Here is a 288358-nt window from a genome sequence, read left to right as displayed (position 1 = left end):
AGATAAAGACTTCACCTCACAGTTTGAACTTTATCTCACAGTTCATTAGTATTTCCTAGTACCCGGGTACACACGTATACTTTTCCATTGAACTGTTACTCAAGAAGTTAATATATTAGTTACTAGATGTTACTACCTCTACTTCTTTATTACCGTTTCTTAAAAAGGAAATCTAAATTACAGACATCAGCTCAAAGAATTTTGGGTGACCACAAGGGTCCTGAATACAATAAACATGTATAATAATGTGATGTGATACATTAAAGAAAAAAGAAAGTTAATTGTTGAAGGCAAATATAAGTTAATTGAAATAGAGATGATGATGTAATATTTGAAGAGAATCCTTGATAATATTTATAAGAATAGACATTACAGAATCAAAAGGAATGTGAAGTTCCTTAAGATAATTCCACGTGAATTTTGTGATTGAACCTCTACTGTCAAACAGCAAACCAATGACGGACCATTGTTTAAGAGGGACGTTGTACTTTTCAGAAAGATACGGCAGACAAGGTTCATATATGGACTTCTTCTCAATATCAACCTCGGTGGCCTGATTTAGGTTTCTTTCGAAACGGATAGTAGGGTCAAGAACAAGAGCCCGTTTTAAGCGTCCGTTGATAGCAATAATGTCTGCCCGTCTAAAAGAACCATCTGATGATACACAATGTACTTCCTCATGAATTTCCCAATTTAAAGTTTTTAACGATATCGCCAAAGCATGTCGTGCACGATGATGTCTAGCATTGATCAGCAGCTCGCCTTTGGGGCACTGTCCAAGCACGTGTCCAAGTGTTTCAAGCTCGCTACAGTCTGGATGACGGCAGCAGGTTGTGCTTAGAGTTCTGCCCGGTATTGCGCGAACCGCCGAAATATTGCTTGACATTTTTAAGCATTGGTCCATTCTGAGGAAGATAGGCCCTTTCGATTGCTTACCCATGAGTTAGCCTTGGGGAGATCACTATAAACAATAACCCCTTTACCACGCAAGGTATGATTTGTCCAAGTTTGGAATGCGTCATTTCTTAAGTGTTTACGAATTTTACGACCTGACCAGTTGATAGCATCAATAGCTGTGATATTCAATTTTGACAGAGCAGAAACTTTTTCACTTACAAGGTCCCTAACATTGTGGAGATGGGAGTCATCAACACGAAGACGACTATTACAGATATTTATGTGTTGCACATAAGCTTCCCAAGATGCTTTCATTAACGAAAGACCACGATATTTTTAGGGGAGTAAAGCATTCCGTCTGGGCAGTCATGAGGAAGACCAATAAGCTCTTTGCATGCTCCTCTGGTAACTTTATCTAAATCATTAAGAAATTTGGTTTTGATTTGGTAGAGTGGAGCACACTGTAAGGGATAAGTAAGAGTGGGCCAGAGATATTGATTCATAATCGTTACCTTCTGATCAGGTTAATAAAAAAGGGGAGAGACAGAGTTTAGAGATATTTTTACTGAATGTGGTAAAAACTGCACATTTATCAAAAACGATTTCATCAGTAAAATTAATACCAAGGTGTTTAATGCGGTCATTAGGATTAGAAATGGGTTGAATGAGCGAACCATTAGCGGACATGACATTAAACTGGGATAGGACACCACTTTTAATCGCTATTAGATTGCACTTGCTAGGATTAATAGCCAAACCAAGGGTAGAAAGGTTACTTTCTGCTAGACTAATCAGAGATGTAATTCCATTTTCACTACTTGAAATCAAAGCAATGTCATCAGCAAAAGCAACGGCAGAGAGATTGTCTAGGGTAGGATCTAATGAAAAACCATGGGCGTGCGATACTTCATTATCAGTAAGGTCCTTAATGATACCGTCGATTGCTAAGTTGAATAGAGTAGGAGAAAGTGGACTGCCCTGAGGAACACCTTTTTTTACCTCAATGGGCTTAGTTTTCCCGTTAGCAATTTCAATTTGAATCTGGTTCCTTATTAATAATTCAATTATTAAATTTCGTAAGTTACAGGGCATAGAATTCATAGCTAGTGATCTTTTAACATGCTCATGTCCTATGCAATCGAACGCTTTGCTTACATCAAGAAAAGCAAGAAAACAATCAGACTTATTATTTTTCGCGTGCTTTAGACAACCATTAATTAATGAGGTGTTAACATGGGTCCCTGGTGTAGAAACGAAACCCCTTTGGTGAATGGAAGTGGAAATATAATGTTTTAACTTAAAATCTAGCACTTTCTCAATAAGGCGTCGCACTACCGAGAAGATCGTAATAGGCCGCCAGTTTTTCACATCACTATGGTCACCCAGGGCTATAGAAGGAATGGTCACCTCCTTTGTAGATCAGGATAGTTCTTGCCTTCCGAAGGGGAGCAGGTACAACTCCGAAGTGAAGCATGGCTGATCCTAGCAGTGACAGAAATTTCGCTGACTTGAGATGTTTAAGAACTCGGACAGTAATTCGATCAGGTCCTGGAGCTGTGTCAATCTTCATTTTGGTGAGTGCTATATTCATTTCTTTTTCAGTAATCATTATAGACCCTCGTGCTTAAATCTTTCCACTCGTGCATTAAAGATGCACTTACCTCACAAGTATCATAAATAACTATTATTAAAAAGTTCATTATGAACTAAGCCTAGGCTTACATCATAAAAAACGTTTTCTATGAGAATCCGCAGTTCTAACAGGCCTACGTAAGTCCGCCAGGTGAACATACTCCTTTACTTAACTAGCCGTAACACTGAAACTAGTAAAGATTTTGAATAGCAACCATTTTTGAAGCAAATTTTCATTCTTTCTATACATTTCTGTCGCTTTGACTCCTATCTAAAATGAAAAACAAGTTTGCCGCTTTATACACTATTCTTCGAATTTGGTCACGATTAAATCGATACAAATCTGTTCTGTTTTGGGCACATTTTTTGAGTTAAAGGGAGAAAATTACCGGGGTTCAATATATAAAAGCTTAGGGCGTACGCAAGGAGTGAGGTTACCGGGTTTCAACCATTGAATATTATTTTTATCCATAATCGTTTTCCTTTCTGTAACTTTTTAATGTCAGAGTAACAAAATCTACATCGACATAAGGCATAGCCCTCCTAACCTCTCCTTCAATATAATCCCTGTGCTTAATGCTACGGAATGTTTCGAATTATAACAGCAGTATCTTTATTATAAACGAACCGCCTAGAACATTTCCTACAGAATTGCAGGATCTTCGTGAATAACCCTGTTGTGTTCTTTCTATTGTGTTTTCTATCTTTGGCTCACTTTTGTACTGCACCGACATCACCACAGGGCATATCTGCTAAATCGTAATACAATAAATCATTCGATAAGAGAAATACATGAAAAAAAGAATAAATGAAGAAGGAGAATACAAGGAGAAAAAGAGGAAGGCAAGGAGAAAACGGGAATATAAAAACAACATTGCAATTCAAGGAGAAAAGAGAAGGAAAAGGGAGAGATAAGGAAAATTTGGAGAGTGCAAGGAGAACAAGGAAATAGGAGAATATAAGGACAACAAGGGGAATGAAGGGGAAAGAGAGAAATGGAAAAATACGGGTCATACAAAGAGAAAACATAATTATACGTAAAGATATGCAGCATAGTAAAGCAACGCATCTGTCCATTTGTTTCAGGTGTGCTTAGGCGATGAAATAGTGGTGGATGTTGATAATAAAATGCCTGCCAGGAGCACGACTCTCCATTGGCACGGGATATTTCAGAGGGGAACGCAATGGAACGACGGCGTCCCCATGGTAACTCAGTGTGCTATCCCAGAAGACACAAAATTCAGATACAATTTCTATGCCAACCAGCCGGGGACTTTCTACTGGCATTCCCATGATGGTAAGTCCTCTACAATTCAATGTAACTAAATATTTTATTAACAGGCATCATAATTAATTTGATTCCTAACGTTCTTATTTACAGAATATACTTCACAAAATATGAGCTAATTCATTTGGTAGACCTATTTCCATAATTTCGCGCGGGTAATGTTTAATATTCTATAATCAAAAAAATTATTGTAAGTTTCCAATTTTTTTCGATGCTTATATTTAGATTGCTATTTGCTCAGAGTGCGAATCAGAATTCTTGAGTGGGAGAGAAACTTCTAACCATATCAACTCTATCAAAATAATACTTCAAGCATTGGAATTTCAGAATTAAACTTTGTCATAAATAAAAGATTATGCTAAACTGAATAACTTAATCAGATAAATAATTTATCTTTTGAAAAGACGTATTTCTGAAATTAGAAGGATCATTTCATAAGTCATACCAACTATAATATATCAGCCAATAAATCTGCAGGAATAGAAATTCACTGTATGTGATTGAAGGTCACTGGAATGTGCTTGACAATGCTAGTACCAAATTGGGTTCTGGTACAGGAGACAATGGGTAGGAGAAATTGAAAGATGAGTAAATAGAAATCATTGTTTTATTATGCACAAAAGCAAACAAAGTACATTACTCACAGCTAACTCCATTCAAAATAATCCCCAAAGACTTCCACACATCTTTGCCAACGATGATGCAAGCGTTGAATACCATTGGCTGTGTGCGATTCGTCTGTGTGTGCCACTTCACTTACATCCATCTTGGAGCACAGCCTCTAGTATGCCAACTATTGCGTGTGCTGTCAACTAGCCACCAATGCACATAGACGCAATCTGGTGGTGGCATCTCGTACAGCAGTGGTAGCCAAACACCACGAAATTGTGACGTAATAGAAATGCAACCCGCATACCACTAACGCAGGGAGAGGGGTGGAGTGGGTATCTCCTCAGGTAATGCAGAGAATAACAGTGCAGAGATGGACTGTGACCAAAAAAACAAAAGCAATATAATATTCTTCTACTTATTAACTATAAGCACTTTTTTCCACATTATTTTTTATCCTCCTATTCATTATTTTTGTATTAGTAATAAAAATAAAATAAATTTATTTTCTTATTTGCCATAAAAAGAACGTGCACTTTACATCAGCAGACATTTGAAATTAGAAAAGTGTACCAGGCTGGTCACGAAGTTGTAAATTACGCTACATACTTAAAAAAAAGTCGATGTATTTTACTCCGATTAAGACATAGAATCCGATACATTTTATTGTTTATTAATTAATGAAATGTTCAAATTACACTACATACGTCGAAAAAAACGTCGAAATATTTTACCCCGATTAAGACATAGAAGCCGATACTTTTTATTGTTTGTTTATTCATGAAATATTCAATTTACAGGTAAGGGAGTGGTAGTCTTCATAAAAGAAGAATAATGACAACGTACATTGTTCTTTTATACTCCATTTAAAATTTTACAACAAATTAACTATCTCATATTTTTGCCATCTGCGCAAAATAAATACTTTCCTTCCATACTCCTTAAAATTAAGTTTTTACTTGCCATCTGTTTTCGAAAAGCCATCGAAACATATTATCCTACACACTTGTAACATTACATGTGTACGTCCGCTGCTGATAAATGTCTTGTCTTATATCGAAGTGAAGGCTGTAAACAGAGGGTGGGGGTATAATGCCATGGTTACGCTTGAGTGGAGGCAGGGGCATGTGTTGCGACACAACTTTTGGCGATTACTGTCGTACAGTGTACAACAGGTTTTCAAACGTAGCCTATATACTGAACTAACCACATTTTCGGTTATTCGGAAGACATAACGTAGTTGCCATGACTTATGAAATGTCTCTCGTACAAAAAATAAATCAAAGAGAAAAGTTACAATTAAGGAAATGCATTACCTTAAATAAATAATTTGCTTGCATGAAATGAAGCGGGTCTAGATTTTTGAATCCATATATTCTCATCTCCTGTATCCAATATGCGTCCCGGGTCTCTGCAGAGCCATGACCAAAATGCGTCCCAGGTCTCCGCAGAGCTATTACCAAAATGCGTCCCAGGTCTCTGCAGAGCCATTACCTAAATGCGTCTCATGAAAAACAGGATACAGTTCGTTTAGCGTTACCCAGGGTACACCTCGAGGAAGCGAACTCCTTCACTCCCAAAAATATTTTTCATCATTTTTAAAACTGTTCATTATAAAATTACACTCTGTCGTCTTGTTTTTGTTTACATTGTAGCGGAGAACGAAATTACTCTTTGTCTTGTTTGTCATAATGGCTTCCTGTTTACTTTCTTTTTGGTGGCAAGAACTTAAATGCTACTATTCGAACTTATTCCAGTCTGCTGAGTGATTTACTAGTATAAGAAACCATTTTTTCTTTCAAGAAAGCCTCTCTATCATTTTTCTTGGCGTTGGCAACGATTGCTGAGCGTGTGTGTATGTATGTTTCTGTTTGTATATTCTTCAATGCCTCGATTAACTGAAATAGATGTGGATACGAGTGATGAAACATAGGCAGGCAGGCAGGCAGGCAGGCAGGCAGGCAGGCAGGCAGGCAGGCAGGCAGGCAGGCAGGCAGGCAGGCAGGCAGGCAGGCAGGCAGGCAGGCAGGCAGGCAGACAGACAGACAGACAGACAGACAGACAGACAGACAGACAGACAGACAGACAGACAGACAGACAGACAGACAGACAGATAGACAGATAGATAGATAGATAGATAGATAGATAGATAGATAGATAGATAGATAGATAGATAGATAGATAGATAGATAGATAGATAGATAGATAGATGCATTTATTGATGCATAATAAATTATGCAAACTCATGTACACAAGATCCTTCGCACGAGCCCGTATGGCCATTCGTGCTGGAACTATGCACAGTTTGAATCTTCAAAACGAAAATAATGCCTACCAATAATAAAATAGTAAAACAACAGTTAATATTATTACTACCGTTATCATTAATTATCACAATTACAACTAACCTAACTCCAAACTAAAAATTTCACAAAAACAATAAAAAAATGTAAAATATGAAAAGAAAAAAAAAAATACAGTGAAACACATATATTCCTTATTGAAACTGCATGAAATAATCCAACTAATAAATATGAAGGTAATACATAAAAGAACATACACACGCAATAAAATACAAATAGAAAAAAAAAGACACAATAAAAACAAAAAGAACATTATCCCCTAATTACTTCATTCGCTCAGTGTTCATACTACGCATTACAACACTAATTAATAACTCTTAGCCTTATTTCCTCGGCTCCGTCCCCCTCGGCCAGTTCCACCCTCAACTGTCTAACTTTTGCCATAAATTTCCCCACACTGTCACAAAATGTAACATTATTTAACATATTGTATGTTGCCAAGTGCCCCCTGCTAGATGTAATGAAGGACTCTGGCAGGAATCGTTTCCTCAGAGCTTTTGTGGCTTCACACTCCGATAAAATGTGGTGTGATATCTCGCCTCTACCAAAAAGAGGACATATTCTCGCCCCCTCTTCGTTGACGGTTTTAAGTGCCCTCCAAGCTCCTAGACGAAACCAGATGAAACCCAGTCTACCTTCTCTGCTACCTGCATAGAGATATATTTCGGCTCCGCAATTTGTTTTGATCATCGATTGGATCTCCAGAGCAACCTTATCCCTACATTCCCCTTCGGTTATTTTCCTGGAGTGATAAAACATTCTGTTCAGTTTTGAATGAAATATGATTCCCAGATATTATTAGTTCTAATGGAAAAAGAAGAGAGGCCGGACCATAAAAGTGGAGGGTACGTTGCCTATGTACAATGTAGGTTTCCAACACGTAGTCGAAGTTGTTTTCTACGCGTTTATCTTTAGGTTGCAGTAACATTAAGTCCTCTACAAAGCAGTCTTCAACCTCTTTATTTTGAGAAAAAGAAATCCAAAAATCTTTACGTATTGTCTTATTTCTGAGTGATTATGCTTGCATTCAGAAACCAAACCAAATGCTTGTATTTTCTTCCACCATGATTGACACAGAAGGAATGTACATCCTCTTATTTCGGCATTTAGCCTGACTGTTACGGCAGCTGAGTGAATGGATTTTCCGAAGTCCACAAATACTGCTTTCGGAGATAATGTTTCGCTTAATAAAACAAGTTGTTAAAATGTATTCTTGTAAGTTTCTTTGAGTTTATTGGGTAAAAGGAAAAAACTCAAAGTCAGAAAGGATCTACTTTTTTGAATATGCACTGTGAATAACTGATAAAACTGTTGTGGTACGGTCTAGAAAGTAGAATATCACCAACCAGAATTGTACTTGACTGACTGATAAGGACTATGCGAGGAAGAATACGGACCACTATAACGATCACGCTAAGGATAGGAACGAGGACTACGATCACGACATTGTCCACGACACGCACCACAAGGTTGAGGATGATAAGAAGCATAACATGAACTACTTTAAGCACCGCGGCACTGACTACGATAAGGATTACAAGGACTACGATAAGAACCAAGACCATGACAAAGAAAGGAGTAAGATAAGGGCTATTACAATGAAAACACAGATCACGACAAAGGCAACAATGATCACGATAAAAAACTCATGACAAAAAGAATGAGGATCACGATAAGGACTATGCCAGAGACAACAAGGACCAATGGAAGAAGCGTCACATAGACGAAGACAAGAACCACGGTTAGGAAATTATGTATGTATGTATGTATGTATGTATGTACAGTATGCATGTATGTAGGGGAGAGTCGGGTAGTATCGCACATCGGGTAATATCGGACAGTGAGTTTCTTTCATCTACCACACGATGATAGTACCTGATTAACATGGTTACGTTTCTGTGATGTCGCATAGAGAAACGTAACCATGTCATTCAGGTACTACCATATGGTGGTAGATGAAAGAAACGCACTGTCCGATACTACCCGATGTGCGATACTACCCGACTCTCCCCTATGTATGTATGTATGTATGTATGTATGTATGTATGTATGTATGTATGTATGTATGTATGTATGTATGTATATATTTATTTATTTATTTATTTATTTATTTATTCTGGTGTAGTTAAGGCCATCAGACCTTCTCTTCCACAACACCAGGAATACAAATACAATAACAGAAATAAAAAGGAAAAAAAAAACACTATAAACGAAGTAAAGTCACACAAAAATATACACAGGTTGCAGTCACACAAACTTTAAATGAGTGATTAAGTATAATTAATTGTATCCTAATTAACTAACATAAACAAGAAACTTGCGATTTTAATCTGGAGTAAAAAAAAACACAAATCGACACTTCTAGCAATGTCTAAAAAGCATTAAACAAGACAAAATTTTCCAATTTAATTTTGAATTGTGATAAAGTCCGGCAGTCCCTGACATCATTAGGTAGCGAATTCCAGAGATGAGGTATTTCTACAGTGTAGGAGGATGAGTATAGAGACGTTCTATGATGAGGGATAGAAAGAAGTGCTTGATGTCGGTTTCGAAGAGTTGTAAGAAATTGAAAGCGCGATAAGAGATAATTCGGAGTAGAAGTATGCATGATTCTAAATAGAAGAGACAGTGAATGTATTGTTCTTCGTTCCTTCAGACGCACCCATGAAAGTAACTGGAGGGAAGGTGTTATATGGTCAAATTTACGAGTATTGCAGATGAATCGTATGCACACATTATGAACACGTTGTAGTCTCTCAGCTAAGAGTGAACTTACATTAGTTAGTAAGGAATCGCAATAATCAAAATGGGGCATTACAAGCGTCTGAATAAGATTCTTTTTTAGACTAAGTGGTAGAAATTCTTTCATATGAAACAAAGAGTGAAGTTGAGAAAATATTTTTTTGCAAGTGTGTGTTACTTGGGTGTTCCAATTTAGATCGCTATCCATAAAAATGCCAAGATTTTTAACTGTTTCACTGTATTTAACAATAATCCCATTCAATGTTATATGTGGTATAGTATCACTATCAAGAGTACTTCGTAGACGATTATGTCCCATTACGATTGCTTGCGATTTCTCTGGATTTAACCTTAATCCAAATTTGTGTGACCACAGTGAAATCGAATTTAAGTCTTCGTTTATTTTATTTACTGCGTCACTAGTCTCATCAGGGTGGAAATGCAAATAAATTTGCAAGTCGTCAGCATACATATGGTATTTGCAGTGTTTTATCATTTTAGTCACATCATTAATATAAATCATGAAGAGTAAAGGTCCGAGAACTGATCCTTGTTGAATTCCAGATTTCACGACACACCATCTTGAAGAATAATCGCATGCAATGACACATTGTTGACGTTCGCGAAGGTAGGATTCAAACCAAGTAACAGAACTTTCAGAAAGATGCAGAAGTCTTAATTTACATAATAGAAGGTCCGTGTCAACTGTATCAAATGCCTTACTGAAGTCAAGTAATGTCAGTAATGTTAATTTACGTTCATCCGTGGCTTCACGTATATCCTCATTCACTGTTAGTAGTGCTGTAGTCGTACTATGTCCATTTCTGAACCCGGATTGGTATTCGTCCAGTAAGGCATGTTCGGTTAGATAGTTCATTAGTTGTTTGTGAACAATACGTTCCAGAGCTTTTGATAGGGCAGGTAGGATACTAATTGGACGGAAATCATTTGCACATAATGGGGTTTTAATTTTAGGGATCGGACGGATAAAGGCTTTCTTCCAGAGGTTCGGGTAGGTAGAAGTTATGAGTGAGGCGTTGAATATATGTGTTAATGTCGGCAGTATTATGTCCAATATTTTCTTCAATAATATTATACTAATATTATCCACACCTTCAGCTTTAGAAGTAATACGTTTTATTGCCGCTCTCACTTCAGTTTCTGTGACATAAGTGAAGAAAAATATTTCTCTATCCGGAATTGGAGTCATTTGTAATTCGTTAACTGTCTGCTGTTTGTCGACCGTATCCAAGGTTATTGACTGTACCGTTGCAAAATGGTCATTTAGTTCGTCAAGAGAAACTGGCACACTGTCTACCTGAGTCCTGGGATTTCCTAAGCCAATTGTCCGTAAGTTTCTCCACAGTTTGGAAGGGTCAGCTCCCCCCTTCAAGATGTTATGAAAATGTCTCAGTTTTGCGTTTCTAATGGCTTGAGTAGTTCTGTTACGTAAGAGTTTATAATAATTATAAGAGATTTCTGTCTTGTCATGTTTAAACGTTTTGTATGCAGTGTTTCTGTCCGTAATCATACTACGTATGTCAGCAGTCATCCATGGTGCTGGTGTTCTTTTTACGCGTTTAGATTTGATAGGAGCATGCTTGTCATATAAATTTATAATATACTCATTTAGTTTAACAAGTTTCTCGTCAACAGTATGTAAGGTCCATATTGAGTCCCAGGGAATCTTTATTGCATCTTCAAGTAGTTGGGTTTCATCAATACGTTTCAAGTCACGATACTTTATGAGTTTAGGTGTGGGCTTGGGACACTTCAAAGAATATACTAGATAAATAATATCGTGGTACGAAATTCCCGAAGCCGCACATTGTCCATGTTTTTGTACTTTGTCTGCATTCTTCGTAATAATTAAGTCTAATAGGGATTCGGAAGATTGGGTATGGTGGGTTGGTTCAAGGGGAAGGACTGCTAGATCAAGAGCCTGGAACATGGTCAATAGATTTCTAGTGTAGTTCGAATCAGAGGCCAACAAATTTGTGTTAAGATCACCCATTATTAAGACGTGTTCATAATCTGTGATGAATTCCAATAACGATCTCTCGATCTCTGCAATATCGTTAATCTTCGGGAGTTGGTAAATTACACAAATAAGGCATTTCTGAAAGCTTGTCAATACTTCTACAAATAGCATTTCAGGTTTTCCGGCATACTCGCCAGGAGATGTGTGTATTATTCTGGGATTGAGATCTGATCTGACATATGCAGCAACGCCGCCCCCTTGTTTATTTAAACGATCATTTCTTAATAGCGTATAACCATCTATGTGTAATGTCGCTGAGGATAATGTAGGTTTGAGCCAAGATTCAGAGATGAGAAGAGCATGCAAATTCTGATTCGAGAATATGGATTGAATTTCGTCAAAGTGTGCAACCAAACTCTGAGCGTTAATATGGGCTACGTGAAGGGATGAAGAGTTCTTGGAAAATGCTGTTGTTAAAATGTTGAATGCTTCAGGGTGAGAGAGAGGGTTCTGGTCAGCAGGTATAGGGGAATGGTGTGAGTGAAGGTCATTGTACAATGTTCTGTCAGAGACAACCGGATTATTGCTGTCAAAAATCAGGGTATCCAACTTAAAAGAAAAAAAAAAGTTATATAAAAATATGAAGTTGCTACAAGTAAAGATTTCCTATTAATTAATAACTTAGCTAACTTAGCTAAATATAAACCCAGTTGAAAAGCTAGTAGATCTAACCTAGACTAAGAATTAAAAAGTATAATTAAATAATAATAATAATAATAATAATAATAATAATAATATAGTCTTGGGAAACTAACACTAAAGAAAATTAAAAAGTAGGAAGAATAAAAGTAACATTGCACAACAGCTCACAGTTCAGAAGTTCAAATCTGCAGCACAAGTTATCCGGTGCTTTACATTACCTACTTTAACGAATATTACGCCGTCTATAGTCCAGACACTAGACACACCAAATTTGCCTATCGCTTCCCGTAACAGGCCATGCCTTACCTTGGTCAGATCTTCCATCAGTGTCATTCCGGAGCCCTTCAGCCTCTTTTTGTTAAAGAAAACTTCACTTCTCTTCCTGTAACTACAGAATTTGACAATAATAGGCCTCGGTCTACCGTCGCTAGTCGTGCGGCCTACCCGGTGGCTTCTGTCGATATCTTCTACCTTCAGTTCCACTCCTATGTTCGTTGCCAGTTCCACCACGAGCTTGTCGGTATTCTCGCCAACCTCCTCCTCGATCCCGAAGATCCTGACACATTGTCTTCTCTGATATTGTTCGAGATCGTCCACTTTTCTTTCCAGTTCACCAATTTTACGGTCCCGTTGCTCAATAGTCTGCTTCAGGTCCTGGATAACTTCAGAGTTGAAGTCTATGCTACGCTGCAGCTCCGACACTACCGCATCTTTTATAAGGTTGGCTAACGTTTGCAGCGCGCCAGACTCCTGCATCATGGCTAGAAACGTTTCTTTAACCACTCGCTGCACTGTAGCCTCGATTTCTTCAGACTTTAACATTTTCGGAGGCATGATTGCAAAGTATATAAGCACAATAATTCTGTAACACTTTATAAACTGGATGAGCACTATTCTAACACTTAACACTAGATATTCACCTTCTTAACAACGTCTAAACTAGGAGCGGTTTGTATGCTGTTACTGACTATCCGCCATATTGGAAAGGGGTTATGTATGTATGTATCTATGTATGTATGTATGTATGCATGCATGTATGTATATATGTATGTATGTATGTATGTATGTATTTGCAATGCATGTGGCCAAGCACCCGGTGGCAGTGGTATACACTATTAGATAGAGGCATTATAGACTTATGTGATACATGTTGCATTTTGTGTTGTTCCAATAAATATATTTCATAATTAAATACAAAGTCAGTAAGAAAATTAAATAATTACACAAGACAAATTATTAAGTTTGGACTTCTTATGGATTCAACGAGTTATAAATGCATATCAAGTACCGATACCGGTTCTCATTCCGATCTCAATGAGACATTTGATACACTGATGTTCAAAGAAATTTGATCCTACTAATCGATGGTGATCGATAATTTGTTGATGTAAATGTGGATTCTTTAGCTATTACTTATATGACTAGATGGCGAATAGTCACTGTTGCCAATAGTAGATAAATATACCTGTGTTATAGAATTCAATTTTTCATCCCACCCTAGTGATTGTAAAACAACACTGAATTTGGCTGAAATCCGCTGATATTGTCTATTAGAAGAATAATTTATGCTTAATCTACATAATAATTAGCCCTGGCACTTTTTAACGGATCCCAATAATGGTGCCCTCTATTGAGAACTAGCGGAACTCTTTCAAAGTTCGTCAATTTTTCGTAACTTCCGTTCTGACTTATCCCGTGGTTAGAAAATTCGCTTACATCAGTAGTGTCAGAGTTGTAAGCTCCAAAACCGGTTGTGGAGCTAGAGAGTGCAGTCGGAACGTGAACTTGTTTATGTCTGTGGAAACACCGGAGCACGTAACCAGTCATAGTGGAGCGCTCCGCTCCGTTTAGGCTCTGTCTTATAACGCTGGCTTACATAATCATGAAATCGTAGGTCGGATACCTTTGAACGTGATTGTACCTTGCCAGTTTCAGAAAACATCCAGTAAACACGGGAAAACGTACAGCTAGACCCTTCGATTGGGAAAACATCTGTATTCCTCAACAGCAGCAAAAGCATTGGCATCACAAAATCCATAAAGAAAAAGCAAGTGTGCATATTCAGTATGCGAATACACGAAATAAAAATCACGTGAACGTGTATTCAGTTATATGCTTTTACGCTGGTGTTGTGGTGCTCAGATGCTACCATGTGCAAAAGATTTGGCGTAAGACATCAAGTAGGGGAGTAGTGGGTACAGTGAGACACAAAATATTAAGACATATGTATGCAAGTGATAATTCAAGTATTTTTAAAATCGAGTGCAATAGAAATAGACATTAAAACATGGAGTATAATAATACATAAACAAAAATGTTAATAGATAAAGGACATAATATACAATACGTGTTTGTCAAAAAAATGCAAATGTCTCACTGTTCCCATTCAGGAGTGTACAGTGAGACACCACAGTGTCTATTAACGGACATTGAAATGATTTACATTTATTCCAAAAGAAAACAAAAACTTCCTGTCTCTTTATCTTGACATGTTCTGTACGCTTATTTAGACTCATTTTGATGTCTGACTTCGAAACCATTGAAACATTTGGAACATTTGGAAAAGTGAATTTTCCATGACATTTCAAACTTTTGCGAAAAAATGAAATTAATTTTTGGTAACAAAGCTTATAATTATAAGAATTTAATTTAATTCTTTATTATTTTTTAACATTTTCTTAAATTTTGTGAATATTTTTTTATTTATGAAACCAATAATATGTAATGTATCCATTATTTTAAGCTACAGTTCCTAAATTGGTTACTGGTATGTTCATTTTTAATGTTAGCTACTGGTAAATGTAATATAATTACAGTTTGTTTTTGCAAATCATTGGTATATGGGAACAGTGAGACGTCTCAGTGTACCCTTCAATGGCATGTCTCACTGTTCCCTTTACGCATAGTTAATTTAAAAATGACGCCATTACTACAAAATTAAAACACGAAACTCGAAACCTTGCCAAAAAATAATCTCAAATACCATTTTATTAGGTAACAAAACATTCATATTTATATCTCATTTGTATATCCAATATAACCTTCATTAAATACAAGCCAACATTTTACTTCTAGAGTGAAAAATTACGAATTATTTTTTCATCACTCACCTTTATACCTAGAATCAAATCGAGTATGAAAATACTGTTACTTTACTCATGCAACATACAACTCCACTGTTACCAACATCTCAACATCAAAATTTATCATGTAATAAAAAATGTCTCACTGTTCTCCCTGTCTTACTGTACCCACTTCTCCCCTATACTACACGGAACCGCAAGACATTCCAGTATTTCTCCCCTTAATTTCTCCCTAACCGTTAGATTTCGGACATAAATATATCAGGAACATAGGTTGGCTATATCGGGTTAAATCGTTCTATATTAACTTAAACTAGATTATCATGGGTATTTTACATTTCTCCTGAGACATTCTATATATTCCCAGTACCGGTACGTGAAGTTCACTCATTTATTAGTTATGCATATTTATCATGTTTGTTTCATTGATAATTTATGAGTTCAGTAACAAATTAACTGAGTCAAAACAAGAACCAAGTAGTTACAGGAGCCACTTATATTTGTGTGTTTCTTTTGTGTCGAAAGGAACTCAAAAAGTATTGGGTCTGCAAGGATCCCTCGTGGTGAGAAGGCCGAAGGAAGACTCACCGAATGGGAAGCTATACGACTTCGACAAGCCTGACCACGTGATCCTAGTGACCGACTGGTTCCATAGGAGCGAGGAGGATCAATTTCCTGGCATGAGAAATTTAAATAACTACATATTCACATATTTCTTGATCAACGGACGAGGTCGGTACAAGGTGCGTGCACGTGCTATGACAATATTACACAATTTATTCGTTTCGAATCTTATTTTTTTAGTTATAATTGAATAAATATAGAGAGAAACAATTGTTATATTGAAAAGTGTTTCAATAATACTCGCAGAAGTTACTGTGGTACAAGGGCGACCTGATTTTGACACATCTTTTAAAGAACTCCCTGTATTACTGACAATTCTGGATTACTTACTCACACAGCTGATATAAAATATTTATTCCAAATAGAAAAACATCAAATACTTTTTCCGTTATAATTTAATAAGGTGGAGAGATATAATTGTTAAGTTGGAACACGTTTCAATATTTCCTATATATGAAAACAGTAAACGTATATCATGGCTGGGAGGAAAAAGGTATTAAATCATTTTTTTGTGAAAATGAGATTTTTATATGTTCTGAAAGCGGAAACATTTCCCTACTATCTGGTAAAACAGTTAAAGTCAAATAAAACTCCTGACTGGATTTATAGAGCATTACCAAATGTGCTAAGTACTTTTTGAATCGAGTACACACAGAATAAAGGACTTAAGAATATCTAATATTTTATTCCTTACAAACCCTCACATGTTTACTTTCCATGCGCCCCTATTAAAAAGGTCTAACTTGTATTTTAGCCATTTTATCATATAGTGATGTCCTTTCCTTTTAAAACTTTAAGCACCAAGATAAACAGTTCTATAATCGTTTAAGACCCATTTTTGATTCCTAATAATTTACATTTCTCATTTATTTTGACATGAAAAAGGCCTTATGTTTAAATAGTCCCCTCTACTCAGTTTTGGTTCTACTCATAAAAGGGCTTAATTGCGGCTATTTTTGGGAATAATCAAGAAAATTCTAAAATGAGCAACATTATATATTTTTATAAGAAATGTATACAAATAATATCCAGGAAAAATCTCTTAATTAAAAAATTCCATAATTGACACCAACTTCAAACTTCCTAATCCTCTCCTAAAAAGTATAAAATTTTTACTTAAGATCATTTTCCTCCCGGTCGCTTTATTACGAAAAAATTACCATAACAGAGTATTAATATGTGGTATATACGATGCCTATTCATAAAGTTACTTCCGTTTTATTGTAACAAAAATGGTAACGTGGCTAAAGGATATTGTGAATTTTATTAGTAACAACAATGTAATTTATTCGCCACAACAATAAATTCTTTCTACAATTCGCCTTAAACGCTCTCGCCAACAATTGGATTTTCACTCTACACAGTATTTGTTATAGCACTCCACCGACGACAATGACAATTTACTTGGACTAGTACGAACAACAATGAACTGTTAATCTTAACTAATATTTACAAAGCACTATTTACAAATCAGAACTATCAGTTCTCAGTTCACAGTTCTTCTATCTCAGTCACTCGAGTTCACAGTATCTCGAACCACAGACCTTCAGAGACAGTTCACTGTACTCGAACTCGGGTCCCTCCAACTGCGGTCCACTGCACTCGAACTCAGGTCCCTCCAACTGCGATCCACTGCACTCGAACTCAGGCCTTCGGATGCTGACGCAGATGCGGACGCTCACTCGAATCGAACTCCGGTTGGCTTGACTGGCTTGCTTGCTCTGGCTTACTCACTGACTGAATAACTGAAAACTCTACTCGAGTTCGCTGGCGCTTCTTCTTTTATAGCAAAATCATAGTTGCGAGAACCTTCTACAGGTGTGTAGAGAATTATCTGGATATCTCCACTTCGACGCATTTCTGGAAGGGTCGGGAAGGTCCGTTCCCCCTTCCCTCCGTAAGCAGCTGCGCGCGCGATCTCCCCTCGTCGCGTGGGCCCCTTTCCCCTTTCTCCGCCGCGTGCCGTCCCAAAGTGCTCCGCGCGATCTTCTCTCTTGCGGGACGCTGGTCGTGAGTTCGATTCTCACGTCGCTGTCACAATATATTCAGTTTCAAACTACAAATTTTTATTTGTTTCTGTACATAATTTCCGCGAAATTGAGATACTTTGAGCGTGTAAAGAGATTCTGAATAGGCCTACAGCAGTCATAAAAATGTCCCGCCAGTCACTGAAAATAATCTACGACTCTTCGTCACCGTCAAAGCACTGCCATGCAAGCCATTTCATCATGTGTATAGAAAGCTGGCAATCACTAGGCGCCAAATCAGGCCAGTATGGAGGGTAACCAAACACTTTAATTGAAATCTTGCAGTTTGGACACAGTACGCTGCGCAGTATGCGAACAAGGGTTATCGTGGAAAATAAAAAAAAAAGAAAATACATCAGAGCGCTACATGATGGATTTCAGGAGCTTCAGACTTTTCGCCACAAGAAATCATATCACCAAATGTATCTCACAGCTGGCGAGATTCTCAATTAAAGCACGCATTTTGTATACACGTAGCACTGCGAGTAACGACTACACGATACTCTCTGTATCAGAACTGAATCACGCGAACATGCTGCAAAGACGGTGTGGCTATGACAATTACCGCGCGCTCTATAATATGAAAACGGAAATTACTTTATGAATAGCCCTCGCATCTTGTTACTAAAAATAAACATGTCTTTAGTTGAAAAACAAATAACTTTAGTATAACATGCAGAAGATACCGCGGTACAAGAGAAGAGAAACCTGATTTTGACATGTCTTTGAAAGCACCGTCTACATTACATTTCTAGACTCCATCCTCACAGTGATGATATACAGTTATATAAATTTAACAAGATACTTATTTAAAACATAAAGTATGTTAAATAAAATATATTAAAACTAAATTAAATTACATATTTTAAATGCCTTTTATTTCTAATTTTGATATAAACGATATAATTTTAAATACGAGTATAAGTAAATACCGGTATTTCAAAATCATGTCATTATATATTTTACTCCACAATTAAGGGTTTTTTTTTTTTTTCAGAAATTGTGACGCATTTTGCCATTTCAAATAAAATTTAATTTTTAGTGTAAGTTTTTTGTTGGAAGGAATTTAATAATGTATATTTAAAAATTTGTTTAAATTGAATACCTACACCCAGGATGATCCACGAGGATTTACCCTCACTTGCGGAGCTTATTTTCGAAGACATTCTGAGCAAAAAATGTCATATAAACATTTGTCCTAATCTCAATATTTTTAAAGTTACATTAATTTGAAGTAGTGTTATATAGGCTACGTACACACAGGGTGATTCACGAGGATTTACCGTCACTTACAGAGCTTATTTCCGAAAACATTCTGAGCAAAAAATGTCATAAGCATTTGACCAAATCTCAATATTTTCAAAGTTACATTAATTTGAAGTTGTTGGTAAAATACTTTTGTTTTAGTTTTGAGGGTAAAAAAAAATTCAAATAGAAAATGAACTGTTCAAAAGTGTCATTTCTTTGATTGACTAGTATTCTGAAGCTGAAAATGTGTTGTTAATTGCTTTGTTCAGATTTTATTTTTCAATTTGTAAGTAAAAATGACATCATGACAAAAATTGTTACAAATCGTACGACTTTAGGAACTTGATTCCTTATAGTTTAATTATGCATCCTAATGTACAGTCTTGAAGAGTTTACAAGAGTGGCGTGATTTATAACAATTGTTATGATGAATGAGTAAGAAAATGCAATTTTGTAATTTAAAATCGAAAAAAAATTTGTGCGAAGCAACTATGGAATTCACAACACAGTTTTATATTCAGAATACTAGCTAATTAAAGAAATGATACTCCTGAATAGTTGATTCTTTATCTGTAATATTCTTTTACCCTTAAAACTAAAGAATAACGGTATTTTACAAACAACTTCAAATTAATGTAATTCTGAGAATATTGAGATTAGGATACATGTTTACATGATATTTTTTGCTCAGAATGTCTTCGGAAATAAGCTTCGTAAGGGAAGGCAAATCCTCGTGAATCACTCTGTATATCAATTTGTTTATTAGAATTATTATGTTTTTTATCTTTAGAATTTTTAGCATCTGCTACGAAGAAGTAAGTTCTAATATCTCAGAAGATAGTGGTTTCAGGACACAGGTTTATTAGACATTATTACTTGTTTTGATCAGCTCTATCACCTCTCAAAATATCATACACTTTTAAACACTTTTTATAAATGTCTCAAGTTCCCAGTTAGAGAATGTTTCTATTTCAGGATTTAAAGTCAGGCAACTCCACGATAACGCCGTATACCGTGTTCCACGTGCAGCCAGGGAAAAGATACAGGTTCAGGGTTATTGCGGCCACCTGCAGCCATTGTCACACTAGGATCAGCTTTGAGGGCCACAACCTCACCCTCATTGCTACGGACGCTAATCCCGTCAAGCCGGTCGTTGTTGATTACTTTGACATATTCTCATTTAAGCAGAATTACTTCTTCATGTTCCTTGAACTTAACGGTGTTACTAATAAACCGTGTACAGTTTTTATACGAGACTTATGCAGATTTGAGACAGAAAACATTACTAATAAACCATGCATAAGCGATGGATGTATAAACAGTCTGCAACTATACAATTGGAATTGCTTTGCAGTAGTTGTAACCACGAAACCCCTTGTTTAAGTGTTGTATATAGGGGAAAAAATGGCCGCCCCTCTAACAGCTGTTCGTATCGACTGTCATTTTATGATGATGGATGCCTTGTAACCACAGAAGAACACACCAAAGAGCACAGAATAAGTAGAATAATATTGCTGTAGCTTGTACTCTTTGACCAAAATATAGTGTGTAATCGATCAGAGCCAGTTGTACTATCGTTACTTAACACGGCACACTAGAGCGCTCTACCGGATGCAATAGAGAATCTCAGATATTCTATTACTTTTGTAATGAAGTAATGACGAATCTATGACGTAGCTGCGTTAACAGTTATACTGTTATACACGACGTATGTAGTAATTATTAGTAAGGAATTTAAAGACGACTTATAAACGAGCTACTCATTGTATACGACAGTTAAACGTCTGTATATAGAGTTTTTATTAGTAAGACCGTTAATATATATGAAGTTGACTTAAGACTGATGATATTTGAACAGATAAGATGTGTCCGGGAACTGGAAGACTTCATGACGTCATGAAACTGAATATGCGGTCAATAAATTTTATCCACATTGCGGTATCACTTATGAAGCATTATACCAAAGTAATTTTTTTGCCTGCAACAGCTATAATGGAGTCGTTGGTAGACATCATTCCCCGACCGTTTTTTATCCGCAGGAAATGTCCAGCACTGTATTTGACAGGAGGCTGAGTGAACAACGGGTCGTTTTGAAAGTTTCGGCACCCACCATTACCCGAATTGAACCCTGAACTATTAGTCACTAGCCATACTTTACCAACAGGACTAACCGCCCGACATTTGTAATACTGCGTATTCAGTTCAAAGTGTGTCATGGCTCGCTGCATGTAGTCATGTCGCTAGTCGATAAGCCTAGAGAATTCAATCTTCCTACATTTCCGCAGAAGCGTATTACCTACGTGCCACAGAAGTTGCCTAGCAAGTACGGCGTTCATTCAGAGGAGTACTTACCGATACGTACCGTAACGCCGGTAGTGGCAGGAATGTGAACTGTTTGGAAACAGGTACTGAGGTGAGTTTTTTCCTTACTGTCGGGATATGGGGAGAGGGTTAAGACGATTACTTAGCCTAAGTACAGTATTTGTTGACATTAACTTCGACGGTCAACATGGACACGGAACATTTGATTTGTATTGTGAAATGTAGTCGTACGCAACCGATGATAACAGAAACCCTGCGTACGACTTGCCCGCGCAAAACACAGTTCGAAAGAGGTTATGGTAGCACACAGACCGTACAGGCCGCCATCTGTTGCTACGACGTTCAGATTGAACGCCTTGATTAATAGGCAGATTCTCTGACATAAAAGCTGAAACTCGCTTCAAATCGCTGACTCACCAACAGTGACGTCATGACACACTTTAAAATGAACACCAAGTATAATCATAGGAGGATTACTTTCATGCCTACTGCACGGCTTCAGGTTTACATACACAGAAATACAAAATAATAATTACTCTTGTACAGGATTTTGGTAGGTTATTTTACGGCGCTTTATCAACATCTTGGTTATTTAGTGTCTGAATGAGATGAAGGTGATAATGCAGGTGAAATGAGTCCGGGATTCAGCATTTGCTCATATTGGGTTGAGGGAAAACCTGGGAGAAAACCTCAACGAGGTTACTTGTCCCTACCGGGAATCGAACCCGGGCCACCTGGTTTCGCGGCCAGACGTGCTAACCGTTACTCCACAGGTGTGGACTCTCTTGTACAAGAAGATGACTGTCGATCTAAATGAGGGGTTGGAAAGCAATGGTGAATCATTAATGTTTAGCTGAGGAGTTTGGACTTTTTTCCATTGCTGGTTGTCACAATCAAAAAATTAAGACAGAACGTTTCGAAGGGTGGTTCTCCCTTCGTCTTCAGGTGGAAGGAAGGAGAGAAGCTAGGAATCAATCGATCAGTCATACCGAATAGCTGTACGTAACGATCCCAACAGTAGGTTTTTTCCTTTCTCTCCTTCCTTCCAACTGAAGACGAAGGGAGATCCACCCTTCGAAACGCTGTGTCTTAATTTTTTGATTGTGACAACCAGCAATAGAAAAAGTCCAAACCCCTCATCTAAACAAGATGACTGTCTTCTTGATTTACATTCGTTAATTACTGGGGACACAATAAATATTAGTACAGAATATGTAGGGTGTAACAGAAAAGCTATTACTAATTTTCTAATGTGATAGAGGGCATGAAATTTAACATTTTTACTTAATAAAGTAATGTCCGAAATGCTTCGTTTTCAAGTAACAGTGGCATGAAGGAAAAAATGAAAGAATCTCAAATAGAAAAGTTACTTTATTTATTTTCTATGGTTACACAGTAACATTTTTTTTTATCTAATGCCAGATATTAACAAAATAATATTGACAAACTATAGGAACTGTTCAAAATTGCGCTCGCAATTGCTGACACACAGAGTATAACGCCGAATGATTGAAAGACGAATCCTTCTAAATATCTGTGATCGGTTAAGAAGATCGTCAAAAGCAATAACAATTATTGAAACTAATTATTCTGGTGTGTCGATGGGAATTTCATAAACATTTGACTTAATATGACAATAAAGACAAAAAATCAACTGGAGTCAAATCTGGGGAACGTGCCGGCCAAGCAGCTGGACCTGCTCTCCCTATCCAACGATTCGGAAAATATACATTTAAATAATTTCGACAATTTAAGCCGAAATGTGCTCGTTCACCGTCGTTTTGAAAGATCATGTTTCTCCGAATATTAATCAGGACATCTACAAGTAGCTCCAGAAGCATTTTCACAAGAAACAAATTCATTCAATTGCGCAGGCATAAGATATGGCCCCACTAGATAGTCATCAACAAACACAACCCTAATATTTACAGAAAACTTACATTGTTTGCGGAGAATCTCCACAGCTTTAGAATTTGTGTCACTCATAGACGATATTTTCTGACATACAACAACAACCTAACTTCAGTTATTATTTCCATGGTAACAGTTTAAACATAAATGCAGCCATAATGAGAATGATGACATCCGTCTTTAATACACTATTTTATTAAGAAAATAAAAGTTTCTTTCCACAGCCTCGTCCACATCTGTGAAGTAATGGTCAGCGCGTCTGGCTGCGAAATCCAGGTGACCCGGGTTCGAATCCCGGTCGCGGCAAGTTACATGGTTGAGGTTTTTTCCGGGGTTTTCCCTCAACCCAATACGAGCAAATGCTGGGTAACTTTCGGTGCCGGACCCCTGACTCATTTCACCGGCATTATCACCTTTATATCATTCAGACGCTAAATAACCTAGGTGTTGATAAAGCGTCGTAAAATAACCCTATAAAATAAATAAATCCATGTCTTCTATAACATCAGAAAATTAGTAGTTATTCTGTTACATCCTGTATATGACCATAATATATCCTCCCCGAAACTTCATTGGATTGTAATTTGGTAGGAACGTCTGAAGTTTAAAATGAAGATGAAAGTAAAATATAATCCTGCATTTTAAGTCCAGAAATATTGCCTGAATATGTTTCTGGCTAAGGGCACAAATATGCACATAATTATCACTAGACTTCGTGGAATTGCCACGAGAATCGCAAGGTTTACTGCGCACGCGGTATAGACTGTATGAGAAGGGGGCGTGCAACAGATGGAGTATGCCTCTGATGTAAACACTGAGCAGTATACTGCGATTACAAAAAAACCTCTATCCTACAGTCAAGAAATATAATGAATGATCATTGAAGTAGGAAATGTCTCACCATGTAAATACACAATTATTTTATACTGAGATATATTAACTCTTAAAATTTAATATAAGATACTTACATCATCCTTGAATATGTGCATTGCAGTGAAGAGTTACATACATTTTGAGCGACTGCAAAGTAACCTCTTCCAATGGTCACTTAAACAGTTTCTAATTTGGGAAAATATATGTTCAACATCACACGATGTAATACGTACATATTTGAAGAACGGGAAGTCACTACTTTTTAGTACACCAACTTCAGATGTCTTGTCGTGACCTGATGGTACATCATTTGCAATACGAATTTGTGAATAGGCAGAACTTTTAGCAATAATGTTTCTCACATTACATTTCACTTTTTCTGAAATTAATGAATTGTTATTTTGGATAACGGTTTGTGATACTTTATCCACTATATTAAGGGCTTCTGAGAGTTGTAGTTTAGACGATTCTAACAGGATGATGATTTTTTGGACATGATTTTAAAATTAGATTCAATGAACAGAATACCTTCCAATAGCTGTCCAGAAGGCAATTATTTTTCAGCTGCAACTGCTATCCAATGCATCAATTACCTCCATTATTTTGCCGTAATGTTCTGCATAATAATTAATAGCATCCAACCACGTTTCCCAAAGGGTCAAGACTGGCTGCGGGGGTAAGGGTATTCCAGGGGCAATTATTTGGAACAGCAACACTCTCATTGTAATATGTTTGATTGAAATCTTGTCTGCACTGAACAAATGTTAAGTTTTGACTATTCCAACCACAATAATGCAAAAACAAGTGCTTACATAGGTATACATTAGCTGTAGGTGCTCTATCTATTTGGACCGGTCAGAACTCTTAACATGAACTGCTTATACTACGAGACCGGGCGGTCGCTCACCTCCTCTATACTACCGTACATCGGCAACCTGATTGCATGCTGCGTGTAGCAATTCAACGAAGTCTAATTATCACTAATAAAATTGGCAGGAAATTCGTAGAATCACTTTAATTGCGTTGAACATTTAAGCGATTGGAGGTTATGTGTTGTCAAATCATCTTCGGTCATTGGTTGATGAGAAGCATCTTAGCCAACTAATCATAAAACGTTGTAATTTGAACTTTTAATGAACATAGTAAATATTGCAAATTCGATGGTCAAGTCACTAGTAATACGCTGTGATAAACAAACCCCGTTTAATTTTTTGTCAATAATGTTGAGTTGCGGGTTGCATAAACCCGCTCCAGCTAAGGAGCAATGATACGTTGCTGGTTACAAAGGCGCGCTCCCGCGAAAGGTAAAAAAAGTGCGCGTAAATTATTTCAGAAATGGTAACGGACATTCATCTCAAATAGCTGTCCACTTAAATGTTCTTTACTCTAACTTACATTCGTACCTACTATAATAGCCCAACAGATTTTCAGAGCGAATACCTCGTGTTGTAAGTAACAAAAAAGTGTAATAACATATTAGTGGAAAGTTCATGGTTTTCTAAGAAAAAATGTTTTTCCCAAATGTTTAACAACCTCTTATTCAGTAACTATTGCGAATAGGATCGTGACTTTTGTCCTTATCGGTAGAAAATCTAATAAATAATAATTTATCCCTTTGGCGTATTTCAGTAGCGTGGACGATTTTCATGTAAATTTAATTTAAAAACCACTAATTTCTAGCCACCGAACGTTGCTATTAGATTGCAAGGTTGTAGCAAGAAAAAGAGTGTCGCGTACAGAGACAGACCTGAGTTCGTTGAGCTTTTACATCTTTATTAAGGGGAGAGGATAGTATTTATTTTAACTTTTTTCCTATTTGGTGTAAAATATTAATTTTTTGTATGTAGAGAGCTCATAACTGTGGCAACTCAACCAAATAGAAATACTTTGAAAAAATTATTTGGGGGCCCAAATTTGAAAAAAGTATACCCAATGCAGGATGGTACTAAAACTGATATATCTAAACCGTTTTTAAAGATAGATTCAAACAGGTTTTTGCAATGTACTTGCAAAAACATGTTCTACAAACTGTCTGTAACAGAATTTTGATATTAATCCCTATGTTTGTAAAATAAACAATTAAAATTTAACAACAATTTTCTGATTTCCTTTCTTGCAAACAAACGGACGTATTTTAAAAATGAAAGCTTTTACTTTAGTAGGTTATTTTACGACGCTTTATCAACAGCTTAGGTTATTTAGCGTCTGAATGAGATTAAGGTGATAATGCCGGTGAAATGAGTCCGGGGTCCAGCACCGAAAGTTACCCAGCATTTGCTCGTATTGGGTTGAGGGAAAACCCCGGAAAAAACCTCAACCAGGTAACTTGCCCCGACCGGGATTCGAACCCGGGCCAGCTGGTTTCGCAGCCAGACGCGCTGACCGTTACTCCACAGGTGTGGACTTAAAAATGAAAGCAATTAACAAAATTCTGTTGCAGAAAAAAGTTTCCTAATAGTCTAAAGAATATGTGTTATAAACTTCATGCATGTATCTTTAATAGTTCAGAAATTATATCCATTTTTGTCTGGCACTGTAGCAAAAAAAAAAAAAAAAATGAAGTTACTGGAAACCGATAAAAGCGGGCGTGTGATTAAAAAATCCATAGAGCAGAAAGTTTAAAAATGACGTCTCAGCATCCGATAAGGGCATAAATACTCACAAAATGTTATGTAATGCATTTCACACATATCAAAGTGTATTTTAAAGAAAAAAAAAATTTTGAAAATTTAATTTACCGGAAATAATAAAAGTGAGCGAGTGATTTAAAAGTCCATAACGCAGGAAGTTTAAAAATGGCGACTCAACATCCGATAAGGGCACAAATACCCACAAAATATTATGTTATGCATTCCGCACATATCACAGCGTATTTCAAAGAATTTCTTTTTTTTTTATTTACTAATTTTTCACCAAAAAATAACAATCCCCTCCCCTTAATAGAAGAAAAATTACTGTGTTAGCGGCGATGTTGCAGGACTGCTGGAACTTCGAACTTTATTTTGTAATTAATCGTGAATTAATTATGAAATGTAATATAGGTTTTACATTCCTTTAAGGGTACCCTATCGCCCCTTTCAATCTGCAGGGTTATTTCACTTCCACCCTGTATACCTTATTTTGAAAATTCATCGTACAAATTTCTGTAATTTTAAACTTAAAGTATTGTCTTCATATAACTGACATAAAGGTATAAATATGTAAATAGGTATTACTGATTACAGTAACCTGAATATCACAAATATGCATGAAAATATAGTACGGTTTACCTCGTGTATATCAGACTTTCACAGTCCCATCTAGTCCAAATATTTACCTCCTTCATCATTGAACGCACAATAATTCTTGAAAATAAAAATTCCCCCCGTGTTAATTTCAGGTGAGCGATACGACTTCGTGTTGAATGCGACGAATGAAATCAAGTCTTATTGGATCAAGGTGCAGGGCATGGGGCCCTGCGCATTGGATAACATCTACCAGCTGGCCGTCCTGCAGTACGATGGCGCAAACTCGGCATTACCTAAGTCTTCAGTGCCGGAGGCAGATGTCTTCAACCCCACCGGAATTGTAAGAATAATAAAGAATATAAGTATTTAGAATATTTATGTTAAATTAATGACAAAGCATCTGTCTTATTCGTTCATTTCCTTTTCACCTGCATCTTACAAGGGAACCTTCTATCATGGTGAATTGAAAAGGCGGCAATGTCGTATATTTTTGGAAAGAGGAGGCAAAAGTAAGTCAGCAGGTGAAATTTTTCCGCCTGAGCTCCATAAGGATAAAAGTTATGGAACTTAAAAGTTAACATGACAGTCTGTGGTTAAAGGTTAAAATGAAGTTGTTTCTTAAGTCACTGCATTGCAAACAAGATATTCAGCTGTTGTGCATCTGAATTGCAAACATTATGGATATCGATCTTCATGCAATGAAGAAATTCTGGGCGAAAATACTTGCGAAAGCATATCCTACATATCTGCCTTCCGCATATTCGCTGAGTCAGAAGCATATGATTTGATGTTATATGAATCAGCAAGTTTATTTTTAGGGAACATTTTCTGTCAATCGGCTGACAGAAGATACATAGGGGAGGAGATTTGTCCGTCCATGGAAATGACTGGCATAATCATGTAGGAGTACGTCGTCGCAGCCTCTGATACTACTGTGGGATAAAATTTCTTCCCTCCTTTGAAACGCAGGGTTCGTCCGGAGTGAATCTCTTTTTTCAAATCGACTTTGATCAGTGTTGAGGATCTAGCGATCGAGTGAAGCCACGATCGATGGTCAACTGCTTCATCTTCCACACGAAGTTGTCTGATTTCTGCTTCGCCTCTGTGTCTTTGCTGCGAAGTTCCTACTCACTTTATGCGCCACAAAATGAGAAACGGTACGATTCCGCCACTTGAATCTCCATACTGACGAGTCAGATGTCTCCGTCTCTTCAGCGGCCTCCACTTTCTGGCCGTCTTTTTGGCTCTCGTCATTAGTTCGCCTTCTATGTCACCATAATCTTGCTGCCCATCTTCCACGTCCAAATCTGGTGTTTCATCAATAAGAGTGACATGTAGGTTTCCACGGCCTCCTGTTCGTCCTTTAACTCATTCTTCAACTGATGAAACATCCGGATGAATACGACTGACGGTTTAGCGTCACTGGTACCAAACTCGCGCACCAGCATCTGAACAACAACTTTCGGATCCATCCTGTATATGGCACAAATGAAACGTAAGAGTAGCTGTACCACCAGAATTAGCTCGAGAAATACTTACCTTCCCGTAATAAAAGTAGGTGATCGCATCCTAGCGATAGTACGCAGTATTACTCGTATTTAAAACGCACAACTGCTGCAATATCTCGTTTGCAATGCAGTGACTTAAAAACAACTTCATTTTAATCTTTAAGTGCGCACATTGAGTCACTTACCACAGACTGTCATGTTAAATTTACAGTCCCATAACTTTTGTCCCTATGGAGCTCAGGCGGAAAAATTTCACCTGCTGAGTTACTTTTGCCTTCTCTTTCCAAAAATATACGGCATTACCGCCTTTTCAATTCACCATGATAGAAGTTTCCCTTGCTAGTCTCCGCATATACAGCTCCGTGGACTTAGTAGAATTCGTTTGAGTGTAAAGAAAGAATTTTACTAGGTTAATTAGCGTTGATAAAATTGGTGATAGCGAGATGATAATTGGCGAGATGAGGCCGAGGATTCGCCATGGATTACCTTGCATTCACATTACGATTGGGGAAAACATCGGGAAAACCCAACCAGGTAATCAGCCTAAGCGGAGATCGAACCCGCGCCTATACGCAACTTCAGACCGGCAGGCAAGCGCCTTAACCGTCTGAGCCACGCCGGTGGCTCTGAAGAAAGAATAAAACAGTACAAAGTGCATATCGGTAAGTCATCATGTCACAAACACGTTCAATTCTGAGTATTTCTGAAAAAGTAAATATTATTCAAAGCCTTGAAAAGGCACAAATGTTAAGGATATTGCTGGAGATAGCAAAGTAATATTTACTTATTTTTATTTTCTCTTTCTTTATTTAATAATTTATTTTTAGATTTATTTCTTCATTTATTCCTTCACTCATCAATTCGTTCGTTCATTCATTCAATGATTCATTCACTCCTTCCCTTCTTTAATAACTTCATCACTTATTCTTTCCTTCATTCATTCATTCATTCATTCATTCATTCATTCATTCATTCATTCATTCATTCATTCATTCATTCATTCATTCATTCCTTTCTTTCTTTCTTTCTTTCTTTCTTTCTTTCTTTCTTTCTTCCTTCATTCATTTCTTTCTTTACCTATTTATATATCTTAATATCTAATAGTGAATGTGGGTATGTATGTTTGTATGTACTCTATACAGACCTACACGCTTTGACCGATATGTGCCAAAGTTTGCACATTTAACCTTCATAACAAGGAGAGAAACAAATGCTATATTAAAACTGGACAAATAGATGTTAAATTAATTTAAAAAATATTACGATCAAACATTCATGCATAATATTAAAATCCAATCTTCTATAGTCAATTGCTCTTTATTATTGTCTGTTTTATTCAACATCGACTTTCATGAGGCCGTGGAAAAAATAACACAAAATTAAATAACATTGTTGATGGAACATGAAGGCCAAAATCAAGACCATTCATGCAATAAGCATCTTTACACAGTCCAGGACTGTACTATGAGTTTCTCAATACAGTTTTAGATAGTGAGCAAGCTGTATTTATCCAACTGTTTTCTTGAATTCTTTTGAACCACAAGGATTGCCAGCATATAATAATTATTGATACTTAATATCGACTCACCATAGTACTATTGCGAAATATTGTTCCATCAATATTATGCAATGGAAAAAGAATTGGTGTGAAAAACTCACGCAAAATTTAAGAGAAGTTACAATATTAACCGGTAAAACGAAAGAAGATGTTTTTATCCCACATATTCCTACGATATCCACTGACATGTCTATCGATTTTAAGCAACTGCAATTTCAGTGCGACTAGTATTTGTAATGGCCATATTAAAATAAAGCTCATGGACAGTCATTCAAAAACTTAGAGAAACTCCGTGTTTTTCACATTGTAAATGACGTAACTTGCTTTCGAGTAAGCACACACACATTTTTATATTTATGTAATAAAGGGGAAAACAAAGAATTGTACGCGTATCAAAAAGCAAATCAATGATACTTTTGTCATGTTCCTAATGTAGTACGTCAATGTACGTAAGCTCACTGAAAATAACACTCTATTTATTCTAAAATAGCCTATATATCTCTCTCGAAATGTTGTCCTTTATTTCCAGAATGTATTATTGCGAATGTCTATCTGTGCAATCATGTTGCCAATGTAGTACGGTATGTTAATTTATAAAATACATGTCTCTCAGAATATTATTATTTATGTTAAACAGTAAGTTCTTACGAAATTATACTCTATCTGTATTCTGTATATAAATAGTACATTATGCAACGAGCCTATAATGATAGTAATTAAGACGCGAGTATGTTTGTTTATAAAACGAGCGCAAGCGAGTTTCATAATTTTCATACGAGCGTCTTAATTACTACCATTATAGGCAAGTTTCATACGACTTTTTATGCTCGACCATATTTCTAACTTGAAATTATTCATAAGTATTCATGTTATGGTATGTAAGTGAGGAGCGAACTGACCTTCTAAATTGTGAGATGTGCGCAGACGCGAAAGTATTGATTTCTCCGAGGAACGAACGTCATTCACTTTGATATAATCTAGAGAATAACATGAAGATTAATCTTTATATAACCTGGAAATTGATTTAGAATTGAAAAACGAGATAACAATAAATTGTCAGATGTGCGCAGACGCGAAAGTATTGATTTCTCCGAGGAACGAACGTCATTCACCTTGATATAATCTAGAGAATAACATGAAGATTAATCTTGATATAACCTGGAAATTGATTTAGAATTGAAAAACGAGATAACAAATTGAATTTATTTGAATATTATTTACAATTAACGCTAATTATTATAGTAACAGAACATAACCTTCTGCGACAGTATTGGATTTCCAGCCTCCGTAACGTTTTGCTAGTTGTCTTTCGATTGCATATCCGAGAATAATCGATACTTGCTCTTTTTTACAAAGGTGATTTCTCATTGGCTGAACAACTGAGCTATAATGAATAGGTGTACTTTAATAGATACATTAAAGGGCTACTACCAGGTGTATAATTACTGCATTTCGGCATGGTCGAGCGTAAACTAATATAATTAACATGTTCTGAATTTGTGAGATACAATTTATCAAGTCATATTTAGAAAATACGTGTATGATATAATCGGACGTACAGCGGTCAAAGGGTAAACATCTTCCAATATAAATTATACATGTATATATATTGATTCTTTGGTACGACCGACAGAGAGAGAAATTTCGGCTCAAGATGACACCCCAACGGGTTCAAACTAGGAATAAGGGAATTGCCTACTTATCGGCAGCTCTCTCTGAAATTCAAGTGAAAGCACACATAGACATGAAATTACGTGAAATGGATGTCAGTACAGCTTCAGATCAATGTATAAATCTTATAATTATTTTATTTCTGTGCAACGTCACATTTGCGGTGAGGAGGAAAGGACGCGGCTCAAAGGTAGCAATACTTTTTAATACGCTGACGCTCACGAATTAGATAAGCCATTTGAAATTTGGCGGTCGCTGATCAGCACAGATAAAATGTAAGAAATGTTAAATGTTATGTTTTATTTAACGACGCTCGCAACTGCCGAGGTTATATCAGCGTCGCCGGTGTGCTGCAATTCTGTCCCGCAGGAGTTCTTTTACATGCTAGTAAATTTACTGACATGAGCTTGTCGCATTTAACCACACTTAAATATAATCGATCTGGCCCGGGATCGAACTCGCAACCTCGAGCATAGAAGGCCAGCGGTATACCAACTGCCGTTAAGATGTAAGATCTGAGATACAGCGCTAAGCAGTATTTCATATTTGTAACACTTGCTTCTACTCTTCTTTATTTCTTGCTTACGTAAATTTCTTTATTACTCTGTTTTAATTTCCATCTCTTCTGTTTATCCTTTTGTTTGTTTTCTTTTTTAAATTTCTCTTTTCTCCTCTATCTTTCGTCCTATGAAATGCTTTGCCGGTCTCTTTGTTTATCACATTTTCACATATGGATAAGGCTACGTTTTAAAAAATTCTGAAATATCTTGTTTCTCATTCTGTATGCAGGTGTTGAACCCGGAGAACGCAACGTGTGCAAAGGGGCAGAATGGGCTATGCGTGACCCACCTGGAGAGCGCCGTACCAGTCGACAAAAATGTGTTGGTTCCAGACCCGGACATCGAGTTCGTCTTGAGGATGGGCTACTACTACCCCAATTACACAAAAGACTATTATTTTACGTTCAACCGTATGTGATTTCCCTTTAAGTAAGATGTAGTGCCCAATGTTCGTCCCCTTACCTAAATTCGTTCCCCACGATTTTTTCCCTATATCGTGTCGCACCCTGGTGGTGGTGGTGGGTAGAAAACATTTCTCTTTATAGAGTAACAAGCGTACGTTCAGTTAGAGCCAGTATCATTGTCTGTTTCGTTGTTATTTAAGTTTTTTAATATCCGTAAAGTTGGAAAACTATTCTTCTTATATATTCTCAGTAGTGCTTCACAGTCCAACGTATGTATTTCCAATATATTTTTGTTCTATAATATAGATTAAAGTGTCTAGTGTAAGATTATACAGTCAGCGGACCGGGTAATGCAACGTAATTAGGGGAAGATGCTGACATACGTTTGTGGTGCACATGCCTATATTTCGTCCCCCAGCGTCTGTCTAAATTTTGTCCCCGACACGTTATTCCCATCTCGTGGAATTTTAAGAAAGGGTTTTGTTATTAATATTTCAGGCCGGATTAAACCGCACTGTACTATTTAATCTCGGTTTAAACAAGGGATGTTAAATCGCCTGCATTACGTGCTGATACTACAAGCAATATAAATCCAACAAGGTTCACTTTTCAGCTAGATAAATTGCAATCATCGCTCTTAAGGAAATGATTTGCATGTTCTTGAGAGCACGCAGTGCCGGCGCTTTGACATCCCTGGTTTAAACTGTGTAGTATTTTTCAAAGTGTTTAGAAATGTCATATGAAAGAGATCTTTTTTTTTTTTTTTTAGAAATGCCATTAAAATAATTTTAGAATGCTGTGTTACATAATTTCAATTATCGTTCATTCTATATATTTTAATTTAGGGTAAAGTTGCCTAATTCCGTGATATTCCTAACCCCGTGATACTTTTTTTTTAATTTAATGTCAGAGTTTTACCGTTCGACCATAGCGCCAGACATATTTCTCGAAACAGTGCATCTTTCTCCTACTTTTGAGACATCGGTGAACTTCCTAGCAAGATATCCAATCCTGCAACATCCAGGGAAAAAAATGTATCACGGACTTAAGAGTATCACGGAATTAGGCAACTTTACCCTAAGTGTATTATTAAAATAATTTCCACTGCATGTGTTGAAAAGCATAAGGGACGAAATTGAGACTGCTTCAATGAATTGTGAAAAAAATACATACATTCATTCTTCGTGTTTATTTCCATTTGTTTCCGCATTTATAAAAGTGGAATTCTATAAATTGTCGCTAAATGTTGAAGGGTCTTAAATACATCATTTTCATGTCCTCAAATTTAATGACCTGTGAATGGTAAGCAAAACCCAAACGGGGGACGATGATTGGACACCTTACCTTAGTCTTACGATATCTGAGCTAGACATTCATATTGCTGGGAAAATTAATCAAATTTTATATTGCCTCGTAAGGATTACAACTAGGACTCGCATTTCTATTACCTTTACACTGTGGAAATATGCCCTAAAATACCAAAATATGACATAAAAACCTGAAACAAAGGACGCAAAACATTTTAAATATTGTCCATAATTACTTAAAAAATTTTCTTACTCATGATTCTATAAAACTGACAGTCCAGTAGCTCAGTTGTAGAGCAGCCAGCTACGGACTGGAAAGTCCGGGGTCCGATGCTAAGTAATGTCGGGATTTTTTTGTTGTCAAACTTCCAGAACGGTCCCTACGTTCACTCAGCCTCCTACTGTCCAAATTTCGCGAGGGGAGTACGGTCCTTGCGGTGTAAGAGGAGCGAGTAAGCCAGCATGCTTGAAGGAGCAGGTGGATGGGAGTGATGTTATTGGCCGCTGGGACAAGCAAGGCTCAGTTAATGGCCGGCCGGTTCCGTATCGGGAGCAGGTTGTAAGAGTGGGGGAATAACTCGCATTCCTTGCTCGGATCTTCTCGTGAAATGCGGACTGTATCAAATTGAGTACCGGGTCTTTTCCGGGGGTAAAAGCCTGTCTGAGTTTGGTACTGAACACACCACCTCACTCTAGTGTCGAGGTCAAGGAAGTATGGGGCTCTACCTCCATGTCCCCAAGTATCATAGCATGTGATGGCGCTACCTTTACCATTTTTCTTCATTCTACAAAATTATTTTCTGCAATATTAACTAATGTATTAGTCATAGTGCACCGTTCAGCCTATAAAAAGGAAGGGGCAAAAGAGGAATGAAAAATGTCCAAAGTCTGCCCTCAGCGTGACTGATTCTTCCACAGCAATGTTAACAGGATCGCTGATTTTATGAAAAATTACTACCTGACAACAGGGTTAGATCCTTTAAATTGTCACATGTTAGGGAGTGGTGAAGAGGGTGAGGAAGTGACAGACCAATAACAATGTGGCCATATTCCTAACACTATATTTATTTATTTGTAGTTTGTTTATTTATTTAATTATTTTTTCATTCATTTACTCATCTGTTCATTTATTCATTTACTTAATTACAAATTTATTTATTTATTTATTTATTTGTAGTTTGTTTATTTATTTAATTTTTTTCGTTCATTTACTCATCTGTTTATTTATTCATTTACTTAATTACTAATTTATTTATTTATTTATTTGTAGTTTGTTTATTTATTTAATTTTTTTCGTTCATTTACTCATCTGTTTATTTATTCATTTACTTAATTACTAATTTATTTATTTATTTATTTGTAGTTTGTTTATTTATTTAATTTTTTTTCATTCATTTACTCATCTGTTTATTTATTCATTTACTTAATTACTAATTTATTTATTTATATATTTGTAGTTTGTTTATTTATTTAATTATTTTTTCATTCATTTACTCACCTGTTAATTTATTCATTTACTTAATTACTAATTTCCTTATTTATTTATTTGTTTATTTATTTGTAGTTCATTTATTTAATTATTTTTTCATTCATTTACTCATCTGTTCATTTATTCATTTACTTAATTACTAATTAACTATTTATTTATTTATTTGTAGTTTGTTTATTTATTTAATTTTTTCCATTCATTTACTCATCTGTTCATTTATTCATTTACTTAATTACTAATTTATTCATTTTTTTATTTTATGTATTTATTTATAGTTTGTTTATATATTTAATTATTTTTCATTCATGGACTCATATGTTCATTTATTTATTTACTTAATTACTGATTGATTGATTTATGTGTTTATTTATTTATTTATATTCCCCTCACTGGGGGATCTCTTCACAAAAAAACTAGGCGTATACCAGGAAACAATAGAAGAGTAAATAAAAACGAAAGAAAAAGCATTTATAATAGATGATTCGACCATTGAATTAAACCATGAACTACCTCTTAAAGGGCGAAACTGGAATTCCGTAGAACCTGTGCGATAGTTGTTCTAGTTCTGCGATATCTTCGTCACCTGTGTTTACATCGTGTTTGTATAGTTCGCCTTTCATCCACCCAAACAGAAAAAAGTAGATAGAATTAAGGTCTGGAGACCTTAACGGATGATCATCACGGCCGATCCATCGTTCGGGATATGCGAAATTTAGATAATGTGTTATCTGACGGTTGAAATATACAGCAGCTCCATCATACTGGGGTAACTTGCATAGGCCTATCCTTGCAACTAAGAAAACTACAAACAGTTGTTTATCTACATACATTATGAATAGTGTTAACGTCAAACAATCTCAGAAGAGCAACACTTACTATTCATATGTAGATAGTCAATAGTACATAGCAATTTTGTTTCTCCTTCATACCATTTTAACACTAGTTTTACATAAGATGCAAACAACTGTATCTCCACACTCATTGAAAATTGGACACATGTTTATATGAACTTTTTACATACTGAACATTCAATATTATCACTAGACTTCGTATTCCAGCTACCTAAAGACTAAAGTATTAAAGACACTTTGGGTATATAGTACACGGAACACAGATGATGCAACAGATAAGGATAAACCAAAATAGGTCTTCGCATCGTGTTCGTGGAGTAGTCAACTCCCGACATTCTGAAGCTATACTAGTAAACATATGCTTGAGCCGTGAAGTTCATTTTCGTCGTGATCTTTGCAGTGAATAATAACGTGCATTTGTAAGTTACGGAACTTGAACATATGCGGGTGTCACTTGAGATGATTTTATATTGCAAGAAATTCTTTCAATCACACGTGACGTTATTGGTGCATGATTTAGTACAAGATATTCCTTTTATCTAATATTTTTTCAAGTTTCATTAGGATATTGCATATGTCGCTCATCACTGAAAACCCACTAATTTTCTATGTATTTTTCTAGAAATCCCCTGAAATGTTAATTGGAATGTTGGGACTGAACATCATGGTAGGCTACACAAATCCATGCTAAACGTGGAGATAATATCCTAATAATTTTCAGATTTTGATGGTACTGCTTCTTTTGGATTATGTTCAACACAATTTCGTGCCTTTTGATATAATTGCAGTGCACTGTTTTTTTTGTCACTTTTACGTTTATTTTACACAATGTGTATGTAATGTTGTCTATATTGTCAGTGAAATTATTAGTTCAAATATCCTCAACTATGCCCTGCAATATTACACACTTGAGCGTCTTACCTAAGGCTTTCACCTCTGCAATGAACCTTAAAAAAATAAAATAAAATGTTATGTTATGTTTTATTTAACGACGCTCGCAACTGCAGAGGTTATATCAGCATCGCCGGATGTGCCGGAATTTTGTCCCGCAGGAGTTCTCTTACATGCCAGTAAATCTACTGGCATGAGCCTGTCGCATTTAAGCACGACTAATAAGAGCAGTGATCGATAAGACTACTCACTATGAATGCGTCCCGGATTTGACTTGTTACAGCGAAAGGCAGAGCGTGCATAACTATTTTGTATACGAGCATACGTATACCTGCGCTGTAACATCACATATACTTCCACTCAAGTAACTTCATTCCAGTTTATAGGTAGCTGATTTACGAAGCCTAATTATCACCCCTTAAAATATTCACTTTTCTTCCCGAATCACTCTGCATTACAACTTCACAATATTTCTTCTGTATATTTCGAATATCGCGAAAATTAACACAGAAGGAAGCATTGCAGAACATTCTGAAGAGAATAGAATAATATTCATTAGTAAGGTGTTAATTCTCAATGCTTTCAGGTCCTGGACCCGATACAGCGGATACCATGTTCTGGTTCAACAACATTTTCAATCAATTGCCAGAATCTCCACCATTAAGTCAGTGGAAAGACATCCCCGCTGACGCTTACTGTCCTCTGGCGTCGAACGGGTCAGCAGTATGCAACAAGGACCTGTGCTCATGCTTCCACAATTTGAAAATTAAGCTCGGGGCAGTAGTCGAATTTACCTTCTTGGACGAATGTAAGTGTAGCACAATTCCATACTTCTGTACTGTTCAATAAATTGTTGTTGTTTATTTTTAATAAAATAGTAAAATAGCAAAAGAGTAAAATAGTAAAAGATTCGCGGATGATGTTGTACCACAGTCTACTATATACAGTCGCGAAGCTTGAGGTGTTTTTTTTGCAAATCTCGTGATAAAGCGCTCCAAGCGGTTAGCAACTAGAAACAATAGACTGTCCATGGTCGACTTTGGACTGTGTCGTATTTCCATCGAGTGTTAGCTCGTTGCGTATTTCACATTGATGCTTGTGAAATGTTCGTTATTGGTTGTAATGAAAATGTTAATGACTAAAATATAATAATTGGAATAATACTATGGGACAAGGAGGAGACGTTTGTAGTGCTATAAATTGTAGCAACAGTAAGAGAAAGAGGCCAGAGTTATCCTTTGTCCGATTTCCGGAAGATTCAGAAAGGTTCCTGGGTTTCCACAAGAATGCTGTGCAGAAACAAAACTCTTAATTTTGAAGTTCTTTGTGACTGTTAGAATACATTATATCCTTAAATTTCACAATGAAATGTTTCAGTCTAACCGAAAGGACATTATATACCGGTTAAGGTTCTGTCACTTAGGCTGTTAAATTTCCAGAGAAATAAAGGTTAGGTCTACTTTTTTTTCAGAGGATATATTTTTGATTGTAGCTATTAATTTTTTTATTATTTTTATGTGTTATTTTACTAAAGACGTACAAAAATTAAGTTTGTTTTAATGAAATTTATTGATCACGTTTTATTTCCAATTCTGGTGGGATTATTATTGCTTAGGCCTACTTTTTTCTTCAAAGGATATGTTTTTAATTATAGCTGTTAATTTTGTTGTTATTTTTATTTGTTGCTTTACTAGAGACGTAGAAAAAGTCTGTTACAATAAAATTTATTGATCATATTTTATTTCCAATTCTGGTGTGATTATTATTGCTTAACCTCATCCCACTTTGTTAACTACGTAAGCCTACACTACAAGTACCGGTACACGTAAGTTACTCCATTAATTCATATTTCCATTATTATTGTTGTAAAGGGAAATGCAAATTAATATTTATTGGTTTCATAGTTAATTATCGCTATAATCTTGAATGAGTGAAGCTATTATAGTAAATTTCAGTTCGTTTTGCACAAACAAAAATTATATTAACCTATTTCTTGCAGGTATCTTCGAGTTTATGGTGGAATTTAACATACTTCATTAAAATAATAAATTAACTTTATGCATTTAATATTTCAATAACGGAAGGAAGGTGTTAATTTTTCCAAAAGAACACGACAACGAAAGTGTAACATATTTTTCGTCTGCTAGGAGAGAGATCTGCGATGATGAGGCGATAGTAGCGATCCTTGTGGTGGGCAACTACCCATGTTTGCATTTTTACTACATATTGAGCTTCGCGACTGTATATAGTAGACTGTGGTTGTACTGTTTGCCAGGTCGCCAAACGAACTACAGCAAATACTTATCAAACTGAACGAGCTCAGCAAGTGTGTTGGGCTCTCAATCAATTACAGTAAAACAAAAATAATGTCATCTAGAACGCCAACACCAATATGAGTACTAGGAACAGAGATAGAACACGTGGACGATTACATCTACCTAGGGCAGACTGTCTCACTTAACCAAGGGATGGAGAAAGAAATACAAAGGAGAATAACACAATCCTGGAAAGCCTTCCGGGCGCTAAAGTTTATACTCCTCGACAGGTCCATAAACCGCAGACTCAGACTAGAGGCTCTTAACTCCTGTGTATTCCTGGTGCTAACATACGGTTTCCAAACCTGGGCCCTCACAGAGAAGCAAAAGACGAACATCGAAATATACCAAAGGAAAATGGAGAGGAAGATAGTTGGCTTCTCCAACACGGCATTGCAGAACATTACAGCTTCTGAGAACATCACAGAAAAAGCCCTCATAATAAAGTGGAAGTGGGGTGGTCATGTAGCAAGGCAGCAACAAGGCAGATGGGCGCGAGAAACCACCATGTGGGATCCGTACATAGGAAGGAGAACACAAGGCAGGCCAAGAAGAAGATGGGCAGATACATTCAAGCAGCAGCTGGGAGGAAATTGGTCAACCATCGCCCGCAACAAGAACGCAGATAGTAAACAAACTCATATAGAACTAAAATTTGTCAAACTCTAGTGAATCTCACATAGTGAATGTGAATGTAAATATTATTCACGTGAAATAGCTCATCATGTGAACCACACCAACCGAGCTTCCCCTCCTGTAGGAGGCCCTAGCCCTTCATGGGACACAGTGGCTTCATTCATTCATTCATTCATTCATTCATTCATTCATTCATTCATTCATTCATTCATTCATTCAAAATATCATGTACAAAAATACAGACTTAATTCTTCCCTGAAGGAGTAAAAACTCGTGCTCAGGGAATTATGAGTCTTTTTCCTAGATTGTATAGAACATGCAGTGGTTTATGAACCAATGTCTAGAGAAACTTCTCTTAAATATACACATATTGAAACACACATTTATCATTTAATATTTAGAAAAATATTTATACATATAGGGTAAACATTGGTAATTTCGTGATAATTTCATGAAAACTAATTTAAAATGCAAATGTGTAAATATATCCTTATTCCGATTTTTTCATCTAAAAGACGATAACTTGCTGTACAAATCTGAAGACATAAAAGATTTGATACGTTCTTGAATATGTGCCAAAAACCACTTTTACAACTTAAGCTGAAAGGTTGGTTATTTCGTGATAAGCTTGGTAATTTCGTGATATTGCATTGATAATTTCGTGAGAGGTAGAAGAATTGTGGAGAAATTCATTAAAGTCAAATGAAATTCTCATTTATTGTTACAAGACTTCAAACATAGTAATTCCGTCTAATATTCATAGCAAGAAAACATAGAAATACATATCAACACATAATGAGAATGAAATCAAAGTAAAAATTGAAATTGAAGAGGGATCGTCTTTGCCCTGAAAGGGTGAACACTTTTATTACGGACTTTACTATAGCCTATATTACTAGGGTAACTCCAAAAGTAATGCATAACATTTGTTTAAAAATTATATTTTTATCCTACAGCTTTCCTATTTTCAAAGAATGTAGATGCATCCTCAAGGAACAAAATGTCACTTTTCCACATAATCCCCGTCCATTTCAACTGCCTTACGTAACCTAGCAACGAGGGCCTGTAGACTAGCACGGTAAAAGTCTGGACTAACACGTCTGAGCCACTCTTTAGCAGCGTGCACAAGGGAGTCATCTCCTAACCTCGTTCCGCGAAGGGATCCTTCCGTTTACCAAAGAGATGGTAATCGCACGGTGCCAGTTCAGGACTGTAAGGCGGGTCTTTCAGTGTTGTCTATCCGAATTTTCTTATCTGGTCTGTGGTCTTGTGACTGACATATGGCTGTGCGTTGTCGTGCAATAGCAGAACATCCTGCTTCTCCCGATGTCGTCGAACACGGCTCAGTCGAACTAGAAGTTTCTTGAGATTTGCAACATATCCGTCAGAATTAATGGTGGTTCCGTGTGGCATGATGTCCACAAGCAAGAGTCCTTCTGAATCGAAAAACACAGTAGCCATAACGTTTCCTGCCGAAGATGTACTTTTGAATTTCTATTTCTTTGGTGAATTTGCATGATGTCACTCCATTGTCTGCCTCTGTCTCCGGTCCAAAATGGTGGAGCCATGTTCCATCTTCTTTTCACAATTCTTGCAAGTAAGTGTATCTAGCACTTATCATTGACACTTAGCATGATAACAATTGAAACTGAAGCTACATTGAATCCATTGCGTCTTCGTTTTCTTTTTTGTTATCACATCTTGTCTTCAGATTTCTAAAATTCCTATTGTAATACAATTTTTAAAATAGTATAAAATGTAACACTTAATGCTCAACAAAATTTCGCCTCAAAGAGCTAAGATTTCTATCAGTAAAGCTAAGCCTATATGGCGACTACAGATGTATCTAAAATTCCAAAAACATTTCCTAAAATTTCATGAAGATAGAATACATCTTTGTACCAAATATCATATTCTTACCTTTAGTAATAAGCCTGTAATGTAATTACAAACATCCACAAAATTTGTACGCCAGAGAAGTCGACGCAAACTTGCTCTCTCCAATCATAAAAGCTCACTGAAGCAACTACAATAGTCACACAAAGCTTAGCTGTATGTTTCTGGAAACTGGACAACATATGCAATCCCTTGGCGGAAATTTGGATCTCGTAACACCATTGGTTAGTTCACAAAAGAGCAAAGAAAAAGTATCACGAAATAACCACTACCACGAAATTACCAATGTTTACCCTATCACGTAGGTGGGCGAAATCAGAAATGCATATAGAATGTTAGTTGGGAGGCCGAGACGTAGACGGGAGGATAATATTAAAATGGATTTGAGGGAGGTGGGAGAACATACCAGCTAGCAGCTACGAATGCATCATACTGCAGTGTATTCTCGGCGGGTAAGGGACGCTAGACCCAGGCTGCTCTGTGCTGATGACCGCTGATCTACAGTAGTCTATAATTACCAGTGTTTGTTCATTTGCGTTGAAAAGTTCGTTTACATTGTTAAGAAATCACCTTAGATAAGACATTGCACTATAATTTTTTTTTTCTCTTCCTTGCATTGGTTTTATATTTATAACAATTTATCCATGTAATATGTACTGTACTACTCAAAATTTTGCTTTGTAAATGGTATACTTTGTCTTCTAGGCAATCCCTGTTTAGGGAAAGTGTCTGATAATAATGATAATGAATAAGTTTTACGAACTTTCACAAAAATACGTGCATGAGGCAATTAATTTTACTAACAGTAAACAATAAATAAACACAGTATACTGTATTTTATACCTTATTATTTCAGCTGACGCAGGAGGTGTAAACCATCCTCTACATCTACATGGTTTCGCGTTCAACGTTATGGACATAGGCCTCACAAATGATGCTAAACAAGTAGCAGCCATTTACAAATCCAAGCAGTTATCTGTGGCTCCAGTTCTCAAAGATACTGTTGCTGTTCCGTCTGGCGGCTACGCAGTTGTAAGAATCGTTGCTGACAATCCAGGTAAAAGCATCACTGCCCTTAACATGGGATTATTCATCTACATGGAAAGGAATTATTAAGTCTCATAATCCAGGTATTCTTATTTTACACCTTAAGGAAGAAAGCTAACATTTTCCCTATATTACTAATCCCCATTTCAGTTTGGTTGATAGGCCTTTCCCCTCTACTCACATTCTGCCAACAGTGAAGGGGAAGATGCTACTGTCCATCTTACAAACGTTCAACTAATTGACTTTCAACACAGTAACAAATTTTATGCTCGACCATGCCGAAATGTAGTAATTATACACCTGGTAGTAGTCCTTTGATGCATGTCATTTAAGTACACCTATTCATTAAAGTTCCGATTATTCTCGGATATGCAATCGAAATACAACTAGGGAAATGTCACGGAGGCTGGAAATCCAATAATGTCGCAGAAGGCTGTGTTCTGTTACTATAATAATTAGCTTTAATTGTAAATAATATTCAAATAATTCAATTTGTCATCTCGTTTTTCAATTCTATATCAATTTCTAGGTTATATCAAGACTAATGTTCTCTAGGTTATATCAAGGTCAATGATATTCGTGTCTCGGAAAAGTCAATACTTTCGCGTCTGCGCACATCTCACAATTCAGGTCAGTTCGGTTAGTGACATAACCATAACATGAAAATTTCTGAATAATTTCAAGTTAGAAATATGGTCGAGCATAAAAAGTCGTATGAAACTTGCCTATAATGGTAATTAAGACGCTCGTATGAAAATTATGAAACTCGCTTGCGCTCGTTTCATAAACAAACATACTTGCGTCTTATTACTACCATTATAGGCTCGTTGCATAATGTACTATTATTATCGAAAACCGTTACTGGTATCTAATTTCGAAAGTTTATTCTAAGCGTTTGTATCTCATTTTTATTGCTGTTTATATTAACTGGGACATAAAAACAGAAGATAAATATTTTCTTCACCGCTAGTTGCTACTCTACAGCATGCAGAATGGGACAATCTGCACTGTGTCATTTCCCCGTGACGTCATAATAAAAACTAACATTCCTCAAAATAACTGCTGAAGCTTTCCTGGCGATAATTCAAAACGTTCTCGGGCTTCCAGCCAGGTAATAAGTTGGTGATCCTCCGAAGTTTCGAGGATGTTCATCTTCTATCTTCCTGAAGACGTGGAAGATGAACATCTTCGAAACGTCGGTGGATCACCAACTTATTACCTGGCTGGAAGCCCGAGAAGCTTTCATTTAACATTCCTTAATTTAATTAATTAAGTAATAATTGAAAATATTTTAAGAACGGCACTAAATTTTCCCACACATGTGATTGTCAAACTTCTGTGTCGCCATATTTTATATTCACTTATGTACTTTATTTAATATTTTATTTTCTAGTGTGTACAGTTTGGGGGGGTGCACGTATAACGGGTAACAGCTATCGCTTTATCGCTGACGAACTCAGGGCAAGTTGTAGCTGAAGAAGTTACTGATATACAGGGTGTCATACGAAATGTCATACCATTTAATAATCTCATTAAAATTGTAATATTGTAGTTTCGCTGTTTCTAACTGCGCTACTGGATACAAGAAGAAACTACCTGAAGACTTGTGTCGAAAAGTGGTGACGAATGTAAGGGTTCGTTTGCAAAAGGATGTGAGGCAGAACGGCGGTCATATGGAACATGTTCTGCATTAGAGATAATATTCCAAATCCTAATTATTAATTCTGTGTAATTTTGTAAAGCTTTAATACAAATCAATACGTGTTATATCAAAATAAATGGTATGATACTTCGTGTGCCACCCTGTATATTTTCCACTTATCTCTTCGATCCCTTCATGAGATATATTCTTCAACTACATCTGTTCGTATAAAATTGCTGCACATTTAAAGGACAAAGCAAAAATTCTTCCTATTATTTATTATTACAATACACTGCTCTCTTAAACTGACTGAGCATATTGTGAATTAAATCAATGGCTTTCCCAACACGCCAGCATCCGCGGTTATACAATGAATATGAGTAAATCTTTATAGTTAAAGTAGTTAAGAGTTATTTTGGAGGTTATTTTATTATTTTTGGGTGAAATCTATAAAATGTTTCATATAAAACAATTTTTAACTCAGAAACGGAGTAAAATTGAGAATATTTCTATTTAATACTGTTGTTTCAAATACCCCAAAGAACAACCCTCTCAAATTAATGATATGCGTATTCTGAAGAAATCTAACCGCAAGTCAAAAGAATTAGCGTACAAAACCTTTGTTCGCCCAATTATGGAATATGGAGCAGTAGGTTGGTATCCGTACAGACAAAACCAAATCGATTTAATAGAAAAGGTCCAACGCAAGGCAGCAAAATATGTCAAAATGGGGAAGGAACATGGTGAAGAGATAGTAAAAGACTTAGGGTGGGAACTTCTCAAGTGAAGGCGACGAAAAACCAGACTCACCGTATTGTTCAAAGCACAAATGGGACACAAAGCATGGACCGACATCAATGCTAGATTAGCAACACCTTCATACTTAGACAGGGCAGATCATATTAGGAAGTTTAAATGTAGAAAGCAAAGAACGGACGTGGCAAAATTTTCCTTTGTTAACCGCACAATAGTAGACTGGAACAGCTTACCTACAGCAATATTTCAGGGTGGTCCTCTCAAAGTCAATACATTTAAGGAAAGGTTGAGAAGATTAGACTGAAAATTTAATTGGAGGTGCAGTGTAATTATTTAAGTTGTTTCATGTAATTAATCGAGTTGATATATAATTAATTATGAAGTTCATATGCAATTAATTAAGATGATATGTAATTTAGTTGATATGTAAATAAATTAAGGTGATATGTAATTAATTAAGATGATATGTAATTAAGTTGGTAGGTAATTAATTAAGGTGATATGTAATTATTTAAATTGGTAATAGTTGGGTGAAATAGAAGTACTTATAAGTTAGATTTACTTTTGCTTATCGTAGGCGTTATTATAGAATAGTTTTTATTTATAGTCCTAGGTTTATTGCATTTACTATTTAAAGATTTACGTTTATTTTATTTTATTTCATTTACGTTTATTTATTTTATTTCATATCATTGTAATTATTGTATATTATATATCACTGCCACCGGGTGTATACCCAATTGTAGTGTTAATAAATACATACATACATACATACATAGCATACTTACATACATACATACATACATACATACACATACATACATACATACATACATATTACTTACAATTCACTCTATATATTTATTATAAGTAGACAGTGGATGCGGGATGTCTTAAGGAAAAGTGAAGTTGTTTCGTTTCAGAGTATATGGCACGTGCCGAGTCGTCCGTCTTTTGCGTAAGTGGCGTGTATAGCAGCGTACAAAACGAAGGAACTCCGGTCCGTTCATAGTAACATTGCAACGCAATGTGTGCAGTTGTGTTATCCTGCTCAAATATTTAGTACGCGTTGAATATGTTGTGCTGATTCATTCATAACGGCAAGACGTTAAATTCGCTCAGAGATACGAAATGCAATTAAGATGTATGAGAGTGACATTTTATGTATTAACGAAGACAATATCGTGTGTAATATATGTAAAATTGAAATAAAATCCAGAACAACTCAGGCTATAGAGAAACATTGCAACAGTACATCGTACAGAAAATGCGTTCAAATGAAATCTGAGGAATCTTCTACATCATCATCATCATCATCATCATCATCATCATCATCATCATCATCATCATCATCATTTAGTTTTGCGGGTCTAACGACACGTGCAACATGATGCTCAGTGCAAATATTCCTCTAAAGAAATTGAGTGATCCACATTTTAGAGGGTTTCTTCAGAAATTCTCTCGATACAAAAACTGTTGAAGCGATAGGCGAAGACGATTCAGCTTCGACTACTTACGAGAATATATCGTCGTTTACTGCAACGCTGGTAATTGCATCAATGATGACGACGACTGAACTTGCAAGGTATGTACTACAGTACGTTATTTTTCTTTTCCTTCTGACTGTACGTAGATACAGTAGCATGTTGACGTCGTCCGTTTACGTTTAAAACCTGTTGAGACAAGGGACCGAATGAAAAAAATGTAACATATAGTAAATGTGCACCTACATTCAACGATAAGTCATCCCGCATCCACTGTCCAATTATAAGCTTATCTGATAAAGCCGCTACTATCTTCCGTCTTTGTCGCTCTCTCTGTGCCGCTGTGTCAGGCAACAGTGCGTCTCGACGAGCATTCAACTGGCTTAGCCCACGTTCGGAGTTGTTTGTGTTCACTATAATATTTTACAATTTCCAGGTTATTGGATGTTCCACTGTCACTTCCTCTTTCATCACGTGGCCGGAATGTCGTTCGTAATACAAGTTGGAGAACCAGAAGACCTGCCTCCGATGCCGCAAGGGATCCCGAAGTGTGGAAACTTCTTGCCTCCAGTAGGCAACGCTCCGAAACAATTGGCGAACTCAAAAAGTTCCTCAATTGTACAATGGGTAGATTCAGTAGTAGAAAAGGGAAAGAAATTGGTGAACAAAATTTTTCGTCGTTAATAAAACTGATAGTGCTAAAATAATCGTAATGAATTTCGGCATTGGATATTCATGATAGTGCGAAATTAAAATATTATTTTAACAGATTATTATGTTTAAACCTTTCATTTTTTAAATGTTAGTGGTTGAATCCTGTCATTGCCTCCATAATATTGATTTCCTGTACATTGTTTCCCAGTTTATCTTGAGAGATTTATGCTATTTGACGAATTGTTGCATTTTGAGATATATGGACTGTCCATAAAGATATATTTCTGAACAATATGGACATTTTATGAGGCGATGAATAATTTCTAGCTTTTAATATACAAGAACTTTAATTTTTATCTTTATTACTTCACAACTAGTAACAATCATTTTATTACTTTCAAACAATTTCTAGGTGAAGACGGATTACCTTTTCTTTTACCTTATAAATAAATTTTAACTGTATAGCCTATTTAAGACAAGAAATTGGAAAAAGTATATAAATATACAAAAATGCAAAATTATCTTACATATCTCGGATGCACAGTTCTTTTTTCAATGAAGTAGACATTTCACAGAAAATTTCTAAATACACCAACACAATGGGAATAATAAACAACATTATGAAACCTTCACTAGTACAAAGGCATACTAAAATTCGCCTATACAAAACCTTGGCGAGATCTATACTTTTTACAGCATTAAGGCATGGACATTGAGGAAGAAAGACGAAAGCAGAATAACGGCTAATGAAATGAAATTTATGAGATATACAGCGGGATATACGAAATGGGATCACAAACGCAATGAAGATGTAATGGAAGAATTACAACTGTAACCTGTAATTAATCACGTAAAAGATTTTCGGAAAAACTGGATAAATCATTTGCATCGCATGAGTAGAGACAGAATCCCAAAAATCATGCTCTGCTATCGACCAAACGGGAAGAGAGCTCTCGGTCGTCCAAAGAAGCGCTGGGTTGAAAATTCAACTGTGAGATCGTAACAGGCCATATGGCTTAATACTTGAAGGGAAGAAGAAGAAGAAGAAGAAGAAGAAGAAGAAGAAGAAATACCACAGTGATGTTCGTTCGGGTGACCTTGGAAGTCAGACAAAAATTCCAATTAAAATTACTTAACTACGTAAAAATAGCTACTGATCAATTGATAAAAGACATGTTAAGCTCCTTTGATTCCACTTATCACTCCAATAAATTTGTCCAAGTAGCTTTACTACACACTGTATTTTTACGGTAATTAGACCTATGCTCACTTGACATTTTCTTATATATTGCCTTCTTATCTCCATATATTTGTAGGTCACTTTATCAGGAAGGTTTCTGACTAGTATTTCCTTAAATTTACGTTGCGCCTTAGAAGAAGTTACGGTTTAGTTGTGCCAGTGTCCGGTTCCAGTCATACTAAGTATATACAGAACACCTTTACAGCTGGTTCTTGAACTTTTGTGCTTAACTCTTCTAGATAATTTTGACACCAAGATACTCTAAAGTAATTACTAAGTGCATACTTACGTACTCAATATACAGTTTACGTATGAATGGTGTCTTGGCAACTGGCGTGTTCATAAATAGGTACGATCTTGCAACGTTCGCAGTTGCAGAAGAGTTGTCTTCGTCCAATTCAGAATGACTTCGTCTGTGCACTGGGCCATATTTCTCCTAGCAACATTCTCTTCCGGCTGGCAACTGACACAATCAGGTGACGAAAAAATGAATTAATTAGAAAGCACTGAGATGGGGCACAGAATTGAATTGACAGCTTCGTGCACACAAGTTCGAGTGTTTGTTTAATGTTTCTCTGTCTGTGTGAATGTTTATTATTTTTCACGCAATAATGACTGAACCGATTTCTATGAAAATAGGTATAAGTTATAAATTAAATCGGGCCTCTCTTAGAATTTAGGCTATATGGAATTTAAAATACTTTGTTTAAAAGCGAGGTTATAAGGGTGAGTGAGTTAAATTAATCGAAATATCTTACTTATTATTTATTTTTTAGAAAAATGTTACATTGCAAACGATTCTTCAAAAATGTTTCCGACAAGTTTAATTCTACACAACATCTCGATAGGACAAATATTTAACGAGATAAATGAGTTTTAAAATAACAATGTGTTTTGTATCAGTGCCACCTCAGACTAATACATTGAAGCGAAAATAAAATAAGGGGTCATTGCACCACAAACGGAATGTATTCTATTAACACTATTTTGTATGGATATCATTGTAATCTATTATGTGCATATAAATTGCGCCCTGAAGAAATTAGGTACCAGAAGGGACATGGCATAGTTGCGCTCCGATAGGCATAGTACACACGAAAGTGATTGTCATAACATAAACAAATTGCTTACAAATATTACAGAGATAGCTGCATTGAAATCAGGTAGGCTAGCATATGATCAATTTTACTATTTAAAATAACATTTATTATCGCTCACACACAATAAATGAACTGTATTTTTTGTTTGTACATCGATATCTTAACCCTACGGTACAGGGTTTCGAAAATTATTAACTCTTTACCCTTTTCACTAAACTTAACATTCATTTTAAATTAACCTCACTATACGCCATAGACGGTGTGAAAATCATTAATAAAATGTCAAAGACTGCTAAGCTCCCATATTCCAACGGCTCACTCATTTGAATATATCAGTTAATAAAGTACTGTCATCTTCATGATGTTCATTTTAACGGTAGGCTATTGATAATCACTGCATAAACAGTATAAAAACAATTAATAAAGTACTGTCATCTTCGTGATGTTCATTTTAACGGTAGGCTATTGATAATCACTGCATAAACAGTATAAAAACAATTAATAAAGTACTGTCATCTTCGTGATGTTCATTTTAACGGTAGGCTATTGATAATCACTGCATAAACAGTATAAAAACAATTAATAAAGTACTGTCATCTTCGTGATGTTTATTTTAACGGTAGGCTATTGATAATCACTGCATAAACAGTATAAAAACAATTAATAAAGTACTGTCATCTTCATGATGTTCATTTTAACGGTAGTCTATTGATAATCACTGCATAAACAATATAAAAACAATTAATAAAGTACTGTAATCTTCATGATGTTCATTTTAACGGTAGGCTATTGATAATCACTGCATAAACAGTATAAAACAATTAATAAAGTACTTCCATCTTCATGGTGTTCATTTTAACGATAGGCTATCGATAATCACTGCATAAACAGTATAAAAACAATTAATAAAGTACTGTAATCTTCATGATGTTCATTTTAACGTAGGCTACTGATAATCGCTGCATAAACAGTATAAAAACAATTAATAAAGTACTGCCATCTTCATGGTGTTCATTTTAACGATAGGCTATCGATAATCACTGCATAAACAGTATAAAAACAATTAATAAAGTACTGTAATCTTCATGATGTTCATTTTAACGGTAGGCTATTGATAATCACTGCATAAACAGTATAGAAACAATTAATAAAGTACTGTAATCTTCATGATGTTCATTTTAACGGTAGGCTATTGATAATCACTGCATAAACAGTATAAAAACAATTAATAAAGTACTGCCATCTTCATGGTGTTCATTTTAACGATAGGCTACTGATAATCGCTGCATAAACAGTATAAAAACAATTAATAAAGTACTGCCATCTTCATGGTGTTCATTTTAACGATAGGCTATCGATAATCACTGCATAAACAGTATAAAAACAATTAATAAAGTACTGTAATCTTCATGATGTTCATTTTAACGGTAGGCTATTGATAATCACTGCATAAACAGTATAGAAACAATTAATAAAGTACTGTAATCTTCATGATGTTCATTTTAACGGTAGGCTATTGATAATCACTGCATAAACAGTATAAAAACAATTAATAAAGTACTGCCATCTTCATGGTGTTCATTTTAACGATAGGCTATCGATAATCACTGTATAAAGAGTAGAAAGACAGTTAATAAAATACTGCCAACTTCATGGTGTTCATTTTAACGGTAGACTATCGATAATAACTGCATAAACAGTATAAAAACAATTAATAAAGTACTGCCAACTTCATGGTGTTCATTTTAACGATAGGCTATCGATAATCACTGTATAAACAGTAGAAAGACAGTTAATAAAATACTGCCATCTTCATGGTGTTCATTTTAACGATAGGCTATCGATAATCACTGCATAAACAGTAGAAAGACAGTTAATAAAATACTGCCAACTTCATGGTGTTCATTTTAACGGTAGACTATCGATAATAACTGCATAAACAGTAGAAAAACAGTTAATAAAATACTGCCAACTTCATGGTGTTCATTTTAACGATAGGCTATCGATAATCACTGTATAAACAGTAGAAAGACAGTTAATAAAATACTGCCATCTTCATGGTGTTCATTTTAACGATAGGCTATCGATAATCACTGCATAAACAGTAGAAAGACAGTTAATAAAATACTGCCAACTTCATGGTGTTCATTTTAACGGTAGACTATCGATAATAACTGCATAAACAGTAGAAAAACAGTTAATAAAATACTGCCAACTTCATGGTGTTCATTTTAACGGTATCGATAACGAATATTAAATCGCATAAGAAATCAATAAGGTTGGTTGATTACGAGGCTTGAGTTTCCGTAGTGTCTTTTTACCTATTTCATCGGGGCACAACTATGCCATGCCCCTTTTCTCTACCTGATGGGAACTGGGCGCAACTATGCCCACAAAACAGGGACCATTTTTTATCTGCTGCATTTTATCTGATCGTGGGGCGCAACTATGCCCTGCCCTTGCCCTGCAGTGCATGTTTCCGGTCCAGAACTTGTTCCGATTGTGTTGGAACGCTTTTTCTGTACTGCGCATGCTCACGATAGTTACGGACGATTGCTGACTGTTGTTGGAACGAACCTAATATTTGATGTAACGACAGACGGCACCAGTAATGTGTTTAGCCACAAATAGAAGCCACCGGCAGTTAATGCCTCCTAGGTTCACAGGTCTGACGTTACATGCGATCGGCGATTGTCAACAATGACGTAAGATGTTTAGTTCAGTGTTTCGCCGATACGGCTGAAGTCTTCATTACAACATAACACGAAAACATTATCAATGTAAACAGGTTTCATTTACAAACGTAAAGGCATACAGAAATAATTTATTACAAAAAACAATGTACTAACAAATGATTACTAATCTACATTAGATACTCATTGTACCGTCCTTCCTTTCCAAGAAAATATGATAGCCTATCTATTCAATACTGAAACGTAAATCATGTCATCTTCAGGAAGAGAAACTTTCTGAATTCAGACTGAATACGTTCCTTTAAATCAACTGCTGACTTATGACGTAACACGTCTCTGTTATCCAGCACTTTGGGAGGGAAAGTATATATGTAAAAGGGTTATTTTGGGGGAGTAGCAGTGGAAAGAATGGAGCTGTTAATGTAACTATTAGTACCGTAGAAGTGGGTAAAGTCAATCAGCGGGTGTATAATAGATCATTTGCAATTTGTATTCGAAATTATATATTCTCGCAGTTACTTGTTAAAATTTTGTTATGCTGACTTCATTGCCTGACATTGCAAATGTAAGCGAGAGGGACAACAAAAAGCCTGCGCAAGCCAGCCATGAGAACACACTGTAATTACCGTTGAAGTGAAAATTGTTATTCTCAACTTTTTCTCTTAAATGAAAACAAAGTCTTACACACTCTAAATTATCGTCAGCAATGAAAGGAGACAGGAAGTATACGTAAGTACTTTTCGCTGAGATTGTATCCTGAAATAATAGTTTTGCAGTTCGTTAATGTAAGTATTCAATCATATCGTCGCCTGAATGCAAGAACTAGGTAACTCGAAATTTGCGTTTTTTAGTTACCTCTTTTATAGCATAGAAAAGGTAGCACAAAATATAATCCAGGATCTAGGTAACTGATCGAACGATACCAGCGACATCTATTTTCCAATATTACAAATAGGTAAAAGAAAACGAGACATATTCCTTAGTGCAATAAATAAGTAAATAGGCGATGTCACAAAATATGAAAAATCAAGTTACCTAGTTCTTGTATTCAGGCGACGATGTTATTTTAAGAAAACTTGTACCTTTGTAGGGTTAAGTCGATCATGCCATCCACCTACTCGAAGCATATAGGATCAGCAGGAAGAATAAATTATTCACCGAAATACCTCCAACTAATGCTTATAAACAGAAAAGTGTCATAGTATAGCTTATATTCATGGGATAGTGTGCAAAGAGGAAGACGAAATTATGGTGAATTTCTTGCGTAAGAAGAGCACTGCCAAAGGAACATATTTTGTATACTCCTATGCACCTGACGATGGGAACAACGTAGTTTCTAAAGTGACATGAGGAGAGGAAGATTTCAAATAATATCTGACATAAACCTAAGCAATATTGAATAGCACATTAGGAAGTGTGGTGTTTCAATGTAAATTTCGCATTCTTAAATCTTTGTTTGTTGGCATGTGAAATATTAAACTGTGTTTTTACGTTTTATAAGTTAGCAATCATGGTCAAGTTTGTACAGTGGAGACCTATAGGCCTAATTTTATCGAATTGTATGATCACAGTAAGAAAAGTACACTATATAATCCTATAGGCATATATTGTAGATTATTATTGTTTTCTACACCCCTTATAACAAATAAAATATATGTAATACACTTAATTTGTTTTTTAAAAACATAAACAGTGATCGACTTTACTCCGCAATATTTTAAAATCGATCTTAAGGTAAAAATTTAATGGTGATCGACTTTACCCTATTTAAGCAGGTAACTTCGATCACAAGTCAAAAACAATTAGTCTTTGATAGATTGTAATTCACTTCTTGTAACGTGCCTTTCATAAGTGAAGAATATGACGACAAAATGCTATTTTCCGAGGAACTTCGCTCAATTGGATAACCTCAATATCATAAAAAATTGCAAAATTTGATGGACTTTACCCCCTTATTTCGTACATCTGACTATCCCATATTCTGAGAAAGCATTAGTGCAAATGTATAGAGGTGAGGCACTCCGAACTACAACTGTGTTTTACAGACAAAGAGCTGGAATCCCCAGTTTTATTTTATTTTTAAAAGAAGTATTCTCTTATGCCAGCTTTAGAAATTCAAGTATTTTCTACAGTTGTGAATTGAACATAACGACGTCAGTTCCGGGTCGTTCATCTTTACCAGCATGGTGTACTATATTGAAAACAAAAGACAGCCCTCCAGGCAGTGTTATGGGACAAATACGTTAAGATTTATCTCTAAGTATATGTGAAAGAAAATCTGAATACTTTACTCTGAAAAATAAAACGAATATAATAAAAAATTAAACAAAAATAGTTGCCTGGATATGTAAAAATATGTTACATTCTTTACATAATATGTAAAATGTGTAATATTACTAAGAATATACAAAAGTACGTAAAATTAAGGAGAGATATAGTTTCAAATACATTGTTATATGTAATTAATCACTGACTTCACAATTTTTTAGCTATCCATCTGAAATTTGGTACAGGTATTTACAATAACTGACTCTATTCTGATACTTAATTACAATACCTTACCATGTTAGGAAGCACTAATTACGAATCCATCTAACCTAACCTGATACCATAACATATAAGGAACATTCTCTTATGATCTCTTAAAGATTATGGTTCTGAATGTTGTATACATTTGCTCTACATTATCCCTGAAGACAGAATTTTAAAACTTAAAATGGTTAGTTTCAAATTAAACTTTCAAAAATGTAATAATATATGAAAAGTCAACTGCAAGAATGATGGATGTCATTTGGAATACATTTTGCAGGAGAAGCAATTGAAAGTTTGAAATGCTTAGCGCTCAAAGCTTAACTGTGATTTTCCGATCGTTATTGGACAACGACTATCAGTGTTAATGCCATATAACTCTCTATGCACATTCTATATGTCTTAAGCTATGCATTGACAGTCTTGGTTCATTTTCGACAAGAAAGTGACACCCATCATTCTTGCAGTGGACTCTTCATATGGAAAAAAATATCATTGTTTTAGAAAGTAAAATTGTTTAAATATTCACCTAAGGACAAATTTTCTGTATGGAAATTTTCATTATGCAGTAATAAAGGAATGTGCAAAATTCCATTACCTTATCTCAGATAGTTTCGGAGAACATGTTTCTTCTTTATTGAAAATTGGATACTGCGGATAACAAGTCGCAAGGTTTCAATATGCGTGCCACGTGATTAATTTTTTTTTACATCTTGTGACGCACAAGAACAACAGTACTGTACTATCACTGTTCATAGCACACGAAAGGATTGATAAATGCTGAAGAAGAATCACTTTTACAGTTTATTATTTTCTAATCCAAGTCCCTCTCTGATTTTTTTTCTATAACTATTCCGTGGCTCTTCTTGATTATTAATAAACCTATTTAGACTAACATTTTGGTCGTAAAATTTTGTGTAGAAATTCCCAACATTATGTAATATTTTTATACTAGTTTTCAGAAAATGAGATGTTTGATCTGTTTGAACCTACAGTAGATCTCCCCTTAAACTCAACTATAACTACAGGAATGCTAATATGTAATTAAAATTACATAAGAATCCGGGCCCTTGTTATAATACATTTTACATAGAGTCCGCCACCTTTATCCTCAAAAAAAAAAAAAAAAAATTACTTATGCGCAACATTCAAACAAGAGTAACTCAACATTCATTGAAAATTGAGCAGGTGTTTACATGGACATTTATATTCGGAATAATACGCACTACCAAAACCTATTTATTTATTCATTTATTTACTCATTTATTTATTTATCCATTTATTTATTTATCCATTTATCCATCTATTTATTTATTTAGATATTTATTTATTTTTATTAATTTATTTATTTATGTATTTATTTAATTACTTACTTAAATACTTCTTTACTTACTTCTTTATTTACTTATTCATTTACTTATTTATATATTTACTTATTTATTTATTTACTTACTTATTTATTTACTTGCTTATTTATTTACTTACATATTTATTTATTGATTTATTGATTCATTGATTTATTGATTCATTGATTGATTCATTCATTCATTGTTTCATTCATTCATTCTTTCATTTATTTATTTATTTATGTCTATAACACGGCAAAGCCCCAATTACAATAGAGTGTACAGACATTTCTTTAAAAAACATAGAATTGCATGTAACAAGAAAAAAGAGATAAAACAGATACAAGTGTAAATACAAATTAAAAACTGAAAATAACAAAAAAAAAACAATGTTCCTTTTGAATGACCCTGTAGACACAAAATGGGTATGCATAATATGAGCTTAAGTTAATAGATCCCGGATCCGACACTCGGAAAGCCAGTCAGCCAGACATTTACCAGTTTTCTTGGTAAAATAAATTGTTAGACTGACAAAAACAAGGTCGCAACACTGTCTTCATGGTTTTCAAGTCATGCTTCGGAACAGCTTCTTGCTTCGCAATGGCCCGGTTGAAGAAGCACCATGACTTTTCACCACTAGGGCATCTTGAATGCAGGGGCTTGTCATCCGTGGACTTTGCATGGTCAAGTGTTGCATAGATGGCTTTCTTCATCTTGTTTACATCGGGGATATTATCAATAATGGCCTTTCTGTAGTAATTTTGCAGTCGAGGTATCATTTCTGCAGTCAGACTTCCCTTTTTTTGCCTCCGATTGAGGAATCTGTCCCTCTCCATTCCCTAACAATATTCTGTAGACCTTTACCTACTCTCTTAGCAACGTGGTTCACACATTCTTCTTTTCTAATGCCAATGCCTTCACCATAATCTTGAAGCTGCTGAAGGTGATGGTGTGTTTTTGCATCCCCGTCAGACAATAAAGTTGTGTACCTCATATTACACAACCTAATGGACCGGGTCCAGAGAATTTCTGCAGCTTTCATCTCCATGGCATTTGAAGATCCATCAACATTTTTCTCACAAACACCAGCATCTTTGTGACTTTGATACCACAGTTTATATTCGTCACTTGCAACATCCATTTTTTTTCTGTCTTTTCACAAGTACTGCAATATTTTGACATTATTTCAAAATCTAACACTAGCCCTGTTAAAATATCTATGACTAAACCTAAACCATACTTTGATGTATGTCCACGCTTCATCCATGTGCCATAGTATGACACACCAATATTTATAACATCACTATCACTAATAGAACTGTCCACTTCCATGTGAGCTCGTCTAACTGCAGAGTGAGCATTTCTCAACACATGTTGTCTAACAAGTTTGTTTTCTTCCGTCAGTTTTATCAGGTGAGAGTTGAAGGATGGTGAGCTCAAACCTGCCATACCCATAGCCATACAATGTTGTTCCATAGCAGAGTGTCCTTTTCCCATGGTAACAAAGGCGTTGACCATTCTCCTATTTACATCGAAGGGAGGTCGAGTTGACTCAGTGTTACCTACCTTAGGGCTTGTATACATTTCATTCAACACTGTGTTGCAATTATAACACTTCACTATCACTTTAAATGCAAAGCCTGATGATTCAGTAAGCTCAGCTTTTGCACTATCCATTCCACATTCACCACATTTTACTCCTTTATACAGTTCACTCTACAAACTTACATGCACTAATGTGTAGTCTTCACTACACTGGGGGCACTTATATTTGAATTCTCCTGCAAGTTGCCATATTTTATCAACTTTATCTCACTAGCACTTTGTTTATTATTTGGTTGTTTTGACACTTGATCTTCATTATCACCAACTAGGCCTAACACATTTTCTTGTTGCACACATTCCACAATAGTTTTGGCATTCTTCCACCTTATATTTGCTAAATTTTTAGCCCTATTAGCATATTTTGATCGTTTCTTGCCCTTATTATGAATGTCACTTAGTCTATTCATGTTTAGAAAACTAAAACCATGCCTAAAATGCTAAATGTTGAGTTATACACGTGGTCTTGAATGTTATTGTGACGATTCCTAACCTAATGCACTTATACTAACTTATTCACACTAATATATACAACTAATTGAATACAAAATTAGTGTAAAACTTTAATAACATCCTAAATAACACGAAATCAGCAAAACAAGTATGAATATTCATGTACAAACGCACAAACTCGAGAAGAAACGATCCACAAACAATATTTTGCCGTTCACAGTTTCAAAACAAAGTATTTGCAGGACTGACAGGTAAGTTGATAGTGTATTCAGGAGTGACAACAAACTTAATTTCACTAGATACACACCAGAAAAAAAACTAGCCCGCTTTATTCAAATTACAAAGCTCAACATAAACTTTAGAGCTGACAGCTCGTTTAAAGGGCAACGAAGCACGTGCAAGCAGACATTTAAACGTCATGTGACACGGTTTAAAGGGCTCCCAAATAAAAAATGAGGCCATATTATGAAAGTAGAAGGTTTAAATAAAATTATGAACATAAAAACAAAAATTTGTATTTTTTTCCATTTTTCCACATTTTTCACCTGTTCGTTCCCTTATTTATTTACTTGCTTATTTATTTACTTACATATTTATTTATTGATTCATTGATTTATTGATTGATTGATTCATTCATTCATTGTTTCATTCATTCATTCTTTCATTTATTTATTTATTTATGTCTATAACACGGCAAAGCCCCCAATTACAATAGAGTGTACAGACATTTCTTTAAAAAACATAGAATTGCATGTAACAAGAAAAAAGAGATAAAACAGATACAAGTGTAAATACAAATTAAAAACTGAAAATAACACAAAAAAACAATGTTCCTTAGGAATGACCCTGTAGACACAAAATGGGTATGCCTAATATGAGCTTAAGTTAATGGATCCCGGATCCACACTCGGAAAGCCAGTCAGCCAGACATTTACCAGTTTTCTTGGTAAAATAAATTGTTAGACTGAAAAAAACAACTTTAATAATATGTTATAAACGTGAAATTCATGTGACGTTAAAGGGTTACTCGTTAACACTGCGATAAACATGTTACGGACCTATAAATATGTACATTATAAATGAACCATGGCAATAAAGGTTGTTACGAGAGTTAGTTCTAACCCTGCGTTAGTCTCGTGGGGTCTCTCAGACCCACTGGAATATTTTTTGCTCTACCTATTGGACAGTTTGTAACACTGAATCCCCACCTCTTCTGAACCTTTCCCCCGCCTTATACAAGGCATCGCAGTACAGAGCAAATCAGTGAGACTTGAGTCATTGGAGAGTTATTGATAGTTATTTCCGTTCCGGGTTTTGTAGACCCCACCAGACCAACGGCGTCACTCGCGTACACTTAGCGAGCCAAGGTAAAGTTGTTTTTAAATTCATTCGTGATTGCATTATTTTGTATTTTTACACCATAATGTGTGCTTTTAACTTTTATAAGTGTTTTTAAATCGATTTTCGAATACTTGTTTCAAATATTTATTTTCGTTTTCGTCTCGTTCAGATGGAGGAGATGGAAGCAGTTCGTGTTAGAAAATTGTTATTGGAAGTTGAGAGTGAAGAACAGGAAGAAAATACTGAAGGTGGTGTTTCGGAAAGAGATGGCTGGCCGCACAGTGAGACTGAGAGTGAACATAATACAGAGTCCGAAGAAGATGCTGACTCAGTAGACGAAGATATTTCAGAGATAGAAGAGAACTCTACGGCCTTCTACCTTGGTAAGGATGGAGAGACGAGCTGGAGAAAAGTACCACCCCCAGAAAATACAAGATGTCGCTCTCATAATATTATTAGATGTCGCCTACCTTCAGTGAAAGGAAATGCAAAAAATTGTAAATCACCTCAGGACTGTTTCGAACTTTTCTTCACTGCCGATATATGGAACATAATTTTGGAAAATACAAATAAGTTTATTGACAGTGTTTCGGATAATTACAGTGAACATAATAAATATAAAGTGAAGCACACAAATATGTCAGAAATGAAAGCTATGATTGGTCTCCTGTTCATGGCTGGAGTTTTGAGATCTAACAGACAAAATTTAGACGATTTGTGGGTTGCGGACGGCACGGGCATGGACATATTTAGAACCACAATGTCTTTGCAACGGTTTAAAATCATCCTGCGGTGCTTACGCTTCGATGACAAATCAACAAGAGCTGAGAGATCAAAAATTTATAAGTTGGCACCAATCAGAGATGTTTTCTAACATTTTGTTGCCAATTGTAGAAACAACTACACGGTAGGAGAAATAGTAACGATTGATGAAAAACTTGAAGGATTTAGGGGCAAGTGTCCATTTAGACAGTACATTCCCAGCAAGCCCCGCAAATATGGCATCAAAATATTTGCCCTGGCAGACTCCAGAACATTTTACTCAAGTAATCTTGAAGTCTACACAGGAAGACAACCAGAGGGACCCTATAATTTGAGCAATTCTGCAGATGCTGTAGTGGAAAGACTTATATCAAGAATATCAGGCTCTGGAAGGAATGTCACTGATGACAATTGGTTTAACAGTGTTCCTCTGGCTACCAGACTGTTGAAAGACCACAACCTTACACTTCTTGGTACTCTAAGAAAGAACAAGAAAGAACTGCCTCCAGAATTTGTCCAGACCAAGAACAGACAAATTCATAGCAGCATGTTTGGCTTCAACGGAGACATTACATTAGTTTCCCATGTCCCAAAGAAAGGCAAAGTTGTTCTACTTCTTTCTACGATGCATCATGACGATAAAATCGATGAATCGACAGGAGAACAAAAGAAACCTGACATGATAACCAGTTACAACACATTCAAAGGCGGGGTCGATACAGTAGATCAGATGTGCGCTACATATGACGTCTCTCGTAATTCGAGAAGGTGGCCTCTAACAATATTTTTTGCACTTCTGAACATTGCTGGAATTAACTCACAAGTAATATATCTTGCCAATACACAGACAGACATTAGGCGACGTCTGTTCTTGAAGACACTGGCATTGGGACTGTTGGCAGAACACCGTGAACAGCGCGCGACTTCCACTAGTTTACCTAGAGAACTCCAGATGAAGCTGAAACCACAAGCAACTTCCATACAGGATGGACATAAGGAAGAAAAACGCAGGCGGGAAGGAAAAGGGAGGTGCGAAGTATGTCCACGAACAAGAGATCGTAAAACAAAGTACGTGTGTAAAACGTGCTCGAAGTTTCTGTGCACTGAACATATTACACCTATGTGCGAAGAATGTGTATATAATAATGAGGATAATGACGAAAGTAGCTAAAGAAACTTGAACAGACTGATTTGAGGATGGTTATGTACTTTATTTTAACTAATTGTACTGTATTTGTATGCATCACAAACTTATTACAAAGTATTTGCAAGATTATTACAACTTTATGTGAAGTAGTAATTTAGAAATATATTTGTCCGATATAAAATTAATTTAGAATATTTATTTGTATTTTAGGTTATTCTTGATGCATGTACAATTCATTTACATGAAAATAAATCCATTTTGATATTATATGCAGACCTTTTTAAACTAAAAACAGTATCGGGTGTATGAGACCCCACCAGATTAACGATGGAAAAAAAAAATCACCAGACTACTTTGAAAAAAACGAAACAATGTAAAACACAGCTGAAGGATTTTAGTATTCTCCTCCCGTTCTTAGTAAAAAGTACATATAAACAAATCACGTGATAGCTAATGTTTTCCTCCGTGAGGTGTCGCTTTCTATTGGTCTTTACATTCGTGCGCTATCGGGATGAACTGAGCACAGTGACCACTGCTTACGACTTGTAATATTTATGCAACCTTAAATATAGCACACGAAATACAGTTCTAAACTGGTTTCCGCGTAACTCCAATCCCGGCGCTAGGAGCGTTGTTTCGTACCAGCGTAACACTTGAATGACCTTAATATTTGGGTCGAATAAAGGACTTCAAGTTGCTTATTAAATACTTCACAGAAATGCATAACGGTACAGATAGTATGAAACTGAAACATCAGTAAGCTCAGTTGTAATTTCTGCAATATCATCAAACGTGACTTCAAGGTATTTCTCAACGAACTTATAAAATACGTTTACTATAATTCACTTCCCGTCACATTTTAAAGGCTTTTCTTGGCGATGTTTCTCACAGAAATCTATAATTTGTGACACATCAATTTCCAGTTTTCGTATTCTATTTGTGCACGAAACTAATGATTCAGGTTAAATATGGAAGCTTATTTCTTGCGAGGTGATGATGAGTTCGGATTACGTTTCCAATACAAAATTATTTACCATTCCTATCTCTTTTAAGTAAAGTGTTCAGCATTCATTCTTTCATACATTCTCAGTACTCTGTCCAAGGGCAGGGCTTTCACTGCAAACCCAGCATTCTCCAATCTTTCCTTTTTTTGCCTTCCTGTTATTCTCAGCATATGATCCTCGTAACTTAATGTTGTCTATCATCTGATATCTTCTTCTGCACCATTCCTTTCATTGCATCCATCTGTAGGCAGTTCCTTTTTAGCCAGTGGTTCAACCAATTCCTTTTTCTCTTCCTGATCAGTGACATCATCATTTTTTCTTCACCCACTGCTTCTAGCACAGCTTCAATTCTTATTCTCTCTATCCTCTTAACACGTTCCATTCTTCCCATACCTACATTTCACATGCTTCTAGCCGTTTCTCTTCGCTTCATCGTAATGTCCATGTTCTGCCACCATACAATGCCACATGTTTCAGTGTAATTCTTTCTTTATCTACGCTAAAAATTGGAGAAACTAAAGATCTTATGAAAACTTTTCAGGCAGTGTCAACCTCGAAAATTTTCTGCAGCCTGACGATGTGGGAGACTACAAGGAATTCGTACGTGACAGCGACACCACGAACTGCGCCAGGGATTGCAAGAAGGACGGAGCACCACGGTTGTGTTATTATCGCTTTACGCTCGAAGCCTACGCCACTTTAACAGAGTAAGAAGATCACACCAGACCGTCTTCCTCGGCAACAAATTCCATCTTAACTCATCGCAGTTTGATCTCAATGTCCTCCTGTATTTTCATTACTATCATCATAGTCATCATCTAAATTATTTACTTCCTTTCATTTACTACAAGTACAAAAACTTAAAAAAATTTTTACACAACTTAAGTTATTTACTTACTTATTGGCTTTTAAGGAACCCGGAGGTTCATTGCCGCCCTCACATAAGCCCGCCATTGATCCCTATCCTGAGCAAGATTAATCCAGTCTCTACCATCATATCCCACCTCCCTCAAATCCATTTTAATATTATCTTCCCATCTACGTCTCGGCTTCCCTAAAGGTCTTTTTCCCGCCGGCCTCCCAACTAACACTCTATATGCATTTCTGGATTCGCCCATACGTGCTACATGCCATGGCCATCTCAAGCGTCTGGTTTTAATGTTCCTAATTATGTCAGGTGAAGAATACAATGTGTGCAGCTCTGCGTTGTGTAACTTTCTCCAATCTCTTCTAACTTCATCCCTCTTAACCCCAAATATTTTCCTAAGAGCCTTGTTCTCAAACACCCTTAATCTCTGTTCCTCTCTCAAAGTGAGAGTCCAAGCTTCACAATATAAGACTCATAATATAACTGTTTTATAAATTCTAACTTTCAGGTTTTTTGACAGCAGACTAGATGACAAAAGCTTCTCAACCGAATAATAACAGGCATTTCCCATATTTATACTGCGTTTAATTTCCTCCTGAGTGTCATTTATATTTGTTACTATTGCTCCAAGATATTTGAATATTTCCACCTCTTCGAAGGATAAACCTCCAATTTTTATATTTCCATTTCGTACAATATTCTGGTCACGAGACATAATCATATACTTAGTCTTTTCGGGATTTACTTCCAACCCTATCGCTTTACTTGCTTCAAGTAGAATTTCCGTGTTTTCCCTAATCGTTTGTGGATTTTCCCCAAACATATTAACGTCATCCACATAGACAAGAAGCTGATGTAACCCGTTCAATTCCAAACCCTCTGTGTTATCCTGAACTTCCCTAATGGCATATCTAGAGCAAAGTTAAAAAGTAGGGGTGACAATGCATCTGCCTGCTTTAGCCCGCAGTGAATTGGAAAAGCATCAGATATAAACTGGCCTATACGAACTCTGCTGTAAGTTTCACTAAGACACAATGCTTCGAATATAGAGGAGATACGTTCTTTTTCCTGAACCTCATCTTATTACTACATGAAAGCTTGCGTGGTTTATCGGCCTACTTAGGAGATTATGGTAAGGCAAAATTTCAAAAGCGATCCTTCCAAATTCAAAAGGACCAAAGTTTCCTTACAAAGTGTTATACAATTACACTTTTACTACGTGATACTGCTTTTGACCAATAAAACGGTACGGAACGACCAAACATGGCTGCTTATACTACAATTTTATCACCTCTCTAGTGTTTGTTTTTATCGTCTCCCTAGAATTTGTTTTTATCACCTCTCTACCATTTGTTTCCTTGTTGGCCAACATTGTACTTTAAATAACTATACCTTTTAAAATGATTCATGTTTATTTAATCTTCCTTAATTAAAACGTTTCTACTTCTTTATATTATTTAGGTTATGTTGTAATTTTTGCTGTATGAGATTACGCGTTATCACGTATCAGAGATTGTTTAACCCCTTCAGGCCTGATGTACATCATAGTGTACATTGTTTATTTTTTCTTTTTTGGAATGTCTTTGATATTTTTAAAAATTTTGAAAAATTCAATGTGATAGAAATGGAGAATATTATTTTTGAAAGATTTCTATACCTGAATTAAAAATAAAATTCAAAATTTTGGGGCCCCAAGGGTCAAAATTGTCCCCAAATTTTATTTTCTGTGAAGACTTGATTTCGATCTCCAGAATGATTATGTGACCAGTTTTTTTTTTTTTTTTTTTTTTTTTTTTTCAATTTTGTCTAATATAAATTCAGTTCTGAAGGGGTTATATATTTTTATTGATAATTCAAGTGGAACGCAAGTGTTGTAATAAAAATGAAAGTGAATCAAGAAAGCCTTCTTCACAAGTAATCATAGAGTTCAATGAAGATTGTATAGTTGGTACTACTGGTAAAAGAGAACAGCTCAACATAACACACTACCGCCATCTATCGGAATATTTGTAATGATGAGATGGTACAATAATACATTTGAAGACTGATTAGTATGTTCGTAAGTCAATTTATATTTTATTGTATTACAGTACTTTATTTCTTCTAAGCTTCATATACTTTCTTCTAAACGTGTAATAGTCAATTAAATCCCTCTCGAGTTTTGATTTTCTCTAGACAATTTAAAACATCTAGTGAGATTACTGTTGATAAATACTGCAAAGGAAACGTTTAAAGAGTAAGCTTTCAATACGAACTGTGTATGAGGTACACGGAAAAGTCTTCGAAAAATATAGTAAAAGTAGGCCTACATCGGGGCACTTTCTTCTTAGGCAGTTTCAGCGCATTTCCTTGACACAGTCCTTCGCAATTCTTCACTTCTCATAAGACAGACATGTAAAACAGATACGTATTAATATTCTTCATCATACTCAATTGATATTAATAATTTATGACGAAAAATAGATTCCTTTGCTATTATTAATACATAAGTTCATAATCCAAGTTAAGGGAATGTTCGTGGATAAGTTTGTGCACAAAACCGGTCCTTCTCTCGCTCAGTAAAATTGTAATAACTTCTCAAAAAGAACTATCACAATATTACTCGCACTTTAAAGGTAGTGAATGCTAGCCATGATGTCCCATGTCGGGCACAGGCCTCTTCTGATGGGGTTAGAACCCCCTCGACAGGGATGGTTCAATTGTATTCGCTTGGTGAGCCAATCCAGGCGAGCTTGTCGTGTATACTACTTTTGTGACATGGTTAATAATCCTGTTAAATTTTAACTAGTCTCAGCACTCTGTTCTTTGTTCAATTTTTTTCCACTACCCACATAATGCTAACACCAGCACTTTGACAAACACTGATTGCTATTTATACTATTTAACCGACACTTTCTCAACACTGACTTTACTATTTACAACATTTATCTCACACTTTCACTAATACTGACTTTACTATTTACAATATCTTAACACTGATTTCGTTATCTATTTACAATGACCTTCCCTAGTTCTTTCCACAAAACTCTGTTCTTTGCTGTCCTCGACCATTGTTTCCCCGCTTCTTTGGTGGAAAACATGTCAGACCATCTGAGCCGTGGTCTTCCCTGTCCCTCTTTCAGTCGTAGGGGTCCCACATCGTGACTGCATGGGTCCATCTTGTCTGGTGTAGTCTCGCCACATGTCCCCCTCAGGTCCACTTCGTTGCCGTGGCTCGTTTTGCTGCGTCAGTAGTGTTCGTCAGTCTTTGTAGTGTTTCGTTTGTCATTATGTCTCGTAGCGTGGTGCCCAGTATTTTTCTTTGCATCTTCCTAGGGCATGTTTGCATACTTGAGCGTTGTCTCTCGGACAATGTCCAAGTTTGGCAGCCGTATAGCAAAACTGGGATTATACATGTCTCTAGTGCCTCGAACTTCAGATATAAAACTGTAAATATATTACTACTAAAATGAGATTTCACATATTATGGAAAGATTTCTAGACATACGTTGGATTTCTCAGGTTACCTTTTTCTTTTTCCTAATTTCTGAATTTTTAAATCCTATGATTGTTTATCGCCAGGATATTTATGCAGCTTTATGACACGGCAATTGTTTACATGTTCTTCCTAATCTGCGCAACAAAAATAAAGATTCCCTATAGTAATATCTGCATTGTTTCGAGCTAAATTGAACTGCACTGATTGGAAGTGAGCTGTATACTAATTGTTCTAACCTTGATGTCTCTTCAGGCTGTGTAATTTTTTGTACTAAGCAACTCGAAAAATTTCCATCGTAGATCCAGGAGAAATGTAGGCGTACACACTATTTCCTCCAAGTAGATTTCAATCTCTAAGAGTCAAAGGAAGACACCAGTTACCTGAGCGAAACCTATTTCTTGGCAGACGCTCTTTATAACAGAATATTCTAGATGAAATTATGAGATACAGACATGCGTCATATTTTTTAGATAATGGAGATATTTCTTTTGACAGTGCTTGCCAGAATTGTACAGAACAAATTTCTCAGTGTGCAAATGTCCAGTGCGTTCCTGCAGATGGGTTCGAGAAAGGAATTCTTACTGCCAACAGAAGACTGCCAGGACCTTCCATACAGGTAGGAAATGCTTCCTCAACTCCCACAGTTAGTCTGTACGTAAGAATATCAATTAAAAATTACAGAATAAAAATATTCCCTACGGATGCAAAGGAAATAATTTTTTAATTGCATTCGCTCAGTCAGAAAGTTATTCCTGGCTCATTGTCAGTGGGAAGGAGTAGTGTCTTTCCAGGTTGGAGCCAGTGCAACATGTCGGCCCACGACAGCTAGAAGAAACGAAGCTCTGTTGTAAAGCGATACTTAAAGAAGTGGTTAGTTAGTATTCGCTTACCAGTTCAAAAATAATTATTTTTGTCTTGGGATTATAAAGCCGTGGTTGTGAACTATTTTATTTAGTAACCAGTACCGGAGTCATACACTTCATTTGAAGTCATGATATTATAATTACGGTATTACTAATAAAAACTCTCTATACAGACGTTTAACTGTCTTACTCTTATACAATGAGTAGCTCGTTTATAAGTCATGTGTAAAGTCCTTACTAATAATCACTACATACGTCGTGTATAACAGTATAACTGTTACACAGCTACGTCATAGTTTCGTCATTAATTCATTACGAAAGGTATACCTTATTTTATTTCAAGGAGTGCAGTTCGGTGGCTCTTTGAACACCCACTTACAGATTTATGACTTCCTACACAAACAAGTCTGACAATTCCATCCTGTCCCCTCGTTCCAACATTGCACAGTTGCCACAATCCTGATGACCCTCCAAATTATGCAGTGAAACTGACGGGATTCTTGGCATTCAGAAAAGATGCGGCAACTCTGCCTCCACGTGGATTTTACGGGATCCTGTCAATTCTTCTGAACAAGGGTTGTGATTGGTTACTAACAAGAGAAGACAAGATTTCCGTCACAGTAAGGAAGACATTTATTTATGACAACTAATCAGTAGGGGGCAATAGAAGGTCTGTCGGCAAAGTCCTTTCTATGAAACTGCACTCCATGAAAAAAAAATAGGATATAATAGAATTTCTGAGGTTCTCTATTGCATCCGGTAGAGCTCTCTAGTGTGGCATGTTAAGTATCGATAGTACAACTGGCTCTAATCGATTACCACACTATATTTTGGTCAAAGAGTACAAGCTACAGTAATATTATTATAATTATTCTGTGCTCTTTGGTTTGTTCTTCTGTGGTTACAAAGCGACCATCATCGTAAAATGACAGTCGTTACGAACAGCTGTTAGAGGGGCGGCCATTTTTTCTCTATATACAACTCTTAAACAAGGGGTTTTGTGTATATAACTACTGCAATGTAATTCCCATTGTTTAGTTACAGGCTGTTTATACATCCATTGCTTATGCAAGGTTTATTAGTAAAGTATTCTGTCTCTACTCTGCAAAAGTCTCGTATAAAAACTATACACGGTTTATTAGTAAGACTGTTAATATACAGTTTATTATGAACTAGGCCTAGGCTTACTTGATGAAAAAAATGTTTTCCCCTTCAAAATTCTACTCACGGCCCTATGTGATTAGTTAAAGTAGCGATCATCAACACCCTGCACCCTTGGGTTAGCGTCTTTTACCCGCGGGTAAGAGATGCACGCTAGTGCAACCATGGCTGCTGGCGGATATGCAGTATTCCAGTGGCCGGATCACAGACTTACTAAATAACCGCTTGACCGCTCACTGGCGCTAGTGTTATGCTCCCAAATTGAACAGCCGACGAGCGGCCATTTACTTGGTTGAACTGAATAAGTACAGGTTCGTTCGTGTGCTGTTTTTTTAATTGCAGCAATGAAAAAGGATGTAAAGATAAAGAAGGAAGGAAGTTACATTTCACTTATTAGTTAATCTTTAATTTCTACTACGATTTTTGCCCCGAATTATGTTACAGAAGACAAACTATTATACTTATATGACTGTTTGTGCTTCAGGTTTCCTCTGAGTAGAGATTCCCTTAACCGAAAGTGGATAGGTGCAATCCGAAGAGAGAATTTCTACCCTACAATGAGTCACTCAGTGTGTTCAACTCATTTCGAAGATAATTGTTATCTTGAAACTACGTTATTACAATATACATTGCTATTGTTCTTCATCCACTTCATATCCTTCATTTTCTTCAAACAGTTGATGTTTCAGTGCATACATGAATAATTATTCGCTGAATTTTAAGGTACAGAAACTGTATAAATTAGAAAACGTTAATTATTTAATTTGAATGATTGAAAGTGACTCTTGTCTTAGTTACGGATTAATGAAACAGTTTCTTATACTGCTGCTGCTACTGCTACTACTACTACTACTGCCACCACTACCACCACCACTACCACTATCACTACTGCTGCTTTTAATTTCACACAGCAGTTTAACCTACGGCAAAAAGTAAACATTAATTCTTGTATTAACCGTGGTTATGAATATTCACATTCAGAGTTCCTAAGAAAATTATACAAGCCTGACAGCCTAATTGAATCCCGATAAAGCGAGTCGAGATTGATAAAAAAATCCCGATTTGAGCGATAACAGCCTGCGTTATTTAAACAAGTTAGTCTGCATTTCCTATTATCCCATATTTTCATTTATTCAAATTTAGCATTGTAAACATAGAGGTAACCCGCGGAAATTTAGTAAGTCTGTGAGGTAACCCAGCTGATTGCCGTAATGCAACTCTACTCGCAAGATAATAGTTCCGCTAGTCCTACCTCTTTGTTGATTAATCCTTTTCGGTACTTAGTTGCTGCTCTCGCAATTAATCACCATTGTATATTTTAGGTGCGATGAGTGGCAAAAAAAAAAAAAAAAGATAGCGTTTTGATATGGTATTTTACACTAATAACAGACACATACAATTCCTGCGTTGTAGGCCTATAGTTTAGTGACCTATGTTTAAACATGGATTCATCGTCCGATATACTGTTGCTATACCGGTTCCTATAAAGAAAAGTTAATTTAGTGGCGAATGGTTAAAACATATTCGTGGTTAATAAAAGAGAAAACGATTAGCCTGTAGTATTCACTCTATTGTGTGTCTTTCGTATTTTAGTGTTCCTCAAGGAGGCGAGTATTACATTATAAGCACGCGAACACTACTTTGCAGAAAACAACTATAGAGTGATGATCAGTCTAATGTCTTCAGTCAGCGTCTGATATCCCGATTTCTCTCGCAGAAAACGTAGCAACTCTGCTGATAGCAGAAACACGGTATTAAAGGTAAATCGCAAAGGAAGTTTTGTTCTTGTAAATAAAACCATTTAGCTTTCGGATACGCAATACAACGCGTATTCAAATAGCGGTTTCGAAATCCCGCGCGTTTTCTACCAACAAATGGCGGCTTTCGGCTGCTTCAATTTGGGAACACATTTCTCACTTCTCCGCTATGGCGTGGTAGGGGCTCGGGCCGGATTTCGCTCGTGCCAGAAATTATTTCAGCAATAATAGTTTAATGATGAACACAGTGTTCATACATGCATTAAAATAAGCATATTTTACAGTATATAATTATTAAATACTCAGCATGTTCTCTTATAACTTAAAAATATAGGTATCTCCTGAAATTATTGAGGTGTCCAGTGAAAGAAGTGGATAAACCACAAATCCTGTTGTGCAGAATATGTCACTATTTCACTGCAATTTTTACCTTTCATCATTTGAGCCGAAGACAAAATAATATGAATAATTAGAACCAGAGATAGATCCGAGGAATTGGTACAAATAGTTTTTCGAATTTTTCGTAATTTAATATGTCAAAATTATATTTCTAGAAAAACATATACTGATCAAATTTATTTTAGAGTTAAAATTGTCCGAAAAATAGCAAAAATTGGAGATAGTAATATGAAATCTTTATAGATTTGAAGTGGAATCGCTCTTGTGCTAGGGCAGGAAAATGAAAGAAGACAACTTCAGTCCTCATAATAATAATAATAATAATAATAATAATAATAATAATAATAATAATAATAATAGTAATAATCATAATGATTGTAAAAATAATAATTGTAATAATAACAATTATAACGATAATAATAATAACAATAATAACAACAATAATAATAATAATAATAATAATAATAATAATAATAATAATATGGGAGGAGTGATAGTAGGAGGAAAGAGAATAAAGTGCATAAAATTTGCTGATGATATGGCGTTGTTAGCAGAAGAGGATCTGATATTAAGGGATATGTTACTGGAGCTAAATGACAGGTGTGAGCAGTATGGAATTAAGATAAATGCCAACAAGACGACGACTATAGTCATAGAAAGAAAAGTAAAGAATATAAACTTGCGAATTCTAAATGAGGTAGTAGAGTAAGTGGACAGCTTCAAATACTTGGGGTGTACTATAAGCAGTAACATGAGCTGCTGCCAGGAAGTCAAAAGGAGGACACCAATGGCAAAGGAAGCTTTCAATAGAAAAAGGACCATCTTCTGCAGACCTCTGGAGAAAGAATTAGGGAAGAGAGTAGTGAAGTGCTTTGTGTGGAGTGTACCATTGTATGGGGCAGAAACATGGACATTACGACGAAGTGAAGAGAAGCGAATAGAAGCATTTGAAATGTGGATATGGAAAGAATGTAGCGTGTGAAATGGACAGACAGAATAAGAAAAGAAGCTGTGTTGGAAAGAGTGAATGAAGAACGAATGATGCTGAAACTGATCAGAAAGAGGAAATGGAATTCGCTGAGTCACTGATTGAGAAGTAATTGCCTTCTTAAGGATGCACTGGAAGGAGTGGTGAACGGGATAAGAGGTCGGGGCAGAAGAAGATATCAGATGATAGCGACATTAAGATATATGGGTCATATGAAGAGACAAAGAGGAAGGCAGAAAATAAGAGACTGGAGAATGCTGGGTTTGCAATGAAAGACCTGCCCTTTGACAGAATGAATGAATACCAATAATAAATATAAAAACAGCTATGATATTCTTTTCATTTTTCTGAGTTTTAATTATGTCATATTAGTGTTTAACAAGCATAAATGTTATTTATGTAATATAAGTTAAGTATGCTTATTTCAAATCTCGCGATTAACTCGAAAACTTTGTGCAAAGGAAACATTTCGAAAATAAATTTGAAATCAACGCGATTTCTATGAGAATCCGCAGCTCTAATAGATAAAAGTTTAGTCACTCTGCATACGAAAGTCCGCCAGACGAACATATTCCTTTGTTTAACTAGCCGCAACACTGATTTTGAATAACAGCCATTTTTAAAACTAATTTTCATTCTGTCTATAGGCCTACATTTCTCTCGCTTTGACTCCCATCTAAAGAGAAAAATAAGTTTGCAGCTTACCAACTTTATACGCTGTTCTTCGAATTTGGTCAAGATTAAATCAATACTAGACAAATCTGTTCCTTTTTGGGCACATTTTTTAGTTCAAGGGAGGAGGTTATCGGGTGTCATCCACTCCCTTGAACTAAAAAGATAACATATTTAAATTTGAGTATTTTTTATCCATAATCGTTTCCCCTCCTGTAACTTTTTAATGTCAGAGTAACAAAATCTACATCGATATAAGGCATAGTCCTTCTACCCCTCCTTCAATATAATCCCTGTGCTTGGTGCTGCGGCACTTTTGGAATTATAAAAATGCTATCTTTATTATAGAAAAACCTCCTAGTATCGAAATAATGAATATTATGACAAGTGTTGTATTGCGTGTTTCCACGAATTCACATTTTTAATGTTCTAGTGATAGCCTATTTAACCTATTTTGTCTTATTATTTTAATATTTCCCGATAATAGTAGCCTATATCTGTAATGTGATAACTTGAGCTACATATAATCATAATTTTCCTTACTGTGTGTACCTAAAAATATTGTATTCATTCTTTGCTTTGTACTTCACTATTTTACTACTACTACTACTACTACTACTACTACTACTACTACTACTACTACTACTACTACTACTACTACTACTTACTTACTTACTTACTTACTTACAAATGGCTTTTAAGGAACCCGAAGGTTCATTTCCGCCCCCACATAAGCCCGCCATCGGTCCCTATCCTGTGCAAGATTAATCCAGTCTCTATCATCATATCCCACCTCCCTCAAATCCATTTTAATATTATCTTCCCATCTACGTCTCGGCCTCCCCAAAAGTCTTTTTCCCTCCGGTCTCCCAACTAACACTCTATATGCATTTCTGGATTCGCCCATACGTACTACATGCCCTGCCCATCGCAAACATCTGGATTTAATGTCCCTAATTATGTAAGGTGAAGAATACAATGCGTGCAGTTCTGCGTTGTGTAACTTTCTCCATTCTCCTGTAACTTCATCCCTCTTAGCCCCAAATATTTTCCTAAGCACCTTATTCTCAAACACCCTTAACCTATGTTCCTCTCTCAGAGTGAGAGTCCAAGCTTCACAACCATACAGAACAACCGGTAATATAACTGTTTTATAAATTCTAACTTTCAGATTTTTTGACAGCAGACTAGATGATAAAAGCTTCTCAACCGAATAATAACATGCATTTCCCATATTTATTGTGCGTTTAATTTCCTCCCGAGTGTCATTTATACTTGTTACTGTTGCTCCAAGATATTTGAATTTTTCCACCCCTTCGAAGGATAAATCTCCAATTTTTATATTTCCATTTCGTACAATATTCTCGTCACGAGACATAATCATATACTTTGTCTTTTCGGGATTTACTTCCAAACCGATCGCTTTACTTGCTTCAAGTAAAATTTCTAACTACTACTATTATTATTATTATTATTATTATTATTATTATTATTATTATTATTATTATTATTATTATCAATAATTGTCTTATATTTCTTATACTTTGTCTCATTTATTTTGACCTGCTGTTCACATTTTATTATCCTTTTCCCTTTCTTTCTGTATGTTAAATCATGTCTGATTTCTACTTACTTGTTGTTTACATTACATTATTATTATCTTATTCATTTTGTGTGTAAAATCGTAGTGTACTTTGTAAATTTTTAGTGTTTTTTGTAACGCAGTTTTACTCCTGGTTGAGTGTTAGAGAAGGCCGTATGGCATTCACTCTGCCAGGTTAAATAAACCATTATTATTATTATTATTATTATTATTATTATTATTATTATTATTATTATTATTATTATGCATTTTATTAATGCTAGTGATGTTTGGAAACATTTCCTGGAGTATTGCAGGATCTTCGTGAATAATCCTGTTGTGTTCTTTCTATTGTATTTCGTATTTCGTATTTTTTGTTAACTTTTGTTAACACATAACCACACGGCATATCTGCCAATTCGTAATACAATAAATCAATCAAAAGGAATACATGAAAAAAGAGAATAAATGAAGAAGGAGAATACAAGGATAACAAGAGGAAGACCAGGAGGACACGGGGATACAAAAACAACATTGGAATGCAATAAGAAAAGAGGAAGGATAAGGGAGAGAAAAGGAAAATATGGTGAGTGCAAGGAGAACAAGGAAATAGAAGAAGAAAGACGAGATCTGGAGAAAATATGAGAATATGAGGACAGCAAGGGGAATGAAGGGGAACAAGAGAAATGGAAGAATTCTGGGCATACAAGGAGAAAACATAAATATACGTAAATATATGCAACATAGTAAAGCAACGCATCCGTCCATTTTTTTCAGGTGTGCTTAGGCGATGAAATAGTGGTGGATGTTGACAATAAAATGCCTGCCAGGAGCACGACTCTCCATTGGCACGGGATATTTCAGAGGGGAACGCAATGGAACGACGGCGTCCCCATGGTAACTCAGTGTGCTATCCCAGAAGACACAAAATTCAGATACAATTTCTATGCCAACCAGCCGGGGACTTTCTACTGGCATTCCCATGATGGTAAGTCCTCTACAATTCAATGTAACTAAATATTTTATTAATAGGCATTATAATTAATTCGATTACTAACATTTATAGAAGACATTCACAAGATATGAGCTAATGCATTTGGTATTTCATTTGGTGAAGTAATAGGTCATTTTTATTTTTTTTCGGCATTTTTTGGACATTTTTAATACTTTGAAGAACTTTTAGATCATTTGGAATGCATTTTAATTTCTTCTTTACCGATAGTTCTGTTAAATCTTATTCTAAGAGTATAGGTCAGTAGTAATTACCTACTGAATAAGTGAATAACAGTGAAGTTGGAGTTTTATAGTTTGGAACCGACTCTAAAGGCCATCCCTCTTTCCACTGAAGGCTTCACCTCACACAACGGAAGTAATATAAAATGCTTGACAACAGCTTAGTTTAAGTAAGGGCTTTGACCAACACTGTTTTTTGTCGGTAGGAGGGTGTCTTTAGAATTTCTTTGGTAGGAGGAAAACTTTCACCGTGTCCTGGACAGGACGTTGTGTTCCCAACATGGGTCTACTGTAGTAGAGATTATTTTTAACACAAAGATTGTAAGAATGCATGCTGCGCCCACAATTTATTTTGTCATTCACACTTCCCCATCTGAAAGGTCTGGTAACAAAAGTGAGAAGCGGAAGAAGGAGACGGAGAATGAAGGCACTGACATGGACCACACACTGAAACACACTGTAAACTCCCATTAATATCTATAGTTTTCCTTCGGAATATGTATGATAAGAACTTTCTTGTGTTAAATATTATTAACGTACCTTGTTAACATGTTTCGACCTATTTTCGGTCATCTTCGGAACTGGTCGTTGTTGGTCTTGGCGCCTCTTGTTTCCTGTGTGGGTGCGTTCGTAGTGTAGAGTCAAAGAGCGTATGTGTAAGTGTAAGAGACTCTACACTACGAACACACCCACACAGGAAACAAGAGGCGCCAAGACCTACAACGACCAGTTCCGAAAGATGACCGAAAATAGGTCGAAACATGTTAACAAGGTACGCTAATAATACTTAACACACGAAAGTTCTTATCATACATATTCCGAAGTGATACAGTGTTAAAAGTTGTGTAATAAAGATGTATAGTTTTCCGTTAAAACCTCCATTTTTTGCATGCTCTTTTCCCTTATTTTAGCCAATTTCCAGGAAGTTGCCTCCTCTCTCCGAGATTTGCAGGGCAGTCATTGAAACAAGGTGACTAATTTTTAGAAGATGTGGTGCGAGTACTTTGAATAACATTTAAATGTCATTTTCTTTTAATTTTATGTCATTTTTCCGTTAGTTTAAGGGTATTTTAATGATCATTTTTGGTAGATTTTTAGGTCATCAACATCCGCCCCCTAAGCATGGGGTATTTTACATTTCTCCTGAGACACTCTGTATTTTCCCAGTTATTTACAGTTTACAGTACCGGTACATGAAGTTCATTCATTTATTAGTTATGCATATTTATCATGTTTGTTTCATTGCTAATTTATGAGTTCAGTAACAAATTAACCGAGTCAAAACAAGAACCAAGTAGTTGCAGGAGCCACTTATATTTGTGTGTTTCTTTTGTGTCGAAAGGAACTCAAAAAGTATTGGGTCTGCAAGGATCCCTCGTGGTGAGAAGGCCGAAGGAAGACTCTCCGAATGGGAAGTTATACGACTTCGACAAGCCTGACCACGTGATCCTAGTGACAGACTGGTTCCATAGGAGCGAGGAGGATCAATTTCCTGGCATGAGAAATTCAAATAACTACATATTCACGTATTTCTTGATCAACGGACGAGGTCGGTACAAGGTGCGTGCACGTCCTATGACAATATTAGACAATTTATTCGTTTTAAGTCTTTTTTTTAGTTATAATTGAATAAATATAGAGAAAAATATTTATTATATTGAGAAATGTTTCAATATTACTCGCAGAAGTTACTGTGGTACAAGAGCGATCTGATTTTGACATATCTTTCAAACCACTGTCTGCATTACATTTCTAGACTACAGCCTCACAGTGCTGATATACCGTTATCAAAAACTAACAAGATACTCATTTAAAACATAGAGTATGTGAAATATAATATAACAACACTAATTTAAATTACATATTCTAAATATCTTCTACTTCTAATTTTGATTTAAACGGTATAATTTTAAATATAGATACCGGTACTTGAAAAACATGTCATTATATATTTTACTCCATAATTAAGGCTGTTTTTTTAGCAGTTGTGACGCATTTTGCCATTTCAAATAAAATTACTCATTTCTAGTGTACGTTTTTTTGGCAGGAATGTAATAATGTGTGTTAAAAAATTTCTTCCAGTTGAATTTCCTTCTCGACATTGCAATGACTTCACGTAGTCCCAACTGTCCCAGCTTCAGTGCTAGTACGTACTAAAAACCTTCAACCTGACAGTAAAACGTAAAGATGCCCTATCCTGTTCCCTCACCTCTGTCCAACATTCCGCTATAGGCCAACCTGTATCTCCTTCATCGGGACCTGAACTTCGAAGACTAGTTATGATGTATGGAAGTCAGATCATGGTAAATATATATACGGAGCTTATTTCCGAAAACATTCTGAGCAAAAAATGTCATAAACATTTGTCCTAATCTCAATACTTTCAAAGTTACATTAATTTAAAGTTTTTAGTAAAATACCTATTTTTCTTTAGTTTTAAGGGTAAAAAAATTTTACAAATAGAGAAGGAACTATTCAAAATTGTCATATCTTTAACTGGCTAGTGTTTTGAAGCTAAAAATGTATTTTAATTGCTTTGTATAGATTATTATTATTATTACCGGTTCTTCTGTATGGTTGTGAAACTTGGACTCTCACTCTGAGAGAGGAACATAGGTTAAGGGTGTTTGAGAATAAGGTGCTTAGGAAAATATTTGGGGCTAAGCGGGATGAAGTTACAGGAGAATGGAGAAAGTTACACAACACAGAACTACACGAATTGTATTCTTCACCTGACATAATTACGAACATTAAATCCAGACGTTTGAGATGGGTAGGGCATGTAGCACGTATGGGCGAATCCAGAAATGCATATAGAGTGTTAATTGGGAGACAGGAGGGAAAAATACCTTTAGGGAGGCCGAGACATAGATGGGAGGATAATATTAAAATGGATTTGAGGGAGGTGGGGTATGATGATAGAGACTGGATTAATCTTGCACAGGATAGGGACCGCTGGCGGGCTTATGTGAGGGTGGCAATGAACCTTCGGGTTCCTTAAAAGCCATTTGTAAGTAAGTAAGTAAGTAAGTTGTACAGATTTTATTTTTCTAATTTTTAACTAAAAATTACATCATTCCAACGCACTTATCACAAAATTTGTTACAATTTGTTGTTTGGGAAATTGATTGTTTACAGTTTAATTATGCATCCTAATGCACAGTCTTAAAGAATTTACAAGAGTGGTGTGATTTATAACAATTGTTAAGATGAATGAGTAAGAAAATGTAATTTTATAGTTTAAAATCTAAAAAAAAAAAAAAAATCTGTACGAAGCAACTATGGAATTCACAACACATTTTTAGCTTCAGAATACTAGCTAATTAAAGAAATAATACTCCTGAATAGTTCATTCTTTATCTGTAATATTCTTTTATACTTAAAACTAGGGAATAACGGTATTTTACAAACAACTTCAAATTAATGTAATTCTGAGAATATTGAGATTAGGACAAATGTTTATACTACACTTTTTTTTTTTGCTCAGATTGTCTTCGGAAATAAAGGACGGTAAATCCTCGTGAATCATGCTGTATATCAATTTGTTTTGTTACATTTATATTTTTATTTACTTTTGTAATCTTTAGCATCTGCTATGAAGAATTAAGTTCTAATATCTTAGAAGATATTGATTTTAGTACACAGGTTTATTAGCTATTATTACTTGTTTCGATCAGTTCTATCACCTCTTAAAATATACACTTTTTAACAGTTTTTATAAATGTCTCAAGTTCCCAGTTAGAGAATGTTTCTATTTCAGGACTTAAAGTCAGGCAACTCCACGATAACGCCGTATACCGTATTCCACGTGCAGCCAGGGAAAAGATACAGGCTCAGGATTATTGCGGCCACCTGCAGCCATTGTCACACCAGGATCAGCTTCGAGGGCCACAACCTCACCCTCATTGCTACGGACGCTAATCCCGTGAAGCCGGTCGTAATTGATTACTTCGACATATATTCAGGTAAGCAGAATTACTTCATGTTCCTTGAAGTTCAATAGGATATATGAAGTTGGCTTAAGACTGCTAATATTTGAACAGATAAGATGTGTCCGGGAACTGGAAGTCTTCGACATACGTCATGAAACCGAATATGGAGTCAATAAATCTTAATCCACATTGCGGTATCACTTATGAAGCATTATACCAAAGTAATTTGTTTTTGTCAGCAACAGCTAGAATGGAGTCGTTGGTCGATATCATTCCCCGATCGTTTTTTATCCGCAGGAAATATACCATATTGGTGAAAAGTTCATACTTTTCTAAGAAAAAAATGTTTTTCCCCAAATGTTTAACACCCTCTTATTCTGTAACTATTGCGAGTAGGATCGTGACTTTTATCCACATCGATATAAAATCTGATTAATAATAATTTATTCCTTTGGTGTATTTCAATAGCGTGGACGGTTTTCCTGTAAATTTAATTGAAAAACAATTAATTTCAAGCCACTGAACGTTACGAACAGATTACAACGTTATAGCGAGAAAGGGAGGCTCGTTTACAGAGACATCTGAGTTTGTTGAGCTTTTAGATCTTTATGAATACAAGACAAATTACTGTGTTAGCGACGATGTTGCCGGACTGCTGAAACTTGCAATTTAATTTTGTAATTAACCGTGAATTAATTACAAACTGTAATATAGTTTTATATTCCTTTAAGTGTACCCTATCGCCCCTTTCAATCTGCAGGGTTATTTCACTTCCACCCTATATACCTTAATTTTGAAAATTCATCGTACAGATTTTAAGTATTGTCTAAATGAGCCGTTCAGAGCAAAAGTGGTGTAAGTCAAAATTGAGTAATGAGGTTTAAAGTAAAAATTCTGTAAAATACAGCGCAAAATAGCAATTAACATGTCCTTCTTGCTATTCACTAACTACTAATAGTTTAAATAAATTGAATATTGATTGCTACTTTGCGCTGTATTTTTCAGAATGTTTACTTTAACCCTCATTACCCATTTTTGACTTACACCACTTCTGCTCTCAATGGTTCATATATAACTGAGATAAAGGTATAAGTTTGTAAATAGTAATTATTAATGACAGTAATCTGAATATCACAAATATCCTTGAAAATATAGTACGGTTTACCTTGTGTATAACAGACTTTCACAGTCCCATCTAGTCCAAATATTTACCTCCTTCATCATTGAACGCACAACAATTGTTGAAAATAATAATAATTCCCCTCGTGTTAATTTCAGGTGAGCGGTACGACTTCGTGTTGAATGCGACGAATGAAATCAAGTCTTATTGGATCAAGGTGCAAGGCATGGGGCCCTGCGCATTGGATAACATCTACCAGCTGGCCGTCCTGCAGTACGAGGGCGCAAACTCGGCATTACCTAAGTCTTCAGTGCCGGAGGCAGATGTCTTCAACCCCACCGGAATTGTAAGAATAATAAAGAATATAAGTATTTAAAATATTTACGTTAACATCTCTCTTATTCGTTCATTTCCTTTCCGCCTGACTCTTAGTCTCCGCATACACAGCTCCGTCGATTTAGTAGAAAGCGTTTGAGTCAAAGAAAAATAAAATAGTACAAAGTGCTCTGTTGTTGTAACGAGAATTGAAGCCCCTGTAAGGCATCATGTCAGAAACACGTTCAAGTCTGAGTATTTCTGCGAAAGTAAATATTATTCAACGCCTTGAAAACAACACAAAAGTTAAGGATATTGCTGGCGAGAGTAAGGTAATATTTATTTATTTATATTTTTTTTTCTTTATTTATTCCTTTATTTTTAGATCTATTTATTTATTCCTCATTCATCAATTACTTCGTTCATTCATAGGTTAGTTCATTTATTCACTCCTTCCCTTCCTTATTAACTTCACTCACTCATTCCTTTCTTTCCTTCCTTCTTTCTTTCCTTCCTTCCTTCTTTCCTTCCTTCCTTCTTTCTTTCTTTCTTTCCTTCTTTCTTTCTTTCTTTCTTTACCTACTTATTTATCTTAATATATAAAAGTGAATGTGGGTATGTATGTTTGTATGTTCTCTATACAGATCTACACGCTTTGACCAATATTTGCCAAAGTTTGCACATTTAACTTTCATAACACAGAGAACAACATTGCATTAAAACTTCACAAATGGATGTTAAATTAATTAAAAAAATAAAAATAAAAATTGATACGATCAAACATTCATGCATAATATTAATGTGCAATCTTCTATAGTTAATTGTTCTTTATTATTGTCTGTTGTATTCAACAACGACTTTCACAAGGCCGTTGAAAAAATAACTTTGTTGATACACCATGAAGGCCAAAATCTAGATAATTCATGCAATAGGGGAACATAGGGCAGGATGGGGTAGTTAATGTTTGAATGTTTTTATTTGGTAACAAATAATGTAAATGTATGCGTTTTATGATATATATATATATGCTTTTATTACACTGTAAACAAGTAAAAAAATATGCACTTCGAGTGAAATCCGGTCATTATAACCTTAAAATAAATTAGTTTTTCGAAATGTGTGTTTTGCCACGTTCTGCTCCACGTATGGGGCAAAATGGGGTATCTATTTTTTTAAATAATTAAATGGCAAAAGTGACAAAACTTATATACTGAAAGTGTGAATACTACAAAAATTTACAAGTATACTTGAGAAAAAGTCATTCGCAAAATACGCAAATGTGCGTGGCATCCTCGTCTTCATTGTCTACTCCTGCGCAACAATTGTGAGCCCATTTCAGATATGATACGCATCTAATCCAACTTTCATCTGACAAACAACAGAACGAACAACCCATTACAGGAGGTGAAATTTAATTAAATATGACGTGGGGCAGGACGGGGTACTGCCCTGTTATGCCCCACCCCGTTTTGCCCCATAGTCACAATTTCTAAGTTATGAGGTATTGGCAGGAAAAATAACGCACGAAATTTAAGAAAGTTTCGGAATTAAAAGCCAGGTAAGCACTCTATAATATGACATTAAAATAGATTATCTAAATAAATCTCATTTCTACTTACGTGTGACAAGAGAACACATTAAAGTTGCAAATGAATGATACAATATCATGCAGCAACCAAATAACATACAACAGATGCAAGGAATGGCAGTAAGTGTGTTGTGTGATGATATATTTACATGAGTTGATGAAGTTCTAAAAAAAAAATTCGGTAGATTGCACTACTTGTTGGGAAGATAGAGGCTATACCCGTCCTGCCCCATATTCCCCTAAGTATCTTTACACAGTCCAGGACTGTATTATGAATTTCTCGATACGGTTGTACATAGTGAGCAAGCTGTGTTTGTTCAACTGTTTTCTTGAATTCTTTGAAACCACAAGGATTGCCACCATATAATTATTAATACTTCATGTCGAATCACTAATAGTACTATTGCGAAAAATTGACCCACCATAAGTATGGAATGGAACAAGAATTGGTGTGAAAAAACTCGCGCAAAATTTAATAGTACGTAATTACAATATAAACGCTAGGAGAAGATTTGTTATCCCATATATTCCTATGATATGCACTGACATACCTATTGATTTTAAGCAACTGCAGTTTCAGTGTAACTAGCATTTGCAATGGCCGTATTAAAATAAAGCTCATGGACAGTCACTCAAAAACCTAGGGAAACTTCGTGTTTTTCACATTGTAAATGACGTAACTTGTTTTCGAGTAAGCACACATAAACATTTTTATATTTATGTAATAAAAGGGAAACCAAAGAAGTGTACGCGTATGATACTTTTGTCATGTTCCTAATGTAGTATGTCAATATACGTAAGCTCACTGAAAATAGCACTGCATTTATTCTAAAATAACCTATATCTCTCTCTCAAAATTTTGTCCTTTATGTCCAGAAATGTATCATTGCGAATTTCTATCTGTGCAATCATGTTGCCAACGTAGTACGGTTTGTTAAGCGTTGTGGAAAGAACAATCTCTTAATTTATAAAATACATGTCTCTCAGAATATTATTATTTATGTTAAACAATGAGTTCTTACGAAATTATACTGCATCTGTATTCTGTATATAATTAACATGTTCTGAATTTGTAAGATATAACGCCAATATGTATCCCACTGTGTTGTTGTTTTTTATTATTACTCTACTTTTTGTGTAAATTTTATTCAATTGTCGGTTTCTGGTTTAATTATGCAAATCTTACTTAATTCTAATCTAATACTAATATGTATACTAATGTGTTCATTTTTATTTTTACTCTGTACATTTTTTTATTGAATTATCGGCTTCTGATTTTATGTGATTCGTGTTTGATTCTAACAATATTAATATGTATTTAACTATGTTTATTTTTATTTTATGAGGTAAATTTTATGTAACTACCTCTTTTGATCTCATTATGTACCTAAATTGTATCAGTATGTACAGTAATTACTCAATTCCGATCCAGTTTTATGTTCAACTGTGTAAGCAAGTTTGAATCCTGGTTGAGTGTAAGAGAAGGCCTTACGGCCTTAACTCTGCCAGGTTAAATAAAGCCATTATTATTATTATTATTATTATTATTATTATTATTATTATTATTATTATTATTATTTATCAAGTCATAATTAGAAAACACGTGTATGATATAATCGAATGTACAGCGGTCAAAGGGTAAAAATCTTCCAATATAAATTAAATTATACACGTATATATTGATTCTTTGGTTCGACCGATAGAGAGAGAAATTTCGGCTCACGATGACACCCCAACGGGTTCAAACTGGGAATAAGGGAATTTCCTACATATCGTCAGTTCTCTCTGAAATTCACAAAGGTAGCAATACTTTTTAATACGCTGACGCTCACGACTAAGATAAGCCATTTGAAATTTAACGGTCGCTGACCGGCAGAGATAAAATGTAATGAATGTTACATGTTATGTTTTATTTAACGACGCTCGCAACTGCCGAGGTTCTATCAGCGTCGCCGGTGTGCTTGAATTTTGTCAGGTAGGAGTTCTTTTACATGCCAATAAATTTACTGACATGAGCCTGTCGCATTTAAGCACACTTAAATACCATCGACCTGGCCCGAGGTCGAACTCGCAACCTCAGGCATAGAAGGCCAGCGCTATACCAACTGCATCAACCAGGCCGACTAAAATGTGAGATCTGTAATACAGCGCTAAGCGGTATTCCATATTTGTGACACTTGGTTACATAAATTTCTTTATTACTCTGTTTTAATTTCTATCTCTTCTGTTTATCCTTTGGTTTTTTTAATTTCTCTTTTCTCCTCTCACTTTCGTCCTGTGAAATGCTTTGCCGGTCTCTTCGTTTACCACATTTTCACATTTGGATAACGCTACGCTTTCAAAAATTCTGAAATATCTTGTTTCTCATTCTGTTTGCAGGTGTTGAACCCGGAGAACGCCACGTGTGCAAAGGGGCAGAATGGGTTATGCGTGACCCATCTGGAGAGCGCCGTGCCAATCAACAAAAATGTGTTGGTTCCAGACCCGGACATCGAATTCGTCTTGAGGATGGGCTACTATTTCCCCAAAGTCAAAAAAGACTATTATTTTACCTTCAACCGTATGTGACTTCGTTTTAAGTAGTCTTACAATATCTGAGCTAGACATTCATGTGGCAGGGAAAATTAATCGAATTTTATATTGCCTCATAAGGATTATGACTAGGACTGGCATTTCTATGACCTTGAAACTGTGGAAATGGAAATATGCATATGCCCTAAAAATACCAAAATATGACGTAAAAACCTGGAAAAAGGACGCAAAAGTTTTTAAATATAGTCCAAAATAACTTATAATTTTTTTTTACTCATGCTTCTATAAAACTGATAGTCGAGTAGCTCAGTTTGTAGAGCAGCTAGCTACGGACTGGAATATCCGGGGTTCGATCCCAAGTATTGTCGGGATTTTCTTGTTGTCAAACTTCCAGAACAGTCCCTAGGTTCACTCAGCCTCCTACTGTCCAATTTTCACGAGAGGATCCCTGCGAGGGGAGTACGGTCCTTGCAGGGTAAGAGGAGCGAGTAAGCCAGCGTGCTTGAAGGAGCAGGTGGATGGGAGTGTTGTCATTGGCCGCTGGAACAAGCAAGGCTCAGTCAATGGCCGGCCGGTTCCGTGTCGGGAGCAGGTTGTAAGAGTGAGTGAATAACTCGCATTCCTTGCTCGGAACTTCTCGTGAAATGCGGACTGTGTCACATTGAGTACCGGGTCTTTCCCGGGGGTAAAAGCGTGTCTGAGTGTGGTACTGATCACACCACCTCACTCTAGTGTCGAGATCAAGGAAGTATGGGGCTCTACCTCCATGTCCCCAAGTATTATAGCATGTTATGGCGCTACCTTTACGATTTTTCTTCATTCTACAAAATTATTTGCTGAATATTGACTAATGTATTACTCATAGTGGACCGTTCAGCCTATAAAGAAGGAAGGGGTAAAAGAGGAATGAAAAATGTCCAAAGTCTGCCCTCAGCGTGACTGATTCTTTCACAGCAATGCTAAAAGGATAGCTGATTTTATGAAAAATTACTACCTGACAACAGGGTTAGATCCTTTTGTCACATGTTAGGGAGTGGTGAAGAGGGTGAGGAACTGACAGACCAGTAACAATGTGGCCATATTCCTAACATTGTATTTATTTATTTGTACTTTGTTTATTTATTTCATTATATTTCCATTCATTTACTCATCTGTTCATTATTTTAATTACTTAATTAGTAATTTATTTATATATTTATTTATTTGTAGTTTGTTTACTTATTAATTATTTTTTTATTCATTTAGTCATCTGTTCATGTATTCATTTACTTAATTACTAATTTATTTATTTATTTATTTATTTATTTATATTCCCCTCACTGGGGGCTCCCGTCACAAAAACTAGGCGTATACCAGGAAACAATAGAAGAGTAAATAAAAAAGAAAGAAAAAGCATTTGTAACAGATGATTCGACCTTTAAATTAAACCATGAACTACCTCATAAACCGCGAAACCGGAAATCCGTAAAGCCTGTGTGATAGTTTTCTAGTTCTGCGATATATTCGTCACCTGTGTTTACATCGTTTTTGTACACTTCGCCCTTCATCCATCCTCATAGAAAAAAGTAGATGGAATAAGGTCTGGAGACATTAGTGGATGATCATCACGGCCGATCCATCGTTCGGGATACGCAAAATCTAGATAATGTGTCATCTGACGATTAAAATATAGTGCAGCTCCGTCATACTGGAGGAACTTGCATATCCTTGCAGCCAAGGAAACTACAAACAGCTGTTTGTCTACATACATTATGAACAGTGGTAACCTCAAACGATCTTAGAAGAGCAATACTTACTTTCATTTTTAGGTAGTCAATAGTACATAGCTATTTGTTTCTCCTTCATACCACTTGAATACTTGTTTTACATAACATGCAAACAGCTGTATCTCCACACGAATCGAAAATTGGACACATGTTTATATGAACCTTTTTCATTCTGAAGTCAATATTATCACCCTCTAAAATATTCACTTTTCTTCCCGAATCACTCTGCATAACAACTTCACAATATTTCTTCTGTATATTACGAATATTGCGAAAATTAACATAGAAGGAAGCATTGCAGAACATTCTGAAGCGTATATTCATTAGTAAAGTTCAATTCTCATTGCTTTCAGGCCCTGGACCCGATTTTTCGGATACCATGTTCTGGTTCAACAACATTTTCAATCAATTGCCAGAATCTCCACCATTAAGTCAGTGGAAAGACATCCCTGCTGACGCTTACTGTCCTCTGGCGTCGAATGGGTCAGCAGTATGCAACAAGGACCTGTGCTCCTGCTTTCACAATTTGAAAATAAAGCTTGGGGCAGTAGTAGAATTTACCATCCTGGACGAATGTAAGTGTGGCACAATTCCATACTTCTGTACTTAATTACTTACTTACTGGCTTCTAAGGAACCCGGAGGTTCATTGTCGCCCTCACATAAGCCCGATGTACTGTTCAATAAATTGTAAGTATTTTGCCTAGACTGTACAGAACATGAACCACTTACTTACTGGCTTTTAAGGAACCCGGAGGTTCATTGCCGCCCTCATATAAGCCCGCTATTGTTCCCTATCCTGAGCAAGAATAGTCCAGTCTCTACCATCATATCCCACCTCCCTCAAATCCATTTTAATATTATCTTCCCACCTACCTCTCGGCCTCCCCAAAGGTCTTTTTCCCTCCGGCCTCCCAACTAACACTCTATATGCATTTCTGGATTCGCCCATACGTTCTACATGTCCTGCCCATCTCAAACGTCTGGATTTTATGTTCCAAATTATGTCAGGTGAAGAATACAATGCGTGCAGCTCTGCGTTGTGTAACTTTCTCCATTCTCCTGTAACTTCATCCCGCTTAGCCCCAAATATTTTCCTAAGAACCTTATTCTCAAACACCCTTAATCTCTCTTCCTCTCTCAAAGTGAGAGTTCAAGTTTCACAACCATAAAGAACAACCGGTGATATAACTGTTTTATAAATTCTAACTTTCAGATTTTTTGACAGAAGACTAGATGACAAAATCTTCTCAACCGAATAATAACACGCATTTCCCATATTTATTCTGCGTTTAATTTCCTCCCGAGTGTCATTTATATTTGTTACTGTTGCTCCAAGATATTTGAATTTTTCCACCTCTTCGAAAGATAAATCTCCAATTTTTACAGTTCCATTTCGTCCAATATTCTGGTCACGAGACATAATCATATACTTAGTCTTTTCGGGATTTACTTCCAACCCTATCGCTTTACTTGCTTCAACTAGAATTTCCGCGTTTTCCCTAATCGTTTGTGGATTTTGAACCACTGTCTTTAGAAATTTCTCTTAAATATATACATATTGATTACACACATTTATCACTTCAGATTTAGTAAATCCAGAAATGCATATAGATTCTTAGTTGAGAGGCCGGAGGGAATAAGACCTTTTGGGAAGGCCGAGACGTAGATGGGAGGATAAATTAAAGTGGATTTGAGGAAGGTGGGATATGATGTTATAGACTGGATTAATCTTGCTCAGGATAGGGAACGATGGCGGCAATGAACCTGCAGGTTCCTTAAAAATCATTTGTAAGTAAGTAAGTAGCCTAAGTAAGTACCGTGCTCCAACCACGAGAAAGTCTTTGCGGAATGAAACGGAGCGGGGTAATGCTGTGAATGAATGTTGATGTCATAAGATGTCATAAGGTCACACACGTGGGTACTCGTATCTCTATTGTCTTGCTCTCACAACACAAACAATAACATTGTTACACACATATTTATAGTACCCTAGTTACAAAATTAGATCACTGTTAATTTCCTGGTCTTTCAATCTCTCCTTATAGGAAATAACATATGCAGGAGAGCGCATGGTTTTTAAACTGACGTTATAACGATAATATTATCTATCTACTTCGCTCCAATAGATGACGCAATAGTAAGCACATTCCTTTCACGGTTTATCTCCTGGTTGGAGAACAGTACCTAGACCACAGTCTAGTATATACAGTCGCGAAGCTCAATACGTAGTAAATATGCAAACATTAGGTAGTTGCTCACCACTAGGATCGCTAATATCGCCTCATTACAGGCAATACAAAATAGAACCGTCACAGTCTATTGTTTCTAGCACCCTCAAAACTCAAGCTTCGTGACTGTATATAGTAGACTGTGACCTAGACTGTATAGAACATGCAGTGGTTTCCTTCATCTACCACGAGATGGTAGTACAGTGATGTTTCTTTTATCTACCACCAGATGGTAGTAGCAGTGTTCAGATGTCGCATACAGTAACGTAACCATGTCACTTAGGTACTCCATCTGGTGGTAGATGAAAGAAACATCACTGTCCGATATTACCCGATGCCCGATACTACCCAACTCTCCTCTAATTGAAGTAGATGTCTCTCCACACAAGAAGAAAGAAAAGTAATGCAATTTTACTAACTTAAAAAAACACGTGCATCAGGCAATTAATTTTACTAACAGTAAACAATAAATAAACACTCTGTACTGTATTTGATATCTTATTATTTCAGCTAACGCAGGAGGTATAAGCCATCCACTACATCTACATGGTTTCGCGTTCAACGTTATGGATATAGGCCTCACAAATGATGCTAAAAATGTAGCAGCCATTTACAAATCCAAGCAACTGTCTGTGGCTCCAGTTCTCAAAGACACGGTTGCTGTCCCGTCTGAGGGCTACACAGTTGTAAGAATCGTTGCCGACAATCCAGGTAAAGGCATCACTGCCCTTAACAGGGGATTATTCATCTACATGGAAAGGAATTATTAAGACTTATAGTCCAGGAATTCTTGTTTTACACCTTAAGGAAAAAAGCTAACAATTTTCCCTCCATTACTAATCCCCATTTCAGTTTGGTTGATAGGTCTTTTCCCTCTACTCACACTCTAGCAACGGTGAAGGGGAAGATGCTAGAGCCCGGACGAGAAGTTATGGCACCAGCGCGAGGGACGCATTTTATTTCGTTTGCTTGGACTCACCCTCAAACTTAACTGGAGGGTGATGGGTTAGTTGGTTACTAGCATTCCGAGTGTTCAGATCGTTCTGCTACTACCGCTATTGCTAATACTGAAAACATTGTCCTTCTGAGCGCCCTCATTATGGCATTGTCTAAGGTGTAAAATCATAGAGTAGTTCATAGTCAAGGACATGAAATAGCATACAATGTATGGAAATTCATGTCAGAAGAGGCTGTAAATGGAATACCAATTCCATTGAAAAGCGTGTGTGCAAGAGTACTGGCTGCCACTGGTATTTCAAAGAGAACCTTGGCAAGAATCAGGAAAGAAGGGGAAAATATTGAGGCAGGAACAGCAGATTCTTTCTCCAGTCCGGAAAAATCACAGCCGAAGAAGAAGATTGTTGCAGCTGTAGACAGTTTTGATAAGGAAGTCTTAAGAAGACATCTATAATTTCTACGTTACGCATAAGCAGAGGAAGACTCTGCAATCGCTTCTTCCAAGAATGGGTATCAGTGTATGATTATGTGAAGAAAGTAGAGAGAACAATAAAATTACACGTGATGGACAGTATTTTGGAGAACATTTCCATAAACTTACGGATATCTGATTCCAGCACAGATCAGTCGCCTGATTCGGACGGAGAATAAAAATATAAATATGGAATAGCGGGCGTAATTCCATTAGGTACCTTCGGACTGTTGAGTAGGAAAGTGGTGATACTAAGGTAAGACGAATGTTTTTAGAAAGAAATGAAACGGATATGCCTGCCTCTCTGAGCTTGGGAACCGTAACTCAAACAACCCCCACTCCTCTACCCTGCTGGCCGGCAATTTAAATCTTCGCGCAGGTTGGTGCCATAACATTTCCTCTCAGCTCTACTGTCCATCTCACAAACGTCCGACTAATTGACATTCAACATAGTAAAAAATTTTATCATCGATAATTTTTACCGGTATCTAATCTCGAAAGTCTATTCTAAGCGTTTGTATTTCATTTTTATTGCTGTTTATATCAAGTGGCACATTAAAGCAGAAGATAGACGTTTTCTTCACCGCTAGTTGCTACTCTATAGCATACAGAATGGAACAATCTGCAATGCGTCATTTCTCCATGACGTCATAATAAAAATTAACATTCCTTAAAATAACTACTGAAGCTTTCCTGGCGACGGACGTGATAATTCCACGTTCTCTTGCTTCCAGCCAGGTTTCGAGGATGTTCATCTTTCTCGTCTTCAGAGTTAACTGGAATTAGGGTCATATCAGGCGACTGACTACTTCCCCGGCACTATAAATAAGGAGCAAGATAACCCCCTAATTACCAGTTAACCATGAAGATTAGGAAGATGAACATCCTCGAAACGTCGGTGGATCACCAACTTATTACCTGGCTGGAAGCCCGAGAACGTTTTCAATTAACATTCCTTAATTTAATCAATTAATAATTGAAAATATTGTAAGAACGGCACTAAATTTCCCCAAACATGTGATTGTCAAACATCTCTGTGACTATATTTTATATTCAGTTATGTACTTTATTTAATATTTAATTTTCTAGTGTGTACAGTTTGGGGGGGTGCACGTATAATGGGTAACAGCTACCACACTGTCGCTGACGAACTCAGAGCAAGTTGTAGCTGAACAAGTTACTGATATACAGGGTGTCACACGAAATGTCATATCATTTAATTATCTAATTAAAATTGTTATATTGTAGTTTCGACGTTTCTAACTGCGCTAGTGGATGCAAGAAGACACTACCTGAAGACTTATGTCGAAAAGTGGTGACGAATGTGAGGGTTCGTTTGCAAGAGATTGTGAGGAAAAACGGCGGTCATATGGAGCATGTTCTGCATTGGATATAAAATTCCAAATCTTAATTATTAATTCAGTGTAATTTTGTAAAGCTTTAATACAAATCAATACGTGTTATATCAAAATAAATGGTATGATATTTCGTGTGCCACCCTGTATATTTTCCACTTATCTCTTCGATCCCTTCATGAGATCTAGTCTTCAACTACATCTGTTCGTATAAAATTGCTGAACATTTAAAGGACAAAGCAAAAATTCTTCCTATTATTTATTATTACAATACTCTGCTCTCTTAAACTGACTGAGCATATTGTGAATTAAATCAATGGCTTTTCCAACACACGCTATAAAATGTTTTATATAAAACAAAAATTTTTAACTCAAAAACGGAGTAAAATTGAGAATATTTCTATTAAATATTTTTGTTTGAAATACCCCAAATAATAACGCTGTGAAATTAATGACATTTCTTACAATTCAATCTCTATATTTATTATAAGTAGACAGTGGATGCGGGATGACTTAAGGAAAAGTGAAATTGTTTCGTATCAGAGTATATGGCACGTGCCGCGTCGTCTGTATTTTGTATACCTGGCGAGTACAGCAGCGTACATAACGAAGGAACCTCGGTCCGTTCATAGTAACATTGCAACGCAATGTGTGCAGTTGTGTAATCCTGCTCAAGTATTTAGTACGCGTTGAATAGTATTGTGCCGATCCATTCATAATGGCAAAACGTTAAATTCCCTCAGAGATACGAAATGCAATTAAGAAGTATGAGAGTGACATTTTATGTATTAACGAAGACAATATCGTGTGTAATGTATGTAAAATTGAAATAAAATCCAGAACAACTCAGGCTATAGAGAAACATTGCAACAGTACATCGTACAGAAAATGCGTTCAAATGAAATCTGAGAATTCATCATCATCATCATCATCATCATCATCATCATCAGCGTCATCATCATTTAGTTGTGCGGGTCTAACGACACGTGCAACATGATGCTCAGTGCAAATATTCCTCTGAAGAAATTGAGTGATCCACATTTTAGAGGGTTTCTTCAGAAATTCTCTCTATACAGAAACTGTTTAAGCGATAGGCAAAGACGATTCTGCTTCGACTACTTACGAGAATATATCGTCGTTTACTGCAACGCTGGTAATTGCATCAATGATGACGAGGACTGAACTTGGAAGCTATGTACTACAGTACGTTATTTTTCTTTGCCTTCTGAATGTACGGAGATACAGTAGCATGTTGACGTCGTCTGTTTACGTTTAAAACCTGTTGAACCAATGGTCTGAATGAAAAAAAAGTAACATATAGTAAATGTGCACCTACATTCAATGATAAGTCATCCCGCATCCACTGTCCAATTATAAGCTTATCTGATAAAGCCGCTACTATCTTCCGTCTTTGTCGCTTTCTCTGTGCCGCTGTGTCAGGCAACAGTGCGTCTCGACGAGCATTCAACTGGCTTAGCCCACGTTCGGAGTTTTTTGTGTTCACTATAATATTTTACAATTTCCAGGTTATTGGATGTTCCACTGTCACTTCCTCTTTCATCACGTGGCCGGAATGTCGTTCGTAATACAAGTTGGAGAACCAGAAGACCTGCCTCCGATGCCGCAAGGGATCCCGAAGTGTGGAAACTTCTTGCCTCCAGTAGGCAATGCTCCGAAACAATTGGCGAACGCAAAAAGTTCCTCATTTGTACAATGGGTAGATTCAGTAGTAGAAAAGGGAAAGAAATTGGTGAACAAAATTTTTGGTCGTTAAGAAAACTGATAGTGCTAAAATAATCGTAATGAATTTCGGCATTGGATATTGATGATAGTGCGAAATTAAAATATTATTTTAACAGATTATTATGATTAAACCTTTCATTTTTTAAATGTTAGTGGTTGAATCCTGTCATTGCCTCCATAATATTGATTTCCTGTACATTGTTTCCCAGTTTATCTTGAGAGATTTATGCTATTTGACGAATTGTTGCATTTTGAGATATATGGACTGTCCATAAAGATATATTTCTGAACAATATGGAAATTTTATGAGGCGATTAATAATTTCTAGCCTTTAATATACAAGAACTTTAATTTTTATCTTTATTATTTCACAACTAGTAACAATCACTTTATTACTTTATAACAATTTCTAGGTGAAGACGGATTATTTTTTTTTACCTTATAAAGAAATTTTAACTGTATAGCCTATTTAAGCCAATAAATTGGAAAAAGTATATAAATATACAAAAATGCAAAATTATGTGAATAGCATATCTATAGTCGCGACGCTGTTATTTCCGGCGTGACTCCTCCTCTTTGCTTAGGTCTTAGGAAGTGAAGGCTCTATAAAGTCTAGATAGGTAGTATCGTTCGCCATTTTTTGTTCTTTCGTTGCCGAGCTACCATACGAGGAATCTATTTGCCTCACCGTTAAACATTATCATGTCGTAACTTCTATGACAATAAATGAAACGCACTGTAATTCAGCAAATAATTGAGCGGCAAATGTCTTCGTGTGCTTTCTGCGAACGCCAACGAAAGAGTCAAAATGGCCGGCGATTATATTAAGTATTTATCGAGCCTTAAGAAATGAATAACGTCCTCACCTGCGAATCACAAGACGTATACGTTTAAATGTAGCCGACCTGCAACGCGATTGGCTACCGGAAATTAGAGCGACGGGACTATAATTCTTCAAATACATTAATCCCATAAAGAAAACTAGTAAAAGCAAGCTGAATTTTTATTTTAGTTTCCGAAAATTCAATATGCCCTAGATTTGCGGTGTTCCTGCAATTTATTGCAGTTCAATCTGTTTTATTGCACTGTGCAACACTTGGAAGGTGTACGAATGAATATTATAACCAGATGAAAAACTAAATTTGAGGAAATATTGTGATTTCTGTAATTCGCGATTCATTTACAAACATCACTATACAAGATAAAATCTTTATTTGGCACCAAAATCAGGCGCCAGCACATCGAATTCGCGAGATATAGGCCTCGTGCCCTCAAATTTTCGCGAAACCTCAAAATGACCACCATTTACAGAGGACCCCACCAAGATCATGCTTCCATCGTATTAGTATACCCACGTTTATTTCAATCGCATTAGTTGTCCCGAAGTTATGGTGTCTGAATGGATCACCCTGCAAATGTTACAGGTTACCAGACATAAAGTCCAGGATTACAATATCCATACGTCAAAATGTCCATGGAATAATGTCCACGTTGAAAATGTCCATGTGAAATCGTCCAGAGTCAAAATGTCCATAGTTCTATAATGTCCACTTCACTCTGATGTCCAGAGTCAAAATGTCCATAGCTCTATAATGTCCACTACACTCTAAAGTCCAGAGTTAAAATGTCCATAGTTTTATAATGTCCACTTCACTCTAATGTCCAGAGTCATAATTTACACTATATCCATTGTTCAAAGTAGTTATAGTAATCTGTGTAAAAAATGTTCAAATACAGAACTAACCAGAACTGAAATTTTTGAAGATGAAACGAAATCGTCAATTAGTGCCATCACAGACTGTATGGCATAGTTGCGCCCCGCGGTCAATTGGGAGGCCTAGGCATGGCATAATTGCGCCCCGAAGAAATCAGGTAGCAGATGGGACATGCATAGTTGCGCCCCGAAGAAATCAGGTAGCAGATAGGACATGGCATAGTTGCGCCCCGAAGATATCAGGTAGCAGGATGGACATGGCATAGTTGCGCCCCGATGAGCATAGTACACACGAAAGTGATTGTCATAAAATAAATAAATGACTTAAAAATATTACAGTGATAGCTGCATTGAAATCAGGTAGGCCTAGAGTATGATCAATTTTGCTATTTAAAATAACCCTTTTTTATTGATCACACACAATAAATGAACTGCATTTTTTGTTTGTACATCGATATCTTAACCCTACGGTACAGGGTTTCGAAAATTGAAACTTAGAACCATTATCAATTATTAACTCTTCACCCTTTTCACTAAACTTAACAGTCATTTTAAATTATCCTCACTATACGACACAGACGGTGTCAAAATCACTAATAAAATGTCAAGACTGCTAAGGCCCCATATTCCAACGGCTCACTCATTTGAATATGTCAGTTAATAAAGTACTGCCAACTTCATGGTGTTCATTTTAACGGTAGGCAATTGATAATCACTGCATAAACAGTAGAAAAACAGTTAAAAAGTACTGCCAACTTCATGGTGTTCATTTTAACGGTAGGCTATCGATAATCACTTCATAAACAGTAGAAAAACAGTTAATAAAATACTGCCAACTTCATGGTGTTCATTTTAACGGTAGGTATCGATAATGAATATAAATAGAATAAGAAATCTATATGGTTGGTTGATTACAAGGCTAGAGTTTCCGTAGTGTCTTTTTCTCTACCTACAGGGACATCATTTTATTTTTACTAAAATTTTTAATATTAACCTGGCTATACCTTTAGAGAACCGGAAACACAGTTTGCTATCCCCTTCCACGGCTGTAGTTCGATGATACTGGCGTAAAACACAAACAAATCACTTTACTAGGTATAGGAGGGAAGAAAAGTACTTCATCCATTTACGCAAACAAGGAAATATCCGATTTTGAGTTCGATAATTTTCATTAGGTTTTTGTTTAATCAAAATACAGTACTGTATTAAGAATAAGTGTTTTTACTCACGAACTGAGTTATCCATGAGAACGTATTCATTATGCAGTGTATATTATACTGTCTACAGCACATTAGCGTACACTATAGAGAATGAAGTTAAATTGAAAAATAATCATAATATGGATATTTAAACACATTTTTGAAAATGTTGGCCGTTCATTTCGATACAGGCTTCAGTTCTTTTGTGCATATTGTCGCACTATAGACTATTGCATCTAATTCCAATTGCCAGTTTCGTCCTTCGTACTAGTAACTCATGTTGAAATAATTCTGTACCTACTCTATAAAAGAGTACATTGCGTACTGTAAATTCAATCTTCACTTCTGCCCGACCCGCACAGATAAAATTACTCAGACATGCTATCTACTGTCCGTCCAAGTGGTTATGCCGCAGGATCGTAGAAAGAGGGGAAATCACGTGACAGTTAATTACTTAACGAGGCCCTTTTATTTAAGTTATTTTAAACAGCTGTATAATATTACGTAAACATCCAATTCCTAACAGAAATGAGTGTTTTCGGAAAAGAGCTAAGACAGCCCAGCTTTTACAGCAGAAGCAGGTGGGGGAAATCGGGGTGCGACGTAGGTAAACGGACAGTACCTGTGCGAAAATATGATTCAATATTCAAAGCTCTTTCGTCACTGGAAAACGCGAACATATTTCTGGAACGTACCATACTCACTAAATCAGTGCTGTTTACTATATGCGGCCTTGATTCTGTGTGGAGGACGATTGAACTTCATTCGTAGAAGGGGTGGGGGTGAAGTACATTCAAAAACTCAGGTGCAATAAAAATTGAAGTAAAAATAAAATTATGTCCCTGTATTTCATCGGGGCGCAACTATGCCATGACCTTTTCTCTACCTGAAGGGAACAGTGCGCAACTATGCCCACAAAACAGGGACCCTTTTTTATATGTTGCATTTTATCTGACCGTGTGGCGCAACTATGCCCTGCCCATCACAGAAGGGTAAGCCACTTCTTTCTTTTCGTGATTACCTGTACCAACATCATGACTTTAATAGAGAGAGGACAAAAATATATTGGCGATGCAGGGAAAGGAAAATTAGTAATGTTGCAATGATAACTAACAGCAATCCGGATAACATTCGGGTTTTGCGGGATGGCCCAGATAAGCACTTACATAGTTCCGATGGAGAAATTCTCATACAGCTACCTTATGTTGTCCTGGCTCCGTCTAGAAGATCGTAGGAAAATCCACTGTCTTTCCCTTCCCTTTCACATATTGCATATCTCCACTCCTGTCCATCTCGCGTCTCGTTTTCAAAATTTATCCACCTATCATAACCTAGACACACGATCACAACACTCCTCAATATTATCCATTCTCTCCCACCGAACATCCTCATATTCATCTTCTTTCACTGTGGCTGTTCCCCGACTTTGGAATTCCCTACCGAGTAATGTCAGGGACTGTCAGGCATCAAACCAATTTAAGAATAGGCTAATCAGATATTTTTCTAACAATTCTTGTTAACATTAATAGCTGTTTCAAGTTTCTCAATGTTTAATTGTTATATATATATCACGTATAAATATCTAAATTATCTCATTATTATTATTATTATTACTATTATTAGGCCTATTATTACTATTATTATCATTATCATTATTATTATTATTATTATTATTATTATTATTATTATTATAACTATTTCTTACCAATGTTTATTATTGTCACACTAACAATAGTTATCCAATTTTCATTATTTATTTTCATGTTGTTTTATGATCTAGATATTAATGTAAAAACTATGTAAGCAAATGTATTTAATTAGAATTAGAGTCTGGCTGGGCGGAAGAGAAGGCCTACTGGCCTTAGCTCTGCCAGATTAAATAAATAAATTATTATTATTATTAAAAGTATTGGTTACCATCTTAAAAGTGGGGCTCCGATTCCCGATGATTAATAACTTATTTGTACGAGTTTTGGAATACAATTTATTGTGCTCTATTAGAGGAGAATCTTCCTTTGAACTTGGACATTATGGACGTTCCAAAGGACCGTTTCACCTTACGAACGTTTTATCATATGGTCTTTCTGTCGTATGGACATCTAATACATGGACATTTTCACCATATGGACATTTTGACAATATGGACATTTTGACCTTATGGAGGTTTTATCATACGGACGTTCTGTAGTATGGACTATATACGGTGGAAGCAATGTTACATCGTTACATCGAAGTTTCCGTCCTGGTACGCCATACATGGGTCTAGTTTTAAATACGTATTCAATGTACAATCGCCAGAACAAAAGTTGAAACCGCTACGATAATTGTAATCACCACAAGAAAACCGCATTAATCATAGCAATACTAAAACAGCCACTTACAAATGGCTTCTGAAGAACCAGCTGAGCAAGATTAATTCTGTTTCTATCATCATATCTCAACTCCCTCAAATCCATTTTAATATTATCCTCCCATCTATGTCTCTCCTAACCCATTATCAACCGGCCTGGTTGCCTCATCAGTGTTGCCTTGTTGGTATCATTGTGAGGTTCAGACTTGTCTTCGGAGAGTTGACTAAGAATAACTATATCTCGGTCTCCGCAAAACTGTTTTTCCCTCGGGTCGTCAAACTATGAGAGAGGTGGGATATGATGGTAGGGACTGAATTAATCTTGCTCAGGATATGGACCGATGGCGGGCTTATGTGAGGGCGGCAATGAACCTCCAGGTTCCTTAAAAGCCATAAGTAAGTAAGCTCAAAATATGGATTAAGACAACAATTCAAGTGCTGATGTTGGCTGAGTAGTGCTTGTTCTTGACAAAGCCAAGATTGTGAGTGTTTTCTCAGAGTTCTCTAGTTTTTCTCTCTTCATTGCACCAAAAGCCTCCATATTGCTCTTTCATTATCATCTTCGTATCGAAAAAGAGGTAATGTCTTAAGTTTGCATGAGGCCAAATCTGCCATCGTCCATGGTTTGTGTTTCTCACGGTTTGTTCGAAGATAGATAGATGGCAGTAGTGGTGAATTCTAAGAGCCTAATAGAGAATATACTGTAGAGACTATTGAAACAACTAGGCAGATATCAGAAATGACTGGCGACCAAATGGTATAGAAACATTTCTCAATCCATATCCAAACAAATAGCATTAAAACAATTCTCAATCCATACAAATCATTATTAAACGGCAGTATATCGCAGATTAGACAATCGTGGGCAATGACATTTCAGAAAAAGAAGAATGCAGAATATCAATATTTTCATACAAAAATGTTTGTGAAATAAACATTGTATGATATAACGTGGATGTAATTAAATATAATAATTTTCCTGAAATAAATAGGGTGGAAGTAATGTTACTGTCCAGATCTTAACTCCTTGTTCCTTGGAAAAAATAGAAGAAGTAATTATAATACCATATTAGTCCTAAATGAATACTTTCCTCGGACAAAAAAATATTTCTCCCTAAATGTTAACACCATTTTAGCATGATAAGTACTATCCATACGATTCTGAATTCTACTCTTATCATTAAAGAAACTGGTAAGTTATGATTTACCCCTTTGCAGTCATTAAATAAAATGGACGGTTTTCTTGCAAATTGAACAAAAAACTTAACACGTATCTTTATTTTCTGTCATTGGGAAGTCTAGCAATCCTCTGGGTTGAGTAAGGGAGGAACGCATCTTCTCCTACTGAGTGCGTGTGTGTTTTCATAGGTTAATCGGAGACGAGGTATTGCCAAATTACGTAGAATTTCAGTCTAATTTTCTAGTTAAGCGTGTACTTAATTTAAAAATGCATAATAGGATTTTAATTTATTTTACCGTCCTTGTCAATCTCCACAATTTTATCATTATCTATATAATCCAAGAAATAAACAAATAAATAAATTTTAATTAATTTATAATGTAATAAAATTTAAAATAAATTACTACGGTTATAATATATTATTTGATATGTAAATTTAGTTCCTCCAAAGTACCTATTTCCTTCACAATCTTCTCCCTCAACTGGATGACGATATGTAACAACATGCCACTAATTTTTACCATGAAACCATTGTACACACTGCTTTCAGGAATCATTAATCAGGCTAACCAGCAACACGTATAAAATACATAGAGTGCAGAGTTTGAAGACACAATTGATAGTAAAGGAAAAGTTGTGGAAGAATGGAAAATAGGACAGGGTTATGGGTGCAAAAAACAATGCTACTATCTTGTTGTGGAAAGTGGGAAGAAATAGAGGACCAGCAAAGTTATAACTTAAGAGGTTGGGGCATGAGTGACAAAACATAGGACAGTTATAAAGTGAAAATAGTATACATGAGTGACAATACTTAGGAAAGTGAAAAAGTGAAAATGGTGATGGTGGCAGAAAATACTGTAAGGCAAAGGAATAATAGTGAAAAACGATAAGACACAAGTAATAACCAGGGAGTGATGATAAGCAAGAAGTGATAGAAATACAATAAAGAAAGTAGGAATGGAAATGTACTGAAAGTGGGAAAATACTTCGTCTGAAAATATACAGATTAGATTAGCGGGAATAAGTGGTCAGTGAACGTTACTGATACAATTGAATAAATAAGTTGACAACTACGGATAAGTTCAACTTAATGTAAACATTGTTGGGAGATATGCATAAGGAATTAAAAGAAGTGATTGTTTAGTTAAATGACATTAGTAAGAATAAGCTAGATAGCTGGGGAAGGTAGGGGTAAGTAGAAAAAGAAGGGAGGGACACAGAAGTGAAAGACGTGAAAGAAATGTAATCAGGCTCATTTATATGTAATAGCTGGATGTTTAAAAGGACGTAAGTAGAATATGTACCCAAGGGAGTGAAGACATTGTATACAGAAATGTGAAGGGCCATCACGACCGATATAAGCTGGTGGAATAAATATCATATCATGTTGTGGAAGAACTAAGGAAGATAATATTTTCAGAATTTTGAGCATTGGGAAGCTATGATCTTCAAAACTCTTATTTGGATTGACGAATCAAAGTCAAATTATAATTAATTGATGGTGGGTCGTACACAGAAGGTGAACTGGATGAAAAATAAAATTATGGGAGGATAAGTGAAAATTCTTAATTTATTTTTTGTTTTGCATTTCAGAAGCAAATTTCAAAACTTTTCCCTGCATTTTTCATTACCATTTCTTTTCATATTATTCGAAGGTAACTTTTATCTCTAATACTAGAAAAAGAAATTTGTACCAAGAAATAATATTATGAAAGACTGTATGGTAAAATATCTACGTATGTTTGATTATTACCAATATTGCTCATTCAAAGGTTCCTATATTGACACCTTGGATAAAAATGTCTTCATTTAAAATAATGTGACAGAAGGGAAACGATCTCGCGACCGGCAGAAGGAGGGCAAGGTCGGCAGTGTCTCGGCGCGGAAAATGAAGTTGCGTGCGCATCTGCTTCCTGGGGCATGTGCTGTGGCGTAGAGAGGAGAGGAGAGACGGCGACCGCGGCAGAGAGAGGAAGTAATGCTCCTGCGACTGAGGGGAGAAATCCAGAGAATTCGAGAGTTGCCATTTTCTGGACATTGTAGATTGATCGCGAAATCGTACTCTCCAGAAACTATGGTTTGGTTATAAAATACGACACGCGAGTGAACTTGAGCAGTTAGTTAGTTAGCTAGTTGGTTAGTTAGTTAGTTAGTTAGTTAGTTAGTTAGTTAGTTAGTTAGTTAGTTAGTTAGTTAGTTAGTTAGTTAGTTAGTTAGTTAGTTAGTTAGTTAGTTAGTTAGTTAGTTGCAGTGGCAGTCGTCAGTTTTTGGTCAGCCAGTCAGTGTAGCAGTGAAGCCAGCTTCGAGACCGTAGTTCGACTTGATTTGTGTCCGTAACTGTGGGAGCCGAAAGTCCTGAGTTTGAGTACTGTGGACCGCAGTTGGGGGACCTGAGTTCGAAGTTCAGTGGACTGTCTCTGAAGGCCTGGGGATCGAGATACTGTGAACTCGAGTTACTGAGCTAGAAGAACTAGCCAAGGCAAACTAACTGTGAACTGTAAACTGAGAACTGACAGTTCTGTTTTGTAAATAGTGCTTTGTGAACATTAGTTAAGTTAAGTTCATTGTTGTTCTCAATAATCCAATTAAATTGTCATTGTCGTCTGTGGAGTGCAATAACGAATATTGTGTTACTGTGTGGAGTAGAAATCCCATTGTTGACGGGAGTATTTAAACTAAAATATAGAAAGTGACTATTGTGAAACGATAAAATTACAACCTTGTTTTGTAATAAAGTTACAATCATTAATATTTTAATTATATTAATTTTATAATCTTTCGTTCAATATTTCATTCCCTTAAAGTCCTCTGATGTTATAGTTCTGTCATAAAACATAATAAAAATAAAAATTAATAAGTTCTCTTTTTCGATAGTAGGAAGTGTGTAGTTTGTGACATTATTCCATGTTTAGTAGGCTATTTTACGACGCTTTATCAACAGCTTAGGTTATTTAGCGTCTGAATGAGATGAAGGTGATAATGCCGGTGAAATGAGTCGGGGGTCCAGCACCGAAAGTTACCCGGCATTTGCTCATATTGGGGTGAGGGAAAACCCCGGAAAAAACCTCAACCAGGTAACTTGCCCCGACCGGGAATCGAACCCGGGCCACCTGGTTTCGCGGCCAGACGTGCTAACCGTTACTCCACAGGTGTGGACTAATCTATGTTCGACACGTCTGAGAGGAAATAGAGCTTCATTCTCAGGTACAAAATAATTTAGTAAGTCATAATTAAAGCAGCTTGTCAAAATTAATACACACACACACACACACACACACAGTGGGTGAACCTTCAGTAATGTCAATAATTCTGGTGGGTGACTCCTTGAGTAAAGAGCAACAAAAAAGTCGAATATCATTTTGCTATGTTTTGAATCTTTTCCAAAATCCACTAAATATTATATCTTGCAACGCTGCGCCTTGTAACAAGCTGGGAGTTGTGTAGCTCTGAACAAACCACTCGACCTGAGTTGTTAAAGGTTAATGCCATCATGCCAGTACATTGCATTTAAACTTATGACTCGGTTAAGAGAGAAGTTTTATATGATATTCTTATTGAATTTGGCATTCCCAAGAATCTAGTTTGGTTAACGAAAATGTGTCTCTGTGAAACGTACAGCAGAGTCCGTATAGGTCATTTTCTGTCAGGTGCGTTTCCAATTCACTGTGGGCTAAAGCAAGGAGATGCACTATCACCTTTACTTTTTAACTTTGCTCTAGAGTATGCCATTAGGAAAGTCCACGATAACAGAGAGGGTTTGGAATTGAACGGGTTACATCAGCTTCTTGTCTATGCGGATGACATGAGTATGTTAGGAGGAAATTCAGAAACGACTAGGGAAAATATGGGAATTTTACTTGAAGCAGGTAAAGAGATAGGTTTGGAAGTAAATCCCGAAAAGATAAAGTATATGATTATGTCTCGTGACGAGAATATTGTACAAAATGGAAATATAAAAACTGGAAATTTGTCCTTTGAAGAGGTGGAAAAATTCTAATATCTGGGAGCAACAGTAACAAATATAAATGATACTCGCGAGGAAATTAAACTCAGAATAAATATGGGAAATGCGTGTTATTATTCGGTTGAGAAGCTTTTATCATCCAGTCTGCTGTCAAAAAACTGAAAGTTAGACTTTCTAAAACAGTAATATTACCGGTTGTTCTGTATGGTTGTGAAATTTGAACTCTCACTTTGAGAGAGGAACGTAGGTTAAGGGTATTTGAGAATAAGGTTCTTAGGAAAATATTTGGGGCTAAGAGGGATGAAATTACGGGAGAATGGAGAAAGTTACACAATGTGGAACTGCACGCATTGTATTCCTCACCTGACATATTTAGGAACATTAAATCCAGACGTTTGAGATGGGCAGGGCAGGTAGCACGTATGGGCGAATCCTGGGATTTGAGTGAGGTAGGATATGATGATAGAGACTGGATTAATCTTGCACAGGATAGGGACCAAATGGTGGGGTTATGTGAGGGCGGCAATGAACAACCGGGTTCCTTAAATGCCAGTATGTATTTATTACACTAGTAAATGTTAAGAAAAGAACGTAATGAGTTTCATATTTTTATGAATGTAATAATCGTATAACATTATAAATGAATTTCATACGCTATTTTTGTAGCGACAGCATTATGAAAGAATATTAATAAAGAAATAACATTAAATTTGTAATGATGTGTAGTTTGATGTCATGGTCTATGAAAAAAAAAAGAGGTTGCTATGACAAATGTGATATATTAAGTATTATAGCACTGGAAACTCGTTCCATAATGTTAACATTATGATACAAGTTATGCCTTCTTAATAGAATTCATGACGTTTTAGTTGTCAAGGTAATATTTTACGGCACTAGTACGATAGTATGGCATATTAAGCACGATTTTCTCTAACGATAAAGACTGTTCACAATGCCAATGTACAAACAATATTGTTTATCCATGACCATAACGAAAAACATGCCTTTACTAAATACTTTTGCGTTTGTAGAGTAGGCTTTTATTCAACATTACTTTATTTCACTAGTGAGATAAAGACTTTACCTCACAGTTTGAACTTTATCTCACAGTTCATTGGTATTTTTCTAGTACTCGGGCACACACGTATACTTTTCCATTCAACTATTACTCAAGAAGTTAATATATTAGTTACTAGATGTCACCACAGGCTACTATATACAGTCACGAAGCTTGAGTTTTGAGGGTGCTAGAAACAATAGACTGTGACGGTACTATTTTGCATTGCCTGTAATGAGGCGATATTAACGATCCTAGTGGTGAGCAACTATCTAATGTTTGCATATTTACTACGTATTGAGCTTCGCGACTGTATATACTAGAATGTGATGTCACTACGTCTACTTCTTTATTACAATTTCTTAAATATACATACACTCAATCTCCTTCTCTTTTCTCTATCTACTACGTCGTAATTTGTACATTTCATCCATATCTAATAAGTATTTTTTTTTTAATTTTTAATAATTTACCTTTTGGGAGGCGAGGAGACTTGAACCCTTGAACCTGCGAAGTTTGCGAAGTTAGATTACTGGGTTTTTAGGATTTTATAACAACACGCGTTAGTCAACTGAGCTAAACAGACATGATGATTAATTACGATTAATATACCTCTTAAGTTTACAGAAGTAAAATGTGAAATTATTTTAATCACATTAGTCCCGTGAACACTTCTAAATAATCCCTGAAACTTCAAAAAGACGAAAATACACGTTAAAAATGAAAAAAAATATATATTACAATTATATAATTAATTATAATTTGTTATTTATCCAACGCCTTAGATACCATTCTTCACTAATCATGGCCTCCTACATCATGACCTATCTAGTACAGGTATCGATTCTAAAATCCATGCCATGATATGTGATTATATGAGGACTTATTTTCAACATATTTTCTTTTATAAAACATAATTTTTCGTTATGGTCATGGATAAAATTACGTATGGTACTTGTGAGCGTGATCTTTATTGCACTCGTGTAATTTAAGCACGAGGCGTCAGCCTCGTGTTTAAATCTTTCCACTCGCGCAATAAAGATGCACTTACCTCACAAGTACCATAAATAACTATTTTTTCTACAGTAGTCCGTGAATTTCAATTGAGAGGGTCAGCGCAACAGTGGTCTAAGCCACGTTTTAAATGTAGAAAAAGCAAGTTAAAGTTCTGTATGTCCCGTGCCGTGGCGTCATAGTCTAAGGCATCTTGCCTAGGACTCGTGTTACGGAATGCGCGCTGGTTCTAGTTCTCATGGGGGAAGCAATTTCGGCCAGTGTATGGGACCGGTGCCAACCCAGCATCGTGATGCACTTGGGAGCTACGATAGGTAGCAAAATCCGGTTGCGGATGCCAGTTAAACGGAACGAAAATATCCATTGGTTTGGATTAAATTTCTGCACATTCAAAGGACACAACTAAAACTGTTTCAATCACTTATTTTCATGATAAATTGCTGTCTTAAAGAGACCGAGCATATTGGGAATTAATTCTATAGCTTTTCCAATAAACGCGCTGAAATTTTTCTTATAAAATATTTTATTCTCGAATAGGAAGCACAAAGGAGCAAAATTGTACAAAACGTTTTTGTTTTAAATAACTCAAAGAATAACCCTTGAAATCAATGACATTACTTACGGTTGACCCTGTGTATACACACACAGACACTGTATTGTGTAAGCAAAGAATGGTAAGCCACTCCTAAAAAATTTTCCCGCTTAAGTCGGAAGAAAACATGATACACCACATAACGCCACATAAAATAAATTTAAAATGTTACCGTTCGTTTTTTTTTAAAGCTTCAGTAAAGCGCTTCTTGACTTTGCTGCAGCAGAAAGGGGGTCGAAAAAAAGGCAATTCGGCCAGCTGACAGCAAAATGGTGGACAATTAATATTGGCTTTTATTACTGCAGTAATAAATTTAAACTTAAAAGAAACGAACATGTTAAATAGTTTAGATTTTCACGATACTGACATGAAATTCATATTACTAGGAGATTTTACGTGTTAGTTGGGAGGTCGAGGGAAAAATACCTTTGGGGAGGCCGAGACGTAGATGAGAAGATAATATTAAAATGGATTTGAGGGAGGTGGGATATGATGATAGAGACTGGATTGATCTTGCTCAGGATAGGGATCAATGGTGGGCTTAAGTGAGGGCGGCAATGAACCTCCAGGGTCCTCAAAAGCAAGTAAGTAAGTAAGTAAGTAAGTAAGTAAGGAGATTTTAACAATAATAAACGTTGCAAAAAGACCAAAACACATATTCCGCCATGCTGGATCGTGCAGCAATCTCGTAAAGCAGTGTTTGGATTTGCTGCACAGTTGCTGCAGCTTCACGTTTCACTAAAAAAAACACACGGTTAGAAAAAAGTTCCAAAATGCTGAAAAATAATAGGCCTACTTATGATTTCTTATAATGTTTATGTTTTCATGTCTGGCAAATTTTCAGTTCATTTCCTTTAACGCAGATTTCAGACCATAAAAATGCAATTTTCTCAAAACTTGATATTTGTGGGATACCGTGTTTTTGTCCTCAACCCTTCATATATTATATTCGTGTCTTCCTTTTTGTCGCCTATATTATACTGATTCAATTTACTTCCATTCTAATTTTTTGTGTTAATGTTAGTACTCCAAAGTTGACGCAAATACCCCGTAATCGACTAGATTGCTTCAACTGATAGCAAAGCTCAAAAGTCGGTTAAACTTGGATCTCTATTTTTGTTCGTCCCGCTTTTACTTTCTATGCATATAAAGTAGATGGATTTATTGAGTAATATTATACATACAGATTTTATATTATCATAATTTTCTCTAAAATCCAATGCACGGGTCTTCTGACCGTACGTGCTTTGTACCCAAAACAAGTCCTCCTTTGTAGGTTCCCCCCCCCAACACCTATGATTACATCCAACTACTCTCTAAAAGAACACATATTAAAATGGAAATGGCACAATAAAACGCATTATATAATATATATTAACCTAAAAGACATAAAAGTGTACATTTATCCCTTCCTCAATTCGCGTCACAAACTTCAACAGCTGAGGTTCTACTCTTTCTCGCCTTCAAGAGGAACAATCCAGTCTTTTGTTCCCATTCTCTATTCCCATGGCGTCAAGAAATGCAAGCGAACTATTCCGACTTAACATCGATGTTGGTAGATATTTTCTCCGTACATGTTCCAATCCGATACACTATAATAAAATTTGTTTTTAGGAGTCCTTTCCTTTGCAAAGCGGACAAAGATGCTCCCCTTCTTCGTTGACAATTTTATTATCCTTCCATACCCTCAATCTTAGCCATGCTAAGCGGCGTGAGCCCTTACGTTAGCTTAATATCAATATCCTACAAATGTTATTATCATACACCGTGTTTGAACCAGCTGACTTTACATTCAATGAAAAAATTATGCTAACCATTGAGTTACTAATTTAGACTCAAATTATGTTTAAATTCATATCTAGATATTTCTGTACTTAATGTCAATAACCTGTAAGGAAATACTTTCGATCAACTATTTATCGAAATAAACATGTTTCAATCGTATCAATAATTATTATTCGGAATAGTCTGTCCAGATAATCTCCATATGCTCAGAATATGGGACTCACATTCTAAAATATGACCCACATTATCAATTTTTATCCTGAAATTTCTTATTTTAAAGTGTGTTATTATAGGTTATTATTCCCGTAATAAAAAACCACAAGATAGATATACAACTCATTAGACATTAGAACTAGATTCATTACATTTTCCAGACAATTTATTTCTAGTGGCATCCTCAGAAAATGAATTACAACGTTCAATTTTTAATTTTAACAAAATTGGAAATAAATATGATATGAAAATCAATACAGAAAAACTAAAATTATGGCCTTCTGCGGAAAATACCTTGTGCCTAGCAAAATATGTTTAGATTCTAAAATATTAGAAAGAGTAAATTATTTTACATATCTCGGATTCACATTATCTTTTTTCGATGAAGTAGACATTTCACAGAAAATTTCTAAATACACCAAAACAATGGGAATAATTAACAACATTATGAAACCTTCCCTAGCATAAAGGTATACTAGAATTCGCCTATACAAGACATTGGAGAGACTAGTACTTTGTTACGGCAGTGAAGCATGAATATTGAGGAAGATAGACGATAGCAGAATAACGGCTAATGAAATGAAATTTATGAGATATACAGCGGAATATACGAAAGGGGATCACAAACGCAATGAAGATGTAATGGAAGAATTTCAATTAGAACTTGTAATTAATCACGTAAAACATTTTCGGAACAACTGGATAAATCATCTGCATCACATGCGTAGAGATAGAATCCCAAAAGTCATGCTCCACTATCGTCCAAACGGGAAGAGATCTCTCGGTCGTCCAAAGAAGCGCTGGGTTGAAAATTCAACTGTGAGATCGTAACAGGGCATATGGCTTAATAATTGAAGGGAAGAAGAAGAAGAAGAAGAAGAAGAGGAAGAAGAAAAACCACAGCGCTGTTCGTTCGGGTGACCTTGGAAGTCAGACTAAATTTGTCCAAGAAGCTTTACCACATACTGTATTTTGACGGTAATTAGACCTATTATAACTTGACCATTATCTTATATATTGCTTTCTTATCTCCATTTATTTGTAGATTACTTTAACACGGAAGGTTTCTCACTGGTATTTCCTTACATTTACGTTGCGCCTTAGAAGAAGTTGTGGTTTAGTTATGCCAGTGTCCGGTTCCAGTCATACTAAGTACATACAAAACACCTTTACAGCTTGTTCTTGAACTTTTCTCCTTAACTCTTCTAGATAATTTTGACACCAAGATACTCTAAAGTAATTACTAAGTGCATACTTACGTACTCAATATACAGTTTACGTTTGAATGTATCTTGGCAACTGGGATATTCATAAATAGGTACGATCTTGCAATGTTCGCAGTTGCAGAAGAGTTGTCTTCGTCCAATTCAGAATGAGTTGGTGTGTTCACTGGGCCATATTTCTCCTAGCAACATTCTCTTCCGGCTGGCAACTGACACAATCAGGTGACGAAAAAATGAATTAATTATAAAGTACTGAGATGGGGCACAGAATTGAATTGATAGCGTCGCGTACACAAATTTGAGTGTTTAATGTTTCTCTGTCTGTGTGAATATTTGTTACCTTTTCACGCGATAATGACTGAACCGATTTCTATGAAAATAGGTATATAAGTTAAATTGGGTCTCTGTTAGAATTTAGGCTATAGGGAATTTAAAATATTTTGTTTAAAAGGGAGGTTATAAGGGGGAGCGAGTTCAATAAATCGAAATATCTTAATTATTGTTTATTTTTTAGACTAATTGCAAACATAATAATAATTGTATTACATTGCAAACGTTTCTTTAAAAATGTTTCCGACGTTTAATTCCATACAACATCTCGATAGGACCAAAATTTAACGAGATAAATGAATTTTAAAATAACAATGCGTCTTATATTAGTGCCATCTCAGGCTAATACAATGAAGTGAAAATAATGAGCCTCGCGGCATTGCACAACAAACGGACGATATTCTATTAACACTATTTTACGTTGATATCATTGTAATATATTATGTGCATATAAATGTTTATTAATATTAATTAATAAAGAAAGAGTGATTTTGTGTGAAGTAATCTCAGAAGATACTTGACCGCTGTGGATATTTTCTTCTTCATACTGCGAGTAATATGGTGTCTTAAGTGAATATTTGATACAAAATTAATAAAAAAATGCTGATATTTAATTACAAAGCAATATACATATTTTATTTCACAGATAAAACTGCATGAATCTTTTTTTTTTTGTGATATGTTGTTATTTATTGTAGCTTTGCTGTTATAGAACTCTGGACAGGATTAATGTTTTCAACATACTATAACATCTTACAATTTTTATAATCAGTTTCTAGAATCAATAAGAAAAATTTTCTCAATTGTGGGATTATTTCGAACTCTCTTATTTTCGGTAAGTGGCATAATATACATGCAAATGATTACACAAAATATAATCTAAAGTAATTCAATATATTGTAATGAACTGATTTTGATTATTAATAAATTTTATGTAATTAAGGTCACTGTTACAAATTTTAGGTCACTTTCAATAATATAAGTAATTTTGTCTTACAGTGCTTGGTTAGGAAGCATATCGAAGTTTCATAAAAAATTTAAATGAAAGCCTAGTAACAATAAAATTAGTAATCTATGTGCACCAAATAACATATAAGTATACATTACTTACTTAATTACTTACTTACTTACTGGCTAGCTTTTAAGGAACCCGGAGGTTCATTGCCGCCCTCACGCAAGCCCGCCATCGGTCCCTATCCTGAGCAAGATTAATCCAGTCTCTACCATCATATCCCACCTCCCTCAAATCCATTTTAATATTATCTTCCCACCTATGTCTTGGCCTCCCCAAAGGTCTTTTCCCCTCCGGCCTCCCAACTAACATTGTATATGCATTTCTGAATTCGCCCATACGTGCTACATGTCCTGCCCATCTCAAACGTCTGGATTTAATGTTACTAATTATGTCACTTGAAGAATACAATGCGTGCAGTTCGGCGTTGTGTAACTTTCTCCAGTCTCCTGTAACTTCATCCCTCTTAGGCCCAAATATTTTCCTAAGCACCTTATTCTCAAACACCCTTAATCTCTGTTCCTCTCTCAAAGTGAGAGTCCAAGTATCACAACCATAAAAAAACAACCGGTAATGTAACTGTTTTATAAATTCTAACTGTCAGATTTTTTCACAGAAGACTAGATGACAAAAGCTTCTCAACCGAATAATAACAGGCATTTCCCATATTTATTCTGCGTTTAATTTCCTCCCGAGTGTCATTTATATTTGTTACTGTTGGTCCAAGATATTTGAATTTTTCCACCTCGTCGAAAGATAAATCTCCAATTTTTATAGTTCCGTTTCGTACAATATTCTGGTCACGAGACATAATCATATACTTAGTATTTTCGGGATTTACTTCCAACCCTATCGCTTTACTTGCTTCAACTAGAATTTCCGCGTTTTCCCTAATCGTTTGTGGATTTTCTACTAGCATATTCACGACATCCGCATAGACAAGAAGCTGATGTAACCCATTCAACTCCAAACCCTGTCTATTAACCTGAACTTTCCTAATGGCATATTCTAGATAAGTATACATTACCGTGGCAAACTTAAAAATGTAATTAAGTAATGAAAATGTGTACTTTACGATATATTTACTAAGTGCCGCGTATATATTTGTAAAATTATTCTATCTCTCACTTTCATTTGAACCTTAAATAAAATAACGCAGTCAGACCTGATGAAGATTGTTCCATGGTAGTCGAAAGAAGGAAACAGTATTCTTGCATTTGCATTCTATGCCTAAAAGGGATGAAGTTACAGGAGAATGGCCAAAGTTACACATCACAGAATTGCACGCATAGTATTCTCACCTAACTTAATTGATGTTGTTTAGTCAACTGTCCGAAGACAAGTCTGAACCTCACAAGTGATACCTAGAAGGAACCACTTATGGTTAGAAACATTAAATCGAGACGTTTGAGATGGGCAGGGCCGTAACACATAGCCTATGGGTGACTCCAAAAATGCGAATAGTGTTAATTGGAATATATGGGGGAAAAAGACGTATATGGGAGGATAATATTAAAATGGATTTGAGGTAGTTAGGATATGATGGTAGAGAATGGATTAATCTTGCTCAAGATAGGAGTTATAGTATATTATGTGGACGGAAATGAACCTCCGAGTTCTTTAAAAGCCATTTCTAAGTAAATAAAATAATACTAATGGTTTTATTGTTCCCTTACTTACTTACAAATGATTTTCAAGTTCATTGCCGCCCTCACATAAGCCCGCCATTTGGTCCCTATCTTGTGCAAGATTAATCCAGTCTCTCTCATCATATCCAGTCTCCCTCAAATCAATTTGAATATTTTCCTGCCATCTACCTCTTGGCCTCTCCAAAGGTCTTTTTCCCTCCGGTCTCTCGCCTAACACTTTATATGCATTTCTGGATTCGCCCATACGTTGTACGTGCCCTGTCCATCTCAAACGTCTGGATTTAATGTTCCTAATATATCAGGTGAAGAATACAATGCGTGCAGTTCTGCGTTGTGTAACTTTCTCCATTTTCCCTCTTAGCCCCAAATATTTTCCTAAGAACCTTATTCTCAAACACTCTTAATCTCTGTTCCTCTCTCAAAGTGAGAGTCCAAGTTTCACATCTATACAGAGCAACCGGTAATATAACTGTTTAATAAATTCTAACTTTCAGATTTTTTGACAGTAAACTAGATGACAAAAGCTTCTCAACCAAATAATAACAGGTATTTCCCATATTTATTCTGCGTTTAAAGAAACCGACTACCTAACATATAAAAAAATAAGGATCAAGTGACATTTTGAATTTCACTTCATTATCTCAAGATTACATATACGACCATCTATCTTGTGTGTCCTATACAGTGTGGACCATAAGACCGGGTGCAAACGGAGCAACTAGTCACCGCTACCTGTGGCTGTCACAAGCTGCGGTCTGTATTCTGTATATATTTTTAATAGACTCAAGGCAGACAGGGCAACGTTGGCACGTTCTGGTCACACTACGCTACTGTCTTGGCCGTGTTTCGCTGCTTATGGCTATGCTCGACCACCGTTTATCAAGCGCAAACTTTGCCGTTCGCATCCGTCACGACATTCCAAGCTCCCCACTCACTACCTCACATAAAAATTCATTGAACGTTGTCGAATTTGAAAATGCCTTAAAAAACTTATAATCATATCTCTACCTGCACGAAACGTGTAGCAAAGTGAACGTGTTCGCTGCGAGTTCTCAATAGGTTCGTTCCAACAAGCCGTTCATGGATCTATTCATGTACGTTTCCTGTATCATCTTATGCGCATGCGCGGATCGTTGTGTACGAAATCCAGAGATCCTATAACTCTGATCATCTTTGCTAAGAACGGGATGCTTAATTATTATCGTTTCGCAGCTAATTCTAATTGCAGAAAATAGAATTTCGATCATTTTCTATAAAAATATGACAAAAAATATGGAAGGCAAGAATTCCGCTAATTCAATGTCGTGTACTAGGGAATTCTCATCTAAAAATACTTGTTTTTTTAATTATTAATTTATGTACGTTATATATTATAGGCTACTTTTAATCAAAGCTGATGTTGAAATTGTAATTAACTATTTCAATACCCAAATAACTTCCATTCCCTTTCTTTTTAGCGAAAATTTAAATTAAATCACTAGTTTTGTTTTTCGTCTGCACTGTCACTTTTCATCTTAACCTCACTGATCACGTCTTTCTTCAGTATCCAGGAGTAGTTGATGAGCTTATGAGCATGCGCGTCTCGCGTTCTCTTCCGTATTGTCGGACCATCGGATCTCTGCCCCTTCAGCGCTGTCGTCGTTCTTGGAAAAGTTAACGCTGTACTCACTCCATTCCACCCGCTTTCCTCCCACCACGTTAAACAGCAGGCCACGAACTTTGCCGAATAAGGATGTTGCCAAACTTCCGTCAAACGGTGCCATAAATAACTGCTCCTCCATGTTACAATATTATTTGTTTCAATCAAAATACGTCTTGTATTTCTACATTTTTGTAAAACTTAAATCCCATGTCTCGAATCACTTTCCGTAGTTTTTCTCTCCAACATTGAAAATTACTGCTTCTCTCGCAAGCTTCAGTAATTTCTTCAATGTTGAAACTTCTTTCTGAACGGTAAACAATTCTTGTATCTTTCTCTTAAAATACATCGGTTCATATCATCTACAATAATTAAAAGTTTCCTTGCTCTGTTCTTCCTTGGTGATTTTAGCTTGTCATCTCCTGCACAGACTCCCTTTCTCCTGATTTTCTTTATTAGGAGTTCTGACCTGTCTATATAAATTACCTAAAATGTTGTACTATTAGTATTAGTTAAGTAAGTAATTTTAATACATAATCAATTGAAATAAAATAAGCCTCACCCGTAATATCAGTTGCTCTTTCCGTTGCCTGATTTATAGGAAACAAATATTGACCTGTTTGTTTCTCTTCATCGCAAAATACTATTACGTACGTGCTTAATAATATTTCTTTCGCCACTCCGTGCTACAGTATTCATGTTGAGTTGACAACACTGGACTGCAAGTGCAAATAAACTGTCCCGCAAGAACGCCAAAATTGTGAGTAGTGGGAGGACAGAAAGGGAGAGAGATAGAAAAGAGACAGATAGGAATGCAGGGAGAGAAATGAATTACAGAGGCTGACGTGAGAAGGAATTAGGGTTCAGTTCGCATATCTTACGGGGGCACAGATCCGATGGTCCGACTATACATGCCTCAATCCGCTGACTACTTCTGACCGTTCCGAACCCGTGTCAAAAGCTTGTTGGAACGCCCGACTGCAGTACATGTTTCCGGTTCAGGACTGGTTCGGATTGTGTTGGAACGCTTTATCTGTACTGCGCATGCTCACGATAGTTACTGACGGTTTCTGACTGTTGTTGGAAAGAACCTAATATTTGATGTAACGACAAACGGCACCGGAATGTGCTTAGTCACAGGTAGAAGCCACCGGTGGCGATAAGTTCCATATCCGGCAGTTAATATCTCCTAGCTTCACAGGTCTGAAGTTACATGCGAGCGGCGATTGTCAACAATGACGTAAGATGTTTAGTTTAGTATTTCGCCGATACGGCTGAACTCTTCATTACAATATAACACGATAACATTATCAAAGTAAGCAAGTTTAATTTACAAACGTAAAGCCATACAGAAATAATTTATTACAAAAAACAATGAACTAACAAGTGATTACTAATCTACATTAGATACTCATAGTACCTCCCTTCCTTTCCAAGAAAATATGATATGTAGACTTCGTTGAATTGTCACAGCGTGCAATCAGGTTGCCGATGTACGGTTGTATAGAGGAGTTGAGCGACCGCCCGGTCTCGTAGTATAAGCAGTTCATGTTAAGAGTTGAGACCGGTCCAAATAGATATAGCAGCTACAGCTAATGTATACCTATGTAAGCACTTGTTTTTGCATTACTGTGATTGGAATAATCAAAGCTTAACATTTGTTCAGTGCAGACAAGAATTCAATCAAACATATTACAATGAGAGTGTTGCTGTTCCAAATAATTGCCCCTGGAATACCCTTACCCCCGCAGCCAGTCTTGACCCGTTGAAAAACGTGATTGGATGGTGTTAATTATTATTCAGAATATTACGGCAAAATAATGGAGGTAGTTGTTGCATTAGATAGCACAGACAGGTCCGCTGTTGCAGCTGTAAAATCATTGCCTTCTGAACAGCTATTGGAAGATATTCTGTTCATTGATTCTAATTTTAAAATCGTGTCCAAAAGCATCACTCTGTTAGAATCGTCTAAACTACAACTCTCAAAAGCCCTTAATTTAGTGGATAAAGTATAACAAATCGTTATCCAAAATATCACTAATTTCAGAAAAAGTGAAATGTAAGTTGAGAAACATTATTGCTAAACATTCTGCCTATTCACAACTTCGTACTATAAATGATGTACTATCACTTCACGACAAGACGTGTGAAGTTGGTGTGCTAAAAAGTAGTGACTTCCCGTTCTTCAAATATGCACCTATTACATCGTGTGATGTTGAACGTACATTTTCCCAAAATAAAAACTTTTTAAGTGACCATCGGTGGAGGTTACTTTGCAGTCGCTCAAAATATACGTAACTCTTCACTGCAATGCACATATTCAAGGATGATGTGAGTATATTACATTAAATTTTAAGAGTTAATATATCTCACTACAAAATAATTGTGTATTTACATGTTTAGTCATTTGCTACTTCAATGATCATTCATTATATTTCTTGAATGCAGGATACAGGTTTTATTGTAACCGCAGTATACTGCTGAGTGTTTACATCAGAGGCATACTCGATCCGTTGCACGTCCCCTTCTCATACAGTCTATACCGCGAGCGTAGTAACCTGACGATTCTCGTGGCAATTCCACGAAGTCTAATGATATGTATTCAATATTGAAACATAAATCATGTCATCTTCAGGAAGAGGAACTTTCCGAATTCAGACTGAATACGTTCCTTTAAATCAGACATTTCCAACTGCTAACTCTGTGACGTAACACGTCTCTGCTGTCGAGCTCCTTGAGAGAGGAAGCATATTATGTAAAAGGGCAATGTTGGGGAAGTGGCAGTGGAAGGGATGGAGCTATTTAAATAGGGGAGAGACAACATTACCACCCCTCACGTGCTCTACTAGCTCTGCTCCGAGAGGGGAAACACGCTACGATGTCACAGGTTCGCCAGTTGGAAATGACTGTTTTAAATCAAGGGTTGGCACGCGTGCAACGAAAGCGGGTTGTTGCGGGAAACTGCGGGTTCAGTGAGGAGCAAATGAGCTCTTTACGTCATCTGGAGACTAGCAATGGCGGCCTGTGATCTTACAAAGTTTTGATGGAACGATATATTTTGCAGAAACCTGCAGTTTTCATATATGCAACCATTTTATTTGAAGTTTTTAATCATTAAATTAAACTACCGATAAGTTACATTATTAGGGGAGACCCGGGCAAAACGAATAACCCGGGCAAAGAGAATAATGCCTATTTCTTCCGAACGCCAACAGGTAGCGATTTCTGCTATGTCGGGGAAGAATCCCAACCAGATTTTGCTGCTGGAAATGACTTGTCGTCATTCTAGCTAGTGAGAGAAGGAGTCAGTGTGCGTTTGAAGAAAATTGACTGTTTTCTTAAAATATTTCAAGGTAAGAAAAACATAAGTACAACATACAACGCTGCAGAAACACTTTGTTATGTGATATTAATATATAGGTGATACGATTACTTCTAAAGTGCTGTACTTACGAATAATATTATTGACGTTTATGTTTGTATAACCTTAAATGAAAAGCGAAATGGCGTCTGCGGGCAAAGTGAATAGGGCAAAGTGGATAACTTATCCGCTTTGCCCTGCCACTTTTGTTTGACTGCACAAGTGTTAGCTGTATTTTTGTATATATTTGCCTATTGTAATAAAGCGTGTTAGATCATTTTACATAGTGGAGGCATTATGTCACACTAATTAAATTATATATCAGCAACACTGATCTTAATTTTTACTTGAGAAGGTCGTAGTGTGTTTTTAGATGGTTTAATTTTTCAAGAGGAAGACGGAATAAGCCAAATGGTCTGAAGAAGCCATGAAGAAAGCACTTGAAGAAATAAAATCTTCCAATCAGTGGTTCTGCTATTTGGCCATACAACCATAATGTGTTTGTTAATGAAGATTTTGCTCCAGATGAACTTACAGATCGCCCACTTGAGACAGAAATCAGCGAAACGACAGCTGGCTCAGATTTAACAAATGCTGCGGTGCCAGTTTCTTCAGCGGCTGAAGAAACAGTTAATGCTCGCTCAGAATCAACGACCTCTGTGATGTCGGCATCTTCAGAGATTGAAGAAATATTCAATACAGCAATTACACTCAGATTTTCAGTTTCAGTTACACCAAAACCCTTAACATCGTCAGCAGGAGAACACAAGTCCGTTCTTTTGATTTAGACCAGTGCCAAAATTGGATACTCGAAAGATACGAGGTAAACGAAGAAAATGTCAGCGCTCTGAAGCTCTTACATCTATACCGATTAAAAACGTTGGAAGAGAAGTAACTTATGGGCAGGAGAAAAAGCAGAAGAAATCCAAGTTTTCAGTGCCAGTGAAACCTCAACTTGTTCAAATTTTTATTTTGTACTAATCTAACGTGCTGCATAGGGCAATAATAGCATTTCTTATAGTCTAATATGACTCATTAACATCGTGCTTATGTGTTGATTTAATTTTATTATCAGTGAATAGAAATTAAATAGAAAGGTGAACATGTTATAGGGATATTCACTTTGCCCGGGTTAATTATTCGCTTTGCCCGTGTACTCGGGCAAAGCGAATAATTAACTATATTTTCTTTCTCAAATCATATCACTGTCCGTAGGTACGAGAAACGAATTGCTGTTTTTTAGATATATGGACAACATGTGTCACAATCAGTGTCATGAAGTTTTTAGTTCGGGAGCACCAAAATATAGCCTGTGGCATTGTTTATTCTTAGCTCATCCGCTATGCCCGGGTTTCCCCTATAAAATGAAAATTTATTATTAATAATATTGTTGATAACTAAGATACGTAAATACATATTATAATATGATAATTATATAATTAAAATAAAATTATTCTCAACAGCAAAACTCTTTACTCAAAAATCATAATAGGCTAGTAATGCAAAATAAAAATTGTAATTTAATCAAATCCGTATCATTACAAAAATTTCAATAACCATTTTCATATATTCAAATATGAACAATAAAAGTTTGTCTTTACCCTGCAAGAACTTGCACAAAAAATTCAAATAAGACAGATCTCATATCCACGATGGGTAGGTGCGCTCCGAAACGTGTTTGTGTTTCATTTCAAGGAACAATCTTATCTCTTCTCTGAAATGGAAAAATCGTTCGATAGTCATACTCCAATTCAATAATCTTAGGCATAAAAATAAGAAAAGGAGTATGTGATTATTTGACAGCTTGTAAATATTATTTAAATTTTATGTGATTTAGTCCTGCAGATCTAATAAAACTGTCTCCACTACAGTTTCAATAATTTCTTCATATTTAAGAATTTTGGCGCAAAAACTCTTTGATGAACTAAATTATGTACCGACTGACAAAAATACTCGAAACATATGCTTGTAATTTTAGATTGCAAACGGGGAAAAAAGCAGTTTGATCATGTTGAATTTGGCAGCAGTTAGGGGAAGGTGTTGTACCTAGGATCAGTTGTACCTTGGGTCATTCATCATTTCTCTGCCGTCTGTGTTTTGAAAAATGAAGTATTACAATCAAGTTACATATTTGTACACAAGAGTCCTCTCACAAAGCTTGGTGATCTTCAGATACAGTGGTTTGCTTTCTTTGTGAAGAAATTTGTTTTTGATTTCAGAAAGTATTTTGTTTGTAGTGTGTTCTTTATTTTTTTACGGGGCTGTGTTATAATTCAAGACATTTCCAATAGTAAGGTAAGATCTTTGTTTCTTTTTGTTCGAATGGTATATTAGGTTATCGTTAGAATATAACCTAACTTTTGAAACATGATGTTCAGTTCACAATGAGCAGTAGTTGTACCTCGGTCCACTTGAAGCGTTGTATCTTGGGTCGGCCCAAGGTACAACATTGAACTGATGGTGAGCAGAAGTGTACAAATCATTATAAATTATTAGTTAATTTAATATGGTTTTTTGTTCAATATGTTGGAAATAATATATCGTCATACTTTTATTTTTATAGAACTATGCCAAGAAGCAAGAATGGAAAAAAGCGGGAAAAAGTAGATGTAGAAGCACTTCGCATGGCTATAAAGGATGTGTTAACAAATGGAACTAAAGTGCGAACTGCTGCCAAAAATTTTGATATTTCGAAAACTACGTTGTCTAGGCACTTAAAAAATATGCAGGATTCAAATGAAAATGAGTTTGTGTACAGAGCTAACAATGATGTGAAGAAAGTGTTTACTTTGCCACAAGAGATTGAATTAGTAGAGTATTTGAAACAGGCAGCAAGGCTACATTACGATCTAAATAGAAATGAAGTTCTGAAACTTGCATATCAGTATGGATATGAAAATAATTTGGCTATTCCAGAGAACTGGAAAATCGAGAAAAAAGCTGGCGACATGTGGCTTAGTCATGAAGCTACCACGTTCCTACCAACAAGGTTAATCTAAGAGACAAACTTCCCAACTATAATTCGCAGTTGATTTCAGTAGTTATGATGTTAAGTAGATCGATTTTGTGTTTGTTATCTGCTTAAAATGCATTATTGCATGAAAATGTTGCAAAGGAATTGTATCTTTAATTTATTTCCTAATATATTCCAGAAGTTTCGTGATTTTTAGATATGTACACTTTGCATTCATATTTATGTTTATCCACAATTTGTATTCTTGTTTCTTTTCTTGTAGGCTACATTTATAATGTGACCCAAGGTAAAACATCGGGTGACCAAAGGTACAACATGAGGTTGTACCTTGGTCCATTATACTTGTATACATTTAATTGAATATAAAAATTATCAGAGTAATTGAATTCGTAAATAAAGATTAACAATGATATCTCAAAGAGTATCTTCATCTTATTTTATAATTTGGATAACCTAATAATCATGATATGGTAAAAATAGAAATTAAATGTAAAAATGACCCAAGGTACAAAACCTTCCCCTACACCTGAGCACGGTTTCATGGAAGGATCTTCTTAGAATAGCCTTCATTCTCTCGCAATTAAGTATGTTGTTTTATATCTAGCTAAATAGCAACTTGATTCCAAGCTTTACGTCCGTTTCCTGTTTCGAATATTAAAAAACAAAGTACAAAGATAAACCATTAACTTAATAATTGTAAAAGTAAAAATAAATCAGTGTTTGCTTAAATAAAAACTCCAAGAAATCGATAAAATAATTATGATGTATCAATAACATAGAATATAACAAATCATAAGAATATAACATATAACAATTCCCTCCCCCCACAAAAGGAAGGAAGAAAGAAAGAAAGAAAAAGGCGCTTTTAATGATTATAGGTATTCAAACTTCTCGAAACGTTCCTTCTCTCCTAATTCATCCTACTTGGCAATGTGTCTATAGTTCGATCCATAATGTCTGACAGGAAAGTAAACATTGCTGGCAGAGTAGGAGAGAAGTATCATTGCTATTTAACAAATGACAGTGATCTCATCCTCCACGCTTCTCTTGAAGTTGGACGGCCTGAAGCGTTTTACCCCCGTCCAACTTCAAGAAAAGCGTGCAATGAGACCTCTGACATTGGTTGAATAGCAAATTATACTTTTCTCCTACTCTGCCGACAATGTTTACTTTCCTGGCAGATATTATGGAACGAAGTATACTTTTGTACTGTCTTTCAATAATAAGCTGTATTTTCTTGCTGTAATAATAATAATTGTAGACATGTTGTACGATCGTTAGCCTAATTACAGATGTAAACCATTTATCATGCCACGAATTATAAGGTCGGATCTCCTCATCTCTTCTTTTGCTAGATTCCACGTGCTCTGCCGTAACGAACTTCCCACTTAGCCAATAAACCTGAGAAAGAGTTTGATCTTCTGCACAGTCAAGACACCGATCCCTATTTTATATGATCTACATCACGAATTTGCACTGAATAAATTGTGATTACTACCACAGTCTAGTATATACAGTCACGAAGCTCAATATGTAGTAAATATGCATCCATAGATAGTTGCTAACCATTAGGATCGCTGCTATCGCCTCATCACAGACAATGCAGATTAATACCTGCACAGTCTATTGTTTCTAGTTCCCTCATAAACTCAAGCTTCGTGATTGTATATACTAGACTGTGATATTACCATTACGGACATCGAAAAGTCCAACGGACGAGGGGCTCATTCAGTGACACCTCGTCTGCCTATCCATTCGTCAAACATTCCATTCAAAAAGTTCCTTACAATCAGTGAGGGGTGTTCAGTCTTTTTGCCATATTAACTTGTCCCGAACTGGTTGCAGGTGTTCAAAAAATGAACTATTTTTCATTTTGTAGTAGTAGTAGTAGTAGTAGTAGTAGTAGTAGTAGTAGTAGTAGTAGTAGTAGTAGTAGCAGTAATAATAATAATAATAATAATAATAATAATAATAATAATAATAATAATAATAATAATCTATACTAATAATAAATCTGTAGCCGAAATTTTTCTGGTAATTTTCGATTTTCCAAAAATAATTGGTCCTAACATATATAATTAACCACCCTGAAACCGAAAATCGATTTTTTTTTTTTTTTGTTTCTATGTCTGTCTGTATGTTTGTTACCTTTTCACGCGATAATGGCTGAACGGATTTCGATGAAAATTGGAATATAAATTAAGTTCGTTGTAACTTAGATTTTAGGCTATGTGGCATTCAAAATACATTATTTAAAAGGGGGGTTATAAGGGGGCCTGAATTAAATAAATCGAAATATCTCGCTTATTATTGATTTTTGTGAAAAAGTTACATAACAAAAGTTTCTTTAAAAATAATTTGCGATACGTTTTATTCCATGAAAAATTTTGATAGGACTGATATTTAATGAGATAAATTAGATTTAAAATTAAAATAACTGCCATCTAAGGCCGTGTAATGAATAAAAAAAAAATGACTTCGTCTATAAGGGGCCTTTGAAAGCAACAATCGAAAGCTATGAAAGATAGCATGTTTCTGTGTTTGTATGAAGTAATATCGGAAGCTAAATTAACCGATTTGTATAATTATTATTTCACCATTGGAAAGTGTAGTTTCTCTAGATGGACATAATGCTATAATGTTATTACAGTAACTTCTGATATAATATAATATAATATAATATAATATAATATAATATAATATAATATAATATAATATAATATAATATAATATAATATAGTCTAATATTACATTATATTATATTATAATATTTAAGTTATTTGAAGGGTTCACAACCATAGTGGGCCAAGGGCCATTTACTGAATACGTAGAAAACAAGGGTTAAAATTAAGTTATTACCATAATTCAATGGAAACCTATAACAAGTAAAATGAAACATACACATTAAATCTAAATGATGTCAATTTTCATTAAACTATGGTTGCATGTAATAAAAATTAAGAAACATGTTAAAGGAATTGTCATTGCACCAAATGAGTGTCTCTGGACCAAAATGATCGCATTTTAATTATTTGGATGCAATTTAAATTAAGTAACATATTAAACGATTTATCCTTCTATCAAACACGAATGTTCCCTGGATCAAACGTCCCATTTTAATTATGTAATTACTTTATATTTATTTCTAACGGGTGTAGCGGAGCGCACGGGTACGGCTAGTAATAATAATAATAATAATAATAATAATAATTTATATTGAAGCGTTAAGACCTTAAGACCTTCTCTTCCACTCAACTAACAAAAATATATTTATGAATGTACTTAAAAGTTACAAAGGTCACAACAAATTGAATTCGATAAACGTTATGTACATGTATACAAACAAGAGTTATTTAAGAATAAAATTAAACAGTAAAATATTATGAACTAAAATTAAACAATGAGATAAAAACTGTGTAGGAAATTAAAATTCGTAATATACATAGAATGTTATTATATTTCAAATGACGTTACATAATAGGAAGAAACTATAATCAGAACAATATTGTGAAATTACAGCGCTATCAGGATGCATGTCTAAAGGAGGAAGTTACCATGTAATCAGTGACCTTTAAAGCCAGTATAATTAGAATGAATTACTAAGAAGGTTATCCTAGAAGCTATTTTTCAAATTGTTAATCGTCTTGAAGTCAGTAATAGTTTGTGATAAGGAATTCCATTGTCTTGAGGTGGAGACTGTAAAAGACTAGAAGCAAATACTCTATAACAATAATACTGGAAAGCTTGCCTTTTTAGCATTGCAAGCGGCGGCGAAAAGTGACTGTGCTGCTATCTAGCGGCTTGGATTGTTTATACACTCCTTGCGGCGTGCTAGGTTACGTGAGGAAAAACGGAGAGGGGTTCATTTGATGTCAATAAAAAATGCAAATCAATAGTGTTATTTAGAGTCACAAGGTTCACAACATTTTAAATCAATAAGAAGTTACAAAGTTATTGGAATAGAAATGAAATGAGACAATTCTCGTATTTTCAAATGATTTAGTTGTGCATGACTTTAGAAACTTCATACATCGGGTATTTCGTTCCTTGGCTAATGGTTATCCATTTTATTTTTGATGTAACAATTTATTAGCACATTGAAATGTTTGTCAGTGAAGATACTGGCACAGTCGCTGCTTTAGGGATGAAGCCTGTATTTTGTATTTTATTTTTTACATCAAGCAGATGTGATTTTAAAATCTCTCCAGGCATGGTATCTTTCGATAGAAAATAAATTATACGTAGTTTGCTTTAAAAGTTTGCACATTCCTCGAATAATGAAAACCAGTGCTTGATTTACAAATGGTACTTCTGAAATTTTTACGTCGGTTGAAGTTTGTTGATTAGGCCTATCAAAGAATCTCTGAAAGTGTCTGTTTTAGCATTATAAGTTGTTTTCCTTCAAAGACCTTTTATCTTCAACAATAATAGTTACAACTTTTTCACTCAGTGGTAGAATATCGGATTTTATTTTTAATAACTAATTGTAGAATGGTACGATTTATACCGGGGCTATACCAAATTCGTGAAGTCAATTTTTGAGAGATCTAACTGTTGGTAAACATAATTTAATTCTTACAAATCTTTAGCCTTCAGGTGAACGTTAATGGAATGTTGCGGCAAACCTTTTATCGTAACTGGAATGTCGTTTTCCCATTTCCTTCTTTTTAAGTACACTTGTGACTAATGAATTCATCATCTTGAACAATTTTAATTAAATCGGCATTTGGACATGCTGTGTTCAGAGCTGTCATTTCCGCTTGAGCCATTTTTTATTTTTTAGAATTTCTTTCATCGTAAAAAAATGATCTTAATTTAGTGAAATATTAATAATGACTTTAAAATGTAGGACTAGGCAAATTATTTGTCCGAATAACTACCTGTTTCACTTATTATGAAAAACATGAGTCTACTTTCTTTACAAAATCAACAATACACATTTCTGTTACGCAACTCAAGACACGCTATTTGGATAATAAAAAGTAAAGACTTTCAATTTTTTATACGGAGAAACTATAAAGAAATTGTGTTTTATATGAACAATTTAAAGTAGATTTATGCAGTTTAGTAACTGTTTCAGTTAACACAGAGAATATGTCATTGCTAATGCACTATCTAATTATGCGATAGAGGAGTATGGTCTGTCGTTTCTAGCTAATATAAGAAAGCCCGTAGCTTCCTCGATGCAAGATCTAATATGTTTATTCGGGACATTCGCGATTCTTTCATTGTGCTTTGATTTTGACTCATATTTTCGGAAGAAGGAGCTGTTAAATTCAGTGGAGGAAAATCTATTATCTTCACTCTCTTATTAAAAACAGAGTATTAAAAATTAACAGTCCTAAGACTTATTTGAAACTTCGGTGTACTTTTCCAATTTATTACACTCTATTTTTACTTACTCCTAATGTTTCGAATTATGGTTATTGAAGTCCGATAATCAAAAGTGATCTGAAAATATTTTGTGATTTTTATACATAATATATTCTATCTCTCTAATTTTAAACGTTTCGTCTAGAACTGTTGACAGCGTTTTTAGTTAGTGCTCGCATTTTGCTTATGATATTGCTTGTGTTTTGTTTTTTAAAGAGGTAAGATAAGGACGCAAATAGCAATAGTAACTGACGCGCCTTATTAAACATCATCGTCATCATCATCATCATCATCATCATCATCTTATAACAGAAAAGTAATATTCTACTAGTGTTTACATGAATACTCCCAATCTCTATCTTTTGGAAATCTCAAGAAATATCTAACATATTTTGCTAGGCATAGTTTTTACAAAACATAGAACAAACATTTCCACATTTAACTGACATTGGATAGGCTAGAACTATAATGAGAATAATCCTTAGGACATTATGTGTTTGTTGAAGAACAAAGCTCATATCACAGTTCAACGCGCCATTCGTCACGTCATCCTCGCTGCCTACAATCCCTGCCGCTAGATAGCGCTGGTGAGTCATTCGCCACTTTTACCGTGAACTTTCCGGTATTATCATTGTAGAGTATTTGCTAGAAGTAACAAGATATTATACAGGGTGTCTCTAAATTAAACTGACAAAATTAGGGAGCAGACAACCTTCGTGGAAGCATATTTTGTTAAGGAACCCATGGGCTGCGACGCTTCGTTTCATTGCAAGAAGGCGGCAACGGATAATCACTTTTTTTAGTCCAAGAAGGGTGTCTCATTACTACTGTCACTCGGTTTGTTTACGTCCGGAGCCCAGTATCATTTGGTATTGATTACAACACGTTTGTTTACTTCCATTGGTACGACCTCTTGTTATCCGTGTTATTCGTCTACGTAGTTTAGTACTTGTACTGCACTCATTCTGTTGTAATGTTCAGTACAGTTTAATGCGTCATTGGTTTCGTTTTTCTATACGTATTTTTTCTTTGTTTGGATTAATACACAGAATCATGTGACACAGAATCGCTTGTTATTAGCACATACCTACTTACTTTATTCCGACCTGTAATTCCTTCTTGCATTGAAACGAAGTGTCGCACCCATGGGTTCCTTAACAAAATATGCTTCCACGAAGGTTATCTATCTGCTCTCTAATTTTGTCTGTCTAATTTAGAGACACCATATATAAAGAGATATACTGAGCGTGCCACAGGTAAGTGATCTGGTACTTACATCTTAGTTAGAGTATACATAAGAGAAACGAGACGAAATGTAATTTGGTGATGAGGTGCGCAAAATTAGAAAGAGTAAAAAAAGATGAAGATTGTAACGTTCTACGTTCTTTGAGTCAGAGCCACGAAAGACTTGCAAAGGACGGTGAGATGTGATCATATCGCCGGATGTTGCACACGTATCTGACGCACATATTCTAAACTCGCTTTAATCTTCTTGACAATTCAGAACTTACACTCCGTTTCTGGAATCTGTAGAGTAAGTCACCGCATTTGAGTGGAACTAATGACAAGCGAATGGGCTGAACCTATCGGTGCGGCAGTGTATTGCGGGACGCATAGGCTCACAGCCGCTAAGGGATCAGATGCGCGTGGCAGAAGGTGATAGGTAGAGTGGCAGTCACGAAGCTTGAGTTTATGAGGATACTAGACTAGACGGCAGTTCGGAAGGCGGTCGGCTGCTATATGCGCCGTAGGATTTCTGGCATGTGACGTAACAAGCTTCTACAGTAGAACCAATCGGAATCAGTCTGTAAAAGTACTTCCCAAGTTCGTTTTTTCACGCGTGAGTGTTTCAATACATTGAATAAGTAAAACTAACATTTACTGTATGTGTGTAAGATAAATAAATAATTGGAAGAAGAGACAGTAAAAAAAAAACAAGTATTGCACAGGCAGGTGCGGAAAATATTGTTTAAGGTGTATAATTATTTTAAAAACATTAACGAGCAGAACGCTGCCGGCCATCTTGATGCTGACTGCAACGTTGCCAACATGCAAGAAAAGACTGCAGAAGAATGTGGTGTGGGATTGAGAACCGTGCAAAGAATATTGTTAGTGAAGGAAAGAGGGTTTTTTGGTGTCATGCTTACAGTAATCAACGGTTAAGGTCATTATTGTCTTTTGATAATTTAAATTCTGTCCTGCGCTATTTGCATTGCACGTGCGCGTGAAGTATGATGTGGCAATGTTGTACGCTGCCTTGCTCTCTCTATCTGTCTCTCTCGACGCAAACGCTAGCAGACTACCGCCTTCCGAATTGCCGTCGACTCTAGGAATAATAGACTGTGCAGTTACTATTTCGCATTGTCTGTGATGAAGCGATAGTAGCGAACCTAGTGGTTAGCAACTATCTATGGATGCATATTTACTACGTATTGAGCTTCGTGACTGTATGTACTAGAATGTGGTGGCAGTTCAGATGCTCCTCTTCAAGCTATCCTTTCTCCATAGCGGTTATTGGACTGGCTCCTTCACTCTCCACTTGCGCAAAGGACTTGTTTCGTCTCCTATACTCTATAGATTTCAGAAACGGAGTATAGGTCACTTAACAGGACGTCACACTAATGGAAGTGCGGCATTACTACGGTTTGCACTAGGGTAAGTTTTAATTGCTGAGGCAAGAAATTTCTTAAGCAACTCAAACAGTGAATGGAAGAATACATTTTTTATTGTTTATTTAACTTGGAAATTCCAATTTAGATTATTATAGAAAAATAAACTAAGATTTTTTTTACAACAGACGAATAGGGGATCGGTTTTTAGTACTATAACTTCATTTAGCATTTAGTGGTAATATTCAGAATTAATAATCAGCTCAAAATAGTCACAGGGCATTTTCAGGAAATTCGTATGATTTCTTCTGACGTCTATATGAGAATTGTTGTAACTGGGTTAGGATAAAGTAATAAATGAGTACAATTGATGAAATATTTAAGTCTGTCGAATAAACAAAGGGAAAAACAAGGTATGAAAGAAGTCAGTCTTACAATTATAATGATATTGATGACAATAATAATAATAATAATAATAATAATAGTAATAATATTTACTTACTGGCTTTTAAGGAACCTGGAGGTACATTGCCGCCCTCACATAAGCCCGCCATTGGTCCCTATCCTGAGCAAAATTAATCCATTCTCTATCATCATATCCCACCTCCCTCAAATCCATTTTAATATTATCTTCCCATCTACGTCTCGGCCTCCCTAAAGGTCTTTTCCATTCTGGCCTGTCAACTAACACTCTATATGCATTTCTGTATTCGCCCATACGTGCTACATGCCCAGCCCATCTCTAACGTCTGGATTTAATGTTCCTAATTATGTCAGGTGAAGGATACAATGCGTGCAGTTCTGTGTTGTGTAACTTTCTCCATTCTCCTGTAACTTCATCCCTCTTAGCCCCGAATATTTTCGTAAGAACCTTATTCTCAAAAACTCTCAATCTCTGTTTCTCTCTCAAAGTGAGAGTCCAAGTTTCACAGCCATACAGAACAACCGGTAATATAACTGTTTTATAAACTCTAACTTTCAGATTGTTTGACAGCAGACTAGATGACAAAAGCTTCTCAACCGAATAATAACAGGCATTTCCCATATTTATTCTGCGTTTAATTTCCTCCCGAGTGTCATTTACATTTGTTACTGTTGCTCCAAGATATTTTAATTTTTCCACCGCTTCGAAGGATAAACCTCCAACTTTTATAGTTCCATTTCGTACAATATTCTGATCACGAGACATAATCATATACTTAGTCTTTTCGGGATTTAGCGTTGAAATCCCCCAATAAAACCTTCATGTGATATCTAGGTAATTGATCAAAAGTGTGTTCCAATTCCTCATAGAAGCTATCCTTTATATGGTCGTCTTTCTCTTCTGCAGAGGCGTGAGCATTTATAACTACGATATCGCACCATCTACCCTTAAGTACTAAATACGATAACCTGTCACTGATAAATTCGACCTTTTTTACTGCTGATTTTATTCTTTTATGTACAAAGAATCCTGTTCCTAATTGGTAATAATAATAATAATAATAATAATAATAATAATAATAATAATAATAATAATAATAATAATAATAATAATAATGATAATAATGTATTAAAATAGAATGTACTATACAAAAATAAGAACATAACTGTTTATGGGTTAAAAGACAATTAAAAATTAAATGGTAACTTATACTGTAAACCAAAACATGGAAATATCCCGCAAATAGTCTTACCTTTATTTACAAGTAAAATGGATTTGAGAGAGGTGGGATATGATTGTATAGACTGGATTAATCTTGCTCAGGATAGATACCGATGGAGAGCTTATGTGAAGGCGGCAGTGAACTTTTGGGTTCCTTAAACGCCATAAGTAAATATTGCCAACCTTGTATTGACTTTCCACAATTACTCATATATAGTGCACGCTTCTGTTTCCTGTCCATGTCAAAGCATAACTGAATAACATTTATCTTTAAAAATACATCGAAAACTTCCTTCCTCCATGGATTGTAATAGACTTTTGGAATTAGGTTACGTATTTATGAGGACTCTAGATACAGAATGGAGTTCGAATCCCGGTCGGGGCAAGTTACCTGGTTGAGGTTTTTTCCGGGGTTTTCCCTCAACCCAATACGAACAAATGCTGGGTAACTTTCGGTGCTGGACCCCGGACTCATTTCACCGGCATTATCACCTTCATATCATTCAGACGCTAAATAACCTACAGGTTGATACAGCGGCGTAAAATAACCCAATACAGAATGTTAATGAAATAACCTTAGAGATTGAAAGGGACGATAGGGTATATGTAAGTGAATTGAAAACCTATATTACGTTTTGTGATGAAATGCACGGTTAATTAGAAGATTAAGTTTGAAGTTTCAGTAGTCCGGCAACATTGCCGCTAACACACACTTCTCGTGACAGATGTAAGAGGTCAACGAACTCTGTGTGTCTCGCTAGATGAGCCGTTCACTGGCGCAATGTTGTAACCAACTCGTATCGTGTAGTGGCTTGAAATTAGAGATTTTTAAAATTAAATTTACACGAAAACCGTCCACACTATTGAATTATGTCAGAGGGATAAGTTATTCTTTATTAGTTTTCTTATCGATTTTCATCTTCATTTCATTTAGTGTTCTGCCCAAGGGCAGGTCTTTAACTGTAAACCCAGCTTTCTACAGTCTTTGTTATTTTCTGTCTTTTCCTATCGATATGGACAAAAATTACGATCCAATTCGCAATTGTTACCGAATAAGAAGAGGTTGTTAAACATTTGAAAAAAAAAAAAAACATATTTTCTGAAACATAACTATGAACTTTCCACGAATATCATATTATAATCTTTTGTTATATATATGCAACGTGAGCTATTCGCTCTGAAAATCTGGCAGGTTATTTCACTTCCATCATCTATACTAATAATAAATCTGTAGCCGAAATTTTTCTGGTAATTTTCGATTTTCCAAAAATAATTGGTCCTAACATATATAATTAACCACCCTGAAACCGAAAATCGCGTCTGTCTGTATGTTTGTTACCTTTTCACGCGATGATGTCTGAACCGATTTATATGAAAATTGGAATATAAATTAAGTTCGTTGTAACTTAGATTTTAGGCTATATGGTATTCAAAATACTTTATTTAAAAGGGGGGTTATAAGGGGTCTGAATTAAATAAATCGAAATATCTCGCTTAATATTGCTTTTTTGTGAAAAAAGTTACATAACAAAAGTTTCTTTAAAAATTATTTCCGATAAGTTTTATTCTTTACAAAATTTTGATAGGACTGATATTTAATGAGATAAAAGAGTTTTAAAATTAAAATAACGCCATTTAAGACTGTGCAATAAAATAACAAATGACTTCGTCTATAAGGGTCCTTGGACAACAACAATCGAAAAAGGGGCCTTGGACAGCAACAATCGAAAGCTATTAGCCTACAGACAATGTTTCTGTGTTTGTATGAAGTAATATCGGAAGCTAAATTAACCGATTTGTATAATTAATTATTGTTTCACCATTGGAAAGTGTAGTTTCTCTAGATGGACATACTGCTTTAATATTATTACAGTAACTTCTTAGTAAATCGAGGACAGGTAAGATTAAAATACTTCTTATGCACAGAAAATTTTATAGGCTACTTTGTATATTCGTTTTCTGTATTTCTTAAAATAATATTTATGTACACATTCATTTTAATCTCGTAGAATTAACGAACAACGAGAGTGTATTGATTTAGTATGCAGTAATAGTACGTTAGCTTAGCAATCCATTATTTTATAATTCAAATTTTAACTATGCTCAATCGAATCGTGTTAAAATACATAAAATAGACTATATATGCAATAAATACAATGCAAAAAAATTGGGTAATGAGCCAAGCAGATTATGTTGCGCTGTTGTAAAAGTTGTTGCTTCTGAGATTCAAGAGCCCCCACAACAAATTAAAAACTTTCTTATCGGAGTACATCCGTTATCAACGCACTTTTTATATAATGTAATATAATATAATATAATATAATATAATATAATATAATATAATATAATATAATATAATATAATATAATATAATATATATAATAATAATAAATATGTAACCGAAAATTTTCTGGTAATTTTCGCTTTTCCAAAAATAATTGGTGTTAACATGTATAATTATTCATCCTGAGACCGAAAATCGCTTTTTTGAAATTTTTCTTTGTATGTCTGTCTGTCTGGATGTTTGTTACCTTTTCACGCGATAATGGCTGAACGGATTTCGATGAAAATTGAAATATAAATTAAGTTCGTTGTAATTTAGATTTTAGGCTATATGGAATTCAAAATACTTCATTTAACGGGACCTGAATTAAATCGAAATATCTCGCTTATTATTGCTTTTTTGTGAAAAATGTTACATAACAAAAATTTCTTTAAAAATGAATTCCGATAAGTTTTATTCTATGCAAAATTTGGTAGGTCTGATAGACTTTTAAAATAACAATACAATACGTTTTCACCGCCGCCTCAGATTGTAGCGTTGTTGTTCCTGCAGTAATTCCCATGTGTAAAATATAAAATTTTTGAGTAGGAAGAAAAAACACATTTATTCATTCCATGGCAATGGTACATAGGATATCGTGAATTCTTACATTTTCGAAAGAAAGAAATATAATTACATAACACTGTTTATACTGTATCACTATTTAAGTTATTTGAAGGGTTCAGAACCATAGTGGGCCAAGCGCCATTTACTGAAGACGTAGAAAACAATGGTTAAAATTAAGTTATTATCATAATTTAATGGAACCATATAGCAAGTAATATAAAATTTAAACATTAAAACTAAATGATATGTCAATCTTCATTAAACTATAGATGCATGTAATAACAAATAAGAAACATGTTAAAGTTATTGTCATTGCACCAAATGAGTGCTCTCTGGACCAAAATGATCACAATTTAATTATTTAAATAAAATTTCAATTAAGTAACATATTAAATGATTTATCCTTCTAACAAACACGAATGTTCCCTGTATCAAACGTCTTATTTTAATTATGTAATTACTTTATATTTATTTCTAACAGGTGCAGCGGAGCGCACGGGTACGGCTAGTGTATGTATAAAATAGAAATTGTTCACAGTATACTTTTATCGGTGTGAATCATTTGCACGGCAACCGAAAACAAAATTTGTTCCAAAAACCTTTTTTTTTCTATTAGTGTAGATCGATTATAGACGTTACAAATCATATAATACTGTCCGAGACCCCACTGGTAAAAATTACCGTTGAAGAGTCTGGTCTTCCATCGGGCCGGCCCGGTTCGATCCTCGGCGAAGTCGTGATGGAATTTGTGGTGGACAAAGCAAAAGTTGCAGAGGGTGTTTTATCCGGTACTCCCGTCTCCTTCTATGATTCCATCAATACTATCCGCCTTCCTTTCATTTCATCTATCATCAGTAGAGACGAGAATTCTTTGCAAATGCATGTTTTTATAGGAACATAGGACATAACTCAAACTTGGTACTTATCCATTTCATTACTTTCCGGTTCCAAATATGTGTACTTTTTCCGTGCATATTTGCATGTTTTGGCCTTTTGGAGATAAAAACATGCATAATGCATATTTAGGCAATTTTTAGTTTAATAATGCATATAATATACATTATATACATTTTAAATGCACGTTTTAATTGATTTGAATGGACACCTCAGTTTCTCGATTTTTATGTCTTTTATTTTAGCTATCGGGATCGAAGAAGGAAAAGAAAAAAAACTAAATGAGAGAAAAATGAAATAAAATGTTAAGTTTTCACAATAAGATGTTAGAGGACCTTTCCCTGGACGGAAGTTCACTTTTACAATTCTTTATCACGACCCTCTATAGACTGCAAGTCATAAATGGATTTATTACGTTGGATATTTTGAGAATAGAAGAGAGGAAATACAGAGGGTTTAAAGGAAACTACCGATAATAATTCAGGTCAAATCACCCTCTTTCAGGGAGGTTGTAAATTCTGTCCCTTTTCCAATACTAGTAGGAATTTAGTACGAATTTCTGATGCTTATACAGGAAGGGCTTGGGACTCCGGGACTCTATCAGGCTATTCGTCCGCGAGATGAGACCTGGCTCTATCCGGGGCTGAGGCAGGATGGCCCATCTGTCAGCATCACATTCACGAATACCTCCCAGACCACTTATAGAACTCGGACAATCATCGAAAGTATATGGCACACAATAGCTCAAATATTTCCTAAATATACGGAGCGTCCTGGGTCCAGCTCTCACATAAAGCCATCCATCCATCCAGATAATCTTGTCGAGATGGAGGTACGATGTCTGGAAAAGTTTAACAAATAAATTTTAAAAAAGAACATCATTATGATTGTGGTCATTACTTTTTCAAATCCTGTAGCATAAAAACACGATATTCTGTATATCATTTGGTTGTAAATAGGCATGCATAAAATATATAACCGCCCATAATATGGGTTCCAGAAGAATGCCTCCTTTCTATTCATTGTACACTTGTCCACCAATCTAATTCTTCTAATGCTTTTAATAGCTACAATTCACTATCAACATAACCTGACATAGACCCAGCTCTACAGTCGAGCCGTTCGTATTTCCTTCTCGACTTTTGGCGCGACGAAGGTAGGCATTAGCGGTGTTGCTAAATATCTGTCAAGCCAATAGTGAACGAACGCAGTTCTAATAGCAGGTTGTCTAACAATCAGTCGGTAGTGCAGTGTTATTGTTGTTAGTGTTGTGTTATCGCTGAGTTTTGAGCATCATAATGCCGCGGAGTAGTCGGAAGACCAGCAATTCGCAAAGCAGAGAAATGATTCTTAGCGTTAGAGATTAATTTGAAAATGAACGTGAAAATAAGGGTAGTTTATTGCCTTTAATGCAAGTGGTGCAAAGAACAGCTGATGCGTGTGATGTGAACAAGTGCACGGTTTCTCAAATAACGACAGAGAAGTACGGACAATCCGGCAAAGAAGAAGAAAAACTGAGATCTATGGCGGCGGCAGGTACCAACAATGACTGTAGCGATCTAAGTGTAGCACCTCTAAATTGAACAATACCGGTAGGCAAGCTTTTTCGTGTATTTTTTTTTTATGTAGCAATGACTTATCATGACAAAATTTTTAATACCAACATATTTTACTTAATTTACAGGTTGTGTGGTTTTAGTTATTCATTCACATAAAAAATGTTTATTTATTATATTTTACAGCTTTCTCCCATTTTAGTAATTTCTAATATTGTTTCTGTATTTACGAAAATCGTTACTTCAAATGGTCGGAAAAACCATTTATAGCACAACATGGTAAGTCTTCTGTGTCCTGGGATGCTAGGATCAACAATAACAATAATATATAATATTATGTATTACTAATTATTTATCGTAGGAAATAATTTTTCGTTCGATGTTTAAGACTAGACGTGCTAAAACTTCGTTAAGAGTACAAGGTTAGACCTGACAACGCATTAACATCCACCGTGAGCGGGAAGCGGTATGTCGTCTGCATAACCTTGACGACAACCACTGCCAGTGAAGCAGCGTGTCAGCTGACCAGAAGCTGTCGTGTGATTTGCTGCCGGAAATAAGAACGGCTCGACTGTACGTAGTAAAGCAGCTACTATCCTACTCGATAAAGAGGTGAACAGGCGTCAGTCTTAACTGACATATGACCCACCCCCTACATTGAATCATGTCTCTTATCCAGCCCAAGATTTTTTTAATTCCTTATGAATTATAGTATACCCTCGTTTTCCCGACCCAGTTCTCCAAGGTTTTCTATGTCTCATCATGGCCTGGTTATGGCACTTTAATAGATATCTGTCATCATTCACAATTATTAAAAACAATTTTAGCGAATTTCGATGTATGCTCTGCCAGAGGCATTAAAATCATAGTGAACTCTCTCACATGATGGAATTTAACATTGCTTTCAGGAGATACCTTTCCATATTTTTGTCTCCACATTCACTTTATTGTCGCACTCCATCGTTTGGATGGTCACCACGCCAGTCGTTAGACCCTACTACAATGCTTACTAAGTTAGACTCTAGGTTTATTGGTTCAAGTCCTGCCGATAGTAATGAACTTTCCACGCATTAAAAGCCTAACACGGCTCCCTCTAGGAACGAAGTAAAGTTGTGAGTCCGGGATAGTAGAATTGCGGCACTGAATTCGTCTCTGGTATAGGGACTATAAAAACTTTATGGTCAAATGTCGCACAGATATAAGCTATAGAAACTAGTTCTTGAAGATCCTTTTTCTTGAATATGACTTCAGAATGTTTCAGTGATAACGTAAAATGCGACAGAAGTACATTCTTGACGTAGAATTCTCCCCACTAAACATGGGCGTAAGTTGGAAATTGATTTTCACATAAAAATGCAACAATTCTTGTTATATAAGTATTCCTCTTGCTTTACTTATAATCACTCGGTTTTCTTTCTATTACACTTGTTTTCCTGTATTATCCTTTTATTTGTCTTCCCTTATTCTCCCTGTATTCCACTTTTTCTCCTTGTATTTCCTGTATTCTTGTCGTGTTTCTCTTGTTCTCGCTCTCCCCTGGTTCTCCCTGTATTCTTTTTGTCCTCCTTGTATCGACCTTATTCTCCTTATATCCCCCTTTTTTCTCCTTGCATTCCTCTTGCCTTCCCTGTAGTCTTCTTCTTCTTCTTCTCCTCTCTTTTATTTCCCTTGTCTAATTACCCTTGTTCCCCTTGTCCTTTTATTGCTCGTTCTTTATTCTCCGTGTATTACCCTTGTCTTCCTTGAATCCCCACTGTCCTCCTTGTATTCTCCTTATATTTATTTTACTCTTTGTCATGTTCTCATCGTCTTTCCAATGTTTTCCTGGTCTTTTCCCGTGGCTCTTACTTTCATCACATTCTCCTCGTATTCCCCTTGCACTCATTGCATTCGACTTGTTCTCCTTTTATTCTTCTTATATTCCATTTGTTGCCCATGTATTTTCCTTTTCTCTATCTATTCCCATTTTTCTATTTGTCATCGTCTTGTTCTCTATGTATTCCAAAAATGTTACTTGGCTTCACTTTCTTCTTCTTGTATTCTCCTTGTTCTCCTTGTATTCACCTCGTTCGACTTGTTTTCCCATTATTCTCCTTGTATCCCTCTTGCTGTGCTTATATTTTTAGTCTAAACATTCGCAACGGACATTTCTACACAATCAGGGTAATTGTAAACAGGGAGTAATTGTAAACAAATGCTGTGAGAAATAGAAAACTGTCAATATGAAAATTTTAATTCGGGGGAATATTTAAATTAACATTTGGCTAACCTACAAAGCAGTTTGGCGCCAAATAGGAGTAACTCCTTAGTTCTGAACGAATGTTTTGTAAGAGTCTACAAAAAAATTTGAGAAATAATTTTGCTTCACCTTCATTTTTGGCATTTGCTATTTTTTAACAATATGTTGTTTTTATGAGTAATGTATAGTAGTTAACATTTATTACAATGGTTTTGAGATCTCCCATATCCTCAGTTCATTAAATTCTGACGTGTTTACATTTGCTCCATAGTTTTAATTGCTTGGGGTAATTGTAAACATGTTTTACTGTGGTTACATTTCGTACTTTTCAGTAATCAAAGAGACCCTCACCCAACTACACTGTAGAAGATTTAGAGAGGGTTGTCATAGATGTGAAAAATGGTAACTACAGTTATCGTGAAGCTCAGGAGAGGTACTGAGTTCCTATATCGTCATATATCATACGTTAAAGGGACGAAATGTACTAGTGACCAAAATTGGAGTTGGAAGGAGTACAGCTCTTTCTTCTGAAACAGAACAAAAAATGTTCTGTGTCTTATAGCCCGTGCGAAAATTGGTGTTTACAATTACCCCTCTCTCAAAGGGGTAAATGTAAACAGGTGGGGTAAATGTAAACTAGCAATTAAAAGATGAAAAATGTCAACCTTATTATTTCAAACCCATTTTCAGGGAAAAGAAAGATCTTTGTCATGCTTACCGCTACTGAGGGTTGTGTAATGTTGAAATATATTTGAAATCAGTGAAAAATGTTTACAATTACCCTGGCCTACCTATGTGTACTAGAAATAATTATTTACAAGAGATGCCTTTAAGCAGATCAAGCACCTGCTTGCTGTCGCACTACTAATTAAATGTAGGCTACATATTCTCTAATGTTACATACGTATTATATATTATTTTCACTACAATATCATCAGCAGGGTTTGCTGTGTAAATTACGAGATGGAAATTTTACGTAAATTGTACAAATAAATCATTATTTTATGGAATTAAATTAATAAAAAAACATACCTATACTGACAAGCGTTTATTTAAGGTAGTATACTTACTTACAAATGGCTTTTAAGGAACCTGAAGTTTCATTGCCGTCCTCACATAAGCCCGCCATCGGTCCCTATCCTGTGCAAGATTAACCCAGTCTCTATCATCATATCCCACCTCCCTCAAATCCATTTTAATATTATCCTCCCATCTGCGTCTCGGCCTCCCTAAAGGTCTTTTTCCCTCCGGTCTCCCAATTAACACTCTATATGCATTTCTGGATTCGCCCATACGTGCTACATGCCCTGCCCATCTCAAACGTCTGGATTTAATGTTCCTAATTATGTCAGGTGAAGAATACAATGCGTGCAGTTCTGCGTTGTGTAACTTTGTCCATTCTCCTGTAACTTCATACTGCTTAGCCCCAAATATTTTCCTAAGCACCTTATTCTCAAACACCCTTAACCTATCTTCCTCTCTCAGAGTGAGAGTCCAAGTTTCACAACCATACAGAAGAACCGGTAATATAACTGTTTTATAAATTCTAACTTTCAGGTAGTATAAGTTAATATAAATACATAAATAAAAATATCTTCAGTGGTGAAATGTAAAGTTATGTAAATAATGTAAATTATAGGACTAGAACATCAGACCACATTACCATCACGGCAGATTCTTTTTAGCCAGTGTTTCAACCAATTCCTTTTTCTCTTTCCGATCAGTATCAGCATCTTTCTTTCTTCACCCACTGCCTGTTTCTAGCGCAGCTTCAATTCTTAATCTCTCTGTCCACATAACACGTTCCATTCTTCTCCATACCCACAAATGCTTCTAGCCGTTTCTCTTCACTTCACCGTAACGTCCATGTTTCTGCCACCATACAATGCCACATGTTTCAGTATAGTTCTCTCTTTATCTACGCTAAAAATTGGAGAAATTAAAGAGCTTATGAAAACTTTTTCAGGCAGTGTGAACCTCGAAAATTTTCTGCAGCCTGACGATGTGGGAGACTACAAGGAATTCGTACGTGACAGCGATACCTCGAACTGCGCCAGAGAATGCAAGAAGGACGGAGCACCACGGTTGTGTTACTATCGCTTTACGCTCGAAGCCTACGCCACTTTAACAGAGTAAGAAATTCACACCAGCACCGTCTTCCTCGGCAACAAATTCCATCTTAGCTCATCGCAGTTTGATCTCAAGGTCCTGTGCATTTGTCCTCCTGTTTGACCGTTTAGATAACAGTGGGCCTAATACATTAAAATACACTTTTTCAAAAAATTAGTTTCAATAACATATAAAATAATGAATCCCTGGTAGAAGGAAAGTCATCCTCCTTGCCATCATCATAGTCATCATCTAAATTATTTACTTCATTTCATTTACTACAAGTACAAAAACTTTAAAAAATCTTTACACAACTTATGCTTCAAATATTGAGGAGGTACGTTCTTTTTCCTGAACTTCGTCTTATCACTACCTGAAATCTTGAGTGGTTTATCGGCCTACTTAGGAGATTTTGGTAAGGCAAATTTCAAAAGCGATCCTTCCAAATTCAAAAGGACCAAAGTTTCCTTACAAAGTGTTATACAATTACACTTTTACTACGTGATACTACTTTTGACCAATAAAACGGTACGGAACGACCAAAAATGGCTGCTTATATTACAATTTTATCACCTCTCTAGTATTTCTTTTTATCGTCTCCCTAGCATTTGTTTGTTTTTATCACCTTTTAGCATTTGTTTCTTTGTTTTCCAACATTGTACTTTCAATAACTGTACCTTTTAAAACGATTCATGTTTATTTCATCTTCCTTAATTAAAAAGGTTTCTATCATTTATCTTTCTTATATTATTTAGGTTATGTTACAACTTTTGCTGTATGATATTATGGATTATTAGGCCTACATATCAGAGATTGTTTAACCTCTTCAGACTTGATGTACATTATAGTGTACATAGTTTCTTTTTTTCTTTCTTGGAATGTCTTTGATACTTTTACATATTTTGAAAATTTCAATGTGATGGAAATGGAGAATATTATTTTTGAAACATTTCTATACCTGAATTAAAAATAAAATTCAAAATTTTGGGGCCCCAAGGGTCAAAATTGTCCCCAAATTTTGATTTTCTGTGAAGACTTGGTTTGGGAATTTTGGATCCCCAGAATGATTATGTGACCAGTTTTTTTTTTTTTTTTTTTTTTCAATTTTGTTTAACATAAATTCAGATCTGAAGGGGTTAATATATATTTTTTGTATTGATAATTCAAGTGGAACGCAACTGTTTTAATAAAAATGAAACTGAATCAACAAAGGCTTCTTCACAAGTAATCATTGACTTCAATGAAGATTGTATAGTTGGTACAACTGGTAACAAGAGAACAACTCAACATAACACACTACCGCCTTCTATCGGAATATTTGTAATGATGAGATGGTACAATAATACATTTGAAGACTGATTAGTACTGTATTTTTGTAAGTCAATTAATATTTTATTGTATTAGAGTACTTCATTTCTTCTAAGCTTTATATACTATCTTCTAATCGTGTAATAGTCAATTAAATTCCACTCGAGTTTTAATTTTCTCTAGACAAACAAAAAAACCTCTAGTGAGATTACTGTTGATAAATATTGCAGAGGAAACATTTAAAGAGTAAGCTTTCAATACGAACTGTGTATGAGGTACACGAAAAAGTCTTCGAAAAATATCGTAAAAAGTAGGCCTACATCCGAGCACTTTCTTCTTGGGCAGTTTCAGCGAATTTCCTTGACACAATCCTTCGCAATTCTTCACTTCTCATAAGACAGACTTGTAAAACAGATACGTATTAATATTATTCATCATACTCAATTGATATTAATAATTTATGACGAAAAATAGATTCCTTTGCTATTATTAATCCATAAATTCATAATCCAAGTTAAGGGGAATGTTCGTGGATAAGTTTCTGCACAAAACCGGTCTTTCTCTCGCTCAGTAAAATTGTAATAACTTCTCAAAAAGAACTATCACAATATTACTCTTATTCCCATTTATGCCCATAACTTTATTTTTGTCCATATGTTGTGAATGTCACACATAGTTTTTGTTTTTATACAATTTTAATTGTAAATGAGCGAACACAGATGAATCTTTACATTTAGGCCCTTTTTCAGGGTGGGTCGTTAACGACCCAGTGGGAAAATCTGATATACATTTTTTCTTTCTTTTTATTTATATCTAAATTACTACTTGCAACGACAGTAATTGTGAATATTATTTCTTTATGTTATTGAACCAACATATTATTGATGTTTTACATGTAATATTTATAATTTTACAGTGCACAAGTAAATATTCACATGAAGTTTAGTTATAAAAATACGTATAGTAAAATATAAATGACTCAATATTATCCAAACACATAATTACCATGTTATGTATTGAAACTCTCTGACGCACTTGTCTTGAAGCAGAGCCGGGCATGAAGGTTTGGAACAGCCTTTAGTAGTCTTGTTTTTTGCAGACAGCGAATCGGCGACGTGGCTGACCAACCGCCAGCAAGTGTCCAGCATTGCGACGTGCTGGACCTGCGACCATATTTCCCACATTCAGATGCTTTCTGGGCCCCGGTGAAGATACTGGTGTTCCATATTTCTGCATCATATCGATTACAGTTGTCCATCTGAATGACAAATTATCCAAGGAAATTCCTTTTGATCTTGCTGTTAACCATGCAATATTCATGGCGATATCAAACATCCACAAAAGAATTGGAACATAGAATTTTTTCCCTCTTATTCCAATTCTGTATGCTGCTATGTTTTGATCCATCTGATCAACACCTCCCATAAAACTATTGTATTTCTTGATGAGGTGGATTGTGTAATGGATATCCTCTTCTTCTCTTTGGCTGAGTACCGATCTGCTGTTCCTATAGAGTGCACGCCAAACACATTTGAAACAACTGTCAAAATATTCAGCTGCATGACTGTCTTTAGAAAGTGATAATGGATGACTCCACTGGACAGGATTATAAACTGGTGGAAAATTAGGGAGGGCCTGACCCTTCTTCCAGTACAGATCTTGGATTATAGTTTGTATCCCCTCTTGTTTTAGTTGTAGTCTCTACCTCAGCTTCTACTTCCAACAATACCGTAGCCTCCAATGTAGACTCAGGGGAATCATTTTCATCATCTCTTGTTTCATTTGAAAACCTTGCCTCAGCTTCTGCTTCCAATATGTCCTCGTCAAGCAGTCTGGATTATTACACTCCTTATTTCAGAATCCCCATCGCTTTCTCCACGTACAGGTGGTGCAATATGAACATCAATTTCTCCAGATATGCTCCTCGTGTCTGTTGCTTCAAGTTCAGATATTATTTCATGAGTTTTCAGTCCCTTCCTAGTATATCAAAACAAAAATAAACTATTACTAACGAAAAAGAATCATATAAACACAAATATTACTAAGCGACAAAATGGTACCCCTCATTTTCCCACTGGGTCGTTAACGACCCACTCTAAAAAACTATTGTCATTGTTGCTATATTACTATAACTGTTACAATGCTATCCGGATATATTGTATTACTTACATTTTGATGTTTTAGATTCGTATTCAAAAGCTCGACAATGAGCCACACTCCATGCCAACAAATAGAAATTATTGACTATGTGCTGCAGAATTCTAGTCAATTACGCAAGCTGAGAGATAGTTTCAAATAAAATGAGAATGGTGCAGCACTAATCAAACACAGATGTTTATAACTCAAGACAACACTCTCAGTTACCAACCTAATTTATAGAAGTCACAATATGACACTATCGGGATATTTTATACAAATTATAATCACTGGGTCGTTAACGTCGTTAACGACCCAGTGGGCATAAATGGGTTAAAGCTAGTGAATGCTAGCCATGATGTCCCATGTTGGGCACAGGCCTCCTGTGATGGGGTTAGATCCCCCTCGAAAGGAATGGCTCAATTGTACTCGCTTGGTGAGCCAATCCAGGCGAGCTTGTCGTGTATAGTACTTTTGTGACATGGTTAATGACCCTGTTAAACTTTAACTAGTCTCAGCACTCTGTTGTTTGTTCATTTTTTTTGCATTACCCACATAATGCTAACACCAGCACTTTGACAAACACTGATTGCTATTTATACTATTTAACCTACATTTTCTCAACACTGACTTTACTATTTACAACATTTATCTCACACTTTCACTAATACTGACTTTACTATTTACAATATCTTAACACCTATTACGTTATCTATTTACAATGACCTTACTTAGTTATTTCCACAAAACTCTGTTCTTTGCTGTCCTCGACCACTGTTTCCCCGCCTCTTTGGCAAGCAGTGGTCTTCCCTGTCCCCTCTTTCCGACGTAGGGGTCCCACATCGTGACTGCATGAGTCCATCTTGTCTGGTGTAGTCTCGCCACATGCCCCCCCCCCAGCAGGTCCACTTCGTTGCCCTGGCTCGTTCTGCTGCGTCAGTAGTGTTCGCCAGTCTTTGTATTGTTTCGTTTGTCATTCTGTCTCGTAGCGTGATGCCCAGTATTTTTCTTTGCATCTTCCTCTGGCATCTTTGTATACTTGGACGTTGTCTCTTGGACAATGTCAAAGTTTGGCAGCCGTATAACAAAACTGAACTCAGATATAAAACTATAAATATATTACTACTAAAACTAAATTAAAAATGACATTTCACATATTATGGAAAGATTTCTAGATACACGTTGGATTTCTCAGGTCATCTTTTTTTTCTAATTTCTGAATTGTTGAATTCTCTGGCTGTTTATCGCCAGGATATTTATGTAGCTTTATGACACGGCAATTTTTTTACATTTTCTTCCTAATCTGCACAACAAAAATGAAGATTCCCTACAGTAATACGTTCTGCATTATTTCGAGCTAAATTGAATTGCACTGATTGGAAGTGAGCCGTATAATAATTGTTCTAACCTTGATGCCCCTTCAGGCTGTGTCATTTTTATACTAAACAAGTCGAAAAGTTTCCAACGTAGATTCACGAGAAATGTATGTCTACACACTATTTCCTCGAAGTAGATTTCAATCTCTAAGGGCCGTATTCATAGACATTTTTAGCGCGGGCTTCCGGTGGATGATCAGCGTTTTTCGTATTCATAAATAAGTGTTAGCGATAGGATATGATTTGAATTCTGTACTAGTAACCAGTGGATAGCCGGGGCTAGCTTAGTACGCTCGTAGCGCGTGCTGCGAAATGTATATGAATAGCACCCTAAGAGTCAAAGGAAGACGCCAGTTACCTGAGCGAAACCTGTTTCTTGACGGATGGTCTGTATAACGGAATATTCTAGATGAGATTATGAGACACAAATATGCGTCATATTTTTAAATAATGAAGATATTTCTTTTGACAGTGCTTGCCAGAATTGTACAGAAGACATTTCTCAGTGTGCAAATGTCCAATGCGTCCCTGCAGATGGGTTCGAGAAAGGAATTCTTACTGCCAACAGAAGACTGCCAGGACCCTCCATACAGGTAGGAATTGATTCCTCAACTCCCACAGTTAGTCTGTACGTAAGAATATCAATTAAAAATTACAGAATCAAAATAATCCCTACGGATGCAAAGGAAATAATTTTAATTACACTCTCTCCGTCAGAAATTTATTCTTGGCTCAGTCAGTGGGAAGGAGTAGTGTCTTTCCAGGTTGGAGCCAGTGCAACATATCGGCACAAGACAGTTAGAAGAAACCAAGCTGTGTTGTAAAGCGATACTTGGAGAGGCTATTTACCAGTTCAAACTAATTATTTTTGTCTTGGGATTATAAAGCCGAGGTTGTAAACTACTTTGTGCGAGATCGTGTGTATTTGCTTGGTTTCCGCACGAAACCAATCCGCGGAAAGTCTAAAATTCCACATTCAGTATTCCCAACCTAACACACATAACAATTTCCCTCTTCTTGCCGCTTAAGTGACATATCGATTTTATTGCTTTAGGCTTTTAACATATTATTTTTAGAGACGTTCAATATAGTAATAATTATAAATTGGAAACTTACCACTGCAATTTCACCTAAATTGCACTGTTAATTATTGTTTTTAAATATTTGCAAAAATTAAGTAAACTCTACAACTCCACTAAAGTTACTGCATTCGTGATGCAAGTAACATTAAGGAAGCCGTGGAAAAATCAACAAGCTTGCCGGTGTTATTAATGCAATATGTTATATAAATAATATTGTTAAAATATTAAAATGAAAAATAAATCATTACATATCCTTACCGTTTGTTTTAAGTTCGCATTTATAGACTGGTGGAAAAAAGACATGTATATCACGGCCTGCTGGAGTATAGTAAACACAGAAAACATTTTAAAGCAACAATGTTGAAGATAGAAGTTTTTGTTTGCAAATTTGCTGTCATTGAACAGAAACCAAGATGGAGATTTCATTGCAACTAAGTAGAAATTCCTCTTTCAGGTACGTAATAAACTATCTTCGCACAAAATAATGTACGATACACGAGCGGTATGTTTTCTGTCAATTCTCGGAAATTAAAAAAGCTCAACTACGTTTCGCTTTTTCAAACTTTTCCTTGAACATGAAAACTACAACATACCGCTCTTGTAACGCATATTACTATTATTTAGTAACCAGTACCGGAGTCATACACTTCATTTGAAGTCATGATATTATAATTAATATACCGGTACTGTTTATTATGAACTAGGTCTAGGTTTACTTCATGAAAAAAATGTTTTCCCCTTCAAAATTCTACTCACAGCCCTATGGGATAAGTTAAAGTATCGATCATCAACACCCTGCACCCTCGGGCTATCGCCTCTTACTCTGAGTAAGAGATCCACGCTAGTGCAACCATGGCTGCTGGCGGATATGCAATATTCCAGTGGCCGGATTTCGCTCGTGTCAGAAATTACTTCAGCAATAATAGTTTAATGATGAAAACAGTTTTCATATATGCATTAAAATAAGCATATTTTATATAATTAGTAAATACTCAGCATATTCGCTTATAACGTCAATAACCTAAAAATATAGGTATCTCCTGAAATTAGTGAGGTGTCCAGTGAAAGAAGTGGATAAACCACAAATCCTGTTGTGCAGAATATGTCACTATTTCACTGCGATTTTTACCTTTCATTATCTGAGGCCAAGACTAAATAATATGAATAATTAGAACCGCAGATAGATAGATCCGAGGAATTGGTACAAATAGTTTGTCGAAAATTTCATAATTTAATATCTGTCACAATTATATTTATAAAAAAAAAATAGACACGGATCAAATTTATTTTAGAGAAAAAAAAATGTCCGAAAAATATAAAAAATTGGAGATAGTAATATGAAATCTTCATAGGTTTGAAGTGGAATGGCTCTTGTGCTAGGGCAGTAAAATGAAAGAAGACAGCTCCAGTCCTCATAACAATAAAAATAATAATAATAATAATACCAATAATAATGATTGTAATATTAATAATAATGATAATAATAATTGTAATAACAATTACAATGATAATAATAATTATAATAGTAATAATAATAATCATAATAATAATATAGGAGGAGTGATAGTAGGAGGAAAGAGATTAAAGGGTATAAGATTTGCTGACGATATGGCGTTGTTAGCGGAAGAGGAGATGATACTAACAGATATGCTACTGGAGCTAAATGACAGCTGTGAGCAGTATGGAATGAAGATAAATGCCAACAAGACGAAGACCATGGTCATAGGAAGAAAAGTAAAGAAGATAAACTTGCAAAGTCTAAATTAAAGTGGACAGCTTCAAATACTTGGGGTGTACTAGAAGCAGTAACATGAGCTGCTGCCAAGAAGTCAAAAATGAGATTTGGAATGCCAAAGGAAACTTTGAATAGAAAAAGGAGCATCTTCTGCGGATCTCTGAGAAAGAAGTAAGGAAGAGACTAGTGAAGTGCTTTGTGTGGAGTGTAGCATTGTATGGGGCAGAAACATGAACATTACGACGAAGTGAAGAGAAGCGACTAGAAGCATTTCAAATGTGTATATGGAGAAGGATGCAGCGTGTGAAATGGACAGACAGAATAAGAAACGAAGCTGTGTTGGAAAGAATGGATGAAGAACGAATGATGCTGAAACTGATCAGAAAGAGGAATGGAATTGGCTGGGTCATTGAATGAGAAGAAATTGTCTTCTTAAGGATGCACTGGAAGGAATGGTGAACGGGAGAAGAGTCGGGGCAGAAGAAGATATCAGATGATAGCGACATTAAGATATACTCGTATGGGTTGTATGAAGAGACAAAGAGGAAGGCAGAAAATAAGAGAGACTGGAGAGTGCTAGGTTTGCAGTGAAAGACCTGCCCTTGGGCAGAACACGATGAATGAATGAATAACCAGTAATTAATATAAAAACTACTATGATATTCTTTTCATTTTTCTGAGTTTTAAGTATGTCATATTAGTGTTTAACAAGCATAAATGTTATTTATGTAATACAAGTTAACTATTCTTATTTCAAATCTCGCGATTAACTCGAAAAGTTTATGCAAAGGAAACATTTTGAAAATAAATTTGAATCAACGCGATTTCTATGAGAATCCGCAGTGCTAACAGATAAAAGTTTAGTCTCTCTGCATACGCCAGACGAACATAGGCTACTCCTTTGTTTAACTAGCCGCAACACTGATTTTGAATAACAACCATTTTTATAACTAATTTTCATTCTGTCTATAGGCCTACATTTCTCTCGCTTTGACTCCCATCCAAAGTAAAAACTAAGTTTGCAGCTTACCACCTTTATACACTATTCTTCGAATTTGGTCACGATTAAATCAATACTAGACAAATCTGTTCTTTTTTGGGCACATTTTTTTAGTTCAAGGGAGGAGGTTATCAGGAGTCAACCACTTCCTTGAACTAAGAAAATAACATATTTAAATTTGAGTATTTTTAACACATAATCGTTTCCCCTCCTGTAACGTTTAATGTCAGAGTAACAAAATCTACATCGACATAAGCAATAGTCCTCCTACCCCTCCATCAATATAATCCCTGTGCTTAGTGCTGCGGGACTTTTCGAATTATAACAACAGTATCTTTATTATAGAGAAACCTACCGTCTAGTACCGACATAATGAATATTATGACAAGTGTTGTATTGCATGTTTCCACGTATTCACATTTTTTTATGTTCTAGTGATATTTAACTTATTTTCTTTTTTTGTTTTCATATTTCCCGATAATAGTATATCTGTAATATGATAACACAGGAGACGGCCTCCAGATATGGAGGGTAGCTGCGAATGTATTGAATAAGCAGTCGTGGACAGCCGATAAGGGCTAACAACCCATCACCGTAAAAAACAGCTTGTTACGAATCCCTACAATAAGCCTCGGAATAGGATGAAGTTACAGGAGAATGGAGAAAGTTACACAACGCAGAACTGCACGGATTGTATTCTTCACCTGACATAATTAGGAACAATAAATCCAGACGTTTGAGATGGGCAAGGCATGTAGCACGTATGGGCGAATCCAGAAATGCATATAGTTGGGAGACCGGAGGGAAAAAAACCTTTAATGAGGCCGAGACGTAGATGGGAGGATAATATTAAAATGGATTTGAGGGAGGTGGGATATGATGATAGAGACTGGATTAATCTTGCACAGGATAGGGACCGATGGCGGGCTTATGTGAGGGCGGCAATGAACCTTCGGGTTCCTTAAAAGCCATTTGTAAGTAAGGAAGTAAGTAATGTGATAACTTGAGCTATATATAATCATAATTTTCCTTACTGTGTGTACCTAAAAATATTGTATTCATTGTTTGCTTTGTACTTCACTATTTAATTACTACTATTACTATTACTACTACTATTACTACTACTACTACTACTACTGCTACTACTACTACTATTATTATTATTATTATTATTATTATTATTATTATTATTATTATTATGCATTTTATTAATGCCAGTGATGTTAGGAAACATTTTCTGGAGTATTGCAGGATCTTCGTGAATAATCCTGTTGTGTTCTTTCTATCGTGTTTCGTATATTTTGTTAACTTTTGTATTGGACCGACATAACCACACGGCATATCTGCCAATTCGTAATACAATAAATCAATCAAGAGGAATACATGAAAAAGGAGACTAAATGAAGAAAGAGAATACAAGGAGAACAAGAGGAAGACCAGGAGAACTCGGGCATACAAAAACAACATTAGAATGCAAGGAGAAAAGAGGAAGGACAAGGGAGAAAAAAGGAAAATTTGTTGAGTGCAAGGAGAACAAGGAAAAAAGAAGAAGAAATACGAGACATGGAGAAAATAGGAGAATATAAGGACAACAAAGGGAATGAAGGGGAACAAGATAAATGGAAAAATACGGGGCATAAGAGGAGAAAACATAATTATACGTAAAGATATGCAGCATAGTAAAGCAATGCATCTGTCCATTTTTTTCAGGTGTGCTTAGGCGATGAAATAGTGGTGGATGTTGAGAATAAAATGCCTGCCAGAAGCACGACTCTCCATTGGCACGGGATATTTCAGAGGGGAACGCAATGGTACGACGGCGTCCCCATGGTAACTCAGTGTGCTATTCTACAAGACACAAAATTCAGATACAATTTCTATGCCAACCAGCCGGGGACTTTCTACTGGCATTCCCATGACGGTAAGCCCTCCACAATTCAATGCAACTAAACATTTTATTAATAGGCATTATCATTAATTCGATTACTAACATTTATAGAAGACATTCACAAGATATATGAGCTAATTCATTAGGTATTTCATTTGGTGAACTAATAGGTCATTTTTAAATTTTTTTTCGGCATTTTTTTGGACATTTTTAATACTTTGAAGAACTTTTAGATCATTTGGAATGCATTTTAATTTCTTCTTTACCGATAGATTTGTTAAATCTTTTTCTAAGAGAATAGGTCAGTAGCACTAGCAAATTGGAGATTTACCCTTCGAAGGGGTGGCAAAATTAAAATATATCGGAGCAACAGTAACAAATATAAATGACACTCGGGAGGAAATTAAACGCAGAATAAATATGGGAAATGCGTGTTATTATTCGGTTGAGAAGCTTTTATCATCTAGTCTGCTGTCAAAAATTTTGAAAGTTAGAATTTATAAAACAGTTAGATTACCGGTTCTTCTGTATGGTTGTGAAACTTGGACTCTCACTCTGAGAAAGGAACATAGGTTAAGGGTGTTTGAGAATAAGGTGCTTAGGAAAATATTTGGGGCTAAGCGGGATGAAGTTACAGGAGAATGGAGAAAGTTACACAACGCAGAACTGCACGCATTGTATTCTTCACCTAACATAATTAGGAACATTAAATCCAGACGTTTGAGATGGGCAGGGCATGTAGCACGTATGGGCGAATTAAGAAATGCATATAGAGTGTTAGTTGGGAGACCGGAGGGAAAAAGACCTTTGGGGAGGCCGAGACGTAGATGGGAGGATAATATTAAAATGGATTTGAGGGAGGTGGGATATGATGATAGAGACTGGATTAATCTGGCACAGGATAGGGACCGATGGCGGGCTTATGTGTGGGCGGCAATGAACCTTCGGGTTCCTTAAAAGCCATTTGTAAATAAGTAAGTAAGTAAGTAAGTATAGGTCAGTAGCAATTACCTACTGAATAAGTGAATAACAGTGAAGTTTGAGTTTTATGGTTTGGAACAAACTCTAAAGCCCATCCCTCTTTCCACTGAAGGTTTCACCTCATACAACGGAAGTAATATAAAATGCTTGACAACAGCTTAGTTTAAGTAAGGGCTTTGACCGCTACTGTTCTTTTGTCGGTACGAGGGTGTCTAGAATTTCTTTGGAAGGAGGGAAACTTTCACCATGTCCTGAATAGGACGTTGTGTCCCCAACATGGGTCGGAAGGGATATCTACTGTAGTAGAGATTATTTTTAACACAAAGATTGTAAGAATGCACGCTGCGCCCACAATCTGTTTTGTTATTCACACTTCCCCATCTGGAAGTGTCTGGTAACAAAAGTGAGGAGCGGAAGGAGATGGAGAATGAAGGCACTGACATGGACCACACACTGGAATACACTGTAAACTCCCATTAATATCTATAGTTTTCTCTTAAAACCTTCATTTTTTGCATGCTCTTTTCCTTTATCTTACAAGCAAACGTTCTGATGGGGGCAGATAAAAAGTTATTTTTTTTCTTCCACTATTTTAATAATATCAAAAGAAGTGCTTATACAAATTTTGGCCACTCGACCGCAATTACAATGGCTGTAAAAATAAGTTCGCCAGGGGTGTAAACACAAAAAAAAAACACAATTTCATTGGAAAAAATTTATTGGAAAAGACACAGCAATTTTTGTGCTATTTTTCAACATATTTTCTATCGGAATTGAGTCATTTCTTATATCATGGGATCGACAGAGAGAGGTGCAGACGCAGTCAAACACTGGTTCTGATCTGAGGCGGGGGAGTTCTACGACACAAGGATACAAAAATCCATCGATCCCATGGTATGACAAATGTCTTAATTCCAGTGGGGGATATGTTGACAAATAGCGCAACAATTACTGTATCTGTTTCAATAAATATTTCCGTGCAATTGTACTTTTTTTTCTATAGACAGACCCAGAGAAAATCACTTTCTGGACGGCCTCGTAATTGCGGTCGAGTGGCCAAAATTTGTATAAGGACTTCTTTTGACATTATTAACATGGTGGAAGAAATAAATTTAACTTTTTTATCTGCCCCCATTAGAACGTTTGCTTGTTAGCCAATTTCCAGGAAGTTGCCTCCTCTCTCCCAGATTTGCAGAGCAGTCATTGAAACTACGTGACTAATTTTTAAGAAGTTGTGGTGCGAGTACTTTGAAAAATATTTAAATGTCATTTTCTTTTAATGTTTTTTATTTTTCCATTAGTTTAAGGGCATTTTAATGATCATTTTAAGTAGATTTTTAAGTCATCATATTGAGGTATTTTACATTCCTCCTGAGACGCTCTGTACTGTATATTCCTAGTTGCATACAGTTTACAGTACCGGTACATGAAGTTCATTCATTTATTAGTTATGCATATTTATCATGTTTGTTTCATTGCTAATTTATGAGTTCAGTAACAAATTAACCGAGTCAAAACAAGAACCAAGTAGTTGCAGGAGTTACTTATATTTGTGTGTTTCTTTTGTGTCGAAAGGAACTCAAAAAGTATTGGGTCTGCAAGGATCCCTCGTGGTGAGAAGGCCGAAGGAAGACTCTCCGAATGGGAAGCTATACGACTTCGACAAGCCTGACCACGTGATCCTAGTGACCGACTGGTTCCATAGGAGCGAGGAGGATCAATTTCCTGGCATGAGAAATTTAAATAACTACATATTCACATATTTCTTGATCAACGGACGAGGTCGGTACAAGGTGCGTGCACGTGCTATGACAATATTACACAATTTATTATTCGTTTTAAATCTTAATTTTTTAGTTATAATTGAATAAATATAGAGAGAAATAATTGCTATATTGAAAAATGTTTCAATATTACTCGCAGAAGTTACCGCGGTTCAAGGGCGACCTGATTTTGACATATATTTCACAGTACTCCCTGTATTACTCATATTTCTGGACTAGCCGTACCCGTGCGCTCCGCTGCACCCGTTACAAATAAATATAAAGTAATTACATAATTAAAATAGAACATTTGATCCAGGGAACATTCGTGTTTGATATAAGGATAAATCGTTTATTATGTTACTTAATTTAAATTGTATTTGCATAATTAAAATGCGATCATTTTGATCCAGAGACCACTCATTTGTTCATAAAAATTATTTTAGGAAATATAGGAAACGAATAGCCTATCAGTTTTTCTGTGCATAAGAAGCTATTTTAATCTTACCTGTCCTCGATTCACTCAGAAGTTACTGTAATAACATTATAGCATTATGACCATCTAGAGAAACTACACTTTCCAATGGTGAAATAATAATTAATTATACAAATCGGTTAATTTAGCTTCTGATATTACTTCATACAAACACAGAAACATTATCTGTAGGCTATCTTTCATAGCTTTCGATTGTTGCTGTCTAAGGCCCCTTATTGACGAAGTCATTTTTTTTTAATTCATTACACGGTCTTAGATGGCAGTTATTTTAATTTTAAAACTCATTTATCTCATTAAATATTAGTCCTATCAAAATTTTTCAAGGAATAAATCTTATCGGAAATTATTTTTAAAGAAACGTTTGTTATGTAATATTTTTCACAAAAATCAATTATAAGCGAGATATTTCGATTTATTTAATTCAGGCCCCCTTACAACCCCCCTTTTAAATAATGTATTTTGAATGCCATATAGCCTAAAATCTAAGTTACAACGAACTTAATTTATATTCCAATTTTCATATAAATCGGTTCAGCCATTATCGCGTGAAAAGGTAACAAACATACAGACAGACAGACATACAAACAAAAATTTCAAAAGAGCGATTTTCGGTTTCAGGGTGGTTAATTGTATATGTTAGGACCAATTATTTTTGGAAAATCGAAAATTACCAAAAAAATTTCGGCTACAGATTTATTATTAGTATAGAATACTTCCTCACAGAGCTGATATAAAATATTTATTCAAAATAGAAAAACATCAAATACTTTACCCGTTATAATTTAATAAGTATATGGAGAGAAATAATTGTTAAGTTGGAACAAGTTTCATTATTTCCTATACAGTGTAACTTCCCAATAGTGGACACCGCCGGCGAAAAATTAAATGTCAGATGCAATTTCTGCAGATTCATCACATACACTTTTGTAGCAAATATTGTGTCGTGACCGAAACTTGTCTAGCCAACCACCCAAATCTTTAAAATTAGAATAACCCAGCTCTTTTGCAATTTCTAAGGCTTTCTCTCTACTCAAGGTCCCAGATAGGCATCTGATTTGCTCTAGCACGGCAGAACCATTCATATGTTAAATTGTCAGTTTAGGAAAAGATCTTTTTGTGTTCTCATTTGCACTCTCAGTGTATGATTTTAAAATAACATTCTTGTTTTTCAAAATTTCATTAACTTCAATTTTTCCTACATTAAACTTTGTGGCCAGCTAACGAACACTTAATTTCTCCTTCTCTCTATGCTTTACAATATCCACTTTCTCTTTTAGTGACAAAGATTACGTTTTTGTGACATTTTTAATGTGACTGTACTTCCGAACACTCAACTTGACAAACTAAGAAAGTACGGACTGCTCACGTACAGTATCACAACTAACAACTGTGCTGCTAACCTTCAATAAAGTAAAAGAACGTCAAAATGCACGATAATGATTGTTGCAAAGAATTCCGTTAGAATTCCGTTTAATTTACAACCGTCTTTTCTTTTTTTCCTTTCTCGCTGTCCGTTATTTGGATGTTTTAATTGTTGTTGGGAGATACATTTCAGTGTCCGCGTCCGTTATTGAGAATGTCCGCTATTTGGAAGAATTTTATCATAAGGGCCAATGTTATTTTTCAGGGAAATTTTAAAATGTCCGCTATTGAGAGGAGTCCGCTATTGGGAAGTGTCCGTTAAGGGATGTTTCACTGTATATGAAAACAGTAAACTTATATTGTGGCAGGGAGGATAAAGGTCTTAAATCAATTTTTTTGTGAAAATGAGATTTTTATATATATATTCTGAAAGCGGAAACATTTCTCCACAATCTGGTAAAATGGTTAAAGTCAAATAAGACTCCTGATTGGATTTGTAGAACGTTACCAAACGTCTTAAAATCGAGCACACAAAGCATGAAGGACTTAAGCATATTTAATATTTTATTCCTTACAAACTATCACATATTTACTTTCCACGCTTCCCTATTAAAAAGGTCTAACTTGTATTTTAGCCATTTTATCATATACTGATGCTCTTTTCTTTTAAAACTTTAAGCACCAGGATAAACAGTCCTATAATTGTTTAAGACCCATTTTGGATTCCTAATAATTTACATTTCTCATTTATTTTGACATGAAAAAGTTCTGAAGTTTAAATAGTCTCCTCTACTCAATTCGGGTTCTAGTCTTAAAAGGGCTTAAGTGCGGCTATTTTTGGAAATAATCAAGAAAATTCTTAAATCACCAATATTACCTATTTTAGAAGAAATATAAACAAATAATATCGAGGAAAAACCTCTTAATTAAAAAAATTCTAGAATTGACACCAATTTCAATCTTTCTACTGCTCTCTTGAAAAGTATAAATTTATACTTAAGACCTTTTTCCTCCCGGCCACTCTATTATGTTAATTTTTTCATAATATTCAGTACTTTACGTACGAGTCAAATCAACCGACAGTGATAAATAGACTTCGTTGAATTGCCACACGCAGCATCAATTCAGGTTGCCGATGTACGGTAGTATAGAAGAGGTGAGCGGCAGTCCGGTCTCGTTGTATAAGCAGTTCATGTTAAGAGATGTGACCGGTCCAAATAGATAGAGCAGTGATAGCTAATGTATACCTATGTAAGCACTTGTTTTTGCATTATTGTGGTTGGAACAGTCAAAGCTTAACATTTGTTCAGTGCAGACAAGAATTCAATCAAACATACTACAATGAGTGTGTTGCTGTGCCAAACAATTGCCCCTGGAATATCCTTACCCCCGCAGCCAGTCTTGACCCGTTGGGAAACGTGGTTGGATGCTGTTAATTATTATGCAAAATATTATGGCAAAATAATGGAGGTAATTGATGCCTTTGATAGCACAGACAATTTCGCTGTTGCAGCTGTAAAATTATTGCCTTCTGAACAGCTATTGGAAGATATTCTGTTCATTGATTCTAATTTTAAAATCGTGTCCAAAAGCATCACCCTGTTAGAATCGTCTAAACTACAACTCTCAGAAGCCCTTGATATAGTGTATAAAGTATCACAAACCGTTATCCAAAATAACAATTCACTAATTTCAGAAAAAGTGAAATGTAAGTTGAGAAACATTATTGCTAAAAATTCTGCCTATTCACAACTTCGTATTATAAATGATGTACTATCAGGTCACAACAAGACGTCTGAAGTTGGTGTACTAAAAAGTAGTGACTTTCCGTTCTTCAAATATGCACCTATTACATCGTGTGATGTTGAACGTACATTTTCCCAATATAAAAACTGTTTGAGTGACCATCGCAGCCGCTCAAAATGTACGTAACTCTTCACTACAATGCACATATTCAAGGTTGATGTGAGTATATTACATTAAATTTTATTAGTTAATATATCTCAATAGAAAATAATTGTGTATTTACATGTTTAGACGTTTCGTACTTCAATGATCATTCATTATATTTCTTGAACGCAGGATACAGGTTTTATTGTAACCGCAGTATACCGCTCAGTGTTTACATAAGAGGCATACTCAATCCGTTGCACGTCCGCTTCTCATACAGTCTATACCGCGTGCGTAGTAAACCGTACGATTCTCGTGGCAATTCCACGAATTCTAGTGATAAATATGTGGTATATACGATGGTTATTCATAAAGTAACTTCCGTTTTATTGTAACAAAAATGGTAACGTGGCTAAAGGATATGTTTAGTTTCAAACTACAAATTTTTATTTATTTTTGTACATAATTTCCGGCTAAATTAACATATTTTGAACGTGTAAATATATTCTGAATACAGCAATCATGAAAGTCTCCCGCCAGTGAATGAAGATAACCTACGACTCTCTGTCATCGTCAAAGCACTACGATGCAAGCCACTTCTTCACATGCATAGAAAGCTGGCAATCACTAGGCGCCAAATCAGGCCTGTATGGAGGATGGCCAAACACTTCTCAGTTGAAATTTTGCAGTTCGGACACAGTACGCTGCGCAGTATGCGAACAAGGGTTATCGTGGAAAATAAAAAAGAAAACATCTCAGAGCGCAACAAGATGGATTTCAGCAGCTTTAGAATTTTCCCCATAAGAAATCATATCACCAAACGTATCTCACATCTGGCGAGATTCTCAATTGGAGCACACATTTTGAACACACGTAGCACTGCGAGTAACGACTACACGATACTCTCTGTATCAGAACTGAATCACGCGAACATGCTGCAAAGACGGTGTCGCTATGACAATTACCGCGCGCTCTATAATATAAAAACGGAAATTACTTTATGAATAGCCCTCACATCTTGTTACTAAAAATAAACATGTCTTTAGTTGAAAAAAAACTTTAGTTTAACATGCAGAAGATACCGCGGTACAAAAGAAGAGCAACCTGATTTTGACATGTCTTTGAAAGCACTGTCTACATTACATTTCTAGACTACATCTTCACAGTGCTGATATACCGTTATCAAAAATTAACAAGATACTTATTTAAAACATACAGTATGTTAAATAAAATATATTAATACTAATTTAAGTTACATATTTTAAATACCTTCTATTTATATTTTTGATTTAAATTATATAATTTTAAATATAGATACCGGTATTTCAAAATCATGTCATTATATATTTTACTTCAAAGTTAAGGGTATTTTTTTTCAGCAATTGTGAAGAATTTTACCATTTCAAATAAAATTACTCATTTATAGTGTAAGTTTTTTGATGGAAGGAATTTAATAATGATCCACGAGGATTTACCCTCACTTATGGAGCTTATTTCGGAAGACATTCTTAGCAAAAAATGTCATTTAAACATTTGTCCTAATCTCAATATTTTCAAAGTTACATTAGTTATATATACATACACACAGGGTGATTCACAAGGATTTACCGCCACTTACGGAGCTTATTTCTGAAGACATTCTGAGCAAAAAATGTCATTTAAACATTTGTCCGAATCTCAATATTTTCAAAGTTACATTAGTTATATATACAGTACATACATACAGAGTGATTCACGAGGATTTACCGCCACTTACGGAGCTTATTTCCGAAGTCATTCTGAGCAAAAAATGTCATTTAAACATTTGTCCTAATCTCAGTATTTTCAAAGTTACATTAGTTATATATACAGTACATACATACAGAGTGATTCACGAGGATTTACCGCCACTTACGGAGCTTATTTCCGAAAACATTCTGAGCAAAAAATGTCATTTAAACATTTGTCCTAATCTCAATATTTTCAAAGTTACATTAGTTATATATACATACACACAGGGTGATTCACGAGGATTTACCGCCACTTACGGAGCTTATTTCCGAAGACATTCTGAGCAAAAAATGTCATTTAAACATTTGTCCTAATCTCAGTATTTTGAAAGTTACATTAATTTGAATTTGTGAGTAAAATAACTTTTTTCTTTAGTTTTAAGGGTAACAGAATATTACAAATAGAGAATGAACTATTCAAAAGTGTCATTTCTGTGATTGACTAGTGTTCTGAAGCTAAAAATGTGTTGTTAATTGCTGTGTACAGATTTTATTTTTCAATTTTTAAGTAAAAATGACATCATTCCAACGCACATATCACAAAAATTGTTACAAATCGTACGACTTTAGGAAGTTGATTCTTTACAGTTTAATTAAGCATCCTAATGTACAATCGGAAAGAATTTACAAGAGTGGCGTGATTTGTAACAATTGTGATAAATGAGTAAGAAAATATAATTTTATAGTAAAAAATCGAAAAAAAAAAATCTGTACGAAGCAACTATGGAATTCACAACACATTTTTAGCTTCAGAATACTAGATAATTAAAGAAATGATACTCCCTAACAGTTAATCCTTTATCTGTAATATTCTTTATCCTTAAAACTAGGGAATAACGGTATTTTACAAACAACTTCAAATTACTGTAATTCTAAGAATATTGAGATTAGGGCACATGTTTATATGACTTTTTTTGCTCAGAATGTCTTCGGAAATAAGCTCCGTAAGGGAAGGCAAATCCTCGTGAATCACCCTGTATATAAATTTGTTTATTAGATTTATTATGTTTTTTTTTTTAGGGTTTTTAGGTCTGCTACGAAGAAGTAAGTTCTAATATCTCAGAAGATATTGATTTTAGGGCACATGTTTATTAGACTTTATTATTTGTTTTGTTCAGTTCTATCACATATTAAAATATCATACAAAATTGTTTACACTCTGCATAAATGTTTGAAATTCCTAGTTAGAAAATGTTTCTATTTCAGGACTTAAAGTCAGGCAACTCCACGATAACGCCGTATACCGTGTTCCACGTGCAGCCAGGGAAAAGATACAGGTTCAGGATTATTGCGGCCACCTGCAGCCATTGTCACACCAGGATCAGCTTTGAGGGCCACAACCTCACCCTCATTGCTACGGACGCCAATCCCGTGAAACCGGTCGTAATTGATTACTTTGACATATTCTCAGGTAAGCAGCATTACTTCTTCATGTTCCTTGAACATTGATATATATTGTGGAAACACTGCTAGAAACTTCTCGTTGCTTCGGGATTCGATCTCGCGACCGTCAGAAGGAGGGCGAGGTCGGCGGTGGCTGGGCGCGGCAAATGAAGTTGCGCACGCATCTACTGCCAGGGCAAGTACTGTGTGGTGCGAGGAAAAAGGGGAAGCTGGAAGCCAGGCGAACTGATTGTTGTAACGAGAATGATCTCGAAATCGTAGTCTCTGGAAAATATGGCTTAACTTATAGAAAGCGAGCAGCCTTCAAAGAAAGTCAGTCGTTGCTGGTTTTTGGACAGCAAGCCAGTCAGTCTTGTGTAGCAGTGAAGCCAGCTTCGAGACCGGAGTTCGACTTGAGTGTTTCCGCAGCTGTGGGAGCGTCCTGGCCAGTTGACTGTCGCCGGAAGTCCTGAGTTCGAGTGCAGTGGACCGCAGTTGGGGAACCTGAAGTTCAGTGGACTGTCTCTGAAGGTCTTGGGTTCGAGACACTGTGAACTTGGTGACTGAGCTAGAAGAACTAGCCAAGGCAAACGAACTGTGAACTGAGAACTGACAGTTTTGTGTTGTAAATAGTGCTTTGTGAACATTAGTTGAGATTAGCAGTACATTGTTGTTCTCAATAATGCAAGTGAATTATCATTGTCGTCTGTGGAGTGCAATAACAAATACTGTGTTGCTGTGTGGAGTGGAAATCCCATTGTTGACGGGAGTGTTTAAATTAAATTATAGAAAGTGATTATTGTTTGAATAAAAGTTACATTATTGTGTTGAATTAAAAGTTACAATATGAAGTTGACTTAAGACTGATAATATTTGAACAGATAAGACGTGTCCGGGAACTGGAAGTCTTCGACATACGTCATGAAACCGAATATGGGGGTCAATAAATTTTATCCACATTGCGGTATCACTTATGAAGCATTGTACCAAAGTATTTTTTTTGTCAGTAACAGCTAGAATGGATTCGTTGGTCGATATCATTCCCCGACCGTTTTTTATCCTCAGGGAATACACCATATTGGTGGAAAGTTCATAGTTTTCTAAGAAAAAATGATTTTTTCTTTTCCCTAAATGTTTAACACCCTCTTATTCTGAAACTATTGCGAGTAGATCGTGACTTTTGTCCATATCGATAGAAAATCTAATAAATAATAATTTATCCCTTTGGTGTGTTTCAATAGCGTGGACGGTTTTCCTGTAAATTTAATTGAAAAAAAAAAAAAAAAAACATTAATTTCAAGCCAGAAAGGGAGGCTAGTTTACAGAGACATCTGAGATCGTTGAGCTTTTACATCTTTATTAATAGAAGAAAGATTACTGTGTTAGCGACGATGTTGCCGGACTGCTGAAACTTGCAATTTAATTTTGTAATTAACCGTGAATTAATTACAATAGGTTTTATATTCCTTTAAGTGTACCCTATCGCCCCTTTCAATCTGCAGGTGTATTTCACTTCCACCCTGTATACCTTATTTTGAAAATTCATCGTACAAATTTCTGTAATTTAAAACTTCAAGTATTGTCTTCACAACACTGACATAAAGGTATAAGTTTGTTAATAGTTATTATTGATGTCAGTAACCTGAATATCACAAATATGCATGAAAATATAGAACATTTTACCTTCTGTATATCAGACTTTCACAGTCTCATCTAGTCCAAATATTTACCTCCTTCATCATTGAACGCACAATAATTGTTTCAGGTGAGCGATACGACTTCGTGTTGAATGCGACGAATGAAATCAAGTCTTATTGGATCAAGGTGCAAGGCATGGGGCCCTGCGCATTGGATAAGATCTACCAGCTGGCCGTCCTGCAGTACGAGGGCGCAAACACGGCAATACCTACGTCTTCAGTGCCGGAGTTTGATGTCTTCAACACCACTGGAATTGTAAGAATAATAAAGAATATAAGTATTTAGAATATTTATGTTAGGCCTAAATTAATGACGAAACTTATCTTATTCATTTTCTTTCCGCTTGCCTCTTAGTCTTTGCATACACTACTCCATCGATTTAGTAGAGTGCGTTTGAATCTAAAAAAAAGAATAAAACAGTACAAAGTGCTCTGTTGTTGTGACGAGAATTCAAGTTCCCGCATACCGCTAAGGCATCATGTCAGAAACACGTTCAAGTCTGAGTATTTCTGACAAAGTAAATATTATTCAACGCCTTGAAAACGGCACAAATGTTAAGGATATTGCTGGAGAGAGTAAGGTAATATTTATTTATTTTAATTTTTTCTTTTTTCTAATCCTTTATTTTTAGATTTAATTCTTTATTTATTCCTTTATTCATCAATTTGTTCATTCGTTGGTTCATTCATTCATTCATTCATTCATTAAATCATTTATTCACTCCTTCTTCCCTTTCTTAATAACTTCACTCATTTCTTTCTTTCTTTCTTTCTTTCTTTCTTTTCTTTCTTTCTTTCCCTATTTATTTATCTTAATACATAAAAATGAATGTGGGTATGTATGTTTCTATGTTCTCTATAGAGATCTACACGCTTTGACCAATATTTGCCAAAGTTTGCACATTTAACCTTCATAACAAGGAGAAGAACATTACATTAAAACTGGACAAATGGTTGTTAAATTAATTAAAAAAAAATAATAAAAATTAATACGATCAAACATTCATGCATAATATTAAAATGCAATCTTCTGTAGTAATTTGTTCTTTATTATTGTCTGTTGTATTCAACATCGATTTTCACGAGGCCGTGGAAAAAATAACACGAAATTAAATAACAAAATTGATACATCATGAAGACCAAAATGTACATAATTGATGCAATCAGTATCTTTACACAGTCCAGGACTGTATTATGAGTTTCTCGATACAGTTGCAGATAGTGAGCAAGCTCTGTTTATCCAACTGTTTTGTTGAATTCTTTGAAATCACAAGAATTGCCACCACATAATTTTATTAATACTTAATGTCGAACCACCAATAGTACTATTGCGAAATATCGACCCACCAAAAGTATGCATTGGAACAAGAAATGGTGTGAAAAAACTCACGCAAAATTTAATAGAAGTTACAATATTAACCGGCAAAACGAAAGAAGAAGATGTTTTTATCCCACATATTCCTATGATATCCACTAACATGCCTATCGATTTTAAGCAACTGCAGTTTCAGTGCAACTAGCATTTGTAATGGCCGTATTAAAATAAAGCTCATGGACAGTCGCTCAAAAACGTAGAGAAACTCCGTGTTTTTCACATTGTAAATGACGTAACTTGCTTTCGAGTAAGCACACATAAACATTTTTATATTTATGTAATAAAGGGGAAAACAAAGCATTCTACGCGTATCAAAAAACAACTCAATGATACTTTTGTCATGTCCCTAACGTAGTATGTCATGTACGTAAGCTCACTGAAAATAACATTGTATTTATTCCAAAAATAGCCTATATATCTCTCTCAAAATTTTGTCCCTTATGTCCAAAAATGTATCATTGCGAATTTCTATATGTGCAATCATGTTGCCAATTTAGAACGGTATGATAAGCGTTGTGGAAAGACAATCTCTTAATTTATAAAATACATGTCTCTCAGAATATTATTATTTGTGTTAAACAATGAGTTCTTACGAAATTATACTGTATCTGTATTCTGTATATAAGTAAATGTTCTGAATTTGTGAGATATAACGCCAATATATATCCCACTGTGTTGTTGTTTTTTATTATTAATCTATTTTTTGTGTAAATTTTATTCAATTGTTGGTTTCTGGTTTAATTATGTAAATCTTACTTAATTGTAATCTAATACCAATATGTATACTAATGTGTTCATTTTTATTTTTACTCTGTACATTTTTTTATTGCATTATCTGCTTCTGTTTTTATATGATTCGTATTTGATTCTAACAACATTAATATGTATTTCAGTATGTTTATTTTTATTTTATGAGGTAAATTTTATGTAACTATCTCTTTTGATCTCATTATGTACCTAAATTGTATCAGAATGTAATTACGTTAATTCCGATCCAGTTTTATGTTCAACTGTGTAAGCAAGTTTGAATCCTGGTTGAGTGTAAGAGAAGGCCTTACGGTCTTAACTCTGCCAGGTTAAATAAAGCCATTATTATTATTATTATTATTATTATTTATCAAGTCATATTTACAAAACGCGTGTATGATATAAACGGACGTACAGCGGTCAAAGGGTAAAAATCTTCCAATATAAATTAAATTATACAAGTATATATTGATTCTTTGGTACGACCGATAGAGAGAGAAATTTCGGCTCACGATGACACCGCAACGGGTTCAAACTGGGAATAAGGGAATTTCCTACTTATCGTCAGCTCTCTCTGAAATTCAAGTGAAAGCACACACAGACACGAAATTACGTGAAATGGATGTCAGTGCAGCTTTAGATCAAAGTCTAAATCTTATAATTGTTTTATTTCTGTGCAACGTCACATTTGCGGTGAGGAGGAAAGGAAGCGGCACAAAGGTTGCAATACTTTTTAATACGCTGAAGCTCACGACTAAGATAACCCACTTGAAATTTAACGGTCGCTAACCGGCAGAGATAAAATGTAAGAAATGTTAAATGTTATGTTTTATTTAACGACGCTCGCAACTGCCGAGGTTCTATCAGCGTCACCGGTGTGCTGGAATTTTGTCCCGCAGGAGTTCTTTTACATGCCAGTAAATTTACTGACATAAGCCTGTCATGTCGCATTTAAGCACATTTAAATACCATCGACCTGGCCCGGGATCGAACTCGCAACCTCGGGCATAGAAGGCCAGCGCTATACCAACTGCATCAAGTAGACCGACTAAAATGTGAGATCTGTAATACAGCGCTAAACGGTATTTCATATTTGTAACACTTCTACACTTATTTATTTCTTGCTTACATAAATTTATTTAATACTCTGTTTTAATTTCTATCTCTTCTGTTTATCCTTTTGTGTTTTTAAATTTCCCTTTTCTTCTCTCTCTTTAGTCCTGTGAAATGCAATGCTAGTCTCTTTGTTTATCACATTTTCACATTTGGATAACGCTACGTTTTCAAAAATTCTGAAATATCTTGTTTCTCATTCTGTTTGCAGGTTTTGAACCCGGAGAACGCAACGTGTGGAAAGGGGCAGAATGGGTTATGCGTGACCCATCTGGAGAGCGCCGTGCCAATCAACAAAAATGTGTTGGTTCCAGACCCGGACATCGAGTTCGTCTTGAGGATGGGCTACTACTACCCCAATTACACAAAAGACTATTATTTTACGTTCATCCGTATGTGACTTCGCTTTAAGTACTCTTACAATATCTGAGCTAGACATTCATATGGAAGGGAAAATTAATCGAAATTTATATTGCCTCATAGGGATTATGACCAGGACTCGCATTTCTATGACGTTGAAACTGTGGAAATATGCATATGCCCTAAAAATACCAGAATATGACGTAAAAACTTGAAAAAATGACGAAAAAGTTTTTAAATATAGTCCAAGATAACTTTAAAAAATTTTTTTTACTCATAATTCTATAGTCGAGTAGCTCCCTTTGTAGAGCAGCTAGCTACGGACTGGAAGATCCGGGGTTCGATCCCAAGTATTGTCGGAATTTTCTTGTCGTCAAACTTCCAGAACGGTCCCTAGATTCACTCAGCCTCCTACTGTCCAAATTTTACGAGAGGATTCCTGCGGGGCGAGTACAGTCCTTGCGGGGTAAGAGGAGCGAGTAAGCCAGCGTGTTTGAAGGAGCAGGTGGCTGGGAGTGATGGTCATTGGCCGGCTGGGACAAGCAAGGCTCAGTCAATGGCCGGCCGGTTCCGTGTCGGGGCCAGGTTGTAAGAGTGGGGGAATAACTCGCATTCCTTGCTCGGATCTTCTCGTGAAATGCGGACTGTATCAAATTGAGTACCGGGTCTTTCCCGGGGGTAAAAGCGTGTCTGAGTGTGGTACTGATCACACCACCTCATTCCAGTGTCGAGGTCAAGGAAGCATGGGGCTCTAACTCCATGTCCCCAAGTATCATAGCATGTGATGGCGCTACCTTTACGATTTTTCTTCATTCTATAAAATTATTTTCTGAATATTGACGAATGTATTAGTCACAGTGGACCGCTCAGCCTATAAAAAAGGAAGGGGCAAAAGAGGAGTGAAAAATGTCCAAAGACTGCCCTCAGCGTGACCGATTCTTTTACAGCAATGTTAACAGGATCGCTGATTTTATGCAAAATTACTACCTGACAACAGGGTTAGATCCTTTAAATTGTCACATGTTAGGGAGTGGTGAAGAGTGTGAGGAAGTGACAGACCAGTAACAATGTGGCCATATTCCTAAGATTGTATTTATTTATTTATTTGTAGTTTGTTTATATATTTAATTATTTTTTCATTCATTTACTCATCTGTTCATTTATTCATTTACTTAATCACTAATGCATTTATTAATTAATTTATTTATTTGTAGTTTGTTTATTTATTTAATTATTTTTTTCATTTATTCATTTACTTAATTACTAATGTATTTACATTATTTATTTATTTGTAGTTTGTTTATTTATTTAATTATATTTCCATTCATTTACTCATCTGTTCATTTATTCAATTACTTAATTACTAATGTATATATATTTATTTATTTGTAGTTTGTTTACTTATTTAATTATTTTTCATTCATTTACTTATCTGTTCATTTATTCATTTACTTAATAACTAATTTATTTATTTATTTATTTATTTATTTATATTCCCCTCACTGGTGGCTCCCTTTACAAAAAAACTAGGCGTATACCAGGAAACAATAGAAGAATAAATAAAAAAGAAAGAAAAAATATTTGCAACAGATGATTCGACCTTTAAATTAAACCATGAACTACCCCATAAAGCGCGAAACCGGAATTCCGTAGAGCCTGTACGATAGTTGTTCTAGTTCTGCGATATCTTCGTCACCTGTGTTTACATCGTTTTTGTACACTTGGCCTTTCATCCATCCTTATAGAAAAAAGTAGATAGAATAAGGTCTGGAGACCTTAGTGGATGATCATCACGGCCGATCCATTGTTCGGGATATGCGAAATTTAGATAATGTGTCATCTGACGGTTAAAATATACAGCAGCTCTGTCATACTGGAGGAACTTGCATATCCTTGCAGCCAAGGACACTACACACAGCTGTTTGTCTACATACATTATGAACAGTGCTAACCTCAAACGATTTCAGAAGAGCAATACTTACTTTCATTCGTATGTAGTCAATAGTACATAGCACTTTGTTTCCCCTTCATACCATTTTAACACTTGTTTTGCATAAGATTCAAACAACAGTAGCGGTTGAGTGTGCTACAATCTCTATATCGGTTTATATACACTTATATGTATTCATCTTAATTTGAGACTCGCCTAGTGACGAAATATGAAGTCCATACGACGTTCCTTCCTACTGCAGAACTTGCCAATTACCCTGGTGTCAATAGAAAAGAGTATGATGTCCGAGATGGAGGGGTTTAACACCCCTCCATCTCGGACATCATACTCTTTTCTATTGACAGTATTACAAGATCAGTGAGACGATCCTGGGACATAGTGTTCCTTAAAACCCGTTTTTATGCGTTTCACGCAAGAAAAATATCTATCTGGGCTCAGCAGTGGTCATTGGTGTTGTAACCAAAATATTTAACAACTTCGTTACTTCACGGAATGGATTTTTTTATTTTAGTTGGTTATTTAACGACGCTGTATCAACTACTAGGTTATTTAGCGTCGATGAGATTGGTGATAGCGAGATGATATTTGGCGAGATGAGGCCGAGGATTCGCCAGAGATTACCTTGTATTCACATTACAGTTGGGGAAAACCTCGGAAAAAACCCAACCAGGTAATCAGCCCAAGCGGGGATCGAACCCGCGCCCGAACGCAACTTCAGACCGGCAGGCAAGCGCCTTAACCCACTGAGCCACGCCGGTGGCTCACGGAATGGATCCTGTAAATTGTTGGAGACTATGTATTGTAACAATTGAACAGCTCCACCTATATTTCGGACGTCGGGTCTTCCGTATAGAACTCCAAGTTGCGTCATTAACACTCTTTTGTTCAGTATAGTATAGCTGTTGACAGCAACTTCAAGTTCGCGTTCACGAAAATTATACGAAAAATTCTCAAAAATTTTGCTGTTTAACAATTTTGTTGCGTCTAGGTAGCTTAAAGACTGGAAACGGTGAGTAGTTTCCTGAATTATACAATCACATACTTCCTTGGCTTCAATTTTTGTAGGATTCAATTTTCCGTCACTTGCTAGCTGATTCAGGAGGAACCTCATATGCCTACAGGTAGATGGCAGCAGCAGTCTAATATTTCAATTGCCAAATACATTGTAAACAGTTCCGAGTTCTTCCACAAACAAGCATTCTTTCGTTACGCTTTACTTTTGCAATCTCCAAGCCGTGTTGTGCTGAAGATACTACAGCACTTTCCCGCGTAAAAATAGCCAATCAAAGCAGTGATTTCAGCTTCGCACATGCGCATAAATGTCTACATTCTCATATGAAGTTCAGAGTAGCACAACGAACCCCCTGAGGCACCAAAGAGCGAAGAGCGAAGACTAAACACTCGATAATGCGTCATTAATATAACCACAGGAAATTGTTAAATGACAGATCAGATACTATGGTATTACAAATACATTATTTGGGCAAAGAATATCACTGTGCTGCAGCACTGTACCACATAGGGACGGGCCGCCCCTGGCAAACAACTGTATCTCCTCACTCATTGAAAATTGGACACGTGTTTATATGACTTTTTACATTCTGAACATTCAATATTATCACCTCTTAAAATATTCACTTTTCTTCCCGAATCACTCTGCATTACAACTTCACAATATTTCTTCTGTATATTTCGAATATTACGAAAATTAACACAGAAGGAAGCATTGCAGAACATTCTGAAGCGTATATAATGGTATTCATTAGAAAGGTTTAATTCTCAATGCTTTCAGGCCCTGGACCCGATTTTCCGGATACCATATACTGGTTCAACAACATTTTCAATCAACTGCCAGAATCTCCACCATTAACTCAGTGGAAAGACATCCCCGCTGACGCTTACTGTCCTCTGGGGTCGAACGGGTCAGCAGTATGCAACAAGGACCTCTGCTCCTGCTTCCACCTTTTGAAAATTAGGCTCGGGGCAGTGGTCGAATTTACCATCTTGGACGAATGTGAGTGTAGCACAATTCCATACATCTGTACTTACTTACTTACTGGCTTTTAAGGAACCCGGAGGTTCATTGTCGCCTCACATAAGCCCTCTGTATTGTTCAATAAATTATAAGTCTTTTCCCTAGATTGTATAGAACATGCAGTAGTTTATTAACCAATATCTTGAGAAATTTCTCTTAAATATACACATATTGATTACACACATTTATCACTTAAGATTTGGTAGTAAATTTGTTATAGATATAGCATGTATGGGCGAATCCAGAAATGTGTTAGTTGAGAGACCGGAGGGAATAAGACCTTTGGGAAGGCGGAGACATAGGTGGGAGGATAAATTAAAATGGATTTCAGGGAGGTGGGATTAGATGATATACTTACTTACAAATGGCTTTTAAAGAACCCGAAGGTTCATTGCCGCCCTCACATAAGCCCGTCATCGGTCCCTACCATGTGCAAGATTAATCCAGTCTCTATCATCATATCCCACCTCTCTCAAATCCATTTTAATATTATCCTCCTATCTACGTCTCGGCCTTCCCAAAGGTCTTTTTCCCTCCGGTCTCCCAACTAACACTCTATATGCATTTCTGGATCCGCCCATACGTGCTACATGCCCATCCAATCTCAAACGTCTGGATTTTATGTTCCTAATTATGTCAGGTGAAGAATACAATGCGTGCAGTTCTGCGTTGTGTAACTTTCTCCATTCTCCTGTAACTTCATCCCTCTTAGCCCCAAATATTTTCCTAAGCACCTTATTCTCAAACACCCTTAACCTATGTTCCTCTCTCAGAGTAAGAGTCCACGTTTCACAACCATACAGAACAACCGGTAATATAAGTGTTTTATAAATTGTGACTTTCAGATTTTTTGACAGCAGACTAGATGATAAAAGCTTCTCAACCGAATAATAACACGCATTTCCATATTTATTCTGCGTTTAATTTGCCCCCGAGTGTCATTTATATTTGTTACTGTTGCTCCAAGATATTTCAATTTTTCCACCCCTTCGAAGGATAAATCTCCAATTTTTAATATTTCCATTTTGTACAATATTCTGGTCACGAGACATAATCATATACTTTGACTTTTCGGGATTTACTTCCAAACCGATCGCTTAACTTGCTTCAATTAAAATTTCCGTTTTTTCCCTAATCGTTTGTGGATTTTCTCCTAACATATTCACGTCATCCGCATAGACAAGAAGCTGATGTAACCCAATATGATGATACAGACTGGATTAATTTGGCACAGGATAAGGACCGATGACGGGCTTATGTGAGGGCGGCAATGAATCTGCGTATTCCTTAAAGGCCATTTGTAAATAGACAGACAGACAGACAGGCAGATAGATAGATAGATAGATAGATAGATAGATAGATAGATAGATAGATAGATAGATAGATAGATAGATAGATAGATAGATAGATAGATAGATAGATAGATAGATAGATAGATAGATAGATAGATAGATAGATAGATAGATAGATAGATAGATAGATAGATAGATAGATAGATAGATAGATAGATAGATAGATAGATAGATAGACAGACAGACAGACAGACAGACAGACAGACAGACAGACAGACAGCAGACAGACAGACAGACAGACAGACAGACAGACAGACAGACAGATAGATAGATAGATAGATAGATAGATAGATAGATAGATAGATAGATAGATAGATAGATAGATAGATAGATAGATAGATAGATAGATAGATTTATTGAGTAATATTATACGTACAGATGTTATGTCGTCATAATTTTCTCTTAAATCCAAGCACGGGTCTTCTGACCGTACGTGCTTTGTATGTACCTAAAACAAGTCCTACTTTGTAGGTTTCACCCCCCTCACCTATAGTTAGATCCAACCACTCTCCAAAAGAACACACATATTAAAATTAAAATGGCACAAACAAAACCCATTATATAATATATCCTAACCTAAATAGGCATAACATTTTATAATTGAGTATCCATTCGTCAGTTCGCATCACAAATTTCAACAGCTGAAGTTGTAATCTGTCTCGCCTTGAAGAGGAATAATCCAGTCTTTTGTTCCCATTCTCTGCTCCCCATGAGGTCAAGACATGCAAGCGAACTCATATTCTGACTTAGCATCGAGGGTGGTAGACATTTTTTCCGCGTATGTTCCAATTCGACACACTGTAATAAAATATGTGTCCAGGAGTCCTTTTCCCCGTACAGTGGACAAAGGCGCTCTTCTTCTTCGTTGACAATTTTATTACCCTTCCATGCTTCCAATTTTAGCCACGCTAAAGCTGCTCTGCTCTCTTTGTTACAAGAAATTATGTAGTCAAACCTCCCCCAGTTAATCATGAGATCTGACTGTAAATGTAGTGAGGACTTTTCCGACCATTGGAGCTCAATCTCTTGCCTCTCGATATCAATTAAACGCATCTTCACATTACGCCAAATATTCCTTCTGTTATTCTCTTTTTCCCACACCCATCCCATCCCTATATGATGCAGCCCTCTGTGCAGTTTATAAACCCACCCTTTTCCCCACCGTCTCTTTGTTGAACTTTGTAGCAAATCGACCGTAAAAGCGACTAGTCCCCAAATATAATTTTTAACCAATATTTTATCACCCTGACTTTCATATGAATTGCTTTGTTTTGAAACCCAAACTCCTTTAGCACCCCGCAGTTAGCTGTGCTTCTGCCAATTCCAAGTATTCGTTTCAGGAAGTCCGTTAGTACCTTATTTAATTTTCCCGCATTTTCCAAACCCCAAATTTCCGTCCCATATAATATAGATAATCTGACCACAGCTCCGTATACTAGCTCCAATGTTGCTGCAGGAATATCTGGCACTTTAGTGATCAATTTCAATACCTTCGCACTCTTTACCCCGCACTTGCGTTTCGTTATGTCAATATGCTTAGTCCATCTCCCATTCATTGATAAAGTAACCCCTATGTAAGTAAGTAAGCATAACTTTCTTGTGTTAAAGTGATAAAGTGATACTGTTGTTGGTAAATGTTTAGTTGGCTAGGTGTATTATGCAACTTACCTCTCTATGAGTATACATTTTTGATTGCACACTTTTATCACAAGTGGGTATGTCCAGCTTAACTTGTCCAAAAAATAGACTTTTTTGTTTTGTCCAATATCTGAATTATAGAATTTCCTCTTTGTGTATGTGAAAGAATTTTCTAAATATCTCTATCACTTCTCGAGTTATAGCCGAAAATATACATTACTAATAACAGAGTAATAGACAGCATGACTTGCTGGTAAGTTTGTCGCTTGTTCCCCGAAACTTTAAATTTACAAACAATTTCTCTCATAACTCAAAAACTATTAAAGATAATTGCATGAAATTTTGATTATAAAGAGTTTTTCAAAAGTAGCGCATAATGTGTTTTATAATTAGGTGGAAGGTTTTTAAGAAAAATGTTCAGACACACCGAATCTTATTTCTTAAAAGGATTTATTCAGTAAATGTGAATCTATGACTTTTTTTTTTAAATTATGGTTTATTTAATGACTCTCGTAACAGCAGAGGTTATATCAGCATCGCCGGTGTGCCGGAATTTTGTCCCGCTGGAGTTCTTTTACATGCCAGTAAATCTACTGACATGAGCCTGTCGCATTTAAGTACACCTATGACGTAATGGAATAAATTTTGAAATTAGAAGACATGATTTTTTTTCACATTTTCTGAAAGAGCGTATTTTAAATTCTACATTCTGGAAAATTTCACTTATTTAATTGCAGTTGATGTTTCTTCACACAACAATTTTACTAACTTTCACAATACCACGTGCATGAGGCAATTAATTTTACTAACCGTAAACAATAAATAAACACTCTGTACTGTATTTTATATCTTATTATTTTAGCTGAGAAAGGCGGTATAAGCCATCCATTACATCTACATGGTTTCGCGTTCAACGTTATGGACATAGGCCTCACAGATGATGCTAAAAATGTAGCAGCCATTTACAAATCCAAGCAACTGTCTGTGGCTCCAGTTCTCAAAGATACGGTTGCTATCCCGTCTGACGGCTACACAGTTCTAAGAATCGTTGCCGACAATCCAGGTAAAGGTGTCACTGCCCTTAACAAGGGATTATTAATCTACATGGAAAGCAATTATTAAGTCTTACAGTCCACACCTGTGGAGTAACGGTCAGCGCGTCTGGCTGCGAAACCAGGTGGCCCGGGTTGGAATCCCGGTCGGGGCAAGTTATCTGGTTGAGGTTTTTTCTGGGGTTTTCCCTCAATCCAATACGAGCAAATGCTGGGTAACTTTTGGTGCTGGACCCCGGACTCATTTCACCGGCATTATCACCTTCATATCATTCAGACGCTAAATGACCTAGATGTTGATACAGCGTCGTAAAATAACCAAATACAATAAAAAATAAGTCTTACAGCGTATTCCGAATCTCAGCGCTGAGCAATCCGATGGCATCACGGTGTTCCGAATTCCACCGATGACGTCACTGATGCATCACCGGTGTCACACCGGTGCCATCAGCTTGCAGAGGCGGTGGCAGTCTCCATCAGCCGCCATCAGTGAATCTGATTGGTTCTTGTATAGGGCGGGAATTAGCAGACGAATGACATCGTGTACTGTTGTATGTGTCCTGCTTTGGTTCTGCTGTATTGTTTACAATCAGCATAACGTAAAAAACAATATGGTAATGGCTTATGAACGAACATGTCAACGGACCAGTTATTACTACTAGTTCAAGAAATAAATTGTTTATGCTCTCTTTTCTTTGAGCGAGATGACAGTATGGAAATTTCGAAAAATCTTGCTAGCGTAGCACAATAACAACTTGTACAGCCGCCATGATAGAGCGTATTCCGAATCTCACCGGTGAGCAATCCGATGGCATCACGGTGTTCCGAATTCCACCGATGACGTCATTGATGCCACCGGACCGGTGAGATTCGGAATACGCTGATAGCTATTGAACTTTACAGAAGTTTTGTGCCTATTCCGTTGCAGCGTGACGTCATTGATGTCCACCGGTCCAGTGAGATTCGGAATACGCTGTTATAGTCCAGGTTTTCTTATTTTACATCTTAAGAAAGAAACCTTATCATTTTCCCTCCATTACTAATCCCCATTTGTTTGGTTGATAGGCCTTTCCCCTCTACTCACTCTAACAACGGTGAAGGGGAAGATGCTACTGTCCATCTCACAAACGTTCGACTAATTGACTTTCAACACAGTAACAAATTTTAATTATCGAAAATTTTTACCGGTATCTAATTTCGAAAGTCTATTCTAAGCGTTTGTATTCCATTTTTATTGCTGTTTATATCAACTTGCATATTAAAGTAGATTTTTATTTTTTATTTTATTTTGGTAGGTTATTTTACGACGCTTTATCAACAGCTTTGGTTATTTAGCGTCTGAATGAGATGAAGGTGATAATGCCGGTGAAATGAGTCCGGGGTCCAACACCGTAAGTTACCCAGCATTTGCTCATATTGGGTTGAGGGAAAACCCCGGAAAAAACCTCAACCAGGTAACTTGTCCCGACCGGGAATCGAACCCGGGCCACCTGGTTTCGCGGCTAGAACGTGCTAACCGTTACTCCACAGACGTGCACTATTAAAGTAGAAGATAAATGTTTTCTTCACCGCTAGTTGCTACTCTACAGCATACAAAATTGGACAATCTGCACTGTGTCATTTCACCATGACGTCATAATAAAAACTAACATTCCTGAAAACTAATGAATCTTTCCTGACGACGTGATAATTCAAACCGTTCTCGGGCTTTCAGCCAGATAATAAGTTGGTACGGGAATATCAGCCGACTGACTATTTCCCCGGCACTATAAATAAGGAGCAAGATATCACCCTAATTACTATTTAATCTTGAAAACGAGGAAGATTAACATCCTCGAAACGTCGGTAGATCACCAACTTTATACCTGGCTGGAAGCCCGAGAACGTTTTCAATTAACATTCCTTAATTTAATTAATTAAATAATAATTGAAAATATTGTAAGAACGGCACTAAATTTTCCCAAACTTGTGATTGTCAAACATCTGTGTGGCTATATTTTATATTCACTTATGTACTTGCTAGTGTGTACAGTTTGGGGAGGTGCAGGTATAATGGGTAACAACTATTGCTTTATCGCTGACGAACACAGGGCAAGTTGTAGCTGAACAAGTTACTGATATACAGGATGCCACACGAAATGTCATACAATTTAATTATCTCATTAAAATTTTAATATTGTAGTTTCGATGTTCCTAACTGCGCTAGTGGATGCAAAAAGACGCTATCTGAAGACTTGTGTCGAAAAGTGGTGACGAATGTAAGGGTTTGTTTGCAAGAGGTTGTGAGGCAAAACGGCGGTCATGTGGAACATGTTCTGCATTAGAGATAAAATTCCAAATCCTAATTATTAATTCTGTACAATTTTGCTAAGCTTTAAAACAAATCAATACGTGTTATGTGTAAAATAAATGCTATGACATTTCGTGTGCCACCCTGTATATTTTTCACTTATCTCTTCGATCACTTTATGAGATCTATTCTTCAACTATATCTGTTCGTACAAAATTGCTGAACATTTAAAGGACAAAGCAAAAATTCTTCCTAGTATTTATTATTACAATACTCTGCTTTCTTAAACTGACTGAGCATATTGTGAATTAAATCAATGGTTTTCCCAACACACGCTATAAAATGTTTCATATAAAACAATTTTTAACTCGGAAACGGAATACAATTTAGGATATTTCTATTAAATATTTTTGTTCCAAATACCCCAAAGAATAACCCTCTGAAATTAATTATGTTACTTACAATTCATTCTATATATTTATTATAAGTAGACAGTGGATGTGGGATGACTTAAGGAAAAGTGAAGTTGTTTCGTATCAGAATATATTGCACGTGCCGCGCCGTCCGTCTTTTGTGTATCTAGCGAGTACAGCAGCGTACAAAACGAAGGAACCTCAGACCGTTCATAGCAACATTGCATCGCAATGTGTGCAGTTGTGTTATCCTGCTCAAGTATTTAGTACGCGTTGAATATGTTGTGCTGATCCATTCATAATGGCAAAACGTTAAATTCGCTCAGAGATACGAAATGCAATTAAGAAGTATGAGAGTGACATTTTATGTATTAACGAAGACAATATCGTGTGTAATGTATGTAAAATTGAAATAAAAACCAGAACAACTCAGACATTGCAACAGTACTTCGCACAGAAAATGCGTTGAAATGAAATATGAGGAATCTTCTACATCATCATCATCATCATCATCATCATCATCATCATCATCATCATTAAGTTTTGCGGGTCTAACGACACGTGCAACATGATGCTCAGTACAAATATTCCTCTAAAGAAATTGAGTGATCCCCAATTTAGAGGGTTTCTTCAGAAATTCTCTCGATACAAAAACTGTTGAAGCGATAGGCGAAGACGATTCAGTTTCGCCAACTTACGAGAATATATCGTCGTTTACTGCAACGCTTGGTAATTGCATCAATGATGACGAGGACTGAACCATGCATAAATATATAATAGGATGCAAAACTTCGGTCAGCACCATCTGGCAGTGGGGGGCTGAAATAAGATGATCAGTGCCCAACATCGTAGGTGGTGAACATTAGAACTACGTGTTGGGTACATTACCCAGAGTTCTCTATTTATCCGTTCGAGATATTGCTCGACGAGGAGCCAAGATGGCAGACAGAAACTTGCTAATAAGTGAACATAAAAGTGATATTACGTGTGTGTGTATAAGCAGTGCATGTTAAACAGTGATGTTTATGGACGTTGTAAAAATAGTGTTGTTGAATGTATTGTAAAGTAATAGTAATATAATAAATTGAACTATCTAAGCCGTTCTTGCAGACTTTTCAATTGCGCTGTACAATAAATACCCAAAGAATACAATCCCAATTATCTCACCTTTTGATTTATTTTTTTTGTCTGTGTCTGGTTATATTTTAATTGAGTAGTGTAAAATAGATCGTATCTTTTATCTTCCTGTTGGCTCCGGTAAGAATTTTCAATAGAAGCTGCTGTGAGAATAAAAATGTCAATGATTTATTTTAAATTGGGTTAGTTTTGAATATCGATGAGGGTGGGAGGGAATACTTTCTGCACAGTTTAACATTTTCGTCACCAGGTGCGCTGCTAAATGCATGGAGCAACTACTCTTTTCACTACTTGGTGCGCTGCTAGATGTAATAACGCCCCTCCCTCTAATGGGTGGCAAGCAAGATCATTTTCTACAACAGCGCCTCTAGTATATGTTACGGGAAACTCGGTAAGTTTCGGATCCTATTATATATTTATCCATGTCTGAACCTTGCACTACAGTACGTTATTTTTCTTTTCCTTCTGGCTGTACGGAGATACAGTAGCATGTTGACGTCGTCCGTTTACATTTAAAACCTGTTCAGTCAATGGTCTGAATGAAAAAAATGTAACATATAGTAAATGTGCACCTACATTCAACGATAAGTCATCCCGCATCCACTGTCCAATTATAAACTTATCTGATAAAGCCGCTACTATCTTCCGTCTTTGTCGCTCTCTCTGTGCCGCTGTGTCAGGCAACAGTGCGTCGCAACGAGCATTCAACTGGCTTAGCCCACGTTCGGAGTTTTTTTGTGTTCACTATAATGTTTTACAATTTCCAGGTTATTGGATGTTCCACTGTCACTTCCTCTTTCATCACGTGGCCGGAATGTCGTTCGTAATACAAGTTGGAGAACCAGAAGATCTGCCTCCGATGCCGCAAGGGATCCCGAAGTGTGGAAACTTCTTGCCTCCAGTAGGCAATGCTCCGTAACAATTGGAAAACTTAAAAAGTTCCTCATTTGTACAATGGGTAGATTCAGCAGTAGAAAAGGGAAAGAAATTGGTAAACAAAATTTTTGGTCGTTAAGAAAACTGATAGTGCTAAAATAATCGTAATGAATTTCGGCAATTGGATATTGATGAAAGTGCGAAAATAAAATATTATTTTAACAGATTATTATGACTAAACTTTTCATTTTTTAAATGTTAGTGGTTGAATCCTGTCATTGCCTTCATAATATTGATTTCCTGTACATTGTTTCCCAATTTATCTTGAGAGATTTATGCTATTTGACGGATTGTTGCATTTTGAGATATATGGACTGTCCATAAAGATATATTTCTGAACAACATGGAAATTTTACGAGGCGATGATTAATTTCTAGCCTTTAATATACAAGAACTTTAATTTTTATCTTTATTATTTCACAACTAGTAACAATCATTTTATTACTTTAAAACAATTTCTGGGTGAAGACGGATTAAATTTTCTCTTACCTTATAAAGAAATTTTAACTGTATAGCCTATTTAAGACAAGAAACTGGAGAAAGTACATAAATATACAAAAATGCAAAATTATGTGAATAGCATATCCACAGTCGCGACGTTCTTTTCCCGGCGTGACTCCTCCTTTTGTCTTAAGTCTTAGGAAGTGAAGGCTCTATAAAATCTAGGTAGGTAGTATCGTTCCCCAATTTGTTCTTTCATTGCCCAGCTACCAGACGAGGAATCTATCTACGTCACCGTTAAAAATTATCATGTCGCAGCTTCAATGATAATAAATCAAACGCACAGTAATTCAGCAAGTAATTGAGCGACACATAACGTCTTCGTGTGCTTTCTGCGAACGCCAACGAAAGAGTCAAAATGGCGGGCGATTATATTAAGTATTTATCGAGCCTTAAGAAATGAATAACGTCCTCACCAGCGAATCACATGACGCACACGTTTAAATGTAGCCGACCTGCAACGCGATTGGCTGCCGGAAATTAGAGCGACGGGTCTATAATTCTTCAAATACATTAATCCCATAAAAAAACAAGTACGTAAGAGCAAGCTGAATTTTTATTTCAGTTTCCCAAATTCAACATGCCCTAGATTTGCGGCGTTCCTGCAATTTCTTGCGGTTCAATCTGCTTTATTGCACTGTGCAACACTTGGAAGGGATACGAATGAATATTATAACCTGATGAAAAACTAAATTTGAGAAAAAATTCTGATTTCTGTAATTCACGATTCATTTACAAACATCACTATACAAAATAAAATCTTTATTTGGCACCAAAATCAGGCGCCACCACATTGATTTCGCGATATATAGCCCTGCTGCCCACAAAATTTCGAGCAACCTCAAAATCACCGCCATTTACAGAGGACCCCCACCAAGATCATTCTTCCATCGTATTAGTATACCCACGTTTATTTGAATCGCATTATTAGTCCCGAAGTTATGGTGTCCGAATGGATCACCCTGCAAATGTTACAGGTTACCAGACATAAAGTCCAGGATTATAATGTCCATACGTCAAAATGTCCATGCAATAATGTCCACGTTGAAAATGTCTATTTTAAATCGTCCAGAGTCAAAATATCCATAGTTCTATAATGTCCACTTCACTCTAATGTCCAGAGTCATAATGTCCAAAGCTGTATAATGTACACTATATCCATTGTTCAAGGTAGTTATAGTAATCTGTGTAAAAAATTTTCAAATACAGAACTAACCAGAACTGAAATTTTTGATGATGAAACGAAATCGTCAGTTAGTACCATCACAGAAGGGTAAGCCACTTCTTTCTTTTCGTGGGTACCTGTACAAACATCATGACTTTAATAGAGAGAGGACAAAAATATATTGGCGATGCAGGGAAAGGAAAATTTTGTAATGCGGCAATGATAACTAACAGCAATCAGGATAACATTCGGGGATGGCACAGATAAGCATTTACATAGTGCCGATGAAGCAGGTATAGAAGTAAAGTCCATCTTGAACCGTGTTAAGGCAAGAGCAAGAGCGTTGGCTGTACATCATTAATCCAGTTGGCGATTTATACAGTGCCTAAAGTGCGAAGAAAATGAAATTTGGAGACAAATATTGCAAGAAAGAAGGGGGCATACACAAATTAAAGAGCCGATGAATAAAACTTATTTGACGAATCAAAGAAAAATTTTCCAGATTGTGAGAAACTACAACAGGTACAAAGAAAATGGAGAAATTCTCATACAGCTACCTTAAAAGTATTGGTAACATCTTAAAAGTGGGGCTCCGATTCCCGATGATTAATAACTTATTTGTACGAATTATGGAATAGAAATTATTGTGTTCTATTCAAGCAGAATTTTCCTTTGAACTTTGACATTATGGACGTTTCAATGGACATTTTCACCTTACGAACGTTTTATCATATGGGCTTTCTGTCGTACGGACAATTAATACATGGACATTTTCACAATTTGACAATAATATGGACATTTTGACCTTATGGAGGTTTTATCATATGGACCTTCTGTAGTATGGACTATATACGGAGGAAGCAATGTTACATCGTTACATCGAAGTTTCCGTCCTGGTACGCCATACATGGGTCTAGTTTTAAATACATATTCAATGTAAAATCAGCAGAACAAAAGCAGAAACTGCTACGATAATTGTAATCACCACAAGAAAACCGCATTAATCATAGCAATACTAAAACAACCACTTACTTACAAATGGCTTCTAAAGAACCAGGTGGTTTATTGCCGCCCTCACATAAGCCCGCCATCGGTCCCTATCCTGAGCAAGATTAATTCAGTCTCTATCATCATATCTCACCTCCCTCAAATCCATTTTAATATTATCCTCCCATCTATGTCTCTCCTAACCCATTATCACCCGGCCTGGTTGCCTCATAAGTGTTGCCTTGTTGGTATCGTTGTGAGGTTCAGACCTGTCTTCGGACTGTTGACTAATAACAACTACGAGTATATCTCAGTCTCCGCAAAAGTATTTTTCCCTCAGGTCGTCCAACTAACACTCTATATGCATTTCTGGATTCAACCATATGTGCTACATACCCTGCCCATCTAAAACGTATGGATTTAATGTTCCGAATTACGATGTTAGCTGAAGAATAAAGACCGAATGCTATACAGTTCGTAAACGTCGCTCTTGTAGATATTTTGCCATAGAGCATTGCCCGTCAATCTGCAGAGTTTTATCATTTTGTATAGTCCAACAAATAAATAAATTTAATTAATGTGTAATGAATAAGATTTAAAATAAATTACTGCGTTTACAATATATTATTTAATATGTAAATTTAGTTCCACCAAGTACCTATTTCCTTCACAATCTTCTCTCTCTCAACTGCATGACGATATGTAACAGTATGACAATAATTGTACCATTTTACATACTACTTACAGAAATTATTAATCAGGCTAACCAGAAACACGTATACAATGCATAGAGTGAATAGTGCTGCTCATCGGAGTGACTACTACCGCGGAGAAATCGGAGATTACGAATAAAGTTCTCCACCGGTGATCTCCGATACTATCGTAAGTGGAACAGGGAACAAAGGAGGGATGCGGTGGTTCGGAGCGAAGCGAAGTTGGAGGACTAAGCTCAAGGACGACCGGCGCGTACGGACTGAGTGTAGTTGTGAGTGGAATTAAATGGCACCAAATCGTATATCCGTCGCATGGAAACTCTTCAATTTAGTTGAAGATAATAATAAAGTTTCACGCTGTGAACTTTGTGGGCGAATTTACTCTAAGGGTGGAGATACTTCGAATTTGTTAGACCATTTGAAGCGATCGCACAATCGCGAACTTGAAGAAAGTAAGTAAATTTAACTGTTCAAAACACTTCTGAACTCTTTTAAAAAGCGTGTTTACTTTTATATATATATATATATATAAGTTCTAATAAATAATTTCGTGGTTTTGTGTGCAGACAGAGTAACATTGCGAATGAAAAACTGAAAAGCAGAAGAATTTCAGCAAAAAAGGATCCTCTAAGATTGATCCAGCATATTGTTACGAGATGAAACTCCAAACTTCAGTAATGAGCCGCTTACTTGAAATGAAATATGAGTTGGTGATTGTGTTGCCAGAAATGCCAAACGCTCCTAGGACGCTAACAGGTCCGTATTTGGAAATCTCTATGGCATGGACCAGGTTAGATAGATTCTCTGAGTAGCTCTAAATTTTAGAATGTAGGTATGTAAGTGTTTAGGCTAACATTAAGAGCCGCGGTTGTGGTACTCGTACTTGCTGTCAAAAATAAATTATTACCATTCAGATACACAGTGAGGGTTAATTAGAGATATCATCGTTTTTGTAGTTTTAAAATTACGGAAAACATTTGATACGATTTTTTAAACTGCTTTAGTGTTATTGTTCCAAAGGTCCACAGGCTAGAAAAAAAGTATTGAAATTTCTATAAAACGTAACTTTCGAGGCAATAAAAATCATACATAACTTATATGAAATATTTAAAAGGTAACTTGAGTTATTGGATTATAATATTGAGTTTAATTCTTAAACTAAAGAAACGTGTGGTAATAACATAATTGCAATTATCCTTAAGTTGATATCCGCTTATATTTTTTTTATTACAGAGGAAGAGTGACGCGTTTTAGACGAGGCAGTTCAAATACTGACACCCTTTAACATAATGATCACAATCCTGTCTGGTGAAGAATCTTAATAAATTATTTGGACAGTAAACTTTAACCCATTGATACCACACGTTTCTTTTGTTCCATTCTGAAGCTCCGTTAATATATTTTACGTTAATCTAAACCGACTAGAATAATAATTGACAAAAATTGTTTGTGAATAAACGACTGTTTCCAGGAAAATTATATATGTTTACATTAGCTACTGAAAAGCTTTACTTCTGCGTTAGTTTTCAGTTAATTTTAATGTATTAATTTGATCAATGACATAAAACTAATATGGCTTTCCACATACACTATGAATTTCAAAACTAGAAAAAAATCTGTCAGCTAACATAATACATAGGTACTTCAAGCAAAACAAGAAAAAAAAGAAGAGCCGAAGAAAGAGAGAGAGAGATAAATAAAAAAGAGAAAATAAACAACAAAAAATTACACACTTATACTAAAAGATATGCGAATGTCAGCGGACTCCAATCACTAACTGATCCGATTAAAGGAATGCTCAGCGGAAAGTGTATGTCTGCGCCGCAGCACATATACAACCTGCGCGGCATCAATCGGAGGTAACCGGAGGTCTCCGATTGAAAGCGTGCCAACAACCGCTCCGGAGAAAAATCTAATCATAAGCAGCACTAAGACTGAATGATTAATTATCCTTAAATCCTCACGAACCAAAGATCGCTTTCAAACGTATTTACTTGTTCACCGCGTTGGAACAGTCGGAGTTTCTATAGGTTAACAACCGTCAAAACTCCGCTGTAGGAGGTTAATAAAACTTACCGTTGCGCTGGAGGCGGAGTCTTAATCTGAACCATTGTCGCACTGATTGACAAGTCACCTGATGCATCACTGCTATCACTTAAACTTCTATCGAAATTATTCTGTCAGTTTCACTGTCTAATACATTAGCACTACGAAAATATTGTTCTTAGTTATTTTTAACGTGATCAACACATTTCTTCCACTTGTATTTTCCATTTTCTGCGAAAAGGCGGTGACAGAATGGTTCCTTTACGTTAAGTGGGATTTTTGTTACAGAAATCCAATTGAAAAATACTGGAGACAACTGATTAAACGTTTTAGTCTGGTCCTTAAGTAAATGAAACCAATCAAAACAATAACTGCTTATTTTTAAAGCACTGTTGGATTTTGAAGATAAATAATGTTTATGTACGCGCTACTTGAAGGACCGCGAGCTATGAGCCGTAAACCTTTAACAAGAGATAATATCTTGTAATCATATTTAATTAACATGGGGTTTTTCCAACATAAAGTACAATGTATTTACATGATTTCATACACTGCAAGAAAAAAAGTTATCGTTGATTGATTTTCTACTTCAAAAACATATTTTTCCCACACTACAACAGTATAAAACAAACCTCAATTAAGAAATCTTACATTAGTTATTTTGCGGCGACTCAAACATCTTAGAAATCTGCAAACAGTTCTCTTCAACATGCTTTTTTCCTTATTAGAATCAAACTAATACTTTTTGAGTTATTATGAAGTATAAAAAATGCTAAAACATTCTACTTAATTCAAAGTCTACGTGAGTAACGCCTTCTCCCATTATTAGTTGACAATTAGGAAGGAGGAGGTGAATAGTAGCCTATATTGTGCCACTCTTTAAGGTTGACGATTGCTCAAACAACGAAGTTTTATAAGTTGTTCCCATATAGCTGCGAAACTAGCGGCCCGGGATCTATTTCTGATTGGGACAAGTGGCCTGGTTGAGGTATTTCCGACAGACAAAAATGTAAACTTATGGGAGAGTTCTATAGCCTTCAAATATTCCTTCCGTCTGTGCAATCGTGTATACCCTTACACAGCTCACCATTCCTAATTAATCACATCCAGCTGATTCTTTGCCATGAAACTTGCTTCTCACATTTCCCTGGGCTCTTTCAGTTCCTAGGACTGCGAGAATCAAGTCGGGTTGGAGACGAGGTAAGATAAGTTACATACAGTAGATCTTTACAGCGAATGTTCAAAAGTAGTTCGTGTCAATATCAAAATTTGTACCTCTTTTAATGGCATATAAATCATGTTTATTTTAAGTGAAACATATTTCTTTCGAACACAAATCTTCCTGTCATAATGACAACCAGAACAATAAAATAAAACTCACTAAGTGTTTGTAAGTGAAAACGCCAAGTAACGTAGGTAAGTCAGCAACTTTGACAAACAGAGTATGAAATTGCATTGTTTTCTTCATGTAACATAATTAGGAACAATAAATCCAGACGTTTAAGATGGGCAGGACATGAAGCACATATTATGGGCGAATCCAACGCATAGGACAGCTTCAAATATTTGGGATGCACTATAAGCAGCAACATGAGCTGCTGCCAGGAAGTCAAAAGGAGGATAGCAATGGCTAAGGAAGTTTTTAATAAAAAAAAGGAGCATCTTTTGCGGACCTCTGGAGAAATAACTAAGGAAGAGACTATTGAGTTGCTTTGTGTGGAGTGTAGCATCGTATGGGGCAGAAACATGGACATTACGACGAAGTAAAGGGAAGCGAATAGAAGCATTTGAAATGTGGATATGGAAAAGGATTGAGCATGTAAAATGGACAGACAGAGTAAGAAACGAAGCTTTGTTGGAAAGAGTGGATGAAGAAAGAATGATGCTGAAACTGATCAGAAAGAGGAAAAGGAATTAGTTGGGTAACTGGTTGAGATGAAACTATCTTCTGAAGGATGCATTGGAAGAAATGGTGAACGGGAGAAGAGTTCGGGGCAGGACAAGATATCAGATGATAGACGACATTAGGATATATGGATCATATGAAGAGACAAAGAGAAAGACAGAAAATAGGAAATGCCGGAGAATGCTAGGTTTGGTGTGAAAGATCTGCCATTGGGCAGAACACAATGAATGAATGATCATTATATTTTAAGCTTATTTTCTTCCAATACTACCCCAATCCTGTTCTAAAAGTTTGTGTTATTATTCATGTCACTTGAAAACTATTTCAGGCCGTAGACAGGATAATAAAAAGAAACTAGCCTAGTCCTTTCATAACAATGGACTGAACGCGTTTTGAGATCATACTCTTCAATTAGGTTAGTGGTACAGCTAATGTTTTAAATTAAAAATAGTGGTACGTCATTCAAAAAGGTTGAGAACTTGAGAAACCATTTTGACCAAGACTGGAAAACAGGTTAAGTGAAGTACAATTTAAAAAGGGAATTTTTTTTTCTTTTGGTTACATGGTTGATTTTAAGGAAGTTGGTTTAATAATTTTTGTTTTTACTTAGAATTAAATTAGTAGTTGAACCGATAGATTGGTCTCATTTTTTTACAATTAATATGAGGAAATAAATGACATACAAAGAGGAACAAAACACATCTGTACATATTAAAATGAAGCTCAACAAAAGAAGTGAAAATATTTGTAATGTATTATATCCATTACAAACATTTTAACGTTAGTTTGTATTACTTACTTACAAATGGCTTTTAGAGAACCTGCAGGTTCATTGCCGCCCTCACATAAGCCCGCCATCGGTCCCTATCCTATGCAAGATTAATCCAGTCTCTATCATCATATCCCACCTCCCTCAAAACCATTTTAATATTATCTTCCCATCTACGTCTCGGCCACCCCAAAGGTCTTTTTCCCTCCGGTCTCCCAACTAACACTCTATATGCATTTCTGGATTCGCCCATACGTGCTACATGCCCTTACCATCTCAAACGTATGGATGGTTTGTATTTCAGTGTCTAAGTTAAGTGCCTGTTTTGGATAATTCAGTTCCTTTTGCCTGGCTAATTTTGAACATTTTAAGTGCCTACACGTCCAAACTCCAGTTATAATAAAACTTGTATTGTATAATATTAACATTATATTGTTGATTTTACAGGATAATACGCACTCCTGTTTATTCATATTGTGCTGACAATCTCGACTCAACAATGTTCCTACATTGTCTCCTACTTGTTATCATACTGACAATTTTTGTCCATGGTAAGAACATAAAAGATAAATAGAAAGTTATACAGTGTGTTCCACTCAAGGTAACTTCGTTAGTTTAAAGAAAGTACAACTACAAAAAAGTACAAGAGTACCATGAGATTGTCACAGTAGGTGTTAAAAATGTTCTCCCTGGACGTTAATATACAACTGAACATGACGTCTCATGTTCCTGGAGGTAGAAATATTTCAAATATTTGTAATAGGAAATTACAGTTACCTTCGAATGAGACACCCGGTATTTAGTCTTTCGATATTAGTAGCTTCAGATTTCAATATCATTTCATTAAAGCTATGGGCTTTCCGAAGGAAATTTCTTACAACTTCTGTTTACTTTGTATTGTATTGTATTTATTTAAATTCCACGGAATTCATACATCGCTCCACAGCTAGAATATGGAACATGTCAAAACAAATTTTAATATTACTACAAAGTCCTAATTATAGTCACAGTCTAGTTGAAATATATATACAGAAGAGTTTTACAATACAGTCTACTAATACAGCACAAGGAGTTTGTATCAATACTTAATACAAGACAGAAATATTCATGCAGGGTTGTTGAATATCATAAATTCATCTACAGAATAGAAGACGTGAGAAATTAGGTACTCCTTTAATTTGACCCTAAATAATCTTATGTTTTGAGTTTGATTTCTTATATCCATAGGGAAACTATTAAAAATGTTTACTGCCATATAACGCACTCCCTTTTTGATAGGACGATAAACTTGCCGATGGAGTATGAAAGTTTTTTTTTATTGTATTTATGCTATGAACTGTTGAATTAGTTACAGAGTTTCCACGATTACATACAAGGAAGATTATTAATGAAAAAATATACTGACAAACCATGGGCATTTTTGTATTTTTTTGAAAATGGCCCTACACAATTTCCTAGATTTGACATCAACTATTATTCTAATTACTCTTTTTTTGTAGTAGGAATATACCATCACTATCTGTAGAAATTCCCTAGAATATTATTCCAAAACTCATTATCGAGTGGAAGTATGGAAAGTATATTATTTTAAGGTATTGATATTTACTACCTCTTGCATAGATCTAATAACAAAAGATGCTGAAATTATTTTAGGAATAATTCCTTAAATATATATATATTTTTTTTTTCAACTTAACACATTATCGATTTATAAGCTAAGAAATTTGCTATACTGATTTTAGCACAATATTAAATATTTTCTAACAGATTAAGTTCATTAGTGACAAAATATTCTGTTCAGTTTTCCATTACTTGTTGAGTTAAAATTTTTAGATTATGTGGGTGCTAGTCACTTTAATATGTATATCGTAAAACCACCATCTCAGTAAGTTAAACTAAATATCTGAGTCTGTACCTAGGACGTGAATTCCAATCTCCACTGGGCTGATTCCTATTTGGCTATTATCTATGGTGTGTGTATAGAATTTTCTCCTTTGCTATAACATAATTAAATTTGTTTTGTTATAGTGTTATACTGTATATGAAATAAATATTTAGTTGTGTTAAACGCAGATAGTGTTTCATAATTATGTACAAAATGGAGGGGTGAGTAGAGGACACTGAAACAACGCAAACAATCTTCATAAACAGAGGTGCAGAAGCCAGCTGTGTTCGAAATCTATGGAGATTTAATGTCTCGTCAGAAGAGGTGCTCTAGGGCAACATAACATCCGATATGCACTGAAGAAAGAGAAAGTTTAACATATACTCAATATGGTCGCCGTTCATAATAAAGCAGGCGTCAGCATGTTTCTTCTTCGACAATCGTACATGTTCGAATATCCCTAGTGTGTCCATAATGCGTTGATAATGTGTTCCTGGAATCCTTTAACATTATCAACAGGGCTAGAGTACATAAAATATTTCAAATATTAAAAAAAATATATATATTGAAGTTGGGAGACCTGGCAGGTCATGGTGTTGATAAGACACAGTCAATACACCTGTTGTGAAAGATAGTGCGTAAGAACTTTTGAGCGTTCAAATGAGAGTGAACCGCTGCTCCGTCATGCATGTACCAAACAGCTGTCTTTTCCAAAGAGTCCATAAAGCCGTGTAGCTCACGTTGGAATATATGGAGATAAGAACACCCATTAATTCTGTCAGATAATACGTGAGGTTGCAAAAGTATGAGTTTTATTCAGTTGGTGACCACAATGATAACATATAATATTTCGTAAAAGTTTGGTTGAAATATATCAAAGAATAACCACCTGAAATTAATGACATTACTTAGGCCGGGTGGACACAGAATCAAATGCGGCGCGACGGTCGCGAGCAGACACGAGAAGACACGGAGAGACGACATCGAAAGACTGCTAGAAGTTTGATAGCTGCAGTGCACTGCGCATGCGTTAGTAATGGCTATGATTGCACGCTTCACTATCTACAAATACTACATTGTTGTATAATGCACATTATTCATAATGGAGCTCGATGAGGGTAAATTAGTTGTTTTAGTACAGCAAATATACGTTCTGTAAAATCTTCGAAACAATATCACGACAATAATGGGGTTTCTAAAAGTATGAGACGGAAGCACCAGGTGAATAATAATAATAATAATAATAATAATAATAATAATAATAATAATAATAATAATAATAATAATAATAATAATAATAATTTGTAGTAGGCCTACTTCTCCGCTCCGTATTATCATCACTCATTATTGATTTAATATATTATTTTTCTTTATTGTGAGTCGTGAAATAGTCACAAACATTGAAAATGACGTTTGTGCACTATATTAGTAATATTTAGTTTTAAGACTCTTTCAATAGTATAGATTTTTACGCGTATTAAGCGTTCTTAGGAAATAATAACCAAATATAATAGAAATTTTCTTATAGACAGTCCTCTTTCATTGACGCCATTTTCTAGCCTAGGCCAGTTTTCCAAACCCGCACAGCCAGCAAATCAGTTGTCGCGAGCAGACAGTTTTAAGCTATCGCGAGGCGTTATAAAGCAAAACCTCGCGTCGCGGTCTGATTCTGTGTGCACCCGGCCTTACAATTCTTTCTGCATACACACACGCACGCACGCACATACACACAGAGTCAGAACTTTCTCCGCAGTAACAGACACACTTATATTCTGTTGTAGGTCAGTATTTCTCCCTTGCCTTAGCGGTTAGCCACGCTAACAATACCGGCGCGTCCTCGCCAAGTTTATACACACAACCCTGCAGCCAGCAAGTGCATATATTCCGTAAAATGTCTTTATTTGAAGAATGAGTTTTTTTAGTGGAATATGTGTTTCGAGAAGGTTGCAAATACACTAAAAAAGTGAAACAGAAATTTACAGAACGTTTCCCAAACTCTAATTTACCTCACCGGGATCTGGTAAATAAATTTCGCCAGATAGGCTCCGTTCAAGATGCTCCACGGTGTAGGAGATACACAGTGTGTTCTTCTACAAGCCGCAGAGCATCAAGTATTTGATATTTGTCGTTTCTAAACTCTTAATGGTTTTTGTCATATCTGTAAATTTGTTTATAATGAGTAACACATTTTTATATAGTTTTACTGAACAAACGATTGTGCATTTCTTATAGCAAAGATATCTCCAGTATAACAGTGTTTCTTTAACGATTGAATGAATGAATGAATGAATGAATGAATGAATGAATGAATGAATGAATGAATGAATGAATGAATGAATGAAATAGCCTTTGGATTTCCCGTGAAGGGCTATGGCCTCCTAAAAAGGGGAGCTCTTTAGAGATCATGCGGTGAGCTAATCCGCATGACGGTAGATTCAGTTCTATATAAGTTTTGTTCATCGTTCGTGTGTGTACACTTGCACTCTCACTCGATACTGGCAAACTGTAGCGATCTCCATTCTTCTCGGTTCTTGCTGTTCTGGACCACAGGGGTCCAGCTAGGCTCTTGAAGAAGTCCGCCCATCTGGTCCCAGGTCTTCCTCGGTTTCGCCTCCCGATGCGTGTATCCCACGTGGTGGAAATATGCGCCCATCTGCAGCCTTGAAGTCTCGACACGTGGCCTCCCCATTTCCATTTCAGGCGCTCCCCTTGGTGTGCCATGTCTCTGGTGTTTGTCATCTGCTTGAGTCTGGTGTTGGAAATCTTGTCTCTGAGGGAGAGTCCTAGGATTTTCCTCTCCATTTTGCGTTGGCAGACCTGAATCTGTGTCTTCTGGTTCACGGTCAGTTTCCAGGTCTGACAGCCGTAAAGTAAGGTTGGGAGGATACAGGATTGCAGCACCTCCAGCTTTAGTTTGCGGTTCAGTTTCTTGTCAAGGAGTATGAATTGCAGTGACCAGAAAGCTCTCCATGCTGATGCAATTCTTCTTTTTAGTTCTCTCGTCATGCAGCTTTTGAATCCGACCAATTGGCCCAGATAGATGTAATCTTCCACGTACTGTAATCTGGTTGCGTTGACTTGGATGGGTTGTGGTTGGCTGTTCGTCATGACTTGGGTTTTTTCCATGTTCATTCTTAGGCCTGCGTGTGCGCTGCAATCGCTTAGTTCCTGTATCATCTCTTGTAGGTCGGTGGCGTTTTTAGCGAAAAGTACGATGTCATCCGCGAATCTTAGGTTCGTGAGCCGATATCCGTTTATATTGATTCCATGTCTTTTCTTCCACTTTAGCTTACGGAATATGTCTTCAAGGAGGCTAGTAAATAGCTTTGGTGAGATGGGATCCCCTTGTCGGACTCCTCTTTCTATTCTGAATGTTTGTCCTTCTCGTTCTGTCATCACGGTGGCGTGCGAGTCTCCGTAGAGCTTAGTTAGGATGTTGATATATTTGTGCTCGACTCCCTGGTTGCTCAGCGCCTGTAATACACAGGAGTGTTCTACCGAGTCAAATGCTTTCTTGAAATCTATAAATGCGAGATAGAGGGGAATATTGAATTCGTCCGTTTTTTCTATGACCTGGTTGATTGTCTGTAGATGATCCACCGTGCTGTAACCTGAGGGAAATCCTGCTTGATCTGGAGCTTGGTTGTCATCCAGTACTTTCGTGAGTCTCCTTGTGATTATCTTAGAGAACAGCTTGTAGACATTTGACATCAGGCTGATTGGACGGTAGTTGTTCAGGTCGTCCTTGGCACCTTTTTTGTGGAGTAGAATAATTTTGCTTGTTTTCCATTGGTGGTGTACTGTCTCCGATTTGAGTATTTCGTTGAAGACTGCGGTAAGCGGTGTTAGCAAAGAGACTTGACCGAGTTTCAGGTGTTCGTTGTGGATGTTGTCTTCTCCGGGCGCTTTTCCGGATTTGAGTTCCCCTATCGCTGTCCTGACCTCGCTTTGAAGTATTGGTGAGACCTCGTTGTCGTTTACGTTGTTCATCGGAATACTGTCGCTTGGATTCGCTTCCTGTTTGGAGCTGGTGTATAGTGATCTGTAGTAGTTTGTGGCTGCCGTCACAATGTCTTCTCTTTCTGTTAGACGGTTGCCTCTGGATCCCCGTGCTCCCAAGAGCCATTGCTTCCTACTTCCTCTCTATTTTCTTGCTTTACAATCCCAAATTTGCAACGGAATTCTGTCTATTAAATTTCGCCAATAACGTATTTAATGTGACAGCAAGTGATGTTTCTAACATTATTGAAGTTCACGTAGCCGTAGACTGGAGTATAAACACTGAACGACTGCAAAACAATGTTAACCTGTCCGAGTTGTTGTATCAGAGACTGTACAGCCCTGAGTCAGTTTGTGACGTACGACTTCACGCTTACTATGAGACTTATGTAACTTGATTCCTTTTTCAGTGCATACATACCTAGCTCTAATTATGTCATGATTTATGCACTTTTTACGAGGTGATAATGAAAATTTACTGCCGTAGGTAGCGATAACCTGGGCCGTTATCTCCAGCCCGACGATGTGGACAGCTATGATTCACTGACTCTTGGTGACGATGACATCACATCCTGCGTCAGAGACTGCGTGGCGGGGGAGGCACGGGTCTGCTACTACCGCTTCGTCTTCGAAGAATACCAAGTTCTCAACACGTGAGTTGCCAGTAGTACAGTCCAGCCCTAGCGAAATCTGCGGACGGCTTCACACCGAAGGCAAACAGATTTTCACTCCGAACACATACTCTGAAACTCATGTGTGTTCAATCCCCGGTCTATTGGACTTGTGGAAAGGGACACACTTTCACAATCACAGATTTTGATGAATATCAATGAGAATAGCTATGTTCACTTGCTTTCCATCAGGGCTACTACCTTAAAAACCCCTGTCCTGCTCCTGCTAAACACTGTTTCGGATGATGCTGTGGGACATTTTTTCCTGAACTGTGGTACCTGTTATATTAAATCCATCTTTCGAACTTTTCCATTACAAATATATAATCCAATAATGACAAATGGCGAGTTCATTCGAAAATTGTGGCAACACTGCTACTATTTAGCTCCCCTAATGGTGATTAATCTAAGCCGGCAGTATTAAATGGGGTGTGTCTGATATGTGTTACCTGTAACTTATAATAATATATTGATTGTAATAAAAATACTTATCTACAAAGCACGAAAGCAAAAAAAAAAAAACAAAACAAAAAACAAACAAACAATAACTGTAAATGTGAGCACGTCTCACTCAAAATTATATTTATTGTTGTTTATATCTATCATTAAATCTATTTCAATTACTGGAAAGCACATGGATGCTCCCTATTATAGTTACTATTTTTGGTGCTTGTCACGTGGCTGCCCAAGTGGTTATTTTACTTAGCATTTGGAACTGGGAAATTCTAGAGCATCTTCCTTATTCTTCGGCAGGAGTAATAACTGCAATTACTACCTTGTCCCTAAGATGAAAGAACCAAGAAAGGGGTACGCTTTAGAAATAGGCAGGCCATTATAATAGTTGTAGGACACTCAATTAGAAGCGTAAAGTAAGGTGATCCTGTGGGTGACATGCATCGCTTTGGATAGGTGCGGCGACAGGTTTGTGATACTGGATGAGATTATTTTAAGAAGTGTATATGAAATGTGAGTAAATAAGTTTTTGTTCTTAATTAAAATGGTACCATTAATTCTCATATGACCCTGCAGCTTAAACATAGATCCGAAACACCTTTGCAAGGACAATCATTCGCGTACATTTTAGATGACATCTCTTCTTTTATTCTCATCGATTTCATTCACTCATTCATAATTCATTCATTAACTCATTCCATTTCATTTCCATGTATTCCTAGCATTTCATTTAATTCATTCCAGCCATTTCATTTAATTTACTCATTTAAACACATTAAACTAAATAGGCCTATAATGTGGCAAGAGAATGTCCTTTGCAGCACTAAACAATGCATGAGGAAGGAGAATATTTTTTATATTGGAAGAGCCTATCCTCAATCTCTTCTCGAATAAATCGCACCATGTAAATATGACTTGTTATCTCTCAATTCTCATAAAGTTATTCCTCATTGGTTTTCCTGTTAATATGTACTCTCGTAGTAGAAAGCACATGCAATAGAAAAATAATACATTACTCCGATACTGGGATAGTAACGGTTATGAACAGCAGGCATGAAGCTACCTAATCGGGAAAGATCCTGAGGACACAATTGGGGGGTTCGGGAGTAAAACGTAGTAAGTGACGTTTTAGTGTTTTGAAGATTATAGGTACCGGTAGGTTAACATTTATACATGCAACAGTGTGTGTAGTTACCAGGAAAGTAAAATCTGTATACTTCTGCCATCTGTTGAGATGTTGGAAAACTAACTACTGCATTAGACGCAGAATGTCAGATACCATATATCGGCTTAGAGTGTAAACTTGCTAACTGCCAAAAATAAAATTTTACAAGGGTAGCAAAAAACGGAGTTTAAATTAACTCTGAAACTTTAGGACCAAATCTAAAGTAAAGTACAGATGCCACCTGTACTTCGGATTTGGTCGTACAGTTCCAGAGTTAAATTAAACTTAGATTTTTGCTTCCTTTGTAAAATTTTCCTTTTGGCGGTTAGCAGGTTTACACTCTAAGCCGACGATATATATATATATATATATATATATATATATATATATATATATATACCATTTTTGACCGAAATGTCAGTTACCATATTTTACGCCCGAGATCTTCAATAATTCATCCACTGAATTTCTTTTAAATGACTGAGTGAATATATATATATATATATATATATATATATATATATATATATATATATTTGTTTTTATTTTGAGGCTTCATAAAAATATGTAACGCCAGTTTATGTAGCAAATAAGGATATATCTACATAAACTGGTATTAAATATTTTTTTAGTTCAAATATACCGGTACAAGCTGAACCTTAAGTATTGTCATTAATTTCATGGGGTTATTCTGTAAGATATTTCAAAGGAAAAAGTTTAATGCAATTTTGCTACATTTTGCTTCCTTTTAGAGACAAAAATAATCATTGTGTTATATGAAATATTTCATAGCATGTTTGGGAAAGCAACTGATTTAATTACCAATACGTTTCATCAAATTAGGAGAGCAGTGTATTATGATAATAAATTATTGAAATAATTTTAGTTTCGTCCTTTAGATATGCAGACATTTTATCCGAACAAAATGTAAAAATATAACATTTCTTTGCACAGCGAAAAGTTGTATTTGTTCGAATCAAATTTATGCACATTTGAAGGACAAAATTAAAATTCTTTCAATAATTCATTATCATAATACTCTGCTTTCTTAAACTGACTGAGATTAATGGAAATTAAATAAATGATTTTCACAAAGTACGCTACGAAATATTTCATATGGAATAATTTTTACCTGGAAAAGAAATGAAAAACGATCAAAATTGTATTAAAAAGTTTTTTTTGAAGTATCTAAAAAATAACCCCTTGAACTAAATGACATTACTTGCGGTTAAACCTTATAGATGTAACGAGGGGAACTTTGCAGATTAAAATCTTAAGAAAAAACGAAAAGATTTGTCCTTAGACATTTTGCGTTATTTCTTTTTATTTAGTGGGAAATAAACACTGTTTTTAGATGTTTCAACGTCCCGGTAAATTCAGTAGCATTCTCCAAAGCATGGCAACACCCCTTCACCGCAGCAGTGAGGGGGAAAATGCGACCAAACACTGCCTGCTGCGCGCTCCGCTCGTCTACTGTATTTAAGCTCGGCAGTACTCGAGCCTAGAGTGAAGCACGCGTCCTTATTTCGATAATAGCGTTGCCAAATATTAATTACCTAATGAGAATTAATAATAAATTAAGTACTGAATTACTCTGGAAACTACAAAAGAACATGATTTGAATCAACTAACTCCAGAATTTGAATATATTGTCTGAACACTGAGCCATCTGAATGTATAAACTGTATTTCTATTCTTTTCTTCAGGGCTTGTGGCAACTGCCCGGACAACATTACAGATTGCTTTCTTCCTCACTGCGTCACTGCCAATGGCTACCCTCGTGCAATTCTTACCGCCAACAGGCAAATCCCTGGACCCGGAATTCAGGTACAGTCGAAATAATTGATTTCCAGAATACAATGAAACAAACGGTGGCTGCCATAGATCATCGATGTCTATCTTCAACCTCACCTTTCAATGCAATATCGTCAATATTTGTGTCATTGTCTTCAACTATCTCTTCTTAAGTATCCTAACGACCTTTCAACTTCTTCGTGATCACTGTGGCTGGTAAAAATTGACACAATCGATTTGTTGTTCTGACAACACGCACAAGCGTTATGAAAAGAGGTGTGATTGGCTCATCATAGTCCATATGGTCGCGTTGCCTGACATTGTTCACCATGCTATGATTTATTTGTTTATTCACTGTGATCTTGATCTGTATTGATTAGATTCCTTTCCCCTCGATATCAATATTAAACATAACAGTCAACTTGTAGGTTCAGGGTCGGAAACCCTCAGCCGTGCCAGTCAATGATCATTTACAGGAACAATATTACCGGTTGTTCTTTATGGTTGTAAAACTTGGACTCTCACTTTAGAGAGAGACGAACATAGGTTAAGGGCGTGTGAGAATAAGGTACTTAGGAAAATATTTGGGGCTAAGAGGGATGAAGTTGCAGGAGAATGGAGAAAGTTACGCAACACAGAATTGCACGCATTGTATTCTTCACCTGACATAATTAAGAACATTAAATCCAGACGTTTGAGATGGGCAGGGATGTAGCACGTATGGGCGAATCCAGAAATGTATATAGAGTGTTAGTTGAGAGGCCGGAGGGAAAAAGACCTTTGGGGAGGCCGAGACGTAGATGGGAAGATAATATTAAAATGGATTTGAGGGAGATGAGATATGATGATAGAGACTGGATTAATCTTTCTCAGGATAAGGACCAATGGCGGGGTTATGTGAGGGCGGCAATGAACCTCCGGGTTCCTTAAAAGCCAGTAAGTAAGTAAGCATCTGAAAGTCGTTAGGATACGATCACTCGGGAAATACTATTCCTTCATAGTTCTGCGTTCACTTGTTCGTCATTTCTTAGCGCCATTCTTGAATAGCAACTGCGTAATTTTTCCATTTTAGCAGAGAACATATTAAAACAGAAACATGACGAAAATTCCATTACTTGTTCGATGTATATTTTATTTCTGTGTTACTGGATTGTTCCTCTTGAAGGCAAGACAGATTAGAACTTCAGCTGTTGAAGTTTGTAGTGCGAACTGAGAAAGGGATAATGGTATCTACTCAATTATACACTTTTATGTCAGTTTGGGTTAGGATATATTATATAATGTGTTTTGTTTGTGCCATTTTCATTTTAATCTGTATGTTCTTTTAGAGAGTGGTTGGATATAATCATAAGTGAGGGGGGTGAAACCTACAAAATACGTACGGTCAGAAGACCCGTGTATTGGCTTTACGAGAAAATTATGATACCGGTAATATAGTACATCTGTATGTATAATATTGCTCAATAAATCCATCTACCTATCTATTTTATCTAATTACTTACTTACTGGCTTTTAAGGAACCCGGAGGTTCATTGCCGCCCTCAGATAACCCCGCCATTGGCCCCTATCCTGAGCAAGATTAATCCAGTCTCTACCATCATATCCCACCTCCCTCAAATCCATTTTAATATTATCTTCCCATCTACGTTTCGGCCTCCCTAAAGATCTTTTTCCCTCCGGCCTCCCAACTAACACTCTATATGCATTTCTGAATTCGCCCATACGTGCTACATGTCCTGCCCATCTCAAACGTCTGGATTTTATGTTCCTAATTTTGTCAGGTGAAGTATACAATGCGTGCAGCTCTGCGTTGTGTAACTTTCTCCATTCTGCTGTAACTTCATCCCTCTTAGCCCCAAATATGTTTCTGAGAAGCTTATTCTCAAACACCCTTAATCTCTGTTCCTCTCTCAAAGTGAGAATCCAAGTTTCACAACCATACAGAACAACCGGTAATATAACTGTTTTATAAATTCTAACTTTCAGATTTTTTTACAGAAGACTAGATGGCATTTAGAGAGAGCTCTACAGTCGGAAAAATTAAACCAGCTGCTGAACTCTGGAGACTTACCTTGAAGTCGAAAGTCTTAATACATTTAGACCAGAGTTGGATTTGTCTGTGGAGTTAGGTTTGTACAGACTTCCTTTCAAGCAAGTTTTCGGGTGTATATGGTTTTTTACACAGCTTTTATTATGTAAACAAATTACCGTTAGAAATCTTCCATGCAATAGTGCACCTAACTACTACGTTAGAATGATTGGACGGTCACGCGCTGCTTCCCCGAAAGGTTGACCCACCTGATACGGGTGCAGATGAGGTTAAATACCGGTAACTTATTGTACTTATGCGCGCTGAAATTACTCTCAAATTATAAGCGGATCTCTCTATACTTCTCATCTCCGTGACACTTTTATGTCTATGTGCATCATAAATGATTTTATTCATGTACGTCTCTTGATTAATTAGTTAAGAAAATCAGCACTAAGTGGAAATGTGTATGTTTGACCTTAGTCTAACCGACTCTATAATTTCAGGTGTGTTTAAGGGACAGAATTGTCGTAGACGTTACGAATGCCATGCCGGACAGAGAGACAACTGTACACTGGCACGGAATCTTCATGAGGGGACAGCCTTACATGGACGGCGTTCCCTACGTGACCCAGTGCTCCATCCTCGAAGGACAAACATTCCGATACGATTTTTACGCCAACAATGCAGGGACATTTCTCTGGCATTCACATGACGGTTTGTTCTCTAACGAAGTAAACAAATTATAACACTTTCTTCCCATATATTCTTGTGAATAGCATTCCTACAGAAGGAAATAAAACTGCGAGATAATTATCATAGTTGAATCCTGTTAAAATCCGAACATAAACGAAAATCAATATTAAATTGTTAATAATAATTCTAAGTAAAATATTAAGACAGCAGAATGTTCACCACTGTGGAGTAACAGTTACGACGTCTGATCTTGAAATAATTTATTAGATAGATCATAGCATTAGAACAATGAAGTGTAACTAGTGTCATTTGAAAGAAAAACATACCCTAAAAATACACAAAGCGAGCTCTATTCGTGACCCGTCAAATGTCTAGTCTTAATCCAATTTTGCCCCATACACTTGCTAATATCTGTCTGCCACTTGTTTCGATAGCTCGGGTAATTCTCAACTTCAATGATACATCAATATCCAGTGACAAAGGCAGTAAAAAATGCCATTCACATAATCCCATATAGTCACAAAGGAGTGAGAAGGACACTAAATACATTATTTACCTGCACCTCTAATTCCCCTCATGTTTAGTGGTGTAACCTCGCGGTAAAGGAAGATAATATGCATCTATACCGCCAATTGGCTTGACTCTAATCTCCTATCCTTAAATACTAATAAAACTACCTATATTCCATTTTCTTTAACACTTATGAATAATTATCACTTAGTAATACATAATTTTTCATGTAATGAATTAACAAATAATTATTGTAATTGCCCACATCTAACACCTTCCACACAAGTTAAATATTTAGGAATTATTATAGATCAGCATTTACGTTGGGATAAACAAATTGATTTCATGTGTACAAGTATAAGAAAGACAATTTGTAAATTCGTAATACTTCGAAATTTTATCACTAAGGAGGCATTGAGAGCAATATTTTTATATATATTATTTTAATGTACCGAAGTACATACGATATTTCCATGCAGATATTCTGCGTCATCATACGATCTCCGTTCCATTACTCTTTCATCGTACAATATTTTTAGCTTTAGTACAATCATTAATTCAATATGCTATAATACATAGGGGTGGAGTAGCATCATCTGTACTTAATCCATTAATTTTATTACACAGAAGATTAATAAAAATTTGTCTGACCAAAAATATGGATTACCCAACAAATTTAATTTATACAGATTTTAAGAGTATTAACTATTGAAGAAATTTATAAATTAGTAGTAGTTTACTAACTTACTACCACAGAAATCAAATAAAACATAAATCTAATCGACATGAATATCGTACTCGAAGACAAAAGTCTACTTTCCCATTGATTGTCCTAAATGTCATACAAGTGCAGCTCTTAAACATGGTGCTAGTTTCGGCCCAAGACTTTATAATAAAATTACAAACCATTTTCCAAATTTGAAATATTTTAAAATTGAAGCTTTTAAAAAAGAAATTTATAAAATTATTCATGATATAATATTAACAAACATGTGTATTTTTTACCTTTTATTTCTGTTGACTATATTCATTTAATGTTTTTATTGAATATCACTGGCTTCTGTCTGATTGTCAATTTATATTAAATTTGTTTTTTCTCTCTTTTTCTTTCTTTCTTCTTCTTCTTCTTCTTCTTCTTCTTCTTCTTTGTCTTCTTCTTTTTTTTCTTGTGTGTTGTTTATTGGCTTGAATTAAGTTACTTACTGTATTTAGTAAACTGTCCTTGTAAATTTTATGTTATATTTTTGGTTAAGACCACACCATACACGAGTCTGACTCTTATGGTAGTTGCTAGAAACATTTTTGTTTTATAATTTTAATTTGTACTCACTAGCTAGTTAAATAAAATGAATAAATTAGAGATTGTTGGGTTTCCAGTGAAAGACCTGCCCTAGGACAAAAAATGTAAGTGAATGAATGAATGAATGAATGAATGAATGAATGAATGAATGAATGAATGAATGAATGAATGAATGAATGAATGAACGAACGAGTAATGCACGGATATGTAGATGAATGGAATGGTGGGTTAGTGGGTGAGTAGATGAAGGGACAGATAGGTGAAGACAGATTAGTTGTTAGGAAAATCGTGTCTGACAAACCACTAGACCTAAATACATACTCGTGTTAAGAGAGAGGAGCAAATTTTTAAAACCTGACATGTCCAATTTTACAAAATGATACAAATAGGCCTATGTGTCTCTGTAATAAACAAAGATTCCTCTATGGTGAAATTTTATATCAATCTATAGCAAAGAAAAGTAATCTTTAATACTGGGTATATCACTACAAAAATTATTTTGTTCATTGCAGAGATGTAAGGTTTTTTGGCATGTGAAGTTTATTTTTTGAAAATGGACATGTCAGGTTTTGAAAGATTTCTCTTCATCGTTGTTTAGTCAACTGTCCGAAGACAGGTCTGCACCCCACAAGTGATACCAACAAGCCACCGCTTATGAGGCAACCAGGCCAGGAGATAATGGGGTAGGATGGCCAGTTCCTTTCCCCTCTATACCATACATCGCCTATTATTAACATATTACATTAATCAGACTTCAGATGAATACAAACAATAATTGTTCTTGCTCTGACACATCGTCAAAATACGGAAATATTAACAGGAACTTATTTTATAGGCTTCCAAAAGATGGATGGTCTGGCAGGAAATCTTGTAGTTAGACTGGCCAAAAGTCTTGACCCCAATAGCCACCTGTACGATTACGACCTGCCCAGTCACGTGATATTTATTGTGGACTGGTACTACATGCAATTCGGCAATGACGTGCCTGGATTCCAGGCCCACGACAGGACGCAAGGTGCAGTTTCCTTCCTGATCGGCGGTCGCGGAAGAAACAAGGTAATTGAGGTCTTGAGGTTTTTCCTAAGAATATCAGATTCTCTTAAGACATATGCTACAATATCTTTATAGTAAATATTTTCACTTAGTTTTAATCCGATCTAAGATTTGGCAATGGTAAGGTGAGAATATCTGTTAAGGTTATCATTACACAGATCTTAGTTAAGAAAATAACATTATTATACAATGCTTAAAACTACAAAAACGTCATTAAGCTAAAGGGGGAAAGGACGTGGCCACACTATCTCATTATCTCCTGACTCAGTTGCATCATGAGTGATGACTAAAGGTAGGAATTTATACCACAATATGAGGTAGCAATTGGTTTGTTAACATTGCACTGCGATTTGTTGATTGGTTAATCACATAAAGCTACATCACCACTCTGTGTATACCACGGCAGAGTGTACTTACAGATACCCATGAACCTCCATTGCTAATTAAGTCCACTCTTTCTTTCAACAACAAACACTCTATGCATACCGGTACCTAACCTTGTAGTCTCTGTGGGTAAATTCCTATCTTTAGTGATGGCTTATTGGGGTCACTAATGAGGTTCAAACCTGTCTTCAGACAGATGACTAAACGACAAGCTCCTTAGAGTGTAAAAGTGGTAGCATTAAACATATGGTCCACACCTGTGGAGTAACGGTCAGCGCGTCTGGCCGCGAAACCAGGTGGCCCGGGTTCGAATCCCGGTCGGAGCAAGTTACCTGTTTGAGGTTTTCTCCGGGGTTTTCCCCTCAACCCAATAGAGCAAATGCTGGGTAATTTTCGGTGCTGGACCCCGGACTCATTTCACCGTAATTATCACCTTCATCTCATTCAGACGCTAAATAACCTAAGATGTTGATACAGCGTCGTAAAATAACCTAATAAGATAAAATAAAACATATGTTCCCCAAAACTTACTCAAGCGCATTAAATTTTAAAAGGAAATCGCTAATCCGACCTAGATGTCAAAAAAAAAGTTAATTAATTGAACCTCCCCCACAGAAATATGAAGAATATAGTTCTGGGTTTTTATCTTATAAAATTTCAATTTCTTCTTTGAATAGACTGGCGAAGAATAGCAAAGAATGTTTAATTATTCAATTGTAGAAAGTTTTTATAAGTATTCATGTCATTATTATGTTCTACAAAGTTACTTGATTGTTATTTACTGTAAAGTTTAAAAAAAAAATGCGCCATTATCTCAGGAATTAACTGAAGTTAAGATATACAGCTTTCAAATTTTTGTGGGTATATTTTTGGACTAAATCAGATTAGAGGAGTTAGGAAATTATAGTGTTCTCTTTTATCGTACTCAGAAAGAATTGTATTAATGAAAATGATAAGTAAATAATTTTTATAAATGGTTGATTTCTTTAAGTGGTTAAAAGTCTTCAATAACTATTTCATATTCTTATTATACTCTAAGTAGTGTTTAGTAAATATTTTTCAAGTCCTTTGCTACAAGAATTTCTCGACAAATGCGTCACTAATGAGGAGTTCAACAATAATAGGCGTAATAAAATAAAATAAAAAATAGATGAAACACAATAGCTTGCACTATATAATGCGCGAATGAGTAATTTCTTCAGTGGTTTCAAACGCTTAAAAAAACATAATAGCTTGCATTACACTCCGAGTAACTCACAACAGACTGAGGTGGACTGCACGCATGCAACGCCTGACAAGCGTCCTTGAACTTTAACGCGTACGACAGGCACACTGTGGGCGGCAACGTTACTGTACGTCTCATGGCGTCATATACGGAGGACATTATAATACAGTATAAACTTATTATTCGCAGATTGTTACAGAAACAACAGTCGATAGAAGACAGTAGCAGTGGCATATCATTTAACGTTGTTTTAACTACAGAGATAATTCAGCCTAGAAATTAACAACGGACGAGAGAAATTACAAACGAATAAATTAACAAATTAATCATTATTAATTAGAATTAATGTCGTTTTAAGTACAGAGATAATTCAGCGCAGAAATTAACAACGGACGAGAAATTACAAACGAATAAATTAACAACTTAATTATTATTAATTAGAATTAAAGTCGTTTTAACTACAGAGGTAATTCAGCGTAAAAATTAACAACGGAAAAAAAATAGAAACGAATAAATTAACAAATGAATTATTATTAATTAGAAGTGTTTTGGAACTACGGTTGAGCTATGACTGGAAATTTTCCTGAAGTATAGGCCTACAAGAGATTTACATTTTATTCTTCCAGAAATCTTCGAAAGGAAAGAAGAGTCCACTTTCCGTATACAGGGTGTCTCGTGGAAAGCGCTACCGCTTCCGTATCATCGGCGGCCTCTGTTCAGAGTGTCCGATAAGGATCAAGTTTGAGGGACACAAGATGTTACTCATAGCGACGGACGGCAACCCGGTGAAGCCCCTGATGGTGGACACCGTAGTGCTGGAAGCAGGTACAGTACATATTCTGACGATTGCGATTGTATTACATTACAGTAACACATTTGACGAATAATACGTCTTTCACTGAACTGAGTACACCTAACCGTTGCGGGATCCGTGATGAAACAAAATATGACACAATTTCAAATGCTTACCGTAACAACACTATTAGCCACAGCCGAATTCTAATGCTATTAGCAGTTAGGCACCTAGCAATATAAGTTATGTGACCGCGCTCATTGACGTAATTTCTCTTCCCTATGCATAGGGATGCCACTTAGTTGTATAAAGTTAGCCCTGCCGCGCGGTATTTTTCAATAATATCTCAATATTGAGAACTGCTACAGACTTGTGCAACCATTCCTTTGATTTGAAATCGCAAGTTGTGTAATATTGATGCGAAAACAGACACGTACGATTTACTTTAAGTGAATCATAGTGAAAAACTTGTTATGAGCTCTGAGTATAGGTCAACTGTGCGGCGATTATTCTTGCATTTTCCTTCCCATTCTTTGGAGACTTAGGACTCTCTAAGTTAATCCTTTTGTGCCTCAAATATTTTTCTAGGCAACTTATTCTCGATCACCCTTAATTTCTATTCCTTCCTCAAAGTGAAGTCCAAGTTTCACAACCATACAGAACAACCGGTAATATAACTATTTTATAAATTCTAATTATCAGCTTTTTCGAGAGGGCAGGTGATAAAAGCTTCTCAACAAAATAATATATTTATTCTGTGTATAATTTCCCCTCGAGTATCATTTACATCAGTTACTGTTGCTCTAAGATATTTGAATTTTTCCACCTTTTCAAAAAATACATTTCCAATTTTTTTATTTCCATTTCGTAATATGTTCTGGTCACAAGACATAATCATACACTTTGTTTTTTCGAAATTTACTTCCAGATCTATTTCCTTACTTGTTTGAAGTAAATTTCCCGTGCTTTCCCTATTAGTTTATGAATTTTCTCCTGACATATTTACATCATTCGCATAAACAAGCAGCTGATGTAACCCGTTCAATTCCAATCCCTCTATGTTATCCTGGACTGGCATATTCTAGAGCAAAGTTAAAAAGTAGGCCTATAGTTGATAGTGCATCTCCTTTCTTTAGCCCGCATTGAAATTATTTTACATTTAAAAAAGTTTTTCTTAATTTCCCAATTTCTGTTGACTGATGTCCCTTTAAAAGTAAATTCAATGACTTCATCATACTCTCAGTTTCTAAACTGAAACAAAAATGAAACATTGAAACCAACACAACTGTATTTTCATTCCCGAAGCTCGGTAATTTATTCTACGTGTCGGAGTATCCTCGATACAGCTCAGAATTATTTTGCTGAGAATATAAAGTAGCCTATATCTGGTTATGTAGTTCCTATAAAGTTAAGATGAAATTATTTCATGTCAGGAGTATTTCTAATGACATGAAGCATCTTTAACCGTGACAGGAATGCGCGTGGACGTGGTGCTGGATGCTTCTCAGCTCGTCAGCTCCTATTGGATCCGCGTGCAAGGTCTCGCCCATTGCGCCTTTCTGGATGTACAACAGTTGGCAGTGCTACAGTATGAAGGCACTACAGAAGCAGAACCTTCAACTCTGCCAATAAAATTACCATATCTGCCACAAAACAAGGTATTCATTCGTTCATTCGCTCATTCATTCATTCATTCATAGTGTTCTGCCCAAGGTCAGGTCTTTCACTGCAAACCCAGCATTCCTCAGTCTTTCCTATTTTCTGTCTTCCTCTCTGTCTCTTCATATGAATCATATATCTTAATGCAGTCTAACATCTGATATCCTCTTCTGTCCTCAACTCTTCTCCCGTTCACCATTCCTTCCAGTGTATCCTTTAGTAGGCAGTTTCTTCTCAACCAGTGACCCAGCTAATTTCTTTTCCTCTTTCTGATCAGTTTCAGGATCATTCTTTCTTTATCCACTTTTTCCAACACAGCTTCGTTTCTTACTCTGTCCATTTCACATACTCCATTCCTCTCCATATCCACATTTCAAATGCTTCTATTCGCCTCTCTTTACTTCGTCGTAATGTTCATGTTTCTACCCCATATAATGCTATACTCCACACAAACCACTTCACTAGTCTCTTCCTTATTCTTTCTCCAAAGATCCGCAGAAGATGCTCCTTTTTCTATTAAAAGCTTCCTTTGCCATTGCCATTCCCCTTTTGATTTCTTGGCTGCAGTTCATGGTGCTGCTTATAGTACAACCTGTCCACTTGTTCAACTGCCTCATTTAGAATTGGTACGTTTACCTTCTTTACTTTTCTTCCTATGACCATGGTCTTCGCCTTGTTGGCATTTATCTTCATTCCATACTGCTCACAGCTGTCATTTAGCTCCAGTAGCATATCCCTTAGTATCATCTCCTCTTCTGCTAACAATGCCATATCATCAACAAATCTTACCCATTTTATTTTCTCCCTCCTACTATATAATTTTAAATATATTTTTTACATATTCCATAGCACCTAGATACTGATGTTTCCAATGCGTATGAAACATGAGAATTTTCGAACTGTACTTCGTTCCTTATTGGCTGATAAGCGGTGAGAGGAGTGAGACGGTTTGCGCCGGTATGGAATACTGGCCACTGGTTTCATACCACTGGAAAACATACCGTCAGTGAAAAATGACATATCGTCACTGAAAAAATGTGATATATAAAAATTTGTTCATACATTTCTTCACAGCAAGGAGTACTATATGTGTGCTTCGTAGATATAAACCACAGCCTTCTGAAACTGTATTATTCAACGTGTATTTTGACACATTTATTTAGCAAGTCAACCCATGGAATGCTTACAATCATAACAGTTCAAGTATATAAGACTGTAATCTCGTTTTCACCAACTCCATCGACGCTAAATAACATCGTATTTGTTAATTAACCTACTAAAGTTGTGATCTCCTTTTATGTAATCATCTGTTCGTGTTGGAGCCATGCAACCTAGTTATCCTCTTGTTGAGGTCTTACTTTTGTTTTGCTTATTCGGCTCCTTTTCCTATTGTCTCTTGTAACACGCTATTTCCTTTGCATGTGAACCTTCTGTCCCATTCATATTCTAACATGTGTCGTTTGTGCACCTACAATATTTTCAAACGGCATTGACATTGAAATTATTCAAAAATAATTCTATTATCACTAGAGTCCTGCGTTTGTTAACGTAACCAACCTTCAACAATGTAGGTATGTATGGAGTATAGCTTGACGTCATCCGACGCTCTTACTTCAGGTCTACTGTTCAGAGTACATACGAAAACAAAACAAAGCTAGGCTGCTGAAAGAATTTCGTAAGGAGTACGTTATTAGGAAAGAATAAAATGTATTTTACCAGAAATAATAGAAATTGTTCATTTTCAACACTTAAAATGTTTACAGTTAATGATTGTAATTTGGAGAGAATCGTAAATCACGCACTAATAATGATTTATTTTATGTTTGTGCTGAAATTTATATATCTTTATCATTTGTTAATTCTAAACTTTAATTATATCTAAATTATCTATATGTAGACAAATTCTGGGCTCTAGGTATCCATGGCGACTAAAAACTGTATATGGTGCCTGAATTGAGTTCAAATTTTTTTAATAGTTCGATTTCTTTTATGTCATTGCAATTAATATATAATATTAACAAAAACGGTTTTAGGAAGAAATTCGAATGTGCTTTTTAAATCAATATTGTTACATTTGTTAAGCATCTCAAGATATTTTCCTAATATCTTCATAGTGTGTCTGAGAGCATTGTTGGTATTGTACAGATACCAGGGCATTCGAAAAATAATGTCAACATAGTTATTGTTTCACACTACATTATTTAGGTTATTTTTGACATTACACATTTCAAATATAGTCCCTTGCCATGTCAACAATATATTGCCAAATCCTTGGAAGATGGCGGACTCCATCTCCTGCATCATTTCTGGAGAGATATATATATATATATATTATCTGGTTGGGTTTTTTCCGAGGTTTTCCCCAACCGTAACGTGAATGCAAGGTAATCTATGGCGAATCCTCGGCCTCATCTCGCCAAATATCATCTCGCTATCACTAATCTCATCGACCGTAAATAACCTAGTAGTTGATACAGCGTCGTTAAATAACCAACTAAAATAAAAAATATATATATCTCACTCACTGAACGATCTGGCTTCCACCTTTTCAATAGTTCAGTATGCTAGGACTTCTCTCCCACAAGCTTCTTGTAATGCCGTAAATAATTTTATTGGGTTGCATTTTTTCCTCTTGCAACTTGTATTTTTATGAAACATCTTTGTTCATACTTACTGAACATTTTTAGGGTGCTACTAATCCCACAATTTTGGACATCTGGCCGACATCTACGGCTGACCGCTAGGATCCAGAATACAAATCAGAGGTTAACTTAAAAATAAAAATACAATATGATTTTCGGAGAGAATACAGGACAATGATATACGGTATTTAAAAATAAAGTACAATTTGATTTCGGAGAAACATGAGATGAAAATACAATGAAGAGTAATAAGATTAAATGAAGTAAAAATATATATATTATTACGTACTGTTATAGAAGTGATTGTATAAAATGGATCATGAATCTCTCAATACCATTAGACAAATTTTGTTAATGTCCTCATTAGAAAATTTAAGAGAAAGAGAGAATGGTTTTGGTTAACTTAAATGAAGTTCCCCTAGCGCCAAAAATAAGTCCTTTCACTTCCCATGTATTAATATTCATTTTATATCTCTCACTGAAGTGAGGATTACATGGGTTGTAAATAGACTTCTTTTCATGGTTAACATTATTAGCTTGTTGATCATCCTCACGACGGGCAGTGGGGTCAAGAATGAGGCTTCTTTGATTCCGGCGATCGATGGCTATAATGTCTGCTCTTCTGGTTGACCCATTCTCAGCCAAGCAGTGCACTTCTTCGTATACCTCTCACTTTGCCTTCCGAAGAGTGGTCGAAATGAAGCTTCTCACTTTATGGTGGCGATTGTTCCTCAGAAGTTCTCCTTTAGGGCAATAACCCAAAACATGCCAAAGGGTTTCTACTTCGCTGCATCCTGGTTGATGACAGTTTTGATCTTACTTAATACATATCAGAAACAGTCCCTGTATTCACAAAATATGGTTACTTAAAACTTTAAAAATTCCACATTATTTATGCAACAATCGTTCCTCTATTGCGTACTAAATGATTCCATTGCTCACCGATAGGAGCGCTGATTTACAGTATTGCCGTCATTACTTATTAAATGTCATAATAGGCCTATTTAATATTTTTAATATATATTTCAGTAAATGTATCTTTATCTTAGCGCGAATGGTTTCCTCATTGCACGTCTGGACGAAATGCGATGGCTCCTGAAAATAAAGGGCCTGGCTCCTGAGTTTTCTTTTCATATTTGTTTCTCAGTTTCGTCTATCCCTAGTGAAAATTATCTTTCATTACGTACATACAAGCTGCTTTTAAATAACGTATAATTCGTTATTGTTGTTATTAAATTCATGTGGTATTCCTGTTGTTCATCGACTTACACACAGATACACGGATGAACAGATGTAAAACACGCAGTACCGGCGCATACGGGAAGATCGCTTGATTCACTGAAGCGTAAACTGTTGACTTGCAACTTGCTCTCCGTACGAAGCTATATGATCAATGTACATATAACTTGTATTCAAAATAACCAAACGTAGGGCTCTAAATATCACGAATGTATATTAACGTATTCAAGTTTATATGATTTTCTATTAATTTTTTACAATACTGAGAGTGTATTTATATTATATAATATAGGCTATTGATGTGATTATTGTGATATTTCGGAAATCCTCTCTTGATCAGGAATTAAATGCTGAGAATGCAACCTGTGAACCTGGACAGAACGGTGTCTGCATGCATCAATTAACGGGATCTGCTGCCGTACCTGATGAAATCTTAAAATCCCAGCCCGATATCAACCTTGTCTTGAAGATTGGCATGTATTTCTTCCAACTGGAGAAAAAATTGTGGTTGAGAAGAAAGAAGAAATACAAAGGTATTCAAACATTTCTTTACTCCGATCGAATATTATTGACGTAAAATCTCTATTTTATTAATACATCCGCCTGTCATAAGAGATGGCCATATAGGTCCGGAAAACGATTAAAAAAATGCTTATATATGGAATAGAGAGAAAAACCAATACAAGAGGTAGCAATCGTAATACAATATGCAATTTAGGAAGTTTGAAAATTAAACTTTTCAATAAATTATACTTCACTAACGATGATTGTGATTATGACACCATTAGAGTCATCAGTTATTAAGTGTAGGCATTTCTCTTGTTCGCATTTTCTCTGTAGTTTCTGCTCATTGAAATTCTTCCTCCGTTCCAAAATATGGCATAGCAACAAATAAAACAAGTTTGATTATTGCGCATGCGCTCACGAAATGTTTCGCGGTGTGGTATTCTGTTCAGTAGTGAAGGGACTATCAGGCAGTGCAGTTGTGAATGTTTCTAACCTTCCGTAGTGCACCAAACTATAATATTTAAATAGTTCATCATGAACAGAAATCAAATGGGCACCTGCTGTGATGTTCCTGTTGCAGAAAATGTAACACCAACCCAGTCAATTTTGAATAGAACATCTAAGGCTCAGCAGGCGTACAAAAACGGGTTATAATTTCTTGCAGTTTTTATGTTAATTTGCCTCTCTGAAAGCAATGTTTGTTTTTCTATTATTAATTTGACATCATACAGAATGAAATGTACCTAATTTTTATGGTTTTCTTATGTTAATTTATCAAACAAGTAAGTATCTAAAAGATGTATTAAAATTGCATTATGTTACTGAGAAATTTAACAAATGTGTACCATATTTTAAAACAGAATTAATGACATCTTTCTATACCATATTTAGGAACAGAAGGAGTAGTTAAAAAAAAGCAAGCAAGTCATATCCCATATCTTACGGGTAGTTGTCAAATTCCCTTTAAATATTAACAAAATTGCATTCGTAATGTCTATTGCAAACTTATTCATTATATCACTGCATGCGTCGGAGGTTTATATTTTATTAAATTCACTAAGCAAAATACATTTTAATAATCTAGGTAGATCTACATTTAAAACATCTTTAAACGTGCAGCCAAAATTGTGACAGAAAAAGTTACTAAACTGAATTTTATATGTAGTAGACACCACACTGTAGAAAGTTGTCGCTCAATAGAGTATAGACTATGGTATAGGACGAGACGAAATCTGAAAATTACAATACACAATAAATTCTTAAGGGACACTAGGACTGAATTATTGGCCAAAATGTAAAAATAAATATTTTTATATTTTTTTACATAAATAATTGCCTTATACGTTTATTTAACATTCTGTCCTATATTATTTTAGCCACCGTCTACTATTTTCAAAGATTTCACAACCATTTTTAAAATGTCACACCCACTAAAAATTTCGTTTTCTCACAACTACGTTTTTGTTCCTAGCAGCTTTCATTTGCTCCGAGTTACATGAAACTTTGCAATAATACTCAGCATATTTCAGTACACAAATTGTGCATGATATGAATTTTTAACTTCTAAAAATTGAAGAATATTATTAAGAAAAAGTTATGATTTGTAAGATAATTTTTATCTCATGAACTAATTTCGAAATTTGCAAATCTATACGCAGTTTATTTTATCATGAAATGTGAAACCCTCGCAGAAGGTATTTTAGAAGCAAAAACAATTCTGATGTCGTAAGGGATTTTATGAATTTACGCATAATTTAATATCATTAAAATACGTGAAAATTAATAACTTATCTAAAAAGCAAATAAATGAAACTTGATGAAATCTGGTACTATCATTTAACCAATACAGACACAACAAACCTGCCGAATTTGAAAGAAATTAACCAAAAACTTAAAAAGTTTCAAAACTCAATCTCTGTGTCCCTTAAAATGGGATGCTAAACTAGATTAAACTAAAGGCAATATGTAAAGAATATACTTTATGAATGAGTCATATTACTTAGTGCAAGTCGAGAAAAGTACGATAGCGTCAAAATACACGTAGATTAGTAAATGACTCGTGTTCTTTGTGATCTAACCTAGAACTGAAGATTTCCGATGATGATGATGATGATGATGATGATGATGATGAACCCCCCCCCTCTCTCTCTCTCTCTATGTTTGATCATATTTCCTTTTCCCTCTTGTCATATCTTCGCATCACACATTATCATGATTATTATTCATACAATTTATTTTATTTCCCTCATACTCGCTTTATTTTATATTATTTCAGATGACGCTCGGATTTTATATTCTTATTTCCACAATAAATAAAACTAATGCATGTCTCTCCAGTGCAGAGTGTTCGAGTAGCTGGGAAAATCAACAACATTTCAAGCACGCTTCCCCCAGTACCCATTCTGAGCCAAGCGGAAGACATCGTACAAGACGTATTTTGTCCTACCGGACGTGACGGGCTACCACGCTGCCAGAAAGTGAACTGCCACTGTGTACACATGATCAAAATCCCACTAGGCGCTGTGGTACAGCTGGTGCTCCTTGATGATGAGTGTAAGTACTTTTGACTAGACTTTTTCTTCTTTTTTAAGCTTTTACTACTGTAACAGTGCTACTTTTTGGAGGCTAACGTTGTATTGAAGCTGAAAAGACGTCTCGAGATAAGGATATACGTCAAAGCACATTATAAACTGAGGTATTAAATAATTTCGACAGCAAGTGTGGAAATTTGCTTCTTCATATCTTGTAAAGCGAAGATGATATGAATATGGTTTCAATAGTGAATAATACAGCCTGTACGACAGCGATGGGCGTTTGAGTGCATTTGCCCTCCGTGCGCACGGGGAACTCCAAGTGCGAGCGCTGCAGCACGCTGTAGTGTACCAGCAGCTATAACAGATCTTACAGCTTTTAAATGAGCTACATTTAGGACATCAGGGAAAAGAAATTCTTAATACACAATTTGCTGATAGGATTGCAGCTTTTAAGGAGAAATTGCTGTTACGTCGATGCAAAAGGGCGAAATATATCATTTCCCATCCTTATCTAAGCGCATAGAATTTTGAACAATGAAAATTTCGAAATGTACGCATGTATTCTATCCAGTCTATTAGAGGAATTTACATCAAGGTTCCATGATTTAGATTGCATAGCTTGTGCTAATACAGTTTCTCCAAATCTTGAGAAATTAAGTAATATGAATTAATGTGCAACAGACATGTTTTGTTTTGTGTTTAAGAAAGTGTTTCATTTATGTGATTTAATGTACCGAAGTACATATGACATTTCCATTCAGATATTCTACGTCATCATACGATGAAAGAGTAATGGAACGGAGAAAAATTCTCTCCGGCGCCGGGATTTGAACCCGGGTCTTCAGCTCTACGTGCTGATGCTTTATCCACTAAGCCACACCGGATACCACCCCGGCGACGGACTGAATCGTCTCACTTCCTGATTTAAGACGGCGCTTATTCCGTCGGATCCCGGCCAACTAGTCACTCATAACGAGTGCACCTCAGCACATGTGTGGACTTCGGTCCTACGTTCATAGACAAAAAAAATCTATGACGTAGTGCAGAGGGTGGCCACTAGAGGGAACACAAGAGTTGGAGCTTAATCTGAGACGATTCTGTCCGACGCCGGGGTGGTATCCGGTGTGGCTTAGTGGATAAAGCATCAGCACGTAGAGCTGAAGACCCGGGTTCAAATCCCGGCGCCGGAGAGTATTTTTCTCCGCTCCGTTACTCTTTCATCGTAAGTGTTTCATTACTTTGTGTTCTTATTTAGTTTGGTAGAATAACATTTTCTTTTGAAACATACAGTACGTACCGCAACTTGAATAAACCGGTTTTCGTGCACTCTATAAGCACACTTCTCTCATAGTACACCGTGCAAGCACAGAGTGCATAATTCTGCCCAACCCTGCTGCACGACATGAAAAAATAGGGTCTCCCATTACGCCAAATCTGTGGAGATATGATTTCATTTTTCCTTGTCTTGTTATTATGCCTGTTAGATCAGCAGACATGGTAAGAGCACAGTCTAGTATATACAGTCGCGAAGCTCAATACGTAGTAAATATTCAAACATTAGATAGTTGCTCACCACTAGGATCGGTAATATCGCCTCATTACAGGCAATGCAAAATAGTACCGTCACAGTCTGTTGTTTCTAGCACCCTCAAAACTCAAGCTTCGTGACAGTATATAGTAGACTGTGGTAAGAGTTCGTTTCATTCACCGTCTGACTAAAGGAAAGTAGTTTCTGCATGCTGCTCCTTTATTTCTATTATTCAAGACGATCTGTCATTTGTTAAGTCCATCTTCCTGAATTTCTGTAATAATGTTGTCCTTAGGTGTGTGGATTACCATCACAGTTATCGTGTAATAACCACACCACACCGGAACAATTTCCTGATCTACGTCCATACAACCTTGGAGCAACAGTAACAAATATAAATGACACTCGGGGGGAAATTAAACGCAGAATAAATACGGGAAATGCGTGTTATTATTCGGTTGAGAAGCTCTTATCATCAAGTTTGCTGTTCAAAAATCTGAAAGTTAGAATTTATAAAACAGTTATATTACCGGTTCTTCTATATGGTTGTGAAACTTGGACTCTCACTCTGAGAGAGGAACATAGGTTAAGGGTGTTTGAGAATAAGGTGCTTAGGAAAATATTTGGGGCTAAGCGGGATGAAGTTACAGGAGAATGGAGAAAGTTGCACAACACAGAACTGCACGCATTGTATTCTTCACCTGACATAATTAGGAACTTAAAATCCAGGCGTTTGAGATGGGCAGGGTATGTAGCACGTATGGGCGAATCCAGAAATGCATACAGAGTGTTAGTTGGGAGACCGGAAGGAAAAAGACCTTTAGGGAGGCCAAGACGTAGATGGGAGGATAATATTAAAATGGATTTGAGGGAGGTGGGGTATGATGATAGAGACTGGATTAATCTTGCACAGGATAGGGACCGCTGGCGGGCTTATGTGAGGGCTGCAATGAACCTTCGGGTTCCGTAAAAGCCATTTGTAAGTAAATAAGTATGTCCATACAACATATGAACGAGTAATTTCATCTTATAAATTTGACAAATGTTTCCCTAAAGTTTTGACTTAATTTCTTGTTACATCCTGTATAGCCTGCATAATTTGTAGCAGAATTCCTTCGTGTTTCAGCTCACGGAAATCACAATCATCCCTTCCATTTGCACGGTTATTCCTTTGCAGTAATTGAGATTGGAGTTCTGAAGAATGGATCAACTTTGGAATCAATAGTGGAAGAACTGAAAACACGCAACTTAAGCCAATCAAAATTGCCACCACTCCTGGATACAATAGGAATACCGAGTCAAGGATACGCTGTTATTAGATTCAAGGCAGACAATCCAGGTAAGTAACAAAAAAAGTGCTATAATTTAATATAATTTAACACGACATATGAAAAAATATAAAGATGTTCGAAATAGCATGGGACAACAGAATGTAATGAAGATAAGTATTAAATAACGAAACAAAATGTTATAAAACTATTATAGGAGTCAAATAATATCAGATAAATTCCATAGCACAAAGAGCACATCACAGAAATAAATTTTATGCGATGATACTATAAATTAAACATTAAGAAAATTGGTGCCATACTTGTGAAACAGGTTTTCTTTTCATTCGAGAAGTACGTTTCCTTCTGAAAATATATATTTCTTATTCCCATTTAGCCTTGGGTCTTTGCCATTTTTCTCCGAATTATTCAGTCTTAACCTTTATCATTAAATCAGAGGTATCCTGCACGTAAGTAAACGAAACAATACATACTCCATGCACAGAATATTATTTTACATGTTACATTTCGTAATTTACTTAGTTTTAACCACGTCTGTTTCTTTTTTTGAGTTTGATATGTGGTCCTTAAAGCAGATATATTTTATTTCGAAGCGAAAAGTCAAGAATTTCACTGACAGATACTCAATTAGAAGGATTTTACCATGAGGTATTGTTGTATATTTGTACATACTAGTAAACATGTCGGTCTTTTGGAAGTTATACGTAAAATGTTACACATCAGGGTCACTTGATGATGGCTATATTATACACAAATCTACAGGTGGATAGTTCTACTATGTTGCACATGTTCACACAGAACGTTCTACGGGATGACAAAAAGAACAAGGGAAGGCAAAGAGAGAAAACGGTAAACAAGGACATTAAGGCAAACAGTAGAAAAAGGAAAATACACAGAGAACAATGGAAACACAAGGAAGACAAAGGGAACACAAGGAGAAAAGGGGGGACACAAGGAGAACAAGTGGAATAAAAGAACAAGAGAAACACGAGAAGAACAAGGGAAATACAAAACGAACAAGAGAAATACAAGAAGAGCAAGTGGAACACAAGAAGAACAAGGGCAAAACAAGAGGAGCAAGCGGAACACAAGCGAAGCAAAGTGAAGAACAAGGGGAGCACAAAAAGAACAAGTACAACACAAGAAAAACAAGCGGAACACAAGAAGAACAAAGAGAGCACAAGAAGATTAAAGGGAGCATAAGAAGAACAAGGGGAACACAAGAAGAACAAGCGGAACACAAGAAGAACATGTGGAACACAAGAAGAACAACAAAAGGAGCACAAGAGCAAGAGGAACACAAGAAGAACAAGGGAAACACAAGAAGAACAAGCGGAACACAAGAAGAACATGTGGAACACAAGAAGAACAACAAAAGGAGCACAAGAGCAAGAGGAACACAAGAAGAACAAGGGAAACACAAGAAGAACAAGCGGAACACAAGAAGAACATGTGGAACACAAGAAGAACAACAAAAGGAGCACAAGAGCAAGAGGAACACAAGAAGAACAAGGGAAACACAAGAAGAACAAGCGGAACACAAGAAGAACATGTGGAACACAAGAAGAACATGTGGAACACAAGAAGAACAACAAAAGGAGCACAAGAGCAAGAGGAACACAAGAAGAACAAGAGGAACACAAGATGAACAAGTGGAACACAAGAAGAACATGTGGAACACAAGAAGAACATGTGGAACACAAGAACAACAAAAGGAGCACAAGAGCAAGAGGAACACAAGAAGAATAAGGGGAACACTAGAAGAACAAATAGAGCACAAGAAGAACATGTGGAACACAAGAAGAACATGTGGAACACAAGAAGAATAAGAAAAGGAGCACAAGAGCAAGAGAAACACAAGAAGAACATGTGGAACACAAGAAGAACATGTGGAACACAAGAAGAACATGTGGAACACAAGAAGAACATGTGGAACACAAGAAGAACATGTGGAACACAAGAAGAACATGTGGAACACAAGAAGAACAACAAAAGGAGCACAAGAGCAAGAGGAACACAAGAAGAACAAGAGGAACACAAGATGAACAAGTGGAACACAAGAAGAACATGTGGAACACAAGAACAACAAAAGGAGCACAAGAGCAAGAGGAACACAAGAAGAATAAGGGGAACACTGGATGAACAAGCGGAGCACAAGAAGAACATGTGGAACACAAGAAGAATAAGAAAAGGAGCACAAGAGCAAGAGGAACACAAGAAGAACAAGAGGAACACAAGAAGAACATGTGGAACACAAGAAGAACATGTGGAACACAAGAAGAACAACAAAAACACAAGAAGAACAAGGGGAACACAAGAAGAACAAGCGGAACACAAGAAGAACATGTGGAACACAAGAAGAACACAAGAAGAATAAGGGAAACACAAGAAGAACAAGCGGAACACAAGAAGAACATGTGGAAAACAAGAAGAACGTGTGGAACACAAGAAGAACATGTAGAACACAAGAACAACAAAAGGAGCACAAGAGCAAGAGGAACACAAGAAGAACAAGAGGAACACAAGATGAACAAGTGGCACACAAGAACATGTGGAACACAAGAAGAACATGTGGAACACAAGAAGAACAACAAAAGGAGCACAAGAACAAGAGGAACACAAGAAGAACAAGGGGAACACAAGAAGAACAAGCGGAACACAAGAAGAACATGTGGAACACAAGAAGAACAAGAGGAACAAAGGATGAACATGTGGAACACAAGAAGAACATGTGGAACACAAGAAGAACATGTGGAACACAAGAAGAACATGTGGAACACAAGAGCAAGAGGAACACAAGAAGAACAAGAGGAACACAAGATGAACAAGTGGAACACAAGAACATGTGGAACACAAGAAGAACATGTGGAACACAAGAAGAACTTATGGAACACAAGAAGATCAACAAAAGGAGCACAAGAACAAGAGGAACACAAGAAGAACAAGCGGAACTCAAGAAGAACATGTGGAACACAAGAAGAACAAGAGGAACACAAGATGAAGAAATGGAACACAAGAAGAACATGTGGAACATGAGAAGAACATGTGGAACACAAGAAGAACAACAAAAGGAGCACAAGAGCAAGAGGAACAAAAGAAGAACAAGGGGAACACAAGAAGAACATGTGGAACACAAGAAGAAAAACAAAAGGAGCGCAAGAGCAAGAGGAACACAAGAAGAACAAGGAGAACAGAAGATGAACAAGTGGAACACAAGAAAACAAAGGGAGGAAAAGAATAACAAGGGAAACACAAGAAGAACAAAGGGAGCACAAGAGAAACAAGGTTGAAACAAGGATAACAAGAGTGATCAGGAAGAGCAATGTAAAGGCAATGAGAACACTAGGAAAACAAGGATAATAAGAGAGGACAAGAAGAGCAAATCGAAGACAAGTAGAACAAGAAGGTAATGAGATCAAGGAGATCAAGAGTAAGATAAGGCAAGCTAGTACGTAGCCCAAGGGATTAGGTTGTATTTTTCAATAATGGTCAATTCACATGTTACGCACCACCATACCTAGTGAGAAGAAACATGTAGGTATAGGTCAAAATTTCGTTCACATTATTATTATTATTATTATTATTATTATTATTATTATTATTATTATTATTATTATTATTATTTCTCTTATATTATTATTATAATTATTGTATGACGGAGAGGCATTATTTTCTAGCTCTACGTTCATCAGAGTGAACTATTATACTCACAACCAGATAGGTGCATTCTCACCCATATCGGTTGATACGGCTAAGGTTTGCTGTGTATCTAAGTTTCGTATAAGCATATCTACATTATACTAGGCTTTTCATGCGAAAGCGGGGAAGTCCTGCGAGAATCTCCAATAACCACCTTGTCCGCCAGAAACGTCACCATGTATTTCGCAATGAAAGATCCCAGGCGTAACAGGGTCTAGAACTCGGACCGCCTGCGTGGGCGGCTGAGGGTCTATACCACGGAGCCCCCGCAAGGGAATCCAGTTCACATTGTGATGGATCTGTATGAGTTGCAGGTTACTGGCTGTTCCACTGCCACATCCTGAGTCATCTAGAGACGGGAATGAGTCTCATATTCCAAGTGGGGGAGAGAAACCAAATGCCGCCCGTCCCCAAAGGATTCCCTCGGTGCGGGAACAACATTCCATCCAGAAGAAAATTAACATCTGTAGAAGATAATGATGTCATAGCATAACATTTATCTTCGTATAATATTAGTACGGGGCAGTTCGAAAAGTGACAATCCGCTTAAGGTTGGTCCACAATAAATCGAGAACAGAAACGACAACGAGAACGGCAAAATTGTTAACATAAATATATTTAAATGAGAGCAATCACAATTAATGAGAAGCTTGCCGAAATCCGGGAACGGAAATATAACTGTTGGCGATAATTCAGTTTTTTCTCTAACATTCACTGTTTTAGAGGAAATGGTTATATTTCTATAAAGAATTTGGCAACATCACGGCTGTTGCTATAACTCTAAGCCAGTGATGTCAAAACAAGCGCATTTTTCTGATCTTGATGTCGTGCGCGGGCAGCAAGCGCTAAGTATGGAAAGACGAAGCGTTGTGTACATGAATAAGCAACCTGTTGGATTAAGAAAACAGTGGTGCACAAACTTCAAACGGAACGTGATATTTTATGTCGTTATATTTATATGGCTTTTCTGTTTAATATTATCTGTATTGTCTGTAAAACAAAAGTACTAACACTGATTTCTTAATATTGCACTTGTGTTTTAAATCTTAATAACATAATAGAGAGTCAAGAAGGAATATTCATTTAAATTCCATAGTAGTATAATATTATACTGTATTAAGTGGATGAAACACATCATTCATAAAGAAAGTGATATTCCAAAAAAAAAGAGATTGAGTATGACATGAGAAGTTGGAATTTATATTGATGGTATCTTTAGCCTTACAAAAGTAATCAATAAACTAATCAAAACAATATTACAGTACAAAGCAAAGTTACCTAGGTACTGTATCTGTTTTAAGTGTAACTAATATTACATAACAAAACCCTTATCGCATTATGCTTTTAAGGTGATATTTGTGAGCAACTTCCTATCATCAGAATATTTAATTGTTTTCTCGAAATCTGCTGAAGCTATAGAGCTGACATTTTTACAACACATGGGCACGTATCTTTTGCTTATGATGTAACAGTAGTTGCTTTGTTAATTCATTTCCTTACAAACAATTTCCAAGCGAATATTTTCAAAATTTTCAATACAATATCTTCAGTAATACGTATATACGGTATATTAGATTTACGAAAACATTCTGTAAGGCTACTAAATAATTAGGCCTATACCTGAAAATTTCACTTTTCTATACGATAAGTTGAGAAAATATTTCTTTTGAATAAAAAAAATCAAACTTGTGAAAAATGAGCATTAAAATTAAAACTAACATTCTTATAATGCACTTATACTTCTCAGGCAAATCTAAAAATTAACATGGATACAGTTTTAATAAGTTCTCTTCCCTTTATCTATTGAATCAGTGCTGGCCAATCCCTGAATATAGGTCGACCAAGCGGCATATACCACCTCTTTCGTCTGTCTCTTTCCATTCCGCTGTAAAGAGCTCAGGCTCTCCTGGCCTCTAAAGCGCGCGCTTGCTCCTGTGGGCATCAATTGACATGCCTGTCATAGCATAACATTTATCTTCATATAACATTAGTATGGGGCAGTTCGAAAAGTGACAACCCGCTTAAGGTTGGTCCACAATAAATCGGGAACAGAAACGACAACGAGAACGGAAAAATTGTTAAAATAAATATATTTAAATGAGAGCAATCACAATTAACGAGAAGCTTGCTGAAATCCAGGAACGGAAACGTAATTGTTGGCGATAATTAAGTTTTTTCTCCAACATTCACCGTTTTAGAGGAAATCGTTATGTTTCTATGAAGAATTTGGCAACATCGCGGCTGTTGCTATAACTCTAAGCAATCGCGGTACGTATTTCTTACCTTTCCTTTCCCCTCTGCTGTACTCAGTCGGTAACACGTGACGTGCGCTGTGTTGCAAGATTTACTTCAGCGATTTTCGGTATTATTCAATTTAAATTCATGGCTAAACGGTTTGATTTGCTAAAAAAGGTTCAAGATATTAACTGTTCAGATTATTTTAGTAAGCATGAAGATAAAGATATCCCGATTGTCAATATAATGTAATATAATCTAATTTTATTTAGAGTTCAGTCTAAATGACATATCATAGTTTAAAACCAATAACACTTACAAAAGTAAATGATCATTGTATATTATAACATCGAAATGCAAATGTTTTCGCCTTTGGGCATCATCAGGCACTTGACTCACAATATCTTATACAATTTTTAGTATATATATGCTGTGACATATGTACCAGGTAATTTATGTTTACAATCTTGCGTATATTAATAAATAACTATTTGCATGGTTAGCTCTATGGTAAGAAACAATCTGAAAATATTAAAATTATATGTAATAAAATTGTAACTAAAATGTAACATTGATCTTATATTTCCTAATTATAAATTGTAATCATTAAAACGGCATGATGAAATCATGTGATTCCTCTTAAACTTCATAATAGGCCAATATACTTCCATTAGTTGAATGTTTATAGTGCAATTATTGATCTCACTGATTTGGCAATCCATTCAATAGTGGAATCGATTAATTAAGTTCGTATATACTGCATTAGGTTATATGTATAGACCTTTTTTCAGGATGCCTGAAACTACGTTAGCCACAATACCTTATAAACCCAGTTCTTCAAATTGTTTTTAATACAAATACAAAAAAGGTCTATACATATAACCTAATGCAGTATATATGAACTTAATTAATCGATTCAACTATTGGGTGGATTGCCAAATCAGTGAGATCAATACTTGCACTACAAACATTCAACTAACGGAAGTATATTGGCCTACTATGAAGTTTAAGAGGAATCATATGATTTCATCATGTCGTTTTAATGATTACAATTTATAATTAGGAAATATAAGATCAATGTTACATTTTAGTTACAATTTTATTACGTATAATTTTAATATTTGTATTCATTTTAAATTTTCAGATTGTTTCTTACCATAGAGTTAACCATGCAAATAGTTATTTATTAATATATGCAAGATTGTAAACATAAATTACCTGGTAGGCCTACATATTTCACAGCTAAAATGTACTAAAAATTGTATAAGATATTGTGAGTCAAATGCCTGATGATGCCCAAGGGCGAAAACGTTTGCATTTCAATGTTATATTATACAATGATCATTTATTTTTGTAAGTGTTATTGATTTTAAACTATGATATGTCATTTAGACTGAACTCTAAATAAAATTAGATTATGTTCAGATTATTTTACCTATCCGCTTGTACAGCAATCAGCCATTTCTTTCGAGTCAATACGCAATGGAGCGCTGCGAACATTGGGCTAAGACTACTTTTTCCTTACTGGTTCATCGAAGGAAAAGTGTAACAAAAGTTTTGTTATATTTAACATTTAACATTTGATACAGAGGTTGTTATCCATTCTGTATATACATAGTGTATTGATTGTTGGAGTTTAATTTATATGATAGGAACCTGAATTACATGCACAGGAATGTTTTCACTGAAAAAAATTGTATTAGCCTATATATGTAATTTAGTGTTAGATTTTCACTTATTTCAAGGCAATGTGTCCAATATTACAAATAAAAACCGCAAAACTGCTTATATTTGCTTAAATTACTCCGTATAATTACATTTTTAGTTCCTTAACTGTAAACACAGATTTGATTAGTGCATAAATTCTTTGATACTTATGACCAATTTATGTCAGACATTTATTTATAGACATAGCATAATTCCCCTTTCCTTGTTCTCTCAAATTTTCGCCTTCGAATTTTGAGCAAAAAATGGAGATATTCGAGAAACGAGATATTTAGAATCAGGCTTAGACGTCTAGTATATAGTCACGAAGTTTGAGTTGATGAGGGTGTTAGAAACAGTAGACTGTGCAGGCACTATTTTGCATTGTCTGTGATGAGGCGATAGTGGTGAGCAAATATCTATGGATGCATATTTACTACGTATTGAGCTTCGTGACTTGCTCACATTCTGGGAGCCTGTCCTCATGGAGAACTACTGAGAAATAGTCGTCGCCACAAGATTCGATCCCTCCTAGCATCGGCCCTACGAGGAAAAGACTACCAAGTAGAAGAGGAGGTCCATGATTTGTCCACAAATGGGTCTACAAGGCGCACTGACAACATCGCTATCCCGACAAGATCAACAAGCGGATTCATAATTGATCCAACTGTAAGAATGGAAACATATGAAAATCAATCTGCTGAGGTACATCAGAAAAAATGCGACAAATACGACCCCACTATACCATATTATAAGGAAAATATCATCTAACGTCGATCGAAGTTATTGGATTACTGATTGGGGCTAGAGGAACCATCACAAAAATATTCGCGCATTTTTGCAAGCAGTTTGGTCTAGGACAAACTCTTGTCACTGAAGTATCTCTGTCTGCAGTGAAGCGATCTATAAAAATATCCTATGAAACCATCTCTACACGTAAATAGATTGATCTCTTTCCTATGGCGACCTGCTCACTTAAGTTGGATCTTGCAACTAGTGCCAAATAGACGACTGTGATCAAGTAATAGCAAATAGATACCTTACTAGGAAATTTTATGTTTTTTTTCAGGAATTAATGATCTTTTGTTTAGTCGTCTTCAATTATTTATAATTGTGGTATTTATTTTTCTTTTCTCCATTGTTTTTTTTTTCATTGTAATTGTGTACCTACCATTTACTAAAAAAACAACAATTTTTTGGTAAGCTTTGTCTTCTAGGCAGCCTTCACTTGGAGGAAGCTGAATAAAAAAAATAAAATTCAATGTCTAGGCTGTGGTTTTATTCAGACTACGTCGAACTAATAAATACGATCTATCTTATTTTGCAATTTGTGCAAATTGAGAGATAGAAAATAAGTCTCTAGTCAGATTTTATATGTCTTGATCCTCGCTTTTAGGTTTTGTGCTTCAAGAGATGATACTTTCTGTACATCCTGTAGTCAAATTCATCCAGAACCTACGCACTTTCATCTCATGTGACATAGTCGTCATCAGATGTCGATCAAACAAAACTACAACACTGGGACGTCCTTCGTTGCAAAGCTGTAAACGTCACGCTGTGGAATTCATCTGACGTAAAGAAGCTATTCACAACATCAGGTGTTACAAGAAAAGCGGTCTGCAGAACAATTAGAAATATTTTGTTCACACGACCCTTCTATTAAACAATTCGAGTAATTTCAAAGAGAAGTCTCCTTCCCCTACACAGAACCATGTTCACACGACCCTTCCCTTAGCTGTTGCTATAAATATACATTTTGCTTAGACAAATTTTCCTGGTGCAACAACTGCCGCCACATAAGTGAGGTAAGTCATACATATATAGGCCTAAAAACAGCAAGAATATATTCCAGTTCAATTACAATAAAAATAGGGATATTCCGTGTGAAATAACACTTAAATTTTGAAAAAGTGAACTCTATAAAATGGTGCATTCAAAAATAAAAAGTAAAGTAAAGATTTCAAATGTTTTTTGGGTTCACAAAATACTGCAAGTTCGACAAGGGTGCCCTCTCTCGCCCACTCTTTTCAATATATATATATATATATATATATATATATATATATATATATATATGAAATAACAGGAATTTGGTTTGAGAAGATTAAATATTTTAATATTGACAATGTAAATTTTACAGCACTTTTATTTGCAGACGATCAAGTAATTGTCAGACGTAACGGAAATGATCTGCAAATAACAATTATTAAATTAAATGAAGTTGCCAGTAAATATAATATGATTATCTCCAAGGATAAAACAAAAGTAATGGCATTCTTAGGATCTTACCCAATCAGAACAAAAATTGTACTAAACAATTAAATCGTAGAACAAGTGAATACGTTGAAATATCTAGGCTGCAACGTCACTTATAACAAGAGCCGAGAAATAGATGATAAGTTAAATGCTTTTAATTATTTTTGTGGAACAATACGTCGAACTTTAGGTAGGAAAGTTCTGAAAGAAATATGACTAAAGTTTTACAAAGTGATGGCTTTACCAGCTTTACTGTATGGATGTGAAAACTTGGTTTTAAGGAAGAAAGACGAGAGAAGAATTGAGGCTTTTGAAATGAAATTTTTGAGATTTGTGGCTGGCTATACACTGCTTGATAAAAAGAAAAGTGAAGACATTACATCTGAATTAAACGTGCATAATATTATAGATATAATAAGAAGACAACAAAACAATTGGAGGGAGCATATACATCGTATGCCAGTAACATCAATTACTAGAAAAATATACAATCACGACTCCCATGGGAGAAGAAACCCAGGAAGACCCAGAAAAAGATGGCGGGACCGGTTTTGATTTGATTGGAGTGGAACGGATCTTATGATCCATACCGTAATGCAGATGATGACAAAATACTGCGAAAAGAGCTAAACTGTCAACGCATATGCAGATGTTTTAAGGAGCTTTAAGGAAAACCCTAGCCGAGTTTGTGTCACAAGCGCCAGCGCGCTGGTCTAAGTGAAGCCTTAGTTTTTCTGAACCGACGCATGCGATGTGCAAGGTGCGAGACGCACAAATCTGGACTACACGAGAGATACTGAGTGGTTTCTACAACTGCGAGATGCGAGGTCTGCGCACCTCGCAGCTATACAAACCACTCACGTCTTGCACCTCGCACGTTGCATGCGTCGGTTCAGAAAAACCAAAACTTAAAGGTTGCAGTGTTTTCTCGGAGTACTTTCGTTTCCGTGTATCATTCCATCAAAATTCTCCAGACTCTCATTTCATCTATTACCTGTAATATTTAAAAGTAGGCTGGGTTGAAAATGATGGACGTAGGACGGATTTCCAATGCTTATATAGGAACAGCTCGTGTCTCCCGGAAAATGGGGCATATCACAATATTTGTCTCGGAATCGGACCTGATTCTGTTAGGGCAGAGGCAGAAGGACCCACGTTTCAGCATCGAATTCACGAATGCCTCTCAAGCCAACTGTCTGGACTTGGACAATAATTATACAAACAGGATACACAATGGCCCTAGAAAAGCTAAGCCAAACTAAGGAAGTTTCTTGAACTGTCTACCAACGATTATTATTAACTCTAAAAGTATTTTTAATAACGCAGTAAAACAGACTGTGTGAATAACTTATATCGATGATGATGAAAATATCAAGTGTATGTATTTGCAATAATTATGGCTATAATTTTTACAGGATATCTGAAGCTTTGGGTCAAAATAATACAGATGATAGAGAGGTGTAAACTGAATATTTTTATATAGGAATATGGTTGGGAATACCTATTTCAGGCATCACGAGATCTTCCACGAGAAATATGTTTGAAGAAAGTTTTTGTAATTTGGCTTGCTTTTCATAACAAACGACTACCTATCGCGTCGAAGTTGCAAAACAACGTAATATCAGCAGATAACATGGGCTATTCAAACTGGGTGACAGGAGATAAAGACCTATTAGATGACCCTGTAAAAATTCAAATGCTTTTTCGTAATCTGAAAATAATATATGTATTACCAGAATAAACTCCCGTCTTTTTTCTATTAATAATTTAAGACGAAACGTTACGTCTATGCAAGAATGACTCTTTCTAAAACCATTTTGTGTATCAAAAATGTAGGTTTTAGTTTTTTTTTTTTTTTTAGCTTTTGACAAAGGATTTTTGAATATATCTTGTACTCTTTATTTAGTAGGCTAATTCCTCTGTAATTTTTGGGGTTACTTCTATCGTTCGTTTCGAATATCGGAACTATTATTGCATTTCTGCACTCCTTTGGTATCTCATTTGTTTCATATACATTAATAAAGAAGTTCAGGAGCCTGACTTTAAATTCAAGTGGTGCAAATTTCTATAATTCCGAATTTATGTTACCCTCACCTGGACTATTGACATTTCTTAAAATTTTTAAATATCTTCCAGTTCAACAAAGGAAATGTTTTCTTCTTCATGAGTAGCTGATATTAGTTGACTATTTACTATTGTGGCTGAAGTATGCCTCTCCTTTAATCTTCTTTTTTCCTATTATATCCTGTTTCCTCTTCTTTCGTTGCTTACGTTTCTTCTGTGGGGTTACTTCTTCACCTAGGGATGCTTACATTTACTCGAAACTAACTTTAGGTAGTTACGACAGTATTATGTTAAGGGTGTGATATATGGATTCAAAATTTCATTTAAATATATTAAATATTTTATATTTATAATGTAAACGCTGTTCTGCTCTAAAAATACTCCACAAATTTTCATAATTTAAAAACAAAGTAAGTATCAGATTTTAAAACACAGACAGTGTCTATTAAGTATGACAATTTTTATTTCTGAAGGATCTACGGATTTTGAAGAAAAATGTTGAAATACCAGTAATATTATAACTGGCGAAAGGTATAGCTGTCCCCTTAAAAGCATGGAGTCGGTGTTAAGTGACAAGGGACGACCTATGTTCGTAGTTGATGGCCAGAAGTTCAGACGCCACAAATATTTAAAGAAACCACACCTCGGGGTGCTACGTTAAGACATGTAAGTTTTTCTTAATGGGAATGGATAGTGATTCTGTGCGATTAAAAAATTTCAGTTTAAAAGTTTAGCTTCTAGACTTTTAGTGTTCAGAGTGGCATAAAAGTTTAAGTGTCTATACAATAAATCATTCTGAATCCAGTGGTAAATAAGACAACTAATTACTTTCTTATCCAAGTGCAAAATAAAGTCCCTAACTGGTAATCTGATTTCCCACTTTGCTAAATGTACCTTAAACTTCAGGTGCACATTGTACTTGGTACAATCTTCACTCATATAAACTTATATTCCTTTACGTTATCAAGTAATGTATATCATCAATTCTAAAGCAAAATTTAGTTAAATATTTCACCTGTAGTGAAACGGAAAACATATCGATCTTTGATTAACAGTTTTTTTACATTTTTTTCAATGTACCTACATATAGCCTATTTTTCCTCATGTTGCGTGTGTGATATTTATAAACCCATAGGTTTACTATGTAGAACATAGCTTGCATAAAACACTGTAAAAATTTCAAATAAATAGATTCCGTAGTTTCGGAGAAAAATGCACTTAAGTATGAAAAATATAAACTTACGGAAAACTGCTTTAGACAAAAAAAGAGGGATTTATGAATTATAAATTTAAACAGGCCATTAAAAGAGTTTATCTGCAGAAATATCCTCTCCCAAAATAGAAATAACATATATATTTTTGTTGTTGCGTATATTTCGGTATTGACTGACAAGTAACAACCCTGTAAAAGGGATAGTAGTTATAAGTTCGTGCCGTTAATCCAACCGGGGCTCCATTTGCGGAATACTGGGACGTTCCAATTAGCAGATTCTTTTCATAAAACTGCTTAATATCTCAATTAATTATATAAATCTTGCGCCTGATTAATTCAAATGAAATGCCTGATAACGACAGATCATAAGCATCACTGTGTTACAAAGAATCTATTAACTCGTAAGATTACATAATTTCAGAAATGATATACCTTACTCAGTTGCATCAATGTTTCTTTTGTGCTTCATTACAGACTGGTGGCTTCAGGATGTCAAAATTGATGTACCTGGTCCTCTTCACCATTGTCATTGGGATTACTTCTGCTTCAACACCAAGTAAGAATGTTTTAAAAGAAAGCACTCTAAGATTATTTTAGCTGATGAGTTATTTGACTTTAGCAGAAAATTAATTTGCATTGAAAATATTCTTACATTTAAATAACTGTTACACAAACTGATGAAATCTTTTTAAGAAGTAACACTTCTTTTGAAGGTTTTAGTAAGATTTTTTCGGAAAGGGCGAACAACATTTTAAACCATATGACGAAAAACGGCGTATATTTTTAATTAAAAGAAGTATTAAAATTAAAATTAGAAATTATTGTATTGTAATTATTATTCCCAATAATATTCTGAACTGTTTATTGTTTTGTATTGATAAAAGTGAAACAATTATGCTTCGAAAATTTGTTCTGTAGAGCTTATGATATATTTAAGTAAAACATATTAATAAGCCGATTTTATCAATGTTCTTCTCGTAAAGTAGGCCTAGATTTTTGCCAAATTGTGACATGCAGAATTATAAAATAAGCAATTAATTAGACTTATATATTGAGAAAAAGTTTAAACATGCGTATACAAATAAATGAGTCATTAAATATTGAAAGTTATTTAAATTTGATAAGTTCTAAGTATGTAGGAAAGTAATAATATAGGTTTGTTCAGATAAGAATGGGATTTACTCAAAATTCAGGAAAGATTTGAAAGCCGTCTTTGTTAATAACTAAGTTTGTAGAGAAAATAAAAATATATTCTTGTTCATAAAATAACAGGTATAAATCAATTTCCTAGCAGAAATATTACAGCACATGACTTTCTGTTTACATTACATTCCTAACACTGAATTCGAGAAATTCGCAATTGTGGTGTCATAACCTTTATTATCTACTGTAGTATTAACTTAAAACAATAATAATAACTCACTCAAGATCCGTTTCAATTGTTCTTTATAGGCGTATATTACATTTGCCATAGAAACAACAGTGGAATAATTGAAAGAAATATTTTTGTTTCTGTGAAAATAAATCTTATTCCATCAGTTACATGAACACAAGCCATCTGCAACACACAATAGAAACATGAACTCAAGAATAGTAACAACGGTCTACTGGTATAGGGGAGAGTTGGGTAGTATCGAACATCGGGTAATAACGGACAGTGCGTTTCTTTCATCTACCACCAGATGGTAGTACCTGAATAACATGGTTACGTTTCTGTATGCGACAGAAACGTAACCATGTCATTCAGGTACTATCATCTGGTGGTAGATGAAAGAAACTCACTGTCCGTTATTACCCAATGTCCGATACTACCCAACATCCCCTACTCACAGATCCTAAACACGCGATATGATCACAGATGTTAAAGCTTAAATAAATATTATTTTTAAAAAATTCTACTCTTTTATGAACTGAAGTACAATTATTTATTTTTCTACACACTTACATTTTAACAAAGTTAGAGGACTTCCAAATCTTTAGTGAAATTGAATGAATCAGCATTTCATACGCATTATTCGCGAATAAACTGACTCCCACACAGCTCATTTTCAAAACGTCTCTTGTTCACCTGATAACGAAAATGAGCTTCATGTGTGTCTGAATTCTTCAAATATAACTCTACATACAACTGTCATGATTTGACTTCAGAATGCCCTCTAAACCACAAAAATCTTGCGTTGAAAGTAACTATTGAAATCAAACTAACTCTAGCCCACAGCAGAATTTGCGACAAAATATTAGTTCCAGATTTAGAAACAAAGAGTCGTAGTACTTCCATTTGACTCTAAATGCAACCAAGCTCTTTGGTTTCATGTCTCTTGCTTGGCTGGTAAGAAATTTTTGACCTAACAACGTTTTTCGTGATTTCCCATAAAAGTTTGGGAATGGACAAACTCCTCATATGAACAAAGGCTCATCGGTATTTTAGGATGAATTGCTGTACACGAACAGATGCGTAAACGGCATGCCAGAAGCATTGTTCGGCATTACGTACACTGAAAACATTATATCTCAAAACATTATGTAATACTAATTCGTCATACATTGTATAGTGATAAATTAAATTGAAATATAAATTTGGCCTGAGAAAAAATGTTGCTAAGTGGGTGGAAACAGCGAACGATAAGAATAAATCAGAGATTAACCACATAATTTCAACCTGCGAACTTCCTCTTTAATAGGGACTGGCGAATACACACAAAAAAGGTCATATATGTGCAATTTTAATAGTTAATATACAGTTAGCGACCTGGAGAACTTTCACGTAAGTTGCAATATAAGGTGATGCAGTTTGAAGATGATTTTCATGTCATTAGTTTTTCTTTAATTATGGGATAAATTAAATTAATTAAAACGGATTTATTTTCAGTATATCTAGCACCGTATCTTCAGCCTAACGATGAGGTGGACTCTAATACTTTCTTGAATCCGCCATCTGGAAGCCGTATCTGCGCCAGAAATTGTACCCCTGACGAAGCACCAAAAATTTGCTACTACAAATGGACTCTCGAGAATTACGTAACCCTAGGAAAGTAAGTACCACTGAGCTGCTACAAAGATTAATAGTATCAAACTAGACAATTCTACACAACTTGCAGTAGTAGTAGTAGTAGTAGTAGTAGTAGTAGTAGTAGTAGTAGTAGTAGTAGTAGTAGTAATGTAGTAGTGGTAGTAATAAGAATAATAATAATAATAATCCGAGACCGGAAGTTTAGACATTAAAATAGGCAGGCAAACCGGCATCATAAATAGCTAAAATAGGCAGGCAAAACGGTATTATAAATAGCTAAAATACGCAATAAAAAGCAATTACAATAACCTTGCACTAGACCCACAACCTTGCACTTTCCACAAAGGGATTTCGGCAACAAGGAAAGCTTTACGTAAGTCGAATGCAAATTGAGATTTTCAACTCGATGTTGGAAGCAAAGATATCTTCTTCCCAGCAGCCTTGGAAAGTGCATTTTTGTGTTTGGTTGTACTGATATGTTGCGATATGAAATATTTAGCAAGCTACACCAACGTCGCAATGGAAAAAAAAATAAATAAATAAATAAAAAATAAATAAATAAAAAAAATAACCGTTAAAGATAACGTTACACCCGCACTCAATGTTGTCTTGTCAAATAAACACAAGCGATAATTAAAACGCTGTTATACATTTTTGCACGGTAGCATTCAATGTTGCAAAGAGAATATGAACTGACTGAAAGACAATAATATACATTCGGTGAAGTCACTTTCATTGTAGCGGTTATAAAAATAAATTAAAATATATCTGTAGGCAATTTTTAATAATAAATCTATAAATAATAGATAAATAATCAAATAAAGACAAAAAGTAGCATTTATTTTGTAAATTAGGCATTTACATTAAAAAGGTAGAAAAGTGCAACATAAAATTGTGATGTTTCATCACAAAGGTATAATTCGTGCAGATTTACTTTCAAAATGAAGATAGATTTAACACATTTAAAAAGGCATTCTGCCAAAGTTCCGGTCTCTGATAATAATAATAATAATAATAATAATAATAATAATAATAATAATAATAATTTGAATAGACATTATTAAACAAAATTTCAAAGATGTAATATTTCTGCTTTCACTTTCTAAATAAAACCTCGTAAAATTATACATAACATCCTAATTAATTTTACAGAATAATATAATGATCACTATTGATCATTTTCAACCCTACAGTATATGAAGGCATATCACATAAAGGGGTTAAGCACCAAAAACAACTTTCTGAGATATTGATTAAAAATATACTACAAAATGCATGTTGAGATATCTCCAACACCAGTTTTAGGCATACCAATGAGCCATTTACAGCTGAAATACGACATAGCCCCTCCCCCATGAGGTTGAATAAAATTTAATTGAACAAATTGGCACTTAGTTTCTTGGGAAAGATACGTGTTCAATTTTAAAAGCGACTTTGTACTTAAGAGGTGGTTGATTTCGACCACAACCGTGATAAATGTACTTTAAGACATACTTCAAGAAGCGCTATTGAGTGTCTTATATTGGATGAATTTGTAATAACAGGGCCTGTGGGGACTGTCCCAACAACGCAACCCATTGCTACCAAAAGGAGTGTATTCCAGCAGACGGCTTTGAACGAGGTGTTCTTTCTGTTAACAGAAAAATTCCAGGGCCTTCTATTCAGGTATGTAATAATAATAATAATAATAATAATAATAATAATAATAATAATAATAATAATAATAATAATAATGATAATGATAATGATAATGATAATGATAATAATAATAATAATAATAATAATAATAATAATAATAATAATAATAATAATAATAATGCGTTTCCAATTCACTGTGGGCTAAAGCAAGGAGATGCACTATCATCTTTACTTTTTAACTTTGCTCTAGATTATGCCATTAGGAAAGTCCAAGATAACAGAGAGGCTTTGGAATTGAACGGGTTACATCAGCTGCTTGTCTATGCAGATGACGTGAATATGTTAGGAGAAAATCCACAAATGATTATGGAAAACACGGGAATTTTACTGGAAGGAAGTAAACAGATAGGTTTGGAAGTATGTAAATCCCGAAAAGACAAAGCATATGATTATGTCTCATAACGGGAATATTGTACGAAATGGAAATATAAAAATTGGAAATTTATCTTTTGAAGAGGTGGAGAAGTTCAGATATGTTGGAGCAACAGTGACAAATATAAATGATACTCGGGAGGAAGTTAAACACAGAGTAAATATGGAAATGCGTGTTATTATTCGGTTGAGAAATTTTTGTCATCCTGTCTGCTGTCAAAAAAATCTGAAAGTTAGAATTCATAAAACAGTTATATTACCGGTTGTTCTTTATGGTTGTGAAACTTGGACTCTCATTTTGAGAGAGGGACAAAGGTTAAGGGTGTTTGAGAATAAGGTGTTTAGGAAAATATTTGGGGCTAAGAGGGATGAAGTTACAGGACAATGGAGAAAGTTACACAACACAGAACTGCACACATTATATTCTTCACCTGACATAATAAGGAACATTAAATCCAGACGTTTGAGATGGGCAGGGCATGTAGCACGAATGGGCGACTCCAGAAATGATATATGATATGATATGATATGATATGATATGATATGATATGATATGATATGATATGATATGATATGATATGATATGATATGATATGATATATGATATGATATGATATGATATTTGATATATTTATTCCACCAGCTTACATCGGTCGTGATAGCCCTTCACATTTCTGTATACAGTGCCATCACTCCCTTGAATACATAAGATTCTGCTTACGCTTTTTCTAAACATCCGGCTATTACATATAAATGACTCTGATCACTTTTCTATCACGCCCCTCACCTCTGTTTCCCTCCCTTCTTCTTATATTTACCCTTCCCTTTCCTAGTTATCTAACTTATTATTACTAATCTCATTTAACTAAACAATGACTTCTCTCAATCTCTTATTAATTGTTCCGAACATTGTTTATATTTGTTAAACTCTTCCATAGTTAACTTATTGTTAACTTATTTATTCACTTATTTATTCACTTGAATCACTAACGTTCACTGACCACTTATTCCCATTAATCTAATCTGTATATTTTCAGACGAAGTGTTTGTTTCTACAGTTTCATTACCTTTCCATTCCCACTTTCGTTATTATATTTGTACCACTACTTACTTATTATCACTCCCTGTTTATTACTTGTATCTTATCCTTTTTCACTATTATTCCCTTGCCTTACCGTCTTTTCTGTCACTATCACTCTTTTCACTTTGTCACTTTCTGAAGTTTTGTCACTCATGGATACTGACTCCAGAAATGCATATAGAGTGTTAGTTGGGAGGCCGGAGTGGAAAAGACCTTTAGGGAGGCCGAGACGTAGATGGGAAGATAATATTAAAATGGATTTGAGGGAGGTGGGATATGATGATAGAGAATGGATTAATCTTGCTCAGAATAGGGACCAATGGCGGGCTTATGTGAGGGAGGCAATAAACCTCCGGGTTCCTTAAAAGCCAGTAAGTATGATAATAATAATAATAATAATAATAATAATAATAATAATAATAATAATAATAATAATAATAATCTTCTGGGTTCTTCATGTTCTCTTATCATCTAGTCTGCTGTCGAAAAATCTGAAAGTTAGAATTTATAAAACAGTTATATTACCGGTTCTTCTGTATGGTTGTGAAACTTGGACTCTCACTCTGAGAGAGGAACATAGGTTCAGGGTGTTTGAGAATAAGGTGCTAAGGAAAATATCTGGGGCTAAGCGGGATGAAGTTACAGGAGAATGGAGAAAGTTACACAACACAGAACTGCACGCATTGTATTCTTCACCTGACATAATTAGGAACATTAAATCCAGACGTTTGAGATGGGCAGGGCATGTAGCACGTATGGGCGAATCCAGAAATGCATATAGAGTGTTAGTTGGGAGACCGGAGGGAAAAAGACCTTTACGGAGGCCGAGACGTAGATGGGAGGATAATATTAAAATGGATTTGAGGGAGGTGGGGTATGATGATAGAGACTGGATTAATCTTGCACAGGATAGGGACCGCTGGCGGGCTTATGTGAGGGCGGCAATGAACCTTCGGGTTCCTTAAAAGCCATTTGTAAGTAAGTAAGTAAGTAAGTAAGTTCTTCATGTTGGTTTTCCTTAGCCAATTCTTCAAGGGTTCGACAAATGTCGTCAGAATTAAGGAATCGCGCCCTAGAAAAATAAACTCATCGCTAGTGTTTTGTGTGATAAAAATGTCGAAACTTCATAGAAAAAAATAAGTAAGTTAATAAATTCCAAGGAAAAGTCCAAAAACAAAAAAACAAAAAAAAAAAAAAAAAAATCCCGCACAATACACTAAGTAAGAACGCAACTGTATTGCTGTATTTGTGCCTAGGTGTGTCTCGGAGACAGGGTGATCGTTGACGTCACCAACAAACTGTCTGGACGCTCTACAACCATCCACTGGCACGGAGTATTTCAGCAGGGCTCTCAGTACATGGACGGCGTTCCAATGCTTACCCAGTGCGCCATTCTGGAGGGAGATACCTTTAGATACGATTTCGTCGCCAGCAACGAAGGAACTCACTACTGGCATTCTCATGACGGTGAGAAACACTGAAATAATTACGGTCTCTTGATTCCTTTGATCACAAATCATAGCTAAGATGGTAGAGTGCTAATTTACATATGCCAATCAGAGTTGAAATATTGGCACGATAGCGGAGTTGTATTTGTGGCGCACAAAGCTAAGATTGTGGGAGTCTTTGTCAAGGTTCACTAGATTTCCTTCGTCATTCCACCAATAAATCCCCTCTTCTTCATGATCTCCGTTCCGATAAATGGCATATGCTTTGCTGTGTGACATCGAATCCGCCGTCCGCTACAATAGATGTCCCTCACAGTTCATCCAAAGACTGGTAGATGGCAGTGGTAGTTAGTTCTAGACAACTCAGAGGTACCGAAGCTCCCACAGGACTTCAACCCTGATGGTATATGACGAGTCATATACAGGGTGAGACGTAAGTAATGATATTAATTTCAGGACATTATTTGAGATATTTCAAAGTAAAAGCCTTAATAAAATTTTGCTCGATTTTGTTCCCTTTCTAACAAGGGAAGTACCCCAGCTCGAACGGCTAAAACCGACTGAAAACGTGTTTAAAATGTATTATTGTACCTGTTCGAATAGCTAGCAATACCATTCATCTGTAAAACTACGTGTGCTGCCGCTAACGCCATCTGAAAGTTAGCGTACTAGCCTCACTACGTCGTAGCTGTACAGAGAGTTCGAGCGAGACCATTGCGGTGTTCAATAGTGAAGTCCACGTACTAACGGCAGACATGAGTAGGCTGAAGTCAATTAATCCTGTGAACACTGTTTACCTGCTGCGCGAAAATGTACGTCGAACTTACATACCGAATAATGAGGATGTAATTGGAGTGGAGGATGAGACGTTTACATGCATGTTACGTGACATTATAATGCAAAAATACTACGGGGAATTATCAGAAGTAGATACCGACATATTGGATAGGAATAGTGATTGTGAGTCTGATGGCGGAGAAGAAACAGCACATGGGTATGAGAGTTCCAACAGTTCTGGAACGTCCTCTCCAGGAAATAAAGGAACTGCAAGTCAAAGTGAATACTTACCTTCACTCCAACAATGTGACCTCCGCGATCTCCAGGTTTCAGTCCGGCCGACTTTTGGTTGTGGAGTTACCTTAAAGAACGAGTTTTCCTGACACATCCAACAATCCTACTGCAACTGAAAGACGCCATCTCGCAAGAAATTGCCAATATTCGAAGACATTATCTCCAAAATGCTGTACATGGTGTCGCAGAAAGAAAGCTGTACGTTGAACAAGAGAACAGCAAACATCTTCCCAATGTTTTGTAAACTCCGTTGTTTGTCCAACACTGTGATGTTTTTGTTTTTTCCCTATCTCATATTATAATATTTATAGCGGTTTAATGTTGCAACTGAGTTTTGAAATACCCTATACTCGTATATTATTTAAAGCAAATGTCGTGTAGCTTCTTGCCACACAATACCTCATTTATGTATTTTGTGGATCTCCTTGTCATAACTGTCTGTTACACGGTGTTGTTCCTTCAGCGATTTGTGCTTCTCTAGTCATCAGTCTCTGCGGAGTTTTACAGATCAATAACCTTGATGGGTGGTAGAACAAGCACAGCTCTGCATTTTAAACGCATTTACACCAGGTTTTAGCCGTTCGAGCTGGGGTACTTCCCTTGTAAGATAATAATTGCTTTATATGAAATATTTCATTGCGTGTTTTGGTAAAGCCACTGATTGATTCCAATATGTTTAGTCACTTTAAGAGAGCAGTGTGTTATGATAATATATGATTGAAAGAATTTTAGTTTTGTCCTTTACATATGGAGAAATTTGACCGAAGAAATAATTTTTTCATTCTAAAAAGGAATTTTAAAAACACTGATAAACTTTAGGACGTGTTCTATTGACTAAACTCACGCAAAAGTAACGGAAGTATTCTTAGTGTTATCGTTTTCTAAATGTCAAGTTGAAAATATAAATCATGCCAAATATGTTGTCTCTATGCCTTTTACACTGCTTACATAATTCGACTTTCAAACTTCCAGCGCATGATCAACTGTCGATAATCGACAAAAAAAAATTAAAGATGCAGTGTTCTTAGGCATATCATTTTGAAAGTACCGAGTTCAAGAAATATAAAAAAATTATTCGTCTTCATTCTTCCTCTATTGCTTATAAAGTTCAAAACATAAAGTTTAGGACGTGTTCTACTCATTAAACTGAGGTAAAAGTATCGGAAGTGTTCTTAGTCTTATCGTTTTCTACGCGACAAGTTGAAAATATACCCTCTATGTTGTCTCCATTCTTACTCTACTGCTTATAAAATGAACTGATAAATTTCAGACGTGTTCTACTGATTAAAATCAGTAAAATGTATCGGAGGATGGAGAGTTCTTAGTCTTATCGTCTTCTACTTGTCAGGTTAAAAGTGTACCCTCTATGTTGTCTTCATTCTTACTCTACTGCTTATAAAATGAACTGATAAATTTCAGACGTGTTCTACTGATTAAAATGAGTACCGGTAAAAGGTATCGGAGGATGGAGAGTTCTCAGTTTTATCGTCTTCTACGTGTCAAGTTAAAAGTGTACCCTCTATGTTGTCTTCATTTTTACTCTACTGCTTATAAAATGAACTGATAAATTTCAGACGTATTCTACTGATTAAAATCAGTAAAAAGTATCGGAGGATGGAGAGTTCTTAGTCTTATCGTCTTCTACTTGTCAGGTTAAAAGTGTACCCTCTATGTTGTCTTCATTCTTACTCTACTGCTTATAAAATGAACTGATAAATTCCAGACGTATTCTACTGATTAAAATGAGTAAAAGGTATCGGAGGATGGAGAGTTCTTAGTTTTATCGTCTTCTACGTGTCAAGTTAAAAGTGTATCCTCTATGTTCTCTTCATTCTTACTCTACTGCTTATAAAATGAACTGATAAATTTCAGACGTATTCTACTGATTAAAATCAGTAAAAAGTATCGGAGGATGGAGAGTTCTTAGTTTTATCGTCTTCTACGTGTCACGTTAAAAGTGTATCCTCTATGTTGTCTTCATTCTTACTCTACAGCTTATAAAATGAACTGATAAATTTCAGACGTATTCTACTGATTAAAATCAGTAAAATGTATCGGAGGATGGAGAGTTCTTAGTCGTATCGTCTTCTACGTGTCAAGGTAAAAGTGTACCCTCTATGTTGTCTTCATTCTTACTCTACTGCTTATAAAATGAACTGATAAATTTCAGACGTGTTCTACTGATTAAAATCAGTAAAAAGTATCGGAGGATGGAGAGTTCTTAGTTTTATTGTCTTCTACGTGTCAAGTTAAAAATGTACCCTCTATGTTGTCTTCATTCTTACTCTACTGCTTATAAAATGAACTGATAAATTTCAGACGTATTCTACTGATTAAAATCAGTAAAAAGTATCGGAGGATGGATAGTTCTTAGTTTTATAGTCTTCTACGTGTCAAGTTAAAAGTGTACCCTCTATGTTCTCTTCATTCTTACTCTACTGCTTATAAAATGAACTCATAAATTTCAGACGTATTCTACTGATTAAAATCAGTAAAAAATATCGGAGGATGGAGAGTTCTTAGTTTTGTCGTCTTCTACGTTTCAAGGTAAAAGTGTACCCTCTATTGTTTTCTTTCGTACTCTACCGCTTATAAAATGAACTGATAAATTTCAGACGTATTCTACTGATTAAAATCAGTAAAATGTATCGGAGGATGGAGAGGTTTTAGTTTTATCGTCTTCTACGTGTCAAGTTAAAAGTGTACCCTCTATTGTTTTCTTTCGTACTCTACCGCTTATAAAATGAACTGATAAATTTCAGACGTATTCTACTGATTAAAATCAGTAAAATGTATCGGAGGATGGAGAGGTTTTAGTTTTATCGTCTTCTACGTGTCAAGTTAAAAGTGTACCCTCTATGTTGTCTTGATTTTTACTCTATTGCTTATAAAATGAACTGATAATTTTCAGACGTGTTCTACTGATTAAAATCAGTAGAAAGTATTGGAGAATGGAGAGTTCTTAATCTTATCGTTTTCTACGTGTCAAGATGTAAATATACACTATACGTTGCCTTCATTATTACTCTATTGCTTATAAAATGAACTGATAAACTTTAAACGTGTTCTACTGATTGAAAAGAGTAAGAAAAGATGAGAATGGATACTTCTTAGTCGTATCATTTTCTACGTGTCTAGTTGTAAATATACGCAATATGTTGGCTTCATTCTTACTCTATTGCTTATAAAATGAACCAATAACTTTAGACGTGTTCCAGTGATTAAAATGAGTGAAAAATATCGAATGTTGCAGATTTCTTAGTCTTATCGTTCTGTACGTGTCAAATGTATAGTATACTGTATATGTTGCCTTCATTGTTATTGTAATGTCTTATAAAATAAACTCTAGAACGTGTTGTATTGATGCAAATCGCTGAAAAATATCGCAGCATACGATGTTCTTAGTCTTATGGTTTTCTAGATATAAAATTAAAAAATCTTATATCTCTAATCTCTTGTTTTCAACCTTTCTCAATAGCTTACAAAATCCGACTGATGAACTTCCAAGGCATGTTCTACTGATTAACCTTGGAAAAATATACCGGAAAGTTTGCTATTCTTAGTACCGGTATTATCGTTATCTATTTATCAAGTTAAATACACAATGCCCGGAATGTTGTCCTTATTCTTTCCCTCTTTCTTACAAAATTCAGTTGATAAACTTTGAAAACGTGTTCTACTGAATAAAACGAGGAAAATCTGTCGGAAAATACAGTGTTGATGATCTTATCGTTTTCGATAAACAGTGGAGTCTAGTCAGTTCTTCATGGCTCGTGATAATTTATAGCCCGTAACTTTCTATTTTTGATAAAATTCTAATGATAAATTTTAGGGAATTTTTTCTACTTACTACTATACTTTTACTACGTCATACTACTTTTTGACCTATAAGACGGCACGGATCGACGTGTTTCAACCAATCATAGGTGCTTATCCCTACTATTTTATCACCTCCCTAGCATTTGTTTCTTTGTTTTCCAATATTTCAAACTGCAGATTGTTTACGGTACCGGTAGTAAGAAACATGTCTTGCGATCATCATTTGTTTCCCGCATAGATAGTGAACTGAAAATGGCGGCTCCGTTCAAACGTTTTGGTGAAGCTAATATTAGTGAAATAGAATTTTAGCAATTCAATTAATTTTTTGTATTAGAATACTTTAATTTTGTTCTAATCTTTATACACTTTCTTCTAATCGTGAAATCGTATATTAAATCCCACTCGAGTTCTGATTTTCTCTAGATAAATAAAATGCTATAGTGAGATTACTGTTGATTCAACTCAGGAAAATAATATCGAAAGACATAATGTTCAGGTTCTCAATTATGTAGTTTCTTATTCTTCCTCTATTCTTTATAAAATAAATTTGACTGATAAGCAATAAGTGTGTTCTACTGACTAAATTCAAAGGAAGCTATTGGAAGATGTTTTGTTGTATAGAGGCCAAATCATACGCCCAATTACATCTTCGTTCATCACTACATACGATTTATACATAGCCTACTGCACATTGTTCCCCCACTGTTAAAAAATCTATGGCAATCTTCTAACGCGCAGTCCATTAAATGACTGTAACTAAAAATATCGGAATAGGCTATGTAATGTTATAATATTATGTTTCAATGTTTTTGAAATATCAAGGAGCTAAGAATCGCCGAATTGTGTCACACGCTATTATCATGGCTTGCGGCTAGGCCTATAGTTTTATTAACAAATCCTAACCTCTTTTATATTTTGGAACACAATTTCTGGCATTAACTTAATGAAATATGTAAATAATATTACGTTCTAAAACTGTTTTACTGTGTTCCATTAAAAATGAACGCTTCAAATTTTAAGGAATTTTTATCAAGATTTCACGACACTGTGTTAAAATTATTCTTAATTCCTTTTTCCTACGCTTATTGAATTAATATCTGCAGTCAGTAGTTTTTTTTAGAAATAAGTTAAGATTTCTAATTTTTAAAATGGTGATTGTCTCCCAAACTTATCACTCTCCATTAATTAGTCACTGCTATACTAAATACTTAAATCTCATTCATGTGACAGATAATTATAGTGTCAAAATAAATTATTCTACATCATATTTTCGAATAAACTTGTTTCTATTTTCAAAGCTATTATCAAGATTTCAGATTAAAATAGCAAGAATTTCAGTGTATATGAATCCATTACCCAACTGCAAGAGAAGAAACATTTTAATTGTATTAACCTGCACAAATTCTATTTTTGCATTTTAATTTTTTCGTGATGCAACAAAATTTCAAAACTTAATACAGACCTCACTAGTAATGATTTATAATTTTAATTTAGCAATCCTTTCTATGATACTAAGATCTTTGCAATAAAATGAGTTCTATGACAATTGATAACATAATTTATAATAGCTTTCAGAAAAAGGAAAGAAAACTTGTAAATCACTCACCAATAACATGATGTTAAACTCTGTGCTTACCTGAAAAGAAAAGAAAAAATACTGAATTAATGTCTGAAAACACACGGAGTATATATATATATATATATATATATATATATATATACACACACACACACACACACACACACACACACACACACACACACACACACACACACACGCAATTATGGACATCCGATTACTGCAATATTTCTGGCAGGATTCATTCCTTAAGAACGCCTTGGAAGGGCCGTTGGAATGGATCTTGTGATGCGTGGTCAACTTGGCGGTATGAACTTAGGGCGGGGAGGGTAGGGGGGCCCCATTAGGTAAGCGGGTGAGGGGTCACATGCGGTTGATGGACTGGTATATCTCATCCCATAAATTCGGGGTGTACAACAGGCCTCAGTCGCCGACGTTCAAAGGGTCGTCCCTAACCCGCCCCTAGCCACCGTTCACTAACCTAATATAATTTACTGTAGGGCGTTTGTTGAAGTGATTTCCAGCCAAATCTTTCAACCGTATTTCGCACCTATTGTCCAGTATGGGAACGAGCGTTATCATGGACAAGGAAACGCCGTTTGATAGCATTCCAAGGCGATTCTATTTGATAACCAGGCTTCGAGACTTCGGACCCAATAGATCAGTTCAGTGGGGAATTCGCATAACAGCGTTCTGTGTATAGTGGTAAAGCGTACAGTGGGTGGGGGTACTGTAGAATGAATGACAACAAATACGCAAAGGAAAACGCTCTGGTTTTGAAGGTTCTGACGAATAATTTGGTTTTTATACAAACCTATTTTCAAACTGTGTCTGCAACTATTACACGATTAGAAAAGTCAGAGCAAGAGATGCCGGAAGCCCTCAAATTAATTTAGAAAATGATGCAGAGAATTAATGAGACATCAAGTACACCCGTTACTGAATGTGTAAAACAGAAGTGGAAATCAATTTTACGTAAAAATAACAGATATGGATCATTGTGTAACATAAACAGCAAATTAGTGGACATAGAGTCACCCGAGAATAAAGGACTGTCTCTTAGAGACTGCAATGATGTTAGGTTTTTTTCGTTTTGCTCCTATCAGGTCATGCGACGTAGAGCGCAGCTTTCCACAGTACAAACTTTGGCAGATAACCGAAAAAGATTTACGTTTGAGACACTGAGAATGTATCTTGTAGTAGGTAGGCCTACATTGCAATTCGGTACTGTAACTGCACTTCCTAAAGACGACCAATAGGATAAATGAAAAAATTAAAATTGCTACATTATTTACACCATTAACACTGTGTATAATTAAACACAAATGTTTATAAAAGACAGGACAACTAATGCTCTTCACATCCTTTTGACATTGTCATTGTGTAATGTATATTTACTTTCAGAATGTACAGTTGTCAAAAAAAAAAAAGTGGCCGCACTCGTGAACAGCGAATATTTTCAAAGTCCACTTCGGGTCGCGGCGATGTTACACGATGCATGTGCTTGTACAAGCAGTTCCCGAACTAGGAAAGTATTCCATGTCTGCGCCTCGTAGGCCAGCGGTAGAGTGCTTGTTTAATGATTCAAAGGTTGTGGGTTCGGGCCTTCTTCAAGTTTTCATTTTATTTTTAATTGTTCTTTAGCGATGTAAATGCTATTCAAATTATCATTTATATTCAGTTATCGTTCTTTATGGATATCACGTTATTTATATTTTGTTATCGTTCTTTAGAGATATGAATAAAATTCAAGTCATCATTTGTATTCTGTTATCGTTTTATAACGATATGAATAACAATTATTATTATTGTATCTCCAATGGTGGTTAGCCCTATTTTACATATGTATGTTAGGGCTATAGTTTCATACACAAAAAAGATAAGCATAAAGAGAAATGGAAAAGAAAATTAAATTAGCTTACGCGATGTAAACAAAACATAAACAAACCGTAAATTAGGCATTGCGATTGCAAAATAAATATCAGGTATCAATTTGAAACATACAAAAACATTAACAACACACATACGTAACACTTCTATAACACAAATACGCAGCTTTCCGTACCATACATCATAAATTAATACACAATAGTCACACAAACACAATCAAACTATAATTACGGCATTGCGACGACATCAAGCATCACATAACTGACTCACATACATAACAAATCAAGCATCCGTTACAACACATACACTTTAACATAGTAACCACATTTTTAAAAGTTACAAATTTGGCTCCAAGAAGAATAAATAGGACACTGTTACTAGTTACTATTCTTCTACAATTTCTTAAATAAATCTGTAATAAATCTGTGAAATTCCGATATGAATAATATTCACGTTTTTTATATTGTTATCGTTCTTTAGCGATATAGATAATATTCAAGTTTTCATTTATATTCTGTTTTCCTTCATTAGCATTATAAAATAATATTCAAGTTATTTATATTATTATTGTTCTTTCGCAATATAAATAATCTGTATTTTATGTAAGTAATTATTATAACACAAATAACCATCTTTCTTTGTAAAATAGGTTATTTTATTTAGATAATTAAATAAGTATTATATAATATCTTACATTAATTAAACAAACCGATATTTATCATTTATATTGTGTTATCTTTCTTTAGTGATACTGTATAAATAATATTCTAGTTATTTATATTGTAATCGTTCTTTAGCGATATAAATAACATAAATTTAATATTAGGTTTGGAAAAATCCAGTTGCATAATACTGGTATTAGTTTTTCTTTTTGTATTATTACATTATACTATCTTCAACCACAATAAAATGAAAAGGAGTAACGAGGAATTGAACCTGAGACGTTGACATCTAAATTCCGACGTTCGTCCGGTGAGCTACGAGGGCAAAAGTGTGGAAACATTTTCGGAAAAATTGGCCCAATCACACTCTAAGATTTTCTGATGATTCTTAGAAGCTAGTCCAGGATGCGGGGGGCAAAGGCTAATTGAGATTTCCCGGTCTCTGATCGGGTCAAACATCCTGATAGAATTAATATTTAACCCTTGCCGTGACTTTCGGTGAAGTCCGGAGGGCCCAATTAGTCCTCATCTCCACGCTTGGGTCCCCTGGAATTTAATAGTCTAAGATGAGAAAGAGATAGTGGTGTGCGGAAAGCAACGGGATGTTACCGCATTTAGGCCTATCCTTCCCAAGAAAAACTGCAAACATGAACAAAGGAAGCTTTTAATAGAAGAAGAAGGATATTCTGCGGACCTCTGGAAAAAGAACTAAGGAAGAGACTAGTGAAGTACTTTGTGTGGAGTGTGGCATTGTATGGGGAAGGAACATGGACATTACGACGAAATGAAGAGAAAAGAATTGAAGCATTTGAAATGTGGATGTGGTGAAGAACGGTGAGCGTGAAGTGGACAGACAGAATAAGAAATAAAATTGTGTTTGAAAAAGTGAGTGAAGAAAGAATGATGCTGAAACTGATTAGAAAGAGAAAAAGGAATTTGTTGGGTCTCTGGTGGAAAAGAATAATAGACGACATTAGGATATGTGGATCATATGCGGAGACTAAGAGGATGGCAGAAAATAGGAAAGATTGGAGATTGCTGGGTTTGCAATGAAAGACATGCCCATGGACAGAACACTTATGTATGTGGGTATGTTCAGAATGCCTGGAATATCGTGTCTAAGAACAGTCGCTATTTGCAAAGACTAGTCGATTCCATGCCCACTCGACTGCAAGATGATCGAGATAAGAGGAAGATAGACTAAATATTGAATTGTGGCTTTTTGTTTTGTTTTTTGAACGATTAATTGTTTGAATGTTTTAAGGCCGACGCCAGTAAATTTGTTATGTTTATGCCACGAAAGATATTTTATTCAGAATAAAATCTTTTTTCTTTCCATTTGCAGCCACAATATCATAATGATAATGATAAAGTCATGGCATAATATATTAATGAACCTGATGTTAATTACTAAAATAATCGTAAAAGAGAAAGGAGCCATTAGGTATAGTTTGTCTCTCTCAAAAACGTAACAAAAAAGGACATAAAAAGCACGAGGTTGTAGTCGAACGCAGGACCTCATGAATAAGAGGTCTGAACGCTACCATTGTGCTATCGAATAACACACAGTATACTTCAATTATAACTGTAGATATCAGGCAACGTGTTCCAACAACATGTAACATCGCCTGTCTCCGAATTGTAGCGAAGATACCCGAACGGAACTTTGTTTCAGGAGAGCGGCCACTTTTTCTTTTAACAGCTGTACATATGTGTGTGTTTCTCCATACTACCGTACTGTACTCTAAATAGCAACGTTGTTACCTCAACACATCTCTACCTTTCACTACCTGCAGCGAGTCAACAACCTATAGTGCATGCACAGTAAACTTATTGTATCGGGTCCAAAGTCTCGAAGCCTGTTGATAATACACCTCACTTATGCAAAATGTCTTCACAGCGCTGCGCACTGATTGTGGCCCCATGCTAGAGAAAGTCAAGCAGTGGGCCCTTCCTGTTGAAGAACCTCATCACGACTTTTTGACAGTGGCTTGCGTTCCTCTCAGAATTTCTTGTGCTCAGCACACGTGAATGTGACATGCTGTGTTCGCCTCGCCGTGCACGACAGATTCAATGTTCTCCAGGGAGGTCAGCAGTTAAAAAAAAATAACCACGCCTCTCCTCTTCTTTATTCGCCTCCATTTTAGATGTTCTTATTTGTTATTTTACGACGCTTTTCAACTGCTATGGTTATACAGCGTCTGAATGAGATGAAGGTGATAATGCCGGCGAAATGAGTCCGGGGTCCAACGCCGAAAGTTAAACAGCATTTGCTCTTATTGAGTTGAGGGAAAACCCCGGAAAAAACTTCAACCAGGTAACTTGCCCCAACCAGGATTTGAACCCGGGCCCACTCGTTTAATTGACTAGACATGCTAACCATTACTCCACAGCGGTGGACTCCATTTTAGATGTTGGAATAATACTCGTATCACTAACGTTCAGATTTTTACAGCAGACTTGATGACAAAAGATTCTCAACCGAATAATAAGAGGCATTTCCCATATTTATTCTGTGTTTAATTTCCTCCCGACTATAATTTATATTTGTTACTGTTGCTCCAAGATATATGAATTTCTCCACCTCTTCGAAGGATAAACCTCCAACTTTTATAGTTCCATTTCGTACTACACTCTGATCACGCGACATAATCATATACTTAGGCTTTTCAGGATTTACTTCCAACCCAATCTCTTTACTTGCTTCAAGTACAATTTCCGCGCTTTCCCTAATCGTTTGTGGATTTTCTCCTAACATATTCACGTCATCCGCATAGACAAGAAGCTGATGTATCCCGTTCAATTCCAAACCCTCTGTGTTATCCTGAACTTTCCTAATGGCATATTCTAGAGCGAAGTTAAAAAGTAAAGGTGATAGTGCATCTCCCTGCTTTAGCCCGCAGTGAATTGGAAAAGCATCAGATAGAAACTGGCCTATACGGACTCTGCTGTAAGTTTCACTAAGACACATTTTAATTAATCGAACTAGTTTCTTGGGAATACCAAATACAATAAGAATATCATATAAAACTTCTCTCTTAACCGCCTTTTTGAAATCTATGAATAACTGATGCACTGTACCCTTATACTCCCATTTTTTCTCCAATATCTGTCGAATACAAAAAATCTGATAAATAGTCGACTATTACGCCTGAAACCACACTGATGATCCCCATTAACTTCATCTACATATGGAGTTAGTCTTCTCAAAAGGATATTCGACAAAATTTTGTACGACGTCAACAAAAGTGATATTCCTCGAAAGTTACTACAGTTAGTTTTGTCCTCCTTCTTAAAAATAGGTACGATTATGAACTCCTTCCATTGTTCTGGTACAATTTCCTTTTCCCAAATTGCAAGTACAAGTTTATAAATTTCGCTAGAGATTGAGGGTTCTTGAGAATAAGGTTCTTAGGAAAATATTTGGGGCTAAGAGGGATGAAGTTACAGGAGAATGGAGAAAGTTACACAACGCAGAGCTGCACGCATTGCATCCTTCACCTGACATAAGTAGGAACATTAAATCCAGACGTTTGAGATGGGCAGGGCATGTAGCACGTATGGGCGAATCCAGAAATACATATAGAGTGTTAGTTGGGAGGCCAGAGGGGAAAAGACCTTTGGGGAGGCCGAGACGTAGATGGGAGGATAATATTAAAATGGATTTGAGGGAGGTGAGATATGATGGTAGAGACTGGATTAATCTTGCTCAGGATAGGGACCAATGGCGGACTTATGTGAGGGCGGCAATGAACCTCCGGGTTCCTTAAAAGCCAGTAAGTAAGTAAGTAAATAAGGAAGTAACTAAGTAAGTAAGTAAATAAGTATCACTAACGTTACTTCCAGCGGAAAAAAAAAGATTGTCCATCGATTATTGTGATTCCACGTCTCCTTCCCCACACGTCATTATTTGGTACAAAGAGGTGTTACCAACTTTGCTCTCTCTCTCATTTTGCATGTTGTCCTCTTTTCATTTGACTGTACATCAAATCAGATGTTTATCGTGGTTAAAAAAATATCCCTTACATGCTACGAAAGCTTCATAAACAAATTGAAAGTAAGCCTATGTACGAGTATTTCTTTATTCATATTGTTAATGCGATGTTGTTTAGGTATGCAAAAACTGGATGGCTTGCAAGGGCGTTTGGTGGTCCGCGTTGTGCACCAATACGATGAAAATGGCGCAATGTACGACTATGATTTGCCCGAACACGTGATTATAATGCAGGACTGGATGGACGACACAGCCGACAACCACTTTCCTGGTCTTACGGGGGTTGACAAGGGACAATATCCCAAGGCTATACTCCTGACGGGAATTGGAAACACAGTGGCAAGTATTTATTATTATTATTATTATTATTATTATTATTATTTTTATTATTATTATCCAAAGACAATTGTTGTGTTTGTAGTTATAACGTGGTGCAGTAAAACCTTGTTCATCCGGACTAAACTAGGGGATAAGCTGACCGGTTTAAAGAAAGTCCGGATTAACTGAAATAACCTAAAAGAACTGTATAAAGTGCATTAAAACTCCGTTTACAGCAACAAAACACGTTTATTATGGTATATTTATAGGGCATAGGCCTAAATACACTATGCAGTATAGGAGAATGTGTAATCCATAATATTTTGCTTGTATAGTTTACTTACTTTAATACAAATTTTTTTTGGATTTTCTTTATTTTTAATACTGTAGATATAATATTGTAATTATTGTAATTCCTTAGTTGTAATGTATAAAAGTAAGTCTTAAAAGAAGGTTCTTTAATTCCCCCCCCCCCGGATTAAGCGAAGTCCGGCTTATCTGGATCCGAATTAATGAGATTTTACTGTACTTTGGTTGGTTGACGAAAAACTACAGTAGTATTAGTAATATTACTCTATAAACAATCCTCATTCATGTGTAGTGTGATGTATTTAAAGCAAACTGGATTGTCAAACCAATGTAAGGAGATTCTCATATAGGATTTGAGTTTAATAGTACAAAAGGTTACGAATTGAAAGTAAAATTTCCTTAACTCTTCACGTAAAAATTCCTTAACTCACCCGTGTAAACTTGTCTCATCATTAGGTTCTTAAAATAAGCACATAAAAGGGCGATTTACTAACAAGTAGACGGCTATGGAAATGCTTCGGGTAGTTTAATCGAAGAAATGGAATTCCATGCCTAACAAATACATTTATTTCTCGACAGTCAATTCAATAATCACTCCATACATTTGACAGATATTATTTTTAAACGTACCGAAAGAGGGGTAGCAGTGCAAAGGTTGTCCAGGCATACGTTAAATAGAGCAGCGATGCATAAAACAAGTACTTCCTTAATATGTGGAAATCAATGCATTATAAAGACATTAAGTTTTCAGAGATGCTAAATGGAAATGATTCAACACTAATTAGAGCTCTTCTGTAGCCCCATTCCGCAAATCCAGGAAATTTTCCTCCAGACTTGCAGCTAAAATCAATTGATCTTTCTTTCACATACTTCACTGCTGAAATGTACTTACAGGTTAAAATTATTGATTTGTTAAGATTTTTAGTATGCATTGCATTATTTTTTGTACATTTATAGAGTTACCATTGACTATAGCAAAGAAATAAAGATTTATCCTGGACCATAGCGAAGAAAGGAGTGCTTTCGTAAACGTAGTGCAATAATATCAAGGTGTTTCCATTGGATTACATTATTATTGTGTGTCAAAATATTTGGAGAAAATCATCGGTGGGATGTTTAAGATAGGAAGGTATCTGAGGCGAGTTGAGTGGGATATTAGAGAGTTTTCGCACCCTCGTTTCCCGCTAAACGTCTAATGTTATGTTCACTTCAGTAGTGACGTATTTGGTTACATGTTCATGTTCGTAAAACTTCGAGAATATCGTAAGGTATCGGTGCACGTATTCCTTTAACATTAGGATCTATTATACAGGGACATCATTCTATTTTTATTCGATTTTTATTGTACCTGAGTTTTTTAATGTACTTCACTCCCACCCCTTCTACTAGTAAAATTCCACACATCCTCCACACAGAACCAAGGCCGCATATGCAGTCAAAGTCGCCTTACGGTCACAGTAAACAGTACTGAGTTAGTGAGTATAGTATGTTTGAGAAATATGTTCGCAATTTCCAGTGACGAAAGGGCTTTCAATATTGAATCATATTTTCGCACAGTTCCTGTCGTCCGTTTTCCTACGTCGCATACCGGTTTCCCCCACCCGCTTCTGCTCGCCCCTCTGTAAACGCTAATGACTGGGCTGTCTTAGTTCTTTTCTGAAAACATTAATTTCTGTTAGGAATTGGACGTCTATGTAATATTATAAAACTGTTTAAAATAACTTAAATAAAAGGGTCTCGTTAAATAATTAACTGTCACGTGATTCCCCCACCCTTTCTACGCCCCTGCGACATAACCACTTGGACGGACAGTAGATAGCATGTCTGAGTAATTTTATCTTTTCGGATCAGTCAGAAGTGAAGACTGAATTTACAGTACGTGAGGAACTCTATTGTAGGGTTGATACAGAATTATTTCAACATAAGTTAGGTACTAGTACGAAGGACATAACTGGTAATTGGAAACAGGTACAATAGTCTATAGTGCAATAATATGCACAAAAGAACTGAAGCCTGCATAGAAATGAATGGCCACCATTTTTAAAAATGTGTTTAAATATCCATATTATGATTATTTTTCAATTTAACTTCAATGTGCTGCAGACAGTATAATATACACTGCATAATGAATAAGTTCGCATCAATTCGTGAGTAAAAACACTTATTGTTAATACTGTACTGCAGTTTGATTAAACAGAAACCTAATGAAAATTATCAAACTTAAAGTCGCGATATTTTCTTGTTTACGTAAATGGATGAACTACTTTTCTTCCCTCCTATACCTAGTAAAGTGATTTGTTTGTATTTACCCCTGTATCATAGAACTTCAGTCGTGGAAGAGGGTAGCAAACTGTGTTTCCAGTTCTCAACAAGTTATAACCTTATTAATATTAGAAATGTTAGTAAAAATAAAATGATGTCCCTGTACAATATTTCGCCTTCCGTTAAATTATTTATCATATCTTATCTCCTATGACAGTCAATCAATCGAACTGTAATTGTTTTTAAATTGATAGCTCAATGTCTAAGGATAATATAGAAAAAAAATCGAAATGAAAATATCTTTTGAAAAGTGAGAAAAAATACTAACTTCGATGTGATCTGTTCACAATAGACATTTACACCTTCAAAAGTTGGTAAGCGGCAAACTTTTTATTTTTTTAATGTTAGATAAGGAGTCAAAGCGAAAGAAATGATGAGAAAGAATGAAAGTTATCTTAAAAGAGGTCGCTATTCAAAATCTTTACTGGTCTCAGAGTTACGGCGAGTTAAACGGAGTATTATCTCTTGGCGGAGTCGTCACGACTCAAATTTTTGTCTATTGGAATCTCAACGAAAAATTTTTTCCTGAGCCTTCTTGTACTTCGGCCTGAATAATTAATCCATCTTCATAGATGAATATCGTCCACAGTGGTAAATCCCATGTTTTAACAGCGGTAAACTTCGTTCTCGTGTACGTTATCCGTCTAGAGATAACGGGCACGCTACTCATATGAGTTGAATGGCTCTGATTGGCTCTTTCATCAGTGACGTCAACACAGTGTTCACCGTCTATCGTGCTGGGAGGTGCAAAAACTCTCCAATATATTTCGTAGTGATCATATAGTGTCGCTAGTAGAGATGAACAACGATCGAGAAAACCAGACTAACAGCGCCCGCAAAGCCGAAGACCCGCACGACAATGTATTACGTCGCGTCCTTGACGTTGTGAGTCTTCCGAGAATCGATATTGATCATCTCCCGAAGTCCCAAAGTCAGCAGTTGTTCAAACCTGACTGAAATTTTATCTACTTTGGCAACTGTTATATATGTGTAAACAATCAAGTAGCCTATTTGAAACATCATCTCTACCTTTCAGTGTATAATAATCCGTTCCCCAGTCTTTATTTAATTACTAGGCCCTTATTAAAAGGCTAGGAATTTTCTTTTTATATGTTTAAGATCAAGTGTACAATCTCAAGTAAAAATAAATTAATGTCATATTTTATGGTTCTTAGAAATGAAATTTTATTTCGGAAATGGTTTTTTTTATTTATATAACCATAGGTAATATCATATAATAGAACCAGAACATTTTGATAACTAAGATACTGTTCTGTTTTGTCTTTTTGTCTCATTTACACATTTATGTTATTTACTTCAATGATGTATGTTATTTAAAGTTACGAAATCTTTCCACGCCGACCAAATGCTACTCGTATTTCGAGAATGACGAGCCGAGACTCGAAAGACAAATGCAGCGAACACAGCGAGCTTGAGCGGCAGTTAGTTTTGTTCATCTCTAGTCGCTAGAGTGATGTGTCACGATTATGAGATTGTTTTCAATGATTCAAGAATGTTTTCTCTCCCGTGTGTGAAGTGGAAGGATATCTAAGTTTTACCAATATACCATTTACTCAATAATGTTTTATAACACTTAAAAATAGCTGGATCATAATGCCCCACCTTGCATTGGCTGTGGTGGCAAAAAGTACTAAAATATAAAATCTTATTTTCTTATTTCCCCTTGTACCTGTAACTGAATACTACAAGATTGCATGATCAAACAATTACTGCTAAAATGCTTATTTTAACGTATAATTTTCAGGTTAACAACGCCCGCACCACTACGCCATACCCGCGGATCAATGTCGAGTATGGTAACAGGTACAGGATGCGTATCGTAGGAGCTACGTGCACCACCTGCCCCGTGGAGTTCGCCGTCCAGGGCCACAGAATATTAGTCATAGCAGCTGACGGAAACGCTATAACACCCATACGCGTCACTTCTATTGTCTTTTATTCAGGTGAGTTCACAGTTGCACAAATTATTTGAAAATTTATATTTAACAACATTGATATTGGTACTATGAAGCCCGACCATTAAACTAGCCATCTATAACAGAATCTAATTTTTTAAACATTTTTTTTAAATCTCGTAAGAATAGTAGCTACTTTATGTATCTATAATATCATTGTCTCCAACGTGAAAATACCTTCTCATTAACTATAACTTACAGTATGATTGATACGATTGTCCATGGAGTTTGAGCAGGCTGGCTCTCGGCAAGACACAGCGTAAGAGCCGAAACTATACCACTCTCTCGTACGGAAACAAAAAGCCACGACTGTACAACACGCGCGCAGAGAAATCAAGAACAGTCTATGATTAATAAACGGAATAAAAAAATAATCTGCCTTACCGTATTACTATGCGAACAAGCATAGAAGAAATGCCGAAATATAAGGTAGGCGCTCACTCACCCAAACGGATTCGTTCGGCACTTTCGGACTTTTATTCTTTGCATTATAATAAATGGGGCATCGCATACATTTGGACGTATCACCAATGTCTCCATGATTGGATTCCTTCTATAATTTTCGCCAAAGATTTCCAATGGATTTCCGTAAGGGTCAAGATTGAAATAAAGAATGTCACGAAAATTATGACAATTGAAAGACCTCCAATCGCGGTAATATTGGAGGTATAAATTAAATCAGAGCCTGCTGTAAGTCAGTTCATCTATTATTTGTAGATACACATATGCACTCTATTGCTTTTCAAGATGTGTTTGTTTATTATTTTTTTTTTGTAATTAGTTATAAACTTGTTTCTTTTTAGATTATAAATTTATTTTAAAGTTTTCAATCATATGATTTATCATTTTTGCAAAATTATTATTTGCTAATACATCTTACAGAAGAAATTTTATGAACGTTTTCGCCTACGGCATCATCAGATATTCAAAATGTTACAACGAAATCTAAACGTAAGTCCAATAAGGTGTTCATAGTAATAAGATTAACAATGATTTGAATAATTAATCATGAGTTACATGTAATGAAATCTGATATTGGTGTGGGAAATGCTCAATTTGACTAATTTGTGTTGTTTGTCCGACTTGCCGAAAAGTGAAATATAAAAATATAAAATATGAATGTAAATTACATAGAAATCATGTTACATTTTGTTAAATGTCACTATTATATAAGACATTTGGGGAGGCCGAGACGTAGATGGGAGGATAATATTAAAATAGATTTGAGGGAGGTGGGATATGATGATAGAGACTGGATTAATCTTGCTCAGGATAGGGATCAATAGCGGGCTTATATGAGGGCGGCAATGAACCTGCGGGTTCCTTAAAAGCTATTTGTATTGTATTTGTATTTCATACAGTACATTTTAAATAAGAATCCTGTTAATTTGTGACACCAATACTTCATTTTAATTCATTTGATTCTTAGTTTACTCTACTTTGTTATCAAGTAACCTACAAAACTTTCATTTTGACTTCTTATTAATATTACATTCTTACTAAACAGATTACTTCACTTATTTTCACTTTAAGTAGGTATAATACCTATTATATTCGTTTCTTGGTAACCAGTTTTAGTCATACGGAGGTATAGAACATATCGTTTCCTAAATATTTTATCTAAATATTGTTTCTTTAATAGTAATCTAATTAGTTTCAGACAAGTCTATTTCTGTGACCTATGTTTCATAATTACTGTGTTTATGTCGCGTCTTTTTCTTATTTTGTAATTTATGTAGCCTACAGTTACAAATTAGTAATATGCGTTACAAGAGCGGTATGTTGACGTTTTCATGTTCGAGGAAAAGATTGAAAAAGCGAAACGTAGTTGAACATGAAAACAAACATACCGCTCGTGTATCGTACATTATTTTGTGCGAAGATCGTTTATTACATACCTGAAAGAGGAATTTCTAATTAGTTGCAATGAAATCTCCACCTTGGTTTCTGTTCAATGACGGCAACTTTGGAAAACAAATATATCTATCTTCAACATTGTTGCTATAAAATATTTTCTGTATTTACTATATTCCAGCAGGTCGTGATATACGTCTGTCTTTTTTTTTCCCCAGTCTATAAATGCGAACTTAAAACAAACGGTAAGGTTATGTAATGATTTATTTTTCATTTTAATATTTTAACAATATTATTTATATAACATATTGCAGTAATAACATCGGAATCTGGAATCTTGTTGATTTTTCACGGCTTCCCTAATGTTACTTGCATTACAAATGCAGTAACTTTTGTGGTGTTGTAGAGTTTACTTAATTTTTGCAAATATTTAAAAACAATAATTAACAGTTCAATTTAGGTGAAATTGCAGTGGTAAGTTTCCAATTTATAATTATTACTATGTTAAACGTCTCTAAAAATAATATGTTAAAAGTCTAAAGCCATGTATTGTGGGTCCCTATCACCACGGCATGGCGCGTCCTCAGGTTGCGGATCAAGGAGACGGCCTCCAGATATGGAGGGTAGCTGTGAATATGTTGAATAAGCAGTCGCGGACAGTCGATGAGGGGTGGTCCTCCAGCTTGGGGGTTGGGCGAAGGGCTAACAACCCATCACCGTAAAAAACAGCTTGTTACGAATCCTTCAATGGATTTGAGGGAGGTGGGATATGATGATAGAGAATGGATTAATCTTGCTCAGGATTGGGACCAATGGCGGGCTTATGTGAGGGCGGTAATGAACCTCCGGGTTCCTTAAAGGCAGTAAGAATCAAAAGCCTAAAGCAGTAAAATGAATATGGCGCTTAAGCGGTAAGAAGAGGGAAATTGTTATGTGTGTTACGTTGGGAATACTGGATGTGGTATTTCACACTTACCGCGTATTGGTTTTGTGCGGAAAGCAAGCAAATACGCACGATCTCGCACAAAATAAGTGTTCTGATATTCTAACAACAAGTATTATTATTATTATTATTACTATTACTATTACTATTATTATTATTATTATTATTATTATTATTATTATTATTATTATTATTATTATTATTATTACAAAAATTGTTACAAAGTTCCTTTATAAATAGTATTGCCCTATATAACTGTTTATAGGCCTAAGAATAATATTACTTTTCTACAATCTAGAGACGATAATGCGACGTATTCTAATCAAAGTAATGTTTAGGTTTATCCTTCAGGCGAACATTTAATTTTTTCCTTGTTTGGCCTATGGGAGGACTACCTTGCCAGATACTTTGAAAACACTGTATTATTCTGTGTACACTTAACTTCAGAGTAAATATGTCTCGACTTCGAACTCTATAATAACGATAAAGAAGTATATATTTAAAGATTGTTTATACGCAATAAGAGATAATTTTCAATAGGAATGGGTGACTAAAAAAATCAGGAGCCAGTCCCTTTAGTGCCACATTTCGTCCAGACATGCAATGAAGAAACCACTCGAGCTAAGATAAAGATACATTTATTGAAATATATTAAAGACTATTAATATCTATGTAATGCAAACACACGCTCTCAGAGACGCTCTGAAACTATGTAGGACAATATCTTGAGGTGCGTAACAAATGTAACGATATTAATTTAAAAAGCACGTTCGAATTTTTTCCTACAACTGCTTTTGTTAACATTATGTTTTAGTCGTAGTGACATAAGAGAAATCGAAGTCTTAAGAATTTTGAACTCAATAAGCAATTCAGGCGCACATAAAATTTTTAGTCGCCAAGGCTACCTGAGGCCAGGAATTTGTCTACCTCTGATTTTTACAATAAGCAAAACGCATATGGATACTTTATACCTAATTAAAGTTTGGAATTAAGAAATTAAAATTATAAATTCCAGCACAAACTTGAAATAAAACGTATTATGAATGCGTGCTTTACGAGTCTCTAAAAATTACAGTCAATGATTGTAAACATTTCAAATGAACAATGTTTCCTTGTTTATGATAAAAAATGCTTTTCTCCTTTCCTAATGACGTGCTCACTACTAAATTCTTCCATTATACCACTCATTTCCAACCCACTAGCTTTGTTTTGTCTTCTTATATTCCCTGAACAGCAGACCTAAACTAAGGAGCGTTGGATGCCGTCAAGCTATACTCCATACATATCTACACTGTTGAGGGTTGCTTGGGGGCTTTAGTTAAACAAACGCAGAACTCTACTTCTCAGTAACTGTGCAAACTAAGCTATATCTCATGTCAATGGGTTTTAAACATGTTAGAAGTTGGAATAATATTATAAACTGAAGTGTTACTCGAAATAATGACAAAGATGTTCAGATTCTTTGAACAAATAAACAAAAATACAAATCAATCAAATAACATTTATTAGGAGAGAGGTACGACATCGTCCTGGAAGCTAGCCAGCAAGCAGGAGGTCCCTACTGGATACACGTGAAATCGCTGTCCGGTTGCGCCGCCGAAGAAATCTACCAGCTGGGGGTACTGCAGTATGTCAACGAAACCGGGGACAACAACGCAATACCCGCTGAACCTCCAGGATATGATGGCCTACAGTTCGAGAATCCAAGGGTAAGTATCAGAGATTGAGGTGGAATGTAAGGGGGAAAGTCTTCAGTTGTGCATTCGTACTGTTATCTGTCAAAACTGCGGAAATTATGGAAGTGAGTTAATAGTACATTATGCAACGAGCCTATAATGGTAGTAATTAAGACGAGAGTATGTTTGTTTATGAAACGAGCGCAAGCGAGTTTCATAATTTTCATACGAGAGTCTTAATTACCATTATAGGAAAGATTCATACGACTTTTTATGCTCGACCATATTTCTAACTTGAAATTATTCATAAACATTCATGTTATGCTTATCTAAGTGAAGAGCGGAACTGACCTAAATTGTGAGATGTGCGCAGACGCGAAAGTATTGGTTTTTTCCGAGGAACGAATGTCATTGACCTTAATATAATCCAGAGAATAACATGAACATTAATATTGATATAACCCGGAAATTGATTTAGAATTGAAAAACGAGATGACAAATTGAATTTATTTGAATATTATTTACAATTAACGCTAATTATTATAGTAACAGAACATAACCTTCTGCGACAGTATTGGATTTCCAGCCTCCGTGACGTTTCGCTAATTGTCTTTCGATTGCATATCCGAGAATAATCGATACTAGCGGTTTTATAATGGTACAATGGTGATTTCTCATTGGCTGAACAACTGAACTATAATGAATAGGTGTACTTTAATGAGGTGCATTAAAGGGCTACTACCAGGTGTATAATTACTACATATGAGCAAATGCTGGGTAACTTTCGGTGCTGGACCTAGGACTCATTTCACCGGCATTATCACCTTCATTTCATTCAGACGCTAAATAACCTAGATGTTGATACAAAGTCGTAAAATAACCCAATAAAATAAAATTACTACATTTCGGCATGGTCGAATATAAAAGTGTTATATAGGCCTACTTAGAGGTGTACGAAATACGCACGACGGGGTAATATAAACAAATCCGTGTGTGTGTGTGTGTATGTATGTGATATAGATATAGAGAGAGATAGAGAGGGAGAGAGAGAGAGGCAGAGAGACAGAGAGGAAGAATGGAGAAGACTAATGAATGTTCATCTTCTCACCCATACGAAGGCACGAAGTTCAGTTAATTTCACGTACAGTGCCCAGGAGATAGAGATGATACCAATGGATGACAGTATGGATGACGTTTTAGTTTCGCACATTCCATAGCGCCAACAAAGGGGACATTCCACGTGAAATCGGACATCAAAAAATCTTACTAATATGTAATTTTTCGAAAAAAAAATTATATGTATGAGATACTTTACTCTGTGAAGTCTGTTCTCGTTTAAGTCCATTACTTCTCTTGTTTCAATGCGCTAAATTTATGGTATTTCCGTAAAAATCGCTAGTTTCAAAGGCCATAAACTTGAAACGACTTATGATACGCATTCCAATAAAAGTTCATATTATAGCGGAGAGTAAGATTTTCGTAACTATGATACATCATATTATCGATAGTTGATAGACTTTCCCATGGAAAAGAGTAAACATACAAATATCAACTGATTCCTCTCTCTCAGAAGAAATTGGATGAATTATAATTTCGGTGTAGCATAAAGAAGTGCTCTTGTAAGAAAACAATTTCTTTACATTATATTAACTATGCCCAAGTCCCGATCCCGGTCATGGTGAGCGCACGCTTCGATTCTGTACGCGTGACGTAAACAAGAATTTTCCTACATTGCTAGCAGAAAGGCAGATTAGAGGGTACGAACATGGCATAGTTCTTATAATAGTCATAAACGTTAGGTCTTTCTTCCCGTCCAATTAAATGGAATGATACTTCACTACATTTGCAGTTTTTTACTTCGTAGAAATTTCGATTTTTAGCAAACATTCTTTGTATTTTGCTTAGATCCGTCAATTATTACTCTAGATGTTTTACTTTCACTCACTATAATGACGTCTTTTAGAAATCTAGTAACATTTCTTGATATATTCCAGTTCTGTCCTCTTTAACAAATGCTGAGAAGAATATTCTCATTTGTGAGGTACATATTCTCTTCGGTTGTCTTCTCGACAGCTCTAAAGGGCACTTCCAAAGAAAATCAGAATCTTTTTTTCTCCGAAAAGTCTTACGAGTCGGTAGACATGGTGTTAACACTGGTAAAGAATTTGTCGAAAGCTTCAGCTGAAGACCTCTTCTTATTTTTTCGCTCCTCTCCATATTAAAATTTCTTTGTTGTTTTAACAATGATTCCGGTGATCACCATTTTCCTATATGGATGATGTTGAATAGCAAACTCGTATGTAAAAAATGGACAAAATGACATTACACATTATTTGTATCAAAGAAATCTTCTCGAATCTTCTGTAAACACCTCTTAAATAAAACCAAGGATAGAAATTTCACAAGAATAGATTTAAGCAACCTTTTAGGTCAGATATTTCTTCGTTATTAAGATATTAGTCTTCTTTCTCTGCTGTAAGATTGAAATTTTTTATATACTGAGTTGCTACGCTGAAAATTTATTCTACGCAATAACTTTTCGTGTAATTCAATACAAAGATATTTTGAAACTTTTTATCTCGATCCAAAAGAAATAAAATGAAAAAAATAGAGCGTGTGTGTATGTATGTATGTATGTATACATGCATGTATGTATATCCCGGTCGGGGCAAGTTACCTAGTTAAGGTTTTTTCCGCGGTTTTCCCTCAACCCAATATGAGCAAATGCTGGGTAACTTTCGGTGCTGGACCCCGAACTCATTTCACCGGCATTATCACCTTCATCTCATTCAGACGCTAAATAACCTAAGATGTTGGTAAAGCGTCGTAAAATAACCTACTAAAATAAAAAATAAAATGTATGTAAGTAAGTATGTATGTATGTATATACGTATGTAGGACAAGAGAAAGGATTAATCCAAGAAAAAGGAAATTATTGCCAAAATACTAAAGATAAAAACTTGGGTATAAATCTAGAAACATCTCTGAAACGGATTTCGTGAGATGAAACATACTTTTCAAGTTTACTTTTAAACTGTTTATAAACTGCTTACATTTTTCAGTAATTACATACATAATATTAAAAAATACCTTAAAATTGGTAATGTGAAGAATGAATGTTTCCTCATCTCATAAATTTCTTTCAAGTTGGGGGAGAAGGAAGAAAGTTGAATTCTAATATCTGATGTGGCATCCAGGCAATGACGGAATTCTGATTTTGTTGCTGCATATTGTGATTCCTTCAGTGTTCTGCCCAAGGGCAGGTCTTTCACTGGAAACCCAGCTTTCTCCAATCTTTCATATTGTCTGCCTTCTTCTTTGTATTCTCATATGATCCATATACGAGTATCTTAATGTCGTCTATCATTTAATAACTTCTCCTACCCGGAATCTTCTCCCATTCACCATTCCTTCTTCCAGTGCATCCTTCAGTAGGCAGTTTCTTCTTAGCCAGTGACCCAACCAATTCCTTTTCCTCTTCCTGATCAGTTTCAACATCACTCTTTCTTGACCCACGCTTTCCAGCACAGCTTCATTTCTTATTCAGTCTGTCCATTTCACACGCTCCATTCTTCTCCACATCCACATTTCAAATGCTTCTATCTGCTTCTCTTCACTTCGTCCTAATGTCCATGTTTCTACCCCATACAATGCCACATTCCATACAAAGCACTTCACTAGTCTGTTCCTTAGTTCTTTTTCCATATATCTGCAGAAGATGCTCCTTTTTGTATTAAAAGCTTCCTTGGCTATTGCTATTCTCCTTTTGACTTCTTGGCAGCAGCTTATGTTACTGCTTATAGTACACCCCAAGTATTTAAAACTGTCCACTTGCGCTACTGCCGCAATTAGAATTCGGCTGTAGTTTTTTACCTATAACCACACTCTTAGTCTTATTTGCATTTATCTTCATCTCATATTGCGCACAGGTGTCATTTACCTCCAGTAGCATATCCTTTAGTGCCATTTCCTCTTCTACTAACAACGTCATATCATCAGTATATCTTACGTATCGTGATATGTTGTTGAAAATGGGAGGAGTTTCGCCACTGCACATACGTAACTTCAACAGCCTAATATGATTAAATTATTTTCGATTGATTTATGAATTTGTAGAACTGTCATTTTTACTGTCTTTTATTAGCCACCGATCCACTGAGATGACATTGTATAATATAAAATTAAATTTATTCGTGATATTAAATTAATATTATATTCGCAATCAAAGACACGTGTTTATTAACACACAGTTTAACCCGAACATCTCATATAAGCCTACTCGTACTGAATGAATAAAAACTGACTTCACAATAAAGGTAGCAGATGCAGAACGCTTGCACAACAATGGACGAAATTAATTTCTTTCCAAAAATACATGTCAAAATTTATTGTTGACTAAATAATATTGTCAATCAAATTTATTTTACAATTAAGACATTAAGTCTCCAAGCACATTTACAAAAACTTATTGTTACACTGTTCTCGAGAAAAACAACTTCAAACATTTACACACACTAAGCAGATAAGAACTGACTAATAACTCTTCAGACAAAAACTTTGAATAGAATTGACTACCTTAACTGAAAAAAGAAAATCGTGTTTTTTACAACAGCTGAAAGGCCTACTCACGCAAGGATAAGATCTGGTCAACTACCCATGTCGATATACTATTGAATTGAATTTAAATGTGGAGCCCTTGACAGCCCTAGGCACTGCGACCTGAAAGATTTATTGCGCTTCTCCCTCCTAATATCAAATCAGTCCAATACTTTGATATTCTTAATGAATTGAGTCAAACTACGGACTGTGACAGTTGATAGCCCATCAAGCTTTGGAAAATTTTTTCCAAAAATGAGAACTCTTTGATGAGCGAGTGCATTGCAGTAGCACAGCAGATGACCTACAGACTGAACTCCCTGTGAACAACGAGCACAGGCTGGGTTGACGTTATGTCCCATCCTGTACAGGTTCTTCTTGAGAGCACAGTGTCCTGTAAGGAAATCGTCTGCCCAGCGGAGCTGTTTCGTGTTCAGTTTTAACAGGTCACTTGACCTGCTTTTATTAAAATCTCTTATGAGGACCTTAGAGTATCTACAGTCCCCAATTGAGTCCAGTAGCTTTTGTGTTTCTTGAGAGCCCAGTTCCTGAAAATTTGCTTTATTGGTCTTGGAGATAGTCCCAAAACAGACTCAGGTTCTATAAATGGGATCTCGGTTCCCTTTTTGGCAGCCTCATCTGCTCTCTCATTACCCAGAATCCCTGCATGTCCCGACACCCATTTCAGTTGATCTGTGTTATGTTCAGCCAGTATCATGAGGGACTCGCGGCATTCCAAGACCAAGGCCTCAACTGTCTTAAGTGCGCTCGACTATCTGAAAGTACACTATCTACCAAAAAGTAATTGGGCACTGTGTTTGCCCTTTTAGAAAATCGTAGTACCACCTCTTGTTGCTATAACAGCAGCCACCCTGTCAGGCATGCTCTCCAACTAGTTTTTGTAGGATATCCACTGGAATGCGTCGCCATTCCTCTTGCAACATGGCACTCAGTTGGACAATGGTCCCATGTTTCGGTGGCTACTATGCAGTGGTATGCAGACAATAATGTTCACCGGTTGGACTGGCCTGCACAGAGTCCTGATCTCAATCCCACTGAGCACCTTTGGGACGAATTGGACCGGCGATTGAGGTCTCGGGAGATGCGGCCAACTTCCATTGTCCAACTGAGTGGCATGTTGCAAGAGGAATGGCGATGCATTCCAGTGGATATCCTACACAAACAGGTGGAGAACATGCCTCACAGGATGGCTGCTATTACAGCAACAATAGGTGGTACCACGAGGTTCCAAAGGGGCAAAATCAGTGCCCAATTACTTTTTGGTAGATAGTGTATAAAAATGGGCGGCCGGGTAGCTCAGTTGGTAGAGCAGCTGGCTACGGACTGGAAGGTCCGGGGTTCGATCCCAGGTGGTGACAGGAATTTTTCTCGTTGCCAAACTTTCAGAACGGCCCCGAGGTTCACTCAGCCTCCTATAAAATTGAGTACCGGGTCTTTCCCGGGGGGAAAAGGCGGTCAGAGCGTGGTGCCGACCACACCACCTCATTCTAGTGCCGAGGTCATGGAAAGCATGGGGCTCTACCTCCATGCCCCCCCAAGTGCCTTCATGGCATGTTACAGGGATACCTTTTTACCTTTAGTGTATAAGAATGTCTACACGACTGTAATCCTTCCTAATACTTTCCCTGACCCTGGTTAAGATAGGAAAAATCTCATCATGAAAGAATGTGGCGTATTGCCCAAGCTAAAAGAAAACTTGGTGAAATTTCCAAATAATCGAGCACCAGTTCCTGACTTGATTTTGGAACCATCAGTGTATCAGACTGGACCGATATTATTCTCAGATTTAACCTGACTTTCCCATTCACTGCGCTCTGGATAAGTGACAGTGAATTTATTATCAAACGAAACCCTTGGTTCCAAGACGTCGGTTCTCATATTGAGAATCCTATAAACATCTCTGTCCCCAGGGAGTTTGAGGTGATGTCGATATACTAACGTTCACAAGTATAGTCGCGTACCTACAGCATTGTACAATCGCTTCGAGTAAAAACGGAGTATTATATGTTATTTATTTCAAAACATACTTTACCAACCGCGGATCCTCTGATTGTTGGCATATCCCTAAGGATGCACACTTTCAGAATCACTGAACTAACACATAGATCGAACCCAAAATGTTATCTAATTCAATATACTCTCCTTTGCCTACAGGTTATGAATCCAGAAAACGGAACTGGAGGAGTGTCTGTAGCAAGTCTGGTTAATCCTTTGCCCGTGCCGAAATACATCAAGACTCAAAAAGCAGACCTCAACATCCTCCTCAGCTATGGCAATCACGTTTTCGATCCCAGCACATTCTACAACTTCTACGAGCGTTACTATGGTAACTAATTTTATATTAAGTTGACGCTAAAGCTTCATGCAATGCTTGCATTTTTCAACCTGCTTGGAGTGTTTCAGAAACATCTCAACTTCTAAAACTCACAGAATCTTATAAGTTAACATCCAAAAGATGCTCCAAAATACACCATGTCCAGCTTAAAGCAAAAATTATAGAATTGGTTAAAATTGAAAATTTTGCGACAAACGAAAATAAATCTACCGAGGTTTGGCAGTACACATCTTGCAAATCATGTAATAGTGATGTGATTGTCGTGGAGTCGTAACTAGACTGAAAAATAAACTAATTGTTAATAAATGTTATAAAAGCCACAGCCATATCTACGATTCAAGAGAAAGACTCGTGTTGTATTTCGTGAGCAGAAACAAAGTTGTCCCGTCAGAAAAACACACTCTATCTAAGTGCGAGTTGTCTTCAAGTTTTGCCTTGAGACTTCAGCAAATGACAGACATTTAACTTTACCTTGGACTGTGATTCGATGTGTAATTGCAATTTGTTATGCTTTTAGGTAAAGCGTTTTGTGCAAAACATATTATAAATCTCAATGCCAGGGAAATGGAGATGCGAACTTGCTTGTCGAATTGATTTTATTGTGTATCTTGTAAATAAATCCGTCCAATATCTACTGTAACTTCTCGCTTCGAACATTTCCCGGTCTTCAACAACAAACATTCTGTTTGTTTGAACCCCTGCTCACATATTATTATAACAGACTGGCCATACCCATGTTAAAAACGACATGTGAAAGAGAAAGGCCGTATGCTTAGCCACTGAATAACAATGAATTTCCAATAACAACCTCTAGATAAAAGAATAGCTGTATGATATTACTACAGTAGACAGTTCAGGGTTATAACGTCTCTTAAGTGTTGGGGTAGGCTTCCGCGGCCGGTGTTCATAGGCTGTAAGTTTCCGGGTACCAGGTTCGATATCCGCTCCCGAAACAATTTTTCCTTTTTAACAGGGAGCTATAGCTGAAAGCCAGTTTTGTATAATACACATCATTGTCCATTAACAGGAAACCACGAATTTAAATCACACAGAATTTGTGTGCACTCAGTGCTGTATCTCTGTTGTCTTTGCAGCTCACCTGAGGTATGTGGATAAAAACGAAATAATTGAGCCTGCATCTGGTAGAGTTCCTAAGTAGATCAGTCAGTAAGGCGTTGGCACGCTCTGCCAAAGGTTCGATACCGGCTCCGAAATTGTTGTCTTGAAATTATTCATCGAGACGACGCGGTAGAATCCTGGAAACCTAAAAACTATATGACTTCTTTTGCAGTCGTTAGATGGCAGCATACAGAAATTGATAAAAGAAGTTGTCTCGAAAGTGCAAAGGCTTGAACTACGTACCTCAGGTGTTATTCTGTTAAAATGAAAAAGATAGATGTGGATTTATTCAGCAAATTATACATACAAATGCATTACGCTATCAGAATTTGCCCTTAAATCCAGTCCACGGGTCTTTTGACCGTACGTGCTTTGCACAACCTTGTTGGTTTCTCCCTCCTCTCCTATGATTAAAATCCAACCACTGTTCATAAGACACACAGATTAAAATACAAGTGGTACCTACAAAACACAAAAGACACCAATACTTGTCTTATTAACAGATATAAAAGTGTATAATTTAATAGTTAGGATTATCCCTTCGTCAGTTCGTACCATAAACTTCAACACCTGATGTTCTATGCGGTCTCGCCTTGAAGAGGAACAATCCAGTCTTTTGTTCGTATTCTATATTTCCCATGAGGTGAAGGAATGCAAAGGAATCCCTATTCCGTTCTAGCATCTAGGATAGTAGACATTTTCATTTTTTTTTAAAGCTCAAAAACAAAATGCACGATGTTGACCTGTCCACGCCATGACGGTAACTGAAATGGCATGGCTTGTACTGCTCAAAGATATATGCCACTCAAGCGCAACTATCAAGAAACCTGTATGGCGGCCAATTCAAACTGGGGAGATCATTCTGCCGGACCCTAGAATTGTAAACGTAAATTGTAATGACTGTAAAAGCGCTAGGTTTAGCGGAAAACTGCTCATACTGTAAATTATTACAATAATTATATAATTATACTTAATCTACATCATCATTTTCTCCAGCACTTTTTCACCTGTTCCAATAATAGTGTCACCTATTGAGAACTAGCGGAACTCTTTCAAAGTTAGTCAATTAGTTATATCTTTGGTTCTAACTTACCCCGTGGTTAGGAAGTTCGCTTACACGATCATAAAATCGTGTGTCAGATATCTTTGTACGCCAGCGTTAGTACATATTAGTGCGTGTAGAGAAATTCGGCAGTATAAATGTAAATGCGAACGTGGATTATTTAGTAGAAATTTAATGCAGCATTATAATTCGTATGAGGCAGGACGTGTAATTCAATATCGCTTACTTTTTTGCAGTTGTTAACGGTAAGACTTTGATGAGCCACACGGTGAACAACATCTCGTTCGTGTCGCCTCCTGCTCCACCACTCTCTCAACCAGCGGACGTGCCTGCTGAATTACTGTGTCCCTTCGGAACTGATGGGATGCCCACTTGTCCGTCTGGAGGTTCATACTGCGAATGTGTCCAAGTGATTGATATTCCCTTGGGTTCCGTGGTACAGATCCTCTTGGACGACAAAAGTGAGTTGTAACCTAAGATAGGAGATATGGTCGAGGTTTTATGCACTATTCTAACAACCGTGGAAGGTAAATCAAGCATCGCATTGGGAAATATTAAGAAAAAAATCGACAGCAGATGCATAGCTGCACTATGCTGTTTGCATGTGGGAGGTGCGAGGAATGAACAAGGAGAATAGAAGGATAATGGGAACACAATGAGAACAAGTTGAGAGGAGAACAAAGGTAAGGAAAGGGGAAAAGAGAAAAGACCAGGAGAACAAAGGGAAACACAAAGAGAGCTAAGGGAATTCAAGGACAAGTGAACACAGCGACAACAAAGGGAACACAAAGACAACAAAGAGAAGACAAGAACAATAAAGGAAACACAACCACAATAAAGGAAACATAACCACAACAAAGGAAACACAAAGACAATAGAGAAAACACCACAACAAAGGAAACACAATCACAATAAAGGAAACACAAAGACAACAAAGAGAAGACAAGGACAATAAAGGAAACACAACCACAATAAAGGAAACATAACCACAACAAAGGAAACACAAAGACAATAGAGAAAACACCACAACAAAGGAAACACAATCACAATAAAGGAAACACAAAGACAACAAAGAGAAGACAAGGACAATAAAGGAAACACAACCACAATAAAGGAAACATAACCACAATAAAGGAAACACAAAGACAACAAAGAGAACACAACCACAATAAAGAAAACACAACCACAACAAAGGAAACACAACCACAATAAAGGAAACACAAAGACAACAAAGGGAACACAAGGACAATAAAGAAAACAACCACAACAAAGGAAACACAACCACAATAAAGGAAACACAAAGACAACAAAGAGAACACAAGGACAATAAAGAAAACACAACCACAACAAAGGAAACACAACCACAATAAAGGAAACACAAAGACAACAAAGGGAACACAAGGACAATAAAGAAAACAACCACAACAAAGGAAACACAACCACAATAAAGGAAACACAAGGACAATAAAGAAAACACAACCACAACAAAGGGAACACAAGGACAATAAAGAAAACATAACGACAACAAAGGAAACACAAAGACAATAAAGAAAACACAACCACAACAAAGGAAAGACAAAGACAACAAAGGGAACACAAGGACAATAAAGAAAACACAACCACAACAAAGGAAACACAACCACAATTAAGGAAACACAAGGACAATAAAGAAAACACAACCACAACAAAGGGAACACAAGGACAATAAAGAAAACATAACCACAACAAAGGAAACACAAAGACAATAAAGAAAACAACGACAATAAAGGAAATACAAAGACAACAAAGAAAAAACAAGGACAATAAAGAAAACACAACCACAACAAAAGAAATACAACTATAACAAAGAAAACGCAACCACAACAAAGGAAACACAAAGACAACAAAGGGAACACAAGGACAATAAAGAAAACACAACCATAACACAGGAAACACAACCACAATGAAGGAAACACAACGACAATAAAGAAAACAACCACAACAAAGGGAACACAATGATAATAAAAAAACACAACCACAACAAAGCGAACAAAGTAAAGATAGAGACTGGATGATAAAAGGCAGTGACTGTATTACTAATTAATTGTAATAATTATTGTCAGATAACTTATCTTAACAATAACCTAACCTAACGTTTCTTAAAATTTTCACAACGTTGTTCCACTTTTACTCACATTACTGTAGTGCGGCCCCCTAGCCTAAGGTGTAGAGAATGTAGAACAGAGTAATGTGAAATTCGGTATCGATTTAAAAAGATGATGATTTAATTGTGTTTGTATTGAACGCAAAATACTGTACTCCGATATTTAAAGTTTGATAGAAATATTCTGGAATTATTATTATTATTATTATTATTATTATTATTATTATTATTATTATTATTATTATTATTCGGAAAATAAGTTTCTTACAAAAGTCTTCTTTTTCATAAGAATTCTATAGACATCTAGGCTACTCTAGAGCAAACATAATATGTTACACTCACTGTAATTTTTTGTCTTGTAAAGACCCTGGAGAAGATATTAGCCATCCATTCCACCTGCACGGATATGCCTTCTACGTAATGGCTGAGGGCCAGTACACCAATGGTCTAACAGTGCAAGATGTTTACGCAAATATGACGTCCCAAGTACTAATGCAGTCCAGCGCTCCTATTCAGAAGGACACGTTGGCTGTGCCTTCCAACGGTTATGCAATCATCAAATTCAGAGCTGACAACCCTGGTAAGTATACCTACAATTCCCCCACTGACACATTTCCCTCGTTAAATTTTTACATTATAATGCAATTTTTCGAATGACCATACGAAGTCTAAAGGCGCGTATCCACGAAGTGAGGCTGCCTCACCTGAGAGCCAAGTCCAGTCGGTTCTTGGATCAGGCGCTTCACAGTAATTAACTTGCTCAGTGTGTTTGGTAAAGATGTCATCACGCAACACGATGTTAACTGCCTCAATTGCCGCGCACTAAGTGAAGTCTATCACGGGTAAAGGCTGGTTCACAATAAAACGGGAACGGAAACGAGAACGAGAACGTAAATATTGTTAAAAGAAATGTATTTACGTTCTCGTTCTCGTTGTCGCTTCCGTTCTCGGTTTATTGTGAACCAGTCTTAACCTGGTAGGGAAATAAACCAATTTCTATCCCCTCCTTGTGGCCTCTTCGTGTCTCCAGCGCGAGCTTTGCTGTTCCTCTTACCGCGTTCTACCCCCTTGCTTCGCTATAATTCGCTTACTTTAAAAAAGTACCGATTTTGAACTGCAACAATCATAATATGAGTACAGATAATATAGATAAAAGTGTTTGTGCGAGATCGTGCGTATTTGCTTGTTTTCCGCACAAAACCAATACGCGGTAAGTGTGAAATACCACATTCAGTATTCCCAACGTAACACACATAACAATTTCCCTCTTCTTACCGCTTAAGCGCGACGTTCATTTTACTGCTTTAGGCTTTTAACATATTATTTTTAGAGACGTTTAACATAGTAATAATTATAAATTGCAAACTTACCACTGCAATTTCACCTAAATTGCAATGTTATTTATTGTTTTTAAATATTTGCAAAAATTAAGTAAACTCTACTACCCCACGAAACTTATTGCATTCCTGATACAAGTAACATTAAGGAAGCCGTGAAAAAATCAACAAGATTCCAGATACGGATGTTATTACTGCAATATGTTATATAAATAATATTGTTAAAATATTAAACTGAAAAATAAATCATTACATAACCTTACCGTTTGTTTTAAGTTCGCATTTATAGACTGGGGAAAAAAAAAAGACAGACGTATATCACGGCCTGCTGGAGTTTAGTAAACACAGAAAACATTTTATAGCAACAAGATATTTTGGTTTTCCGAAGTTGCCGTCATTAACCAGAAACCAACATGGAGATTTCATTGCAACTCATTAGAAATTCGTCTTTCAGGTATGTAATAAACGATCTTCGCACAAAATAATGTACGATACACGAGCGGTATGTTTGTTTTCATGTTCTCGGAAATTAAAAAAGCTCAACTACGTTTCGCTTTTTCAATCTTTTCCTCGACCATGAAAACGTCAACATACCGCTCTTGTAACGTACATTACTATTGTGCGAGATCGTGCGTATTTGCTTGTTTTCCGCACAGAACCAATACGCGGGAAGTGTGAAATACCACAGTCAGTATTCCCAACGTAACACACATAACAATTTCCCTCTTTTTACCGCTTAAGCGCGACATTCATTTTACTGCTTTAGGCTTTTAACATATTATTTTCAGAGACGTTTAACATAGTAATAATTATAAATTGGAAACTTACCACTGCAAGTTCACCTAAATTGCACTGTTAATTATTGTTTTTAAATATTTGCACAAATTAAGTAAACTCTACAACACCACAAAAGTTACTGCATTTGTAATGCAAGTAACATTAAGGAAGCCGTGAAAAAATCAACAAGATTCCAGATGCCGATGTTATTACTGCAATATGTTATATAAATAATATTGTTAAAATATTAAAATGAAAAATAAATCATTACATAACCTTACCGTTTGTTTTAAGTTCGCATTTATAGACTGGGGGAAAAAAAAAAACAGACGTATATCACGGACTGCTGGAGTATAGTAAACACAGAAAACATTTTATAGCAACAATGTTGAAGAAAGATATTTTGGTTTTCCGAAGTTGCCGTCATTAAACAGAAACCAAGATGGAGATTTCATTGCAACTAATTAGAAATTCGTCTTTCAGGTATGTAATAAACGATCTTCGCACAAAATAATGTACGATACACGAGCGGTATGTTTGTTTTCATGTTCTCGGAAATTAAAATAGCTCAACTACGTTTCGCTTTTTCAATCTTTTCCTCGAACTTGAAAACGTCAACATACCGCTCTTGTAACGTATATTACTATTAGATGTCTTTTTCTCTATCACATAAGTGTAATAAATACATAATAGCCTTGATTTTAATTAATGAAGTTTTCTTTATTTAAACTTTGAGGGGTGTGAGAGAAGGATTTGATTAAATTATCAGCCCTCCAGTGATGGTGACCACAAGGATCCAGAATACAAAACAGTTCTGTTTTTTAAGTCAATTAATTGAAAAATACTAAATTTTTGATTTGGGACTCGCTTGATGCCAAAATGTCATATTGACAAAATTACCTTTCTTCAAATATAAATGATACTGGATGATATGTAAAGAGTTTCTAAGAATTTGTAATAAGATGTTTTGTATTTGAAAGACTTGGAATTTTAATTTCAATAATAGTCGTTAGGTAGACTCTGGAAGGGAACCTCTCGCTCCAAATAACATACCTCTGACGACCCACTGATTAACAGGTATGTTATATTTAGAAGAGAGGAAAGGTAGCCATAGTTCATATATTTCTTGTTTTTCCTTGTCGACCTCGTTCGCTTGTGAGAGGTTTCTCTCAAAGCGGATGGTTGGATCTAATACCATGGCCTTATCCTTAACCCTGTCGATGGCATGATGTCCGCGCGCCTGTTGGAATCTGCGGTCGAAATGCAATGAACCTCTTCATGAACCTCCCAACGAAGGTGTCTTAGTACTTCTGCAATACTTGTCCTCACTCTATGATGTCTGTTGTTCCGTAGCAGCTCGCTTTTCCTGCAGAATCCCAATACGTGACGAATAGTTTCTGTCTCGTTGCAGTCAGTATGCCAACAAAGAGTTGTATTAAATGATCTCTATTAGGAATACGGTAGATCCCCTAGAGTTGTGATAACTATCCTTGAAAAAATATTGTGTTTCTGCAGTGATTTTTCCCAACTGTTTGCGTAAGTTATACAATAATAAATATACAGGCCTAGCGAGTAAGATTTGTAATGACAGAAAACTCGAATGTAAAACATAAGCCCGGTAAAAAGTTAAGAAGGGGAGAATAGATAAATTATAAATGTGTTTATGCTCGATCATGCCGAAATGTAGTAATTATACACCTGGTAATAGCCCTTTAATGCACCTCATTAAAGTACACCCATTCATTATAATTCAGTTGTTCAGCCAATGAGAAATCACCATTGTACAATTATAAAACCGCAAATATCGATTATTCTCGGATATGCAATCGAAAGACAATTAGCGAAAAGTCACGGAGGTTGGAAATCCAATACTGTCGCAGAAGGTTATGTTCTGTTACTATAATAATTAGCGTCAATTGTAAATAATATTCAAATAAATTCAATTTGTCATCTCGTTTTTCAACTCTAAATCAATTTCCAGGTTATATCAAGCCTAATGTTCATGTTATTCTCTAGATTATATCAAGGTCAATGATATTCGTGCCTTGGAAAAAATCAATACTTTCGCGTCTGCGCACATCTCACAATTCAGGTCAGTTCCGCTCCTCACTTACATAACCGTAACATGAATACTTATGAATAATTTCAAGTTAGAAATATGGTTGAGCATAAAAAGTCGTATGAAACTTGCCTATAAGGGTAATTAAGACGCTCGTATGAAAATTATGACACTCGCTTGCGCTCGTTTCGTAAACAAACATACTCGCGTCTTAATTAGTACCATTATAGGCTCGTTGCATAATGTACTATTATTAATTCACATTTTTGTAATTCATTGATTCAACAGTTTGTTCTTCCTTCCGTCACATAGTTCAGTCAATCAAACAATAGTTTCTCTAGAGACTTTGTTTAATTAAGTTTTGTGATTTCCGCAGGATACTGGTTCTACCACTGTCACTTCATGTACCATATCGCAACTGGCATGGGTGTGGTGTTCAAAGTGGGACAGGCGGCCGACTTACCCCCAGTACCAACCGGCTTCCCCAAGTGCGGGGACTTCACACCCCAGGTCTACCAATGATTGAAAGTCCATTACCAACATATATAACTAGGCTTCCTCGTCGAGAAAAGCGGCAGGATAAATTATTGTTACTCTAGTTAGTGTAGTGATACTTGCTATGGCAATAAAGCTCATTAAAATGGCATGTCTTCTGTATTTTTGTACATTTCATGTAGTTTCTGAAATTGTTAAATTTACTTAAAAGACAGATAAACCTAGTAAAACAACTTCGCTCGTAAACTTAAAAAAATATCTGGAAAGTGACACATATTTTGTTATTGTACCATAGACGTGTTTCTCAACATTTCAGGTTTTCCGTTATATTGCGAATGATATAGTTTAACTGAACTATCATCCAAGAAAAACTCGAATGAATTTATTTAAGGGGCAATAAACAGGTTTGAGGGCCAAAAAAAGTCATTTTTCATTTTATTTTTTTTATACAGATAGGACATTTATCTTTATGTCAGTGAAGGAATTTTTACCGATATTTATACAATATTTTGATAGATACGACCATGCACGTGTGAGAGTGCGCTTATTTAGCTCTCCGCACGTAAGGTAGGGGAGAGCTGGTTAGTATCGGACATCGGGTAATATCGGACAGATAGTTTCTTTCATCTACCACAAGATGATAGTACCTGAATGACATGGTTACGTTTATGTGATGTCGCATACAGAAACGTATGCCATGTTATTCAGGTGCTACCATCTCGTGGTAGATGAAAGAAACGCACTGTTCGATGTTACCCGATGTCCGATATTACCCAACTCTCCCCTATATTTACCACTCATTTAAAAACCGTTTTTCTGATAACTCCGTAAGTTAACATACCGCAGTTACATTTTGGAAGCAACTGTCCTTTCATGCTTGTGAACAAGATGAACTACATTATTGCTGTAACATTTATAGTTTACTTTTAATTTTTTTTACATGAAAACATAAAATTTAACTTCTCATAAGAAATAAAAAAATCTTTTTTTTTGTAGACGTTTCAAAGATTGTAATTCATATTGTTCATTTTACATTCAAGAATAAATAGAAAAAATAATTAGGACCTACTTACAAATATTCATATTTGTGGACATTATCATAAAAACGGCACATCAGTGCAAAAAAATGGACACTTTTGTTATGATAATTACTCATAATGGTGAAACGTTTAGTAAATCTTACAATAGTCTGTAATTTCAGAAGCAATGAATACTAAGCATGTCAAATTGAAAAATGAAAGAGTCATTAGTTGCTAAGGAAAAAAATATATTGAATTTCCATAATTTTTTAGTACTCAAACCTGTACATCCCCCTTAACACTGATGAAATAAATATATTAACTTTAATTTTATGAATTACACACAAAAGCTAGTTTGTATAATTTCATAATTAAATTAATGATGAATGTTTCTATTCTGGGTAAAAATTCCATTTTTTTTATTTTTTAAATTTATTATTTGGTTGTCCGTCACATATGGAAATATACTAAAACTCTATCCATTTTAAATTTCAGTTTTTGTGAAAGAGCTGTACAAGTTTTAATTTTAACCCTTATTGTACAAAAAAAATTGTTTTAGAAGGACGAATATTCATTTCTTTTTCAATAATTTAATCTTCGAATTTTCCTCTTTAGAAAATGTTCATCACTGATTAACTTTGTAACTTTTTTACTGTGTTAATATGAGGAACGTACCTGGCTGACCAGTTTCGAAATGATATTCTTCATTGATTTAAAGTTTAAAATACAAATATACTATAATTATAACAGTATTAAAACCCATAATATTACTTATTATATTATGTGCATTAATACTGTGATAATTATAGTGTATTCACATTTTAAAATTTCAAATCAATTGGAAGGAAACATTGTTGAAATAAGACTAGTCTCAAACATGTCAGTTCTAAGCATGTCTAATATTATATTCTTCATTGTCTGAAGTCTAGTGAACGTCTCGCGCTACCTTCTGGTTTCCTGTTGCGGTGGGGTGTGTTCATGATTGTGTCAAAAAGGATGTGTGTTTTGTAATTGAATTGAGTGTTCAGGATGTGCTGAAAGAACGAACAAAAGCGCGGGATCTTCACTAGACTTCAGACAATGAAGAACATCACTTCGAAAGTAGTCAGCTAGGTAAATTTCCTATATTAACACAGTAAAGAAGTTACACAGTTTAAGTGATTATGTAAGTGTTAAAAGTGTATGGGCTTATAGAACAATGAATAGTGTATATCACTTATAATTAAACTAAAATTAGTTTATCCTTGTTAATTTTTCGTTTTTGCTAGAAGAGGGCGTTATATGCATAATATACAGGTTTTATTTTAACCCTCATTTTCTAAAAGGTCAGTTTTTTTCGCACAAAAGGGGTATTTTCTCATCTTCTGTTTACTCTAGAAAGCTGAATTCCTTATTTGAACGTCGTATATGTACCGAAACAATGTTTTGAGATTTATTTACATTTAGAGATGTTACAGAGGGTAATGTACTGAAAATCATTGAAAAAATATACGAATGGTGAAAAATTAGTTCTCAGTAGTAAAATAAATAAAGAAAAACTACTGTTTCAGCATGAAGTTAAATTATGTGTACATGAACTGTAAAGAAACCAGGTGTCTAACTTCAACAGTTTTCATGACAAAGTTCCTTATCTAAAGCTCAAAATAGGCAATTCCGTGTCTCCTTAAGACATTGGTTTCATTTATAAATTAGGATGACCCATCTATTCATTTTAGGGCTATATTGGTTAGAATATAAGATGTAACTACCGTTTTAACATTCGAAACTACATAACACAACGAAAACAACAAAAATATTAATAAAACAAAATGATAGTCTGTTTATATACGTAAATGCAATATTGGGTGACAATTACTTGTTTATACTTCTCCATGGCAACAACATACAATGTGTTTTTCGTAATAAAAACTCAAAATTGATGTAGGTATCATCACATATAAAGGATTGCCTGATTTTTTAGATGTCACAGATTTATTTTCCTTTGATTAAATATTATTCTCTTTCCTGCCACAAAAATAATATATATGGTGAGCTACGAAAATGAGTTAGAGATTAAACTTTTGTATTACTATAAATATTCCAAATGTAACATGTATTTAAGTTTAAATATAGTAAAGAGATTAATTATTGCAATAAGAAAATATCCTAGTCTTATTTATTATGTTAATGAATACTATTACTTTATATGTTATTTAGAACATTATTATAAATAACACAGAATTCAGTCATAATATTAATAAGTAGACTTCGTTGAATTGCCACACGCAGCATGCAATCAGGTTGCCGATATACGGTAGTATAGAGGAGGTGAGCGACCGCCCGGTCTCGTAGTATAAGCACTTCATGTTAAGAGTTGTGACCGGTCCAAATAGATAGAGCAGCTACAGCTAATGTATACCTATGTAAGTACTTGTTTTTGCATTACTGTGGTTCGAATAGTCAAAGCTTATCATTTGTTCAGTTCAGACAAGAATTCAATCAAACATACTACAATGAGAGTGTTGCTGTTCCAAATAATTGCCCCTGAAACACTTACCCAATCTTGACCCGTTGGGGAACGTGGTTGGATCCTGTTAATTATTATGCAGAACATTACGGCAAAATAATGGAGGTAATTGATGCATTGGATAGCACAGACACTTCTGCTGTTGCAGGTGTAAAATCATTGCCTTCTGAACAGCTATTGGAAGATATCCTGTTCATCGATTCTAATTTTAAAATCGTGTCCAAAAGCATCACCCTGTTAGAATCGTCTAAACTACAAGTCTCAGAAGCCCTTAATATAGTGGATAAAGTATCACAAACCGTTATCTAAAATAACAATTCACTAATTTCAGAAAAAGTGAAATGTAAGTTGAGAAACATTATTGCTAAAAATTCTGTCTATTAACAACTTCGTATTATAAATGATGTACCATCAGATCATGACAAGACACCTGAAGTTGGTGTACTAAAAAGTAGTGACTTTCCGTTCTTCAAATATGTACGTATTACATCGTGTGATGAACGTATATTTTCGCAAAATTAAAACTGTTTAAGTCACCATCGGGGGAGGTTACTTTGCAGTCGCTCAAAATGTACGTAATTCTTCACTGCAATGCACTTATTCAAGGATGATGTGAGTATCTTACATTAAATTTTAAGAGTTAATATATCTCACTATAAAATAATTGTGTATTTACATGTTTAGACATTTCCTACTTCAACGATCATTCATTATATTTATTGAATGCAGGATACAGGTTTTATTGTAACTGCAGTATACTGCTCAGTGTTTACATTATAGGCATACTCCATCCTTTGCACGTCCCCTTCTCATACAGTCTATACTGCGTGCGCAGTAAACTTTGCGATTCTCGTGGCAATTCCACGAAGTCTATTAATAAGAGATTAAGAACGAAAACAATGGGCTATTGTATGAACCCGCTTCCTTTGTTTTCCAGTAGCTTTTCCCCAGTCCTAATTAATTTTCATTCTGTTATTAATTTTAATAAAATCGAATCTAATATGGATAAAAGAAGGGACAAAACGACTAAACATGAGTCTTTTCAACTAAAACTTAGGGTTGTGCGACAGAAACTACAAATATGAGCTACAAGCCACTACATCACTGGCCACTCTACCCCATTATTTCCTGGCCTAGTTTCTTCATAAGTGGTGTCTTCTTGGTGTCACTTGTGGGGTTCAGATCTGTCTTCGGACTGTTGACTAAACAACAACAACAAAGGCAAAGTCAGTCGTCACATTCCGTCTGGGGCGATCTACCGGAGGAAAAAAATAAGACGAGAATTAGAGTGGTGCTACAGAATTACTTAAGAGGTGGTTTTCTATGTCTGCTAATTGTAGAATATACAGAATATATTTGAAATTCCTGGAAGTTAATTTACAATGCACTGAATATTGGTGACATTCACCGATGTATTTATAGGTAATCCTGAGGACATGTGACAACAAGCTGTAATCGTTAAGACTACGTGTAAAACCTCACTGATTGTCATTTATCTCTCGTTTCTCCGAACTGTCACGCGTACAACGTAAAGGTCTCTTCGTCGCGTTCCTGCAGCCCACATACTTGCACTACTTTCCTGCTGCTGTCGTTAGAAAGTAATGCTTTATATTGTCAAGTAGAGGAGTGATAATGTTTGACACCTCAAGTACTTGTCACATATCTGATAATACTTCTTTACCCCATGCGGTGACCAACTCACCTGGGTCACTATTTTTCTTGTACCACCTAGATTGTCGAAGCATGAAATTATAGTTCCCGCTCCTAGAAACAAAAGAAAAGACAAGGTCAAAATAATTTTTGTATTTTGCTATTGACAATCAGACGAGTTGTCATTCCCCTATGTCGAGGAAGCTCGTTCACCCCCGTATTGTATGACGTCACGTTAGGAAAAACACCTTTATTTTACGTCACGTTTTATCTACCTCATTAACTGTGAATATTATGTAACAGTGACGGATTCTTCGATACAGTTTCCATCTTACCAATATTACACGATTTTAATCATATTAGATACTAAACCATCTATTTTTGCATATTTGTAAATTTTATCTTAAAAATGGGCCAAAGAATTTAGATGATATCGTGTGAATTTATTGTTCTCATATACAAAAAAGAGATTTAACTAGGTATGAGCTTTGGAAATAATCATTTAGACGGTAAATTAAACGAGAAATCTTTGCTTCATTGTAAACTCTTATCTTAAGAATGAACCCAAGGATTATGACGAAATAGGGTTACTCTATAGCACTCATTTCCAACTGGCCAAGTTGTGACATCGGAAAAGAGGCACGGAGAAATAGAGTCTAGCTCGGGGCTGTAGCGGATCGTGTATTGTCAGAGTTACTAGTTCTGGTTGAATACTTATACATAATTGTGTGTACAATTAGAGAATAAGTGATACTCATAAAGAAAGTAGATGTCGGTTCCTTTGATCATCATGAAGCCAAGACGCAGGCCTGCAGCCATGATGAAACCAAATAAGCGAATAGGAATCTGTTTCACTGTCAAGGAAGTTGGCCTATTACACAAAGAAAGTTTTATGGAAAATATTTTTAATTAATATAATCTTCAAATCAAAATTAAATTTCTTGAGGTTGGTGTCTACTAGGCCTAAGCCTATAATGAAATAGAACACTAGCGAAAAGAAATTTAGATTGTAAAAATAGGTAGATAAAATCTAATTAAATAAGCTATAGCCTACAGTTTATTTATTTTGTATAGCCAACACACAAGGATACAATTAAGATTCAATACAAATTAATTAGGCCTATTAAATTGTGCATACCAGTAATATAAATAAATAAAAAAAAATAAATAATATTAGGTACAGAATTAGACTTACTATATATAACAAGAAAATAATGTTGTTGTAGTAGTAGTAGTAGTAGTAGTAGTAGTAGTAGTAGTAGTAGCAGTAGTAGTAGTAGTAATAGTAGTAGAATAGTAGTAGTAGTAGTAGTAATAATAATACTAATAATACTAATACTAATAATAATAATAATAGCGTAATAGTCCACACTTGTGGAGTAACGATTAACGCGTCTGACCGCGAAACCAGGTGGCCTGGGTTCGAATCCCGGTTGGGATTTTATCCTGGGTTTTTCCTCAATCCAATATGACCGAATGCTAGGTAACTATCGATGTTGGACTCCGGACTCATTTCACCGGCATTATCACCTTCATTTCATTCAGACGCTAAGTAACCTGAGATGTTGATACAGCGTCGTAAAATAAGTCACTAAAAATTTGCGTAATAATGATACTAGTTATAATTTACATTTATACACGGTATTGAAGGAATATCTTACTTAAATGGCCTATGCTTTTGTCTTTTTTTTTTTAAACTCTCATTCGTTTATGAAGCAACTACAACTATATAGAACCACCAGCTCATGTCAAACAGATTACACACTTCATTATACAGTACCTGTATTATGTAATCCTACTATTTCATCATTCGATATGGAGTAAAAGATGACATTTCATCTGCAATTAAGACAATAGGCATATTTTTCTACCTTACTTACATTACTCACTTTCAACTTCAAACTAGAAAATATGAATTTATTTAGACCAGGAGACTACTGCCATTTTTCAATCATTTGTCTTAAGCACGAAGTTGTAGTCAATTATAGTACGTACTGCATAAACTTATAAACATTTGGACTTAAAAATAGCGTTAGAATCACAATTTTTAGCTCTTTCAGTTATCGTATTCCTTTCCTACTACGATCCCTTAAATCCACTTGAATTTTTAAAATGTGTGCTAAATCTTTACGGTACCGGTAGTTAAAAACTTATCACATACATTTTTGAGTTGGTCGCTATTGATACCCGCAAGCTGAGAATCACGACTGTTTCCTTCTGCAGATGACAATGAGGATATTTTACTTCGTAAATGCCCGTTTTTTTTTTTTTTTTCATTGAACTCATTTTAATTCGCTCGTTAATTCTTCTTTTCTACGGCTGTGAGCTGATAAATCAACTTCACTTCCAACAGAAACAGTTTTTTTGAACACTTTTTATAAATTTCTGGGTTGGTGTAATTACTTGCACTTTTATTTACATCTTCAGCCTAAAAATAAGACATAAAACTATTTGAATGCATGTAGTTCTATTATATCAGATAATTTTCTACATAAATAAAATATCCATAGGTTAGGTTGACGCAAAGAGTTTTTAATTAGGCCCAAACGCCAAGGACTGTATTTTAGTCTAAAAATAAGTCCACATGAACATAGTGTGCATTAAGGGGTTAGGTACAGCTTACAGCAGTAAATTTTTTGGAAATATTCAAAATTTTTCCTTCCTTTACAGCAGCTTGTACAATAATGAAAAGTGGTATGTGTAAAACATTGTCGTTCGGCTATGTGAAAAAAAAAATATTTTTACGATTTAAAAAATTATTTATATTGTTTTTTTCAAACTTCAAAATGGTGTCGGTTTACTGTGCAGTGATGAAGCGTTTCCCTCATAACTCATAAACTTATTAAATTTTTCCTGTTCTCTCTCTTTTATTTTATTCCTGAAACTCATGTTTACAATATCATGCTGTTTCAACTACATTCCATAATAAATATTTTTTTTTTATTTTGTGTTAGAAGAAAATGCTTATATTTGACCATTTTTTAAAATGAATTTATTTTTTATCAGACAATCTATCAAAGATAGAGAAGTGATCTTGCATCATATTGTAGATATGATATGCATAAATACACACAAAACATTTCACCACAGAATGTTGGATAGTTTTTGAGTTATGTGGGAAACGCTTCTTCACTGCACAGTGAACTGAATTTTGAAAAAAAAAAATGTAAATACATTTTTAAATCCTAATTTTTTTTTTCCATATAGGAGAAGGACAGTGTTTTACACATACTAATTTTCATTATTGGTCAAGATACAGTAACGGAGGAAAAAAATGTTGAATATTTCCAAAATTTTACTGCTGTAAGCTGTAGCTAACCCCTTAAATGTGTCAGATAGGTACCAGAATTATTTAACTATAATAATATGTACTGTACCTAGCTCATTCCTAATACACTACGATATTATTAGGTACTGTAAAACGCTAAGTTCAACTGGTTTGCCATACGCAATTGCTTCGATAGGATCTGGCGTTGCGGTCTGCTCCGAGAGTCTACCTGGATTGCTACGGAGAACGAGAGAAGTCCGCTATGACGTCACAGAGCATCCAGTTGGAAATAACTTATCTAAAGTTCTCAGAAATGAAAACGCGATTTCGCTAGTTACCAAGTTTGAAAACATAATTTAGACGGTTAAATTAACTTGAGAATGAACCTAAGGATTATAACGGGTATGATAAAGCGATTTAGATAGATTTAGACTGGAAAAAGTCATTTAGGGGGTTAATTAAACGAGCAATTCTTGTATAGTTGTCAATTTTATCTTGGAAAGGAGCCTAAATATTTGGGCTCGAGTAAGCGATTGAGATAAGTACCTACTATGGAAAACTCTTTTAGAGAGTTAAAATTAAAAGAAAAACGGTAGATTGATCCCGTTTCATCAAAATTTTTAGACCCATTTCGTAAAAATCCATAGACCCCAATTGAAGCTAAAATTTACAAATCTACAAGAATTTCTCGTTTAATTCAACCTCAACCTAGAGCGTTAGTTTTCCCTAGTGAAGACTAGCTAAACACTTTTCTCACATGAAAATGAATCCTGTTGAGGAATTGATGCGGTTGTGTTTTTGTGTGCCTGTATATTTCGTACTGTTCTAGTGTGTTTAGTTTCTGGTTTTTCGGTTTGAGATGTAGAATTTCCATGTCTGTGTACGACTTGAGGCTTTCCCGGCGTTTGAAGTAGAATAACTCTTCTCGGGTTCTCAGCCAGGTGAGTTGGAGATTAGCTTCCAAGCTTTCGACGGCTAGCTCTGCCATCTTCTTCAGGGACGAAGCTAATCTCCAACTCACCTGGCTGAGAACCCGAGAAGAGTTATTCTATTCCATGTCTGTGTTTACGTTTCTGTAGATGTGGTTGGCATTTGTGATGTGTTCTGCGTATGTGGAAGTGTTTTGTGATTTGGTTATGGCATAAAATCCTCAACACACAACTCAATTTCAGAACACACACACTTCTTGTCTCCACATTACACTACATAAGGACACCCCCACAGGAAACGCAATCAGAAAGCGCGAAGAGGATAGCCCACAGGCTGAAACTAGTGAACAAGGTAACCAAGTTAATTAATTAACACGTGAACGCATATATAAACTTTACATTCCGACTAATTTTATGTTCAATTTCGGCACACTCATGTCCGTAGTGGTGGCCATTGAGCGTGTGAAGCGAGGCTGTAAGACGGTGGTAATTGCGTTGTTCCAAATACTAAATTGCCGTGTTCAGTATTTCAATATCACTTCAATACCTCGCTTTGTAATTTCTTACAGACAGGATCTAGTATTCTCTTTGACTAGACTCTACGGGCTGACGTGACGGCAACTTGAGGTGGTAACAGCTATCTAATATGTGTGAGTATATTGAAAACGTAGTTTTTACTATTCATCACTCAAGAGTGCCAACCTGAGTGATTGTTCATTATCGTCAGTTGACACAATAATTACCCAGTGAAATATTTTTATTGCTGGTAGAAGCAGATAGCTTCTTGTTACCTTTAAAAGTTAAGCGTTTGCGGCTTACAAGCAAACATTCTGATGGGAACAGATAAAAATGCTAAATTTTTTCTTCACCATGTTAATATTGTCAAAAGAAGTGCTTATACCAATTTTGGCCACTCAACCGCAATTACAAGGCCGTCCAGAAAGTGATTTTCCCTGGAGCCGTTTATAGAAAAAAAAGCACAATTGCATGGAAAGATTTGAGGCTATCAAGTGCAAAACTCGCCTTATCCAAAATTAAAAAAAAATGAGTTACATATGGGATGTTGTACTTCTTGCAGCTCTCTATCTACTGATATAGTCGGTTTGTGCAAATCTTGTCTAATTCCTCTTCCATAGAGCTCAGAAAACTACTATCAAATGCAAAACTGTCCATATCCATAACGGTTTTTTCTGTTTTCTGACAAATCACTTTACCTGGATAAGGCGAGTTTTGCATTTGATAGCCTCTTTTATTGAAACAGATACAGCACTTGTTGCGCTATTTGTCAACATATCCTCCACTGGAACTGAGACATATTGTCATACCATGGGATCAATATTTTTGTATTCTTGTGTCGTAGAAGTCAACCGCCTGGGAACGGAACCACCAGCCGTCTTCACCTCTCTGTCGATCCCATGATAAGACAAATGTCCCAGTTCCGGTGGGTATTATGTTGAAAAATAGCTCAACAATTGGTATGCCTGTTCCAATACATTTTTTCCAATTAAATTATGTTTTCTTTCTGTTAACGGCCTCTGACGAACTTATTTTTTACGGCCCTCGTAATTGCGCTCCAGCGGCCAAAATTTGTATAAGTATTTCTTTTGACATTATTAACATGGTGAAAGAAAAAGAAATAGCTTCTTTATCTGTCCCCATCAGAATGTTTGCTTGTTAGCGTTAGGCGCTGCTTCTTCCATCCAGACGGCCCTATTTCGAGCCCTGTATTGGTCCGATGGATTATGTGGCAGACGTTGAATTTTTTCAGTTTGTTTCCCTCCCTACCACCAACACTCTCCACCATAACTTTATTTCATCGGTAACATATCTGCACAGAAGGGATAACTTCCATGTTTGGGGGAAATTATTTAGGACTATCATATGAATCAGCATTATTTTATGCATAGTTTTCTAGATTTTTGAGGCTGTTAATGCAGGGTAAATGTGAAAATAACTTTTATTTTATTACTCATATCTGCTATCTTGTTCTAATACTAATCAATGTTGGTGTAACTAACAAATACACTACTCCGCCGATTTGGTACAATGCGTTTGAGTCTAAAGAAAGCAGGAAAATTTACAACGTAATCTGTTGTGACGAAAAACCAAGGTTCCACATACCAGTAAGGCATCATGTCATAAAAAGTTCAAGTCTAAGTAATTTTTGACAACGCAAATATTATTCAATGCTTAGAAAACGGCGCAGAGCTTAAGGATATTGTCGGCGAGTTTAAGGTAATACAGGATTTATTTATTTATTTATTCATTCATTTATTTATTTATTCATCAATCATTAATTCACTCATTTACTTAAATATATTTATGTATTTGTTTTTTATTAATGTATTTAATTATTTGTTTAGTTATTTATGTATTTATCTATTTATTTATTTACTTATTTATTTTCCCATTTATTTATTTATTTATTTATTTATCTATTTATTTATTTATTTATTTATTTCTTCATCAATCATTAACTCACTCACTCATTTACCTCTATATTCATGTATTTGTTTTTTATTTACTTATGTATTTAATTATTTGTTTAGTTATTTATGTATTTATCTATTTATTCATTTACTTATTTATTTTCTCATTTATTTATTTATTTACTTATTTGTTCATTTACTTATTCATCAATCATTAATTCACTCACTCATTTACTTATATATTTATGCATTTGCTTTTTTATTTACTTATGTATTTAATTATTTGTTTAGTTATTTATGTATTTATCTATTTATTCATTTACTTATTTATTTTCTCATTTATTTATTTATTTACTTATTTGTTCATTTACTTATTCATCAATCATTAATTCACTCACTCATTTACTTATATATTTATGCATTTGCTTTTTTATTTACTTATGTATTTAATTATTTGTTTAGTTATTTATGTATTTATCTATTTATTCATTTACTTATTTATTTTCTCATTTATTTATTTATTTACTTATTTATTTATTTATTTTCCATCAAATCATTAATTCACCCACTCATTTACTTACATATTTATGTATTTGTTTTTTATTTACTTATGTATTTCATTATTTCTTTAGTCATTTATGTATTTATCTTTTTATTTATCTATTTTCTCATTTAATTATTTATTTATTCATCCATTTATTCATTTATTTATTCA

At 35.7% G+C, this 288358-nt stretch overlaps 3 protein-coding genes across 4 annotated transcripts in view; all 3 read left to right on the top strand.

Moving 5' to 3' along the window:
• The window catches only part of LOC138695006 (uncharacterized), a 70650-nt gene extending 22336 nt beyond the window's left edge, over positions 1–48314 (top strand). Inside the window, exons 5-12 of the mRNA XM_069819290.1 lie at positions 3616–3826; positions 15823–16040; positions 20172–20375; positions 27681–27869; positions 33056–33236; positions 38355–38576; positions 43472–43672; positions 47981–48314. Of these exons, the coding sequence (XP_069675391.1) occupies positions 3616–3826; positions 15823–16040; positions 20172–20375; positions 27681–27869; positions 33056–33236; positions 38355–38576; positions 43472–43672; positions 47981–48228 (1674 nt within the window). The 3' untranslated portion in view covers positions 48229–48314. The remainder of the gene's footprint in view (positions 1–3615; positions 3827–15822; positions 16041–20171; positions 20376–27680; positions 27870–33055; positions 33237–38354; positions 38577–43471; positions 43673–47980) is intronic.
• A 944-nt stretch (positions 48315–49258) lies between these two features.
• Positions 49259–95385, top strand: LOC138695011 (uncharacterized). 2 transcript variants are annotated; one of them, XM_069819302.1, is made up of 12 exons: positions 49259–49704; positions 49811–49914; positions 63957–64122; positions 68257–68377; positions 75961–76171; positions 77759–77976; positions 80177–80381; positions 81627–81814; positions 85751–85931; positions 88023–88244; positions 90410–90610; positions 94210–95385. In XM_069819302.1, the coding sequence occupies exons 2-12, from the start codon at positions 49842–49844 to the stop codon at positions 94455–94457; spliced, it is 2034 nt and encodes a 677-aa protein (XP_069675403.1). In that variant the 5' UTR covers positions 49259–49704; positions 49811–49841; the 3' UTR covers positions 94458–95385. The 2 variants fall into 2 exon arrangements, with proteins under 2 accessions (XP_069675403.1, XP_069675412.1); XM_069819311.1 differs by lacking the exon at positions 49259–49704 and having other exon boundaries at positions 49721–49914.
• A 57793-nt stretch (positions 95386–153178) lies between these two features.
• LOC138690925 (uncharacterized) lies at positions 153179–279002 on the top strand. Its single transcript, XM_069821080.1, has 13 exons — positions 153179–153184; positions 226126–226147; positions 230350–230431; positions 232745–232907; positions 234430–234550; positions 237293–237503; positions 250618–250838; positions 255214–255412; positions 259731–259930; positions 266669–266840; positions 269268–269492; positions 271539–271754; positions 275724–279002. The coding sequence occupies exons 3-13, from the start codon at positions 230365–230367 to the stop codon at positions 275867–275869; spliced, it is 1941 nt and encodes a 646-aa protein (XP_069677181.1). The 5' UTR covers positions 153179–153184; positions 226126–226147; positions 230350–230364; the 3' UTR covers positions 275870–279002.
• The last annotated feature ends 9356 nt before the right edge of the window (positions 279003–288358 follow it).

The sequence above is a fragment of the Periplaneta americana genome, chromosome 1 (genome assembly GCF_040183065.1).
Source record: "Periplaneta americana isolate PAMFEO1 chromosome 1, P.americana_PAMFEO1_priV1, whole genome shotgun sequence".
Lineage (NCBI taxonomy): Eukaryota > Metazoa > Arthropoda > Insecta > Blattodea > Blattidae > Periplaneta > Periplaneta americana.
The sequence above is the reverse complement of the archived record's forward strand: the minus strand, read 5'-3'. Positions and strand labels throughout refer to the sequence as shown.

What these genes read in the sequence shown, in the direction of transcription:
- LOC138695011 (XM_069819302.1), top strand. Translation starts at nt 49,842, where the DNA reads ATGACTTCGTCTGTGCACTGGGCCATATTTCTCCTAGCAACATTCTCT. An exon ending in ACGGACGAGGTCGGTACAAG is followed by an intron (nt 77,977 to 80,176) that starts GTGCGTGCACGT and finishes TTTCTATTTCAG; the next exon opens with GACTTAAAGTCAGGCAACTC. An exon ending in AATCGTTGCCGACAATCCAG is followed by an intron (nt 90,611 to 94,209) that starts GTAAAGGCATCA and finishes TACAATTTCCAG; the next exon opens with GTTATTGGATGTTCCACTGT.
- LOC138690925 (XM_069821080.1), top strand. Translation starts at nt 230,365, where the DNA reads ATGTCAAAATTGATGTACCTGGTCCTCTTCACCATTGTCATTGGGATT. An exon ending in TACTTCTGCTTCAACACCAA is followed by an intron (nt 230,432 to 232,744) that starts GTAAGAATGTTT and finishes ATTTATTTTCAG; the next exon opens with TATATCTAGCACCGTATCTT. An exon ending in TTCCAGGGCCTTCTATTCAG is followed by an intron (nt 234,551 to 237,292) that starts GTATGTAATAAT and finishes ATTTGTGCCTAG; the next exon opens with GTGTGTCTCGGAGACAGGGT.